The 288358-nt window shown below is 38.3% G+C and overlaps 1 protein-coding gene across 1 annotated transcript; it reads left to right on the forward strand.

The window, feature by feature from the left end:
* Positions 1 to 41406: 41406 nt before the first annotated feature.
* EYA1 (EYA transcriptional coactivator and phosphatase 1) lies at positions 41407 to 216300 on the forward strand. Its single transcript, XM_044245466.1, has 18 exons — positions 41407 to 41718; positions 46868 to 46917; positions 48453 to 48580; positions 71451 to 71528; positions 83056 to 83125; positions 83446 to 83591; positions 87255 to 87377; positions 105031 to 105113; positions 105528 to 105714; positions 133343 to 133482; positions 134851 to 134934; positions 159665 to 159754; positions 189175 to 189233; positions 189346 to 189506; positions 190492 to 190606; positions 190752 to 190873; positions 195695 to 195795; positions 214676 to 216300. Exons 3-18 carry the CDS (start codon positions 48457 to 48459, stop codon positions 214754 to 214756), a joined length of 1764 nt encoding a protein of 587 aa, XP_044101401.1. The 5' UTR covers positions 41407 to 41718; positions 46868 to 46917; positions 48453 to 48456; the 3' UTR covers positions 214757 to 216300.
* Positions 216301 to 288358: the final 72058 nt, after the last annotated feature.

The raw sequence follows: 288358 nt of genomic DNA on the forward strand, positions 1-288358 counted from the left end.
TCTCTTCATTTATGGCTAAATTGAGACTTTGATTCTATAGAGCTTGCCACATTCTGAATTTTGCTGATTGCATTCCTATGCTGTGTTTTAATATGTCCCTCTGTTGACTGTGTTTTCCTAGGAATTGTAGTTGGCACTAAAGCCACAATTTAAGAGTTGAGGAGTGAATGCAGGTTGGAAAGGGGGTAGTAGCAAAATTTGACTACTTTTCCAGAAAGTTTAGCTGTGATAAGAAGGAAAGAAATAGCTTAAAACTCTGAGAGAAGTTTTGTTCTTTTTTTACCCTTTGTGTTGAATAATAAGGCAAAAGACTCAGAGGGTAGAAGTTTAAGGTCCAAGAAAGATGGACACTTATGAAGCAAAGGACTGTAAGATAATGCAGTTAGAACTCAGCAAATGGCTCAGCATGTATTCATTTACTCACCCATTCCAACCATTCGCCTGCCATGTAGCAGACATAGTACTGGGTGCAGAGGAAATGCAGACAAGTTAAACACAAAAATTACCCTACATGTGAGAACCTAATATGCTTATGTGCTAGAAGAGAAAGACCACCGTGTGAACTAGTCAAGGAATGAAGTGTAAATGCCAATCTTGTAAGAGGCTGTACTGAGAGCAGTGGGTGGCTCCATGAAGGGTGGGATCCAGTCTTTAACTCTGACTGGTCGCCATTCTATGTGTTAGAGAGATTGGTACCCTGCAAAGGATTGGAGAGGGGAGGGGAAGGGAGAGGAATGGAAAGGGGAAGAGAAAAGAGGAGAGAGTGGTGATGAGAATGGGGATGGCTTAAGGAACTATTATTCTTTTAAAAAAAAAAAATATTTATTTATTTATTAGAGAGAGAGGGCAGGGATTGAGGCTCAGAGGGAGGGGGAAAGAGATTCTCAAGCAGACTCCCCGCTGAGCATGGAGCCTGACTCAGGGCTTGATCTCACAACTCTGAAAGCAAGACCTAAGCCAAAACCAAGACTCTATACTAAACTGATTGAGCCACCCAGGCACCCCAAGGAACCATTGTTCTAAGTGGATTTCTTGTTGAAAAAAACAAAACAAAACAAACAAAACCCAAAAAACAAAAAACAAAATAATACGACCACCACAACAAAGATCTGGCTTCAAATAAATAATGATTTTTTAAAAATGAAGATAATAATGATAGACTCTCAGGACCTGGAAGAGGGGGGCCTATAGATGATCATTTGCCTTCCTAGAATGCCTTATAAGGTAACATGTTGGCACCTATCTACCACTTTTATTGGTAAGAATAGGCCTGCATCCTCATTTTGTTCAGGCATCTTGGACTGGACTTTAACAAAGAGGTGGGATCCTGGAGGTGGCCGTGACTGTGTAAAGCAAGAGGAAGTATGTTATCCTTTTGTTTTAAAATTTCATTTGCATTTCATTTTAAACTTCTGGACTTTAACATTGTTCAATTCTTTCGTCCTTTAGTTTGCAATCTATCAATTAATGTGTTCTGTCAGTTTTACCTCTAAAAGTATTAAACTGGCCTTAAATGTGTTTAATGGCAACCCCCAGCTGGAAATCTTTTTTCATCACAGTTTGTATGTATGAATGAATGCTATATGCCTGAAAAACATCTCTAGAGGAATCCTTCACTTATTAGGAGTGATGCCCTCTGATATTTTATATTCTGTTTCATTTTTCAAAAATGTTCATAGTAAGTCATTCAAGTCATTTGAAGGCCCAGAATATATTGTGACCAGTGGTTTGAAAAACACTATTCCCATGTTTCTCTTTTCTCTTCTTGCTGGGATTTTTAAAATAACTATGTGAGGGGCGCCTGGGTGGCTCAGCGGGTTAAAGCCTCTGCCTTCAGCTCAGGTCATGATCCCAGGGTCCTGGGATAGAGCCCCGCATCAGGCTCTCTGCTCAGCGGGGAGCCTGCTTCCTCCTCTCTCTCTGCCTGCCTCTCTGTCTACTTGTGATCTCTGTCTGTCAAATAAATAAATAAAATATTTTAAAAAAAAAAACTGTGATATGGATACCTCCAAAATATCTTATTCCTATTCCAAAATGCTATTACTTTTTAAATTTACATTTCTTATTGGGTCATTTTCTTAGGGACTCTTGGGTGGGGCAGTCGGATCAGTGTTGGGCTCTTGGTTTCAGTTTGGGTCTTTTTTTCCCCCTTTTATTTATTTATTTTTTAATTTTTTAAATTAACATACAATGTATTATTTGCCCCAGGGGTACAGGTCTGTGAATCATTAGGTTTACACACTTCACAGCACTCACCATAGCGCCTACCCTCCCCAATGTCCATAATCCAACCGCCCTCTCCATACCCCTCCTGCCGCAGCCCTCAGTTTGTTTTGTGAGATTAAGAGTCTCTTATGGTTTGTCTCCTTCGTGATCCCATCTTGTTTCATTTTTTTCCTTCCCTATTCCCCAAATCCCCCACTTTGCCTCTCAAATTCCTCATATCAGGGAGATCATATGATAGTTGTCTTTCTCTGATTGATTTATTTCACTCAAAATTCACACACAAAATTGATTTATTTCACTTTTAATACCCTTTAGTTCCATCCACGTCGTTGCAAATGGCAAGATTTCATTTCTTTTGATGGATGCATGGTATTCCATTGTATATCTTTATCCATTCGTCTGTTGATGGACATCTAGATTCTTTCCATAGTTTGGCTATTGTGTGCTATAAACATTTGGGTGCACATGTCCCTTGGGATCACTATATTTGCATCTTTAGGGTAAATACCCAGTAGTGCGATTATTGGGTTGTAGGGTAGCTCTATTTTCAACTTTTTGAGGAACCTCCATACTGTTTTCCAGAGTGGCTGCACCAGCTTGCATTCCCACCAACAGTGCAGGAGGGTTCCCCTTTCTCCTCAGTTTGGGTCTTGAGCTTTAGGTTGTGTTAAGCCTTGTGTGGGGCTCTGTGCTCAGTGTGAATTGGCTTAACACTCTTTCTCCCTTGGCCCCTCCCCCCAAATGAATACATAAATCTTAAAAAAATTAGGTCACTTTCTTAAACACAAGAGATTCCTGAATAGAGCTGAAATGTGTTCGTTCTTTATAATGTGTACCCTGACACCATTTTTTTTTAAAGATTTTATTTATTTATTTGACAGACAGAGATCACAAGTAGGCAGAGAGGCAGCCAGAGAGAGGAGGAAAGGAGGAAAGGAGGAAACAGGCTCCCCGCCGAGCAGAGAGCCCGACATGGGGCTCGATCCCAAAACCCTGGGATCATGACCTGAGTCAAAGGCAGAGGCTTTAACCCACTGAGCCACCCAGGCACCACCCCCTGACACCATTCTCAATCCAACTTCTTCCTTTCCAATCGCTGTGCTGTAGTCAAACTGACTTATAACAATTGGTTCCCTAAGCAAGCAAAATTATTTTTTAAATGTCTTTAGTTTTTAAAAAATTCACATTAAAATTTTAGATTTTAAATTAATAAATTTTTAATTTAAAAAAATTTGAAATTTAAATTCACATTAAAATTCACAAAAATTACATATACAATTTAAAAAGTGAAACAGTCCAAACATGCTTAAAGAAAGAGTGAGTAACCGAGTAACCATCCTTCAGATTCTCCTTCCATTCCACACCCTGAGGTATATACTTTCATAACTTTTTCCATCCTTTTTTAAACATACATATTATTTATGAGGTTTTGTTTGTTGTTGTTGTTTTTTAAATGGCATCGTAGTATGTACATTACTCTGCTACTTGCTTTTTTACTTGAAGATAGATACCCCGAGATACGTGGGTGGCTCAGTCAGTTAAGCATTTATCTCCAGCTCAGGTCATGATCCCAGAATCCTGAGATCAAGTCCCACGTAGGCTCCCTGCTCAGCAGGAGCCTACTTCTCCCTCTCCCTCTGCCACTCCCCCTGCTTGTGTCCCCTCTTGCTGTCCTTCTCTCTGTCAAATAAGTAAAATGCTTAAAAAACAGCTATCTCTTCGGGTTTATAGATTTTTATTCTTTTTAGAAGCAGCATGAAATTCTTTCTAACTTACAATTTATCCCTGATTTTGCTGCTTCTAGATGATCAAGTAGATTCCATTTTTACTGTTACAAAAATGATAAGTCCTTACATAGTAGTCTTTTTTTTTCTTTTTTTTTTCCAATTTATTTATTTTCAGAAAAACAGTATTCATTGTTTTTTCACCACACCCAGTGTTCCATGCAAGCCGTGCCCTCTATAATACCCACCACCTGGTACCCCAACCTCCCACCCCCCCCCGCCACTTCAAACCCCTCAGACTGTTTTTCAGAGTCCATAGTCTCTCATGGTTCACCTCCCCTTCCAATTTACCCAAATTCCCTACTCCTCTCTAACGCCCCTTGTCCTCCATGCTATTTGTTATGCTCCACAAATAAGTGAAACCATATGATAATTGACTCTCTCTGCTTGACTTATTTCACTCAGCATAATCTCTTCCAGTCCCGTCCATGTTGCTACAAAAGTTGGATATTCATCCTTTCTGATGGAGGCATAATACTCCATAGTGTATATGGACCACATCTTCCATATCCATTCGTCCGTTGAAGGGCATCTTGGTTCTTTCCACAGTTTGGCGACTGTGGCCATTGCTGCTATAAACATTGGGGTACAGATGACCCTTCTTTTCACGACATCTGTATCTTTGGGGTAAATACCCAGGAGTGCAATTGCAGGGTCATAGGGAAGCTCTATTTTTTATTTCTTGAGGAATCTCCACACTGTTCTCCAAAGAGGCTGCACCAACTTGCATTCCCACCAACAGTGTAAGAGGGTTGCCCTTTCTCCACATCCTCTCCAACACATGTTGTTTCCTGTTTTGTTAATTTTGGCCATTCTAACTGGTGTAAGGTGATATCTCAATGTGGTTTTAATTTGAATCTCCCTGAAGGCTAATGATGATGAGCATTTTTTCATGTGTCTGATAGCCATTTGTATGTCTTGATTGGAGAAGTGTTTGTTCATATCTTCATATCTTCATAGTAGTCTTTTTTATTTCGATAGTGTACATTCTCAAAAGTGGGATTACTGGTCAAAACACGAGCAAACTCAAATTCTAGTTCAATGAATACTACCAATTTACATTTGTGTAAATTTATATGTATACATTGTAACATTTTTTTACTCCCAGCAGCATCCTATGTGAATTTCCATTTCTTCATAACTCCACCAGCACTACTTGTTACCCCTTGCACATAGTCTGTTTTGTTTGTTTGTTTGTTTGTTTGTTTGTTTTTGGTCAGTTTTTTTGGTTTGCCAGTAAGGATGCATTTCTTTTCACATGTTTTCTGACTATTTGGATTCCCTCTTCTACCAAGTGCTTGCTTACATTCTTTGAACAATTTTCTATTGGATGGCTTGTCTTTTTCTAATCCGTAGATGGAGGTTTGCTTGTTTAGGATTATTCACCCAATTTCTGTCAAATATTTTCCAGGTCTACTACCATCACCTCTGACTTCAGTTATGCTATCTTATGCTATATAATAAATTAGACCTTTGTGTAGTCAATTATGTTAATCTTTTCCTTTATAGCTTTTTGGTTTCCTGTTTTGCTTAGGAAAATCTCACCCAATAGACCTTGTGCAAATGATATTCTAGTTTTCTTTTTAAATATTTTTAAAATCATTTATGCTTGAATTGTTAATCCATCTGGAATTAATTTTTGTACAGAGCATACAAGCAAAATTTAACTTTGTTTTTTCCCCAGCCAATTATGCTTGCACTGTTTATTAAATAAACTTCACTTTCTTTACTGACTTGAAATGCCACCTTTGTCATAAATTAATATGCATTTATACTCGGATTTATCTTTGGTTTTCTTTTCTGTTCTGCTAATTTCTATGTATATTCCTATCAAAAAAATTACCATTTTAATTGGAGTGATCTTACAGTAATTGCTATTAAGTAAAAACCAAGACCTGCCTTAATCTTCAGTTCAGAATTTTGAGGGATATTCTTGAACATTTTAAATTTTTTTACAAACTCTGAAATTTTTTTACCCAGTTTGTCACCCCCATTTGAGACACTCTGCTTTGAATTACATTATTGTATAGGTTAATATTTTAAAATTTTTATAATTTTAGAATATTATGCTTTCTTATTTTTGAGTATGTTATATTGATTTATGTGTTTGGCTCTATAACATTTAATAATAGTTTGTTTTCCTTATAAAGCCTCATACCTTTCATGTTAAATTTACTTGCATTTTAGAATTTTTGTTGTTATTTTGAATGAAATCTTATTTTGCCATTTTTGTATCTTGCCATTTTTGTTGCTATTTTAAGTGAAAAAATTTTTTCAATCAGGTATTACTCCCATTCCCCATTTTCAGCTTGTTATTTCTAAAAAACTTTGGACTTCATCTCTTGACTCTCACAGAGAACAAGGGTTCCAATAAACAGAGAAAAAAATCTTGCCTCTCACTGAGGTCTGGGGAAGTAGATCACAAATTGTGGTTCTCTGAGGCAACCTAAGGGGTAGTAAGTAATCTGCCTATTTGTTGCATATGGTTTTCAGATGGCTTAATCTTACCAACTCTGCAGAATTTGGAGGGAACCTACCCCAGTAGGCAGAATAACCCACAGCTCTTAATATTGTGGAAAAGGCCTTTAATTGTACCAGACCAGTCTAAGAGCAGAGACTGTATTCCAGTGCTTAACAGAAGAGCAGTGGTCACGTAGCCCTCAAGAACATAAATACCGTTGACATCATTGTTCATTCATTTGTTGCTACTTGAGAGACCTTAATATCCTGGCTTGTATAGATGCTAAGGGAAAGCAAAAACTATAAGCACACAAATAAAAAACATAGTTTATTTAAGTGGGGTTTAGTAAACCAAGGGAAGACCAGCAAAATGACAGTTATAACAAGTGGATTCCAATGAAGTAGACCTTCAAAAAAAAGGCAAAGAATATCAGAGTTGCACTTAGAACATAGAAAAGACTTCCTGAATCTAAAAGCCATTATTAGCTTGTTAATAGGTAAACTGAAAAAGAAAACGTACACTTCTGAGTACTTAATCAGTGGCTTGAATATCAGGTGGAAAAAGAATCTCACTACATAAAATAAAAATAGATGGAAATTATAAGGTAAATTTGAGAAATTTTGCCAGACCTCAGGGATCTAATAAGGCTAACATGCTCATATGACAAAGTAGTCAAATATATAGAAAATACTTCTAGAAATCTATTTGTTGTCTTAACTGACTACATAAAGGTCCATTACAATGGGAAACTTTAATAAACATCTCTCTAGTAAATAAAAATAATAAGCAAATAGACTGTGACTCATATAGTTTACAAGTATTCTAGGACATACACATTTATATAAATGTTTTTACCTTTTTTATTTTCATGGAATACTTAGAAAATATTATATATTTGGCCACAAAGTAACTTCAGCAGAGTAAAATAATTAGGGTCAATATCTGGTCATGATCTAATAAACACAGACATAAATAAGTAGACCAAAACTCTCTTAAGTATTAGAAATTAAGAATCCACTTTTAAATAACCCAAACAAGAAATAAAATCAAAAGTAAAAATTATTCAGAAAGTAGAAGTAACAACAATGATTACTGAATGCTTACTCAGTGTAAGCCTTTTAACCTGGAAAATCTCAATCTTAGCAGTTATGTATATTATTATTCCCATTTGGCAGTAGAGACTGGGGCATAAAGAAGTAACTTGCTCTAGTGAATACAAGAAGAGACAAGAGTTACAATTCAAGAAATGTACACTCTTAACCACCATACTAGAACATCTCATAGCAAAACCTGTGTAATACGTTAATACACATATACTAATGTTTCATAGGAAAATTTATAGCTTAAATAATTTTATTTTGAAGAGAGTTTGAAAATAAATTATTTTATTGCAGTAATGAGAAACTAACAATATAAACAAAAGATATTGGGATGATACTAATTAATAATAAAGACAAAAGCTAAAAAATAAAAAGAATAAATTGAAAGTTTACCTTTTGAAAAGACTAATAAAATAAAGTTTTGCTATGCCTGATTTTTTGGAAAAGGAGTTGAAACAGATATGCCACATTAACAATGAAGAGATGTAACCACATATATGGAAGAGATAGACATAAGAAAACATTTTTTTGCTTGTTTTCGGTAAGTATATAGCAATACTTTTGAAACTTTAGGAGAAATAAACGATTTTCTAGCAAAATATGAACTAAAAATATTGACTCAAGAAAGAACTAAAACCCTGAAATACCAAAAACCATAAAGCAGATTAGAAAAATAAATAAAGTTCTGTATTTTAAAAGGCATTAGTACTTCCAAGGACAACCAAGATGGAGTAAGCCCACTATAACCTATCTGTCTCATTGGTTTCAAAGGAAACCCTGGATAAAACAGAAAGAGCAGCCATTTAGAACTCTGAAAAGTATTAAATAAAAGCAAAAAGATTGGAAAGAGTAGGTCAAAACTTAAGAAGCAAATTATATGGGTGTGAGTCCCATTTTCTCTCTCTCTCTCTTTCTTTTTTCCTCATGGTTTTGATTTGAGAGTGATCATCTCATCATGATTCCATAGCTGCAGAGATACAGGAAGCAAAAACAGAGAAAAAATCACATCTTTCTGGCCATAAAGCCAAAAACAAAACAAAGCAAAAATAATGCCAAAGAGTATGGAGGTAAAATCTTCAGGATGTTTTTCTTCCTGTTTTTTCATCTCTCCCTCTCTTGATTGCAGCTCCAGTGGTGAAGATGTAGACAACCAAACTCAGAGAAATCATCTCTCTGTACAGAAGAAGTAGAAAGACAGACCCTGACAGTCTGAAAAGTGTGGGGAAATCCCCATTTTTTTTCTTGCTTTAATATTTCTGGTTTGATTCATGACTAGGCCCCCAGTCAAGGAGCTGTAGCTGTCATTCAGAGATAAACTATCTTTCCAGCCAGAGGGTATATAAAAGAGACCCCTGAGTGGTATAGTGTGGTTGAATCTGAGAAAGAGGAAATCTGGAAAAGGGGACTCCCTAATTTTGTGCATGAACCGAAAACATTCTAGGTTCAAACCTGAGCTCTGTATCCCTAGAACCAGACCAAAAAGAACATAGAATAAGAATTGCACTATTATATGACAATATAGCATAATCTTTGAAACCTAAACTGACCTTGGGACCAACACCCACAGAATGTAAGACAGAACTTGCAGTCTGAAACTAACTGGATTCATTGTCTCCTAAAACAAAGAAGTCAACAGTCCCCCAGGATCCAAAGTTTCACAACATAGTAATCAAAATGTCCAAGGCAGAATCCAAAATTACCTGACATACGAAGACTAAGAAAAATGTGATTATTTCTCACCAAAAATAAATAATAAATACCAACTGTAAGTTGAGATTGAAATAGTCAAAGATTTTAGAGAAGAAATTATAACTGTGCTATGTGAAATGAATGTGAAGATAAAAGTTCTCAACTATGTAACAGCAACTATTTAAAAAAAGATAGAAATCTTTAAACTGAAAAGAACTGTATCTAAAATTTGAAAGTTTACTGTATTGTCTCAATAGCAGAATAGAGATGACAGAGAAAAAGAGATGAACTTGAAATAGATTAATATAATCCAATGTGAAAAATAGGAAGGAAAAATAGTAGAAAAAAACAACACAGCCTCAGGGATTTATGAAAAAATTCCAAAACACCTAGCATTTATGCTGTTGGAGTCCAAGAAGAAGAGGAAAGAGAACTTGGCACAGGGTGCCTGGGTGGCTCAGTCACTTAAGCATCTGCTTTGGCTCAGGTCATGATCCCAGGGTCCTTGGATCAAGTTCCACATCTGGCTCCCTGCTCAGTGGGGGAGTCTGCTTCTCCCTCTACCACTCCACCTTGATGTCTCTTTCTCTCATGCTCCCTCTCTCTCTTGAATAAATAAATAAAATCTAAAAAAAAAAATAAACTGGCACAGAAAAAAAATTCAAAAAGGCACCAGATTAAGTGTCTCTGTCTTTTAAAATAAAGAATACTTCCTATAACTTTAAAATATTTCATATCATACCAAAAAATGGTCATTTGTCATATTCATTTTATGAAAAAGTTTATCATTAATATCAAAACCTAAATTTTAAAAAGGACAAGTTGACCAATTTTGCCAAAATGCCAGATTTCTAAATGTTGAAAGGAATTTGATTAGGAAATCAAATCTAGTAATATATTAAAGGTTTAATATTTTTATTTTATATAATTTTATATTGTTATTTATATATTATTTATATTTATTAATATAAAACTAATTTTATATTAAAAGTTCATTTAAATGTATTAAATGTATTCATTTAATGTATTAAAATACATTAATTTATTAATGTATAAAAAATAAAATAAAATAATAAAAGCAGTATACCCAATTCCCAAGTCAGAGTTTTCCAGGAATTTAAGAATGTTTTAACATAAGGAAGTCTATCAACATATAAGCCACTACATCAGAATATTTGAAGGAGAAAAATCTATGAAAATATCACTAAATACAAAAAATAAATGGCTTCTGATAAATTCAACATCAAAGGATACATTAAATAATGCTACAAAAAAATTAAGCATCTTAAGCATCAACTAAGGAAAAGATGTATGTGAAATATAGAAGTAAATAGGATAGATTGAAAAATGCAGAGAATTTAATATTGGCCTACAGACCTTCAAGTTTTCAAATTGAACTATTGGCATTACATTATAGAGAAGTCTGGTGAAGCCCAAAAGCCCTATACGGAATGGAGACCAATTGATTAGAATCCTGTACTAAAGTTGACTTCCAAAAAGATTTTAATGTGCATCTGTCATTTATACATGGAATATCAAATATTTGGGGGTCAATTTTTTTCCAGGTGATAGTATCTTTTGTTTGAGGACTTTTTCCATAATGTTGAGTTTTCTACTTGCAAAGCCCAGCATCTGATCTGACCAACACTATTGAACAAATGGACCTAACAAACATAGAAAATGTTCCAGCTAACAGCAGAAGATTGTTATTGTTCTCAAGCACACGCAAAACATTCTCCAGGATAGATCATATGTTGTCATAAAACAAATCTTAATAAGGTCAAAATCATTCCAAGTATCTTTTCTGACTACAATGGAATGAAAGTAGAAATCGCTGACACAAAATGGGAGAATTCACAAATAAATGGAAACTAAACAACACATTCTTAAACAACCTTTGGGTCAAAGAAGATATTAAAAGGGAATTTAAAAAGTGTCTCAAGACAAAGAAAACAAAAACATAACATACCAAAAATTGTGTGTGATGGAACAACAACAACAAAAAGCAATATAAGAAGGAAATGCCTACATTCAAAAAGAAGAAAGACCGAAATAAACAACCTAACTTTACATTGCATCTGTTTGTAGATGACATGACATTATATGTAGAAAACCCTAAAGACTCCACCAAAAAACTGCTACATCTAGTAAATTCAGTGAAGTTGAGGATATAAAATCAATGGGCAAAAATCGGTCGCATTTCTGTACACAAACAACAAGCTGTCCAAAAAAGAAATTAAGAAAACCATCCATTCACAGTAGCAACAAAAATAATAAGCTACTTAGGAGTAAAGTTAGTGAAAAAAGTGAAAGACCTGTACACTGAAAATTATAAAACATTGATGAAGGCAATTAAAGGAGACACATATAAATATAAAGACATCCCATTTCATGGATTGAAGTAATTAAAATTATTAAAATGTCCATACCAATCAAAGCAATCTATGGATCTAGTGCAGCCCCTTTCAAAATTCCAATGACATTCTTGATAGAAATAGAAAAGAACCTAAAATTCATATTTCTGTTATAAGTGTATAATTTGTTAATCAAGATAGATAATTTCTGGAGATGTAATGTATAACAATGTGGCTGTAGTTAGCAATACTGTATGATATACTTGAAATTTGCTAAGAGGATAGATCTTAAGTGTTTTCATCCAAAAAAAAAGTGACTATGAGATGATTGATGTCTTTATTAGCTTGATTGTTCACAATGCAGAGTTATGTAAAAATATCAAATCATACACCTTAAATATTTTAAAAAGTTGTCAATTATACTTCAATAAAATTGAAGGGGGAATGCCAAGCCTAGTAAGAGAATGTAAAAATTCTAGATTGACCCTCTTTGATAAAAGCTGCTTAAGGAATATACAACCTGCTTGGCCAATTCACTTTCTGAAAATCTTGCCAAGTGCTCCTGATTATATTGAGAGTGTTTAATAAGTTTCATTAAAGGGGATTTCCTTCCTGCCTGCCTTCCTTCCTTCCTCTCTCTCCCTCCCACCTCCCTCCCTCTCTTTTCCCTTTCTCTCTCTCTCTCTTTCTTTCTTTGCTTGATTGACTGATTGATTTGACACAGAGAGAGGGAGAGAGAACACAAGCATGAGGAACAGCAGGCAGAAGGAGAAGCAGGTTCCCTGCACAGGACCCTGATGTAGGGCTCAATCGCAGGGTCCTGGGATCATGACCCGAGCTGAAGGCAGATGCCCAATAGACTGAATCATTCAGACATCCCATTAAAGGGAATTTTTGATGCATTTAGTGTCTCATCTAACCCGTATGATGTGGAACTGTTTTCTTCTTTAATTATTGTTAATCATTAATAGAAGAGAGAACACATATCCTGACATTCTTTACTCTAAAGCAGAGGTTTAACAATAGAATTAAATACAGTTTGTTGTATTTTAAAGTATTTATAATATATTAAAATACTAATGAAAAAGATAAACAAGTAAGCCCTGTATTCCAAAGATAAATGCTGTTAGAATAAAAATAATGAAAGGATCATGAGACTTTTCCTGGCAGAAATTTTTTTCCCCCATAAAAAAGGGCAGGGGAGATAGGAGAGATTTTGTTGTTTTTCTCTCTCTCCTTTTTTTTTTTGTTTTTTGGGTGTTGTGTTTGTTGCTTGATTGTCTTGGTAGAATCCTGAGATGAAGGAGATTGGCAGGCATCCTAGTGCGGAGGGGTGAGAGGAACCCAGAAGAGTACTCTACGTGTTTTAGTCGACAGAGGGACTTGTGTGTCGGAACTGGCTGGCTTCCCAAATCCCTTGGAACTAGCTGGATGCTGTGAAGTTGCCAGCATGATGTTTGATAACCAGGACCAGTCTGCATAAGACTTGGCATATAATTCAATTCATTGCCAAGCTGATTTTGACTATGATTCTCATGCTTATTAAAATATACTTTCTCCGATCTGAGTTACTGTGCCAAGAAAGACTTGCTCACTTCTGCTTTCCAAATGTGTGATAGAGCTTCAGCATCATAGGGTATCAAAGGAGCTTTGTGTTTGTTTGTTTGATGTGGTATTAATTAGAAAACTGAATAGTATTATCATCCTCTCTAGTTCCTATTCCTTAGTAGCTGAGACTATAGGTAGCTGGAGATGATCAGTAGAGTCATAGTTCCAGAAAGATTCACCTGCTCTCTTTCTGTCTCTGTGTTAAACTATAGATTAACCATCATTATAATGAATACCTTGAAAATCCTTCATAGACAATCCAACCCATGCCTACCTCTGCTTTCGTTTTCTTACCATCATAGCCAAGGTTCTTTACATTTGCTAACATTTAGCATTTGCTAACTCCATTTCCTGACTTGCCAATCATTCCAGAAATACAGAGTTTCTAGATGTAATTCCCAGTGAACTTCCTATTATAAATTCTAGGGACGCTTTTCAGTCCTTGACTTACTTGATCACATTGCTGTATGACTTTGAGGATCCCTGGCATCATGGTGAAATAAAATTATTCAGACTTTGAAATATGGCAGGACTAGTTTTGAACTGCAGGTGTTTTAATTCCAGAGTGGACCCAGAACAAGATTTTACCTTTGGGGGGTAGCTTAGTTTTTTTGACTCCAAGATGTATACTATACAATGATGACTAACTGTGAGGGCTTATAACAGTGTGTACATGTTTAGCAGTTATTGGCATGGGCTAGCTGTACAGTACTGCTTATTCCCTTCTTGAAGGCTCATCACATATTTTATCAGGTCTTGTGCTTTTCTGTTGATTTCTTGTCTGTATTAAGTTATGGTGTTGCCCTAGGCTCCTATGTTCAGCCTCTGCTCTTCTCATACACCCACCCTAAACATTCTCCACTACTCTGTGCTTTAACCACCACCTACTTTCTAAGAACCTTGTAAGGTATATTTTCAGCTCACATCTTATCCCCAAGATTCAGACTACTGAAAATCTCCACTTGAATATCCCATAGGCACCTCTAAGTTAGAGCATCACCTTCCTTGAAACCTGTTTCTCTTCTTTATTCTTGGTCTGTTTGGACACTACCTCTATCTACACTGTGAACTAAAGGTAGAAATTTGTGAATTATTGACATTGCTTCTCCTCAGCTCTACCACTATATAAATCCTTTAGATGCAACAATTTACCTTTCCAATCTTTTTCACATCTTTCCCTTTTCTTTCAAAGTTTCTTATCTCTTTTTTTTAAGTTCTAATGACTCAAGTGGACCACAATTATAGTCCCATAAGAGGTGTGTCAACCCCTTATTTATCTCTCTTAATTCTATCCTTCACAGCTTACAAGGTTACAATCTATTTTAGATAGATTTTGTATCTAAAATAGATTGTAATATTTTCTTTTCTTAAATGTTGTCAGTGGCTTACTCTACATTGATGAAGATGCCATGTTATTTCTGGCTTGCATCCCTTTGCAAATGCTCTTTCATTTGTCTTTCCTAGTTTACCTGAAGAACTTCCCTTCATTCTTCAATATTTAAGTTCTAACATCACCCGCGTTAAGTAGTTGCTGACCATGATTCTTCCTCTTCTCTATTGCCCCCCAATATTTTCATACCTCCCTAGCAGCCTTGAAATAAATCTATCACATTATGTGTTTTGCTTGCCTCAGGGATCATGAGCTCTACAAGGACGGGGATCATCCCTCATTTATCTGTGTTCTTAGCATGTGGCAAAATCTTGCCCACACAAGGGATTATAAGATATTGGTTGACATGAATTGAACTAAACCCCATCTATCCAATAAGTTCCATGTTAAGAATCATTTCACAAAGCCATTAGGAAGATGATACTAAATAGTCTGATTTAGAATGAAAATTTCTGTTTACAGTTATTTTTTGAATCCTTATATCAGATTATCATGAAATAGAAGAAGGTTACATCTCTTCCTTTTAAAAATTTTTTTATCCTTGGCTTCTCATCAACATTCACTTATGTTGGCACAAGCAAGCAATATCTTCCTTCATATTCATTCTGTAGCTCCCTAGCATTCGAATTATGTTGATACCATCCTATTTTTTTTTCTAAATTTATCTAAGAATTGGATTGTAACCAGTGGAGGAAAACAGTCTTCCCTACTGAAATCTGAACCAATGGTATGAAGCTTAGTGACTTTGTATCAACCATTCTGCTTGTTAGAATAGGAAACTCAAATCGGCAATTGTAAACTCATGGACCACAAACACTGTTTGTTCTGAACAGTGCTGGTCAATATACTGTTTTAAAAATTATCTTTAATCATAATATTTATTTATTTATTTTAAAGATTTTATTTATTTGACAAAGGAGTGAGAACACAAACAGGGGGAGTGGCAGGCAGAGGGAGAAGGAGAAGTCTCCACATTGAGCAAGGAGCCCAATGTGGGACTCCATCCCAGGACCCTGGGATCATGACCTGAGCCAAAGACAGACACAGCCCATGGAGCCACCCAGGCAGATCTCTTTAATTACAACATTTAAAGATCATAACCTTCAAATGAAAAAATACAGATTTCTGGCTTTCCCCAAAACTTAGAACATCCAGTAATTGTGAAAGCGTATTTCTGCTTGACAACCCATTAGGGTTGAACAGCAAGTGACCCATTCAGGAGAGTTTCTATCATACTTTGGGGCCCCCTATCCACTTTTCTTTCACACATACTGGTTCCTGAAGGCATTGTGGTTTTCCAGACATCTCATAGCTGTTGACATTTGTCTTGGAGACAGTGCTAATCTTAGATGCATGGGAGTTTCTAGATTTGTGAGGTTCAGAAATTCAGAAGGTGGTAAAAAAGTTATGACTGGATAATTTGACCTAATTGAGAGAATTAGCATCACTGAAAAATAGAAACATCTTTCTAAGTGGTGTGAAAGCAATAGAAAAAATAGGAACATCTTTCTAAGTGGTGTGAAAGTAATACAGTTAAGCATATTTTTTACTGAAAAACAAAAACAAGTAGGAGAGTACTTCATAGCGACCTAAATGGCAAAAAGTTGGGGATAGATTTTCAAAGCATCGAATGGTAATTTATTCACTTGATCTCTATTAGTGTTAATGAGAACCACACTGTTCGTACTTTGAATATTCCTCGTAGGTGTTTCTCTATGAATATTTATGCAATCAGAAGTAAAATACACAGTTAAGTATGACCCAGATAGATATTATTCAATTATAGCTGAGCTTCAAAATTTTCTAAATTCCAGCTCCACTATAGTCACTTAGAAGCATTTCTTTTTAAGTAGAGGAAAATTGAGGAAAAGTTATAGTGCTACATTTTGAAGAGACTGGATTAAAAGTAAAGCCTTTGAGTTAAGTTTTGCTTCTGACACTATCATTTTGTCCTTACCTTCCCTGATCTTCAGTTTCCTCATCTGTAGAACAGTTTTATTCCTGATCTTTCTTTCTTTTTTTTAAAATTTATTTCTTTTCAGCGTAAAAAAGTTCATTGTTTATGCACCGCACTCAGTGCTCCATGCAATACGTGCCCTCCATAATACCCACCACCTGGCTCCCCAACCTCCCACCCCCCTCCCCACCCCTTCAAAACCCTCAGATTGTTTTTCAGAGTCCATAGTCTCTCATGGTTCATCTACACTTCCAATTTCCATCAACTCCTTTCTCCTCTCCATCACCCCATGTCCTCCATGCTATTTGTTATGCTCCACAAATAAGTGAAACCATATGATAATTGATTCTCTCTGCTTGACTTATTTCACTCAGGATAATCTCTTCCAGTCCCATCCATGTTGATCCAAAAGTTAGGTATTCATCCTTTCTGATGGAGGCATAATACTCCATAATGTATATGGACCACATCTTCCTTATCCATTTGTCCCTTGAACGGTATCCTGGTTCTTTCCACAGTTTGGCGACCGTGGCCATTGCTGCTATAAACATTGGGTTAGAGATGGCCCTTCTTTTCACTACATCTGTATCTTTGGGGTAAATACCCAATAGTGCAATTGCAGGGCCATAGAGAAGCTCTATTTTTTTAATTTCTTAAGGAATCTCCACACTGTTCTCCAAAGTGGCTGCACCAGCTTGCATTCCCACCAACAGTGTAAGAAGGTTCCCCTTTCTCCACATCCTCTCCAACACATGTTGTTTCCTGTCTTGCTAATTTGGGCCATTCTAACTGGTGTGAGGTGGTATCTCAAAACAAAGAGGCAACCCACGGAATGGGGGAAGATATTTGCAAATGACAGTACAGATAAAAGGTTGATATCCAGGATCTATAAAGAACTTCTCAAACTCAACACACACAAAACAGATAATCATGTCAAAAAATGGGCAGAAGACATGAACAGACACTTCTCCAATGAAGACATGCAAATGGCTATCAGACACATGAAAAAATGTTCATTATCACCAGCCATCAGGGAGATTCAAATTATTCCTGATCTTTCTAACCTCAGGATTGTTGTGGGATGTCAGTGAGACTATATGTGGGGAAATGCTCTATGAATTTTTTAGAAAGCATATAGAAACTCCAGATTTTGCTATTTAATCAGTGGCTATTTTAGCAGGTGTAATGTTTTTCCTGCTTATTTTCTAAGCTCTTGTCTTCCTCTGTACCTAAATTTTTCCTGTTTCCTATGACGGCTAGCATGAGATCCACACTTATTCTTTTAGTATTGGAGGGTGTTCGGTCATACCAAGTCCTGGCCTCATCCATTTGAGCATCCTAGATGCTCCTGAATATGTTTCTCATCACTCACTTTAGTTAAATAATTCTTAATTTACTTCTATATTAGAAATCAAGTGCTGGGGCACCTGGTGGTTCAGTCAGTTAAGCGCCTGCCTTCAGCTCAGGTCATGATCCTAGCGTCAGGCTCCCCGATCAGCATGGAGTCAGCTTCACCCTCTCCCTCTGCCCCTCTCCCCACTCATGTTCTCTCTCTCAAATAAATAAATGCAATATTTAAAAAAAAAAATCAAGGGCTAACATTATATCTAGAAAGCTATTCACTTCATTCTTCAGTTACTAAGTTAGAAAGATGTTTTGCATTGCATTTTAATATTTTAAATCTATGAGAGTGTATTTGCCACAGTTTGGTATAGAGGTATATGATGCCTACTTAATAATTACTGCATCAGTGAGCAAGTCATTCTGAGGACTATTAATAATATGATCAAAGCACTATTGTCAAAGGGCCTTGATGCTCAAAACTTGGATTCAAGAGTAAGTTGCATTTCTCCCTCCAGGAGAATTGGCATTGCCTGAGAGAAGGGTTCAGTGCTGATTCTGCCCTTCACCTTTCTAAGACACAAAAGCACTGTGTGAAGAATGATACTAGTGAGAAAAGATGGATGCTGGTGTTTTTATTGATTCTTTCATGTCTTTATTCATCAGCAGACACTTACCAAGCAAAGATGACTATGCGAGGACCTTGAGGAAGTAAAAGCAGAACATAGCTGGTGCTTTCAGGAAACTTCTATTCTAGGAGAGGAGATAAATTATCTACCAGAACAGCAGGGTGAAATATTCCTGACCTAGATATTTGTGGAAACAAATGAAATCCCAGGGAGGGGCCCCAGCCTGGCTTTGGTCAGAGAGGGAAACCCACCTTAGGTCCCACCTGAAGTTAGTCCTAAAAGATGAGAAATCCCATTGTGAATGGGCAGTGGGATCTGGGGGAGGATAATCAGCCACACTCTGAATCTTACTTACAAAGCTTAGAAGAGAAGAAATCTACATGGAAAGGTTAAGCTCTTTAAATAAACCTTCCTAAAAATGTTTTGATGGAGAACAGACACACCAATTTAAAATCTATGCAGGCTGATAATGTAAGCAACATGAAAAGAACCAATTACCATGTCAGATAGTGTATTATCAGGATTCTAAGTTCGTCTCTTAGTGAGGTTGGGAAATTGGATGCATTTCTTAAAGATCTAGAGATTGTGAATGTGGAAAACACTTAAAATCGTACTTGCTATCTCTGAGATACAGTGAGTTTTTTTAAATGGAAGTATAATTAACATACAATGTTATATTAGTTTCAGGTGCATAATATCATGATTCAATATCATAAATTGAAACTTTAAAGAATTAAAAAGAATCTTTGTAGCATAAAATAATACTGTGTGCTGAAATACATGTGAAGTGAATATAAAATTAAATTTAATATATTTAAAATTTAAGGTAGATACTTTACCTCTGATATGACTTTAACCATTGGGATAGTTGGGATACTTGATCTTTTTAATTTAATTTATGTCTGTTGAGGTAGGGAAGCTTGAAATATTTTTTTTTTAATGTAACAAATTTGTGTATATTTTAGCAACTTGAAATGCAAAGTAATTCAATATTCTACATAGTAATTTGTTTCCACTGTATAAGTACTACTTCAATTCAATGTAATATAATTTTAATTATGAAAATTATGCCTTTATCTACTTTCATCTGGTTTTGATTTCTTCATTTTTATTATAAGATCCCTTCATAAATATTATGTAATTCATCTTTGCTTCTACTAAGATGTCTAGTTTTACTCTAACAAATGGAAGATCAGATGGTAGTCTTAATATATGCATTCTGTTTCTTCTCATCTTGAATGTCATTAGCAAAAATAAAGATGGTTGTGATGTATAATGAAAATGCAGATTCATGACATGATTAGCTTGATGTAAAACAAATTTTAAAGTGCCCCAGGCTTTAAAGGCATTACTCTGGATCAGTGCCCATGTTGTGTATACAAAGTGCTTTTTATATTATAAGAGCCTAGAATCAACCTGTTAACTAAAATACCATTAAATCCCCAAGGGATCCATGGAAGGAGACAGTTGTAAATGGTGTCTGCCCACCAGAGCACGTGCAGTGGGGGCAGCGTGTGTATGTACAAGTGTGAGTCTGTGTGTGTGTGGAAGGGGCTTGTTGGGGTATCTTTGCATTCTTCTAAGAAAACCAGAATGGAGGAAATATTCAAAGCAGTTTTACAACCAAAGTATTCATTTGTGTCTGCACAGTTGGTACTCACAAGTGTAGAACCTTGGCTCTAGAGATGATACCATAAGGTAAAATTTAATGAAAGATCTTTACCTTATCCCTGATAAACATGAATTCAGTTTTTTGTTGTCTTTCCAAAAATCCACACCTGTCAGTCCAGTTGCTCGCAAGTCAATTGTTCGGGTGTGCCTCGTCCCAGGCCTCAACCTGACCCTTTCTCTTCTCTCTTTCTCCCACATTTTGTACCCAACAACCAGGCAAGTGTAAAATAGCACAAGAAGTTAAGGGAAGTTTCATATCACATTGGCATGGAGAAGATTGAATCTTGTAGACTGGGGGTAAAGTGGGGTTGATGGTTAATGCACAGACAGCTCATTCCTTCTGTTTTTTTAACCTGCTGAAATTTATCTGGAGGTATACTATGGCCCTAATTTGCTTTCTTTTACTTTGGTATCTAACTGAAAGTTTCAAAGACATTTCCAATGGCAGGGACGGCACGAGTGAGGGTGTCTTGAGGAAAAGCACCTGTGTCCAAGGAAACTACAGAGAGTTGAGAGCTAGGGCATAAAGGGCAACAGGTGTCCTGGGGTGCAAACTGAAGAGGTGGATAACATCTAGAGCATGGTTAGCTTCGCATGCTATTCTATGGGTTTGGTCTTTAATCTTTGATAATGGAGTGTTGTTAGCTGGTAAAGAACTTGAAGCCTCACAGTGAAATTATCGGAATCCTTGCCTATGAAGTTCATGCTGGTTTCAGAGTGAATTGAAGGGGACCATCCTCTGAGAGGCTGTCTGAGCTGTAGAATTAGGGCAAGACAGGAGGAGAATGAGGTGGCTAAGTAGAAGAGGCCTGAGCTGAACTTGGCATTAGAGTTCAATATGGAGAAGGAGGAGTCAAAAACCCTTTATATTTCCATGTAACAAACTCTATTTTTTGCATCCCCAATTAGAGAAGAAGTTTTCAGGCTAAGAATATGAGTTTACCTTGGTGCATATTGCTTTTGGAACGTTTATGGGAAAGTTAGCTCGTTACACGGAAGAGGGGTAGGATTATGAGAAAAGGATGGCCAGGGTGATGGGCTGAGCTGAATTCTGAGAGATGGTAGGGCCTAGAAATTTCAGGCACAGGAAAAAACACAGAGTTGTGGACCTGAAGTTCACAATTGGGACCTACTCATGTCTCAGAATGGCTAGAAGGAAGCAGGTATGCAGCAAGAGAGGACCCCCAGCTGGAGAAGGAGGCTTGTGCCAGACCATCCATGGCTGCTGGGATAAACTGGTAAGTTTGAACCTCACCTTAACATTTATGAAGAATTTTGCAACAAGAGATATGATGAAGTGTATATTTTATGAAGACATCTGGCAGTGTGGGCAGTACTGTGGGTTGATTGAGTTTGGAGCTTAGAAGATGTCCTCTGCTAGGGGCAGTGCTATTACAGTTTACCCGTGACTCAGATGTGAATTCAAAGTTGATGATATCTTCAGTAACTGATTGCATCCTTCCATAACTTGATTGCAAAACAAAAACTAGCAACAACAGCAGCAAAGATCCTTAAATGTGTCTATTTCAATGTCACAAATCTCTTAGGTAAACAGGTGGTCCTTCCAGGTCCTTTCAGTCCCAGTAAATAGTTTGGATTCTCTGGCACCTCTTTGCTTCTCCCTGGGGTGATCTGTGCCTGGCGGTACACTTATGCCATCCTGTTCTTGGGGAAGATGTAGCTATTACATCTCTCATATGCATGCTGTGATGGGTGTTGTCTATCTATAGCCTGTACAAAGATGTCCTTGTCCACTTAATTGCCATGAACCCTGCCTAGTAGAGGGCCCAGGCATGGCTGGCCCGTGTGGTCCTCCTGTCCAGCATCATGCTGGTTCCTTCTCTTCAAGTCCTTCGTTCTCATAGTGGCCTCCAGGCTTAGTGACCCATCTGTGACCTCCTCATTGTCACAAAAGCCTCTACTTAGCTTATCAAGTTTCTTAGCACTTTCATGTCCCCATTGAAGACACAGGAATTCTTGGCCGCCTTCAGTCTGCCATACTTGGGTGGGTTCTCATGCCTGAGGAAGGCTTTTGTATGTAAAAAGGAATTTACATAGTCCCTTGTGGTTTATCCCAAAGCTTACAGACCTTATTTTACTTTTACATCTGGTTATTTGTCACAAAATAAGAAAAACTACTTTCACTTATTTGTTTGGTTTAATTAACTCACAGATTTAACCAATTGAATCTTCTTTAAACATTAAGTGCACTTAATTAATCAAATTCCCTTAGCCACTTCAAATTATGGTTTCTGGTCTATGATTTTAAGATGTGGTAAAGGTTTCCAAAATCTAAAAAGTCAACAAAGAATATAAAGAGCAGCCTAATGATTATAAAATGCATCACCTCACCGGCCTTCAAACTTTAGAGTATTGACAGTAAAAATTTCTAGTTTCTTCATTCATTTCTTAACATTTTATTTTTCATTGCAAAATATAACCCCTACACCCATCTTTATTTTTTAAAATGGATTTTTGTAAATTCCTAGAATTATGATAATCTTACCAGGTCCTAAGGGAATGCTGGGCAAGGTTGCTGGTTCTTGTTTATTGACCATTTGATGATTTTAGTTGAGGCATGGGACCTCATTCCACATTCTAAAATTCAAACCTGAGTCCATGTTTTAGGCTTGGTCCCCCTTCTTGGAGCCACCTCTTTTTAAGTCTGATTAGACTTAATTAATTGCATAAATTTCCATTTCTAACAACCAGTGCCCAGAACTGGAAGCCTTTTCTCTTTCCCTTCTTGTCCTAAGGGGACATCATATCTTCCATCCTCCCTAGTCTCAAAGTAATCTTAATGGGAGAAAGGCTTTGGGGAGATGAAGGAAGATATAATTGCTGAGAAGGGAAAATTTATCAGGGCCTATTTCAGGCCTCTAAAAATAACTCAGTGTTATCAGAGACAGTGCTTGCTTTATCACTGCACTTATACATACTAATTGAAGCATAGAAGAGAATGAGGTCACCGGCGTTTTGCCAGAGAGAACATGGACTCTAAGAGGAACTGGAGTCAGTAGAGAAAGACCAGCCTTCAAAAAAATGACTCAAGATGAAAGAATGAAACAAACGAGGAGGAGGGGTGCCTGAGTGGCTCAGTGAGTTAAGCCTCTGCCTTTGGCTCAGGTCATGGTCTAAGGGTCATGGGATAGAGCCCGCATTGGGCTCTCTCCTCAGTGGGGAGCCTGCTTCTCCCAAACCCCTCCCCACCCCGCCTACCTCTCTGTGTACTTGTGATCTATGTCTGTCAAATAAATAAATAAAATTTAAAAAAAAAAAAAATGAGAGGCAAAGTGCCAAAAGGGAGTCATGGACTAAGACTTAAGGGAGAACATTTCAAGGAGGAAATGTGCGGCAATGTGAGATGTTATAATCAAGACTAAATTAAGATTCAATACTTATCGTGTAAAAAGAAAATTATTTCATGATTCCACTTATAAGAGATGCCTAGAAAAGTCTAACTCATAGAAATAGAAAGTGGAATGGTGGTTGTCAGGGCCTGGGGGGAAAGGGAGAAATGGAGAATCAGTATTTCACTGGTACAGTTTCAGTTTGGGGAAATGAAAATATCCTGGAAATGGTTGGTGGTAATGGTTGTACAACATTGCTAATGTAATTAATGCCACTGAATTGTACACCTGAAAACAGTGAAAATCACAAATTTTATGTTGTGTATATTTTACCATAAAAAGATGCTACAATTGAGACAGCTAAGATATAGACAAAAATGTGTGCATTATTTTTGGCAATCTGTGTATGATTGGTAACCTTTGCAAGAGGAACTTCAGTGTGGTGATGGGTATTTACTGCTATATTACAGACCATCATGATACTGTGGACTGCTCATGATACTATGGACTGGCTAGGTTCAAATTGGTAGCCCTTCTGTTGGTACTGCTTGGAATCTCTCTCAACTGCTGTTGAAATATCAACAGCATTTTTCACAGAACTAGAACAAATAGTCCTAAAATTGGTATGAAACTATAAAAGACCCTGAATAGCCAAAGCAATCTCAGAAAAGAACAAAACTGGAGGTATAGGAATCTGAGATTTCAAGATGTACTACAAAGCTATTGTAATCAAAACAGTATGCTAATGGCACAAAACCAAACACATAAATCAATGGACCAGAAAGGAGAACCCATAAAAACCCCACAATTATATGGTCGCTTAATCTATGACAAAAGAGGCAAGAATATGCAGTGGAGAAAAGACCGTCTCTTCCACAAATGGTGTTGGAAAAACTGGACAGCAACATGCAAAAGAATGAAACTGGACTACGTTCTTACCCCGTATACAAAAATAAACTCAAGATAGATGAAACACCTAAACATGAGACCTGAAATGGTAAAAATTCAAGAAGAGACCACAGGCAGTAATTTCTTTTACATTGACTGTAGCAACATTTTTCTAGATATGTCTCTTCGGGCAAAGGAAACAAAAGCCAAAATAAACGATTATGTCTAGATCAAAATTAAAAGCTTCTGCACAGCAAAGAAACTATCAATAAAACTATAAGACAACGTTCCAAATGGGAGAAGATATTTGCAAATGACATTCTGATAAAGGGATAATATCCAAAATATATAAAGAACTTATACAACTCAATACCCAAAAAACAAATAATCCCATTTGAAAATGGGCAGAAGACTTGAACAGACACTTCTCCAAAGAAGACATATGGAAGGCCAACAGACATATAGAAAGATGCTCAACATCACTAATAATCAGGGAAATGCAAGTCAAAACTATGAGATATCACCTCACACTTGTCAAAATAGCTAAAATAAAAAACGAAAGAAACAAGTGATGACAAGGTTGAGGAGAAAAAGGAACCTCATCCACTGTTGATAGGAATGCAAACTGGTGTTACCACTGTGGGAAACAGTATGGAGGTTCCTCAAAAAATTAGAAATGGAGTTACCGTATGATCTAGTAGTTCCACTACGGGCTATTTACCTAAAGAATACAAAAACACTAATTCAAAATGATATAGGCACTGCTATGTTTATTTGCAAAATTATTTACAATAGCTGAGTTATGGAAGGAAGCCCACATGTTCATTGGTAGATGAATGACTATTGATATATATAACACAATGGAATATTACTCAACCATAGAAATAAATGTGGCCATTTGCAACAATATGGATGGATCTAGAATGCATAATGCTAAGTGAAAGGAGTCAATTAGAGAAAGAAAAATATGATTTCACTCATGTGGAATTTAAGAAACAAAACAAATGAGCAAAAGGAAAAAGAGACAAACCAAAAAATAAACTTATCTATAGAGAACAAACTGATGGTTACCAGAGGGGTGGGGGATGGGTGAAATAGGCAAAGAAGATTAAGATTACACTTATTTAAAAAAAAAAAAGAAGAAGAAGAAGAAAAGTGGATGGAACTAGAATATCCAAGATGGCTTGGGTGGGACGATTGGTAGACTGGGACTTCTCGTCTACCACATGGCTACCTTGGACTTACTTAATGGTGGCTACATCTAAAGAGCAAGCGTCCTTCAAGGATAAGCCCCAGGGAGCAAGCACAATTCTCTGCTTGCATCATCCTTACTAATGTTCCATTTGCCAAGCCCAGAATTAGTCTTTTTGAGAGGCATGGTTCAGTGGGAGCCACCAAAGTAACAGCCTGCCCTGTTGAGATAGAAGCCAACAGCAGATGAGAGGTAGGCTGAAAAGAAAAGAGAAGTAAAGACATTTATATTGCGCTGGAGAGTATGCAGAAACATGAACAAATGTGTAGCGACAGGACTGAGCGTAGCAGCATACCGGGGTGACAAAGGAGGCTGGTGACGTGTAAGTGGGTGGGGAGGGGATGTGTTAGATAGTTTGGCTAGATAGTAATGAAAAGACTTTTAGTTAACTTTCAGTTATTTAGATTGTAATTATTCAGGCTCTTTGTGTTTATGTCATGTTATTGTATGAGCAAGAAAGCAGAAAGAAGAAATGAATGGAGATGAAAGTCAAATCAGCGATGTTTATTGTTTATGTGGAGAGACTGGAGTCATCTTTAATTTCTTTCTTTGCCTCAAACCCACATCCAATCTGCCAGTCCTGTTGGGTCGAATTCAAAAATATGCCCTAAATCTGACTATATGTCATCATCTCCCCAGATAAAACCCTAGTCTAGATTACCCCCACTTCTTACCTAGACTACTGCTCAGCCCATTTGCCTCCCTGCCTCTGTTCTTGCTTTCCTGTTGGCTGTCCTCCACATGGCAGCCAGAGGGATCGTTCTTAAATGTAAATCAGACAGCATCATTGTTCTGATCAAAAATAAATTATCAAATAAAACAAACAAAGGATTGCTAGTAACTTTATATTGTACTAAGAATAAAATCTCAGCTCTTTAACGGGCCTACAGTACCCCACGCTCCACAACCAGCCCGGGTCCTGTTCTTTCCGTCTTATTCACCACTATCCTCCACAATTATTATTTCTTCCCGTCTGCTTGCCAAGCTTGTTCCCTTTGAACTTGCTCTTCCTTTTCAGTGGACCGCATCCCCTCCCTCTCAAATTTTTACAAGTCTATCACCTCTTTTTCTTCTTGAGTTTTAAAATTCATTCTATTTCACTTTATTTTTGTTCAGCTATCATTAACACACAATGTTATGTTAGTTTCAGTGTACAGTACAATGATTCAACAATTCCATACATTGCTGTCGGTGCTCCTCGTGTTAGTGTACTCTTAATCCCCTTCATCTATTTCACCCATCCCTGTTCCTGCCAACCACTAGTTTGCTCTTTATATTCAAGAGTCGGGGTTGTCTCTTTTTAATTTGTTTGTTCCTGCTTTTAAATTCCACATACATATGAGTTGAAATCATATGGTATTTGTTGTTCTCTGATGACTTATTTCATTTAGCACAATACCCTCTACATTTCCATGGAGATGACAAGATTTCATTCTTCTATGGTTGAGTAATACTGTATAGATATGAATATCTCTATATATACAGAGGAATGGATAAAGAAGATGTGAGTTATGTACATATTTATATATATATATATCTTATATATATAGAAGATGTATGAGGGGCGCCTAGGTGGCTCAGTGGGATAAAGCCTCTGTCTTTGGCTCGGGTCATGATCCCAGGGTCCTGGGATCGAGCCCAGCATCAGGCTCTCTGCTCAGCGGGAGCCTGCTTCCTCCTCTCTCTGCCTGCCTCTCTGCCTACTTGTGATCTCTGTCTGTCAAATAAATAAGTAAAATCTTAAAAAAAAAGATGTGTGAGATATATATCATATATATATATATATATATATATAAAGAAGATGTGAGATATATATATGTGTGTATATATACATATATATATAATATATATAATGCATCTATCAGTGGGCACATAGGCTGCTTCCAGTTTGCCTACTGTAAATAAATCTGCAGTAAACATAGGGGTGGTTGTATATTTTTGAATTAGTGTTTTTGTTTTATTTTCTTTGGGTAAATACTCAGTAGTGGAATTACTGGATCAATCTAATTCTGTTTTTAATTTTTTGAGGAACCTCCATACTGTTTTCCACAGTGGCTGCACCAGTTTGCATTCCCACCAACAGTACATGAGGGTTCCCCTTTCTCCACATCCTGCCAACATTTGTTTCCTGTGTTTTTTAGTTCAGCCATTCTGACAGGTGTGAGGTGACATCTCATTGTGATTTTGATTTGCATTTCCCTGGCAATTAGTGATATTGAGCATCTTTTCATATGTTTGCTAGCAACCTGTATGTCTTCTTTAGAAAAATCATTTTGCAAATGCTCTCTCCTATTTAGTAAGTTGTCTTTTTATTTTGTTGATGGTTTTCTTCACTGCGCAGATGCTCTTTATTTTAAGGTAGTCCCAATAGTTTATTTTTGTGTTTGTTTCCCTTGCCTGAGGAAACATATCTGTAAAAATACTGCTATAGCCAATGTCAGAGAAATTATTACCTGTGCTCTCTTCTCGAATTTTTATGGTTTCAGGTCTCACATATAGTTCCTTAACCCACTTTGAATTTATTTTTGTATATGGTGTAAGAAAGTGGTCCAGTTTCATTCTTTTGCCTGCAGCTGTCCAATTTCCCCAACATTTGCTGAAAAGACCGTCTTTTCTCCATTGTATATTCTTGCCTCCTTTGTTATAGATTAATTGGTTACAAAATAATTGATTACTTTCTGGGTTCTCTGTTCTGTTCCATCGATCTATGTGTTTATTCTTGTGCCAGTACCATACTGTTTTAATTAGTACAGCTTTGTAGTATAACTTGAAATCAGGAATTGTGATTCCTGATTCAGCATTCTGCAAATTTTAGGATTATTTTTTCTGGTTCTACAAAAATAATGCTGTTGGTATTTTCATAGAGATTGCATTAACTCTGTAGGTTGCTTTAGGTAGAATGGACATTTTAACAATATTTGTTGCCTTAATTCATGAGCATGGATTATTTTTCTATTTGTTTCTGTCATCTACTCTTTTCATTAATGTGTTATAGTTTTTGGAGTATAGGTGTTCTACCTTCCTGGTTAAGTTCATTTCTAGGTATTTTATCTTTTTTTGTGTGTGTGTGCAAGTGTTAATGGGATTGTTTTCTTAATTTCTCTTTCAGCTACTTCATTATCAGTATTTAGAAATGCATAGGCTTGTATATATTAACTTTGTATCCTGTGACTTTACTGAATTCATTTATCAGTTTTAGTAGTTTTCTGGTGGCATCTTTAGGATTTTCTTTTTTTTTTTTTTTTAAAGATTTTATTTATTTGAGAGAGAGAGAGACAGTGAGAGAGAGAATGAGCGAGGAGAAGGTCAGAGAGCGAAGCCGACTCCCCATGGAGCTGGGAGCCTGATGTGGGACTCGATCCCGGGACTCCAGGATCACGCCCTGAGCCGGAGGCAGTCTTTCAACCAACTGCGCCACCCAGGCGTCCCATCTTTAGGATTTTCTATACATAGTATCACATCATCTGCAAAAGTGAACATTTTACTCTTCTTTAACAGTTTGGATGTCTTTTATTACTTTTTCTTTTCTGATGAGTGTAGTTAGGACTTTCAGTACTATGTTGAATAAAAGTGATGAAAGCGAACATCCTTTTCTTGTTCCTGATCTTAAAGGAAAAGCTCTCAGTTTTTCACCATTGAGTCTGATGTTAGCTGTGGGATTTTCACACATAGCCATTATTATGTTGAGGTATGTTCCCTCTAAACCTAGTTTGTTGAGAGTTTTTATCATGAATGGATGTTGTATTTTGTCGAATGTTTTTTCTACATGTATTAAGGTGATCATATTTTTTTATCCATTCTGTGTTAATGTGATGTATCACATTGATTTGTGAATATTGAACCAAACTTATATCCCAGGAATGAACTCCACTTGATGATAGTGAATGATTTTTTTTTAACGTATTGTTAGATTTGGTTTGCTGATATTTTGTTGAGAATTTTTGTGTCTATGTTTATCAGAGATACTAGCCTGGAATTCTTTTTTTTTTTTTTTTTTATGTATTGTCTTTATCTGGTTTGGGTAACAGAATATAGTGCTGGCCTTGTGGAATGAATTTGAGACCTCTTCTTCCATTTTTATTTTTTGGATTGGTTTGAGAAGAATAGGTATTAACTCTTCTCTCAGTGTTTGGTAGAACTGACCTGTGAGCCATCTGGCCCTGGACTTATTATGTTCATTGGAAGTTTTTTATTGTTTTTTTTTTTTTTAATCACTGATTCAATTTTGTCACTGGTAATTGGTCTGTTCAAATTTTCTAGTTCTTCCTTATTCAGTTTTGGAAGGTTACGTTTCTAGGAATTTATCCATATTTTCTAGGCTGTCTAATTTGTTGGCATATAATTTTTCATAATATTCTCTTATAAACACCTGTGTTTCTGTGGTGTTGGCTTTTATTTCCTCTTCATTTCTGATTTTATTTTTTTGAGTCTTCTGTCTCTTCTTTTTTTGGTAAGTCTGGTTAAAGTTTTATCAATTTTGTTTTATCTTTTCAAAGAACTAGCTCCTGGTTTCATTTATGTGTTCTATTGGGCTTTTTTAGTCTCTATTTTTGCTCTAATCTTTATTATTTCCTTTCTTCTACTGGCTTTGTTCTTCTCTTACTAGCTCTTGTAGTCTACTACCTTTTTATTATCTATGCCTCAACTCATGTGCACCTCCTCAAAGAGGCTTTCCTTGACAAGTAAACACAGCACCCACTCCTTTCCCTATAACCCTCTCTACTAAATTCTATCTGAAATATTTTTTAGTACTTGTCAACAAGTAGTATATACAGCAGAAAAATTTTTTTTGTTTTAATTAAAATTATATGCACATAAATTTGAAAGTCAAACAAGCCCATAAAAATTATTGTGGAACGGAGATTCTCCTACCCAACCTTAATCTTTCTTTGCCTTTCCCAGATAAAACCACTGCTAACTTTTCAGCTGAATCTTGCTATATTTTCCCTTGTTGATTTTTTTCCCCCATTTTTAGGTGTTACTTATTAATTTGCCACTATGGAAGATGAATATTTTTTCCTCTTTCATCTCACTCCTACCCCAATAAATACACACAAAAACTGTCAGTCCTGCCATCCTTCCAATATGGATATTTCCTGATTTGGGGCATTTGTGTCACTCCTTCTCTAGGTATGCTCTTGCCGCTGCACGTAGTATTCTACAAGTTCTTTTAATAATTCAATCTCATACCCTTCCCTGATTGCTTACCTCTTCTTTCTGTATGTTCAGATGTTCAACTATTCCATCAATCTTTTCATCTTGAAAACTTTTCCGGTGTTTTCTGACCTCCTCTCGTTTGGACAGCCATGCCTGGTGCAGAGCTATCATCCTAGAAATTCTCTTTATTATGAATACTAGTGATTAGATTCTTCTCTTTCCTGTTTGGTTGAATTATTTCATGAAGGAGGTTTGCTCTCAAATTTCTATAGGACATATCTTCTGTTAGCTTCCTGAAAAAATATTTTGGATATTTTGGAAATAATCTTTTTAAACCTGTCATGTCTTCACTTCTTGGCCTTTTGGCTAAGATCAAGTGTAAACCTGACATGTCTGCAGATACCCTCCACTTGATTTAAATATCTTAAATACTTCTACTTGTTATAGTTTTTTAAGATATAAAATTCTAAGTTGAGAATTTATTTTCCTTAAGAAATTTGACACCATTGTTCTATTACCTTCTAGAAATACAGGTTTCAATTAAGAAGTCTGAAGTCATGTGATCTGTTTTGTCTGTGGATATGTTTTTTTCTTTTTGGATACTTTAGGGGCTACACTTTTGCCAAGGGTTTTGAAACTTCCCAACAATGTCCATTATCCTTTTTTTTTTTTTTTTTAATCTATTTTGTTGAGTATTCATTGAGCTCTTTCATTCTGAAAACTAATGCCCTTTGGAACATTTTAAATTATTTATTTAAATTTTACCCTTCATTTTCTCTGCTTTCCTTCTGGAACTCCAGTTATTTTGTTGTTGGACCACCATATTTTTCTTATATTTCTTCATTTTCTTATTGTATTTTCTGTTCTTCTCTTGTATTTTCCATGTCTTTTGCTCTATTCTCTGTAAAACTTCCTCAATTTTATTTTTTCAAAACTTATTGAATTTCTGCTATTCTGTCTTTTATTTTTAAGGGCTCTTTCTTGTTGTTAGATGTTTTTCTCTTTTTTAAAAAAAATCATTCTTGCTACTTTCCTAGCTTGTTTACTATTTTATTTCTCTGTAGATGTTAATGAGATTTGTTTTTGTTTTTGTTTTTCTTAGCTTTTGCCTGACCTCTGTTTCCTCAAATTGCTTTTCTCTGTTCATTTTGTTTCTACATTTCTTGCAAGAGGGTTTCCTCAGACACAGATAACCCTTGACTATTGGCTCATATGTGCAAGTGAATTACCTTAGAATTGACTATTGTCTGGGGACTGATAGGCCATGGTTTTTAGGGTAGGGCAGTTGGGCTGGGTCTTTTCTTTGAGAGACTTCCACGTGTAAGTATCTAAAGTCTTTCCTCTTGGGCTAGTTAGAATTCTTAGTGAAGACTCTTCTTATCTACTACCTGGATAACCTAGATAGAGCTGCCATTATTTTAGGAATTAGAATAGAGAAAGGTCTGGTGGGAGGAAACAGGGGCAGTTGTCCCAGGATTCAGTGTGTCCCAGCATTCAGGATTCTGCAAACAGAATCCACCTGTTTTTGGTTTGGTGCCCCTCCCTGAACATATTGTTTGTCTAACTATGTGGAGTGGCTTCTAAGAGTGATTCTAACTGCTTCTTACACTGATTTGTCCTCCTTTTTTTGTATTTCTTTTCTTTTTTTTTTTTTATAAGATTTTATTTATTTATTTGACAGAGAGAAATCACAAGTAGACAGAGAGGCAAGCAGAGAGAGAGAGAGGATAGCAGGCTCCCTGTTGAGCAGAGAGCCTGATGCGGGACTCGATCCCAGGACCCTGAGATCATGACCTGAGCCGAAGGCAGCGGCTTAACCCACTGAGCCACCCAGGCGCCCCTGTATTTCTTTTTATTTCTACTTCCAAAAGTACTTGGTACTGCCAATTCCTGAGATGTCAGGGGCTTTGTTGGTGTAAATTGGATTGCTTTTCAGCTTTCCTCCCTGCCAACTTTGGATACAGCTTTCTCAGATCTGCTAAGCCAGTTACTAATGGTCTGTTTTTTCACTTCTAATTTTTTTTTTTTTTTTTTTTTTTTTTACCATTTTCTCGAAAACTGCCCTCTTCTTTCTTTGGGCTTTATGCTTTAAAAAAAAAATCCATTTAAAAAATCCACTTATTGTTGTTTTAGTGGGGTTTGTAGAAAAAAGCAAAAATAAATGTGTATGTCCAATTGGTTGTCTTTTATTTACATACTTTTAGGCACACATGAAGTGGGAATTCTGTCTGCTCATTTACTGCTTCATCTCCTAGTGCCCACAGTACCTGGAACATACTAGATGCATGATAAATATTTGTGGAGTGACTGATAGGCTGACAGACCCACTAACTAACTCGGGTAGTTAAATTTCTGCATAGCCTCCAAGCTGCAGAATATTGAAATGATGAGGTCGTGGCTGTTTCTATAATGAAGTATTTCTGAAACGTGAGGATGTAGGGTTTCTTTAAAGATATTTTCATTCTATTGTGTATGCCCTTAAACACATTTTATTAAATTTCCTGCATTTTTCCTTTAAGAATTCAAAAGGGAAATATCAACTGCTTTGGGGTAAAGAGTTCTTTGGAAGGAATATGACAGGTAAAACTAAATATGCCGATGACAGCTTCTTTTTGAATGAAGCTTAACTTTTTATTTCGTTTTCTTGTCCCACTGAAAAACATAGACCATGTGGGTACAGTGATTTCAGGTCTCTTCTAATTTTTTGATTTCCTTAGGATTTGGTTATTTCCTGTTGTCAGGATGGCAAATTCCTGGCACAGTTTCAATTATTCAATCTGGTTCTATAAAGTGTTTTAAATATATTTTGAACATGAGAATGAGATTAACTTCCCTATGATGATAATGTCCTAGCCGGTCCCCTTTAGCGTTTCCAATGGAAGACAAATACAACAATGTGTAAGGAATATAAAAACATAGAAACAAAAGAAATTCAGGGAAATAACTTTTCTTTCACAAACCAGGATCCCATTCTGTCAAGTAGCCAAATGTGCATGCATTAATTAATTTACATAACGTTTATTGAGCACCTACCATGTGTACCAAGCTGTGCTAATGTTAGAAACTTGCCATGTCCTGACTGGGCACTCATTCTACATTTGCTTAATTAAACTGATTTGAAAATCAGTCTTCTGTTGCTATTTTACTATATATGAGAGCTTTACCTTTGCAGTAAACATTTTTTTAAAAAATATTTTATTTATCTATTTGAGAGAAAAGGAACCCATGAGCTGGGGGGAGGGTCTAAGGGAAAGGGAGAAGCAGACTCCCCAGTGCTGGGCTCCATCCCAGGACCCTGGGATCATGACCTGAGCCAAAGGCAGATGCTTAACAACTGAGCCACCCAGGTGCCCCAATTCTTGCATCCGCTTTATAGGTAGCCTGTTACGGATTATAAATAGAGAGTCTTCGTATTGTGATAACAAAGGGCACAGAGAAAACCTATGCTAAGACCAGCTTTAGAACTTGACCCTCTATTGCATTTTTTTTTTTTTTAGTCTAATGATTATAGGTAAATTTTGATAGTTGCACAAATTTAAGGAAAAGGACAGCATTTAAACTTTGAACAGTGGTAGACACAAAATCCAAAGGTATAGAAAGATGTGGTATATGCTGATTCAAGAATGTCTTAATATGAAATCTCCTTTAAAATATCTTATTTATTTATTTATTTATTTTTTTTTTCAAAATAAGCCATTCATTGGTTGGGAATAAACATGATTTTAGAAAACTGTAAATAAAGATCTTAGTGATGTGGGTTGTCCTTTTAAATGGTCTTTGATTTTTAGTCATGAAAGCATTTATTTGTGGTGAGTTAGGACTTTTATATATTTTTTTCATTTTTATATTTATCAAATGAAAGTCCTCCCAAAAGAGACATATAAACCAGTAAGGGTACTGTAAATTTAAAACATATAAAATCTGCATGTCTAAAAACATGATATTTTTCCTTTAGAATTTCTAAGTCATCGACACTCATTCTTTTAAAAAAAAGCTCAGATCCTTGAACTGGTTTTCTGATTATTGTTTTGAGTAACTTCTTGTTTTTTGCTTTGTTTTTGTTCTGTCTCTCCTTTGCCTCCTCCTTATCCCTCTCATCCACTCTCTGCTGGTGAGGAAGATCTGTGCTCTCAGGCAAGGGCAGGAAGGAAAGTGAACAGCTGTCCCAGGAGGCCAGAGCTAATGGGAGTTTTGCGGATCTTTCAGCAGAGCTTGTCAATGATAACCGTGCAGTAGAGGTCTCCCCTACTGGCTCTCTGACCTCTTGGTAAACTAGTTGTTTTTCCTTGTATTGATTAAAAAAACGAGCCAGCAGTCTATAACTCCCTATCAACCGGGGTATTGTTTTTTAAGAATCATACGTATTTAAAATACGCTAATTCAGAAAACCCCAGATCTTGACTTTGTTTTACTCTGTAATTCAGGTAAACCGGATCTCTGATGATGTTAAAACTGAGTCCTTGAAAGAAACTGTGGATGCTCTGACTTCCTTTTTTTTTTGAAAGAATATGAGCTACAGATTTTTAAAAATCTGTATAATGCTCCCAATATTAAACCGTCTGAAGTAAGAATTCTGATTATTTATGAATGTCTAAAGACTAGAAAACTCCCATCTTTATTTCCATTTTGGTCCTGAAAAGGTGCCCTCTTTGAGTGTTCAAAGTGGAGCTGTTGTTTTCCTTAGCATATAATGCAAAATCTATTTTTCCCTAACTTGACAGCATTCTAAAAGCAACGCTCCAGGACCCAAGGCAACTTGATCGTCTGCAGGTATGAATCTTTACAGTAGAGAGAAACCTCCAGATTGTATACCTATTGTCACTGCTTCATAAAAACATCTAGAAAAAGGGTTCTTCTGGTTGTGTTTCCAATAGCAGTGTGATTGCCGCACACCGTGGATTAGGTTACCGATCCTTTGAATTCTGACCTTCTGTCTAAAACAGCTTGAGAGGTTACTCTTTTTTTCCGATTTGGGAGTCTGGAGGGGGAAAAAGTTAATGCTGCTTGAAGGAGGAAAAAAATTCTCTAGGTTATTAAGTTTGGGTTTTTTATTTTGTCCCTTCCTGGCAATTCCTTTGTAATAATAAGAGAGCTTCTTGATTCTGGATACTTAAACTATCCCTCCAAATGCATAAGGACGTTTGGAGTACATTTTGAATGTAATTATTTCCTCATGAACGAATCAAGTGTTTATGATGTAATAGCTATTAAGATCAAAGCATATCACGTTGGATAACTGAAATTAAGAATACAAAAGGGAAGAAATGGGTAGAACTGTAAAACAAGTTGTCCATATAATTTGCTTGTGGTAGATTCAGACCCTTAGTGTCTCTTTTTTATTATGAAGAAAAAGTTGGGGGTATTTATAATCCTTATTTTAGAAAGATAACTCACCTTTTTTTGATAAATAATGAGAAAAAATGTATCTCTGATTTGATCATTTCAGGTTTAAGGATTCATTATGGTTTTTTTCCCTATTGATCATTTAATGTATTTTTTATTCTTGAACCTGCACACTAACTTATGTCTGTGAATAATCCTATATTACATAGTGATTGTGCCTATTCTATAGTGAATATATCGTTTCAATATATATTGTTTCAACATGTTACACACCTTTCTGGATTTATTAACTTTAGTGGGTGTCCTCTTGCTCCAAAAGGAAGATACAGCCCAGGACACATTGATGTTCCAGCACTCCATTCTACTGTTTAGTGGTAACTTCGATTGTGTTAGAAAAAAGAGGCACATTCTTGAACAAATAGTGAGGGGGTGGGGACACATTTTTTAAAACACAGGATTCCTACAGATAAGTTGTCATGTAAATGAAGAATGTTTGTAAAACGCCTTGCACAGTGCCTGGCATGTAGTAAGCACTCAATAAATATGAATTTCCTTCCCTGTTCCGTGAGATAGTCATCATTTCTGAAGAATTTAAAAACTGTGAACTCAGCTGTCATGAAACCTGGAAAACACAAAACAAATTTCCAGATCCTCTTACAAGTGTTGGGAGGTGCTGACAAGATTGGTTTTGTCCATGGCTTTGAGAATAAAAAGTTTGAAGAGGAGACAAATCTGGGTTTTCGAGGTCACCTCACGTCAACAGAAATCCATTTTAAAGTGTGAGAAAGCAAAAGAGCTTATGGCTGAGATTAAGCATAGGCTTCCAAGACAATTATTTACATATTTTTGGCAGAAGGGAGAAAAAGTAATTACGTTTGCCATTTTGGAAAATCCGTTGCTTTTAAAATAGAAAATCTGGCATCTGTCATATTTTTTTTAGATAAAGTACCTCTATCATCCCATTCTCTTTTCTTAAAAATCTACCACTGCCTTTGTTATCGTTATTTGTTTTGATAAGTGCTCCTCAAAGTTTCTATTAGAATAATAATTTTGTTAAAAAAAATCCTATAGGCAGTCATCACTACATATGATAAATTTCCCACCCTACCTCAATAAACGTTATTATTCATATGTAATAACCAGTGTACTTATTAGAGGGCCAGGAAATAGATTATATTTCCAAATTGTGTTGGTATAAAGACTATAATATTTATTAAAATAATTTTCCATGGTATGAATAGCTAGTAATTGCCTCCTGAAATTTACTGTTAAAAGCTATTCATGTTGGAGTTTGAATGGAAAACATTAAGCAAAATACTGGTAGACATTCAGTTTGGCAGACTTAATATCATTCTTAAAATAAATAGAGGATGTTTTCCTTGGTTGTGTTTCAGCAGAAGGCTACTGGGAGCGGGGCCCTCACTGTAGGTCTCGTGCCAGTGGGGAGAGAGGAGGTCATGAAAGTGACCACTCCAAATGCCAGCAGGGATCTTAATGTCAGCTATCCACTGCTTCAATTGTTCCATAAAAAAGCCAGAAATGTAATGCCATGCCATGAACCACGAGAAGAGAGAGTCCTTTGGAAGCAGGGGGGACCAGAAGTACAATATTTTGGAATATTCTATCTGCCATTCCACTTCAAACCGTGAGAATCGCAAAATGTTGATCTCATTGATCAGATATTACTGATTTTACCGATATGGAAGAAAGAATCATTAGGATTTTGCTTTTGAAGAGAAAATGCTGTCCTTTACATGCTAATTATATTTTTGCAACTTACTATACCATTTTCATGAGCAGTAACCTGCTAAGAATGGTAGAAACATAGGTAAGAGATGGTTGACATCAGGCCAAGTAATAGTGTGTACCCTTAATTGTAGAATTATTAAAAGGTACCTACAAATAGAAGAGAAATAACTTGTGAGTACATTTTTTATTGAGAACTCTACAGTTACTCACAATCTTTATTATTGTTACTGGAAGGAATAAAGGAAAGGAACATTTGCATTTAATCATTTTTTCTGTGTTCATTTCTTATATTTTATTTGATTAATCAACTGTTTACTTATGTAGTGTTAAAAAAGTTCAAAGTTACCTTTTCGATTGTTCTAATAAATTCCTTATACCTGCCCTAGTCTTTTTAAATTATGGACACTTGTTTATTTTTGTAATCATGCCTTTATTTAAAATTCTGTTAATTGGAAAGCACTAATAACTTCTCTTTAAATTGCAGACCTCTCTAGAACCAGGCGCATATCTAAGCAATAGCTTGTTCTAGAAGATAAAACCTGTTTGGAGATACAGTGGATGAAAGACACTGTCATCTTGACAGTATTCAAACACTTTGTTTCAGTTGCCTATTTCAAGTGTTTTGCTTTTCCTGATAAAATTATATATTTGTTTTTTGCTTTAGTGAGGAAAAGGCGTATTAGAAATCTCTATACTCCTATTCATATGTTTGTGCTGAAATTTCTTCAGGAAATACCAGGAGGTAATGCTTTCTACTATTACCTGTCTTTACTTCTGGTAAATTTTCAGCAAATGTTTCTAATTGCTGTTGTAATGTGTATGGCTTTATTTAAGGGACACCTTTGTCCTTAAAATACATGGATAAGTTATATAATTAGAGTTAGTGAAAATTTAGAAATAGGAAGTCAGCTGTATACTACAAACTGGATCCTATTAGCAATGGCTTACATATTGGCTATTTATCAGAGAATAACTTATTTTTGGTGTAAGTTGTATGGTGATTATTGCCTATTTGATAATCAGGAGTAGTAACCAGACAAAATTTATGGATAAGCATGTGATTGTTTTTAATCCATCTAATTTTGTTTTAGGAAAAGGAAACCATGTAGAATTGGTGTATATGCACATGGATATTTCTTTTAGCCAATGACTAAGCTCTTTGTTACATAATTATAAAGCATGACCTGAATCATGTTAGTGGTCATATTACCTTCATCATGCTTTTCATAATTTTCCCCATAATTACATGCATCATTTCTTTAATGGTATCTTGTTTGGTTATATAAATAAAAATAATTGAATTTCAATATAAAAACTAATGTAATATGATAAATTTGATTATAATATAGGCAAGTAATTTATATATAAAAGTCAGATACTTTACATGATATTCCTGCTGTTCTAACTTCATAGAGTTTGTGTCTCCTGGATTTGTAAATACAATCTCTCATGGATCAGAAAAGTAATATTTTAGCCTTTCGTATCTAGAATAAGTTGCAAACTGTGGGAAGCATGGGTACAATAGCTTAACATAGGGTTTCAAACAGGGTTGAACCAACCAGCACCTCAGATTTTTATTTTATGAATCTTAGACATAAATATGATAGCAAAAGCAGTTACTATGCAGGTGCCTGACATCACAGATTAAAGTAATGTAACATTACATGACATTTCACAGCACTAGAAACCTCCATTATGTGCTGTATTTTATTTTCTGCATATATACTTTAGTATATTGAATAACTGATACTTCTGTTTGAGAAAGTGCTGTAGGTAGTAATGTAATTCTATTTCTGCTGCATATATGAACAGATCCAATAGCAATCAACTGATTTTTGACCCAGCTTCCCAAACATGGCAGATGACTCACCCATGATTCCTTGCTGGTACCATACAAAATGAAATCCTAGGTGAGTTTGCAGTTTAAGCTGACTCTTAGTTTTGACAAAGCTTTCTCTTCTGAGGAATTTAGATTGGCATCCTTTCAGGGGGGAGAGAGGGAGAAAGTCCATACTGAATTGTGTTCATTAGAAGCTTTTTGTTTTGGTTGCATGGGAATGGTGCTTCCATTTACAAATTAGCAAAGAAAAGGTAAGACTGTGTGTGTCGGTTTTATTAGTTCATCATCTGGAAAGGTATCATAAAATTATAAGAATTTATTGTGATTTTTAAAATGTTCTTTCATACCAAAGCAAGAGCCTTTAAAAAAAAAAAAGATGCTTTTTATTATGAACAAAATGACTGAATACATAGAATAGTATTTTCAGTAATGGTGAAATAGTTTGAAAGAAAATCCAATGGGTTTAAAGATTTTGATTTAGAGTACAAGACTGGTTATGATAAGTGAGTAGTATCAAAATAAACATTTCCTTTGAACTTTGGTATGGAGCTGGCAAATTAAAATATAATAGGCACATCAGTGATACCTTCCTTAAATATTTGAAATCAATATAACGGTTGTCATCGAGCTAATAACCACAGTTATTACTTGCCTAAAACATGATAATAAGTACGCATTTTAAACTGAAGCTGTAATTTCGTCCTAATATGAATAGCTCGACTCTCTAGATAAGTGTTATGGATTATATATAGATTGTGAATTTAGTTAAAAATTTTTTAAGACAACAGTGTAAAGAAAAAATTCTAGATAAAATAAATCTTTTCCCAAAAATGACTGTAAAATATTAACACTGAAGTATTATCTGGTTCATATCCCCCCCCCCCCAAAAAAAAAAATTGTTCCTGTAAAACTAGCTATTCTAGAAATCACTGCAGAAACTTCATCCGGGCTTTCATTGTTAAACTGATAATAGTTTACACGTTTGCTTGTTTTCTCTCTTTACCTACTTAATATATAAATGGCCATTCTCGCGCGCGATCTCTCTCTCTTTTTTATTTTTCCCAGACCTGCTAGCTGGTACATTCGGAAAAAAAAAAAAAAAAAAAAATGAAAAGAGTTGATTCCCCAAGTTTCAGGGCCTGAAAAAAGTTTTGGAAAAGTATAAAAGATAACGTGTAACTACTCCCCAAAGCTCGTAATTGGTAGCTGCTGTAGCAGGAGATGTGTGTTGACAGTGTCTCAGAGAACTTATTCTCACAGCTGTTTATTCAGATAGCATGGGGCGCGTTCATTTACATAATAAATTTTTTTTTTAAGCAGCAAGGTTGAGTCAGACGGAGCAGGACTCCTTTCAATTGTTGCATTTAAACCAATAAGGTTAGAACAAGAGAATAGCTGTGGTTTGCGTTGCAAAAACAAAAAAAGCCCCGAGGCTCCACGGGCAGACCTACAAGGCTGCGCAAACAAATCGAGGGATGAGATTCTGCTGTTTCTTTGTCTAGGGTTCTCAGATGCTATCTGCTGCTGCTGTTTGGTGGGGAAAGAGCGCAGGGCTCAAAGCGGTTCCTAAACAGAACGGTGGGAGCTGATGGCTCCGAGTTTGGGGCGAGGTAGAAACTCTCCAGTGCCACTTCCGACTTTAAGCCTTCCTGTTGCCGTCCACTGTGGCGGTTTGCTTTCTGGGGAACGCGTTTTCGCTCAGTCGCTCGGCAGCCCGCGCCTGCAGCAGCGGCCAGGCGGCTGTCCCCGCGGCCGGGCTTCCCCCTCCCGAGGCGCCCCGCTCCCGGCAGCGCCGGGCTCCGCTGGGAGCTCCTAAAAGCCCTCACGCGTCCTTACCCAGGAGCCAAACTGCATAAGGAATGGAGGTCTGCTAAACCAGAACATTCGAAGGAGCCCATTAAACTGGTGGATGCAGCGGATGTAAGCGCTGTAAGTACGAGCTGACTGTTTGAAAAATTGTAGCGACTGACAACAGCTGTCCCGTGGGCAGAGCCCAAGATAACAGGAGCGCTTTTAGTATTGTCTGGATTTGTTTTAAAATAAAAACATTAGCGCACGGGCACGGTTATGACACTTTGTACGTAGTGCTTGACCAGCCACAGGGTGCCATCATAAAAGTATAGTTCTTAACCCCCAAATTAGCTGAGCGATTAGCATCATTAAGAGATAATTACAAATTAATTGTTAGCAATTACTGTTGTTGTGATCGATATAAATATAACACAGGGCTATATTCTTGTAGGGAGATTACTTCATATCTCTCCTGAATTGCACAGACCTCCAATATTGTTGTGATACTGAATAAAGCAATAAAGGCGTGTAAATAATGTGCATTGCAACACAGATAACTTTTCCTCTGCACCTTTGGTTGATAGGAGAAAATGAGGAAGGAATTAACATTTTGAAAGGACACCAGGTAACAAAAATCAATTGATACCACTTTTTAAGGGAGGAAATCCTTTGGCTTCAGTAAACAAATTTCCCAAACATTATATTAAACATCTTCAAAAGGTGAAATAAACATTTGCTAAATTAATGTACTTTTCAATTATTGACACTTTATATGACTTGAATGGACCTGGAAATTTAAAAACAAGATTCTTTAACTTTTGAATGACCATTTAAAGTATTTGTCATTTAAAATCAGTATATTGCTAATGACTCATGGGCTTATATTTCTTGGGAGGAGTTTTTGAACACATTTAAGTAGCTTTTGTAGGAATTCAATAAATTCAGACCTGTCATTGAATTTAGACAAGTGTTTTTATGTTGCATTTCTTAAAATGACAAGGGGTACAAAAAGTCAGCAGTTAAGCCCAAAGTGTAGTTTTATGGGGTTTGGGTGGGTTTTTTGTTTTGTTTTGTTTTGTTTTTAATGTGTCTTTCAGAGTAGGTTTTGTTTTAGGCTTCTGTGAGATTTTTCGCCCACCGTTCGGAGGTTTGAAGACATGTATTCATGAATAGTTACTTTTTTTGCATTATCAAATATTTGATATTTGACTCTCTTGCTGCTTGAGTTCTCCTAAGGCCCAGAGTGTTCAGTAAATGAGCAAACAGCCATGGGTTTTCAATCCTGAAAATTCTTCGCGGTGACAGACAGAGAAGCCTAATTGAGCCACTGTTCAGTTTTAGAGTGCCAAAAGGAAGTCAACTGCTATGTGAGTTTCGTAGACATGATAAATGATTTTCTCAACAGAAAATTTCCACTTGAATGTGAAAATTCATACTGGAATACATTGGGAAAAGCAGAAACACTTGCAGTGAGAATAAAATCCCTTCCATTTAATCAGATAGCAAAAGTATTTCATTCAACATTTTGAATGAATGCTAATTTTGAAAACAAATCTTTTAAAACTATAGTGGCACCAGTGTCGTTTAAATGCTTGTTTTTGTTTTCACGGGGACTCGATTTTTGTCATTTTCTTCAAACGAGAAAGTTTGAAATACAGCATCTTACGTTGAAATCAGTAATAGCATTGGAGCATTCATTTTAGAGAGTCTTTGATAAAGAAGGAAATAAGTGTTAGCATTTAGAAGACATCTACCTCTTCCTAGAACTTCATTTCGATTTTAGGTTCAGGTTGTTATTTCAGCATTGACACCATAGTAAGAAATACTGGTTGAGGAGAAAATTCTAGCAGGAATATATTCTAATTAAAAAGCAGATTTATGCCTAAGGCTCGGTCTTATAAAATACATTCTGATTAGAAAATTGCCATTGTCTTTCAAATTTGGGAGTCCTCAGGTTGATGTGTGGTTGGGCAAAACCAGCTTGTCTGCCAACTCTATTTATTTAGATAAGTTCAGTACTTTCACTTTGAAAATTTCTTTTTAGTTTTGGGGGAAAAAAGTTTTAAATTATAGTCATTTTATAAAAATTGCTTCTAGCAAGCAAAAAAGCCTATGGAAAACCCATAATTTAGACAAGTACCTACATTTTATTTGCTCTGTGCTGCTGAGATTTAGAATCTCTTTCCATTTACAGTTTACTTTTCACAGAACATTATTAACTTTTTGGCTTCATACATGATCTTCTGTCAGATGCTTTTGATTTGTAATTTAGCAAAGTATAATAAACAGTGCAAAAGTCATGAATTTTGCTCGGCATCCTGAGCTCTGTGGTAGGGAAAATGTGATAAAATGTGTACCTTAAGTCTTGTTTGATGATCTCTCAAAGCAAGTTTGCCTTCTGGAAATAATTTCTGGGGTTGAAGAGCATGGTATTAACAGATTTAATGTGGCTATTCAATGGATTGGCGAAGTACTATGTGAGGTTTAACAAAATGAGAGAGACAAATTGAACATCAACAAAAGTTCCATCTGTGAAGAATTAGAAATTTAATTAGAAAAAAGGCAAACTTAAAAGACCTCATTAACTAATCAGAAGTCAAAGTTACTAGTTTAGAATTCTTGAATTTAAATTCTACGAAGTTCTGCTATTTTTTTTTTCTCTTTGTATTTTTGCAATTCTCAGTATGTTGCTTTGGGTATTCCATACAAAGAGTTTTAAAAAACATTAAAATGAAGTGACTCCATTATAATAGAAGATGACTATTTGTGATGTTATGGGAAACATTTTTGTACTCATAGGAACATTTGAATTAAAAATACCAGATTAGAAGAAGACAAGAAACATATTAAGTTTATGGATGTGAAGCAGAAAATGTGAGCTTACTGAATGTCTAATAGCATTTTTCTGAAAACCATGAAATAATTTTCTCTTTTTGAATGGGAATATGCCTAGTTAATGATTTTTGAAACACCTTTTGCTTTTAGACCTTTAAAACACAGAACCTTCCAAAGATAGTGTCAAACATAAGAGAAAATCAGCACCAATCAGAAATAGGTGTTCTTTTCAGATAAGTCATTATTAGAGTATGTTTCCTTACTGGACTGTAATCTTGTACTACACATAAAAAACTAAAAGCATGTGAAGTGTAGCATTTTGTAAACTGTAACTAATTTTGCTCACATCTGTGTCTAATTGTTGTCTGCATTCGCATTCTTGAGAGTAGATTTATTTTTCCTGGACCACGATGTGGATTCAGCTGACCAGCCTAAGTGAGGATTAGTTGTTTTAAAGTTATTTTGATTAAAGAGTCATTTTTAAATACAGTAACACACAACACATGGTTTAAATAATCCTTGAGACACAAAAGAATATATCTGAAGTATCCTTAATGAAATGAAGATCATGGATATGGGCTTTCAAAAATTGTAGTGTATGAAAGTACAGTAGAGATTGAGCCCAGCGTTAAAAAAAATACTGTGCAAATGCATTTTTTTCAGTGAGAAAACGTGTTAGAATAATTCTTATTTTTTTTTAAGCTTTATTTTGAAGTCTGACTAAAGACCTTATTTTGAAGTTCATTTTTAAGTTTGACTTTGAGGTTTAATTAATGATAGGCTAAGTCACAAATACAAGTATAATCAAACTTTCAAAGTATACATGAAACTAAAATTATATTTCCAACATTATACTATCTAGCCAATGTTAAAATAGGAATGCATTTTAACGTTTAGCAGAAAGTTTGTTTTACATACTCTTTCCCATAATTGGGCCAAGAGAGTTCTTAAAACTGAGTTAGTTCTCACCTATAATTTATTCCAGGTGTATAAAAGCAGGAAAAGGGGGGAAAAAAGGAAATTTATCCTTGAGGTAGATTGCTGTAGTTTCTAAAGGAAAACATTTAATCTTGAGTGAGAACATTAAGCAAAAACTGCGGACGCCTGCTATCACAAAATGACATATCTACAGGCATTAAAATTGCATTTTCACTTAATACTCAGGCGTGTCTTAATTATTTTTCGTCCTGCACATATTCTAGAAACACAGACCTAGAAATTTCACAGAGCCTTACACCAAGATATTTAGACTCTAACAATGCGCTGTTCTTGCCAGAAAGGTAGAATTTCTTAATTTCATAAATCATAATTAAAAAATAACAGGACTCAATAGTAGATACTCGGTTGGATCACTTTGATGCCATTTGAGATGCTTCGGTTCTCATCTTTGTTCTGTAGCCCTAATTGATGTCAGTTCAGGTTGAATGAAAATGCACATCAAAGATTTGGAGTTCTGAGCCATTTTAAGCATTTTTCAGAATGCTCTTTCCTGGGAGGCGTTAGCCCGAGCTTGCAAACCCACTCTCACCTGAGCTTCTCACCTGCTGGTAGCTTGCGCTGCCTCTGGAGGAAGGGCAGGGACTAGCAAAGCCTGCACTTTAACTTAGTTGATTCATCTGGAGACAAAAGGCACCAAAACGCTGGCTAACTGGGACATTGACTTGATTATTAAGCCATCCATTCTCTTTGTTGACTTGAAGGACAGAAACTTAAGCGGAAAGCTAACTGCTTTTTCTGTTTCAGCAGGCAATGGCAAATAAGCATTCACTGCTTTTTTTTCTCAAACTTGCATGAGTAAATAAGCACATTGCTCCATGGTGTGATTTTGGGGTCCGAAAACTTGCCTTTGCCAATTTTAGTCAGTCCAGCATCACCCCAAAGTCGCCCAGAAGCCGTTTCAGTAAATGTTAAATGGCAAATAGTAAATATAGGAGAAAACCATCATGATAAGGATAAGAAACTGTCAGGAGTCAAAAAGGTGGGCGGGAACTCTGTTTCAGCTGGTGATAGCAGAAGATGAAAGATCTTCTGAGGATGCTGGAGGATTAATTCTTGAACTGCTGTGAAACACACTCATTTTGCTAATAGCTATTTTTTTCTCCCCCCACCCCCCAGCACCTTTTCCAAGCTGCCTGGGCAAGGCTGCTTTGCATGTTGATTGGGGGAGGGGTAATCCCGTTTGCAGCTGTCATAGGCCAGTGATGAATCACTATCCCGTCATTTGGCTGCCTTCCCCCCCTGACAAGGGGAGGAGGAGGGTAGACCTGCAGGAGGAAACAACAGTGGAGACCTCAACTTAAAGACAATATGCCTTTCACTGCTGCAGTATCCTCCTTTTTCTCTTTTGGTTAAAAGAGAGCATTGTCGTTTTCAGCCATGTGCTCTGTATAATTAAGAGCTGACAGTGAAGCAGAGTTAACAACAGCTTCTAATTTCTTACCCCTGATCACAGGTGCAAACATCTCAAACCAGTTCAGATGTTGCTGTTTCCTCAAGTTGCAGGTAAGGATATTTGACATTTTTGGAGATTACCTTTCTGTGACCCATATCTATTTTTGTCTAGTATTTCTTCATTATTTCTATTAATAGCAACAGCCTCTGTTGGAAATTACTTAACAATTTGTGTGTGTGTGCGCTTGTAAAAAATTTTAAGTATGTAGAAAGGGAATAGGAGCCTGGGTTTGAAAATGATTATGGGCTATAGTTTCTGGTGTTAGGTAAACTGTGAATGTGTAATGTGAATTAGGAGAGAAAAGTTGGATTGTAAACCATTTCTAGTTTGGATTTAGAAGATTTGGGCAAGTAAAAACTCACTTTAGAAGTTACATGGTTCATATTAAGCTGTTTTAAAAACTATTTACAGTAAGTTGAAGTGCAGCCTTTAAATTAAAATAACTAGCTTTTATTGATGGGGGGGCAGAAACAGTTTTCACTTCAGTGGAACATTAATGCCACCCTTTTTTTTTTTTAAGAAAAACACAGAAGTTTAAAATAAAGCGAATGGGCCTTAGATTCAAAAAAAAAATTGCAGAAGGTTATCTAGGTGTGTTTTGAGTCATTTGAAATAAGCCCCCTCCTTTCTATTAATAGAATATTAAATATTAATGGCTAATCCTGCAACTGTGACCATGAGGAGTGGTTTCTATACCATAACCTTATAGAATAAGTAACTACTGAGCCTGAGAACTTGGATGGGGGAGAATTTAACTGTTTTTATAAAATGGTAAGAATGCAAAATTGCAGCATTGAAGTAGAATTGTTGTTTCCCTGAATAAGTGACAGCTGAGGTATTCCAAGTGCTAATGCTTGCAGGGACTCACTGTATGTTGGCCTTATCCCTTTTCAATTGGGCACGCTGTATGTAATCCACAAAGCAAACAAGTGAGCCGACATCATAATGTTTTAATGCTGCATTTGTTTCAAGGGAAACAGAGGAACAATTAAGCAGTTTGCCAGAGTAAACACATGCATCAGGACTATCTCTTTCCCTGTCACTACACTATAAGCTTCAAGTGTTTTATTTGGTTTGGAGACCCATTAAATTACAATTGGGTGGTAAATTGTAAGAGAGTACCTAGTGCTAATTTATTAGATGGAACAGATTCCACAGAAAAGTGATTTTTTTCCTATTATACCTGTTTACGTATTTATCTTTACATATTTTTCCACAAAAATAATGCTTCTTTTTTTTTTCAATAAAAAAAGAAAAGTATGACTGCATTTTTTTTTTCTTTGAAAATTAAAATAGATGCAATTGTCTCATTGTGATTTGATGAGCTGGGTAAGAAAAAAAAAGATTTTCAAAGTGCCATGTGAATGTTTGGTTGGATATGTAAGGCAAATGACACCTTTGAGCACCACATGTTATGAAAGCATGACTGAAGTTAAAATGTAAGATGAACTATCTGGAGTCTAAGAAAATAGATACAAAGGGACTTTTGTGTGCATGGGTTTCAGAGGTGTCAAGTCGTTAGCACATTAAATAGTAGTGTTATGAATTTGGTACATCTGTCACACGGAAGGCTTCTTGTCTTTAGGTCTATGGAAATGCAGGATCTAACCAGCCCGCATAGCCGTCTGAGTGGTAGTAGTGAACCCCCCAGTGGTCCCAAACTCGATAACTCTCATAGAAATAGTAATTCCATGACTCCCAATGGCACCGAAGGTGAGTGTCTGCCTTCTCCCTGTTTACCTTGCGCCTTGTTTCTTCGTCAGTATATGCTTTGTTATTAGGTGGTTATGATTTCAGTTGTCAAACCCATGAAGTTGCCGTGCTAGTTCCCCTTTACGTAATTTGACTTGTGAATCGGTATTCATCCTCAGGAGGTGCAGAGGACTAAATTATTTTAACACAGGCTGGTTTTATTTGGCACAAGTGCGTATGTATGTATCTATACATATGATATGCATGTGTGCACAACATTTCTAACCTTTGAGTGTTTTTTTAGCTCCTTGTTGATCATTCTCCAGAGCACAGTATCAATTTGCATTGTTTTACTCTATGAGCAATGAAAATTTGGAAATATTTCCTTTATTTTACTTTCCCTCTTGTTACTAAATACAGTAAAATTTGCTTAACTGTAACATTGGACTGGATTGTTTCTAAATACCAGTAAAATTGTGTGCCTGATGTTCTTGTGGCTATGACCATGAAAATATAAATAAGTAAAAGAAAACAAACTTGTTTACAAATACACAGCCTTATTTGGGAGATACATGAAATTTGTTTACTTTCTTAAAGATTGAATAGTACACATTAAACATAGTACTGTTACAGTGATCTTGTATAATGATACATATGAATATGTAAATTTTATGCAGATATCTATTTTAGTCCATACACTCCTAAGTCTAAACACGTAAGCAAGGCTATCCCTATGTATTGTTAGCTGTTATGCACATTTCTTTAGGTACTATGTGTAATTTTAGAACTTTAGCATATGGAAAGATATGTTACATATTATATTGTATTTATTTCTAATTTAGCCTGTTGAAAAATTTCTTCACAGATATTTGTGCTTACTCCTTACTAAGCCTCAGAGCATAAGTTTTACTAGAAGTTCAAGGAATTATCCATGTTAGACTCCTATCCAGAAACAGAACCCTTAACCATCATTTTCCAATCACCATGGTGATCTTTTATCACAGTTCTTTAAAAATAAACAAAACTAAATGCCATAATTGTTTGCGATATGCCAATGTGTACTGGTGAGGCCTTTTGAAATTAGTAATATTACAAAATTTCGGATAATAGGAAAAATACAAAGTAAGTTGTTTCTGATATTAGACATCTTCATTTTTATACTGCCAGTGATTATTTTTAACATGTAAATAGTCTGTTTTTACTCTTTCAGTAACTACATTCATTATGAGTGTTTATGAAAAGTGGTCATTGTCATTTTCTACCAAAGTAGAAACTTTGCTGATCTAGCAAAAAAAAAAAAAAATCTCTGGATAAGGTAGCTTTTCATATGAAACTCTTTCCATTTTGATAGGTTATCAAAAATAAATTGGAATGGTTTTTAGGAAAGCAGTTCTGGTATCTAAGTAGATTTTATAGAGCCAATAAAAAAAAATCAAGGAGTCCTTTATTCTTTCCTTTGGATTCTGGCTTCAGGTAGAAGCCTGGCTGCTGCCCTGTTTTGGGTGCGTGTGCCGCTCCCTAGGCTGATGGGCCCCGTACCAGTGTTCTCACACAGGTAGCTGCTGACAGGAGGGTCGAAGGGGGCCATGGGTGCAAACCTTCTGTAGTCATTCTCCTCGCTGAGAAGTCCAAAGGAGAAAATCATCTAAAGGAACTTAAAAATAAAGAAGACTGGTTAAATCATTTTTACACTAAGCATACATTTTGCATGGAACCATAATATATAGGAGTAGCAGTAATTCAAAATAATAAGAGTTGATTTATCTATGAAGAAATGAAATGGGGATAAGGCAATTTCATTCTGTCATCATTTCCTGGCAAATCGTCCCCTACAGAATAAGAACCACATAATATTGAAACAGACTATGTGTTGGGGACTGCCCCCTAGGAAGGCCTTGTGTGAATGATGTGTGGCTTGTTTTTTAAAGGCATGTGGAGTGGTTGGATTATTTCTTAAAAGTTTACATTTAATGGCTTGTTGTCAGGTCCATATTCAAGAATATATATCTTACATAATTTTTGCATAACCAAAATAGTTCAAAAGCATACAATATTTTAGATAACTGTGGAATCTGCTCAGCCAGGCAATCTGGCAAATAGTTAGAAACTACTTACTTATCAAAAAAAAAAAAAATGATCTCAGGTCTTGGGAATGAATTTTTCAGACAGATATAGTTACTCATCTCGCTTTGTTCGCAGCCATCATCCCTGGGTGTACTTTGCAAGGGTAACGGTAGAGAGGGAAGTTAGAAGATATCAATATAAATTATCCAAAGGATAAAGGGAAATTTCGTCAAGACGTTGGGGATACCCAGTTTTATTTTAACACATAGTTTAGAAATATGGATCCAAATTTCCTTCAGGATCCACATTACATGCCTTTTTAGATGCAAATTATATAAGAAAGTTCTGGGTTATTATTAAGTTTGTGAATCAATTCATCATGCTGCTCACATGTTCCATAATGTGTTTATTTCACTGTCCTCAGTCACCACTAGAGGAGTGAAGCTTAAAATTAGTGAACTTAGAGTGTCTGGCAAGCCTCCCTGGGATATAGTCATTATAGATTTTCCTCATACTTCTTTGAAAATCTTATTGATTTTGAAACCAGCACGGTTCACCCATGAATTAGAATGCAAAACAAGAAATTCATTAAAATTTAGGAGCGTGTTTGAAATAGCCATCATCTCCCCTAACTCCATAACAAGTATCTCTAGCTATATATGCCATGATTTATATATATTTTTTAAAAGATTTTATTTATTGATTTGACAGAGAGAGAGATCACAAGTAGGCAGGGAGGCAGGCAGAGAGAAAGAGGGGAAAGCAGGCTCTCTGCTGAGCAGAGAACCCAGTGCAGGGCTCTATCCCAGGACCCTGAGATCATGACCTGAGCCAAGGGCAGAGGCTTAACCCACTGAGCCACCCAGGTGCCCGGCCATGATTTATATTTAGTTGACTCTACTTCAGCTTCGTTGAAATGAGCTTCTTTAACGAGGTCAACAAAACTTCCATTTAGTTTACACAGTTGTTGGCTTTGCCCACGTTTCTATAGGTTCTCTTCTCTCTCTCTCTCAGCCATTTTTTTACTTCCTGCCACCACTTGTCCCTATAATGAGGCTAAGAAAACATGAAAATCTCCTGTATCAAAAACCATAACTTCATCTGAAGAACAAACAAGAAGGGAATGGAATGGAGAGGCGGAGAATATTAAGTTTCTTCTTAAGACTGCTGCCAAATTATCATAAGACTCCATGTTTGTAGGTTCTGTATTCACAGACTAGTGCCTATTTTCATGGTTCATCTAAGGGATAAAGACAGAAAGACCCTGAGCTCCAGTCTCCAATACTGTGCTTTTTTATTTCCTAGATGAAATGTTCTTCAGTTAGAATAGTTGTTTGAATGTTTCATATTTCAAAAATTTCAGCCACTCGTGTTTTATATTCTAGTCCAACCTCTCTGTGAATCGTTATTGTAGTTAACTGTTGGTTTCACACACTTTATAAATTCTTTGAGATAGAAAGCATAGATAGGTAAAAATACAAAATAGTAGCATGCATGAATGTTTGCGTTGCAATGAAAAAAGCACTGGTAGAAGTGATATGTTTCCAAATGCATTAATAAATATTTTAGTTACTATTAAACACTTAAGGCTTGCTTTGGAGGAGACTAATGGGTAGTTATGAAAACAGCAATTGTGGCTTTCTTTTAACCGTTTTGCCTATTTTGAGGGGAGGTAGTTGGTCTTCCAAGACAGGAAAGAATAGAAACTTCTTATTAGAGAGATTGTAAAATCATAATTTTTAAGACCTACGGTTCTTGCTGGTGTTGCTTCCCTAGATCCATATTAAAGCGCCGAATCTAAGAGGATTTCTAATGTGTGGATTTATGTTCAGGCCTCTGTTCGGTCGAGTCTGTGTGTTGATGTCTGTGTTGTGTAAGTGTGAGAAGTAGTTGGGAAACCTTCCTACGGAAGGACTCAGTGTTATAGCAGTGAAAGGATTTTTATTTACGTACCTGATTAAGGCCTTGTTTGAAAAGCAGTGATTCTTTCCATCTTTCTTTTTTCTGGTTGTCTTATGTCTATGGGAGCCCAAGATTGGTCAGTTCATATATTGCTAGTTTGAGTGTTTGTTTTTGGTTGTCTGGGGATGAGGAGTAGGGAAGGGCAAAAAAGAGGTGTGAGGAAGTGGAACTAAGAGCTCTAATTCTATGTTTTCTCTATTGTAAATTTAGATCCAAACTCAGAAAGAAGCTTAAACTTGTCTTCCAGCAGACGAATTTGCATTTAAGTGACATAAAACCAGATGTAGTTGGAATCCTCACTACAAATAGGGTTTCAGGAATTCTGATGGTAATTCAAATAGTAATTTTGGATCGGTATATCAGATTTCCAAGATGATAAGAGATACAATCTTGAATTAGGTGGCTAAATTTTCTGAGTTTTAAAATTTATTTAATTTTGTATTGCATATTTTAAGATGATAGGTTAATTCAATTTTATAAATTTATATTATCAGAAGCTATTTTAAAGTTGTTTTATCATTTCTACAAAGCTTAGAACACTAACAAATTATCTGGATTTGTTTTTCTCACTGTAATGTGAATTTAGTAAAATACAGTTATATTCAACTAGAGTATTTTTGAGAAAACCTTATTTACAAGAAATATGTAAACTGGAGTGAATGTGTATAAAATTATGGTTTGAGGCTGCTTTTTAAAGGCTATATTTGTATATTTGTGGTCAAATATTCTGTTGTCAATAGAAACATGATAATCTAATTTTATTATTGTTTACATTCTGCACATGATTTACTTTCTGGAAGATTAGGGGACATTGTGAGTAAAAGGATTTCTAACTGACATCTTTTAAGTTTGCCTGTAGCCACATAATTGGTCTCTTATAAATTGTTCTTAAGCAAAGACCATGAAAGGATAAAGGAAATATTTTTTGGATTCGATATTTGCCTATATATTGTGTATAAGAAGAGTTTCCACATGCCTGTTACTAATTAATAATAATAATGGCTACTGTTTATAAATAACTTACTGTTAGTCATAATGCTGACCATTCTCCATGATTTATTTCATTAATCATCAGAAAATTCCTGACCTACCAGCATAATGGTTAAGAGGCTGGATCTGAATCCCAGCTCCACGATTTACTAGCTGTGTTAGCTTCCGTTAAACTCAGTCTCCTCATCTGTAAAATGGGTAATAGCAGAACTTATCCCAGGCTGGCTGTGAGGAGGATAAGTAAAACCGGGAGCACACTTGGAATTTACTAAGTGCTCTGTATCTGTTAACTCCCATACCGTGTCTAGGCAGTTCAACAGTACTATTGCTGTTTTTTTACACACTGAAAATTGAGCCTTAGAAACTTCAATGCCAAGTTTAAAGGCACAGACTTTGTATGGCACCACTGATATCTGATTTAGTATTTGAGTCAAGTTCTGAGTACAGACCCTGGGTTTTAAAATCACCATATTTGGGGCACCTGGGTGGTTCAGTCAGTTAAGCGTCTGCCTTCAGCTTGGGTCATCATCCCAGGGTTCTGGGTTCGAGCCCCATGTCAGGCTTTCCACTCGGTGGGGGTTCTGCTTCTCCTTCTGTCCCTTTCCTCCCATTTGTGTTCTGTCTCTCTCAAATAAATAAAATCTTTAAAAAAAAAAAATCACCATATTCATCTTTGGAGAGAATATGTGATTCCCATCACCTAACAATATCTTTTCTGATACTTTTATAATAAAACACTGGTGCCTTCACTGCCACATGGATGCCTTCGTAACTGGAGAATACCATTCCCTAGCAAACGCCAGAGCTGTAAAAGGACCTATGGCAGAGGTTTTGATGATGAAATGTCTTCATTATGAGGACACGTCCCCAGGGCAGTTATACTCTGGTCTTTAAGTTCTCACGTGCGTGAGCGTATGAGGTTTCTTCCTGGTGTCACCCGTGCATAACATATTGTATCAATAGGTTGAGTTTTAAGGGATTGTCTCTTACTAGTTTTCAAAGCCTTAGACTTAATTATAATTCCACCAGCCGTCTCTCTCTGTTAGGCTTCTCTGGGATCAAACAGAGATGGGAAGTCCTCTCTGCTTTTCATTATAATAGTCATTATTATATGCACATTCGGATTGGAGCAGTGTTACTGTGAAATTTAAAAAAGCAGCTCTAGTTTTGCTACTGCTCAAGGTCACAATTTTCTATGTCAGAAAGTATGGGTGGGTGGGTGATAAATTTGGTCACATTTCCCTTGACTTAGAGAACCAGGTTGTATTGCCCAAGTAGAACTCAGAGAAGCAGCTTCAGTAGCATTTTTGGGGGGCCCCATAGAAACAGCAGTTCCCAAAGCCAGGGTTTGGGAGCACGTGTGCTGTTGTCTAGGAGTGGCAAGTTGCTGTGCAGACAGTGTGAGTGGAGGGAAACGAACAGGAGGTGTAGGAAGTGAATTCCGAGAATAAAGGGGTGGTGGGTGTGCGTAGGGCCTTGCAGGTGGGCAGATATACTAGAATTTATTATAAATAGCTTTCGTAGTAGGAATAGGAACTCCAGTGCTTATTGCCTGAAACTAGGCTCACAGTTTCTGGAGAGCCAGAGCCAGGCTTCTAGATAAACTCATGGCTCTCTGGAAACCGTCTACACCTAACTCCCAATGCCTATTATTTCTCTGACCTCCCTTCCCTGGCTGGGCCAGAAGTTTGGTATCATCAGAAATCTCTATCTCCTTTAGAATGTCCTGTCTTCTGGGGAGCATTTCTGGTTCCCTCCAGGAAGATGTGTGAAACTTTAGTGAGTGCTTGTATTTGGCTAATGTTTAATCCTTCACTCACGGGTTCTTTGCCTTAAGTAATTCCTAATTTGTTACAATGGCCAAGGACACCCAGGAGTGAGCTGTAGAGAGATAAAGAAGTGTGTCTCTGTGTGTCCACTTTGCTGACTTGGAGTAAAGTCCACGAGTGACTCATTTTCCATTTTTGGCTCCAAATATACAATATAATAGGAAAAAATACATAATTACAAATTTTCCATTCTTACTTTGGGTAGGCAAAGTTACCTGACACATTGCTGTCTTCAGCGACTGCTAAATAATCAAGGATTTGTGCTGAGGACTTATGTTAAGTTTTAGGACCCCTTTTACAAGTGAAATCTTGTTATGTTTACAGTAATTTGTTGGTTTGGCTGGCTTTTTAAATTTTACTTCATGCCTACGATATCTCATTATACCAAAAAAAGGTAGATGAACTCTACCAAACACATCCCAAGGTGATATGTTTCTGTACACCCTTTAAGGTAAATTGGAAACTTTTCTTTTACATACAGTGAATCAAAATCTAAAATGCTTACCTATTTTATCATTGCCTCTGTTACTGTTCAGGGCAGTTGCGAGTGGAAAGAATACTCATTAACAAGCTAAGGACTATGAAATGAATCGACGAAGTTCTTACTGTTTATGAAGCACATCGTTCTACCCTCTGCGTACCGTGTTTTATCTGCATTTTATGTGCCTTATTTTAAAGAGTTTAAACAGCATAGTAACTGTTTTGGAGAAGAGATTCTCATGTGAGAATGATTTCAAAACCCACATTCTTTACACTCTAAACGTGGCTTCCCCCATAGCCAAATAATTTGGTTCTTACTGACATAATTTATCTGCCTTAAGAAATTTTTATGTTACCCTGTCTAAGCATATGCTTCAATGAAGGAAGTGCAACATCTATTTGTATGTGTTTTGCTTAGTAGAGTCTCTAGGTTCCCTAAAGGCAAGGATAGACCTGTTCACTACTGTGTCCTCAGCGTCTAGCGGAAGTCTTGGCAGCGATTAAGCAGTCAACAAATATTTGTTGAATGAATGCCCCAGATGACTAAGCAAATAATGCAGGCAAGTGATTACAAGAGAAGAGAACCATTCATTTTATTTAAAGGCACTAACAGATCCAGTGAGTATCTAAAGCCTGTTTTTAAAATTTTGAAAAGGATGATTTCACAGACCAATTTATATTATCATTATATAGGTCATCCTTCCAGACAACATCCACAGTCAGCGTGGCTGCTGATTTTGAATTCGATCTCTATAACTGACTTGCATTTGACCTGTACTAATTAATTCATTTACTCATGGAAACTACTCCTATTGGATGTAATAGTATTTAGGAATAATGAAGCAACTTCCCCATAGGCCAAGAAATGACTGAATTATATAAAGATCAGGTGGTTAGTACACTTAGGGTTAGTATCCTTACAACATGGTAAGGAGTCATGATTGGAGGTGAACATTCTAAAAGATGAAAAATTTCAAGAATAAGGATATGTACATACTATAGTGAGAAAGTCTGCATGTATGTATCTATAAAAATAGAATATGTATCACACTGTATATTCAGCATTACATTGTTCATTCATTCCAGGAATACGTGGTGATTTGTGTCTAGAAATTTACTGGATATCAAATTGCCAAGGAGAAGTTTACAGTCTACTGTGATTTGCAGACCTATAATCAGATGACCACTATACTTTATAACAAGGGCTATATTATGCAGAGAGGTGGGGACCTAATTATGACTGGGGTGATCGAGAATGGTTTCTGCACACAGGTAATACTTAAATTGGGTCTTGAAAAAGAAGTGGAAAAACACTGGGTGTCAAGCCAGAAAGGAAGAAAGAACATGAATTGCAGAGCTGTGGCAAAGATAACCCTAATCTCGGGGGTATTGTGTGTGTGTGTGTGTGTGTGTGCGCGCGCGCGCGCGTGTGTGATGTTTGGAGAGGGACATGTGCAGAATCAAAAACAACAGGGCTGAGACAGTGGCCCAAAGCAGATGAGGAAAGGCCTTATGTACGAGGTTCAGGAGTTTGGATTCAATCCTGTGGGAGCTGAACAACCTAGAGGCTCACAACCAGGAGAGTGAGATGGTAAAGTCTGTGTTTCAAAAATTGACCCCAGTGGTCCTCTGCAGCTGTATTCAAGGGATGGTGGATGGTTGAGAAAAGATTCCAGGTGAAAAGCTATGAGGACATTTTTGTCTGAAATCATGTACTTAACTTACACGCTATTTCAGTACAAATTTACATCCGATGTTTGCCTTAAAGTGGAGAAGGCATAATATTAAAAATATAGAAAGGCAGTATTGCATGATGGGGAGAATGTGGATTTTGCAGTCAGACTAACTCTGGCTTAAAAAAAAAAAAATGCAAGTGAGCTATTTACTAACAATGTAACATGTGGATTTTGAGAGGAGCTCGGCCATACACCAGTTAGCTAGTGTGGTGCTGAATGATTACTTAACTCCTCTGCCTCTGCTTCCTGGTCTGTAAAATGAAGATAAAAATAGCACCTACCTGTAGGGTTGCAAGGATGGTTACATGAATTGGTATAAAGCACTTTGAAAACAGTGTGACTCCTAGGAAGTGATTAATAGTCATTGGTTATTATTATTGTTATTTCCGGGATCATCATCATCTATGATCTCTGAACCTTGTTTTTTCTCCATTATGAAATGGAGGTTGCAGTGTTATCGGGGTATTATGGCAATGTCTATTTAAGATCCTGAGCATGGTGGTGCCTGGGTGATGCGGTCAGTGGAGCGTCTGACTGTTGGGGTCAGTGGAGCGTCTGACTGTTGGTTTCAGCTCAGGTCGTGATCTGGGATAGAGCCCTGCGTTGAGCTCAGTGCTCTGCAGGGAGTCTGGCTGAAGATTCTCTCTTCTCCCTCCCTGTCCTCCGCCTGCTTTTTCTCTCTCAAATAAGTCTTAGAAGAAAAAAAATAAAAAGTAAAATAAAATACTAAGCATACTTCCTAACATCTACTACACACTCAAAAAATAGAATCTGTTATTAAGTAGTTAGAAATATTATATTTTAAAAATCTGCTGGGACTGGCTACTGTGTCTCCATGGAAGGAGGGATATTTTCTCTTCCTCTGAAGGTCCTTCACACTGTCTAACGGCTGTTACAGGTACCCTGAGTACCTGGGCTGCTCAGCAAGTACTTGCTCAGTTAATACATAATAAGGGTTGGGTACTGGGTACTCCTGCAATTGGTGAAGAATGGGAAAACATGGGGGAAAAGCATGATCTGAGATGTAAATTTGGTAGGTTGATTATGTTTTAGGCAAGTAAACCATTTTTCCAGATTGATATGATTGAGGTTCTGAGTCCGAGCCAGCTCATCTGCTTCCAATCTTCATACACTAGTTTATTTTACCATCCGCTAATTTGCAACATACACTGATACAGTTTTATTCAGTGCCCTGGTATTCTGGGACTTTTCCTATGGCTGTTCGGTTTGCTGATTGTTCAGATTTCCATCAGAGCAATGATTAAGGATGATAAAGCCCTAGTTAGAAAATGTTTGAGTTTTCACTTTTTAAAGTTTTCATGGAAGATGGCAATCAAAAAAAAAAAAAAAAAGAAACTAACTATGTGACCTTAGGCTAGTTTTTAGATACCTTTAAGCTGCAGTTTCCTCATCTTTTAAAATTTGGCTGCTGTAATAAATATTTCATAAATTCACCATGAGGAACAAAAGAACTACTGCTTATAAAATACTTAACACAATGCTCAACATTATAGTAGGTGCTCAATAAACATAAACTTCTATTTAAATTATTCCTTTTCCATTCTAAAATTCCAGTTAAATATCACCTATGTCATAAATTGAGACTATTACTACCTTAGTTTTTAATATTAGAGCAACCTTTTCATACCATTGTGTCATGCTTCCATTATTATAACAAACTAGTTATATCAAAACAGATCCCACTTTGAAAACGAAACTGTAGGTATCTGTTAAAAGTCATTACATGACACATTTAAAGTTTGTATATTGAGTTATGTATACATCTTAACAGAAAGAAGAATCAGAAACACACATGAACTCTAGTTGATGATGTAAATGGTGAAGTGTTGAGGGACTATATATTGTTTATGCAACTTATTTTGAAATGCGTAAAAAATAGGATGGTTTTGTAAGAAGTAGTTAGGGAAAAGTAAATATGTTAATATTAATTATGAGATTCAGGTGGTTTTATGGCTAGTCACCATATACTTTTTTTTTTTTTAAAGATTTTTCTTATTTATTTGATAGAGTGAGCGAGAGAACAAGAGCAGGGGGATAGGGAGAAGCAGACTTCCTGCCCAGCAGGGAGCAGGAGGACATGGGGCTGGATCCTGGGATCCTGGGACAGATGCTTAGCTGACTAAGCCACCCAGGTACCCGTTAACTTTTCTATATATATGAAAACTGTTACAATAAAATATTGGTGAAAAAAGTGAACCTACAATACTTAACGTGTCTTAGGAGGGAAACATTAACAAAAAACAATATTTATTGTTTTGTTTTGTTTTGTCTTATTTTTGTACAAAGAACTATTCCAGAATCTAGCAGTAATACGAAAAAGTATATGACATGACTGCTGCCTTAAGGAAATCACAGTCTGGTTGGGGGAGGCAAGAGTTTTTGAAAATTGAGACCAAATTCAAAGCTCCCACTTAATGTCAGTTGAGTTATGAAGGTGGAATTTTCCATGTGTGGCTGAGAGATCCCTGGGAGCTGTAGAGCTAGTATTGAGTTCTGCAAATGCTTTTGTGTAAAAAGCTTTGTCTGTAGGATGAGGAAATTAACAGGCCACATGTATGTTTAACTCTTTTTCACAGGGGGACATTCTGTTATCTTCATTAAAATACACGTTCTCATGTCTGAAAATTCACAGTCGGTTTTTTGTCATTATGCGCTTTCTCAATCAGCAGATTAAAAGTAGTCTGTCATTCATGTTCCGAAATATTTTGGTGTTAGAAAGAGGGCTTCATTCTCAGGAAGGTTAGAAGCCACTGATCCAAACAAAAGTGCTCTCAGAGTTTGGAAAAAGAGCTCTTCAGCTTGCTGAGGTCTGGCCAGGCTTCAAGAAGAAGATGGAATCTGAGCTGAGTGTTGGGAAATGGGTAGAATTTGAATAGGTTGAGAAGAGATGGAATGCATTGGAAATGAGGGACCAATCTGAACAAAGGTAGGATAGTTTGGGAGACTGTGAGGAGACTAGTTGAGCTAAAGAAGGAATTGATCGTAGATAAGGGTGGAAGGGCCAGCTGGAGCCAAACTGTGGAGGACTCTGAATATTAGACTGAGGAATTTGGACTTCATCCTAGAGCCAGTAGAGAAGCCACGCAATACTTTGAGCAAGAGCTTGATAGGGTGAAAGTGTTTTAGGTATTAATCTGCCCCAATTTCAAGGAAAGCCTGGAATGGAGGAGAAGTGAGCAGGGCTACAGAGGCTTATGTCGTCTGCCCAGATTTTATGGGTCAGGGATCTGAGCTCCAGTGGCAAGGAGGAGAGTCTCAGAAAAGGAAAGTGAAGTCTCAAGAGACCTTTCAAAGGAGCCGTCATCATTTACCATGCGGCATTTCTTTTACTAAAAAGGATCAACTCTGCAGAAGCCACTGCATGGTGCTGCTCCAGTAGATTGCATGTGCTATACTTCTGTGAATAACAGGTTCTGAAATTGACTGACCGTTCTTACGGGACCTGTATACACTCAGGTTCTAACTGTGGTCTCTACATGTTGCTTGGTTTTTCATAGGGTTATATAAGGTGTGACATTTTGAAAGGTCTTTTAGGCAAAAGAGCATGGGTGGTTCGAACTATAAAATTTTGGAGGGATAGTAATCCTACACCAGGGCCAACATGCACTTATTAAGGAATGCCTCGTTTTCCAAATGGGAACTACCCAAAGCAACACATTTGCTTCATGGACATAAACATTTTTAGATAAAAAATGGTTAAGTGGCTGCTTACAATATTTATTAATTTAACACTACGTCTTTAAAAAGTATTACATAAAATGTATAAATTTAGGAATATTTCTGTTTTCCACTTTCTTATTTCATGTAATCATTTTATACATTCTTCATTTTATTCATTCTCTTCACGTAGGCGTTTGGTATCCCTTGATGCCACTTCCATCATTTGACACAATTTTCAAAAGCCTACATTTGCACTTCTGCCTCAGGGTTTGAGAATGAGTACTCATTAAATCCATGAGTGATATTGTCATTGAATCCAAACAGTAACATAATATTATGGTGGTTATGCTTTTATTTTGTCCCACAAGTTTATATTTGTTATCTAAACAACATAGTCTTGTGCAGTGTAGCCTTTAAAAGTTCTTTTTAAGGTCTGTATATTAGCAGTAGCTAATATTTGCCTTTGAATGGTTATGTCCCATGCATTATTATTATTTTTAACAGATTCTATTTATTTATTTGACAGAGCTAGAGAGCACAAGTAGGCAGAGCAGCAGGCAGAGGGAAAAAGAGAAGCAGGCTCTCCACTGAGCAAGAAGCCTGATCTGGGACTTGATCCCAGGACCCTGGGATCATGACCTGAGCTGAAGGCAGCCGCCTAACCAACTGAGCCACCCTGGTGCCCTTCCTATGCATTATCATTAAAGACATGTAATTTACCTCACTTTTGAAGGATCCAGGCCCATTCCTCTTTTAACAATTTTTTTGTTAATGTGTCTTCTCCATTATTTTGCTCAAAATAATGTAACAACATGTCTTAGGAGAGAGGCTTTACAAGAACCTGCACATATATTGCTGATGATAATTTGGGAGGAATAAAATGTCATCTTACTTTTGAGCATATATAATATTATTGTTAATTGCTCTGTGCAATGGGCCTAGCAGTATAAAGTCAGATGTAAGTCAGTTGTACATTTTTACCTTTACTTATTCTCTCAATGAATATTGAGTTTCAACTGTGTGTCAGGTGTTTTGCTAAGTTCTATAGGGATATAAAAAGAAGTAGCTCCTACCGTAAAGAAATTTATAATGTATTAAAATGAATAAGACTGAAATGTAAAATGAGGTAGAATAGGATATATTTTCTAAAGGAGGTAAAAACTCAGATTTAGTACCTCAAGAAAAGGAAAATCAGTCCTGAGTAGTAGATCAAGTAAGACTTAGCAAAGCAGTTGCAGCTTTGATTGAACCTTGAAGAACTGTGGGATTTAGTCAGATGGAAATTTTGTTAAAGGGAAAGGCATTAGCAAAACCATGGATTTGGGGATGTATTAAGCATCTCAGTAGGCCAGTTTGATTTAAATATTGAATATGTACAGTTATGTTTCATGATCTGCAAAATGGGATAATAGTTTCACAAAGAAAAGTCAGGACAATTAGATGTGACCATGTATTTTGTAATACTTTTGTGTTCTTGTAAGTTACTAGTTATTATACAAATAGGAAGTAAAGCAAAAAAAAACAAAAAAAATCTTGGTGTTAGAGTGTATAAGGGGGCTTAAAAACATGATCAAGTGATGTAACTTGATAGCTTAATTCAGGAGAACATGGAGAGCTGAAAACCTCAGAGCAACGAGTGACTCACTCAAATCTAAACTATGGAGAGAGATTGGCATCTGCTTAAAGTAGAATGGCCAATTGCCAACTTTTACAAGAGAAGAGATATAAAGTAATTGGGATAGTGGCTGTGAAGTTAGAAAAAAGATGGTTGGGAAAGATTACAGTGGTAGAAATTGTAGACCTGGCAGTAGGGTTTGAGGAGAGGGGATCTGGGAGAACATGGGGCGAAAAGGAAACTTTATGTTTAAGTGACATGACCATTTCAGAGGAATAAAATGAAGATTTTATGTTTGAGCAGGTTGAGTTCCACACTGATCCAGGCAAGAGCCTTGTGTAAGTGGGATGTGGGGATTGATTCCTGTGAAAAAGATGCGCTCGTTGATAGAGATTTGGGAGTCCTCATGTAAAGATGATTTTTTTTTTCAAGATTTTATTTATTTATTTGACAGACAGAGATCACAAGAAGGCAGAGAGGCAAGTGGGGTGGGGGGAAGCAGGCTCCCTGCTGAGCAGAGAGCCTGTCACAGGACTCGATCCCAGGACTCTGGGATCACGACCCCAGCTGAAGTCAGAGGCTTTAACCCACTGAGCCATGCAGGCGCCCCTAAAGATGATTTTTTAAACCTCTGGCAAGGAAAGACTAGAGAAACATTCAGACAGGTAAGAATAGCATAGAATTAAAAAAACCACAGAATAAGCAGAGGGAAGAAAATCCAGAGAAGGAGATAGATCTAAGGGGGTGGAGGAAAATGTCACCGTGTTGTATTGGTCAGTGGTAAGAGAATCAGAGGAAGGCCCATTCTGTAAAAGAATTAAGGAAAAATGGGACTGGGGAAAGTATGATGTGGGCAATTAGGAAAGTCCTTTTAGTAAAACAGCAGCTATAAAGGGATAATGGAAAATACTAAAGAAAGAATAGATGTTCTAGATTTCAGGGCAAATTTTTAGGAAACTCAGTGATGAAAGAAGGGAGAAAAGTATCATGGCTGAAGGAAGACTTAAAAAATTAAAAAATTAAAAAAATTTAGGGAAACCTCTTTAAATTAGCGTATACATGACACAAAATGTTACAGTGAGTTTCAGGTCTCACCACAGGTGTTGCTACCATCTGTCACCATACAGCATGATTACAATACCATTGACTGTATTCCCTGTGCTGGGCTTTTTATTCCTTTGACTCATTTATTTCACATCGGGAAGCCTTTATTACCTAATCACCTTCATTCGTTTTGTACATGCCCCTACCTCCCTCCCCTCTGGCAGCCATCAATTTGTTCTCTGCATTTACAGGTCTGTTTCAGCTTTTTGTTTGTTTGTTCCTTTGTTTTGTTTTTTAGATTCCATATATAAGTGAAATCATATGGTATTTGTCTTTCTATGTCTGACTTATTTCACTTAGCATAATACTCTGAGTCCATCCATGTCGTCGCAAATGGCAAAATCTCAGCTTTTTTTTTTTTTCCAATGGCTGAGTAATTTGTGTGTGTGTTGTCCCACAAGTTTATATTATCTATACAGCATAGTCTTATGCAGTATAGCTTTTAAAAGGGTTCTTTTAAGACTTATTTATAGCAGTAGCTAGTATTTGCCTTAGAGTGATTGTGCCCCATGCATTATTATTCAAATCCATGTAATTTACCTCTCTTTTGAAGGCTCTAAGCAGGGTCCTATTTTAATAAACAGAATTCTAATGGTAGACACTATTTTATGTTAATGTGTCTTCTCCAGAGACTACTTTGTTCAGAACAACGTAACCACATGTGTCCTGTAAAAGAGAAACTTTACAAGAACCTGCACATGAGTAAATATATGTATATGTTAGATATGTATGTATGTACACATGTATATATATGTCTGTATACACACATATCACATCTCCTGTATTCATCTATCCATGGATACTTGGGTTGCTTCCATACCTTGACTATTATAAATAATGCTGCAATAATCATAAGGGTTCCATATATCTTTTCAAATTAATGTTTTTGTTTCTTTTGCATAAATACCCACATGTGGAATTACTGGACCATATGGTATTTCTATTTTTAACTTTTTGAGGAACGCCCATACTGTTTTCCACAGTGGCTACACCAATTTACATCCCTACGAACAGTGCATGAGGGTTCTCTTTTTCTCCATATCCTTGCCAACACTTGTTGTTTGTCTTTGATTCTAGCCATTCTGAGAGGCACAAGGTGATACCTGAGACCTGTCTTTGTGGGTAGAAGGGAAGTAGCCTCTTGAGGTGGAATTATTGAAGATTCTGGGAGACCAAATAATGAAGTTTTGTTGCAAAGGAGATAGGGCAGTGGCACTAAGAATAAAGGTTTAAGAGGTCAAATCCTATGACAGGAAAGGAAACCTCCATTGAGATTAACCAGTAGGAAACTCGGAGATGTTGCAGGAAGATCACTGAAAGATTTAAAGTAGCTTCAACATTCTTTATAAGATAGTTGGTTAGGGCATGCGCTGAAGAGAATGGGGAATGAGGTGAGGATTGGGGCTTGAAGAAAGTGGAAAAGACTCCACAGAAACTGTCTCAGGCACAAAAAACGTAAAAGGGAGATTGTCGAGTAACAAGATGTCTCACAAGAACATGGAAAGCATAAATTTAACAAATCTGGTCAGCGTGCATATTGTGGCCTCCTCTCCCATGCTCAACCATCCAGAATAGCAGTTGAAGAGTGAACAGCAAGGGCTTGCCAATGCTAGGATTAGAGCTGGCAGCAGAGATGCTTGGAAAAACAAGATGACCCGGGACTCTAAGGTGGAAGGTCTGGGTTGCAGACAGGGCCAGTGAAGTTGGAAAGACACAATGTTCTGAGGAGCAACTCCAGTATAAGTGAGCGAATGCAAGAAGTAAAAGGTGGCGTTTCTTGGAGGTCATACAATTCTAGGCAGTGGTGTCGCTGAATCATTTAAAATAACCAAAGGGGGGGGCACCTGGGTGGCTTGGTGGGTTAAGCCGCTGCCTTCGGCTCAGGTCCTGATCTTAGGGTCCTGGGATCGAGTCCCGCGTCGGGCTCTCTGCTCAGTGGGGAGCCTGCTTCCCTCTCTCTCTCTGCCTGCCTCTCTGCCTACTTGTGATCTCTCTCTGTCAAATAAATAAATAAAATCTTTAAAAAAAAAAAATAACCAAAAGGGAATGAAGGTCAATCTCCTTAAAATATAAGAGATGAAGGAGTCAGAGGTTAGTAGAGGTGTAGTGAACTGGATTTTTGATGCTCTCGATCATTATAATGGGAAACAAAATAGAAAGGAAGACCAAGTGTATGCCAAGTGAAGATAAGCTATGCTATTACAGTGTGAAAAAAAAAAAGTTACAGAATTAGCTTAGATATTGCTGGGGGAGGATCTGCTGCTCACCTGGGCTCATGTCTTCACTGTGTAATCCTGGGCAGACTCTTCATAACACAAAGGCTGCCTCCTACTCCAATAGGCAAAGCTATCCTTTGGTAGTGAACTCCCTTTAACTGCACTTTTAATTTATGGCAAGAAATTAATTAAATGGATTTAACATGTGACTCCTCTAATCAACCCATCGTCTTTCTGGAGACTATTTATATAGCCACAACATTCAAAGTATAACCAGAATTTGCTTGACGCAAATCATGCTGTAATGGGTTTGTTGATAGCAATGTCACCAAGCTCCAATGGTCTTATAGATGTTTCCACTTAAATTCTTGGTCAAGGAATACCAACTTATTTTTTCCATGAGCCAGTTATAGTATATTCCCCCTAAACAGTACTAGAGAGAGAAGCCCATGTCTTCTTCCAGAAACCTCAATGTCCATTGCCATGTACATCATGATCCTCCTGCTAGCCTGTTTCTTCAGATACTGTCTATACAGATTGTAGTGACGGAAGTACAGTAGTACTCCCTTATCTGAAGTTTTGCTTTCCTTGGTTCTACCAACTTTGGTCTAGAAGTAGACAATCCTTCTAACCTATCATCAGAAGGTCTCTAATGGCCTAACACGATGTCACATGCCTATGTCCTTTTCCTCACCTCATCCTGTAGGCATTTGATCATCTTGCATCATCAGAAGGAGGGTGAGTTCAGTAAAATAAAATATTTTGAGAGACCATATTCACATAACTTTTATTACAGTATATTATTTTTCTATTTTATTGTTAATCTTACTGTGCCTAATTTATAAGTTAAACTTTATCATAGGTTCATACGTATAGGAAAAAGCCTAGTATGTGTAAGATTTGGTGCTATCCATGCTTTTGGCATCCACTGGGGGACTTGGAACATAGCCTCCACAGAGGAAGGGGGATTATTGTCTAAGTTTTCTTATATAATCACAATTAATTCTATGTTCTTATATTACATTCAAGTTATCTTGATTTGATTTTGGCCATCCTGAGTAAAATGGCCTCATGGTGGACCTTAGGTAAGTCGCTTGACTTTATCTTTTTAATTTATTTTCCAAAGGATAAGCTTAACTTTATAGTAGATTTTATCCCATAAAACTTTGATTTCTCTTAATTGATGATACAATGACTATATAAGTAGGGCCTTTGGACTGGGTTAATGATTTGCTATTTCTAAGCATTTCTCTTTTTCTTGTCCTTGCATGAGTAGGTTACCCCCATTTAACAGATGAGGAAGCTGAGACACATAGAAATTGAGTAACTTTTCTAGGTTTGTATGGTGAATGGCAAAGCTAGGTTGAAACTCAGTTGGTAATTCTGAAGCTGGTGCTTTTAACAATCTGTATTTGCTCTTGCTCCCTGGTACTACTCCCCAGGAGAAAGGCATTCAGTGTAGCAGAATCCTGCCACTACTAATGATGATGATAAATACAGTTTCCGCTCCTACTTTATACCGGGTACTTTGTATACATTTTTATGAATCCTTCCTGCATTCCTGAAATCTAGCTATCATTTAAAAAATTTTGTGAGATAATTAAGGTTGGAGATCAAATAACTTTTATAAAGGCATATAGCATATAACTGGTCTTTGACTCTGGAACCAAGGCTCTAAGGCGTAGATGGATGGGAGTTTGTGGCACCCCGGAGAGTAGCAGGTTACTCTGTATAGTGCGGACCTACAATACATGGCTGAGCAAAAGAGCTGGAGGGGGGGTTGTGGAAACTGAAGAGGTAAAGGAGAGTTTCTGAATATTTTTTAGAGATGAGTAGGTGCTTAAAGTATCAGATGGAAGATTGAAGACTTGAATGGTAAAAGAGACTCTTGAGTGAGGGCAGAAGAGAATAAAAGTTCTGTTTTCTAATAGACTGAAATCCTGCAATGAGGGAAAAAGTATAGTAGAGATAAAAGAATTGTATATTTATTTATTTATTTTTAAAGATTTATTTACTTATTTTAGAACAAAAGAAAGAAATAGTGTGTGCACAGATGTTTGGAGGGTCAGAGAGAGAGGGAGAGAATCCTCAAGCAGACTCCTTGCTGAGTGTTAAGCCTGACTTGGGGCTTGATCCCAGGACTCTGAGATCATGACCTGAACTGAACCCAAGAGTCGGCTGCTTAACTGAGCCACCCAAAGACCCTGAGAAATGTATAGTTATTTAGAAGAGCATAGATGATTCATAGATTTTCCTTTTCAGATAGGTGGCTTAGATGGGATCATTGTTCTCAGATATAACAGTACCTTAAATCTCTAAGACTGGGAAAAAAAAATTCAGGATGTGGTGTTTTAAACTCAAAGCCTTGGAGAGGTGCTCTATGGCATCATCTACAGCATATTTATAAATGTGATAGTGCTTGTGAGGATTGGTAGTTTGGTGGCTGGACATTAGTCTTGTCTTTTTAACTTTCTGTTGGGTGTAAGCTTGGCAACAACCGGGGAAGTGGTCCCTTCTCATCTGGCTTTCAGTCAAACTATTTTACATCACAATAAACCTCCAGGCTCATTAGCATCAGGTCCCTGGTGATCAAAGTATTCAATTCCAGTATCTGATAAAAATCATGAATATCCTGGTAGTTATTTTATGTGTATCTTCTTCAACAGAGCCTTTTAAAAAATTGGATTCATTAGGAAATGGACTCTTTTTTCCTTAGAGAATAGATAGGTATATTTGAACAATGGCAAAAGGCAATGTACTTGGGGCCTAAAAGAAAAAGTATCCTCTTTCTTTCCTTCCTATTTTTAATGGAATTTCAAGTATAATTGAATATGTCTCCTGGGACTGGAAGCTATATTTGATCAAGCTAATAATATGGAGAATAGCTAGGGTAGGTCCTTGGAGTATAAGAGTAGGAGTGGTTTTGGCATAATCAAGCTTTCACCAAGTAATTTTATAGTCCAATCTACAGAATTATAGATCTTAGATTTGGCCAAGACTTAGAAGTAACCTGGGCTAACATCTTGCACAACTAGAAAATTTCTTCTTCACCATTTTCTCAGGCAAGTGGACTTGGAGCTTCAACTTGAGATCTTCCTTTGAGTGCACTAGTCTGGAAGTGTTAACACCCTAGAGGAGGGTGTGGACTGCTGGGGTTTTACTTCCTTCTACATCCACAGCCTGTGGCACTGTGCCTCAGTTTCCTTGCTCTGCTGTAGAATAGTGCTAATTATTGGGCAGTGCTAAGTATTGTCATTTTTTCAAACCTTGGATTTGAAAACCTCCAAAATCATTTTCTATTTCTGCCACTTGTGATGTTGGGCAATTTTCCCAATACCTTTGGTTTCCATTTTTGCATGTGAAACAAGAAGGCAGTACCCAGCCAACTAAGGAGTTTGTGAGTTGGTCTCTGAGACCTACTTAGGGAATTATTTAAAAGAATTAATCATAATGTCTGTCGTCTGACAATAGTAGGCACTTTACATGACCTCTTCTCCTTGGGCCTGGTTCTCATCTTTGATCGGTATATGGTATTTGATTCTGGTTCAGATCCCTGTGGTAATCTGACCAGTACAGAATGTAAAATAGAGCTATTGCCGTATAGGTACAGGGCACTGTATGAGTTCTTTCAGGAAGGCTAGATAGGATGTGGTTAACTGGGTAGGATACTTTGGAGCTGTTCACCAGAGGACCTGCTTTCCACAATCTATGGCAGTGTAATGATTATGAAGAGCAAGGTCATTCGATTGCCTGGAGGTGTGAAGAGAAAAGGGAAATACAGGCTTATGTCAGAATTTATTAGCATCAACTAAGAATTCTAACAACAGTTACACTATTGTTTGGTCTCCATTAAAACAATCAGTTGGAGTGATTCCCAGTAGGCTTACTGGCTTTATTTTTCAACTTTGTTTAGAAGCAGTCTAAATAATTAATTTTTTGGAAGTGACTATCTGCTGCAACTATTTATAATGTCTATTTGAAAACTCATTATGCATTAGTAGAAGATTCACGGGTCAAGGAGGGTGACTGTTCTTTGCTTGATGTTTGTAAGAGATTGGCAATGTTGAGAGAAGGAAAAAGCTGCATTTTCTCCTTCATTCTTTCCCATTTCAAAATGTACATACTCATGAGAATCCACCCCAAATATTCTCTTGGTGTAGGACCTTGTTTTGGAAAACATGTTACTGATTTTTAAGTAGCCTCTAAGGTATTGCATTTTTTTCTGAAACCCCGTTAGTGGGAATGTATAATGTCTACAAAGTGAGTCACAGATTCCAATGATAGCACCTCACCAGTTGTTTCTAAGGAAAGCAATAATGCTATCTCTTCATTAAAACAAAACAAAGCAAAACTAAATCTAGGGAAAAAGACAAATGTTCTGTGGTCTGGCTTATTTGCTTAATAGGGTCAATAATACCATCACTATATCAATGGGTTGGGTTGCTATCATAAACCTGCAACATAAATCTAAATTTTTTTCTTGTATAGCCACAAAGGAATTTACTAAAGATCAAAATGTTTTCCACAAACTATCTGCTGTTTGTTTTATTTTGGAATGAAAAAGTTAATTTCTGCCTCATTTACACTTAGTGTGGTTTTGTACTAAGTGTACATCAGATATTGACATGTTGGCAGCCAGGTTTGGCTGAGTGGTATTAATTACCCATTAAACCGAGCACTCTGTTCTTTAGCCATATTGGATAACCAAGAGAGTGTGTGTTTGTATGCGTGTATGGGTGTGTGGGTGTGTGCACACACACATGCATGTCTGTGCCTGTGCCTGTCCTTAAGCATGGTGAAAACCTACCAGCATTATTTCCTACTCCAAGTCTTTTTATTCTACCCTTTGGGCTCTGTTTGGCTAAATGGCTACATAACCAAGGAAACACTCTCACATCCTCATCATGTAAATTTTAAGAGATAAATTATTTGTAAATAAGCAATTCAATTAATATGTAAGGTAATGCGTTTGACTACTTTTAAAGTGTTTCTTTCAAAGGGTAACTTGTTATAATGGGTTGTTTCCTTAGGGATTAAATAGTTAATGTGTATATTTTTAAAAAAATTCTAAGTATTAATCTGAATTACATTCAAATATTGAAAGACCGGTTTTTAAAATGATTTTCTTGTAACTCTTCTGAATATAGCTTCTCTACCATGCCTTTACAAATAACTATTAATTGGATATATCATATATGTTGTTTATTTTTGTAGTTAAAACAGAGCCAATGAGCAGCAGTGAAATAGTTTCAACAACAGCAGACGGGTCTTTAGACAATTTCTCAGGTTCAGGTAAGGAATAAATATTAGATTTTCACATTAATACAAAACATAGTTTTTTTTAGTTTATTTATATATGCAAATATATCTCTATGTGTATATGTATGTGTGTACATGCATGTGTGTATGTAGCATAAAATTGTAAATAGCTTTACTTAGAGTCCTGTACCTGCAATTCTCTTGTTTTTAGCCAGTGTTACAAAGTATTTGCTGAAAATGTTGATATCCTATAAAGGAGATAAAATCCAAAGGAGTTTTGTTTTTCATATTTCTTTCTACTAAATTATCTTTATTATGTTAATGACCCCTGCCCTTTTCCCCTCATTTGTATGGTTTTTTCCAATTATGCAAGTTTAGGTAGGCAAATTTTGGCTTCTGCTAACTCTTTAAGCAGATTTAATCAAACCATCCTCCTAAGTAACTGTCATGTCAACTACAGATTTATATTAAACTTTATAAAGCAGCTTTCAGTCTTTAAGTTCATTTTACATTAGCATTACATTACATTCATTTACATTATCTCTTTCACATTAGCAAAGTTTGCCTCCAACAAACAAAATATCCAAGTTTTGTGTCTTTGCTAATGAAATTACTGATGAGAAAGTCATTGTGGTAATAAAGTAATGGTGAGGTTGTGATTATATATTTGCCAGATTACCCAGCTTGGACTATTTCAATAAAAAAAAAAAATTCTATCAGATGTATTTCTTAAAATTTTTAACCTTTTTCTTATCCTCTGCTGTGTTTACCAAACCTCTTGAGTGGAAATGCTATACTTCACAAAAGTTTGTAATTGACTTACTCCAACTCTCAGGGTCTCTTATTTAATACACACCACAACTAAAAGGAATTATACATATTATATAACATGAAATACGAATGCCTAACTTTTATACTAATGATGCCAGATGGAAACAATAAGGAAATAACAAAAGGGTGTTATACCCATGAGTTCTTTTATAAAACACTTACTAGAATTAGACTTCTGCCAGAGAATGTGCTTGCTGCTATTACAGATGAATAGGTATATGAGAATGACCCTGGTTTGGGGCTTAGTAAGGTGAATAAATGACCAGACCATCATATTATGGTTTGCTCTTTCCAGAGGGAAGGACAAGTATTCCCAAGAAGGGGTCCTCCAGGAAGGGACCCAACAGAGTCTGGGTTGGGATGGGAGATCAGGAAAGATTTCCTGGAGGAGATGCTTGCTTTCAGCATTAAAATATGAGTAGGAATAAAGCATACATAGACCTGGGGAAGGAGAAGTTGGACAGATAGAATATTCCATGGGAGGAGACCAGGACACCGAGGCATGGAATTTGGAATTGCCAATGGTTTAGCATTCCTGGTGTGCACAGCGTGAGTGGTGGTGGCATGCTGGACAGGGTCAGGATAGAGTCTAAGGAGGCATTTGTGTCCCATATGATGTTTGCAATGTATCCTGAGAGCAATGGGAGGTGTCAGAGGAAAGGAGTTGCATGATCATATTCACATACAGAATCCTGACTGTAGCTGGAGGGAGGGGGGCTGGAGAACAGAAGTAGAAGGATCAGGTACAGTATCTTCGTTTTAGTTCGGGCAAGAAATCATGAAGACCTGAGAGAAGGTGCTGGCAGTGTTATGGAAAGATGGTGGATTAAGGTGTATTTGCAAAGTTGAATTTATGGCATAGTAACCAAAGAGTACAGGGGGTATGTGAGGCAGAGAGACAGGTTAAGGTGATGGAATGCAAGAGGAGCATGACCGAGAGGGAAAGGCATGTTGAATGGGAGGTAACATCCACCTGAAGATGTTGAAGCTCAGGAATGATCTGGAATGGAAATTTTGGAAGTGTGCGGGGAGTTGAAGGTAGTGGGCTACATCCAACACAGCTGAAGACAGAATCCAGGAAAAACGAATATAGAGAGACAGGCAGGGCATAAAATTAAAACATAGGTTTTAATTTTTCAAGAAGGAGGAGAGTTGAGTTGGGAGTGAAGGCAGGAAGAGTTTCATGGAAATGTTGTCTGTAGGATAGATTGGTATACAGCTATTAAAAATAGCTTGGAAAAAATTAAATGGCATGAGCAAATGTTAACTATATTAAGTGAAAAGCAGGTTACAAAGAGTAATATGCTCAGTATAACCCATGGATTTTCAAGCATTTATGTGTATGCATATGTGTCTTTGTGTATGTGTCTAAAAATTAATGGTGGCTTTCCCTGGATGATAGAATATAATTTGAATTTTATTCCTTCTGCCGTTTTTCAAAAATGTTTCACAGTGTATTTGTATAACAGTCTTAAGTTTAAAAAGTAGTAATTTTGAAGTGCAAGTTTAAAGTCACATACTGAAAAGAGGTAAGTTTAAGTATCTCTAGATAAATAGTACTGCTTCACTATTTTTCCTGATACTGAAAACCTATAGTAAAGACATTCCTTGTTCTTACTAGTAATTGTAAAGGGGCATCTTAGCTGCAGTTCCAAAAAGAGTGAACTATACATGGGTTTGCATATACACATCCATAGGGAAAAAGAGAATAGAGAATAAAGCTAATGTACTAAGATGTTAGCATTTAGAGGATTGTGGTTAAGGATATCTGGGAAGTTTTTCTGCTATCTTTGCAACTTTTCTGCAGTGGCAAGTTACGTCAAAATAAAATCTAAATGAGAAACATCAGTGGATTTAGCCTACAGCAGTTTCAGTGGGTGGTGCTTTACTTTCCCTCATGCCCACTTGGCATATGCCCCATTTCTGTTGTCTTCAATACATTTCCTAGCAGATACATGTGTTCATAAAGTGCACTGAGTAAATGGATGATTTCACCAATAAGGGAGGAGAAAAATGTCTTTCAAACATGTAAGTGGTAAAAGGAGAAGAGCAGGTAGTCCATTAGAAAGCGGGACCTAGGGTTGAGGATGACATTTAGAAGGTCAGGGTGGTTTTGGCTGCCAACACAAATTTTATAGAGGTAGGGGTTAAAGGTATAGAGAAAATGGTGATAATTGATGCAGGGAGGTCCCTGCTGGGACAGCAATGACTTAAATTCAAAACAGAAGTGGATCGCCTTAGAAAAGAATCACTTTCCCACAGAAACTCAGGAGTGACGGGATGGGAATTAATGCAGATGAGTTTGAAGTGGAGGAGGAGTCAATATGTTCAGGGAATTCCTGCCTGATTCCTCTGTTCAAACCTTCCTGTAGCTCCCACATATCTCTCATATCTCTGGGCAAATGCTAAGTCCTTGTGATAGCCACAAGCCCCACTGGACCTATTGCCTCCCTCCCACTAGTCCTTCAACATCCCAGACACATTCCCAGTCAGGACCTTTGCAGTGGCAGTCCTGCTGCCTGGAGCACCTCTCTGTATACTTGCCTGACTCCCTCTCCACCTTCCGGTCTGTGCTCTCATCTCCCCTTCTCTATGAAACACCCTCAACCCCCATCTCGACCACCCTACTCAGAGTTGCAAAACTCTCACTGTAGGCTTTCAGCCTCTCTAACGTGATAAATACAACCTTACCCCCCACCCCCAATAACACAGCCTTTTACAATCCATATCATTTACTCGTGTATTAGGTTTATGGTTGGTGTTTGACACTCACCAAAATGTAAGCTTGTGAGGGTAGAGATTTGTCTTATTTTGTTCATTTGTATCCTTGACACCTGAAAGAGGTGCGTATTAGGCACTTAGAGATTTGCTAGATGAATGAATGAGTGAATGAATGAGTGAAGGCTTCTACTCTTTCCTCTGAAGCAGCTCAAAGTGAGGATAGTGCTAGGCTTATGAGCTGGAAGAGATGAACAAGATTGAAATAGATGTCATGAGGAGTTGGGAAGCCTGAGGTTGCTTGGAACACAAAGGAAGGCTGGCAGTAGAGTCAGAGTCCACACAAGGGTAGAACTATGAGTGTGGAGCCTTTATCATAGAGCAATTTTTCTCTACAAGTATTTTGCTACCCAGGTCAAAAGATATTTTTCTCTCTGTGTGTGTGTGTGTGTGTGTGATTTTTTAAAAAATTTAATTTAATTTTATTTTTTTCAACATTTCAAAATTCATTGTTTATGCACCACACCCAGTGCTCCATGCAATACGTGCCCTCCATAATACCCACCACCAGGCTCACCCAGGCCCCCACTACCCTTCTTGATCCAGGTTTAAGGATTTTGCAGGTCAGGCATGGAAGAATATGAAAGTAAGAGAATTGAGGGTATCGATAAGAGAAGAGTTTAAAATAATGATTCATATAACCTCCTGGGATAAGTATTTTTTAAAAAAAGCTAAGGGATAACAAATTGAGAGAAGATAAGGATGTGAGGGCTCCTGTATCTATCATAAGCTTGGAGAACAGATTAGATGGGAATAAGGGAAAGAAAATTCCGGCAGAAGAGGATGTTCTTTCCTTAGTCTCATAACTCACTGAGGCCACTACCCCATGCTTTTGTAGTTAGTCCTCCATACTTCCTTTCCTCAGCCTTCACCACTACTTTTAAAGTTTCTTTTCATTGTCTTTCCTCCTGCTAAACCATAGCATTATGAGAACAGAGATTTTGTTTGGCTTGTTCACACTTATCCCGGTGGCCATCGTGGAATTAAGCACATGGATGCTGGTCAGTAAATGTTGGTTCAGTAAACAAATGAATTGGTTGATGCTGTTGTGGTACGAAACTGTGGAATGGGGGGAGGGGGAGAAAGGTCCACAATGTGGTCTTGAGCTTGATGGTTGGAGTAGAAGGCCAGAGTTGAGGTTTAGACAGAAGGAGAGAAGGGTTGGACCCATAACCCAAGATAACATTGGGACTTGTTAGGGAACAGAGTTAAATATGAAGGTTTTGATAAATGCAAGGCAGTGTGTAGGAGGTGGGTCATTAATGAAATATTAAAGAATTGTCATAGATCTTAGAGAAGGAAGGGTTTTATGGGAGAGAAAAAAATACCAATTTGGAAGAAGCATCAATGGGGTTATGTTTTTCAGGTCTCCGTAGTATCTGGAATCTGAGAGCATGAGTAGGCTCTACTTGAAAAAGACATGCAGGAGAAGCAGGTCCTTGGAAAAAGGCTTAGCTGAAGGTGAAAGGATTGTTTGATGAAGAGACTGGAGCTATAGGGGATCCTGTTTTCGGTAGATTGACTCTCTGTGTTGCGCAGTGGAAAGGGACAGAGTGAGCTGGGTGGGGAATCAGGTCCAGGTATAGGAAAAATAAAGCTTTTCTCTTAATTCTTTTTTTTCCTTCTTTCTTTCTGTCTTTCCTTGAGTTAAGATGCAAAAACTATGGCCAGGCTTTAGGGTTTATAAGGGAACGAGAAACCAATCCCCAAGCATTTGATTCCGAAATGGTCTTCACTTCTGTAGTCACTACTGCTGCTTCTCCATGATGGCTTAAAAATTCACATCCCAACCATTCTGGGTGTCTCGAAGAAATAGGCAGCAAGAATAAAGAGGAAACAGAGCTGTTCTGACACTGGTAGTAGCTGTCTCCTCCTCTGTGGAATGTGAGGCTCTTAAGGCATTAAGGAGGCAATGAGACTACCTCTTTTCCAGGGAAATCACCAGGTATCCTGGTTTGGGGAGACTAGAGGAAAGCAGCTGATTTTCAAAGGTCTGTTGCTGAGCTGAAAATTGCAAGGTTGTTTATTATATTTTTAAAATTTAATGTTCTGTCTATTTATTGTTTACCAATGAAAAGTAATATTTTAATGATCTAAATGTTAAGAATAATTGGGATTGAAAATAATGTGTTTTGCAATTGCAAACTGTCTTTGCCCTCTGTTTCCTCCATTTCCACAAAGCTTAAGTTTATTCTTAACTTTTTACAGGAAGTGCCAGTTGATAATATTGATCATACAATGTTGATGTCTGGGGGTATTTGGAAATTGAAATGGGGGGTGCCTGGGTGGCTCAGTGGGTTAAAGCCTCTGCCTTCGGCTCAGGTCATGATCTCAGGGTCCTGGGATTGAGTCCCACATTGGGCTCTCTGCTCAGCAGGGAGCCTGCTTACCCCCTCTCTCCCTGTCTGCCTGTCTGCCTACTTGTCATCTTTCTCTCTCTGTCAAACATTAGACAAAATCTTTAAAAAAAAAAAAAAAAGAGAAAGAGAGAAAAGAAAATTAGAAATAGGAACAGGAATGCTTCTAGAGGAGAAAAAAAATATCATGTCTGATGAATAGGGCTTCTGTCTTTTTTTTTTTTTTTTAGATTTTTATTTATTTATTTGACAGCGATCACAAGTAGGTAGAGAGGCAGGCAGAGAGAGAGGAAGGGAAGCAGGCTCCCCACTGAGCAGAGAGCCCGATGCGGGGCTCAATCCCAGACCCTGGGATCATGACCCGAGCCCAAGGCAGAGGCTCAACCCAGTGAGCCCCCCAGACGCCCCAGGGTTTCTGTCTTTTAATTATTCCTAAAAAGATGTAACTTTGGGGTCTGACCCATTCAACAGTTCTGCATAGGGCACTTACTATAAGTGAGGTAGTGTTCTAGGCAGTGGGTGAAGAAGACGAGGTTCCTGCCTTCATGGAGCTTTCATTCTGTGGGAGAGACAGATAATAAAGAGGTAAGTGGTAGTATAAGTAACTAGGCTACAAAAAACCCCACAAAAACCCAAAAATCCAAAGCAGCTCAAATAATACAGTGAAGAGTGGTTGGGGGTCTCCTGTAGAGGGAAGACGACCTCTCTGAGGGGAAATCATATGAGCAGGGATCTTAGTGAAGTGAGGGAATAAGTTTGGGTTTAATGTATGCAAGTGTTTATTTATAAGTTTGGGTTCATTTAAATGTAACAGAAGGATAATGGGGCTTGGGGTTGGAGGCAGTTGTGAAATGATCTGTATTTCTTTTGAGAGATCATCACTTGTTGTGTGGAAAATGCTTCATGGGAGAAGAGTAGAGAGGAGGGTAAATAGAAACAGACCAATGTTGCCCTGGCTCAGGAGAGAGAAGACTGTGTTAGCTCATGTCCTTCTTAGAAGAGCCACTGAGGCAGGACTAAATGTGTTAGGATTCCACTAGGAGAAAGGAGTGGAGAAGAGTGGGAAGGAGAGCCAGGTCGGGGGGTGGGGAGGGTGTCCTGACTGCCATCCTTTAGTGGCTGCCACTGTGGCAACTGGAACAGAGGGGTAAAGGAGAGCAGTGAGGTATAGGACATTCTGAAGGGAGAGCTGGCTGAATTTATGATAAAATGGAAAGAGAAGAGTCAAAAAAAAATTTTTTTTAAAGATTTTATTTATTCGACCAAGATCACAAGTAAACAGAGCAGCAGGCAGTGAGGGGGGTGGGGGGGAAGCAGGCTCTGTGCTGAGCAAAGAGCCAATGCGGGGCTTGATCCCAGGACCCTGGGATGATGACCTGAGCTGAAGACAGAGGCTTAACCCTCTCAGCCACCCAGGTGCCCCAAGAGTCAAAACATTTAATCTTTGGACCTGCTTATCCAGCTGAGTGATGTTGACATTCACAAGATGCGAGTAGTAAACTGAAGACCTGCTAATTTGGGGATTTCTATTGACTTTCTCAGTAGTTCCTCAAGCTTGGGTCCTCCCCTTCCTACAACAAGATTTGGGGAACTTCTTTAGCTTCTATGTTAGAAGTAAGAGAAAGAATGGAATAATAGGAAACAAATGTGCTAAAACAGAGAGAGAGGTATTAGTTGCCCATATGTTCCCAAAGTGTAATTTGGAATTTACTATGCCAAAATAACCATCTTATTTACCTCGAAGAATGACAAATGATCTGGGTTTATTCTGGTTATTCTGATCCCATGAAATGAAAACCAATCTAAATTCCTAACTTATTGCTTAAAACGTTAAAGGTGTTTTAGGCAATTAGGAGGAGAAGTACTTGAGGTATGAGATGGAAGATTCTTGACTTTAGGCCACACAAAATTGTAGGAGTTTGGGTTTAGGAAAATCCCAAAAGATACAGCTTATTTTATGGCATTAAATAATCTTTTAGGGGCATGTGGTTAGGTAATTAGTAGCAAGATACTTGGGCAGCATTACAGGTTCTTACTCACATGTATTTTATAAGGAATACTATTCATTCCTAATTATATTGCCCAAGAGCCAAATCAGGTTTATTATATATGTTTATATATGACTTAAAATAATTTAACCATCCTTCATATCATCAGGGTTTAAAAAAAAAATCTGCTTTGCTAATGCCCTAAATCTCATACTGTAATCAAACAAATATCGTTTATTGATACTTACCACATACCAGGCCCTGTCAGGTGCGTGGAAATAAAGGTAAACAAGAGGTCCTGGGCCCCAGAAGCTCACGATTAGCAGAGGAAACTAACATCTCTACATTACACATGCTAACTGTAATGCAGTGTGGTTAAGTGCTACATTGCCAATGTTTACAACACTCCAAGAAAGTAAAAGAAGGAAGACATTATCCTAAAGAGAAAATGATGTTTCAGTCCCAGCAGAGGAGGAAGTGTTTGTCCAGCAGGGGAAAGAAGGTCTTACAAGGCTGAGGATGTGGTAGGAAGAGCCACGAGCCAAATATGAAAATACATGGCGCCGACCGGCCATCCTCAAGCCCAAGGAGGCTACAGGTTACTAAACCCAGGGGAGGGTGGATGCCTTTATCTCCTTGTGTACTCTGCCAAGGAATTTGGAATTCTTCCTAGAGATAATGTGAGCACAGTTGAGACATGGCGAGTTGGAAAATGGACTTGAAGTTTCTGTTGAAGGAAGATCACTTTGGTGACTGTGGCAGGAGTGTGTGGAGGGTGGCGAGTGGCCTACAGGGAACCGGACTGAGACTAATGAGAACCTGAGCCAGGACTGGGGTGTGGGTGTGGAGTATTCAGGATAGCTCGACAGGCAATATCTGGAGTTGGGATGGGTGACTCGAACTCATGACATAGAAGAGGGGAAAGGAGATGATTTTGAGGGTGTTAGTTTCTGTGTAGCAGGTCAGGAGCTAGTATGTTTGAGGGAGAGAGAGTCGGGCAGACATGGGTTCAAATACCAGCTTTCCCATTTGTTTGCTTGGGTGTGTTACTTCATTTTTATGCCCCAGATGTACAATGGGAACAAAGAATTCTGCTTTTAAGTATTTTGCTGGACAGATGGTGATGCTGTCCATCGAGTAGAATTAAAAATGCAGAAGGGAGGGCAAATTTGGGGGCAATAATCATAGGACTCTGGAGATCTGAGCTAATTAACATTCCCTATTACACTGTTCACTTTGTCAATGATCCCATTTAGTCCTCAAATGATCCTGGGAGGGGTAGGTGATGTTCTTGACATCATACAGGGGAACACAACAAGGCTTAGCGGGGTCAGGCAACTTGACCAAGATAACCAAGAAGTTGGAACCTCAGTGTCAGCTGAAATTAAATTCTGACTCCAGAACCTGTGCTTAGTTACCACACTCAGCAGCCTCCCAGATGTGTTTCTTTAATGTGTCCCCACCTAAACTATGCATTTGCTCTTAAGGCATCATGGAGCTCCCCTTACCCTCTGTAACAACTCCGATATGCACCATTCTGTTATTCTGTTTGTTTGTAAAAAAAAATGCTGAATATAACCTGTGAAGTTGAGTTTATGATGTTTTCATGGGTCCCAACCCACAATTTGAAACAAAACAAAGCAAAACAAAACAAAAACAGGGATAGAGCTGGAAAAGCATGAAAGGGATTTCTGTGACTTCCGTCATCGCGTTGCACTGGGTTTTTGATCTGGTTTTATTTATTTATTTTTTAAACTTATTTTTAACTGTGATTGTCCAGGGAAAGTATTAGTCCTCCCCAGCTACTCTGCGGGGTAAATCTCCATTGCCCTTGGCCTCTTTCCAGGCTTAGCAAAGCGGAGCAGGAAAGGTTGTCATCATGGATGACCTGGGCAAGTGGTAGCCCTCGTTGTCCAAGTATTCTCTCACTAATCCCTCCCTTCTATAAACTGCAATATTTAACTAATCCCCTCACGGCTGTTTGTGTGTCAACCTCCCCACATGGGACAGAGAGAACTTGTCTTTGCATGTTTGCATCTGCAGCATCTTGCCTGGTGCCTGGTACAGAGCAGTGACTCAATGTGGGCCTGCAGATGGGTGGGGGAGGGGTACCACCCGAGCTGGCCTGTCCTCGCTTTAATGCAGACCCTGGCTCTGCCAAACTGAGAGCCACATGGGGGACGTCTGGCAGCCTACGTGTAAGAGTTGTGCTCATCTTGAGCCACTCTGCTGTCTTGGGTTAGGCCTCCCTGCTTTACACGGAGAGAATTATTCATCCGTTACAATTCTGGTCCAACTCTATCACTCTTCTCCCAAACACAAATGGAGAATTAAATCTGAGAATTATAAATGTACTGATATGACGTCATGAAAAAGGTATACAACTTTGAGTGCATGGAACCTTACGGAAGGATTTTAATACACAGTATAGTTCCTGAATAATAGAGCCTGTGAACACCAGGATTATTAGTGGAAGGAAAGATAAACATATTATATCTTATAATTGTACCCAAAGAATATGCTTCTCAGCTAGAGGTAGAGGATAGGTAGAGGATAGGAAGAGTCTGGGGTGTGGGGGGATATATATATATATAAATATGGTATCTTTTTAATATATATTTTACGTATATTATACGTAATACATAGAAACATGTGTGTATATATAAATATATATACTGTGTGTCTATATAAATATATAAAGTGTAAATGTGTGTAATATATATGCACATGAAAGAGATAGCTCCTATTTACAATAAATAAAACAGAACTACCATTTTAATGCCTTATGTTCACAAAGATGGATTTTTGCTGTAGTTCAGAATGGATGTAAAAGAATGTTTGGTAAAGTTTAGTACATTTTCTGAGACCTACTGAATAAAGTCCACGTGATTATAAAGAGATGAACTTCTACTTGAATGCTTGAATAACATCTTTAAATTAAAAAAAAACTTTTTAATGGAATTAACTGAAGTTGAGCACATTTAACTGAAAGGCGCAGGAACACCGCCTCAGTGCAAGACAAAACAGGCTTAGTTTGCAACCTGAGAAATTTAAGAGCGTTATAGAAATGCATTTTTACTAAAAAATGTTGCTAAAGCAGTACAGGCAAATGAGGCTTGGCCCTATTTGTATTCACCTGAGAGCAGATTAGACCGGCGGTGGAGGGGTGGGGGGGAGGTGGGCGGAGTGGTGCTCTGTAATCCATTCTCAGGTGTGTGCGTTCCAAGCACACACAATAGGCTAGGAGACCTTTGGGTCCCGCCCAGACCTGCAAACTCACCCTCCTCCCATCCCTTTGAGCAGGTCCTTCCAAACAGTAGCCAGGACACCTTGTTCTCCTGAACTGCCACCGACCGGTATTTCAGATGACAGGGACTACTTTCTAAGAGTTAGTTTAACGTTCGAACCCCTTAATCAGTTCTCATAGGTCGGTCGTTCAATATATTTTAACTTTCTCTTAGGTTGAGCATATGAAAGTGCCATTTTTTTTTTCCAGGCCGAATATCTGCAATTTCATATGGTCTCTACCTGTAGTTCAAAAATAGACCGATGCTTTAGATGTATTTTGTATTTGGCTGTGATTATCGTGCATTTCTTTTTTTTCAGCAATTGGGAGCAGTAGCTTCAGCCCAAGACCAACTCACCAGTTCTCCCCACCACAGATTTATCCTTCCAAGTAAGATGTATTTTCTCTTAATAAATGACTTTTTTGAGTAACCTTTACCTTATTTCAAGTCATGTTTTGTGCCCACATGTTACGTCTTAATTTAAACTAAAGCTCATTTCCTAGAGACTTCAGTGTGTTGACACAGATTTATTTGGAGCATCACCTAGAAGAGATACTGAAGCATCTCAGTACTTTGTATATTATATTCGAAAGTTATACTTAAGGAGTTAGTCTTTAACTGCAATTTGTAATATGGTTGTTAATCAGTTACCTTGCATGTTTCCATCTAATGCATGGGCTTTCTATTTTCTGTCATTTCTGACAAATAGCAGACCATACCCACATATTCTCCCTACCCCTTCCTCACAAACTATGGCTGCATATGGGCAAACACAGTTTACCACAGGAATGCAACAAGCGACAGCGTATGCCACCTACCCACAGCCGGGACAGCCATATGGAATTTCCTCATATGGTGAGTAATCCTGTTACCTCAGTAGCTGGGATGGAATGGGCAGGCCTGTGTGTATGCACGTTTCACAGGAGTGGTACCCAAAGACTGTCATCTGAGGCCACTTTAGAAAATGTTACCACCTTTTGTGTCTGAATTCTTCATACACTTGTTTTGAATGAGCCTTGTAAGAAGTGATGGCTACTTATCTTGAGGTCAGCGGTGGCAGCTAGATTGCCCGGGTCATAAGCCCTCTTGCTCTCATTTTTTTCCATTTATAGCTCGACTTTTAATTTGCCACTTGAGCACTTGGTTCTGGAATCCAAAGTATTTTGGTGCATATTTGCGATAAAACTTCAGTGACTGGAGTCTTTGGGGGTAAAGATTCATTTCCTATTTCTCAGATGCCTGCCTATGATTAGGGAAGTACAAACAGAATTCAACAAGCCCTTGCTCTGAACTGAAGGTTGGCAGTGCTTTCAGATTTCAGCAGGATCAGCCATTAGGAAAAATGATCTATATATCACAGCTTGGGCTACACTTGAAAGAGGCAAAGCAGGAGACATGGAAAGCTCACATCCCTATTTGTTCCTTCCCACCTGGAGATTATCTTTATCTTGGTGTAATTTAACTCAGTTGTTAAGGATCAATACCTGTAAGTTAAAAATAAATCCAGTAAAACCCCAAAGTTTAATTTTAAGAAATCCTAGAATTTCATGATACCTTTTCTTCAATTGAATTACCATGATAATTTAAGCAAATTGCACTTTGAATAGAAAAAATATGAATTATTAACATTCCCTTAAGGAAAAATAAAATCGAGTGATCAAGAAAAAGTACATGAGAGTTTGGGGGGAAAGACAGGTAGAATAAGTAATTCTGTGTTTATAGCAGTATATGGAAAGAAATAAGCATTTAAATATTTCATTAATAATTGAAAGGCAAATTACTTTATTCCTTTTGATTCTCTATCTCCATCCCAACCAATCAACTATATATAAATCTCTTAGAAAATACATGTAAATTAAAATATAAATTATATATGACTTCACTCTCAATAGTTTCACTTTAAAACTATCCAGAACAGAAAGTTCTCTAGGTAGGTATTTTTAAGCCAGTTTTTAGAAACAACCAAAAAACGGACTTGCTAGAATTCTTTTATTTCCATAAATTTTACTCAAGATTTTTGAAAATAATATCAGATACAGATCAAATTTATCTGTAGTTTACTTTTAAACAATTCTTGCCTTAAAAGAGGAAAAAGGATCTTGATTTCAATTGCATACCTTCAACTCTATAATGTGAGTTGAGGCGGTCCCCAATTTATATTCTCAAAATGAATTGATAAGCTGATTATTTGAAATATAAATGTATCTTCCAGCCCAAACAGTACTAAACAACTGTAGCCTTACCAGTGCGGCCCCAGGAATCTGTCATTCATTCCTGTCACGGCCTGGGCTGTCATGCACACAGCTCCTCTCTTGTTCTTTCTTCTCCCCATGGAGTCATGGTAGGGCTCTTTGCCTCTTTCTTGCCTGTGGTCTGGGACTGTTCCCGTTCTGAACCATTAGTAGATGTCCTTGTTGTCTGCAATAAGTGTTCCAGGAGATGAAGATGAGCAGAGGTTCTGGGATTCCCATCACAACTAGTAGAGGACGGGCATTTTAATGTGATAGGTCAGGAGATGGTTAAGAGGATGGCGCTTTGGTCAAGGGCTTTGGCCTTAGGGCTGTCTGTGCTTACAAATCTGAGTCCTTAGTATTTTCCCCAATCACGTTCTTCTCTTTCTGGGCCTTGAGTACAGAGAGATGCTCCCAGAGCTTCTGGGTAGGCATTCTGGGCCAGTGCTTTGAAAAATATGACCACCTTCTCCCCTCCACTCGCTTGTGAAAGAGGAACACATACATTGGGGTTTTTAACAGCTGGTAGTCAAGGTCCAGATGGTCTAAGAAGACTCTCTCCAAGGATTTGTGCCCCCTACTTTTTACTTAGACCCTGTAAGAAAAGATAAGCAAATCTTCTCATGGTGTGAACAATAGATCAGTGGGAAAGCAGAACTCTACTATTCTCAGATCTATATGGAGCTTAACAGTAGGAGGAGTTCGCAGGCTTGTGAGTGGAAGCCTTTGGAAAGGGTGCAGATAAGGGTGTTTTCTGCCCCTTCTTGCTCTTCCTTACCTGTTTTTATCACAAAGATTGAACCTCCAGGCTAAAACCAAAGATGGTACCAGGGAAGACTAAAAGCAGATTATTAAGAGTCTGAAATGGAAAGAGAGAAGGGGAAAATCCCTGTTGGTGACATGGAAAGGAAGGGAGTTTCTAGAGCCATCAAACCACCTGCCTTAGGCAGGTGTTTTTCCAGGGACCATTTATAAGTCCGGGTTATTCATTGGTTTGGGATTGCATGCACATGCAATCATGTGCATGCAAACATGCCTGCAAAACAAAACAAAACCAAAACACATTTTTTTAAAAAAATGTTAAGGTTATGTTAAGACTTAAATGTTAAGGTCGTTATGAGGTTATTTAGAGATACTCCAGGAATTGTAACAGGCTCTTTCAGCCAAGAGTCAGTTTCTTCCAGCGCCTTAGGAAAGTTACCTAATTTCATTCTACTGATGAAATTCCCCTAAAATGGAAATAAACAGTGAGACTACTGTGTATTCTAGATCCCAAAGATACCATTTATCTTAAGTGCAAAGTAAAATTATTCAAACATGTGAATTCGCTTGGCAGAAATTTTTCTCCCTTCCTTCTGTGGAAATTAAGGACAGTTGTGAACTTTCATGACTGTCTTTAATTATAATCCAGGGCCGAGCCCTACACAGCCCTACTGCCAACCCCCAAGTCCTGAAATTCGGATGTCAGCCTGGTGCTTTGGGAAGTAGCTGAAGGGCCAAAAACACATTATTTTTATATTATCATGATGAGAAAGAAAAGTGAACTTTAGGCTACACTTAAAACAATAAAATTGGAATAAATTCTTGAAACTACAAGGACAAAAAGGAATCTCCTAGTCAGCTTCACTTGTTTATAAAACACTGTGCAACTCTTCATGATTCGGTTTTTTAATAATCTCCTTTCTTTGTGCTTCCTTTCTGGTAGGATCTGGGTATTTGGGAGAAGGTTTTCCCCCTGGCTTGCTTACTTCTGTGCCCATTCTGACTTCAAAATGAGTTGTGTGCTAACATCAACTTTGGGTAGAAAGAGTAAGGAAAAGACAGGGGAGAAAAATGCTGCAAGGCAAGAGATTAATCTCTTTTCAGAAAAGAGAATTTTGACACTAATCACCGTGGTGACTTTTGGAATAATCTAGTTAAAGTTTAATATAGACCATCACCTGACTACAAGAGATGCTCTTTTAATCTCTTATAAAACAAAACTACATATAGACACGATAGCATAGGAGTTAAAATTTATAGAAAATATAAACCAGAAAAACAGGAAAGGACAATGTGAATAATCAGTCAAATCTGTAATACTCCTCTGTTTTTGTTTTTGGTTTTTTTCAATGGAAGTTCTGGTTTTGGGTATTCTAGTCTATGCCTGTACACCCTTGATAACTGAGATGACATTGGGAAGCATTTGTGACTCAACAACTGGGGGAGTGTTTTTGTGTATTGACCAGCTTTGGAGACGAACAGATAGATAAGCTATCACTAACTGATTTAGGTGCATTGTGGGCAGGCATCAAGACTGAAGGTGGATTGTCACAGTCTCAGTCCCCCGGACAGACAGGATTTCTCAGCTACGGCACAAGCTTCGGTACCCCTCAACCTGGACAGGCACCCTACAGCTACCAGATGCAAGGTCTGTATACACTCTGACTCTTTTCAACAACCCTGGAGTCCAAAAGTGACTTTCTAGACTAGAACCCAGTTGTTGGGTGGAAGTTGTAGATGGGGGCTGAAGGCAAACTGGCCTGAGAGACAAGATAACCTGGTTCTGGTTTGGCTCTTCACTTAGTTATTCTCGGGGCCTCCGTTTCCATATTTATGAGATTAAGGGGTTAGACCCAATCATCTCCGAAGTTCTTTTCAAAAAGCTCTGAAATGCTCCCTGAAGTTGAAGTTTTCTGCTTTGGCCTCTGTCCATTCAAAAAGGAATGACAAACCCAAAGTCAATGACGTAAGAGGCTGGAGAGTGAGAAGTGCTCAAACTGTTGGCATTGGACAACCTTTTGATAATGCTGTTGTCTTCAGTGTAATTATCGTAGCTGTACAAGTAGACTGTGTGATAGACGTGAACTAAACGACCTACCAATGATGGAGAGAGCAAATCGACAACCACTCCATGCATCTTGGAGGTACTACTTCTAAGAACTAGTTCTTGGGCTCTAATTTTTAAACTGTGAGCAAACATAATGTATGTTCAAGTCAGATAGAAGAAAAGTTGAAAGTTGAACGTTGTCAGTACTGTTTTTAGGAATACATAGACATAAGTGTGATTAGCAGATCATTACCATGCAAATGTGCCTGAAAAATACCTGAAAGTGGGTCTTCTAATTTAAATAGTCTCCTAATTTACTGCAAATCCTTTCAATCACAATCTACCGCTTACTAGTGCCACTAATTGAATTAATTCCCTTATCACTGCTTTTTGACTGAAGGTGTTCTTTTTGTATTTTTATCTGTTAATATCTTTAATCTTAATTTTCATTGCATTAAAATAGTTATTGCAGGTAAATTAGAAAACAGAATCAAAAATAATTAAAGATCTCATATATTTATTAATTATTTTGATATATGTTCTTCCAGATAGGCAGTATGGGACCGTATTGTATAATAGAGTATTGCAACCTGTTATTTTCAGTAACAGTAGATTGTGAATACATTGTAAACATCTTTCCACATCAATAAATTCTATTCTACAGCATCATTTTAATGACTGTGCAGTTTGATAGGTATAGCTTATGTAACTACTCTCCCTTTTAATAGATATCTAGAGCAATACCATGAGTGTTTACATTCTTAATTACTTCCTTTGAATGAATTTAACTGTGAATTGCTAAGTAAACTGTTTTAGACTCTTAAAGATTTGTTATATATTTACACAGGAAGGGCTGCATATTAGCATGAACACATTGGTTAAATCTTTTTAAAAAGTGCTATTTTTAGCAGGTACAAGAGTTTATTGTTTTCATATACATTTTTTCATTGAGAAGATAAATCATTTTTTCTTTTCATGGCAGTATTCATCTTTGTCTTATTTCATTTATTAAGATTCTTAAACTTTTGTAATATTTTATAGATAGATCTCCAGCTTATCATTTTTAAGTGTGTTTTTTTTTTTCCTGTTTAGTAAACTAAAATTTTATGGGATCAGTTCCATTAATCTTTTCATATTTGGTTTTGCCTTTGGTATAAAAATACCTGAATTATACAGGTACCAGGGCAGCTCAGTTGGTTAGGTGCCCAGCTCTTGATTTCGGCTTGGGTCATGATCTCAGAGTGGTGAGATCAAGCCCTGCATTGCACTGTGTGCTACGTGTGGAGCCTGCTTAAGATTTTCTCTCTTGCTCTCTGCCCCTCCCCCATCCCTCTCTTATACTCTCTCTTAAAGAAAACCTGAATTATAAAGTTTGATATATTTGGTGGCTATAAAATAAAAACTGTCTTACAACAGATAGTATGTGTTATTAGAGGGCTGTTACTGGATCTCTGATTCCAGAACTTTAAAGCTGCCTAGGAAAGAATCAGGTTTCTGCATGTACAACTCAACTGAATATCAGTTATTTTCAGAAAAACAGTATTCATTATTTTTTCACCACACCCAGTGCTCCATGCAAGCCGTGCCCTCTATAACCCACCACCTGGTACCCCAACCTCCCACCCCCCCCGCCCCTTCAAACCCCTCAGATTGTTTTTCAGAGTCCATAGTCTCTCATGGTTCACCTCCCCTTCCAATTTGCCCAAAAGCACATACCCTCCCCAATGTCCATAACCCTACCCCCCTTCTCCCAACCCCCCTCCCCCCAGCAACCCACAGCTTGTTTCGTGAGATTAAGAGTCACTTATGGAAAGACTATTTTTTAAAAAAAATATTTATTTATTTGGCAGAGAGAGATCACAAGTAGGCAGAGAGACAGGCAGAGAGAGAGAGAGGAGGAAGCAGGCACCCCCGAGCAGAGAGCCCGATGCAGGACTCGATCCCAAGACCCTGAGACCACGACCCGAGCTGAAGGCAGAGGCCTAACCCACTGAGCCACCCAGCTGCCCCTGAAAAGACTTAATTAATGCATGTAATAGTCCTAAGCCTTGTAATGAAACAAATCGTAAGACAAATAAGGTCCGTTTGCTGGTAGAGCTTTCATTTATGAAGGGCAGAGTCTCCTGAGCGCTATGCTATGAGAGAAGTACATAGGGCACCCTGGTAGGTCCTGTTCTCTACTGAGCATCCAGGTCTCCTCGAGGAGAAGGTCTTTGGGTCTTGAAGGTGAGAAGGAAACAGGTGAAGCATGTCAGAGTGAGAGCTACCTCAGTGTGTGTGATTTCTGGGCCCAAGCCCATCTTCAATCTCTTGGCTACCTTTCCACAGTGAGCAAAGTACAGAAATTTCAAGTTAAGTGTTTAGAAACTTATATAGTATGCAATAGTAAAACTCATGTTGGTTAAATCAAATAATAATTTCAAGAAATGGGACTTATACTCTCTTTTTTCATCTTCTTCTTTTGCAATACATTACTATTGTATTTTGCTGACTTGTCAGTCCTGGAAGGACTGGGGAAAAAACTGGTCTTATATCTCAAAGACTTTGAGAAATAATGCACTTGAAATTTATTTTTATTCTTTCTCTCCTCTCAAATTGAAAGCTTGCACAGCAGAAACAATTCCTGAGGGGACTAACCGGCTATCAGAGTATAAGCATAGTGTTAGAATAGAAAGAAGTATGGAAACGGAGGAGAAAAGACAGTTTGGAGAAGGAAAAGCTATTTATGTTAATGAAGTAAGGACACACGCAGCATGAAATACAGCATTGCTTCTCTACTCATAGATTTCATTGCATCTGGGCTTATTGGATATTGCATTAAAACGTTTTTGTGTTTTTGTGCAGCCATTGGTTAGATGGTCTTTCCAGTGGAATTTCAGAACCCATTTTCCATGCTTAAGATATTATTTTATATGGGTATTTCTATAATGGCACTTGACTCAATTTTAGATTATTAGATATAATACGACTTCCACAGATCAAGCCAGATAATTATATGCTATTAACTTGAAACATGCTAGTGTGATGATGGATAATGATACATAATATGCTATAAACTCCTTATGGCCAGATTTGGATAAATAACGTCTGATTAATATGTATTTCACAAATATTAAGTGCATTATGAAAAATGCCTCACTATTATTAAATTATTTTCTATAGCCAGTTGTGGGAGTCCATTGGCCTTTGAGTATCTTCTCAATATATCTTGCTTTAATATAAAAATTTCTATAATGTCTTATTTTCAAAATTCTCTGAATTCTTTTATCCTTAATGAATAACAGTGATTTTTGTTTATGTCAGTCTCATTTTAGAGCTATTAAAAATTCTTAGAATCCTGGAAGAAGCTATATGTATTTTAGTGATTTGGGAGTGCTTTACTTAGCTTTTTCTCCCCAAGATCTTCTCACCTTTAAAATATAAGGTACAATAATTAGTTATTCTACTAGAGATTTAGCTACTAGAATTTCACAACACTAGAAGAAATATTCTAGTAATCTAGATGACTCCGACTGAAATGTGGTATGTGTGCTCACTGTGTTATGCTGATTTAAAGAGAAGGTGCAGTGATCCCTTCTTTGATTCTGGCAGACATGGTAGGTAGATCTAGACTAACGGCTCAGTGAAATCTTGCTCTCTGGTTAACAGCGTGGGTTCCAGAGTCAGACTGCCTGTTGAACAACCCTGCTGTTGCTGTCAGTGGGCCTTCAGCACAGCCCCTGACTTCACACCTGCATTTCCTTACCCTCAGGTGGGATTATTGTCTATTCCCATAGTGGTGGTGTGAGATCATCCAGGTAAATCACTCTGACCAACACAGTAAGGACTGCAATGATTGTTTTCATTGTTACCGCTCTCATTGTGGTGGTGATGTGGTTGCTATTATTACTGCAATTGTCCAGCTTTTTCAAGTAGTTCCAAATTAGGAAGCACTACCTAAATGTTCCTGTTCCCCAGGAGGAAACAAACAGAATATATAAATTTAATATAGACATAGTATACTAAAGATATGTATATGTGTATATATACACATACATATATATAATTTATATAATTTACATATATATACATATATAAATTCTTTTTGTTGGAGATATTTATATATCTATCTCCAACAAAAAGAATTCCAAGAACCCAGTAACCAGGTAAGCATAGGGGAAAAAAAAAATTCAGATCTAACTAATGTACTGGCAAAAAGAAAAGTCACTATCAGTAAAAGTCAGGCTGTTTGTACATGAGACAAAAACTAAGGGGAGAGAGTGGAAGAAAAAGGAACACGAAGAAGAAACCCAGAAGAGAGAAGATGCTGTGTTGGCAAGAGTGGGGACAGACATTGGAAAGTGAAAGCAGTGGGACACACAGAAGGGCTGCTGGCAAAGATAGGAGCTCAGTTCTGCAGAGGTGGAGAGAAGGAGGCATGAACCAACTGTTTATGTCTCAATAATCCCTCTATCATCTCTCTATTTTGAGCAAGAAAATTAGCAAAAGAAGAGGCAGCAGCCATAAACAGCAAATTTTTTATTCAGAAATCAAGGTTAAGGGGGTACCTGGGTGGCTCAGTCAGTTAAGTGTCTACCTTCGGCTCAGGTCATGATCCCAGAGTCCTGGGATCAAGCCCCACATCAGGCTCCCTGCTCAATGGGGAGCCTGCTTCTCCCGCTGCCTCTACCTGCTGCTCCCCCTGCTTGTGCTCTCTTGCTCTGTCAAATAAGTAAATAAAATCTTAACAAAAATCAAGCTTAAGGAAGAAGATAGGACCATGACAAACTATGCTACCCAGATGGAGAATTCTAGTTCCCATACATCAAAATAACACTTAATATTTATTCATTATATATACATGTATATATATATATATTTATATTATATATAATATATATAACGTTATTCACCAATGATTAATGCCAACAACTATTCTAATTATTTTACACTTGTTGTCTCAATCCTTCTGAAAACCCTGAACAATGACTTTAAAGGATAAAAATTTGAAAATGCCAAAGAATGCCTCAAAATGGAGAATGGTTTAGGGGGCGCCTGGGTGGCTCAGTGGGTTAAGCCTCTGCCTTTGGCTCAGGTCATGATCTCAGGGTCCTGGGATCGAGCCCCACATCTGGCTCTCTGCTCAGCAGTGAGCCTGCTTCCCCCTCTCTCTGCCTGCCTCTCTGCCTACTTGTGATCTCTCTCTCTCTGTCAAATAAATAAATAAAATCTTTAAAAAAAAAACAAAACTGTCAGGCCCTCCTGTGTTGTAACACATCGAAATTATAGTGCCAGTAGAGGAGCCTCTTAGAGAAAACTACAAAAAAAAAGAGAAAAAAACAAAATGTATTTGCTTACAGTGTATACATTCTGAAGCACAGATTTTCTCTTTAAGTAACCAAGACATTGCATTACACAACTAGGTATATAAATGTTCGAAAATAACATCTCTAGAAAAAAAAAATTTTCAGATAATTAATTTATTTTTAAAGATTTTAATCATTTATCAGAGGCAGAGAGGGAGAAGGGTGAGCAGCAGGAAGAGGGAGAAGCAGAGTCCCTGCTAAGCAAGGAGTCTGATGTGGGACTCGATCCCCGGACCCTGGGATTGTGACCTGAGCAGAAGGCAGACACTTAACCGACTGAGCCACCCAAACCTCCCTAGATAATTCATTTCTGAGCACTATTTGTACTTTAACACTTTCACGGTACCTCCTGGACAGATTTATTTGGTAATATGTGGGCACGTGCCACTGCCAAGCCTTATGAACTACGTCATTCTTGCTTCCACGTTTGGTTTAGGTAATCTTTCTGGATCCTTCTAGCTTCAGCATTTAGCACTTCTGTTATGGTGGGCTTCCATGGATCATGCACATACCAGATTGTAAACCAAACAAGGATTGAATTTTTGTTTTATATGCACTGATGCTAATGACCCATGATGGGTTTTGTTGTTGTTGTTGTTGTTGTTTTGACCCATGATGTTAATAACCTCATGGATTGGGAAATTTGGTAGCCTTTGCTTTTGCTGCAGGATTGCTAGAAAATTCTATTTATCTTTTCTCTGTCTTTCTTGTACCTCCAGTGGAGGATTAGAAACTTAAGTTTAGCTGAGAAAAGCAAAAAGTTACTGTTTGTAGACAATGGTAGGGTTCACCCTGAGGAAGCGAAAGCCTTGCTTTTAATTTGATACCTTCTTGCTCCCAGGATCAGCCTCAGTATTTCTGGAAGACACTTTGGAATTGTGTGAGGAGGTTTTCCATCACACACCGTTGAAAAAGTCTGTGCAAATTAGCTGAATGGATGAGTATGAATGGACGTAGGGTGCCTGGAGACTTTGGGTCAATGAGGCAGGTGGTGTAGGGAGTGTTTCCAAGGCTGCTGGCCAGTCTGAGGGCACTGAGATGGTGAAGCGAGGGTGTTGTGTGTGCCTGTGTGTGTTGGGGGAAGGAGGAGTATCTATGAGTAAGTATTTGTCCATGTAAAAATCCTCCCAGGAGAAACTGCTTCGACGTTTGGCTTACTGACCAATTTCCCAGAATATCTGCTCAGTTTGTCATAAACTAGTTTTATTCACGCTTTTATGTACAAAAGGCAATTGACCTGAAATCAAACTGTTATTTTTTTTAAACACACGTTCCAGAGTTGTTGCTTGCATCGCCCTTCCTTTACCCCTGCATTCCATACAGTATAGGCTCAGAGTTCTATCTAGCACAGAAAAGAAGAAACCGCATTCATAATTTGGAGGGTGAGTCACATACAGAAAATGACAGTTTGTTTGGCAGTTTATTTAAGGTAAGGAAGTGTAAACATTTTCACACACAAAAAAAACTAAAATCAAACTGGTTCAATAAAACTGAACCTCAGCTTTGAGGAAAACCCAGTGTTCCATAATAACTTGGTCCTGTTGATTCTTGATGGTTACAGGCAGTCATTGTCTTTACTCATATTTTCATCTCTGGTATCAGTAATAGAATATGGAAATGTCTGTTAAAGGTGGAGAGGTCAATGCCATAAAGAAGGCTAGAGATTAAGATTGAGGACCCTCGCTCTCTCCATTTGGAGAACTGATTTTGGAATTTAGCATTATAAAAATCTTGGTTAGTGTGTGATCGTGGTTTGTTCAAAGCAATATTCCCTTGTGTTCATGCTCGTTGGAGGAGCTGGTTGGGGGCATCGCAGAATGAGAGTGGGGGTATCCGGTGCTTTTCTGAGTGTTTTATTGTCCCAGAATAGTAGTTGTGGTGTGGGGCATTCCTGTCATTCTGCACCAGGAGGGTGTCAGGATTGGCCGTGATAGATAGGAGGGGCTACCCAGATACACGCGCCTGAAAACCGGAGGACTCTGGAAACTTCGCTTTGTTTATTTTCCTTAGGCTTTATTGCTCTCCCTTAGAGAAGAAAATAACACAAATTCTGACTGCCTCTTTGTATATGGTGTTGTTCATTCTGTTAAAGAGATCGGGGTTTAAACCCATGAGGAAGAACAAAAGGAGGGCAGAGGTTTGTTCAAAGGTATGTGGCAGCACTCACGATTGTGCATCTTTCCACACTGCCTTATCTGGGGCTCATTATCCAGTGGAAATGATCTAATAATAACCTAATGAGGGAAGCCATCCTTATTTCCTTTGTTCTGCCCGTCCAGGGCTTTTTAAACATATAGCTGAAGTGTTTCCGTGTATGAGTCATTTAGAAGCTCAAAACTGCTTAGTAAAATGTACTTTGAAAGTTTTTCATTGCCCATAGAAATGGTATTTTTCTAAAAGAAAAAAATAGCAAACTCCCAAACTGCATGGTTTTAAGGAACCTTTTTTAGAATCTGCTATGATAAAAGCAGTTGAGATTTATACTTTCTGACATGAAAGGACATGTTACAGTTAGAATTGCAGAATCACTCCTGCAGCGTGTGCTGGTGTTCAGAATTTCTCCTTAATTTCTTTGCCAGTCCACTCACATTGATATTGTAGTTCATGGCCTTTTTGCATTCTAGGACTTTTTTATGCTTACGTTGATTTTTTAAAGTAATGTTCCATTTTAGCTCTTTTGGCATCTTGTGTTATTTCAACTAAGGGGTATTGAAAAACCAAATTTTGTTGAAATCCAGCTGTCGCCATAAGTCATCAGTGATCAGTACCCAATTTGTTTTTTATAGGGATTGTTAAAGTATATAGAACTAGATCAAGAAAGGTAAATGCAAAGGCTTTCCAGTTCTTATTGCCTAAGTTAAAAACGCTCTTTGGAATATAAAAACTGTTACCGGGATAAAAAGGAAAGCTTGGTCTCTGAAAATCCTTCTTTTAAGAAAGGGGGGAAACTTTGGTGTTAAATAACCCATCTGGCTTTCAGAGGCTTGTCCCCAGGGAGTTGCGCTAACTTCTGCCACATAGATCGCGCCCGATGATGGACATAGCCCATGGCAAAGAGGCCAGGGAAGGAAAGCAAATGGACTTCTGTGAAAATACACGAGGGGCAAATAGCATCCTGCTTGCCGAGGAAGTGCTAGGAAACACTCTCAGACATGGGGAGTACAGACAGGCCCCAGCAGGTCCCAGCATTCTTAGATTGGCTGGGATTCTGGTTTTTAATGTGAGTCCTTGTTCTCTGTGAAGTAGACCTTTGACCTACATGTTAGCCTTTTCTTTTCCTAAGCGTTTTGAAGTTCTAGTTGGGCAGTATTCTCCAGGTTAAATCACATCCGAAACTTCGATACTTTAAATTATGGAGTGTGTCAATATCAACTATGTTCTTAATATGCTAACTTCGTAGGGGTTTATTAATCAAGGTTCTGAGAGGTTGGCTTCTTTTAAAACTGTAGTTGCTTAGTACATAGAATGACATGGCCCGCACCGGGCCTTCTAGCAAGACTGTTTCATGTTTGTTACGGTTGACGAGACCACCACCCTTCTCTGTAGGAACCCCTGACAGTGACAAGAGGAAAGCAAAATCCTTGTGATCCATGGTCTGTGGGCATCTTTATATAATGTGCTTTTCAAATTGCTTGCTAGCCTACAGGAGAGTTATAAGGAAGAAGTCTTTTAGAAATGAGATGGTTTGATGGCAAAGGTATTCATTAAATTTTTCAGGTGCCTTTGTCTCTACCGTCTGCGATGTTAGTGTAACCAGAAATTAAGGCCACATTTCAGAATATACAATTCACTTTCAATGTCACTGAATCAGAAAATCTGAACCGTGGGGTATGGCATGGTACAGTGACCTCAAAGTGGAGACAGTGGTTCTTTCGTAACTGAGAATCCTTTTGCATGAAAGAAAGTAGCTTCACCTGGCTTCTTGGCAAAGGAGAAGGATCCCTGCCTCAGCTACCTCACTGTCTGATGGTGGAAATAACCAGAGAAAAAATGGGGTGGAAATACCAAAATATAAATGGACTGTAAAAACAGAATATTATTGCATTCTGAATATGAAATTTCTCATATGTAAGCAAGACTCTTAATTTCATTATATACCCACAGGATGCCAATATCTGAGCTAATAGTAGCCTCTTAGGAGGCCCATGTTTGTGTGGTAAGATCAGTGTTCTATTAGGACACCTGTGTGGTATTTATAGGGATGTGACATCCTTGTACCATCTCTGGGATCCAGTGGTACTGAACATCTAAAACTGGTGAGATTTTATGAGCTGTTCAAAATCCATGAAGTTTAATCAGTTTAAAATCTTGTTTGATCATTTAAAAAGCAAAACAAAACAGAGGGCACCTGGGTGGCTCAGTCCGTTAAGCGGTTGGTTTGGCTCAGATCATGATCCCAGGATCCTGGAATTGAGCCCCCACATCCGCCTCTCTGCTCAGCGGGGAGTCTGCTTCTTCCTCTACCCCTCCCCCCAACTCATGCTCTCTCTCAAATAAATAAAACTTAAAAATAAATTTTAAAAATCTTACTTGATTTAAAACTCTGATAGATTTTCTTTTTGGAGATTTAGAAATATTTTAAATCCTTCCAGAAGGGTGTTTATTCAAGCCTGAATTTAATTTTCTTTAATTTAAATCTAAAGTAGTGTCTGTAATCTAGTGTTTAAAGATAAGCCTTTATACACCATCTAGTTTAAGGAAAAAAAAGCACTAAAGTGTGTGTTCTTTAGATAAAATCTGAGAAATAAGCTGTTATTAATTTGTTTCTCCTTTCCCTCTTTTTTTTTTTCACTGCTGAACAAATAAGGAAGTTGAAACATGTTTTTCTCTTGTGATGTCTATTGGCTTTCAAGTCCCCCTTCCAAAGTGCCCATAATTACCACCATCATCACCAAAAAAAAAAAGGTGATTAAAAGTCTTCCTCCAGTCCATACACAGGTGTATTATTACCAGGCCCTTTTGTCACTTACCACACTGAACTAAAATTCTCAAGCACCGGTTCTCACATGAGCCTGGATGAAACCCTTCAAAGGCGTGAAGCAGCCACGGCTTATCCGTCTCCATGTGAGGCAGGCAGGAGAAGTACCACACAGAAATCTAAGGAACAAAGGATAGAAGCAAGACTAGCAAAGAGGCAAATTCCGTGGCTTCCGTTCGCAAGCTGGGATTCCCAGAAAGTGAAATCCGTGCGGAGACGACTTGTCAGGGAAAGCTTATTGGAAAGCTAGGACTTGAACCAGGCCTTGCCGGATGATGAGAAACAGACTGTTAGAGGGAAGCAGGAGAGGAGAGGAGCAGGAATGAGTCTGACGTGTTTCCAGGATCCCAGGGATCCCGTCCTGAATTAATATAGCAGACTATGGATGAAGGAGCTTAGGCAGCATCCATCCCAAACTCTCCTCTCCAAACCTCATGTCCTTTCTCCGGGCCCAGTTTTATGCACATACATGTCCTTACATGTGTGACAGCTTCCCCCTCACCCCCTCTACCCTCTCATGTTTCCTGTGCCACAATATGTTCCTATTGGCATGTTCAATGTCCAGATTCTTGGGTTTTTCAGTTAGAGAATGCCTTGTCTTTTCCTGAACAGTTAATCTTTTCTGAAATGATCAAGAAACTTCTTTCATCTAATTTTCGTCTCTCCCCCTGCTTTTCTGAGAATGTTTCACTCTCTGATCTTCTCATTTGGGCACTTTTCCCTCACTGCATGCCAGGAACACACTACTTGTTTGTTTGTTTGTTTGTTTGTTTTGTGCAGTTGTATTTTCCGTCCCAAACTAACCTGGTGCTTTCATTCACTTGAGTAGCTTTGTGTCTTAGAGGTGTTCTGAAAGGAAAAATGATCTCAGTGTTCTTTTCTTTTCCCCTCTCTGCCAAAAAAAGTATTGCTATGATTTTTCACAATAGTCAACTATTTAAGTAGATAAGATTTTTGTCTTAACAACTGGGTAGGAAGTTTCCTCCACTGCCACCCTGCTTGAAGTGTAACTTAATTCCAAACTGTACCAAGAATTAATACTGTGCATTACTGGACCTTCACTTGAACCTATCCCTGTCAAACTCCCTAATTAAGAAATAATGAGTTCTAAGTGGGAATTCTTTCTACTTTGGCGAATTTTTGTAACGTTCTGTTCTATAAAATACACAGCATTTTATTATACAATATATTTGCTCTTTTATTTATCTAGAAGTGGCTTTTCACGTATAGTGGTTTGTCTCTAGGAAGGAGAATATTTTTAGTTTTTTTGATAAAGAAATTCTGAATATTAAGTCTAGTTCTCTGACCTAAGGTAAAAGTGAAGACTCATGAATCAAACAGAAACTCGCAGCAGATGGATCCTCAAACGGACAAAGGAGGTCTGTTTTCCCTCGTCGCGTCTTGCCCTCTCTCCCCCTCCGGCATCCATGTTCAAGCCTGGGGTAGGGAAGCCTTCTCCACAAACGTGCCTCTCCTGCTGGGGCTGCTCAGAATAGAAAGTGGGTTTCGCAGTGACACACTGAAACTTTCTCAGGAGCATTGAGGTGGTTCTGTTGCCGTTGCTTTCTGGTGTTCTGGCCTGGTGAAATTCATCAGGTGGTATCGGCACCAGATCTGCCTGGGATCAGCTGTCGCCTTGGAACCCTCTCCTCCCTTTACAAGCCCTCCCACAGCTTAAGGACCCAAACTTCCCCTAAACAGTCTTCTTAAAACTTCCACTCTAGAAATGCTTGGTGAGTGTGATTCCTTTCTTAGAGGAAATAAGCAAGCCTGTACTGGTTACGTGTTTCTGAAGCGACTACGAAGACACCCACTGAATTGGTATAAAACACAGTCGCAGTCACTTGAGGTGTTTGATAAACCTGTGGCTTTTTAGGTCAAACCCTCCCTCTTCTACCTCAGTGAGATGGTTGGTGATTCCTCTGTCTCATGCGCGGTGTAGACATGTGCCTTTTAACAGACGCCTCCTGACAATTGTCTAGCATTTGGCTGTAGGTTGGATATGCTAAAAAATAATTTTTTTCCAAGATCTTCTCCAACCCCTCCCCCCCACCACCACCCTGGTCCCAATTGCTCTGAGAGGTAATCTACTGTGGGGATTAGAAACCTAGCCTCTGGGGCCAGGTGGCCCGGGATACTCTTCATAATCTTTGGTGGTTTGCCCATCTGTAAAGTGGGGTGTAACTTCTCCTCTCACAGGGCAGTTAGGAGGGCCCAGGGAGCTGTAACATGGAAACTACTGGCTCACAGCCAGCACTTAGTAACCTTTAAGTGCTATCAGTTGTTCTTATGTACATCTATTTTGCTTCTGATGTTTTTCTTAGTCCTGTAGAAAACTAGAGTGGATTTCAGGGCTTCTATAAAGCTGTATAGAGAAGGTAAGAGGGTGTGAGAGAGCCCTGTGTAGACTCTGAAACCAGACGGAGCTGGGTTCAATTTCACTTTTACCCCATTAAAGCTGTATGATCTTGACCTAACCCTCTGTTTCCTTATTTGCAAAGTGGAATATTAATACTGCCTATAGTATCAAGTTGTTGGATTTAGAAAAAGCATATAACAGAGGAACACACTCCTAGCACATAGTAAGTACTCAGGGACATTGTCGATCTTGACTGTTACTCTATTTTGTATTCTGGTTATGTTTGTATGGGTTGACTACAAACATCCAATTCTATAAGCTCTAAGATTTCTTTTTAGCTTGTTTAATAGGGAAGGGACTGATGAGTTTAAATGTAATTATTATTTGAGGCTGGCTCAGTCATTTGTGTCCAACTCTTGATTTAGACTCAGATCATGATCTCAAGGCCCTGAGATCAAGCTCCGTCCACATGGGCTCTGTGCTCAATGGAGAGTTTGCCTCTCCCTCTCCCATCCCCTTTCCTCCCCTTCATGCAAGTGTGTTCTCTCACAAATTAAATAAAATCTTTTTTAAAAAATGAGTATTTAATTTGTATCAATTTTCTAATTAATTAATACTAATTAGCTTAAAATACTGATGAGTAGTCCTAGATGTATATAAATATATATAAATTTGTGTGCCTATTATATAAATTTATACAATAAATTATACACAAACGTACAAATGTAAATATATAAATATATGTTATACATGTAAGTTATATATAAATTTATATAATATAAATATATAATGTATCTAAGTATATATAAATTTATATAATACTATGCATACATTACAGAGGTAGGTAGCTAGGTAGGTAGGTAGGCAGATAGACAGACAGGAGATTCAGTAATCCAGGCTTAGGAGGAAAGAGAAGAGGGGAATATGGGGAAGGTGTTTGAGAAGAAAGGTCCATGCTGAGTTATGAAGTTGATGAGATATTAGTCTGGATACAATGGAGAGGAGGTAAGAGGTGCAAAAAGCCACCTTAAGAGAACCACATGTTGCTTCATTTGTGTGAAGTTAGGTTGGAATGTGTATCTGGTTGGGTTGGGTTGAGGTTCCTGGGACAAAACCAGAGCAGTCCGAAAGATAGACTGGAACCAGACCAGGGTCTAATAAATAAGCTCTGGGAAGGAGTTTGAATTTTATCCGGAGGGCAAGAGGAAGCCACTAACAGTTACGTGAAAAACAAAACAAAACAAAACAGGGGAGTGAGAAGATCAGATATGCACATTAGAGAAAATATTCTACCTTTGTGGAAAATGAATTGCAGAGGGCCGGAACATGGGCAGGAAACCAGTAAAGGAGGCTGTTGCAGAAAGCCAGTGCTGGTGGCCTAGACTGAAAGTTAGCTGCCCTCTTTGCCTAAGTCCTAAGTGAAGGCAGGTGGTGTGGCCCTACAGATCATTAGATCTACTAATCTGATGGTTAAAAATGAGTATTGCCTGAGCCTGAGTCCCTAGTGTGTACCCCTCTCCCTGAAATAACTTAGACCCTTTTGGAAGTTGCATTAAGTCTCCTAAGCCTCAGGAGTGCCATTAAAGCCTGCTGCAGTGTACTAAATGGAATGGAATCTCAGCCAGCTGTCAGCCAGTAAATGACTATAACTTATGTTGAATTCCAGCTAATGTATAGCCTTAGAAGTATCATTAAGTCTGGAAAGTCACTTGGGTACCATTTCAAGTACTGAACTGTGATTTACTTGGTCATACCTCAGTGGCCTGTATGTGCCAATATAGCTTCCGTGGCCTTTTCTACTTTGTTCCAAGGAATAACTTATGGAATGAAAACACCCATTTTAAAAATATATTTTCTATATCGTACTCATTTTCTTGGTGGATAGGGATTGTTGAGGTCAGTATTTATTGTTCAAAAATGTGTAGTATAAATGAAAGTAGCAAGTCATAACCTAGAAATGTGCAGTTTTAAATGAAAGTAACAAGTCATAACCCAAAGTAATGTTTTCTATTAAATGTATATAGTATAGTTTAAAAAAGTATTGATATTGCACTCTTATCCAAAAGAAATTTAAATTTTATTTTTACAAGGCATGTTTACGCTGTTCAGTGTAAGTTTGCTTTATATATAAAATATCAATATTGATTAATTACTCGCTGATAAGTACAGAGTGAGTCACATGCCCATGAGGTCCAGTACTTAAAAAAAAACAAAACCGATGTCATCCTGATTAAGTCCTGAGAGGTCCCAAACTATGTCTCAGTCATTCTTTTATCCCCATGTAATTACCACCACAAGTCCAGCACTTAATTTATGTTTAGAAGTTTGCGATTGTCCCATGCTAATGACAGTAATAGGGGAAGCTTGCCTGAAGCCCCAGTTTTCACGGCAGAATAAATATTAGTGCGGGAGCTCTTTATCTGTGATGGGTGTTATGGGAACTTTGAACAGTTGGTATTCCTGAAAGTCACAAAGAAAGAAACCTCAAATATGAGTCTGTGATAACCAGATTTGAAACTATCTTAGGAAATATTTTCCCTTAATAAAAATAACAAAGGCTTGGATCAGGTTTTCAAAGTTCAGAGATGTCTGATAAATAAGTAGGAAAAGAATGTTAGATATGCAAAGAGATTAAGTCCTATTTATCTAGTTTGGGAAAGTAAGGAGAGAGAAAAGATACAGAAATGCGGTGGAGAATTTTAGAAATGTTTACTGAGATAAACAATAACAGCTTCTAACACTGGTGCGCTGTTGTAGATCGGGCACGATGCTTTCCAAAACATTACCTCATTTGATCTGTTGAAGAGCCTTACGAAGTCGAGTTTTCACGGATGGGGAAGTTAGATCTTAGAGTGGTTGGGTGATCTGTCCAAAGTCCAAACAGCTCATAAGTGATGACTGGAAACCCTGTTTTCTGACTCTTGAGGTAGTGCTTAACTGCTGAGTAGCAAATAAGTAATTGGCATGGATTAACTTGTGCATCATACCTGAAAGCATCTGTGAAGAGCTAGTTCACACTGAAGACTTTCTCCTTGAACTGCCAACACATTCATTGGCCATAAAATTTTAATTAAAGGAAAAGGTTTTTCTGTTTATAGAAGCAACACAGCTTCTGGGTCAAAAAGTCTGAAGTATGACTTGGCTTCATGAATATTATGTGACCAACAGCTATGCCTTCCATAGATAATGTTTCTGAGATTTTTGTGCTTTTTAAAAACGTTGTATGGTTTCAAAAATATTCCAGATGAAATCATCAAAACATTTTCCTTGTTTTCATTTTTACTCTAGCAAAATAATATGAAAAAATTTTCCATGTAATTAAACATCATTATGATACCATTTCAATGTCTTCATAATATTCCCTTTCCTGAATAACTGTGTTAAGGATTTGGGAATGCTTCCTATGTTATTAAAAACAGCACTGAAGAACATCTTTGCTAATGATCTCTTTGTATAAATCCATGCATTCTTTTCTCACAGCAAATGTCGGGCAATAAAATTGCTGGCTGTTATTGATCACTGACCAAAGAGACCAGCCAGAAAGGTTGTACGTAAATTCCCACTTTGTAGCATATGAATGCCTTGGTTTACACATTTACCAATCCCTCATATTTTCAAAATCTTTGCTAATATGATCATCAGAAATAGCATATTATTGGGGCACCAGGATGGCTCAGTTGGCTAAGCGTCGGACTCTTGATTTCACCGTCGGTTTAAAATCTCAGGATCCTGGAATCGAGCCCCGCCTCAAGTTCAGCATTGGGCATGGAGCCTGCTTAAGATTCTTCTTCTCCCTCTCCCTGCCACTCACATGCACACACTCTCTCTCAAAAATAAAATGAAATGAAAATGTTGCTTTGAGTAGTTTAACAATAAATAAATAAAACAAGAGAGGGAACGGAGATTTGCTTTTATGTTTATATCCTGCCCAGTTGACTACTGTTTATTGTTGAACACATGTAGACATTCAGCAAATAGAATTTACCTAGAGAGCACATGTAATACATAAAACATTGATCGTGTCCCTTTTTGGTCCTTGTCTTATCAAATACTTAAAGGGCTGCCATTTATTCTTCTGTGTAATGAAATAATCATCTTTTTCAGTAAGCCATTATAGTGACAAGTGCAGGTCTGAAAGTATTTGAAAGTAGTTGTAGTTTTTGAGCCTGCAAGAACTTTAAAGATCCTTTGATCAGGTTCCATCATTTTTCATTAAGCATATTTAATGTAAAGCCATGAAAAAACCCTGGTGTGTTTCACAAACCAGAATGGAAAGCCCAGTGTCAATTTTTTTGCACAAATGTATATTTTTGCCTATAATTTTATATGAGTTACTCGTGTCCTCAGAAATTTAGATCTCTCTACTCTTTAATGTTTTGCAATATGGTGGAACTAAAATTGTCAACGATTTTAAGAAAACACCGTTTTTGTCATGGCAGTGGATTCTGGTTTTGAAGAGAAACCAAATACATTTGCAATGAATTTCAACTCTGTGTTATCTAAATAATGATTTCTTACAGGTACATTATTCTTGCATATTTTTTCAACCATATTTCTTTTCATTTGTTTCAGGTAGCAGTTTTACAACATCATCAGGATTATATACAGGAAATAATTCACTCACAAATTCCTCTGGATTTAACAGCTCACAGCAGGTAATTTTAAAAGCCAGTTTAACTTGAGAAAATTTTTTTAAAATGCGAGATGATTTTCCTATATAAAGAAAGATCTGTTTATATTCTACTGTGAGTGACATTTTAAGCCTTTTAAAATGCATATTTTTTTTTCTTTTAAAAATCACTTTAAGAGTCTTCCATGGTGAGCGTTTGGTTTTTGGATTCATTTCATTTTACCTGGTCATGCATCATGGACTAGAAGGCATAGGGAGAGTGTATCTGATCTTACATCAAATTTGTTGGCAAGTCTGGGCACTTCGTCTGCGTGTACTTGCGTGCCCCTTTGTGAATTCAGAGAAGACCCAGAAACACAAACATAGTTATACTTCAAAAAGGGGGTGATAAGCAGCAACATCCTCTGATGGATTACTCTTGTGTGGTTTGATTTGGTAGGACTACCCATCTTATCCGAGCTTCGGCCAGGGTCAGTACGCACAGTATTATAATAGCTCCCCGTATCCAGCCCATTATATGACGAGCAGCAACACCAGCCCGACCACACCGTCCACAAATGCCACTTACCAGCTTCAGGAGCCACCATCTGGCATCACCAGCCAAGCGGTTACAGATCCTGCAGCAGGTAACTATGTGCACTTTATTAATCCTGCAGGCTAGATTTCTGGTGGTTTAAATGCATTTTTCGACAGTCCTATATTCATGCAGTGGTTTCACAGTTTTGGCAAGTTTTGGCACAGCCTACATGTAAGTCCAACATCAGGATTGTGGCATTAACTTTATTTATTTTTATTTGCTGAAAAATTTCAGTAGAAATTACGTAACTTCAAAAGCCCTTGAAACTGAGATTTTAGTTAGTTGTAAATATACTCAATTTTCAAGAGAGACGGTGTTTTGGATACATAATTAGAAATATTGAGCTATAATTATTAACTATAATTATAAATATTTGCCCATGTATTGAATATGAAAATAAATATTACCTCAAATTCAATGTTTATTATCATTATTTAATGTTTCTCCAAAATTAAAAAAAAATCAGAGTTAATAATGGAAAATCATGATTCCTCTGGCTCACCCTTCCCACTCAAGTCCTACTCTGAATTTCATAACTGGGCATGAGAATTTTCATACTTCTGCACAAACCTCGATAGGCCCTTTCCAGTGAAAATCTCTCCATCTCTGGAAATTTTCCTACCAAGTTTTTGACATTTCTTTCCCTCCTTTAGTTTTTTTCTCTGAAACTCTTAATATCGTTGGCTTAATTTCCTGAGTTGGTCTTTACCTGTATTTCTTATGTTTTCTCTTTTACGTCTCACCTTTGTCCTATTAAAAATATAGTCTCTCCTTTCATGGAGTATGAAGTGAGCTATTATCCTCAAACAATTGCAGAGGTTGCTTCCCTTTGCCTTTTATTTTTAGAGCCAAAGCCTGCTCTTTGCTATAAGCCAGGGTAAAATGGTCTTCCTCTGAAATACACTTCTATCACAATGCGATCATAGTGTTTTAATTCTAGTTGGTTATTTTAAATCATGAAAACGAACTTTATGGAACAGGTGTTAATTTCAATCTTGACTATAGGTTTGTCTTGCAAATATTACCAGATGTCCCCCATAAGGAAAAAAAAATCTCCTTTCGGGTTTTAGTGTTTCACATTTTTTCTTAAATGTAGACGAACACTATTTTGTTCTACAGCAGGAAGTTACATCATTCTTAAACTTGTATTCCAGTGAACTATAAATACTATTTCTGCACAGCTCGATTCCAAACATTCTAATCTTTGATTATCGTAATCTGTTTCCCTTTATTTTTGAAAAAGTAGCTTGGTATATTTTTTACTCCGTTCACATGAATAAATACAGTATTCACAGAATCTAGTATACAAGTCCTTTAGATTTAACATCTATATAATTGCTGTCAAAAATTGGATTTATTATAGAAACTGTTCCAGAGTTTTCCTCTCCACTTCCATTAATTTCATATAGCATCATGAGGAAAGATAATGGTTTGTCCCAATCTCAGGGAGATCTCATGTATTCGTATGAGCCATCTGGGTCATCCCAACTTCTTGAGGACTAACAGGAGCTTTGAATTAGAATAGCTATGTGAACAAGTGGAGAAACTCTTCAGGATTTGTGGAATAACGGAATGAGAAAAGACCGCAGAGTAATTTTACTTAACTCATCATGACATTTTGATTGGGAAGAGTACAGTACAAAACAAAGTAGTGAAAACTTAATCATGTTTTTTTAAAAATTAAGGTTGATTAGCTCTTTCTGAAAAATACCAATTTAGTCATATCAGAAAAGTTTGTGTCTGAAACGTGCCATTATTTTAAGTGAATTTTATTTATCAAAGGTGTACGCCTGGGTGGCTCAGTTGGTTGGACGACTGCCTTCGGCTCAGGGCGTGATCCTGGAGTCCCTGGATCGAGTCCCGCATCGGGCTCCCAGCTCCATGGGGAGTCTGCTTCGCTCTCTGACCTTCTCCTCGCTCGTGCTCTCTCTCACTGTCTCTCTCTCTCAAATAAATAAATAAAATCTTTAAAAAAAAAAAAAAAAGGTGTACCAAGTGAAGGAGTGGGGAGGGCTAGGCACAAAGCCATGTCACGTAGGAAACAATGCAAAAGTATGATTTTCCAAATGTCTATAAGATTTTTTTAAAAGACTTTATTTATTTAGTTGACAGACATAGCGAGAAAGGGAATACAAGCGGGGGGAGTGGGAGAGGGAGAAGCAGGTTTCCTGCTGAGCAGGGAGCCCGATGTGGGACTCAGTCCCACGACGCTGGGATCATGACCTGAGCCGAAGGCAGATGCTTAACTGAGCCACCCAGGTGCCCCTCAAAATGTCTGTATGATTTTTAATATTAAATTATTTATTTTAGATTATATTTGAATCAATGCTTAGTGTTTCAGGTACTCATTTCAATTTCAGTGTATGGCTACAGCATAAGAATGAATTGAACTGGGGAGAAAATAATATTTTTCAAGTTTCTTTTTTTTACCACTTCCCACTAAAATAAATGTATGGATCACCCTTCCTTATGAAGTAGAAGGTTCAGGGAGTTTCCACATTAAAAAGAAATGTAGATTACTTGAGAAATTCAAGGAAGAGTTAGTCTGATTTTAGAGATTTTGGTTCATTTGTTTATTTACACTTACAGTATGACTGTGGATTCTGCCTAAGTCTTTTGGAGTTAATTTTCCTTTCTTACTGATTATGTAAGATTGTAGACTGGTCTTTGATAAAAAGGAAGTTTTGAATGATAGAATCCATAAAATCATTGAAGAATTAGAAGGAATCAATGATTTATAACATATAACCTAATGTTTTTGTCTTATGATAGAAATAAAAAAAGTTTAAAATCATGTCTATTTTGTTGAAATAACTTCAGATGTTTTTCTTTTAATAGCCCATTATATTTAAGGTCATTATTTTGTACATTGGAAAATTAGACTCTAGGTATGATCTGGTCTTCTGTATGGCCAGGGTTCTGCCTTTCAGTTTCAAGGAATTATACAGTACAGAATGAATGCACAGTGTATATATGTGGCTTCCTCCCATACTTTATAATATCTGTCCTTGTATTGTTCATGGAATTGTTAGGTCGTAATGAATATATAAAGATAATCTTGCAAGGATTTTTCAGGCCATACATATAAGGACTGATTATTTGGTGTTATGCATTTTTAAAGTTATGAAGTATAGCTAGCTTTTAAGTCTATGGTTTTAAGCAGTATCCCTTAGAAACATGTATCTCCTCATGAATCTTAAGTTCAAAATTTATTTTAATGTGTTTATAATTAAATATTGAAAACTATAGTCTCCTTTGGGTAGATATATGTAATACATTCAAAATAATATAACTTGAACATGAAAGTTTAATCTTAAAATTTCAATTCATTTTAAAACCTAAAAACAGCAACTTTTTTTTATTGAGATATAATTGGTATTTAACATTAGATTTGTTTCAGGTGTCAACATAATATGATATTTGTACATATTGTGAAATGTTCACTGCAGAAAGTCCAGTTAACATCCACTAGCATATGTAGTTGCAGATTTTTTCCCTTGTAATGAGAACTTTTAAGATCTACTCTTGGCCATTTAAATCCTTTGCATTCATTTTTAAAAATGATTTTGGGGCACCCAGGTGGCTCAGTCAGTTAAGTATCTGACTCTTGATTTTGGTTCAGGTCACGATCTCAGGGTCATGGGATTCAGCCCTGCATCAGGCTCCATGCTCAATGGGGAGTCTGCTTGAGATTCTCCTTCTCCCTTTGTCTCCCCCACCACACCCCGCCACCCCGGCTGTCTCACATGTTCTCTTTCAAATACCTAAATAAATCTTTATTTTAAAAAATGAGTTTGTTAGTCAACAAACTCATTGTTGTTTTGACTATCTTAATAAAATAAAATTTACATCTTCTGGTGGAAATATGTGAGTATTCACCTACCTTGAGAAATACGGTGAGGTTTATCTGGTTATTTAGCAGCATTGTAATTTACTTATTGGGCTCAAGAAAATCACACCTACCCTTCAACTAGCAATGCTAGCCTCCCCCTGCCTCACTGAAAGTCATCTTGGTTGCTTCTAATTTTGGCAATTATAAATAAAGCTACTATAAATATTTATGCTCAACTTTTTCTTTGTATAGACTTAAGTTTTTAAATCACTTGGGTGGTTGGTAAATAGCTGCGTGATCACTGAATTGTATTATAAGAATATGCTTAGTTTTATAAGGAATTGTCAAATTGTCCTCCAAAGTGTACACCATTTTGTGAACCAATAAGCAAAGAATGAGAATCCTGTTGTTCACAACCTTGTCAGCATTTGGTGTCATCAGTATTTCAGATTTTGGCCATTCTAATAGGTATGAGGCAGTATCTAGTTTTAATTTGCATTCCCTTAATGAAATATTATGTTGTGTATGTTTTCGTATGCTTGTTTGCTCTGTATATCTTCTTTGGTAAGGTGCCTGTTCAAATCTTGTACCCACTTTTTTTTTTTTTTTTTTTAAGATTTTATTTATTTGACAGAGAGAGGTCACAAGTAGGCAGAGAGGCAGGCAGAGAGAGAGGAGGAAGCAGGCTCCCTCCTGAGCAGAGAGCCCGATGCAGGACTCGATCCCAGGACCCTGAGATCATGACCTGAGCCAAAGGCAGCGGCTCAACCCACTGAGCCACCCAGGCGCCCCTTGTACCCACTTTTTAATGAGCTTGTTTTCTTATTATTGAGTTTCAAGAGTTCCTGTTATGTTTTGGATAGAAGTCCTTTATCAGTTAAGTTCTTTCTCCTATTCTGTGGCTTGTCTTTTTAATTTCTTAACAGTATCTTTCAAAGAGCTTAAGCTTTTAATTTGAAACAAGTCCATTTTAGGCGTTTTTCTCTTTCATGGAATATGCTTTTGGTTTTCTATTTGGAAACTCGTTGCCTCGCCCAAGGTCACCTAGTTTTTTTCCTATGTAATCTAAATGTTTCATAGTTTTGCTATTTCAGTTTAGGTCTCTGATCCTTTTTGAGTTAATTTTTGTGAAAAGTAGAGGTCAGTTTCTAGATTCCTTTTTACTTATTTATTTTTGCATGTGGTTGCCCAGTGTTTGTAGCACCATTTGTCGAAAAGCCTATCTTTTGCTCCATTTGCTTTATTACTTCTTGGTCAAAGATCAGTTGGCAAACTTTGTGTGGGTCTATTTCTGGGCTCTCTGTTCTCTTTCATTGATCTATTTGTCTGTTCTTTTCCTATTACCACATTATCTTGATTATTGTAACTTTGAATAAGTCTTTTAGATGGGGAGTATCACACTTCTAACTGTGTTCTTCAATATTGTGTTGGCTATTCTGGGTCTTTTGCCTTTCCACATAAACTTTAGAGTCAGCCTGTCAGTATCCACCAACTAACTTACTTAGATTTGGTTTAGAATTGCGTTGAATCTATAGATCAAGTTGGAAAGAACTGAAAATATTGTATCTTGACAATATTGCATCTTCCTATCCATGTACATGGAATATCTCTGCATAAATTTACTTTTTCATCAGAGTCCTATAGTTTTCCTCATATAGATTTTATACATATTTTTAGATTTATCTTTCTTTTTTGGTGCTAATTAAATTATATAATGTTTTTCATTCAAATTCCAATTGCTCACTGCAGGTATCTAGGAAAGCAATTGACTTTTGTATATTGTATCCTGAAACTTCACTATGATCACTTATTAGTTCCAGAAGTTTTTCATGTTGATTCTTTGGTATTTCTCTTTTTACATAAACACTTATGTCATTTTTGAATGAAGACAGATTTATACTTTTCTTCCTATTCTGAATATCATTTGTTTTTCTTTTCTTATCTTATTGCATCAGCCAGGACTTCCAATACAGTGTTGAATAGGAGTGGTGAGGAGACATCCTTGTCTTGTTCCCATGATCTTAGTGAGAAAACATCTGGTTTCTCACCATTAAGTGTGTTTTTAGCTACATGTTCTTTGTGGTTATTTTTTCATCAGCTTGAGGACATTTTCCTCTGCCCCTAGTTTGCTGAGAGTTTGTATCATGAATATGTGTTGGATTCTGTCCAGTGCTTTTTCTGCACTGTTGATATGATCATATGATTTGTCTTTCTTAGCCTGTTGATATGATGAATTACATTATTTGATTTTCAAATGTGGAACCAACTTTTCTTACCTGGAATAAATCCCACTTGGTCATGGTGTATAAATCTTTTATACATTGTTGGATTCGGTTTTGCTAATATTTTAAGAATCTTTGCATCTATGTTCATGAGATATATTGGCCTGGGGTTTTCATTTCTTATAATGTCTTTGTCCGGTGTTGGTATTAGGGTAATAGTGACCTCATAGACTAAGTTAGGAAGTTTTTTTTTCTGCTTCTATATTCTGGGACAGATTGTAAAAAAATTAGTATCATTTATTTCCTAAATATTTGGTAGAATTCACCAGTGAACCCATCTAGGCCTAGTGCTTTCTGTTTTGAAAGGTTAATTATTGATTAAATTTCTTTAATAGATATAAAACTATTCAGATTATCTATTTCTTTCTGTGTGAGTAGATTGTCTTTCAAGGAATGGTTCTTACCATTATAATTGGTGGGCATAGAGTTATTCATAATGCTCTTTTATTATCCATTTAATGTCTAAGGGATTGCTAGTGATGGCCTTTTCACTTCTGATATTAATGATTTGTGCCGCCTTTTTTTTTTTTTTTTTTTGCCTTGGTTAGCCTAGCTGGAGATTTATCAATTTTATTGATCTTTTCAGGAGCCAACTTTCCATCTCATTGATTTTTCTTTATCATTTTCCTATTTTCAATTTCATTGACTTCTCTGATTTTTATTGTTTCTTCTTTATTTTGATTTAACTTGGTCTTCTTTTTCTAGTTTCCTAAAGCTTGAAGCTTAGATTATTGGTTTTAAATCTTCCTTCCCTGCTAATACATGCAGTAAGTGCTATCAAGTTCCCTCTAAGTATTGTTTTTGTTATATCCCACAAAATTTAATATTTCTATTTATTTTTATTTAGGTCAAAATATTTTTATTTCCATTATCATCAAACTCCTCTCTTTTGAAGAGGTATATATTTATAAACTTTTTATTGGAGAAAAATATTAGAAACTTGATATCAGTACAGTATGTATTATTTGTGACAGCTGTCCAGTTTTTCATATCTTTCCAATTAAATGGCTTTCTGTTGTTAGAAATGTATTTAGTTTCTGAGAAGAAGAGTATTTCATGGCAAATTCAAATTCCATTATCTATAAGAGAAAATTTTTATCAGAATCAACTCTTTTTCTTTTTTTATTCAATTCTAAGTCTTGTAAGACAGTATCACAGTTAAACCCATGGTTACATTAAATTTTAAATGATGGGTTTCATTTTAAATTTCTTTTAAATTTCTCTTTTGAAACAATTCTTTACAAAGCAAATGGTTTTCTTTTATGTTCAAAAACATATAGAGGTAAGAAAAAAGAAAAAGGCATTTTAGGACGTTTTTCTTTTTTGATAGTATCTGAGTTCACATAGTATCATCTCTTAGCCACTGACATGTGATGAATGCTATTTTCTTATATTAAACCCTAAAAATTTTAAGGCATATTATTAGCAAAGTAACCAAGTACATTTTTTTCAAAAAGGTGATAAAAACTATTTAGCTACCATTTGAGAATAATGGTCATGAAGGAGTTTTCTAACTTGACTTTCTTAGAAAAGTACTTAAGCTATTCTTTAAAAATATTTTTATTGTATGATTTCTCCTTATATGATCAAAATATGAACTTATTTATAATTCATTTACTTTGCTTAAACAATTTGGCTTGAACACATTTTTTGTCAAAAATCTTAGAACATTTCATAATAATTACGACAGCTATCTTAATAATAATACATAGTACAAATGTAATTGATGTTTTTAGAACTTGCCATTACAAGTAATCTTATAACCATGAGGTGTAGTACTATTTGTCCCCATTTTACAGATGGGGAAAATCAGGTACATAGCTCTTACATGCTCAATAAACTATAAATATTATTGAGTTAATTGAGAATTTTGAGGCCAAATTTTTGTGGAAGGACTAATCACCTATAACATTGTCTTACTGAAATACTACAAAGCCATCAGAGAGAAAGAGTAAATAAATGGGAAATAAAATATTTTAGGCGAATGCAAAATAAAACTAGTTATTTGTTCATTAGGAATGAGTTTTGGTATGCATGGTATAGAAAAGTCAGGTTTTCAAAGGATTTATTCATTTGAATTCTTACCAAAAAGGTAGACGGTTGAAATCTACCTTTTCATGCTCTGACTACATGCAGACGATTTACTGGTTAAGGTGATGTACGGGAATCTTGCCAATATTGAATTTCAAGTGACAGAGGAAAAATCAGTATAAGAGGGAATTCAATATGCATGGGAAACCATTTGTTCCCTCTGCTTCTTTGATCCTTGCCAAGGCACACGAAAGTAGAGCAAAGCGCCTGAAAACCGGGAACATTCTTGTGCAAAGTTGCAGGGGAACTCTGAGCTCTCACAGGAATTCAGTGTGACAGGATGAAAAACTAAACTGCCGGCCGTCTGCCTTATAAATGCAAGAAATTCGGGCCACGTCTATATAACTGAACACGCCTACATCTGTCCACTGCAGAAATGATCCTGAGGTTTGCAACAGCATGGGTCTCGATAGCTCCGTTTTGCCGAGTGAGCAGTTCTGAAAATCTTTAGGCCATACTTGCTCTTTTTCGCTGATGCCTTGTGGACTTTGGAAAAGTTTGCAATTTGTTCAGCTCAAAAATAAACTCTTTCACTGAAACAGTTTTAACTAACATTCTGGAAACATTTGTCGGCAAAACAAATATTTGTGTCTAAAATAGTCAGGCTATTACGATGTGAGAAAACAAAACAGATGTTTGTTTGGGGTTGTTGGGTTTGTTTGTCTTGATGGCATTTGCTTTCTTGCTTGCTTGCTTGCTTTTTTTTCCTCACCCCAGAGGAAACACAGTGTTAACCCTAATGAGATTATAAAAATCTTGAAACTAAAGTTCATTTTTTATTTTATATTGTGAGGAAAGTCATAAAAGTAGGTTGCCTTATCTTTGAGTTTTGGATTGTGTTTCCAAAAAGTGAAAAATTCAGTGTTTTAGAATTTTCCCATTTTGTGCCTCATTACTGGTTTGACTAATTTTTTCAGTTTGTAGTCAGTTTTAGTATGCGTGGATTCAAATATGTCATTCTCTCTTCTATTTATACTTAACATATGATTTGTGTATAAATACCCCAAATAAGAAAGCATATATCATTGAGCTAGTTAAATGCATTTACTGTTCTTCCCGTTTATTACTTTATCTTCTTTGGTAGCTAATTGATTTGTTGTTTCTGTAAAGCATTAAGCATCCTGTGGGATCAACACAGATCAATGTAGTAAGTTTCCTTGTTTAAGTTGGAGGACATCAGCATTTACTGATAAATTTTTTTTCTTTGGAGATGGTTGAGAAAAGAACATACAAAGTTACTTGTGCCTCATTTAATTTGGATTGATTTGTTTAGTAGATAAGTTTTGGGTTGACTTTCATTTGGGTTGACTTTTTGGTTGACGTTCATTTATTTTCTGGGGATGGTGTAATTTTATTTATGTATTTTTATTGAAATATTGTTAATACACAATGTTATATGAGTTTTGGGAATACAACATAGTAAATCGACGGGTCTGTACATTTCTCTGTGCTCCCCACAACTGTAGCTACCATCTGTCACCATACACCACTATCAAAATACCATTGACTATATTCCCTGTGCTGTACCTTTCATCTCCGTGATTTATTTGGATTAATTTATAAGTAAAGATTGATGGCTATCATTTTTAGTCCCAGTTTGATAGCCAAAAATTTAAGTTTAGTGAATTTTTACAGTTTACTAAAGAACATATGAAAATGGGACAAAATTATAAAAGTATAGGAGGATTTACAGAGAAGAATAAAATTCCCTTAATCTTTTGTAGCCAGTTTTTTTCAGCTGAGTTCCTTGTATATTTTCCAGGGATACATGTTCCTTATATAAACATATACAAAGCACTTGCCCCGGATACTTTTTTTTTTTTCCCACATTCAAGTATGTATAGTTTGTTATTTTTCTTTTTCCTTAAAGAGAATAGAATACATACTATTTGTTTTTTTTTTTCTTTTTTTTTTTTTTTAAGATTTTCTTTATTTATGTGACACAGAGAGAGATCACAAGTAGGCAGAGAGGCAGGCAGAGACAGAGAGGGGGAAGCAGGCTCTCTGCCAAGCAGAGAGCCCGATGTGGGGCTCGATTCCAGGACCCTGAGATCATGACCTGAGCTGAAGGCAGAGGCTTTAACCCACTGAGCCACCCAGGTGCCCCAGAATACATACTGTTTTGTCCCTTACTTTTTTACTTAACAATATACAGAGAAAAATTTATAGGTATTTTTGATATGAATTTTATAAGCAAGTATAATAATAGCTGGTTTTTTTGAGTACACACTATGTGCCGGGCATTTTTCTAAGCACTGTTGATGCGTGAACTTAGTTCAGTCTCACCCAATTGCAAGAGATAGGAAGTGTAATCATTCTCCCCATTTTACAGATGGATAAGCTAAGGAGAGAGGTCCATGGCAGCATGAGGATTTAACCTCCAGAACTTGACTACAAACTTGAATTCTTACTTAGACCGGCAGGCTGGTTCCAGAAACCACTGTGTCTGAGGTTTCAAATAAGCAAAATAATGGAAATGTAAACAAAGAAGAGGCAGAAACGATCTGGTGTTCATTTTCTTAAATTATTCAAAGAACTTAGCAAAGGCATGTATTAGCAGATATTCAGTTAAATATGTGTTAAATAATTTGAATAGGCTCTCTTTGCTTGCAAAATAGTATAGGTTTGAAATTACAGAGAAGTGGTATATAGTTATATTTAAGGTATCTTCTAGTATTTCCTTTCCTTTTTTTTTTTTTAAGATTTTATTTATTTATTTGACAGAGAGAGAGAGCACAAGTAGGCAGAGAGGCAGGCAGAGAGAGAGGGGGAAGCAGGCTCCCCACTAAGCAGAGAGCCAGATGTGGGGCTTGATCCCAGGACCCTGGGATCATGACCTGAGCCAAAGGCAGAGGCTTAACCCTCTGAGCCACCCAGGAGCCCCATAGTATTTCCTGAATTACAGGATCAGTTTGTAGATATCTTGAATATCCCAACAACCATAAGCATACTTTTCCTGAATGTGCGCTCTCTCCACTCCCTGTTTATCCTATTTAATAGTTATCTGTCATGGACTTGCTTAGAGAACAGTTTCTCACAACATCTCTACCATCCCCTCTCCTTCCCGGAGGATCTGGTTCTCTACATTTCCAAGTTCTTTTTTCTGTTTCCACTTGGATCTCCTGGTGATGAGCAATAAGTGTAGGGGTGATGCTATTATTTTATCAAGGAAAAGGGAAGCCATCCATCTTAAAGTATAAGTAGGCATCTTAATCTAGCACAGTCACCTTCTAACACTTTTGAAAATATTTATATGACCCCTCCAGAAACTTTCTCAGGTATCTCTTCATAAAATTAAAACTGCATTTTCTTCAGTACCAGTAGTTAGGATGGATTTTACTGTTGTTCCCTTTTATGTAAGTGCTGATATTTGAGTATAATTTTCTAATATTTTGCTATAGTAGTCACCTGGGTTATTGATTGATTTGATAATCACGTTATTGATTGACATGATGGATTGATTTAGCAATCACGACTGCCGTTGTCTCTGTGGAGAATAGCTTCTGGGTTCCAAAAACTGATTTAAATATATGTAAAGCAGGGGAACCTGAGAGGCTCAGTTGGTTAAGCACCCGCTCTTGATTTCTGCTCAGGTCATGATCTCAGGGTGGTGGCATCGAGTCCCACCTTGGGCTCAACACTAGGGATAAAGTTGGCTTGGGATTCTCTCTTTCCCTCTGCCCCTCCCCATGTACAAACTGCTCTCAAGCACTCTCTCTCTCAAAACAACAACAACAACAACAACAGACCAAAAAACATAAAACATGGCTGATTTGTAAATTGACAACTCTCTTGTCTCTACAAATCCACCTGAGCAGCTTTATCAAGAAGCCGTTGGGCAGTAGGGAATTTTAAAGTTAGAAGGGATCTTACAGGTTCTTTTGCTGAAGACCTTCACTTTTCTGATTATGAATAAGGAAACTGGAAATAATGACATCTTTCCAAAGCGGCGTCACCCGTCCTTGCCCGCGTCTCTTAATGGCATGCTGGAGTGGCAGCCTTGGAAGGCAGCGTGATGTGGCGTGGCCTTTCCTCCACTGCTCTGGGCAGCACTGCTGTCTGCGAAAGATGGGGACAGAGAGCCCTTAATGAGTTCGCAAGCAGGATCAGTTAGGGAGACAAATTGTTAGGTTTAAAATTATCAGGGTTTTCCTGTACCTGAGGTCTTTCCGGATCCTTTGATACTAATACCCACCGAGAACTGCACATAATGGACATGCTTCCCAATAATACTGGTCTCGGAACCAGTCTCCACCCACCCCCACCCCCACAAGGGATACCTGTGATCTTGGGGACTGCACCGCCTCAAGGTATTAATTAAGAAAAAGGAGTGGTGGCTAAGGATTTGGGGTTTGGCTAACCTGGATTTGAATCCTGGCTCTATTATTTACTCTGGGCAGGTCACTTAGCACTTCAGCGTATCGGTTTTCATTAAATGAGGATAACCCTGCTCATGTGTATGGGATGAATGTGAGGATGACGTTATGTAAGTGGCCCGCAAAGTGACGGACGCCCACTGGGCCCTCAAGTGTTCATTTGTTCCATGTGTGCATTTAGCAGACATTTATAAAAGCTAAGCTGTGCCAGGCCTTGTGCCTGGCCCAGGGGATATAGGGGGGACAAAAAGTGCAAGATCCCTGGCAATAGGGAGTCAGTGTGTTTTCTTCCCTCTTGAAGGGAAGAAACGTGGCGCTTTGTGCATTATAGTTGTTTCAGATGCTGAAACCCCCGAAGTGTGGTTGACCAGTTTCCTCCACGTAGTATGACTGGGAGAGGCTGAAACGTGAGAGGACAGATGATAGAAGTTTCTGTGAGGTTGTCTACATAGCACTGGAGACAATGGCTGTATTCCAGGAGTGAGAAATCTCTCTTGATTTAGTTACTAGACCTTGACTGAATAATTAATTTACCAGGGAGACCACAATCAGTGATGGTGTGAAAGGGAAGTAATGGTTGTAGAATACAGATAGAGAAGTCAGAACAGGTCTCTAACATTAGTTCAAATATTTATTAATCTGACTTCTGGCTAATCCAATAATATTAGTCAACAAGTCTACTTGTGTTTAGTTTATTTTACCCAAGTTTCTATGGGAGAGTTCTTTAGCTGATAACTTAAACTTGTTAAGATTCCTTTAAGTGTTCTCCTCGTTAATAAGGTAATATTTATTGAGAATATAATATAATATAGTATAATATAATTTATTCAAGACCTTGCTGAGATTTCTGGGTTTTGTTCATTTGTTTGTTTGTTTGTTTGTCCAAGACAGCAAAAACTCCCACTTAAAACATCTCCCAGTATAACATTGTCATGGTCACACTCCGTGGCATATAATTTTGAAGACTTGATAGCCTATTACTTGGTAGGTCTATAAGAATCCCAAGCAGATTTTGAGGACTATCGTGAGACTTTCCCTTTGGCTGTGGCCTTCCATATGGGAATCTTCCCTGGTTAGGTCCCTTTATTTTCAAAAGAGAATATCGTTTCTATTCTCAACACAGGTAACTTAGTAAAACATATCCTTCTCCACTCAACCGAGCAACCAAGAGGAACTCCACTTTAGGTAACTTGGAGTATAACATCTTACCTCTTTGCTTCTTAACACTCAAGGAGATACTCGCTTCTGTCAACTACCAGAAGGTAAAGCTTCATTCTTCTAGATATTTTCAGTTTTACCCTTAAAATAAGCAAGGTCCCCCCCAGCCTAGGTCTGCAATCTATGAACTGAGTTAGCCCTATGAAGTCTGCTGTGGTTCGTCTGAGAAGTAAGAATCATATGAAACCTGTTGTTTTCCTTTACCATGAGGATATATCCCTGGCATCACACTAACATCCTCTCAGTAAGCAGTCTTGGGAGGCATTTTTGTCTCGTCTCTGTGCTAGAAATACCTAGGTTTCTATAGAAAAATTGATGGTCTCATTATAGATACCGCTGAGTCTTAGAATTCTGTGTGCCATTGACTGCGGACCTTAGGGCAAGCAGACATGTGCTGACCACTCTGTCTCCTGGTTTTATTTTACCTTTTCCAATTCAGTATTTTTTTTTTCTAATGTAGTCATTTGTTTTCTTAAATTTTCATATAGTTATTGTGTACTTATTTCGTGCATTATCTTAAACCCATTCTGGAGAGTGGTAAGATATAAATTATCTGGAAAATACAATTAAGAACTAAAATGTTTTATTCAATAAGAATAGGAGTGAGAAAATCGATTTACCCCATCCGGTCCATATTCAGGAAGCACTTAGTTTCTAAATTTTCCATTATCACCGTGTTTGTAAATGTCGCCATTTTGGTTAATATGTGCACAAAAACCCACTTCAAGATTCTCATAATTACAGCTTCACAAGAGCACACACCTGCTCATCTTTTCTTCTCTTTGCTCAGAGCCCCAAACTGCCGTGTCTAATAGGCTTGTTATGTGTTTCAATCCAGCTAATTTATATAAAAAACATGTTGTGAATTGAAAAATGGCTCCCAAATGTAAGAATTCATTTTCTCTACCACTGACATTATTTCCAACTTGTGCAGTTTATTTTCTTTTCCATCCCTGATGACATTTTAAATGTTCTCCCTTTCAGTATTCTAAGAATGTTCTTTCTGTGGAGTCTCTTTGCTTTCCAGTTTCCCAGTTAATGTTTTCCCTAAAGCGTCTGTTTCAGTACATTTGTTCATCTAATTACCTCCCCTGACTCACTTTTAATATTGATAAAGGTTATCGAGGAAGCACATTTCTCTTGAGACTTATTCCTTAATCTTGCTATTAAATTTCATTACCCTGTTCCCTAATTGAAGGAAAGGCAGAAAACACAGTTTCTTCTCCTTTCAAATATGAGTGAGGGCTTAAAGATGTTCCTCAACATTCCATTAGGTATGCATTGAGCAGCTCTTAATTATAAAGTTGTCTTAGGTTCTGAAGGGATACAGAGAATAGGACGGTTCTTTCCTATCCTCAAGGAGCATTTATGTAAATAGCCAAACCTAACAAACCTTATATTTTTAAAAATGCCATGCTAGAAGCAGCAAAGTGCTCTGGAAGAATATCAGAACAGAGATTTCTTATATAAAGTATTTGGAGAAAAAACTAATGAAAGGAATGAAATTTATTCTCAGCAATGAATGATGTAAATGGGTGAAGGACAGAGAAAGAGATGGGGTATTTATTCAAGGCTGGAGAAATAGACCCTTTTAAATGGGCTCGTCGGAGGTATCACTTCCATCAGAATATAAATTTCACTGAAGAATGAAATCTTTTTGAGCCGACAAATTACTTTGTGATCATCTTTATGAGTAAGATAACTGAGCCCAGAGAGACAACTTTGAACAATTTACTTCGCACCACAACACTAACACGTTGGCTAATTCTACAAATGACAAGTTACCAAGCATGTTCAGATCCTACTGTCTGAATTTGTAGGTTATGCTGTCTACCACAGTGAAATGTGAACTACTCAATTTTCCACGTTCAGTAAGTTAAGGAGGATGTGGAAATGGACCAAAGTTTGCAAGATCCATCCCTTCCACAGGTGGGTTATTTCCCAAAAATTGAAAGGGAAGAGGTCACATTTTTGGAATCTGTACAGGTTCTGTAATCCATGCTGCTAAGCCTCGGTTCCAGGCAGCTCCCTCTCTGACCCCAGACCTCCCCAGGCAGGGGCTCATCAGTGACTCTGTCATCTCTTTGTCTTCATGGCTGCGAAGCAAGGGTTCTGGCTTGGGGAAGTGACATGCTCTCTGAGAAAAGTCAAGACTGGTTTAGTCAGGTGTGTGAAGCCAGAAAAGGCAGATGGAGTGAGAGAAGTAATCTCAGAGCCTAGAGGAAGCCATGTTCAATCCACCTGTCTACTTGTCAACCCTAAGGTGGCCTCTTCCGGTGAAGGGTAAGGTCTACTCCGAGTTCTGCACTGCATAAAATAAGTTGAATCCAGAAGACGGAATCAAGAACCAATGGGCCCAAGTTCCCCTCCTGTTAACTCCTCCCAGAATGAGCATGAAAGCACACAGATAAGTAGTTAACTGTGATACATTGTTTATGAGAATGGTGAAATAAGATTTGCATGAAGGATTATCCATGATCACATGCAACTTGTGAACCAGGGATGTCCCACATGCTGGGTTGTTAGCTCATTCAACAATGGATGTTTATGGAGCCTCTGGTATATTCCAGGCGCTGTTCTAGACACAGGGCACCCGGCAGCACACAGACTACAAGTCAATGTAAAATGCCTCTGGTTATCAGAAGTGCTTGGAAGGATGAAACAATTTGTAAAATAGATAGAGTTAGGGTAGACAAATTCTTTCAGAAGCATGGTCTGGCAGGATGACATTTGAGCTGAGAACTGGAATTACTGAGTAGAGAGTGCCACCTCTGAGTCTTGGGGGTGGGAAGGAGAGTGTTCTTGGAGAGGAAACAGCAGTTCCCCAAGCCTGGAGGCAGGACTGTGTTTGGTGGATGGACCAGCAACAGGAAGGCCAGTGTCACTGGATCACTGTGGGGTGGAGAGTGGAAGGGGTCTGGGGTAGGGAGGTAAGAATCCTAATCATAGAAGGCTTGTAGGCCCGGGGAAGACTTTGGATTTTTTGTTTGTTTTGAATGAGGTGAGAAGTGTTTAAGCATAAAAGTGACATGGTATCATTATATTTAAAATAGAATCTGTCTGCTTGTTGGACTTAGAATAAGCAAAGGAAGAAGGGGCATGGTGGTCACGCAGGAGATGGTTCTTGTGGCCCAAGAGGAGGGAGCTTGGGCAGGCTCAGATGATAGGGGAGGAGGTGGTGAATGTGGTCAGATTTTAGAGAGATTGGAAAGTAGAGCTATCAGAATTTGTTGGTGGATTTAATGTGAAGAGTTAATAAGAGAGGAATCACGACACCACAGTTTTGGGCCCAAAGAGCTAAAAAAGGGCATTTGCCACTTATTAATATGGTAGAAATGGCAGGAAGAGAAGGTATTGTTGGAGAAATCAGGATTTCTGTTGAGCACGTGTTAAGTTTGTGGTGCCCTGGCTGTTAGAAATCCAGGGGAAGATGGCAAGTAGGTTGTTCGGTGGATAAGTCTGTTGGGTAGGAAAATTCAGGACCTAAATTTGTGGCTCATCACAAATGCTATTTAAACCTTACATGTTTGCATGAGTTGACCAGGGCAGCAAGCATAAATGCAAAACATGGGAGAGCCAAGCATGGCGCCTGGCCTTGCAAACAAGAATGATTTGTTTCAAGGATTTTTTCTTTAATTTAATGCTGTCTATAAAGACCTTTTCAAAGGTTTCCAACTTTGTTGCCCTCTTACTGGGAAATGAAAGTAGCTGAGCGAATCTGTGCACGCACACACATTTCGTTGTCTGTGGTATTGCCTTCTGACACAGAGGAATTCAAGCAGGAAGTTTAGGCCACCACTGGAATTTCTCTAGAGGCTTGACAATAGTAGGAATTTCAGTTTTCAGCTCTGAGAGGGTCTGAGTAGAGAGGTTGATTCCAGGCAGCGCTCCTCCTGATGGCCTTACAGGAGAAGAGAATCCATTTTACAAAATGTCGTCAGAGGGCAGAGGCGAGCCTGTCGTCAGAGGGCTGGGGTGAGCCTGCGAAGGAATGTTCTTCAGATTCAGTTATTAGAGGTCACCGTTAGTCCAGGACATCTAAGTGCTCAGTGGGAAAGGCCTACCTGCCCCTTTGCCATTGGATCTTTCACCTAAATTTCCTAATTTTCCCGTGTGGTGAACAGCATGGCTTGACAATGGCTGGGCATTTAAATTTTTCTTAGAAAGACGGCTTAGCTCATCATCCAGTGTCCCTGATGTGCTTGCCTGCTGGGGTAGCTTGTGATTGTGTCCTCCAGATTCTGTCAACTACAAAGAGTCCTGTAAGAAAGCATCCCCAAGGCCACACACCTAGAGCAGTGCCCAACCTACAGCAGTTTCATTACGTTTGGTGCCTGCCTAGAGTCATTCTGCTAGAGACAAGGACACAAAATCACTCGCACGATATATGCATCCAGTGTTCCTACCAACCCAAGGAGACTCTGATCTATTTTGCATGCCAAGTTACTGTGTTCATGAGAAAAACAGAACCTTGTTTGCATATTCAAAGTAGATATATATTGATACCATGACTGCTAGAGTCACTTCCCACCTGGGATAATATGTACTTTAAAAAAGTACATATTAAATTAAATTCCTTTTCTATTTATTATCAATTCCAAAAAAAATAAACACCTTGTTTTGGACCTTGTTCTCCAGTTAGTTTGGCAACATGGTTCACTTATTATTTGTATCATGATGTTAACATTTAAGGTTTGCAGCAATGTTGAAGAAGCAATATCACCCAGAGTAGTAAGGTGACAGTCACTTAAATCGCATAGTCATAAGGGAGTCACTTACTGGAATCTCATATTAACACACTATTTCCCTAATGAATACAATTATATACTCCCACAAGCCAAATCTGTTTGATAAAGGTTTGTTGAAACACCGCCATACTTGTTTATTTTTTAAATTCAATTTAATTAATTTTAAAAAAGTATTACTAGTTTCAGAGGTAGAGTTTAGTGATTCATCATTTGCATATAACACCCAGTGCTCATTGCATCATGTGCCCTCTTTAATGCCCATCACCCAGTTACCCCATCTCCCCTCCAGCAACCCTCAGTTTGTTTCCCATGGTTAAGAATCTCTTATGGTTTGTCTCCCTCTCTGTTTTCATCTTGTTTTATTTTCCTTCCCTTCCTCTATTCTCTACTGTTTTGTTTCTTAAATTCCACATGAGTGAAATCATATAATTGTCTTTTTCGGACTTACTTCACTTAGATTAACACACTCTAGTTTCATCCACATTGTTGCAAATGGTAAGATTTCCTTTTTTTGGTGGCTAAATAATATTCCCTTGTATTTTGTATTCATCTGTCAATGGATGTCTGGGCTCTTTCCATAGTTTGGCTGTTGTGGACATTGCTGCTGTAAGCATTGGGGTGCATGTGCCCTTTCAGATCACTACATTTGTATCTTTAGGGTAAATACTCAGTAGTGAGATTGCTGGGTCATACGGTAGCTCTATTTTCAACGTTTTGAGGACCCTTCATACTGTTTTCCAGAGTGGCTACACCAGTTTTTATTGCCACCAACAGTGTAGGAGGGTTCCCCTTTCTCCGTGTCCTCACCAACATCTGTCGTTACCTGACTTGTTAATTTTAGCCATTCTAACTGGTGTGAGGTGATATCTTATTGTGGTTTTTATTTGTATTTCCCTGATGCTGAGTAATGTTGAGCAATTTTACATGTGTCTGTTGGCCATTTGTCTGTCTTCTTTGGAGAAATGTCTGTTCATGTCCTCTGCCCATTTCTTCGCTGGATTATTTGTTCTTTGGATGTTGACTTTGATAATTTCTTAATAGATTTTGGGTACTAACCAACCCTTTATCTGATAAAACATATGCAAATATCTTCTCCCATTCTGTAGTCTGTGCTTTGGTTTTGTCCACTGTTTCCTATGCTGTGCAAAAAGCCTTTCGTCTTTATAAGTCCCGATAGCTAATTTTTGCCTTTGTTTCCCCTGCTTTTGGAGACACCACCACCCTGTTCCTTTATTAATATTTTGTCTATGGTTGCTTTTCCACTATAATGGCAGAGTTAAGACACACAAAGCCCAAGGTATTTACTATCTGACCATTAAAAAAAAATTGCTATCTTTTTCATTAACGAATAGAGACAGAAAAAAAGATATTGTGGGCAAGTCAACTCCATGCCTCTCTCTGGGTACCTATGTTATCTCTACATCGCTATCCCACCAGTGGCTTTCACTGCTCTTTTACCTCACAGTGTAGCTATTTGAGAGAGGGTTTCTGGGAAACTGAGTATATGTGGTTTTCCTACTTTACTCATTGATTACAGAACCCATCCTTGGAGTAAGAAGCAACCCCATATTTACCTTAAAGTAATCAAACTCAGCTTTATAGAGTAGTTTTGGTTTTTTTTTTTTTTTTTTTTTTTTTTACCTCATAGGAAAACCAATTTTAAAAATTATAAACAGAAATAAACCCAATGGTGGTTTAGGATTTGTTGGGCTTGTGGCCTCCCTATGGGAAATGTCAGGGTAATCAGAATAACCTTTCCTCATGGAATCAGAATTAATGTCTCTGCATTCTTCTCTCAATCTTCCTGATTTTGGCTTGATTCGTCCCTTTTGAGAGGATTTTTACATATACATATGTTGATTTTGAGAGTCTCAAAGTTTGGGGGTGCCACATGGTCAGTTGCTGACATCTTCACACTCAACCTGTGTAACTGTCCGTATACTTAAAATGTTGAGTCTCAAACATGACAACACCTGCTTTTAGGAAAGTAAGACAGCCTGTTCTTTTTGTCTGAGTCCCCTGTAGCAGCAAGTGGAATACAACTATTGATTGCCATGTATCAGGTTCATTCAATCTAGGTAATCTCTATAAGGCTATCCCACAAAGCTCTGTACTTCCTCTTGTAATTGGTATTGTCTTAGCGTAGATTCAGGGTCTAGCCAGAGATAGTAGCTTTCCTGGCCTCAACCCAATTATCATTATATATGTGGCAAGAGCTGCCTGTCCACACAGAGTCTGGTTACTTGATTCTGTTTCAGAGGAGTAGTCTTTCACCTCAGTTAAACTTAGAAACAAGGACGGAGAGCTTCCATCCTCCCAAAGCAAAGAGAAGTGCGCTTGCAGGAACCCTGTATTCTACTTCCTTTACAACTACCACTGGCATATATAGTCCCAGGATTATAAAGTTAGATCAAAAATTCTCTGCTCCACTTAGAATAAATGCAAATGCTTATCCCTAAATCTTCAAGGAGTCAACCAGGCCAACAGGCTGTGCTTTATATAATGCAGGACTACATAAAAATAAAAAAACTTCTGTGAAGGAAGACATAATTTAGGGAAATACCAGCATCATTTGAATATTTGAGGAGCTATCGAGTGGAAAAGTATCTACAAATATAAAAAAGAGGTTAAAACTTTTGTATTTATTAGTAAAAGGAGTATAAAGAATTGCCAAAGATTTGGATAGTTCATAAAGGGAAGTATAGTTTTCAAATCCATATTTGTAAGTATCTCCAATATGTCCTAATTAAAACCACTACTATTCTACACTGAGTAAAATAGCAAGGACTTCTTTAAAACAATAATAATCATTGTGTGTAACGCTGTGGTAAAATTGACAGAATTTAAATTGATACAATCATTTTGAAAACTATTTGGCAATGTGTATAAGAAAGTAGCTAACATGTCCAGGAATAGCATGAGAACTAAAACCAGATAAGGAATTTGCGCTAGGTGCTGATGGATTCTGATGGTTGGTGTTGCCATGGTATTTTGTATAGATTAGTCTGAAGGTGACTATGTAAGAGGGAAAGAATAAAAGCTAACAGCTAGAAAGATGTGGTAAATATTGTATGTCACAGATAATAAAACTTTAAGGCTAAATCATCTAGGCTGTGTCCTCAATTTGATAGACCAAGAGGTTAAAAAACATGGAAGAAATGTCCCTAAGACTCCAGGAATCTTATATATAGGAGTTATGAACTCAGCTCAGAGAGAGCCAAGAGGAACTAAATGGAATCCTCTGAGTTCCAGTTCTGTTTTCCTTTGCAATATTGAAGGATTTATGGAACTCTTCAGTAATACTTACAAATGTAAGAATGTTAATGATCTTATGTAGATTCTAAAATTTTATGATTGAATATGTAAACATTAATGTTTAAATAAGCTTTAAAAACAAATTTCTCATTTTGAAATATTTTGACTAGCTAGTAGGAATAATTAGGTAAGTAATCTTCATAGACTTAATAGAGCAACAGCCAAACTTGAGAAACATTCATTCCTTCAGTCATCTTTTTTTTTTTTTTTTAATGTGTACTTGGTGCTCTGGACTCTCAATGCATTCTCAGAATATAAAATGAACACCACCAGCTTCTTTCCTCTAAGAGCAGGAGTAATGGACATTTGCTCAAAATAACTCAAGTTGTTATTCACTATGGCCATAAATGATTGCAAAAATTGTATAACCCTACAACAGAGATCAACATAACTGCAAAACAGGGACTCAGATTTAGATAGAAAATTCATGAAGAACATACATGAACTTTAGGTGTTCATGGGAATTTCACAGATAAATCAGGGGAGGGGTAGTAAGTATAAAGAAAGAGCATTCTAAAAAAGTGGAATAGCATGTTCAGTGTCATGAAAGAGCATGACATGCTCAAAGAACTCAGAAAATTAGGTGTGACTGTCTGAAGTGGAGAGTATGAAGAGGAGAGAGAAGTTGGACTTGGTGGGATTTCTCTGTGTTTCAAGGTAGCTAACATAGTAGAGTGCTAGTGTCATGCCCGGTTCTAACTACCTTTAGTATACTGGTTTTACTTATCTCATTTATTCTGGTTTTACTTATACTGGTTTTACTTATCTCATTTATTCTGATTTTACAGATGATGAAACTCACTCATAGAAAAGGTAATTAACTTATCCAAAGTCATACTTCTCATAAGCAGTGGGATTGTGACTTGAAACATAGCAGTTGAGTCCATAGCTCAGTCTTAAAATCCTATAATCTAGACTGTCCTTCCTATTCTACCCTAGGAGTTTGGAGCATTGAAGTTTCAAAGCTTTCTGTCATGTTGATGTAGGTGGTAATTGAAAGGTTGTGGGTAGGAAGCTTGAAAGCCGCCTGTTGCAAGAATCAAGGCAGGGATGATGAAAGCCTGAACTTGGAATTAAAAGTATTCAAAAGGTAAAATCCACAAAACTTAGTCTAGATGATGGAGCTAACAAGTAATTTCTGTCTTGAAAAACTGGGTAGATGTTGGTACCATTAAGCAGACTCATTAAGAGAGGAGGCTCTTGCATGTGGAGATAGCTTTAGTTGTGGTGCCCATGGAGTATTCAGGTAGAGAGGGTTAGCAAACACTGAGGTGTTCAGGTCAACAGATCAAGAGGCTTTAGAATCATCAGCCTGAAAGTTATCATTGAAATCCCTCTTGCAAATACTACAAACTGCCGAGAGCTTGTAGTGAGATAAGAGAGCCATAGAGAAAATTCTCCTGTACTGCTGCTCAAGATATACTCCACCAACTGGCCACCTATCCACTTTGTTTAGTAATAGTCCATGTGACATGAGGATTTGCTTCAGAATATAATCAACAGCATCGCTGAGCACACTGTGTACTTCAACTTCTGTTTTTAATCTTAGCGAGACTTTTGATGAAGGGAGCATTGCATTAATTAACATCATGATACAAGCTTCTTATTTTGTCCCAGATCAATTTGAGTATCACTAATACAAAAGCACTAACATTTAAGCTTTGGGTAGAGGAAGAGGTATCTAAAGGGTCAGAAGTAATAGTGTGAGTGGGAGGATGAGAAGCAAAAGTGGGAGGACGAGAAGTGAGAAGTCAGTTACTCTAACGGAACCCAGTTTAGAAGAGCCAGTGGTCAGCACAGTCACAGCAAAGTGCAATAAGACTAAGAACTAAAATATAATTATTGAATTTGGCCATTATAGGGTCTTCAGTAACAACCCCTGTTTACTCTTCTACCTTCTGCTATCTCATTTTTATCCTGCTAGTCCACCACCTCAATACTTCTCAAATCAATACTTCTGCCATGTGTGCCAAAGTCCTCATGGACTCTAAATCTTCAAGAACTCTTGGAGTCAGTCTTCACTTTAGCTTATCTTTAGGCTGATCAGATCAGCCAAATTGATCACTCTTTCCTTCGGGACATACTCTTTCCTCTACAACACACTAACCTTTGTTTTCTTCCTCATGTCCTACCCATTTTTCTCTGCCTGTCCCTCTACATACCCTCCATGTCTTTAATCATACCCATTTCTTTAATCACATTATGTATGGCATCAATTTCCAAACCTAAACCCAGCCCACATTTTCTTTCCTCAGCTTCAGAGCAGTCTAGCAGCCTACTGGACATCTTGAATACCGCAGACTCTTCAAGTTCAGTATGTTCAAAGTTGAATGTGAATTCTCATCTACACACTTCCCCATAATCCCTTCTTCCTAAACCCATGCCTTGTGCCTTATACCTTCACCTTCCCTGCTGTTAAACTACTAACATCGCCCACTGAATTATCCTCCTGGCTGGTCTCTGCTTCTCACTCTTGACTTGCCACCAGCACCTGCACCATAGTGGAGCTAGAACCATCTGTCCAAGTTGGAAATTTGATTTCATCCCTCCATTCTTAAATTCTTTGCCTGCAATCCAGCCTCATCTCTGTATTCTTCCTCTGTAGAATCAGGTCAGATTAATTTTTTTTTTTTTTCAATTCTTTGACATTCTCTCTCCTCTCCTCTCCTCTCTCTCTCTCTCTCTCTTTCCCCACCGTCACACATGCTCATGTCCCTGCCTGGAGAACATTTATATTCCATTTTTTACTGGTAAGTTTGTTCTTCATCTTCAGGACGCTTCTATAATCCTGTAAATCTAAGTTATGTGGACTTGCTCTATGGTTTCCCAGCACTCTACCTTTCTCATGTCATGACCCTTTCTCTATTGTTTTCTAATCTCTTATTTTTGTTCATAAATCAGTGCCTTCCTCTGAATTTTAAGCTCCAAAAAGACTATATCTGTATGGTACATCATCATACTTCAAGCTCTTGGTACAGTGCCTGAAATAGTATGGGCATGCAGTCATTGTTTGTTAAGTGAAATAAATGCTCTTCTATTTTCACATTCATTATCTCAGTGGGGGTAAAGTTGAATAATTTGGAAAGGATTTTAATGAAACATGAGATTTCAGTGGATTAGAAGATTAAATTATTTGTTGAGTTGTTTTACACTAATAGAAGGAAGGAGAATAGAGTCAGGAAAACTGGTTAGGAGAGTAGAAGTGTTTATTCCCATCTCATAGAACAAAGAGGAAGAGATTTTTTAAAAATCTAGCTTGCATTGGGGCACCTGGGTGGCTCAGTGGGTTAAGCCTCTGCCTTCAGTTCAGGTCATGATCTCAGGGTCCTGGGATCGAGTCCCATAAGGGGCTCTCTGCTCAGCAGGGAGCTTGCTTCCCCCCTTCTCTCTTTCTGCCTCTCTGCCTACTTGTGATTTCAGTCTCTGTCAAATGAATAAATAAAATCTTTTAAAAAAATAAATAAAATAAAATCTAACTTGCATCATTTAACTTTTATATTCCTTCTAATAAGTTGAAGCCTATAAGGGGTGTGTGTGTGTGTGTATGTGTTTTAATATTTAGAAGTATCAGATTGTCCATATTTAAGGGCTTCTTTTCCACCTGGAAAAACTTTAGATAAGATAATTAAGAAATCTACCTGTATACTTTGTTCATTGAACTTAGTTTCTTTGGGGATAGGTTTATAGAATTGAGTAATCAATTTAATATTCATTTTTATTTCAAAAAAAAAAGAAAGATGGAATACATTTTTTAAAAGCTTTAATTGGGTTTTAACACAGGAATAAAGAAATATACACCAAAAACTAAAGGAATGAGTAATCCATAGGAGAAATCTAGAGTAAGAAAACCTTGGTAAGATGAAATACTTGGTGAAAAAAATTCGCCCTAAACTAGCTAGAAGTCAAAGCGAAAGACATTATATGATATGATACATTGCTTCACATCTTTTAGCTTCTTCTCAAATATGAACCTCAAAAGGTGGAGAACTCACAACTGAAGATGGACTTTGCAGTCAAATACTTGAAGTACGAGTCAAATTTAGATGCCAGTTATGCCAGTTGCAAAGTAAATGTTGTTTTGACACTGGTAAATAAATTGGCATGTGTTCTCAGATGGTGGCTATCCAGGTTTGCACAGAGATGTAGTTACAGAATTTTTAAAGAAGGAGAAGGTCAAGACTTTTTCTTCAAAACACAACTTTGAATTCTGTGAGCTCCTTAAAAATATGTATTTCTTCAGAGGCCTAATTCTCTATAAAACATGGAAGGCAGATGCTTGGCTTTGAACATTTTGAGGAGAGGATACCACAGTCCTCTGCTTCTGTAAGAAAAGGATCACATGTGTATTTGGAGAATGTTAAAGTTTGACCAGCCAGCACTGTATTTTGATAGTTCTACAAGATAGGTTAGCTCAAAAATGCATCCCATGGAACTACATATGCTGACGTAGTGAAAAGTTGTTTTGGACTTTCTGGCCATAATTAATTAACAAGCTTGTATGTTACGATGGTGGTTCCTGGGTACAAGGACCCCATAACTGGTGCATATGAAGAAGTTTGCTGTCTTGCTTTCTATGGCAGAAGACATGCAAAAGCCTCATCCAAAAGTGATAGGAATCTGTTTGGATTTTAAAGTTAAAACAGAAGATGTAGGGCTGTTCTATGTGGTTTAGAAGTGGAATTTACTCTGTTGAAGTCCATTCCTATCCACCCCACCTCCTAAGGCTTAAGCCTTAAACTTGGAAGTAATACTGAGACCACATGGTTTGACACACCGCTGGCCTTCTGGATACAGTTAGGGATGATAGTATATTAATAGAGGCTACCAGATATTCAGCTGTTCTCACTACTTCTCTGTTTGGTGAAATGGAATATAAACAACATCTCAATAAGAATTATCATTCCTTATACCACCTTGGGAGATTCCAAACTGTATCCAGAAGAGAAATCTGCCAAAGCATTTGGGGAGGTCGAAGTTGTTTAATGCATGGACTGGAGAAAAGAAGAAACTGTAAGGGGTTTTTGCTCATTTTGGAGCAGGGTAAGAGTGCTCCCAGCCCAACTCTATAGTCACCACTACTCAGCCGTTCCTGTAGCTCGTTAGGGGTGATTCTTTATTTTGTCGTTTCTGTGATTTCTCTGAGTTACCCAGGTGAGCAATTTTAATGTGCTCTCTGTTTGGGATTTTTGGTTTAGAGACTAAGATACAGTGAGAATCTGTGATGGATGCTCTCAAGGTATGGGTATTGCCCATATGTCTGTTCTTCCTTATCTTGCCACTCCTTTGTTCTCACATAGAATGAGAGAGAAAAGGAGATTTTGAAATTTTCAAAGAAACATCTGCCTTGGGAGACAGTTTTTTCCTGTCCCAGAGTTGATTTTTCTTTTCTTTCTGTGAACCAGAAGACTTTCATAGGTGGGAGAGTGGCTGATAAGGCACCTGTGTGAACCTCTCTTGGTATGGCCGGGCCCTGCTTGTGTGGAATGAAAGAAAAACACATACGTGGAAGTGGGGATGGGTGAGCTTTGTCTCATCATGGACAACCACAAAGAAAAACTAGGCAACTTCCTACAGCCTCCAATCTTGCACTATCAATTAATTTTTTTTTCATTTCTGATCACATATTCTTTCAAAAGAATGGATTTTTGGTATTCAGTATCTCATAAATTATTTATCAATCGAGGTAAACAGCAATGAAAGGGAACAGAATGAAACGTGTTTTACTCTTCAAGCTTCCCCCAAAATTAAAACAAGATTGATCTTGACACCATGGTAATAGAACCAAAAGATAAAAGGCCTTTCTGTATTTCTACAGAGTACAGTACAATCCACAGCCCATCAACACCTATTAAAGACTCAGATTCTGATCGATTGCGCCGAAGTTCAGATGGGAAGTCCCGCGGACGGGGCCGAAGAAACAATAATCCTTCACCTCCCCCGGATTCTGACCTCGAGGTATGTCATTGCCAGTGCCCTGGTAAATAACAAGGTATCTTGGTAGTTAAAGGGTAGTTTTAGACATCTGTAATGTAAATGGCCGTCATCAAGATGTCCAAATGCTTTGTAACTGCTTTCTTCTCTGTATCATAAGTAAAGCATTTTCTTTCTCTTTTCTTTTACTTATAGTTAAAAATAATCACTTCTGTTTTCTCTACCATTTTAACTACATGTAAAGTATCTGGTTATTTCTCTTTAAAATAGAAAATTATATCCTTTTGCATGAGGAAAATTCTTTTATATCATTGTCTATATGTTCTATATCATTGTCATTTTAATTAATAGTCATACTAAAAAGACTTACTAAAATCCACTTTGAAAATTAAAGACACACTCATAGATATTGAGAAAGGAAAACCTGGGATGTTCTAAACTGAAATGGTAGTCATCTTATGAGACCTGTTTTGGTGGAGTTCAAAAGCAGGAGGGATTAAATAAAACCTTGAAGGGTAGATTTCATAACCTTGAATCCACTGCAATTAGTTTCTGCATTTTGCCCAGTGAAATCTGATGGTGGAAAACATGATTATTTTGGCTGAAAAGATGGAAATTTCCCAGCAGAACCCATGTGTATGAATATATATTGGTATGAGTGGAAAGGGGAAGAAGACAAGTAGGCTTGGGAGGCCTCTGTGGTATCTTGAAGATGTTTTTGAAGTGAATTCCTTTAAATCTGATTCCAAATAGCTTGAGTGTATCAAGAGCCTGTGTGATGTGTCTGCTTAAGTTAACAACTTAAGGCTCTTGACAATTAACAAGTCTGCAGTCCGAAGAAAACCAGGCAGGAGTCGTACATAACCCATCCATGTGATAACAGTCCAAAGGTAACATAAGGTGAATAGATGATGTGAAGTTTTAGGTTTTAGGTATAGTTTTTTAATACATGGCTTGATGAAAATCAAACATAAGATTCACTATTTTAATGCTTCTTAATAAGCAGAAGAGGTAAGAAAAACGTATGAGTTTTAATTTATTGGCCTCTCTCTGTCTCAAGAAGTTATAAACAGACTAGTTTTAGCTCATTGTTCATTTTTTCAGAAGAGTAAACTAAGAATATACTTCAGAAGTAGAAAGGACATATATTACTATTTCTTGCCCATGTTTGTATTGATGTCACTAATATAATTATTCTTTTATAACTCACCTGATGCTATACTCTGGAGAAAAGCTAGAGGATGCTTTTTGGAACAGTTGTATTTTAAAAACAGTAAATTCAGGTTTTTCTTCTGTCTTCTATTTTAAGAGTGCTTATTTATGTTGAAGTGCACTGAATAACAGGTTCCTCAACCAAGGGAAAGACGTATTGATTTTGTTGTCTCTTTGTAGAGGGTGTTCATCTGGGACTTGGACGAGACAATCATCGTTTTCCATTCCTTGCTCACTGGGTCCTATGCCAACAGATATGGGAGGGTGAGTACCAAGAGACATCAGTTTTTAATTTCTTTAGAATAAATATGCCTGGAACTGAGTTTTTTGTCCAGATGGGAATGTGGTTTAACTTTAAATAATAAATCTAAAGTATGGAAGGGGAACGTCTTAATTTATTGATAGAGTCCAATATATATGTAAGGCAAAAACATATAAATGAACAAAAGGAGTTTTTTTAGGTCCTTAAAAATGAGAAAAAGTTTATGCAATTAAATTTATTCTGATTTCAGACCCTAATGAATAAAAGTGTTTGGAATACTGTTCTAGGATGAAATAATAAAATATAGAGAGACATAGAACAATTTTTGGTATTTTTTATTTGCACCGTTCTTTTACTTTTATTATTCATAACATATTCAGTGGAGCAAATATTTTACATGTTCTTGTCTTCAGTGATTAGCAGTTTTAGTATTTTACTTTCAAAACACCCATTATGAATGTCTTTATAAATCCCTATGTCATGAGGCTAAAGTACGTGAATGGTGTGTAAATGGGCCTCTGAACGCCAATTGGACAAATACTGTTGTTACAATACTTACCTTGGTGTGGTATATAAAAAAGAACGTTACAGGGGTCCCTGGGTGGCTCAGTTGTTGGGCATTTGCCTTCAGCTCAGGTCATGGTCCCAGGGTCTTGGGATGGAGCCCTTCATCAGGCTCCCTACTCAGAAGGAAGTCTGCTTCTCCTTCCCCCACTCTCCCTGCTTGTGTTCCTCTCTCACTGTCTTTCTCTCTCTCTCTCTGAGATGGATGGATGGATAGATAGATAGATAACAGGAAGGAAGCAAGGATGGAAGGAAGGAGAAAGACAGAAAGAAAGAAAGAAAGAAAGAAAGGGTATTAGAGACTACCTTCTATGAGGAGACGTTCAGCCTCCATGTTCTCCTTTTGAGCTTCTCAAAAACCTGAGAAATTCTTTTTGATTTATTTCTTGGTGGTTTCATAAACTTTTCCTACACAAAAACTGTGTTGTTTAAAGTGGTGATAGGTAATTTCTGAAGTTATCCTATGAATATGGTATTTTTCATTTTTTTAATCTTTAAAGAAATCATTTACAAGTCTAACATCATTGAAGCCATTGGTTCAGAGCCTTAGGAAATGAATTCTGTGACTTGGTGACTCCAGGTGTTTATCACAACTAAATGTTAAAATTGATACCCGCAAAATGCATCCTCTCGATACAGATTTTATCCAGGCACCCATTGTTTCCATACATAAATATTGAGTGTTGCCATGTAGGTATAGTTTGTCAGTGAAAGTTGAGGAATTATCAGTTGAGCTTCACAATGCAGCTTTCCTTATCTTAACCCTGGAGTTACACCTAATCCCCCACCCCAAAAAACGGCTGGAAAAAAATGCATATTTGTAAGAACAAACATATTCTGGAATAATCCACCCTTCGAATTTCTATTCAGAAATAAGTTATCTGTAAAGCACAAAATGCCCCATCTTATTGTTAGATTTTCTATGAGAAGGAGACAGTGAACAAAAGTACAGTATGATTATTATTAAGAAAAAAAAATAAAGCCATAGAATCAATCATTCAAAGAAAGTCTCTACTCTGTGGCTAGCACATAATAAGGATCTGATAAATATTAGCTGTGGCATGTTTTGGTCTTCCTCCTTCTGTGAATATGATTACTAGTATTTCTATGAATACTATTACAAGTATTTCCACAAGACTACTACTTAACAAACTAAGGATTAGTAGCTGAAATATCAATGTATCATTAGTAGGAAGAATCCTGAAGGTCTTCTTAACCAAACCATTTTGATGTCCCTACAACTAACTCTTAAGGAAGAAAGCATTGAAATGAGCATGAGTTTAGAACACCAGCATTTGAAAACCATCCAGAAAGTGTCGAATCTTTGAAAGCTTTCGCATTAAGGGCCAGATTGATGCAGAGAGCTGTCTTGATCAGGGCTCTGTTCACCACTAAAAGGCTCCAACTTTGGGTGAGGCACTAGGCATCCCCATGACCTAATGACCTTGTGTCAATCCCAGGCTATAAATCATTGGTTTGCATGTGGAATTCACACCTAACCTAGAAACCACTGGCAGCTTAGGGTTTTTGATTCAGACCCTCAACAATATCTAAACAAAGCATTACAAGTACCACAAATTTTATTTTTAAAAGTATCAGCCATCAGTATTTTGAGGTTTCCTCAAATAGTATTTTGTTATTTTGTTTAGTTTTCTCATCCTAGAGCATATGATAAAAAGTTTTATCTCCTATAATTTTCAAAACCAAATGTATATATTCTTTAGTATGGGTGATCTGGAATATTTAAATGTAAGTTAACCATTCATTTATAAGTTGGCAGGGGTTGGGAAGAAAGTAACCTTGGAAGGCATGTTTGGGGAAGGTCTTCCTGAGTATGACTTTGAACCACAGGTCAGAATTAAAGAGGCTGGTTGATAACGTGGTCATCAGGGGAAAGAGAGTTCTAAGCAGAGAAAGCAGTGAGCACAGAAGCAGGAAATGGTTTGATGTTAGAGACAAGTGTGGCTGAGCTCAGTGATGAAGGTGCAGAGTCAGGATGTGTGGTGGGATGAGGGCAAGTACAAGGCATGTCAAGAGGGTTAATCTCATTGCACATCCCAGAAGAATTTACTGAAGGACTTCAAGGGAGGACATGAAAAGATATGATTCAGATTTTCAAGTTATTTTGGCTGTGTGTGGAGAACAATGGCGGGGAAAGAGCGTTGGGGAACGGAAAGGAGGTAGGGGTGACCTGATGGACTAGCAGTAGAAATGGAGAGAACCCACTGGCTTCTGGATTCTATTGGAAGTAGAAAAATAGGATTTGTAAAGGATTTGTCTTGAACTGGTGGTCAGTAATACAGGGGAGTGAAAAAAACATTCCCATGTTTTTGTCCTAAGCAGCTGGGAGCCTAGTTGTGTATTTGTTGAGATGAGGAAGACATCTACTTGGACCAGGCAAGAAGGTGTTTGGAAGGTGAGCCTGGGACATGCGGGAAAGGACAGGTCTTCAGATGACAGGTTTAGGGTCAGCAGTACACAACTCTAAATCAGAAGGTCCTCAGACACTCTTAGTATGATTTCATACTAAATGTTTGCGAACACCTCTTTTGCACTGAACACCAGTTGTCTCAATGTCATGAGGCATCCCTTCTAAAGACACATTGCTGAGGATGTTGAACTGTAGCCTGCAGCATGCAAGGAGGCTTGCTTAATGTTCTTTTGATTAGAGGACTTTAGAGTCAGGAAAAATTTGCTCTCAAATCTGATAATCACGCCTTGTAAAAATATGTGGTTCAACAAGGATTCTTCCAAACAATAATAATAGCCAAGCTGATCTGAACACTTTGCCTCCCTTTCATTCCTTTCACTAAGGAGAGCAGTCTTAAAGCATTGAAGGGCAAGCCTTTTTTCTCGGAGCATAGTTTTGGTGGTGTCTCTGAGCATTGTAAAGGGAGCATGTGGTTGGGCCTTACTCTACAGGCATATAAAGAAATGAATGCCTGACAATGTGATAGCTGTTCTGTCTCTATGGGAACCAGATACTTGAGAAGTAGCTTAGTCACAGTAGCTTAGGCAACTCAATGAGTAGGCCATTCAGTAAGGGGATACAGGATCTGGTTGATATAATGCAAAATTAGGGCATGTTACAGCAATATGTACAAAAAAGTTTGAGAATGTCCCACCTTCCATGTAATCCTAGCTGTGGGAAGCAGGCATGTTGGGCATTATAAGGAAGTGTTTTATAACAAAGGTGATGGGAACAAAAAGGGTGCTAGGTACCTGACAGGTCTGGCTAGGGAAGAGAAAAGAAAGAACATATTAGCATGAAAATGAAGTCCATGGGTGTGTTACCATAAATTAGATTGTTGTTAATCATGTCTATCCTAGCTTTTTTGGTTTAATGCATATTTAAAAGTTGCTTTCAAACTTATCCATGTCCCCCAGTTTTGCTGAAGAAAACAAATCTTGATCTTTTTTCCATTGAATGCCCTTGTTAAATTAGACAATATAATCCTGTTGTTAATATCAAATCATATACCCCAAACTTGTATTCCAAGTAAGTATTGGGCTGATGTCCCAAGCCGGTTCCTTCTTGTGGGAGGACTCCCCAAGATATCTATAGTCAATGGGTTCATTGTTTCAATACCTTATTTTTATTGTTGTTTAACACCTGTGTCTCATGAATTTGGGCTAGAAATGGTCCTAAAGATATTGAGCCTCACTCCTCATTTTACACAAAAACTTAAACAGGAACACTTGAGATAACATAAAATGTAACATTTTTAACTGTAGGCCCTACTTATTAATAATTTCCTATGTGCCCAATACTCATTTGATACTCATTTGATTCACCATTCGTGCTCTGAAATTGCTATTACCAAGCCCCTTCTACAGATAAGGAAACTCAGAGGGTTAGAGACTAAATGTCTGACATAAATTAAACACTAATTTTGTTTTAGTGTGATTGAACCTTGACTATCAAAAAAACACAAAACAACCAACAAAACACAACCTTGAATCTGGGACATAGTGGCCAGGGAGTAATATGTCGTACAGTCTTTAAGTTTATGAAGTACCAATGGGAGATCGACCTATCGTGAGATAGAAAGCATCAGAATTGAATTCATATAGATCTAGACTCAAATCCAAGCTTCGACTTTTCAGTTGACCCTGAGTAAATTGTTTATTCACACTGACGTTCAGTTTCTTCATCTATATAATTGGCGACTTGGCTTGCCAAATTGTTTTAAGAATTCGATTGTGTCAAATATATTTTGGTAAAGCCAGGAGAAGAAAGATCTAAGGTGTATCCTGAATCAAAAGAGCCCAGCACTATGTCTTATTAATAACAATAACCCTATAATGAAAATAGCATGTGTCACTGATTGATCATGTATCCATTCTCTAAACATTTGTTTTATAATGCACCAGACTTTTAGAAGGCTGCTAGTCACCAGTGTGAATTTAAATCAACTAAGCCCTCCCTAGTGAGTGTTGACTAATTATTTAGGACACTGAGTAGAGAAAATGTTGACAGCAGTTGAGAGAGCCAATTTCATTCGAACACGCCTGTTAACCAATATAGGTTGCTGTTCTTACCCTGTTTCAGAGAGAAACACTAAACTCCAACAAAATCTTTTGAGGGATGATCTTCTGGGGTAGCTGGTATAGATGCCGAATTCTTGGCATAGCACCAAAGTAGCAGACACACAATGTCCTCCCTGGATTGTAGAGGATCTGGTTACTTAAACAGAATAATCTCTCTTTAGGAAGCTCCAAACCAGAGGCTGGGAAATATTTATTAGCTGACCCTTTACCAAAAATGAAGGTTTTATGGGCCATATGCCTTCATAACTGCTCACCTTTGCCCTAGGCGTGCAAAACAGCCACAGACAATAGGCAAATGAGTAAATGTATCTGTATTCCAGTAAAAGTTTACTTGTAGTTCCTAAATTTGAGTTTTCATTCATGAAGTATTTTTCTTCCATTGGGTTTTAAAAACCAAGCCTAAGGGTCTAGGCCAGGAATTGACAGACTGCATTCCATAGGCCAGATCTGGTTTGTGGCTTGTTTTTGTTGGGCTTTCAAGCTGTGAATGTTATTTAAACTTTTAAAGGATCGTGAAAAAGGAGAGGAAGAAGAAAGAGAATATGTGTCAGAGACTTCCTATGAACTGCAAAGCATCATATCTTTGTCTCTCCCTTTAGAGAAAAAACATGCCTGCCTCTGCTCTAGATTGTGCTCTGAACTTGGTGGTGCTTCATTTTGCTCCTGCCCTTGGGACATCAGGACAGTTCAATGATACACACTGTGGCCACCTAGATCGTAAACTCAGTGCAGGTATCATGTGTCTGTGTCTCGGTCCCCACTGAAGCACAAGCCAGCACATGAATTTGTTAGGGTAGGTGCAGCAGCTGTAACAAATAGGCCCGATATGTCATGACAATAGAAATTTGTCTCTTCCTTAGTTAGTGGTCTCCAGTGGATCTTTCTGGGGACTTGGTTTAGGTAAGATTTGGTCACACAGATCATGGTTGTGCCATCTCACCATCTAGCTCTTAGGATTCTGTGATCACTGTCCTCAGCTTTCTAACCCATAGAGTGAAAAAGCAGGGGGAGCTAGAACGGAAGGCTACATGAACCAGACTTAGAAGGGGCACACACTTCTACTTACATGGCCCGGGGCAAAGGAATCTAGGAAAGCAGAAATGGCCCAGCTGTGTGCCAGAGAAAAAGCAGAGAGTGAGTTTGGGTGGACAGGTGGCCATAGCAACCAGGGTTCTCAGTGAAGAACTGTTTGATAAATGAGGGAAGCCCAAAACACACTTTCCACCACAGCAGAGCAGTGCCCAAAGGCAGTGTGACAGGTGTGCAGCAGAGTAACGAGTGGTCAGTTCAATCCCAGAGCACTCTTTCCTGATTTTATTACTTTCTTCTTTGGATATCAATGCTGGGTTAGACCGAAATGATGAAATAATTCATGGTTCCAAGCAGAACTTTTAGATACTGTGGAATGACCCAGAATCCAAACTCTCCAAACAAAAAGCTTTTAGTTTTTTGTTTCAAAAAGATAGTGTTTTTGACTGTCAGAGGGCTGTCCAGCTGAAAGATCCTCCTCCATTCATTTCTTTGTCCTTATCTTGACGGTTGTTCTCTCCCTTTCACTGCCAGCCCCTTCCTCCTAAGTGGCGGGCCGTGAAATGTGTATTCCTGCTACCTTATTGAATGTGGCCTTATTTTCCTGCAGACCTGTGAAAGGGAACACAGTGAATGAGCACAGATCATAGCTTTCCACACACAACACTGATCTGCCACCACCAGCCTTGGACTTCCCTCATTCTGTGGCCTTAGGATAGCCTCCTTGTTTCTCTGAGTCTCACTTGCTCTGTCTTAATCTTTCCATCTACAAAATGAAAGCAATCACAGCACTGCTGGGAGAACAGTGTAAACCAACTAGAAAAATACTCAGAGGCATTCCATCAATAAGAGCTCTTGCTTCCTTGGGGATTCTGAGAGGGGAGTGGACAATCGGAGAGGCAGTATTTTGTTGTTGCAGGTAGCAGAGAGGGAGAGGTGGAAGCAGAAGATAACCATTTAGGGAAACTATAGGCCAAATTGCTGGAGATCGATCTGTAAAATACATCTGGAGGACCAGACCAGCAGAAGATGAGCAGCACATAATTTATTGAAATGGCAATAAAAATACCGTACCTTTGATGAGCTTGTAGAGTTCACACACCTATCTCACATTTATTATCCAGCTGATTTCTTCTTATTTTTCCAGTGGGGAAACTGGGTCTCAGAAAAATTAAATGATCAGCTTCAGAGAACACATCTATTAACTGACAACAGCAGGAACATAATCTAGTCTTGTGATGGGTCCATTGCCCCCAAAGGAGGACGGCAGGGAGCACTGAGTGCCAAGATTTTGTGCTGTAGGTGTGGGGATGCCACGGACAGTATAAAAACAGCAGAGGGACCTGATGGAATTACACAGTTTGGAAGACTAGCCTGATAGCAGAGTAGATCATCACAGTTCTCCTGGTAGGAAATAATAAAGGCCTAAGAAAATGGCTGTAACACGAGGGAAGGGGGAGATAGGAGAGTGGTTACAGATGAAATCTAGATAGGTCTTTTGATTGGATTAGCTCTTGAGGCTTTCGCTGGCTCTGTGTGGGTCCTTATGTGTCCAGGCCAATTTGGCTGGGTCTGCTCTGGTTTTCTTCTTCTTCCTCCCACTTTGTACCATTTATTGGCAGTTGTCCTATGTTTGGGATTCACTGGGCTTTCTCCACAATCAAAATTAATCTTTGGAATGGTGAAGTTCTTTTTCTTACTTTCCACGTGGCTATTATTTTCACGATGTTGAAAGGGAGTCTCTTAAGGAGAAAATTAAAGCAGTTGGGTGTCACATATCTAATCAGTAGAAATGACCCGATTAGCCCCACCACAAGTTTGGGTTTGGTTTGGTTTTGTTCTTTTTTAATCATTCAGTCAGTAGTTCAAGCGTGGTTTATTTTTCACGTGTATACACTCTCTCATGATAATCCAGATTATTCTTTAATTGGCTTCAGAACTACACCCAGCTCCTAAAACGTGACATTTTATGCCAGCTGTTTAGTGATAGGAGCTTCTAAAATTGCAAGAAGTTAATATTCCATTGATGGTATTGATGACTTTAGACAGGTGGAAAGAAAACAGTGGAAACTTTGGGTCTCACAGGTTATACAGACCACTTACATAACACTTTCAGTGATTTTTTTTGGAAAGAAATAACATTTTTGCATAATTTTTTTTTCTCCTCTCAGATAAGGAAGTTAATTTTCCTAATCTTCTCTTTAATCCTTCCCTTGTGAGCAGCCAGCATGGGGCCAGGAAAATAGGTCCCTCCTGTACTTAGACTGCCCATTCCTGTTTTTCAGCTTCTTTTCCCCCAAAATGAAAGATCCTGAATGAGAATTTATTTTAAATGACATCCAGGCCTTGTTTGTGGCTGCAAGCTTAGCATTCTAAATAAGGACTTGTTGAAGGGTTCCCAGACAGGTATTTTTGGGTTCATCTGGCTCTTGCTTCCCAAAGCTGTGTTGTCAACTTGAGCATACTTTACAAGATTTTCCCATTGACCAACAAATCCTCCTAAACCTGTCCACACTGTTATCATCACACCTCACTGGGCCACTACAACGGAGTGATTTCTTGCCAAGGGAGGCTTAGCTGCCCACATAGGATCAGGGCAGATATAGTTTAGGAACCGTATCCCTACGAATTCAAAATCCAAGTACCATATCCTGAAGAACTAATTGTGCTTTTGAAATAGTTGAATCACCTTCTAGTAACTCTTTCTAGCCTAAGATTAATTCTTTAAACAGCATTTTCTTAAATATGATGTACTCTATTTTTGATCCAAAGCAGAATAGCAATCGCTAGAAGTTTGTATAGATTTGATCTCATAGATATAATGAGGCACACATTCAAAAAAGAGAAACACAAAAGACATTTAGCATATATTTAAAATGTGCTAATAAATTGAAAATAGATAAAAATTTAAAAGTTTTATATATATATATACATATATACATATATGTTATATATGTATATATACATGTGTATATATATATATTTTTTTTTCACTTTCAGAAAAATAAATCCCCAACACCATAGGTACTTTGTAGAACCCAATTACTAATTCAGAATGCTGTGACTATCTAAAATTGGAACAATAGGGGTCCCTGGGTGGCTCGGTTGGTTAAGTGTCAGACTCTTGGTTTCAGCTCGGTTCATGATCTCAGGGTCCTGAGATGAAGCCCTGTGGTGGGCTTGAAGCTCCGTGTGGAGTCAGCTGGAGATTCTCTCCCCTCCTCCTCCCTTACCCACTGCTCCTCCCCCTTCCAATAAATACATAAATAAAATCTTTAAAAAAAAAGATTGGTGGGGCACCTGAGTAGCTCTGTTAGTTAAGCAACTGCCTTAGGCTCAGGTCATGATCCTGGAGTCCCGGATCGAGTCCCACATTGGGCTCCCTGCTTGACAGGGAGTCTGCTGCTCCCAGTGACCTCTCTCCTCTCAAGCTCTCTCTCTGTCTCTCAAATAATAGATAAAGAGAATCTTTTAAAAGGATTTAAAAATTGGAACAATAACTTGGGTATTAAAATATTTCTTAAAGGTTTCTACTTTAAAGAATTTAAATCGGACAAACGTCTATTGCCTTTTGTGCTTGCTTGGTTTATCTTACCATTATTTTTTCTGCTTTTCAGTTTAGAAAAATAAGATAGTAAAAGAAAAGGAATAAAAAGGCAAATGCCCCAGGGTATGTCAGTAGGAACTGGAGTTACATTTTAAATAGTAACAGTTTTGGGTGCTTGGCTAGCTCAGTCAGTAGGGCATGTGATTCTTGATCTCAGGGTCATGAGTTCAAGCCCCACACTGGGTGTAGAGCATACTTTAAAAAAAAAATTTTTTTTTAAAATAAGAACAATTTTTTTCTGTTAATGCTTTACTGGTATATCTGAGCAAAAAAGAAAACTTGCATCCTTATTAATATTTGGCACTATTTTTTATTGTTCTTATAGTAAAACTGAAATGAGATTGTTATTCTCTTTGGACTGTACATGATTTGATGTAATATTTGGCACTTGTGACATTTTTAAGCCAAAACTAAAAATCTAGGGAGGTATCTTTTAATACTATTACATAAAAGGAAGATATTTTTATGGTTAGTTGAATGGCTAGTTTTAAGATTTCTAGAGAAAGAAGAAAGTTTTTTATTTTTACACTCAGAGAAACATTCTAGATCCTGTTCTAAAAACCCAAGCAGAGAGAAATAGGTTTTCTTTAAACTATCTGTTTTGAGGCTTGAAGGACCATGGACACTCTGAGACACACAGAGAAGTAGAATTTTTGAGACAGTAAATGAAAGTGGGTTAAGAAAATAATTTTAAATCAGGCTCAATTCTGCCTGTGGGGGGTGAGGTTGTGGGGGGTGATTCATGTTTGACATTAAAAATAGATTAAATTGCCATTTGAAGCTAGGGAGTGAGACTTGAGGACGAGTGCATATGACCCTTCAAATATTTTTTGCAGCACTTACTTAAAAGAAAGTTAAGATCAAGTATCATGTACAGAGGCGCCTCGGTGGCTCAGTCATTTGAGCATCCAAGTCTTGGTTTTGGCTCAGCTCACGATCTCAGGGTCGTGAGATTAAACCCCATATCAGACTCTGTGCTCAGTAGGGAGACTGCTTAAGATACTCTCTCCCTCTCCCTCTGCTGCTCCCCCTGTGCACGCACATATGCACTCTCTTTCAAGTAAATCTTAAAAAGAAAAAAAAAAAAGAACCAACCAAATATATACAAATAATGGAATTAGCAATGCAGTTGCAACTACAATATTTCTCAACATAAATGGGCAAAAAAAAATCTGAGAAGCATGAACTTCCACCTGGTCACGGGAATAAAGCAAAAGTCATATAAGAAATTACCCACTGCCCCCCACCAGCGGGGACCTAGAGGAATTCACCGTGACGTCCCTATTGGCTAAGGTGCCCTGCTAATACCATGTGGTCTCCATGCTGGGGCTACCCCAAATTTAAGACTCTGTCAAAAGAATATGTCATAATAGGAGGCACTTAGTACTTTATCCTTCTGGCAGTAGTTTAGCTGTGGGTAATGATCACTGAAAACATCCATGAAATAATTCAGAAAATTGTACTAGCAAATGGCACTCTTCTCAAGTTGCACACACAAAATTCCCTATGTTACACAGGCTATCGTACCCAAGACACACACCTGATTACCCAGCCTTCTCCTGCCTGAGACACGATTTGTTTCCTGGCCTGACACTAACAACTTATTCGTCAGTCTTCCATAATTTCTTAAGCAAATATATTTATAGTATGTATTTGTATATATAATATATTGTATATATATATTATATAGTGTATATATATAGTGTGTGCATATATATGTAGAACAAATGTATATATATAGTATATATTTTTAATTAGTATATATTTGTATATATAGTGGTGCTAGCCACAATTCCTGCTTTCACGGAGCTTATAAATTAATAAAGGGGGCTGCTGGGAGAGAAGGGGTAACTCTTCAACAGTAGTCTTTCCCTGGGGCATGCCTGTTCTGAAGGAATGCCACTAGAAATCCACAAAGAATGAAACCACAAGATCTCCAAAGGAATAACAATATTACAAAAGAAACAAGTCTCCTTGTGTTATTCCTGACAGGCATTCTCTTCCAGTAGCGATAATCACTTCACTAGTTAAAAATAGCCAATAATAGGATGTCAGATGATAACACTAGTCTTGTGGATGAGAAAAAAAAAAAAAAAAATCAGGATCCACGGGAGCCGTACAACCAAAACATAAATGCCAGAGGCCCTAAATGAGATGCTTCTAGGGTTACCGCTATTCTTAAATTACACTGGGAATTCTCCTTCGCAGCCGATCAGCATTGCAATGTGATACCGTCATTCCTTAGTGCATGAGACGGAGGTCCTGTGGCTTCAATTATAAATGTAGAAGTTCCCCTGGTTTTCTGGAAGTGAACATCCCATGTGATAAAAATTAGGAGAGTTAATACAGGCAAAGCAGTGTCTGACATAGATTCTTGTGTATATTCTAAAGCTCACTTAAGCCTGGGTAAGGATTACCAAGCAAGGCCTAGTGCCTTCTTTTCAATAAACGGTGATAGGCTGAGGAACTCTGCCAGGCTTTTGTAATTTTGACTTTTAAAAAAATTTTTGACGTTTTATAATATGGCTTGAGTGTGCTGTAAGTTTTCAAATTAAATAGCCATAGTTTCATCACCAAAATGCAACCAGTCTTATTTTGGTGAGTATTTTTTCTATATTTAAAAAAAATTATTATACTGACTTCTAAACATATAGAAAAGGAGATGGGATAGTATAATGAAACTCACTGTAACCTTTCTAAACTAACAATGTCAAATCCTAGTGAATCTTACTGTATCTGCCTCTCACCACATCCCTCCCCTGCCCTGCTCTGTCCTATGATTATTTTTGACAGCAGATCCCAGAGATATTATTTCATTTGTGTATATTTCTAGTATATATTTAAGACTCCATTAAAAGAATTTTTTAGAATAGAAATAGTAGATGGTACCCAGTACTTTAGTTATCTAGCAAATTAATAGTAATTTCTTTGTTATTCAATGAATAATAAACAGGTACATTTCTTTAATTCATTTTTATGTTAAGTTGTGATAAAGTACATACCATGTAAACTCTACCTTCTTAGTCATTTTTAAAGCATTTTTTAAAGATTTACTTATTTATTTTGGAGAGAGACAGAGAGGGAGGGGCAGAGGGAGAAGAAGAGGGAAAGAATCTCCAGCAGACTCCCTGTTGAACCAGAGCCCAACTCAGGGCTCAGTGTCACAACCCCGAGATCATGACCTGAGCCAAAACCAAGAGTCTGATGCTTAACCGACTGAACCACCCAGGCACCTCCTTCGTCATTTTTAAATGTATAGTTCAGTAGTAGTAGATCTATTCACATTGTTGTACAAGCAGTGTCCATAACTCTTTTCACCTTGCAAAGTGGAAAGTCTATACATTGAACACCTCCTCCTACTCTCCTGCCCCTAGCTCCTGGCAACCACCATTCTGCTTTCTGTCTCTATGATTTTAACTACTTTAAATACCTCATACATGTAAAACCATACAGAATTCGTCTTTTTCTGAATGACTTTTCACTTAGCATAATGTCTTCAAGGTTCATTCATGTTGTGTGCAGGTGTCAAAATTCCCTTCCTTTTTAAGGCTGAATAAAATATGCCGTTATAGAGATATATCCCATTTTGGTTATCCACCCATCACTGGCACTTCTTGAGTTGCTTGTACATTTTAGCAATTGTGAATAAGGTGTGTATGGGTGTACAAATAGCTTTTTCTTTTTTTTCACCTGAAACTAATATGTCAAGTATAATTCAATTAAAGGTTTTAAAATGCAAATATCTTTAAGACCCTGCTTTCAGATTATACCCAGAAGTAGAATTGCTAGATCACATAATAATTCTATGCCTAATATTTTGAGAAACTACCATACTATTTTACATAGTTGCTGTACCATCTTATGTTCTCACAAACAATGTAAATATATTCCATTTTCTCCATTTGCTCATCAACACTTGTTATTTTCTCTTATTTTTTTCTCTTCCCCCCTGTTTTGATAGTAGCCATCCTAATGAGTATGAAGTGGTATCTTACTGTGATTTTGATTCATGTTTCCCTAATTATTAGTGATATTGAGCATCTTCTCATTTGCTTATTGATTATTCATATGTCTTCTTTGAAGAAATACCTGTTGAGGTCTTTTGCCCATTTTTAAAATCAAAATTTTGTTGTTGTTGAGTTGTAGGAGTTCTTTATATATCCTGAATATTAACCTCTTACCAAATACATGAGTTATAAATACTTTCTCCCATCCCATAGGTTGCCCTTTTACTCTGTTAACTGGGTTCTTTCACCCACAGAAGTTTTCAGATACAGTCTCATTTATCTGTTTTTTGTTTTTTGTTTTTTTATTATTCTGTTATTGCTTCTGCTTTTGATGTAATATCTAAGAAGTTACTGTCAAACCCAGTGTCATGAAGCTTTTCCTGCAAGAGTATTATACTTTCACTCTTAAATTGAGGTCTTTGGTCCACTTTGAGTTAATTTTTGTATATGGCATAAGGAAATAATCCATCTTTGTTCTTTTAGCATTTGGATATCCCATTTCCCCAGTACCCAGTTTTGTTGAAAAGACTATCATTTTCTCATTGAATGGTCTTGGTACCCCTGGTGAAAATCATTTGACCATAGCATAAGAGTTTATTTCTGGACCCTGTTATATTCCATTGGTCTGTATCTCTTTCTTTATGTCAGTACCACACTGTTTTGATTACTGTGGTCTATAACAAGTTTTGAAGCCAGAAAGTATGAGACCCAACCTTGTTCTTTTTCAAGATTGTTTTGGCTATTCAGAGTCCCTTGAGACTCCATATGAATTTTATAATGGATTTTTCTATTTTTGCAAAAAAAATTCCGTTGAGAATTTGATGGACGTTGAATGAAATCTACAAACCACTTCGAGTACTTTTAACATCTTTATATTAGGTCTTCCCATTGAATGTCTTTCCACTTATTTGTGCCTTCGTTTATTTCAGCAACATTTTGGTAGTTTTTAGTGTACAAGCTTTTTGCCTACTTAGTTATGCTTATTTCTAAGTTTTATTCCTTTGGTGCTATTGTAAATTGAATTATTTTCTTAATTTCTTTTCTGGATTGTACATTGTTAGTATATAGAAGTATATAGAAATGAAACAGATTTTTGTGTATGTGTGTGGAATCTTTAGAGTTTTCTACATATAAGATTGTGTCCTTTGTAAACAGATAATTTTACTTCTTCCTTTCCCATTTGAATGGTTTTTCGTTATTTTTCTTTTACCTAACTGCATTGGCTAGGATTTCCAGTATTCCATGAAGCAGAAGTCCAAAAGTGGGGCATTCTTGTCTTTTTCTTGATCATAGAGGAAAAGCATTCAGGCTTTCACCATTGACTATGCTGTTACCTGTAGGCTTTCATATATGGTCTTTCCTGTACTGAGATGGTTTTCTTCTGTCTTCTCTTACTAGTTTGTAAAATCTTTTCTCCAGTGGTTTTATAATTTTTAACAGTTTACTATATGTCTCTCAAGTGTCTTTTAATCTATGGAGTCTCACTCAATCTTTTTTTTTTTTTTTTCCCCTAATCTTGTGCATTTTTGTTGAAGTAACCAGATCATTGGTCCTGTACACTTCCTGGGAGTCTAGATTTTATTAATTACATCCCCATTGTGTCCCTTTGTCATATATTTCTTGTCCCCTGTACTTCCTACAAATATAGAAGCTACATCCATTCATTTATTGATTGATTGATTGATTTTGCTGGGGGTAGGAAGGTGAAGACTTCATAGAAGGGTATATCTTTCCAGTAAGAGGTGTATAATGTCTGGTTGCTGTCATTTTTAAAACTTCAGCATTCTGGTTAGACAGTCCCCTTTAGCAATCATTATAGGATGTTCTTACTTATCCTATATATCCTTTCTTCTTGGCTCAAAGATAGGTGATTAAAAAGGAAGAAACTCAAGAGTTGTGGGGTTGGGGGGTTAAAATATAAGTTCATTAATTCAGCTAGTAAATGCAGATCCATTGTCAGAAATAAAATGATTAACAGTTCTTGTTGCAAATACCTAGATTTTAACTATTTTTGGTGAGGCCAAGTTTGGAGGTGAATCTAAACCACTTACTTAATTTTGAGTTTTTCTCAAATATCTCTTCTAGAATAGCTCTCCAGCATTACTGAAGATGCTTGATTAAATCTTCCTGGTCACTTCTAGTGAACGGAGAGATAATCTCATGTTGAGTAATCTGGCAGGTGCCACATTTCTTTATTATCTTTTCAGTAGCATGGTGAATTTTAGTTTATCAAACATAGTTTCAAGCCAGTGAATGAATGTGATTAATCTGTAGATGTGCTTGATGTTTGGCAGCTAATTTTAAAGATAAATCCCATTGTCCTCCAGAAGGCTTGAGTTTAGCCTTAGGCGTTTTCTCTGCAGGTGGTTTCCTTGCTAATTGTAGTGTAAGAATAATATTTAACAGAGGTTTATGTATAATGTGTATACAATGTTATCTTGACTTGGAAGTAATTAACTACTTACATTAGGGAAAGAATGCCCACATCGTTTCTTTTCCCAGTAGTCAGTCATATGATTGATTCAGTCAGAGTTACTATTTGTGGAAGAACTGGTATTAGAAGACCCTACTTTTCTTTCTTACTGTGGTAGCTAATAATGATATGTCGTGTTGATATTCTTAAAGTGCTTCCACAATTTATCCTTTGACCCTACCACAAGCAAGAACTCTCTAAGATATTATGGTATTCCTGAAATGCTGGAGTACAGCAGCATTTTGTGAGCACTGAACATTGTCAGGGACTATATACATTGAAGGTACTAAATTTGTAACACACCTCAGTAATTAGTGATTATTGCCATACATCACCATAGCCACTTGGTTTTTTTAAACTTGGGCAGGGTCAAGATTTTGCCAAGACGTGTTCTCCCAAGTCATTCACTAACTGGCTGTAAATGCTGGATTTGGACTATGCTTACCTGCCTATTCACAAAGTCTGACCTTTTAATGATTAATGGCATAGGCTAAGAGGTATTTGTGACTAACTCAGGATCACACTGCTTGGCTATGAAAGTGACATGTGTATTTTTTTTTTTTAAAGAACACCTGTAATTTTCAACTTTATTGGTGTGGTGCCTTGACCCTATCTGAATGACACTACTTCCTACTCAACTTCTCAATCTTCAGTATATGAAACATATTGCTGGTTTCCTAGGGTTGGGTCATCTCTCCTAGTGGTAAGAACCAGCTTTGTACCAAACAGCTTGGTTGCTATTTTTGTGAGAATAAAATGCAGACACTCCTGGGAATTAAAACACTGGGTGTTAAAAGTTTAGCTTCTATGCAAATCAGCTTCACTGAGGACTATGCTCTTAAAAACATGGTCATCTCAAAAATATTGGCATGGAGAATTTATAGTTACCCTTATCATTAAATAGCCTGAACCTCACATCCAATTTGAATTTAGAATGTTAATGATCTTTTTATAGTGGAATGTGGAGTCCCATGTCTGGATTGACCTACAGCTGGAAGGTAGTGATAAGAATGGTAGAAATAACACCACCACTACCAGGAATAGTAACACCGACAGCAGCTTCCTGCTTGCCAGGCACTTGTTCAGAATTTTAAATTACCAAATTTAACCTTTAACACATACCGGTTTTATTCCCATTTTATTGAGGAAGGACCTAAGGCTCAGGGGTGAAGTAACTGACCTTGACCACCACCCAGCTAATCAATGACAAAGTTCAGAATCCCAGTCTAAACTCTGTGACTGCAAAGCTTGTGGTATGATCATTATGAGAGTGTGCATTTCTGATGCTCTTCTGCACTTTCGTGTAAGAGTTTTTTGCCCACAGGTTATGAACACAATTATTTTTAGAAGAAACTCCTTTAATTTCTGTGTCGTGTCATCAGAGAGTTGCCCCGAGAATGCCTTGTGTTATACCTAGTTAGTATTAGACCTCGTTCAATCAGGAGATGAGCTGGGTGACTACATCGTAAGTACTGTGGACAAGGCAATTTCAATACCAGCCATCCTAAGAGAACTCCTTGACTGACACGTAGAAGCAAATGTAACAGCCTTGCAGGAGCAACAGTGTCTTCATCTGGCTGAATCTCAGTAACATCAAATTTCTAAATTGCAATGATTGCATATTTAATGGCCCTGATAATTTATCAAATGCCATAGCTCATCTTTGAAAACAGGGTGACAAGAGGCCGTATCACAGTCTTCTGAAATCCCAATACCCACGTGTATTTACAGACACTCTTTTCCTTTATTCAAAACAGATCATAGACTTTCAACATGTGAATTCAAGACTAACAGACACAAATCTCTCTAGAGGCTGAATTTAATGGCATTTCAGCCTTTCTGCATACTAATTTTGTCTAGAATTTCTTTTTTTCCCTTTCAAGCATTTTCATGACATGAACATCTAGTATAACTAACAGTGATCAAGCTGGAAAAAAAAAATCAAGAAACAGAAAAAAATGACAATGGACCAGGGGTGCTGCCCATGATTTTAGCTTAGGATGACAACAACTTGAGTTTCTGTGGGCATTCTGTGTCCCCGAAACAGTAGAAAAAGATCTTGAGGCAGTGAGATAATTAAAGATCACTTGATAAAGGATGAAGGCAAAACAGTCGTTTTAGGCCTGGGTCTGTCCTCAGCAGATTTCACTGTTATTTAATTTTTCAGCTAAATGCTGCTTTCTGTTCAGTAGACATAATCGTCTTTGACTTAACATGCAATAGCCAGGGGTAACCTCACATTGCAACAAGTTCCTTCACTTTATTTTCATGACTTTAAGCAGACATTTGCAATTTAATATCCTATCAAAATAATTTAGGAGCAGAGTTAAATTTCAGTTCTCTGTGTGTATATGGGATGTTGGATGCTGTTTCTTTTGCTTTGGTAAGAACAGCTTGAGAAGAAGGTCTCCGCTCATAGGATGTCCTGGGCATAAGAGCTATAGTAAATTGACACTATTTCTTGGTAAACTAGGAAAAAAGATAAAGTATCTCACTGTATTTTCTCTTTTTGACCCTCTTCAATGTATTACTCAATTTTTACTAGGGAACTGAATTGCAGAGCACGTAAGAATATATTTTGTAGAATGCTGTGATGCATACCAATACTGAATTTATATAATTGCCTGCTGATCTTATGCTAATCTTATCTACCACATGAAGCAGATAAGAAAGGCTTTATAAGCAGCTGTTCTAAGAATGGGCTGCACTTTCATCAGGTACTACAAATTAATCAGGCATTCCTAATATGTTTAATACTATATTATTTAGATAAAATCATTTTAGGACTCAGATGTCTGGGTTTTTGTTTTTATTCTCCTAAGCTAGGTATCTAGGAATTTTCTTTACCAATATTGAATGCTAACAATGAACTATAGAACAAATTTAATTTTTTCCATTGTAATTATTTTAAGTACTCTATATATTGCTTTTCATTCATTTATTATTCCCCCAAACTTTGGGAAATCTCTGTGCCAGGCATATTGTGCTAGATCCCAAGGATATAGAGGATGTAAGGATATGGCCCTGCCCTCCTTAGACAAGAGCACACGCAGCTATGGTACCCAGTACAGCCCGGCTGAGAAAAGCCAGGGATGAGACTCTTCACTTATGAAGGGGCGATGACCTCATCATACTAATGTGGGTGAACAATGGAAACTGATTGTTTGCCCTAATTTTTTTTAAGGGCTTTGGTTGGAATGTCCATCAGAGCTCCTTCTCTTTTTTGTTTTTAAATTTTAATTCAATTTAATTAACATATAGTATATTACTACTTTTAAGGATAGAATTTAGTGATTCGTCAGTTGCAAATAATACCCAGTGCTCATTACTTCAAGTGCCCTCCATAATGCCCATCACCCAGTTACCTGGTCCCCCACCACCTTCCCCTCCAGCAACCCTCAGTTTGTTCCTATAGTTAAGAGTCTCTTAGGTTTCCTCCTTTTCTGTTTTGCTCTTATTTTATTTTCCCTTCCCTTCCCCTATGATCATATGTTTTGTTTCTTAAACTCCACATATGAATGAAATCATATGACATTTGTCTTTCTCTGACTGACTTATTTCAATTAGCATAATGCCTTCTAATTTCATCCATGTCATTGCAAATGGTAAGATTTCATTCTTTTTGATGACTGAGTAATATTCCACTGTGTGTGTGTGTGTGTGTGTGTGTGTGTGTACACACCACATTTTCTTTATCCATTCATTTGTCAATGGACATCTGAAAGGCCCTCCTCTTTCATATAAGGCCTCTGCTTAGTCAACTTTTGAAGAAAAGATTTCAAGATAAATAGTTTGAAAAACTATAAATTGGTCACATGTTAGGGAGGTAAGTAAGAGTCTGACATTTATGGGCCTTTAGTACTTATTGAAGTGTTTGGATGTTTTCTAAAATTGATGGGAGAGTGACATTGTTATAGTGAGAGCCTGGGCATAGAACCCAGGAAAAGAAACTATTGCAGATATCCACAGAGGAGGCACAGGGCTGGGATGTGGGGAGGGGGAGTATTGGAGAGTAGGGAGTATAAGAAAGGCATGAATTCTGGATCCAAATGGCAAGATGTCATGATTGATTTGATGTGGGGTAAAGAGAGGCTCTTTAAAAGCATGCCAAGGTTTGGGGCTGGTAGGTTGCCATTCTAGTAGGTTTCCAGAGAAACTATGATGAATCCAACGTGTAGCACACTGAGTTGCAGATGCTATATGGGACATCCAGCTAGAAATGACCCACAGGTAACTGATATGAGTTGAATCAAAGATTTTGTAGAAGGGAGCGGGGTGATTGTTGAAGCCATGAGTGTGTTGGGGTCTGTAAGGCAGACCCCTTACAAACCCCAACAGTGAGGAATGGATAAAACAGTCCCAGGGGCCCATGTCATTTAAGGGATTGATGATGGGTACTCAGATTCTAGAAAGATAACTTCAAAAAATAGTGATGATGTTATAGGCACCAGGAAGGAGAAATGTCAAGAAAATATTGAACAACAGTGACGAGAGCCCCAGAGGGTCGAGTTCTGGAGAAAAAAAAAGGAAACATTTGGCTCCAGGGTTTACTTAAATGACATGTTTCTTTGAAGCAGAGGCAACGTTCTAAATAATTTTTCAAAAGTGATATAACAAAAAAAAATGGTTTTATAAAAGCATCCATTTTATAACTGCTGCTCTGGAATTTGTTATTGCAAAGCACAAGAAAAGTAAGATTAAGCCAAAGACGTGGTGATTTTAATGTCTCAGTTTTGGTCTAAAAAATGTGGGTTTTTTTCTTCCTTTAAATATGCCAAAATAAGCCATCAAGCTATGACTAATTTATTAACTGTTCACTGCTGGCTTTTGTCGCATTTGATTTGTATCAGATATAGTCGAAAAATCTGAAGGTATTAAAAGATTTTTTATAAAATAAATTTCACCTCAATATGAGCACTCCAGTGTAAGCAAACCTGTGAACACGGTTATCTGTTTGTTCTTCCGCTAGTTTCCTCTTAGGTAAACGACTGTGGGCGAGGCGCCCCGTGCATTCTGCCAGCCAGTCAGCCCTGTACCAGAAGCAGATCAGATCACTGCTACAACTCCATTTCCCTGTCTCGAAAATCACAAGGGGGTATACTCCAGAGCTCTTTTCTTTCTTTTTTTTTAATTTTTTTTTTAAGATTTTATTTATTTATTTGACAGAGAGAAATCACAAGTAGGCAGAGAGGCAGGCAGAGAGAGAGAGAGGGAAGCAGGCTCCCTGCTGAGCAGAGAGCCCGATGCGGAACTCGATCCCAGGACCCTGAGATCATGACCTGAGCCGAAGGCAGCGGCTTAACCCACTGAGCCACCCAGGCGCCCCCAGAGCTCTTTTCAAACTGTGGGTCCTGATACATTAGTGGGCCACGAGATGGAAAATTATCAGAGTACACTCCGCATAGTGGGTAAAGTCTTATTTTGACAGATCTTCATTTCGGCTCTTTTTGTGGGAGAGACAGAGGGAGAGGAAGAAAGAAGGAGAGAGAGAATACTAGACTATATGGTCTTCAAAAATACAAAAATGTATTTTTGACCATGGATTGTGGTTTTTAAAATGTTTGAGAAACTGTATTCTCAACTAGAACCCCTTCCTATTCTAAAAATCTCTAGTTCCAGTTCACTGTCAAACTGTTTTTTTGGTGTAGTAAATGGTTCATAACAATACAGAGGAGCGGCAGGTATAAAAAATGTGAAGGAAGGACAGCTCATAACAAAGGAGAAAAACATGAAAAGGTAAATAAGGCAAACATCTGTGTTGTATTTGACCACAAGTCTGAATAAGCCTTTAAAATTTATTAGTATTCCAACTAGCAAGTCATTACTATAATTTATGAAGTAAAGTTAAAGTATGCTATATATTAACAAACAATGGAGTAATTCTTTTGATGATGGTATCAGTAAGCAACCTCACCAAGGAGAAATCATACTTTTTCAAAAGTAACAATACCATGGCACATAAATTCCAGAATTGGCAATTAAATAAATGTGGTGAGTCTCTTCCACCTGGCCACATAAAAAGATTCATTGACATGGTTATGAGACAAGTCAGTGTATTTTTATTGGCCTGAGCTAGAGGGAGTATACACCTTAGTCAGGTGTTTTGTTTTAGAAACAGCTGTTTGAACTTCTACTGGTTAGTTCTGCTCTAGGGTATATTTGAGCAATTGTTTTTTCCAAGCACACTTGACTGATTTGGAATCTGAGTGAGTGAGCAATTTCCTATAAAACTGAGATTCAGTGAAAGTTTTTCTTTACTTGTGAACTATTTCTAATTCTTCTGCAACCTATAAAATTGCATGGATTTGAAGGTGGTATTAAACAGGGATAATTTATTTTTTTAAAGATTTTATTTATTTGAGGGCGAGAGAGAGAGATCACAAGTAGGCAGAGAGGCAGGCAGGCAGAGAGAGAAGGGGAAACAGGCTCCCTGCTGAGCACAGAGCCCTATGCGGGGCTCCATCCCAGGACCCCGAGATCATGACCTGAGCGGAAAGCCGAGGCTTAACCCACTGAGCCACCTAGGAGCCCCAAACAGCAATAATTTAAACTCATCAAACAGGAAATCCGAGGACAATGTTATTTGTCTTCCCTACCCAGCTCTTGAACACTCAGTTTGTCTTTTTTTTCCTCTCTGCCCTGTTATAAACCCTGGGGTGTTTTTCTTTGCCCCTTTGCCAATCTAACCCCTGACTTTTGGCAACACTGCGTTCCCTGTCTCTTCCTCACTGTCAGTCAGTGGGAAGAGAAGGCCTACACAAGACAGGAATTGAGACTAGCAATGTCATCCTGCTCTACTTCCCCAAACGCTCAGCTGTCCTTCCTTTGGGACTCCTGAAAGATAGACCATTGACTTGCTGGCAGGGTGTGAGCCCTGCTGGCAAAGCAGGTGGTGCAGGGGCCGTGTTGACTCCTCCTCCCTGGCCAGCTGATTGGCTCTGATAGCCAGTGAGTCTCCGCCCCCATCCCTCCACCCCAGGCCCCTGCACTCTTGAAGGTGTAGGAACAGGTATGGTTGTGCCCAATTAAGAGATGAGAAATTTTGTTTTAATTGCACGTGAGAACAAAGTGCTTGTCAGTTAGCCGTCTGACCTATTAGATGAGCAAACTAAGGATGAAGGAAGTAAGGACACCAAAGTGAGAGAGGAAAGGTCAAGCCTGGAGCCTGGGTCCAGGGCTCTTCTTCTAGCAGGTCCTGCTCTTTCCCAAAGTCCATGAGGAGATGGTACTTTAGATCAATACTCAAGGGCTTGATAGATTATAAATACGTGGGGAGTAGGGAGCAGGAACAGACCAGTCTTGAGTTTTGGAATGAAGACAGCGTGCTCAGAAGACAATACACAAAGCATACAAGGTTTATGTAGGACAGTGTAGATACACAAGAGAGTACACCAACAAGTAGGTGACATGTGAAGGCATAATTTATCCAGTTACAACTTCCCTAGTTCCACGATGATACAGGTGGATTCTATACTTATTCCAAAGGTCTGCTGAAATAATAAGATAGTATTCAGAAATCATTGTTTGGAAATATTTAAAATGTCATACTTGTAAAAGCCAATATTGTTGTTAGGATGCTGGTAAAACCTTCAGAAACTCACATTACATCTTTGTGTACTTTACAGACATTTTTTCCTTCCTCGCTAATTATGCAGGGTCTGCACCACGAACCATGTTGTTTCCTGGATTTGATATATTACCAATACAGTAACACCATAAAAACTGGAAATATTTCCATAGCCCCTGAGTTTATCTCAGTGCCAGTAAATGTCATCAGGATACGGGGTAGATGAGACAACTGCTCATCAATAGTGTCCAAGTCTTGAAGTTTTGGATGGAAGCCATTTCAGAATGCTGGTATTCCCCTTTGTGTATGGGACTGACTGTTTGATAATGGGATAGTGTCACATGAATGTCAGGATCAGCTCCCCGGGCTGGGCATGGTGCCAGGTGGTCAGAAGTGGCCATCACTTCCTTTGAGTGTACTCAAAATTGGCAGATGGTCTGAATAAATAAGAAATAATGATAATTATCATCTGAAATAGAAATAGTATTTATTATTCCTCTGAAATTAATCTATATTGTATCTGTTTTCTGGTATTTGTGGCAATGCTTTTAGATATTCTTAATGGATTGTGGCATAATGTAAACAGTGTCTTCTCTAGTCACTGAATTTCTTGCTCCTGAAACAGGCACATGAAACTAAATTTCCTCTACTTTGTATGTCTACGTAACTCTAGGTGTTATATCTTTGTAATAGTTTAAGCAGCAGATTATTTCTTCATTATGCAAAGTATCAACAACATTTGGGTCACTTGTTAAATAAGTCACTAAAGTTTGCATACCGAAGTTTGGATCACATAGACCAAGAGCAGCTGGAGCCCCAATCTCCTGATGACGCTCTTAACTCTCAGCCCTTCTTGGCACTGATTCCCTCTTACTGTGACAGTGTAGTCCATGAACCTGAAGGATATACTTGACCTGAAAAATTCTTCTTTTAGGATCCACCTACATCAGTTTCCCTTGGACTGCGAATGGAAGAAATGATTTTCAACTTGGCAGACACACATCTGTTTTTCAATGACTTAGAAGTAAGTTCTGATTATTTTATATACACACTTCATGGTGCATGTCTGAAAATTGATAAGTGGCCTTGCAATATCAATGAGATACTGTTTTATGAATCTATAACTAGAATAATGAGATAAATTAATTATTGATTATATGGTAATATGTTTGCCTTCTTTATTTTGACTGTTGCCTTTCAAGGTTAGATTCCTCATTACCCTTGGTAAGGATTCAAATTTGATGTCAAGAATTTTAAATATTAAACCGTGTTGATATCAGAAGCTACCGATTCCTCAGCTTCATAATTACTGTTGAGATGGGCTCCCTTCCGAATCCCTTAAAGCTGTGATGGTGGCATCCGCTGTCCGAATCAGACTTTCATTCTATTGGGTCAGCTGCTTGTCTTTCTGGCTGGCCCAGTTGTATGTCCTTTCAGCCAGGTTTCTGCTCTTGGACTTGCTGGGATTTCTTAGGTCAAACTGCTGATGATTTTATTTGCCCGTTACAGTTTTGGGGGGGAAACTTTTGTAAGATGGTTAATTAATGGTGTCATGGGCACCGTCAAATATGATAATCTCAATTAGCAGCATTCTTAAGAATAACGAATATTGTTTCTTCTATCTCCATTATGAGAACACACAACTATCACTACGCTTCACTCTCTTCTTAATAGAGACAGTTGTTTATTTAAATCCTGCTGTTAAGTAAGTTTGTGGTAGCCTGCCAACAGGCATTAATCATCAAGTTGTTGTTTGAGTAGATTTTATAAATGTATGTTATTTCAGACAGGAAAAGAATCTGAACGATTCAAATAGAACTTTTACTGATCAAAGTTAATTGGCGGCAATTGGCCTTTAAATATTTCCTGATGTTTCCCTTTTCAAAATCAAGCAAAACACACCTTATTTAATAGATGAGCCAAAATCATTTGAAAAATGCCAGTGTGTGACAGAACTTAAATGCGGTTTGTTCAACATCTGTCCTGTATTTTGATTTCTTTTCATCTGCAATGAAACTACTCATAGACGAATTGGCAACTTCCAGTGCAATAAAATTATTTAAATGTGCTTCATTTTTTCCCCATTCCTTATTCCTTAGTGAAATCTTTCTTTTTACACTTAGGGTAAAATACAATTTTTTTTTTTTTTTTTCATTTTAAAGTGTTTGCTTTTTTTTTTTTTTTTTCATTTTAAAGTGTTTGCTTTTCTTAAGGAAATTACATGTAAGGCATTACTATTTTTTAAGGTAGAAATATCCCAAGTGAGTGACAAGTTCAGAGTTGCCTTTAGGAGAGCTTAATAATCATTCTTATTTTGAAAAGCTGTTTCTGATTTATGGCTGTGATTCGCTTCATAACAACACACAAAAAAATTCCATATTTTACTAGTATGTTAAAATTCCTTCCCCAAGTTTCCATTTGTTTCTAATGATTCAGACCAAGCTGATATTTTGTCTTGGGTATAACCTTGTTACTCTTATTGATGTTAATAGGTGTTAATAGCACCCATCAAGAAGAAATTAGCAGTAATTTGCTATTGCTTTTAAATTCTACTTTCTTAAAAATATCAAAGCTCCATCTATGCAGTGCCAGAACTATGTGGTGAAAAGTGAGAAGTTGGGCAAAGTAATAATTCGGTATAATATAGACCGAAAAACTTCCAAACTTGGTTTTGATACAATATATTTGGATTTTTATTTATTTAAGGACATTGTTCACAGTGAACTATATATGGAGAGTGTCTGGAAATAGTGCTCAGACAAATACATGAAAAATACATATTGAAAGTTCTAGCTTAGGGATGTAGGGGATATAGTTTTTCCATAAAACAAAAAATAAAGGAAGAAGTCTGGGGTTCTATGAAGTCATTAAAATATCTGATTCTGTTCTTGGTATAAGGGCTCTTCTTTATGCAAAATAGAGAAGGGAATAAACCAAATACAAAAATCAATGGTAGAAACATTATTTAGGCTTACAACCTTACAAAAGTTGATTTTAAGTTACTTTACTCAAGAATAATATAAAGGTATCAGCAAAATGAAATATCCATTTAGCCTCTGCCTTTGAAAATTCTTTACTTGCTCTAGGGTTGCACTATATTTTAAAAATAAATTGGTTCTGGGACGCCTGGGTGGCTCAGTTGGTTGGACGACTGCCTTCGGCTTAGGTCATGATCCCGGAGTCCTGCGATCGAGTCCCACATCAGGCTCCCAGCTCCATGGGGGGTCTGCTTCGCTCTCTGACCTTCTCCTCGCTCATGCTCTCTCTCACTGTCTCTCTCTCAAATAAATAAATAAAATCTTAAAATAAATAAATAAATAAATAAATAAATAGGTTCTGATGCTTCTTTCAGTCTTTCATTTTATATTTTTCTTTTCTTTTTTTTTTTTTTTTTTTAAAGATTTTATTTATTTATTTATTTGAGAGAGAGAGACAGTGAGAGAGAGCATGAGCGAGGAGAAGGTCAGAGAGCAACAAACCTGGGACTGGTCATTGCAAATATTAGTTTCTTTCAAAATAAAAAGCAAAATTATTTCCTGGGAAAAATAAATGTATTGGCTTTAGATTCCCAAGAAAACCAAAATTATCTCATCAGGCAGAAATGGTGTGGTAATGCTTGATTTCACACTCTAATAAGCAATGTGCTGCGGTGGGGGCATGGATATTTTAATATATTTAAATTACATGTTTTTAGCTTTCTAAGATCTCTGATACAAGTAATTTCAAGGAGATTAATGATCTATTGGTTAGCTTAAAGTGTGATTTCTGAACTCCAATTGTTGACATTTGGCCTCATTTTCTTTTAAAATGTTAACTTTTTGCCAGCAACCCCTCTGTATAATTTGGCTAATTCACAGTTCTGGCTTGTAAAAGAGTCTGAATAATGAAGCACACTATGTGAGAGGCTTTCCGGAACAGCTCTTGTATTGTCTTGTATTATATGCTTAAAATTGTTATTAGGATATTATTTAAGAAATTTAGGATATCTTTTTAAAATAATTTAGAAATACTGTAATTTTTTTAACAAAGTTAATCATTTTTGGTTCTAAAAGTTTTATCACCTATCGTTTAGTAATATTTTTTAATAAAAGCAATCATGATTTAAATTAGTTGTGCTGACACTTGGAGGGTAATATAAAGGAGAAATTTGGGGTTTTTTGGTATCATTAAAAATATTTGACATGTTCAGGAACAGGAGTGACAGGGAGACATAATTATCAAAGGAAATAATATCTTCCCCCACCAGAGAAAGGTTTAAACTTCAGTCCCATAGTGTACTTTTGCCTTTCCTATTTCTAAGTCTGACTAACGTCCTGCGTATCATTTTACCAAAAGGTCTCTGCGTGCAGTATGGTGATGCTTATATGGAAGTTATTTTTTATGAATGACAGTATGGAACTAGAGGTGGGTTTTCTCCCCCTCAGCTTCTTTAGTAAAGTATAACTCTTTCCGAGTGAATGGAGAAAAGGTTCTTTTTGTTGGATTTTTTACTGAAAGGCAACTTGCAAAGTGAGGAAAGGCCTTTTGTGTATGATAATGTTTCAGTTTAACTTGCCGTGGGTCAGTTCTCCTGCTAGATTTGTCCACAGTTAAGGCTAAATATATCAAGATAGAAAGAAGTAAGTAAAAATAAGGTGCAAGCTTATGTGGAATTTTCTCTGTCTGTGTGGTGTCAGGTAGTATTTTTCTCTGGCATGAGGGTTGCCGTGCTAAATGGTGGTGTTGGCGTGGTGGGCCTCAAGAGGCTCTGGTCTCAGTCCACACTCCCCAGCTGCAAGGATCATTGGAAAGTGGCAGGAATGCTCCCCACCCTTCCGTCTTCCTGTGCAGGTGTTGGACACATCACATTCACCTGGTTAAGGATGAAGCTACGTTGGAGGGTTCTCCTTCTCCTTGTGTGTTGTGGGGACGGTCGGGACAGACCAGAGGATTTCTTCGTGTTAGGATTTACATAAATATTTCAGTCCTTTCTTCGGTCTTCAATGTATAGATTCCTGTCCCAGACCTGATTTTTAAGCACCTGCTATTGGTAGCACCTTGTTTTCACCCTTTCCACTAAGAAAAAGCTTGGGATAGAAGGTTCTGGTGTCGGTAGAGGCTAGCCTGCGTTGGGTGAGTCAGAGGGAGTTGGATAGTTCTCTAAATGTTGCCGTGGTTTAAAGGAAGGGATTTGTAATGATTTTTCGTTTTTCTTTCTTCTTTTTTTCCCCCAAAGCTTTTATATTTTATTTATTTAAGATTTTATTTTAAGATTTATTTAAGATTTTATCTGTTTATAATTTCTTAATTTATTTAAGATTTTATTTTATTTATTTATTTATTAGAAAGAGAGAGAGAGCAAGAGTAGGGGCAGAGGGAGAGGGAGAAGCAGACTCCCTCACTGAGCAGGGAGCCTCACATGGGGCTCAATCCCAAGACCCTGAGATCATGACTCGAACCAAAAGCAGGTGCTTAGATGCCCCTGTTATGAATTTCCTTATGAAGCAAGTTTGCCTCTTGGTTTAATTCAGCCTTTAAAATTATAATAGTATTTTGTTACTCCAAACATTGGGTTATTATCTGTTAATTATTTTAATATATGTTATTTGTAAATTTATTTTTAGCTAGGAAAGAAAAATCTATCTTCAAAGTATCAGCCTTGCCAATGCTCAGTAGCTTCAATTTCAAGTGATGCATTCTGTAGTGATCTAATGCTTACGTTTCCAAAAATGTAAAGATTTAAGCTAATTCAGAAGTTGACTTGAGTTGAAAAAATAAGGCACCTAGAAAGGCACCCCCTTTTCTGGTGGGGGCTGAAAACTCTGGCTGTCTGCTGCCACAGAAAGGGTTTCGTGATTGCTAGCAGAAGAGGACATTTCACGAAGGGCTTGAGCTGTTTTCTGTTTCCAGTCTCTTCCACAAGCCAAGAGCACCTATATGAAAATGTGTGCACACATCAGTATTATACTCCAAACGTAAATGAACCCAGGCACATATACACATACACAAATATGCCACTTGTTTTCAGCTCTGTACATAGGCTTTTGCATACTTATTTTCTCCTTATGAATTAAGCAAACCAGTAGTATCACCTTTTAAATTCCTAGTAGCATCTTTCATAACACCCCAAATATTTCCTTCTACCTTTTGACCATTCAATGAATTAAACTGAATTCTTTTTTTTTTTTTTAAGATTTTATTTATTTATTTGTTAGAGAGAGAGAGCTTGAGCACAGGCAGAGTGGTAGGCAGAGGCAGAGGGAGAAGAAGCAGGCTCCCTGCCTAGCAAGGAGCCCGCTGTGGGACTCAATCCTAGGATGCTGGGATCATGACCTGAGCTGAGGGCAGCCGCTTAACCAACTGAGCCACCCAGGCATCCCTAGATCGAATTCTTTTTTTTTTTTTCCTTTTTTTTGAAGATTTTATTTATTTATTTGACAGAGAGAGATCACAAGTAGGTAGATAGGCAGGCAGAGAGAGAGGAGGAAGCAGGCTCACCGCTGAGCAGAGAGCCTGATGCGGGACTTGATCCCAGGACCCTGAGATCATGACCTGAGCCGAAGGCAGCGGCTTAACCCACTGAGCCACCCAGGCGCCCCATCCCTAGATCGAATTCTTAACCTGTAATCTCAGAATAGCAATTCCTACTTCCTTCCCCATGGAAGACAATAGAGTTGACTTGGCCTTCCTCTGTTTTAATGTAAGTTGTTTGGCCTTCTCCATTTCCTTAGTTGCCAAGAGTAACAACAAAACTCTCAGTGTAAAGGGCAAACTACAGTTTTCAAGTAACGAATGATTATTAGACATAATAAATGAATACTGAATTTGATGATGTAATTAGTGGCTGAAAAGAAGCAATGTCCATATTTTATTATTATTACTAATGAGTCATTTGATGTATTCTTCCTGTTTCATCATTTCTTACAAGATTCTGTCGTCTTTTATCTAAAATAAGAAAGAGAAATAAAAAAATATAGTCAAGGGTTTCTTTAATTCTTAATTTCATCAGAAAGTTAGGAGTCAAACTATATGTAACTGTTTAACATAATAAAAGATACTAACCCTACCATGAGCCAACATTGTACTTAGCAATGAAAGAGGCACATTGTCATTACAAAAGGATAAAAATAAAAATGCCCTCTCTCAGCACTATTATTCAGCATTATTTTAGGAATTTGAGGCACAATAAGATGTGAGCTATAACTATTAAAATGAAAGTGATGGAAATGATTGCTTTTTGCAGAAGATTTGATATACATAGAAAACTGAAGGGAACCTATTGGAATAGTCTTAGAATTTATAATGCACTTCAAAAAAGTGAACGATTATAGAATTAAATTTAAAAATCTGTAACTTTCTTCTATTATAGCCAGACATGCAAAACTTTTCATTGTAATTTTAAAGTAGCAGCAGTCCTTGTAACACCAAAACAAAAAAATCAAAAAAGGAAAAATAAGGAGTAACCTATGCAAGAAGTATTTGTAAGAAATATATGAATAAAACTTTGACATCTTACTGAGAGATCTACAGGAAGATTTGAATAAAAGTATCTTCCTTTCCTTTTCTTTTTTGTAACATGTTCTAGTAATTTGTAAAATTGTCCCTAAAGTCCATTTGAAAGGATAAATAGGCAAAAAATAACCAGAAGTTTTTGACAAAAAGTAATAGCATCCAGCTCAACCAAATATTAAATATTTTATAATTTTACAATGATATGAAGATTTGTGTTGGCTTACAGTGGCATTGGACTAACTATGGGGAGAAAGGATCGCACAGGCATAGCCCCAACTTCTAGAAACTTCTGTATGTTTTAAATTAATCCAAGCAAACAAATGGTGAACGAATCGGTTATTCAACTTATATGCAGAAATGAGTCAATTAAAGAGTTAAATGTAAAAGAATAAAAGAGAAAGTATAGATAGATCAAAAAAAGATCTCACATTGCATACAGGAAGTAAATTTTTGGGTAGCTATTTGATGATAAACCTCAAGAGCCTAAAAAATTGCACACATTTTATATCTAGACTTTTTCTTTTTATCAGAGATAAAGGCAAATGTTTACAATAATAAACATTTCTGAATTATGAAATTCTGATAATGTTTTGTTTTTTGACCCAGATACTAGTTACATGAGTATTCCATTCGTGAAATTCATCAAGCTGTATATACTTTTTTCAAAAATGTTCATTTTTAAAAACTACTGTTGTAAGGAATAGACCCACGCATACAGTTTGCTGTCAATTCTGTTAAAAAAATTATATGTCCTATGTATAATATATTCAACAGCTATTTTTCTAGCAGAGGATCTGACCCAATAGAAGGCACTCAGTAAATATATATTGAATCCAAAATAAATGGAAGAACAAAAAAATATGGAAAGATACAGCCTAGAATTTTAACATTGATTATATCTGCGACTTGGGGGTTAATTATTATTTGTGCTTCTCTATATATTCCAAATTTTCTATAAAATATGCTTATTTATTTTATAATCAGGGTAGAAAACAAATACTATTTTTTAAAACATTAAATAAAAGATAAACTTTTTAATTGATAAAATAATGGATTAATATGTCAACTCAGTAAAGATAAACTAAGAAAGAAATAGCTCAATAGAAGAAATGAGCAAAGAACGTTTGACAGATCATTCACAAGAGAAAAACATTCAAATCGTCCACACAAAAGAAGGAAAAATATTAAGGTTCACTTTTGGTAATTAGAAATGTCAGAGAGTAAGTGTTCGGCCTGTTGCCCATTATATCAGCAAAGATTTTAAATCAGTAAAATGGTCTGCGGTACAGTAAGATAAAAACTTGTGTACCTTACTGATAAGGATATAAATTGGTACAAGTTTTCAGAAAAGTAGTTTGATAATATGTATTTAGTAGCCTAATGTGCTGATTTTTATTTTTTATTTATTTATTTATTTATTTATTTTTGCTTGGTAATAGTACTTTTAGTTTGTATTCTAAGAAAGGAGAGTTGTAGACGGATAACTGATACAGTAGTGAGAGGCATTCAATGACCACTTGTCCTAATGCTTTGCATACATTATTCCACTTCATACCCTGAGGTTTCTCTAATAGAAACACCGGCATTATCTCCATTTGATGGAGGAGCTTAGTGAAGCTTGGGGGATTAAACCAAAACTTGCCTAAGCTCATACAGCTACTGAGTGACAGATTCTAATGCAGGGCTGGTGCTTCTAGGAGTCTACTCACCCCACTCTGTATCTCCCCATCGTGGTTTTTTTCTACCTCTTAAATACAGAAATGTTTTTAATATCCAAAAATAGATTAATAATGAAATAAATGATAATACTTCTGCATTGAAAATTGTTTTAAGACTACATTAAATACAGAGAAAATATTCATGCTCCATTTCAAGTTTAAAAAGTAGGCTCTATAATGCAGTGTAAATGTAATGTTAAAATGTACAGCATTATTATCTGAAAAGGCTACATACCATATGATTCCAACTATAGGACATTTTAGAAGAGACAAAACTATGGAGACCATAAAAAGAAAAAAGTTGGTTGCCATGGGTTGGAGGGAGGAAGGGATTAGTAGGTGGAGCTCAGATGATTTTTTAGGTAGTGCAACTATTCTGTGTGATGTTACAATGGTGGATATACAACATTATGCATTTGTCAAAACCCATAGAATGTACACCACCAAGAGTAAGCTCTACTGTAAACAATGGACTATGGGCATGATGATGTGTCAGTGTAGGTTCATTGATTATTTCAGATGTAACACCCTGATGTAAGATGTCCATAGTACGGGAAGTTACGCATGCATGCAGCCAGGGTGCATATGGAAAAGCACTGTCCATTTTGGGGGGAATCTATTACTTCTCTAAGAAATAAAAGTTTATTAATTTTTTCTTAAAAATTATGGCAAATTAAAAATACTGGAGGAAAAAATATTTTTAAAAGCTACCATAATATAACTTCGAGCTGAAAAATGAGTCTGCAAAATAAACCATACTGTATGATCCTATTTTAATGTATATAACATTGAAAGATAACCAAAGGTAAATATATTAAAAGTTGCCAGTCTGGATGATGGGATTACAAATGCCATTTCTCTTTGACGCTCCAAAACTGAAATGACCACAGCATTTTGTAATCTCTTTATATCTTGTTGCTTCTGTCCTTCATTCAATAGTTAATACATACTTACCAAGCAACCATTAAGTGTCAGACACAGTTCTAGATGCTGAGAATATAGTGATGATTGAGTCAAGGTTACTCTCATGGAATTGCACTCTGGAGGGGAAGAAGGAGATAAAAACTATGTAAATGAAACCATTTCATGTAGAAATAAGTGCTATAAAGAAAAAGAGTAACTGGATAAGAGTGGATCAGCTAAAGGGGGCATCTTTAGCTGAGATGTTCAGGAAATGGTATCCCTGAGGAGAGGATATTTGTGAAGAAACCAGGAGGTTGGGAGGGAAGCAGGTGCAACTACAGAAAACATTCTGGAAAGGGAATGGCAAGTGCAAAGGCCCTAAATTGGAAGTGTGTTCACCCCTTCAAGAAATGAACAAGATCTGTGTGGCTACAACAGAGTGAATGGGGGGACAGTGACAAAGTCCAGATCATGAAGGTTCTCATAGACTGTAGTGAAGAAGTTGGATTGTTTTTCTAATTTCAGTAGGAAGCCATTGGAGAATTTTAAGCATGACCATGATAGATCAGTGTTCATAGTCTTAAAAGGTCAGTCTGATGATCATTTGAGGAATCAGGCAAAACTGAAACCAATGAAACCAATTAGGAGACTATTGAACCAGCCAGGGAGCATTGAGCTGAGATTGTAGCAGTCCTGGACATGGTTAGAAGTTGTAGGATGTACAGTATAACTTGGAGGAAGCACTGGCAGGATTTGCAGAAGGGATCAGAGGTGGGAGGAGAAAGAAAGCTGAGTTGAGGATGACCACTTGGTTTTGACCTGAGCAACTAGATGGGGGTGGATTATCTGAGATGAGAAAGAGTGGTTTTGAGGTGATGAGGGTGTGGAAGGAGTTGTACTCAAGTATCTGGATTGAGCATACATACTCAACATCCAAGTCAAGAGATTATACACACACACACACACACACACACACACACACACACACGTATATAGGATTGGCTCTCAAAGGAGAGAAGCAAATTCGGAGATACAGTTTTAGAAGTCATAAAAGTGTCTTATATTGGAAAGAGTACCAGTTGAGAAGAGGGCCCAAGATTGAGTATTAGATACTTTAATAAGCAGAAGTAAGACCAAGAAAGAACTTTCAAGAGAGAGTGTTAAGGAATAGGTAGTGAAGTAGGTGGGAAAGTATGGGGTGCCACAGAAGTCTAGAGAATAGCATTTCAGGAACAAGGGAATGATGCACTGTGTCAAATCACCAATATTGAGCAAGTTGAGAACAGAGAAGTGACTGTTGGATTTGGCAAGAATCTTGGTTAATGAGTCTGATAAGACCATTTCCATGAAGCAGGAAGACAGAAACCTAATTAGAGTGGTTTGAAGAGAGCATGAGGGTTGACCAAGCAAAGACAAGAAGGATTGAGAGTTTCCACAGGAATAGAATACAAAGAGATGGGTGGTGTGTGTGGTGTGTGTGGTGTGTGGAGGGGATCAGAGGATCGGGGGGGACTGTGTAGTTTTTCAGTATGAGATATTTAGGCATGTTGGATGCCAGTGGGAATGATTCTGTAGAAAGGAAAAGATGTATGGCAAGGAGAGAGAACAACGGCAAGAGTGAATTTCTTGGGTAGAAGAGAAGTTGGATGGCATGTGGAACACAAGATAAGAAGAAAGGGAGGGGGGGCGCCTGGGTGGCTCAGTGGGTTAGGCCGCTGCCTTCGGCTCAGGTCATGATCTCAGGGTCCTGGGATCGAGTCCCGCATCGGGCTCCCTGCTCAACAGGGAGCCTGCTTCCTCCTCTCTCTCTCTGCCTGCCTTTCTGCCTACTTGTGATCTCTCTCTCTGTCAAATAAATAAATAAATAAAATTTAAAAAAAAAAGAAGAAAGGGAGGGTTGACAGGTCCAGATGCTGCCTGGCAGCTGGGAGTCCGGCAGTGTTAAGAAGAGGCTGTTCTCACTATAACAACCCTTAGCACTCTATTATTACGATTTTCTGTCTACTGTTCTCTGTTCCCTACTAGATAGGCCCTTAAGGGCAGAGACAATGGCTTGGCCCCCCTGAATCCTAAGCTTCTAACACAGGAATTGGTACATAGAAGGCTCTTACTTGTTTCTTAAATGTTTTCCAAAATTTTCAAATTGATAGTCTATAACGAGCACTCCTGCTTTTGTATTTATTTATTTGAGCATAGGGTTGGTGGGTGGTGAGCTGGGAGAGGGAGAGACCCTGATGTCATGACCTGAGCCACAATCAAGAGTCAGACGCCTAACCAACTGAGCCACTCAGGTGCTCCAGCATCCCTGCTTTTATAATTTGCCCATGTTATCTTTTTACAAGTAAATGGTTAATCACAGCCTTAAAAACAATTGAGATTGTCTAAGATGTTACATTTTGATAGCCTTTTCTTAAAATCCTATTTTTAAAATTCTAATGCCAAAATACAATATACATGGAAGAAGTATGATATAAAATCACATACAGTATGGTTCCAGGTTAAGTTTTAACAAAAAGGGTATTTATGTGAAAAGAAAGATTAAAGATTTTCTACATTAAAAATGTTACAAAAATAATGTCTATAATAAAAAAGACATTTCTGAGCAGTGCTATAATACTACCATGAATTGCCCAGCAAGTTTTATTTTTTATTTTCTTTAGTTTCTATTTCTTATAATTAGCAAGTGATTGAATTGTAATCAATGACTCACCTATTCCAACTTGACTCAAAGTCCAGTATTTATGTGGTTTGTTATCTTATAGCACTAAGGAACCAGCAGTTGAACTCGTGAATTCACTCATTCATGGAGGAATGCCTCTGTGCCTCAATTAACTGTTTGTAAAATCGGATAATGATAGTACATGGCTCATAGGGTCCATGAGAAGATTCAGTGCTTCTGTACTGCTAAGGGCATAGAACCAGCACTGTCCCACAGGAAGCGCTGATGGGGTCTAAGCTGCTATTATTGCTTACGGGTATCTTCTACATGTCAAGAACCCTGGACAGTAGAGCTATAGAGGAAGAAGAGGGGTGACTCAAGGGGTTAGGGAATGAGATCATAGCTGGGTTGCTGCCAAAATTTCCATGTAGAACTCCAAGAGTAATCCCACCAGAAGCAACAGCAACATCTGCCAGTGTTTAATTTGCAAATGCAACTCCTTCCAGGCACATCACACTGTACTTCTCCGGCTTGTTCCTCATACACACACACACACACACACACACACACACCCGCTGCCCCCAGTTCCATGACAGGAGATTCACTGTTAGCAGTTAAATAGCTACTGTATCTGGCTTCCATCATGCTGTGCCGCTCCTTCATAGAAAATGAGGATGCTGGCTTCGTGTCAAGAAGACACGTGTGTCTTCGCTTGCATGGATAAGTTTTCCGTTCCTTGTCCAATTCCGGCCCTGTGTTCTGAAGGAGGGCTCATGGGGCTTGCTGGTAGCCCGCAGTGTGGAGCAGAGCCTTGCTGGGTGTGGAGTCTCCTGGCCACGCAGAGCAGCCCCTCCCTGGGGCTCCCCAACCCCTCACAACAGTGGGGCTGCACTGTTGGGCTCAGGCTGTTGGTCCACCCCTGGTCGAGTAGGGAAGACTGGAGGGCAGCAGGATTTAGGGAAACTCCTCTCATCCATCAGAAAGCATTGACTTTGATGCTCCCTCAGCCCTGTGAACTCCATCTCAGCATCTCTGGCTTATCTGTGTGGGAAATGGAAGTGAAGTGATTTTTTCCCAGAGCCACTTTGGGAAAGCTGGGGTCGAAGCAGGAGTTTCCTGCCACAGCTCTCCTTGCGCTGAACCGTGGTAGCTGTGTCTTACAAGGTGACACTTGCTCATCAGCAACGTAGAGGAGGTAGTAGCATGAGGTCATACATCAGAGCCCAATAATGGCATTTTCTCTGTTGTAGTCTTTGAAAGCTTTGCTTCTCGCCATGTCTTCCGAACGGTAGCTACTCAGACAATCTAAAATCTGCTCTGAGCAAGTTGGGAGAGCAGTGGTAGATAGATAAACAGAGAGGCAGGCAGTCAGCAGGTGGACAGATGTGTGGTTTTAAATCCCTGCTGTTGAATAGACAGAAGTGTTGCTTTTGCAGCCTCTGTATTACAGAGCAAGAGCTGATGTGCTGTAAGTGCACACATGCTTCTTCCGTTCTGGACAGTCTACGAGGCATAGAGGAGAAGAGATGAAATATATTTGCAGCCCTCAAGGAGCCTGGATGCTCTGTGAAGAGAGAAAAGCGAACGCAGTTATATCACAGAATGATCTCCTCAGGGATGGGGACACGTAAGGACATTATTCGTTTGAGTCCCAAAGGCAGGGTGGGTCACTCAGGTTGAGGGAGAGGGGGTGGCAAGGCTGTGAGTGTCAGAGAAATGGCTTCCCAAGAAGGGATCTTTGACATGAGAGGGCATGGCATTTAGCAACCCAGCTGAGTAGGTATGAAGCACAGAGCACAAGCGGCGGTTGTGAGGTCAGAGGGTAGAGAGGGGGACCGGAACCCAGTCATGAAAGGCTCTGTAGACTCTGCTGACATGAATGCCAACGGTGAACTGTGATCGTTAAAGAATGTTTAGCATGACCAAGGATGTGCTTTGCATCATGAGGTCAAAGGTGTTGGTAATCTAAATGAGAAATCACCAGTTTCCCTGCAGAAACAGAGTACGGGGCCAGATGTGAAAGCTCAGAAACTAGTTTGGAAAAAGTGGGGAATGTATTCTACATAGAGGGTAGGGAAGCAAGAAGGTTACTTTCTGGCTTCAGCAATCAGGTATAAAACCACAGGACAGTTAGTTGGCTTGGGAAGGAAGGTGGCAAATTCAGTTTTGAGGTGTTGGACTTGAAGCACAGGTTGGACAGAGAGATTTGGAATTCGCACACAGTACCGTGTACAGGTCTGAGGCTTGGAAAAGAGTACTGAGCTGGAAGTCATCACTCTTGAAAGTGGTTAAGATTTCCCAGGAAGGAATGTACTAGATAAAAAAGAAAAGTTATCTCAGAGAAGGGGTCCCTCTGTGAAATGTTCGTTTGGAAACACAGGCTCCAAGCGTGTGTTGGAGATTCCTGATTTGGAAAAATGGAATGAATGACTCCCATAAGGCAAGAGGGGTCCCGCTAGCACCGTCATGGTTAAGCTGCCCTTGAAACAAAGGGTCTTCCTGGTTTGGTCACGGTCTCTTTATTCTGAAGATGAAGAGGCGGGGTGGGTGAGGGGGTCTGAGGAAAGAGGGGACGCTTCAGGGATGGAGAGACTGGAGTTCCGCCTTTACTTCTGACTCATGTGTGACCTTCACACAGTCAACCCAACAAGCCTCAGAGGTGGCACAGGGACACGGAGCAGTGAGGACCCCCTGGGGGGAGCACCGTCAATAAACAGGAGTACCACCCTCTCTTGAGTAGAAGTACCACTTCACCTTTCCCAGAGCCGGCTGGTTGGCTGTCAGTTTACTTAAAAATCCTGTGAAACGGACCTGTTGGTGTCACATATGACAGGCTTTTCATTTAAAGTCTTGATTTTGACAGGTGCTCGCTAATCTTCAGTCTGGGAGCGAGTCACTATTTTGTAAAGTCAGATTTTACTCAGTTACCTTCATAGGAAGTTTCTTAGTACAGAAAGGAATTTTTCCTTTCTTTTAGATTGACTAGTTCGGGAGAAAACCTTGTGACTTCAACTTCCCCAAAATGTGTCTAAGTTTCAGTCTCAGGAGACTTCTCCCATTTCAGTGCAGTTACAATAGAGCCTCTATGCGAACAGCATTTCTAAGGAAACACTTTCTAAATCCTGGATTCTTCTCGCTCTTAATTGTGTGCTACTCCTTTGTGGGACAGGTGGAGGGTCGGGAGCAGGGGAGAGGATCCTGTTTTCATCCTCATTATATTGCAAATTTGTTCGCCTCCTCAAAAATAATTGACTAATTCAAGTGGGGACACTTGAGTGACAGGGGCACTAGGAAGATGTGGTCCATATACACTATGGAGTATTATGCCTCCATCAGAAAGGATGAATACCCAACTTTTGTAGCAACATGGACGGGACTGGAAGAGATTATGTTGAGTGAAATAAGCCAAGCAGAGAGAGTCAATTATCATATGGTTTCACTTATTTGTGGAGCATAACAAATAGCATGGAGGACATGGGGAGATAGAGAGGAAAGGGGAGTTGGGGGAAATTGGAAGGGGAGGTGAACCATGAGAGACTATGGACTCTGAAAAACAATCTGAGGGGTTTGAAGTGGTGGGGGGTGGGAGGTTGGGGGAACCAGGTGGTGGGTATTAGAGAGGGCACGGATTGCATGGAGCACTGGGCGGGGTGCAAAAACAATGAATACTGTTATGCTGAAAATAAATAAATAAATAAATAAATAAATAAATAAATAAATAATTGACTAAGATTTATCTCCTGGTATTGGTATTCTGGCATTCTGTCAGAAAGTTCAAGAGAGCTCTTATGTCCAAGGTATCTCTTCAGCTAGTGGGAATTGTTGATCTTAAACACATATCTCCACCCTACTGGACTTGGGAGATAAGATAGATGAGTCCAGCAAAAAGAAATCAGTAGCTCGGAAAATTAACAGTTGAAAGATAGTGTTTTGCAAGTACATAATAAGAACCTGTAGAGAGTGTTATGGTGAAATAGGAATATTTTCTCGTTTTCAAGTAGGAATTATAACATTTACTTGTCTTAAAATGTAACAAAAATCACTTGAATTCTAAAGGGCTAAAATGATTCTTTTTTTTTTTTTTAAGACTTTATTTATTTATTTGACAGACAGAGGTCCCAAGTAGACAGAGAGGCAGGCAGAGAGAGAGGAAAAGAAGCGTGCTTCCTGCTGAGCAGAGAGCCCAATGCGGGGCTCTGTCCCAGGATGCTGGGATCATGACCTGAGCCAAAGGCAGAGGCTTTACCCACTGAGCCACCCAGGCACCCCTGAATATTTCATTCTACTTATGATCACGTACCTACTAAAATGGTCGTAAGCAGAAGTTACGCCTCATTGGCCGAAGGCCTTACGGAGACTGACAAGAGGGGCTCTCCCCAAATCTAAGAGAATATTGGAAGACTTAATATTTAAGTTGAGGCAAGAAATCAATGGATTTTGTGGAACTATTTTTAATGATAATGGCAAACAAGATGAAGGTAGTCCCGTTCTCAAGGAGCTTAGCATTGTAGAAGACAGAGTAGGAGGGGCATGGAGCGGGGGTGTGCGGAAAGGTGAGGTTGACACTCAAACTACCATCGAAGGATTAACAGGGACCTGCAGAGCTGCATGGGGTGGGCTTTGGAGAAGAGTGGTCTAAGCAGAAGGTGTATCGTGAACAACCGCTCTGAGTGATAAAAGATATCAGTTGAGGAAAATATAATATTGCCTAAGGATATATATAAATGCCATAAACCCGTCACAGTGGCCACTAAAACACTTATTAAACAATGACTGTGCTATGCACCAAATAGGATTTTAGATGCTTAAAATAGAATTATAAGGAGAGGGGCGCCTGGGTGGCTCAGTCGTTAAGCATCTGCCTCCGGCTCAGGCCATGATCCCAGGGTCCTGGAATTGAGCCCCGCATCGGCCTCCCTGCTCAGCGGGAAGCCTGCCTCTTCTTCTCCCACTCCCCCTGCTTATGTTCCCTCTCTCACTGTGTCTCTCTGTCTCTCTCTGTCAAATAAATAAATAAAATCTTAAAAAAAAAAAAGAAGAATTATAAGGAGAACTGATAGTTGTTGCCCTACAAACACTGTTAGTCCAAAAAAAAAATATTGGAAATGACCAGCCATTGTTTGGTTGAAAGAAATAGGAAACATATACAACATGGAATATTAGAATAATTTAAAAGATAACACAAATGATTAATATAAAAAGATCTTAAGTCCATATTGCTGAGTAAAGGAGACAGTAACTATAACACATGTCTGGTTCGACCTGCTTTTTGGGTGTGTCTCCCCCTCTGACAGTGTAAGCCTTGTGAAGACTGTGAGGAACTTTGGACAGTTAAGTCAGTAGAAGGAGGGCAGGAAGGGTGAATTTAATGTTACTTCTGAAGGATGGGATTAAAGGTTCTTTCTTTTATATGCTTTTTTAGGTTTGCATGAATTTTCTACGTGAGTATGTATTATGATCAGACAAAATAAATGTCTTCTCCTAAAACTGCTTTCTAACACTTCTGTGACCTGAGGCAGCAACATTATCACTTCCCTTCTGGCTTGGTCTTCAATTCTGTCATAACTCAGTTCTGTCTGATGATCAGAAGGGTTTCATTCTGATCTGTACCATCTGTGTGTTTGGTCTGTATCAAGAGAGAAGTAGGGTCCTGTTTAGAAAATAAATAGGGAGAAAAAGACCCATGAGAAGTTCTCTCTTCCTTCAAAGAGTTCATTATCTGCTGGGTTGCTTACCTGCTTCCGTCTTCATTCCCTTATCCAGCAAGTATTTTGGGGATGATTGGAAATCCTATGTGATACTGTGCCTAACACACAGTAGGTTCTTAGTATTTGTCACTACTGTTATTTCAGACAGGGGGTTACAGAGCATACATCAAGGGTTGGAGGGAAAAACAAAAGGCAACCACAAGTTTAACAGAGGAATTTTCTTGAACAGGAGAGAAAGGAGAGGGAAAAGAGGCTGGTAGCAAATAGGACACAACTATCGTCTGGTGAATGGGAGTGGAGGAGGCCACGCTTACCAGGACTAGCCTGGCAGAAGCACACAGGGGTGCAGTGGGATGTGAGGGGTATGCAGATGGACATGGGGACATGGCATTGGATAGGCAAGGTGAAGGCTCATCATAGAGGCCCTCGGATGCTCAGCTGCCTCAGAATATATTGGTTCCAGCTTGATTTTTCCAAAGTACATATTGATCACTATCTGGTTAAAAGGCAGAGACAGAAAAGAAAGCGAAATGTATTGCCTGCTTCCAAGAAACTTACACTCCATGTCAGAAATTTTATATTTGGATAGAGCAAAAACTACTTTGAGAAAAATGTATCTGAAGGTGAAGGTTGAAAGAAGGACTAGCAGCAGGATAAATTCAGTTTGACACTCTCATAGCTTTATAAGAATTCTGGTTCCTTCCCTGAGAGAAAATTATAGTGACACTCACTTGTACCCTCTCTCTTTAACCCTGTCAGATTCATCAACCTTCCTGGTGATATCTGTATCTGATTTATTTTTTGTGTGCTTGGTGCCTGGTATATAAATAGGCAGTCAGTCATTAGTGGTTGAATGCATGACAACCTGAATAAAAGAATACAGAATTTGTGTCGTATAGTTCCACAGTATGAAACATAAATCCTCTATTAGTGATGTATAATATAGTATTTTCCTAAATAACATAAATAACCAAATTTATAATTAACAACCAAATCATGATTATCTGTCATTTTAAATATTCATGGCAAAAGGGGTGGTTTGCTAGGGAGTGAGAATATGAGTAAGGAGGAAATTTTTCCCTAGTTTTCCTTTCAGGCACCCACTCCTTCTCCCCTACCCCCATTGACACCCACTGGTTTGGGGCACACCAGAGCTTCCCAGGGTGGAGGAAATCTATGGTAGAATAGTTCACACCAAAATAATAGAGCTTAAATAGTTTACTTTTTTAAAACAATATATTTATTTATTTATTTATTTGACAGACAGAGATCACAAGTAGGCTGAGAGGCAGGCAGAGAGAGAGGAGGATGCAGGCTCCCTGCGGAGCAGAGGAGCCTGATGTGGGGTTCAATCCCAGAACCCTGGAATCATGACCTGAGCTGAAGGCAGAGGCTTTAACCCACTGAGCCACCCAGGCACCCCAATAATTTACTTTCATTTGAAGTCTTTGTCTTATAAAAGAAGATGCAAAGGGAATGATTTTGGGGTACAGATTTCAGATGAAAATACTTAGAAAATTTTTTGAGTAAGAAAGTGCCCCTTCAGAAGTCCTCACTTCCTCATGAGGGGCTGATATGAAAGGGGACACAGAACCTTCCAGTAGCTCACAAAACCCTTTTTTTAAGTGCCTGTATCTGGTTCTGCATTTTTCTTTCTAGAGTCAGGAATAACAGAAGAAATGAGCTTGCAGAATTTTCATCAACTTATTATTAATTTTTTAAAAGATTTTATTTATTTGACAGACAGAGATCACAAGTAGGCAGAGAGGCAGGCAGAGAGAGAGAGGAAGAAGCAGGCTCCCCGCAGAGCAGAGAGCCCAATGCAGGGCTCCATCCCAGGACCCTGGGATCATGACCTGAGCTGAAGGCAGAGGCTCTAACCCACTGAGCCACCCAGGCACCCCTTTTCATCAAATTATTAACTAAGGATATTATTCTGAGCTACACATTCTCTTATAGAAAACTGAGGATTTTTTACTATTATAAAATGATCTGGCTGTATGATAGAAGTTAAATTAATACATGAGCTCCTTTAAATTCAAATTTCACTCCCCATCCTTGCAGAAAGGAGTCACCTAAAAAGAAAATGACTTTCAAATATCTCTTTAAAAATTATATTGAGGTGTGGTTTGTAGTTAAATGAAGATGAACTGTTAGGCATGGAATAGAGATAAACTAGAGCTAGTATTTCTTGCAGATATTTAATTTCAGATTAAAAATTTCTCCAGGGGGAAAAAACTTTCTTCAAACATGACCTATTCAATATCACAACTTTAGTTCCTTGTTTTATTTGTGATCACAACAGAAATATCCTGTGTAAATTAAAACTTCCAGGTAAACGCTTTGCGAATAAATTGATATGGGATTCATTTTCCTCAAATGGCAGTGAGGGCTGTAAGAAAGTGATTGCAGAAAAGGATAAAAGGGCTCCTGGTTGGAATATTTTTCCATGTTTCTGGCAGCAAGGTTGCAGTAAAAAGCATGATTTTTATGAGAATGTGATTATTCACAGCAAGATGAGAGTTGGTGTCAGTATGAAAAATGCTTCTTCAGTAGATGCTCTCAGCAGGAATAATAAATCTAAAAGAAAGGCCACAGGAGTCATACAGAACACTGTTGCCAGTGACAAATTATGTTTGCCAAACGATGAGCAAACCCATTGAACACTGAGAAATCAGTTCAGCAGTAAATCAAAGGCTTATTCTTAAAAGTAGTTCTGACTCACCATTCAAAAGGATGACATTTATATTACATACATGCTGTTTTTTTTTAAGTTTTGAAATATTTTGTATCTTAAGTCTGCCTTGAATCTTTTAACACATGAAAAATCACATGGTACCATTATAAATATGTACAATAGTTTTAGGATAAAATTGTATAGTGCAGTTAGACGTGTTATCAACCACTAATGCTACTGCCCTATTTTGTCTTTGAAGGTCTGCAACGTTTTCACAGGGTCCTACACAAACTTATAAAATGCCATATCTTCTGACAGTAGTTGGATCATAAATGAAGCTATATATTTGGGCTTATGCCTCTTGTGTATAATACCATATAGGGGTATAGAATGCGCTGAACATAACTTAAACAATAAAAGATTGATTTTATGGCCTTAGATAGAAGGTACTCCCTTAACTTTTTCAAAAGGAAAGAAATGATGTGCTGATATCATTAGATCACATGTAATATATGCCAAAATTACCAATTAAACTAACCCATTAATTTGGTATTGAGCAATTTTAAATAAGTCCATTTTGTTTTTCTCATCCTAATGTTGAGAGTGTGAATAAAAACAAATTTATTTACTCTAATCATGGGGTAAAGAAGGTATTCATGGTGAGAAAGAAGGAACTCCAAGTGGAGTGAAGTTGACGTATTTATTAACACTGTACTTACTCACTAAAAAGGAACGGTCTTCATATAATTCCTTTGGGATTTTTGGAGCAGTGTTTTAGAGTGGTATTATGATGACATCTTATTTGTAAGATTTTAAAAGAAATTAATACAAAAATATGTAAAACTTTGAAACTTTTTTCTTTATTAACAGTAAGCTTGGGTTTCCTGTAAATTTTTATGTAGTGATCTGAAGTAGTTATCATAACTTTGTGTACAAATACATGACTTAGCACTTTTGTTTATCTTTTGCTTTAATATGCCGTCTTCAGGTATCTTCAGTAAAGATTTTATTCTCTAAATATTTTACAAATATTCCTCTCAACAGAATCAGACTGAAATTGCTAATGTCTTCTTAAACCTTTGTTGAAGCTGTCGTAATTCAAATCTTGAGTTTCAAATACGAATACCTAGGACTCCTAGCAAATGTAAACATGATACTAGTAAAAATCTCTTTTTTGTTCTGATAACCTCAACAGGATATTGTAAAATTAAATATATTAAAATACTGTTTTTGTAAGTAAGACACAGGAATTAAAAGCCACATATGTCTCTGCAAGTTGCACCTTATGACCAAATCTCAAAAACAGATGTTAGAATGCCTCTTACTGGTTTCTGAGATTTGAAATTCTGTCTTTTTCCCCCATTGGCTGCTATGGCTGTGTCCTCTGCCTGTCAGAGCAAATAGAGATATTTAGATACTGACTTAGACTATACATTGACGCCTATGCTGTGCTGAGTGGATAATCTAGAGTGAGAAATTAAAGATGTGCTTGTCCAGGTATGTTCTAGTTCAATAACTTGCATTTCCCGAAATTGTCAAACAGAAAGAGGCCAATTTCCAAAGACTCCTGTCCTTAGCCATGCACCCTTTTCTTTTGCAAGAAAGTGTTGCCGTGGGAAAGCAAGGGAAATGGGAGGGTCACAAGGCATGACGGGTCCTGGCCAGCCGTACGTGGGGCTGTAGGGCTGCGAATGGCACACTCCAAGTTTGCACTTGGCCTTGCCTCGGGCTCGCATCCAGTCTTGGATGGCAAACACAAGGGCACAGTAGCACGTGAGGTCTTCAGCGTGTCTGTTTGAAAGTGCAGTGAGGGCTTTGACACACCTTTAGAAAACATACTGCAATCATATTTTTCCACACCAGTAAGCAGAAAAACATAGTACATTGACTGGACGGTCTCCCTGTTACAGAAAGAAATGTACAAGTAAAAACCTGGCTTTTGCAAAGTGACTAACTCATGGACAGAATTTCTTAACTACAGAGACTAACAAACTCACTCTAATTGTCAGTGAATTAGAAGCAGCATTCTTCACATCTCTGCCATCAGGTCGGTTTGTTTCTGGACCACCTCTTCCGCCTCAACTTCTGAATCACAGAGGATCTCTAGGATGATCCATTTAACCTTATTTTCCCAGAGAAATTATAAAAATATAGAGGCAGTCAGGAGTTCTATCTCCAAAAGCCACTCTGAAAATCTCTCCCTTATACCTCTGTCCCTCAAATACTGGTCACCCTGTAAGGCCATCTGTATGATTTAGACTTTCTGCGAAAGGACCCACAGGGGGAGGGCTCATCCCTCCCCCAACCTTTTTCTTTTTAAAGCACTGCTGATCACTTGTCAAAGCGTTCAGACAATTTGTATGTTTGTCTCTTAAGTACTGGACATACTTATGTACTCCGTATAATTAAATATTTTCGTGTATAGAAATAAGAGGAAAACTTCTTTTTAGTCACTTGTGGATGTCTAAGGTATTGAGAGAGTATCTATATTGTTCAGTGGGGAGGTGGGCACAGTAGACGTAATGGCTTGATGACAGGAGGGGACGGAGGACCCCCCCGATCATTTCCTGTGCTTCGGCCAGCTCCAGCTGGTCTCTGTGGGCACACTGATATACAGACACAATGAAAATAGCTCATTCTCTAGTGACTCTCTTTTTCCTTTCATTTTTACTTTGTAGAGGACAGTATTGAAACAATTAGTTGGTGGTATGGTGTTAGTTTCCTCATGGTAAATTTGGAAAATGGAGCGAATAGAGCCTCGGTCGGCAGAATTTAGGCTTGTGTAACTCAACTTCTCCAAAGATGTGTTTGTAACATTTTTATATTGTTCCCTTTCATAACACGTAGTCTACCTCAAAGTCTTCTTAGAGTCTCTGTTTATTCAAAGACTTTAGGTGTACTTGGAGTTTATGTTTCTAGTGTCGTGTTCAGAGGTATGGTTCCTGAACGGGCTGGCGATTACATCACTGCTTGGCATAGATAATAAGCCCCATTGTAACTGTCTTAATTCTTTTTATTAATTTTCCTAAACTAACTTGAATGGTATGGGTTTTTTTTTACATAATTATGGCACAAGTGAAAGGCTTGGAGGAAAAGTACAACCACTACGGTATCAAAGCAGAATAAATATTTGCAGAAAAATTCTGCCATAACTTAATATTTTGCATATGAGCCCCTGTACAAAATCGGAGTTATTCCTGGGGCTTGGTCCAAAAGAACATGTCTGTGGCCCGGCTCTGGAAGGCCAGAGATGATGATGGATCAGAAAAAGGTCAGCTTGAGTTGCAGTGCCAAAAATAATGACAGAAAGGACCAAAAAGGCAGAATAACAGTGCAGCCAGAGTTCTGAGAGGGAATGTGCCTTTGCCGCATGGCTATGAGATCGTACCCCATGTGGCTTTCTTCATAGTCCGAACACCACGGCTGGTATTCAGCTGCTCCATGTGCTGGCAATTTTCCCCAGCCATCCATGTGAGCATTTGAGATCCAGCCCGTAAGCGCTTAGATGTCTACTAGCGGAGGGCCGGTAGTAACCAAAGCTGGTTAATTTTATTTATTTTACTCCTCTGCAAAGCACAGGCCTTGGAACCTAAAGGGAACTCTGGGCATTTGGTTTGTGGTGTTTATGGGTGAGATGATCATAGAATCCTGTCATGTGGAACAGAGGTTCTACACAGGTCTTGCACCTGCGGGCTCAACACTGCACCTCTGATTGTTGCCATCTGCCTGGCCAGATCCTTCTTCCTGGGCCTCCGGCCTCCTCCTTAGGATGCGCTATGTCAAAGTCATTCTAACACCTATGCTCTCACCACCCATAGTCGTTCTCTGTACCCTCCACCCCTGGCAAAGTCCCGGTGCCCACAGTGGCTCTCCTTCCAGGATGATTTCCCTCTGAAGGGCCAGGCATTGGAGGGCCCACTGTGAGATGGATGGAGCACTCCCATCTGAGCTCCAGGCTGGGAGAGAAGGCCGTGGTGACAGACACTGGGCACAGCAGGAGAGGGGCAGGCAAAGGGGAGGATGTGTTTTGTACCTGAAGTCTCCTGGGCTCCAAACGACTCACAAGCCACAAGGGATCTAGATGGCGGCAGTTGTGGGCATCGTGTGAAATGGGTGAGGGAAGAGACCATGAGTTAGGGGTCTTGGCACTTTACCTTATTTAACTTTCCTGAGTCTTCATGTTTTGTATCTGTGAAATGGGTTATACCATTACATACTAATCCACTTTGACCATAAATTGGTGACCCTAATTCAGCTCAACAAGAAGGAGGAATGTGTGTGAGGGAGAGAAACTGTGTGCCTGCCTCCACAAGATCTCCACAGAAGTGTAAGAAATGACTTATTGAGTAGTTTGCCACCCCCTTAGGGAGGGAGGAATATACTCCTCGAGGGATACCAAGTGTCAAAATAGGACATTTAATCAAGTGCCGTCAATAGCTCTTGTATCCCTGGTGCTTTAGGATTTCCTAAAAGGGAGAGGCCAACCTCCAGTTGCTTTAGCAGTAATCTAAATTTGGTAATTAATTGTAAAATTCTCCTTGTGAAGGATAATCACTACTTGGCCGACCACTGGCCCTGACTCTTTCTGAGAATTTGTGTTAGGTGAGTGTATATGCAAAATGATGAAATAAAAATGTTAATTATATATTTCTCCATCACTGACTTGATACAGAGCTCTGTATGCAAAAGTAGTTGCTGATTTTGACCTCCCTTTGAAAAGCCATTATCAAAAAAATAACTTTTTCCCGCCTCTTGATCCCTTGCCAGCTGCTGTAGCAAATTTCAAATCTGTAACTGAGAGGGTAACAAAAACCAGCCCCTAAGGGAAGGGGACCTGCTTGCTAATTCCATAGAGTTCCCTGCATGTCTGCGAAAGAAGTCTGGGCTATTTCCTAGAGAGAAGGACAGCTTGCCCAACAACTGCCACCTTCCCCCACCCCCTCCTCACCACCACCATAAGTCGCGGTCTGGCGTCCACAGTCTGGGATCAAAAAGCTATGTTTTGTTTCGGTTACCACAGCTTCACTGACTGTGAACCATCTCCAGTCTGAGTCTGCCGTTGATCTCTTGATTGCTTTCATCACAAAAGCACCGAGGATAAACGGTGGGCGGTGCTGTCCCTCCCCAATCTAGCAAAACACAATTGAAGTTTTTCAGACCTGGAAGTTCTTTTAGACTAAATAGAATTCAGCCATTCAACAAGAGGATGTTCCTTTGAATGCTCCTCAAGGCAGTTGGGAGCATCTACTCCCATTGTAATTTATCACCCATGGAGTTAATTAACTTCTGTCTTTCTGACTAAACTGTATGCGCCTTGAGGGCAGGGGCTGAAAACTGGATGCTACTTCCAGTAGCGCCTTGCGGTCACCTGCGAGCCCTTAAAAATCTTCCCAACTGATGGCTGATCTCGTCCTAGTGCCTCCTTCCTGCTTCATCCTCCAGCACACAAGGTTCTCCTGCCTCAGGACCCTTGAACCTGCTAGATCCTTGGCCTGCAGAGCCATTCCCCATACCTCACACAGCATTGCATCATTCCCTTGCCTGCTCTGTTTTTTCTCCTTAACAGTTATCAGCATCTAACATATTACACATTTTGCATATTTTCTTGTTTGGCCCGACTAGAATGTTAATTCCAAGATGGTAAGGGTTTTTGTCTGTTAAATGTTGCATCATTAGCATCCAGAACATAGTAGCCCCTTAATAAATAAGAGGATACGTGAATGAATAAATGACCACTTTTCTAAGCTAAGGCACCCGTTAGCCAGCTCAGTTGTGTGTTGAGTGTGGAATCTACCAGGTGTCCTGAGAAGCAGTACTTCCTCCCCAGTTGAGGACTCCAGCCAGATCCCCAGACACAGCAGAGCTACCTGGGGCATCTCCAATCTCAACAGGGCATATTAATGCTTAAAACCTGTTAGACTAGCTGACCTGGCCGTGGTGGGCCTGAGACATGGGAATGCTAGCCAAAGACTTGGCCTCAGTAATGACTTCAGTGCCTTAAAAACCCTGTCGTGGACTTTTTGGTGGTTTATTTCAAAAATACATCTTCAACACATTCAGTCTTTTTGGAAGAAAAACTTCCTTTTCCCATGGCATTCTACATGTTCTAAACTCTGTTTATTAAGCAGAAAAATAGGGTTTTTAGGACTATGTCTTGATGCCTAGAAATATGGAAAGCTTTCATTCTTGTTTTCTGTGTCTATAGATTCATCCAGGGGGCTTTAAATTTTGCCATGTTGTGTCAGTGAATCCAGAACGCCCGCTCCCCTCATTCATTTATCTGATTTTCTGAGTTTAAAACAGATTTAGACACTAAAACAACAAAGTCCAGAAAGCAAACATGAAAACCTAAAATTAGGCTCTTAAGAGGACAAGTGAAAGATAGTTTCCGAAGAAAAGTGGGGAAGGAGAGACTCATCCCAGTGGATGAAGAATTTTAGATCAGGATGCGGGGAACTGCAGTTTCTAATTTGAGAGTAGATGCACTTCTTAGAAAGGTTTTTATATTCCACATTTATCGAGATACTTCTGCATTTTCATATTCTCTGTTCTTTGAGGAATTAAAAATGTTAATAGGCAAACATCAAGATAGTAATATAGTTTCTCATCAAAATAAAACCTATTTCCTGAGACATCTTGAGTTTTACCAAGATGTAGAAGCTCACACCAAGACTCAGTGACTAGACCTTTAGTATGTATCTTATCTACCCAAAGTTTGGGTAGCATAATAGTTTTCTGTCATTAAATGACACGGACAGTTCTGAAAACATATTGTACTTGGACATTTTCATGGTTTCTAAACTTTCTATTCCTGGGGTGCTAATTAGGCCCTTTAAAAAATGCTCCCGATGGCTGCATCTATTTTCCTGAAAATCATTCTACAAAACACCTCTCCTGATGAAGAATGATGATTTCTTTGTTGCCAACACACCAGAGTTGATCCGATCTCTGAGAAGTGAGTGGGGTCTGCAGGTAGAAGCTCAAAGTTGTTGACACTCAATTAGAGCTAACCGGGATCCTGAACCATCCTTCAAAGGAGGGCCTCAGCCCTGGGAACAAAAAGACTTGGATAAAGCTCTGGGAGAAAACAAATACAGGATGTGAGAGGACAATAGCAACAATGGAGTCATTAACAGCACTGGAAGATAACTGGCTTCTCTGTTAGTCATGGAGATTTACAACTGCATTCATTTAAGAAAAGCCTCTTAACACCCTGCCTTCCCAAGGAATTCTCCCCACCCCTAGAGTTAACTGAGTAACTTGTAAGTCAGCTTTGGTGTGATTCATCGAATTAAACCCTTTTTTAACATAGCATTTCCTCTTGGACTTCCTCACTTTCCACCTCCTGGTTCTCCCCAAAGAGAGAAAATTTCCATGGTGGCGCTCCAGCTTTTTGAGTTTTTCTGTTTTTGTTTTTGTCTTTGTTTGGGGGCGGTGGTTTGCAGTACACTTTTTTTGGTTTGTCTTGGTTTTCTCATCTGTTTTGTACACTCACCATGCCCCCCACCCAAAGAGTTGTTTACCAACAACATCAAAAGTGTATTTCTGACTAGATAAGTGGCAGAAATGTCTACACTCATGATTTAGTCACTCTTTAAACCCGGGATAAGTACCTTGTTGAGGAAACACAACTATCATTCATCTTTTGAAGTGTGATTAAATTAATAACTCTGAGAAGTCCTCCAACATGTTTTCCAGGAATGACCTGTTTTTTAAAACGTTAAATTCATAGCCCACATGTGCGGCCTCCTAGACTGGCTTTTCCTCTTTCTTATCTGAGGTTATGGACCTCAGGAGAGCAGGGGAGGGTTACAAGGTCAAAGTCTTTTCCTCCTTGGAACTTGCTGCTTGCTGGGAGGCGGTTGCCTGGAAAGTAGATGCTTTAGAGAAGAGGTTGGGGGGTCACGATTTTAATTCTGTTAAGCAACAGCTGGTTTGAGTTTCTTTCCCCTTCTATCTCTTGCTCCCTTCCTCACAAATCCGTGGAGAGAAAAAAATTTGTTCAGAAGGAACCCGCAACATAAAAATACACCTTGTATTACTGTGGTGCTTTATGTCTGTTGTCTCTTTTACAAATTGTATGTTGAGCACTAGACAAATAGACTAGATTTTACAAAATTATACAGGAAATACAACCAGCACTTTAGTCAAGAGAAACTTTTAAAATACAGGGTACATACCTGGATATCTTTTAATAATATTTTTAAACTCAAACTTTTAACAAAAATAAGTACAATGAAGGACTCTTGGGTGTTCGGAGCCTGTCTGTAATAAATTAAGACTGAAATATTAAAGCACACCACGTATGGGTGCCTTGTTTATCTGTGGGAGACCTAGTTGTGTGTCTCCAGATTAGTATGCTTTCATTCGTTCAACAAATGTTTACCTGTCTGCTCCTTACACAGCTGTGGGATATCGCGGTGGGATGTTGGGGTGCTCATATGCAAACAGGTGGAATACTCGCAAAGCTGTATTCCAAAATCACAGCTGCTTCTTCTGAACAGTTTACACGTGATTTGGGGATTTAAAAATCGGGTCTGTTCCCACAACCTCATTCTATAATAAATCCATAAATCCAACACTTAAAAGGAATATATAATAGTGAAACAGTTGAAGAAAAAAAAGTAAAAAACACTGCATGGTTTGATTGTTTTTATTTGGGTTTTGAAGCCTCCCATGCTTTCTTCCTCCTACACACATACACACACACACACACACACACACAGAATAAAACTCACATCTCTCAAATCAATGGCAAACCAGTAACAGATTTTTTCGTCTGGGCTCCTCAGCCCACTGGCCTCAGGCTCTGTTGGTGTGTGGCTCAACAGCAATCAGAGGTCATAATTTCATTGGCAGTTAGCATCAGGTTTAATTTTTCTAGCATGTTACATTTACTGAAATGTCTGGTTTTAGTTATGTCTGGGCACTGACTGAATCCGCTTTGAGCAGCGTGATGTCTTCAGGTACCTGAGGTTTATGGAACACATATGCTAATTTTTTCAATCACTTTCCTTTCTGAACACAAAAATGTGTTCTCTGAAGCTGAATAACGGTAGTCCTTAATGACATTGCTCATTTTTTATGGTAAAAGAGGGCTGGAGTAGGTAAAAATATCAACTTCACAAGACTGACCCCTACTGATTGACATTGTGGAAAAATAGTCCAATTAAAGTTGGGGGGGAGTTAAACAGTTGTGTGTGATTGTTCAAAAAACAACAACAACAACAACAAAAAAAAGAAGATGCTCCTCGAGAATGAACCTGTCTCATTTTAATTGCATTTTAGGAATGTGACCAAGTTCATATAGATGATGTGTCTTCAGATGATAATGGGCAAGACCTAAGGTGAGCATGTTGAAATGTGAAGTGATTTTCTCCAATTTATAGTTTAATGGCTCAGCTAATGAAGATGAACTTTCTGTTTGGTTAACACTGGGCTTTTCTTGCATCTAAATAGCACATATAACTTTGGAACAGATGGCTTTCCTGCTGCAGCCACCAGTGCTAATTTATGCTTGGCAACTGGTGTGCGAGGTGGTGTAGACTGGATGAGAAAATTGGCTTTCCGCTACAGACGGGTAAAAGAGATCTACAATACCTACAAAAATAACGTTGGAGGCAAGTAACTACCCCCAGTATCTTACCAGGTTATTGAGATAGTCTAGGAAAAATTCTCCAAGTACCACACACACTTACACATCATGTTTTTTGTTTTTGTTTTTGTTTTTTTAATGTCATAGCTTTTTTAGAATGGTTTCATCTGACCCGTGATTATTCGGTTGTGATTTAGTGACAGGAATATTGAACTTGAACCAGCCACCCTGGCTAGCCTAATCTAGTCCTGGCTCCATTACTTTGTAGTGTGTGGGACCTAGAGTCAGTTTCTTGACCTTTCTGATACTCATTTGTCCTTCCAAGGAGATGTGGGATTAACCACCTTTGGCTAAAACACTTGAGATGGACTGTAAAGCTCATTCAACTGTGTTTCAAAATAGCTTGAGCTTACAAGGGAATATGTTGACTTAATAATGAAAAATTTGGGGATGTCTTGGTTTCCAGCCTGACTAAATCCACATGCTTAAAAAGATGACATCCAGAATCTCCTGCCTAGGCTTCCCTTTGGGTAGGAGTTATTCTGGATCAGTCCCTCCCGTAAGGTGGCATATGTGCCCGACCATTGACAGATTCAAGTTTATATTCTGTGAGTTTAGCTCCTTGACGGGGTAGAAAAATACCTTTCCCAGTAGATTCAGGAAAAGTTCCAAGACTGACTCACTCTGGCCAAGCTGCAATCATACACCTGCCCTGGGAGCCCGAGGGTAGGTTTGGCTCTATCCAGGCTCCAGGATTGAGGAATGGTGGGAGCAGACCCCTCAAAAAGAGGAGATGACTTCTATAACCAGGATGCAAGGAATGCAAAATCAACAGTTGTTTCCTACAGTACTAAATAAATATGTGTCAAATGGATGCTAATATGTGAAAAATTATCTGATATGCTATAAAGCTTGAGGATGATATCGGGAGTAGTATTAAATGTTTATTATTTATAAAGTTGGCTAGACACACCGGTAACGAAGGATCTCATGTGCTTTTAAATCCACAGGCCTGCTTGGTCCAGCCAAGAGGGAAGCCTGGCTACAGCTGAGGGCCGAGATTGAAGCCCTGACGGACTCCTGGTTGACACTGGCCCTGAAAGCACTCACGCTCATTCACTCCCGGTAGGCTGTCCCCAAGTCCCTCCATGATGCTTTTGCTGGAAAACAGCCTTTCCTCATATTTGTTCATTTTGGAGATTCATTTTTCATCAGTTTTCTTTTCTTTTCTTTTCTTTTTTTTTTTTTTTTACCTTTTTGGTTCTTGCAGGACGAATTGTGTGAATATTTTAGTCACAACTACTCAACTTATTCCAGCGTTGGCGAAAGTTCTGTTATATGGATTAGGAATTGTATTTCCAATAGAAAATATTTACAGTGCAACAAAAATAGGTGAGCTGCTTTCCTTTTGTTTTATACCTGACTCTTTCTCTTCAGGCAAGTAGAAGTGAATGTGTAAAAGAAAATGGGACATTTTTCATTATACTAGGTGTCAGAAAACTAGAGGGACAATGTAATTTTGTTGTTGGAATTGGCTTTAGACATCAAAAGAAATATAAATCATTCAAAAAATATTACTCTACTGGTTAACGTTAAGACCTATGCATTTTAGGGCGCCTGGGTGGCTCCATCGGTTAAGCAACTGCCTTCGGCTCAGGTCATGATCCTGGAGCCCCGGGACTGGGTCCCACATTGGGTTCCCTGCTCTGCAGGGAGTCTGCTTCTCCCTCCAACCTCTCCCCCTCTCACGTTTTCTCTCTCTCAAATAAATAAATAAAATCTTAAAAAAAAAAAAAATAAGGCCTATGCATTTTAGCCACTGTCACTTGAGCATCAGTTCTGGATTATTACCTTATTTGTGTTTTAGATAACATCACCAAAAATATCTAATAAGCTAAAACAAATAATAATATGGAGATTTACAAAGTATAAATGAAACAATTCTAATAGCTTTCTTTAAATTATTATCACTGGAACCATCTTTTTTTTTTTTGCTTTATTTTAATTCAACATGTATAAACAATCAAGTTCTCATTTTTGTTACAGGGATACCAAAAAAAATTAAGTGTTTGAAAGAAGTAATCATAGTTGGAGAAAGATGACTAGTGTGAAATTTGATTCACTATCTAGTGGGAGAAGCAGACATCTAAATAACTGTAATATGACAAAGAAGTATGTAAATGAGCAGTTATCACATATTTAGCAGATGTCCAGAACTATACTAAGCATTTTACATACTAAAATCAATCTTCATAACCTTTCCATTTTACAAATGAGGACACTAAATCTCAGAGACTTAATTGTCCAAGTTAACAGCTGGTAAACATAAGGGCCAAGCTAGGTCTGATTCCAGGGTTCAGACTCCTTTCTGTAACCTAGGGAGCTCTCTACCACTAAATGCCTGAATGTGCTCTTGAACGAGGAAACATTCATTCCCACCCAGGAGGAGGCAGAAAGCATAAAGTGAACACTAAAAGGAAGAAATGGCATTTGAGCTGGGTATAGAGGTATACATAAGAGTTAATAGGCAGGGGCGCCTGGGTGGCTCAGTGGGTTAAAGCCTCTGCCTTTGGCTCAGGTCATGATCTCAGGGTCCTGGGATCGAGCCCCACATTGGGCTCTCTGCTCAGCAGGGAACCTGCTTCCTCCTCTCTCTCTGCCTGCCTCTCTGCCTACTTGTGATCTCTATCTGTCAAATAAATAAATAAAATCTTTAAAAAAAAAAAAAAAGAGTTAATAGGCAGATGGGCTAGTGAGAGCAAAGGGACAGAGACATTAAAACATGTTCCCTGCTGAAGGACTGAAAGACATCCTGGGTCATCGAAGCTGAAGCTGGAAAGGTAGAGACTTAGGTCTAGACGTATGTGGCCTTGTTTATCACCCTAATGAGATATTATTTTAGTGAGTCCTGGGGAAGGGGGATGAGGATTCTAGTAGGTGGGAAGAAGATTATTTCTGGCTGCTCAATTCTATGTAAAGAAAAAAGGGCAAAAATAGAATTCTAGTCTCCATCTAACTACACTTGTATACTTTCAATATACTTTTTTTTAAAGCATTTACTAAATATTTGCTAAAGAATTACTTTTATAATTATTTGTTCATAGTCTGACTTTCCTATCAAACTGTAATATCCTTGATAACTGATTCTGTCTGTGTTGCTCATCATTGTGGCTATAGTGCCCAGCACACACTAGGTGCTCAGTAAATGTCTGTTCAATAAAATGGATGAGTTAACGGTTGTTTATTCTGAAGAAGATCGACACAGAGGTTTTTCTTAAATACTGGGTCAGTACTGCCACATTTAACTGATGGGGAAAATCAGGTGTCATGGGAAAGATAAGAGTTAGATTTTATCAATGTTGAGTGTGAAGACCCTCTGATATTCACATAGCCCTGTCAAGCTGGAAATAGCTGGAGTTGGAGAATGACTGATGCCTCCTGAAAAGCACTAAGAACAGAATGCTAGAAAATATTTAGAAAGGAAAGGGACACCTGGGTGGCTCAGTCAGTTAAGTGTTTGCCCCTTTTTTTGGCTCAGGTCATGATCCTAGAGTCCTGCTGAATGGGAGTCGGCTTCTCCCTCTGATCCTCCCCGATGCTTCTCTCTCTCTCAAATAAATAAATAAATAAAATTTTTTAAAAGAAAAGAGACTAAGAGAAAAGAATGTTCCAAATAGAATTACTGGTAGCCCAATCAATATAACCAGATTTTATATGTTCTCAAGTCCGTAAAAATAACTGTTTACATTAAGTCAGATATTTATGTTATCCATAACAATAAAGAGGAATCATATTGTGTTTTATAAACAGGAGTCCATGGTAAACATTTATCAGCCCATGAAAGAACAATTTCCACAAAAGTTTATAGAATGGAAAGGATAGTGCTTAACGCCCCAGAAGGAAAGAACAAGTAGTGTATTACACGTCATGAGCATTGAACTTTAATCCCAAAAAATTTAAATAATTTGAAAGTATTGGGATAATAGAAAATTATAACAATTAAGTGTATAATAGGTATTGTTAATGGTATTTTATGATACTGAACTTTAATTTTTATCAATACAGAATTAAAAATGAGGATTAAAAAAGGTGGTAGAAATTACCTCAAAACCAGAGGTAGAACCACTTTTCTATGGTATTTTTAATAAGAAAAGTAAATGGGGCACCTTGGTGGTGGCTCAATCAGTTAAGTGTCCAACTCGATTTTGGCTCAGGTCATGACCCCAGTGTCCCAGGATCAAGCCCCATATTCGGCTCTGGGCCAGGCATGGAGCCTGTTTAAGATTCTCTCTTTCCCTCTTCTTCTCCCCGCACGTACTCTCTTGCTCTCAAAAAATAAAAAATAAGAATAAGAAAAGTACAGATTGAAACTCCTATAGTTTTGCTAATTTTGCTATCAAATGAGCTATAATTTGGGAGATGATGCAGAAAACCCAGGAACCTTCCTATTAGGCAAGTGGCAGTAATTGAAGGAGATAACTGTATCTCGTTTTTAGCAGGGCTATGATGTTCTTCCAGATAAAATGGATTCATCAGAATGAAAATTTCGTGTAGTATCTCTCATTAGCTTCTAAAAGTCAGCTTCAGTTTTTCAGTCTTTATTATGGAAGAATCTATGTGACTCAGACTTTACAGTGAAGCCTATAGAAGATAGGATATAGGTGAGAAATTTTTTTGTCTACCACAGCCTCACCTTTAAATAACATTGAGTTTACCTTCCTTTTCCCATGAAAGGGAAACTTGGCAAAAACACATAAACATTTCCCTCTAAGGAGGAAAAAACTTTCATGACCTCTGAATTTTTGATTGTATATTTTTGCAGTGGAAACTACCCTTTGTATTTGTTTCTTAAAGTGATTTAATATTTCACAGTTTAGTGGGCAACTAAAGAAGCATTGAAATTACATCCTTTGAATAAGGCTGGCCAGATTTCATTCTGTCAGATGCAAACCAGAGATTTTAGTGCAAAATACAAATATAAAGCATACATTTGTTTAAGCAAACAAGCAATTTGTTCATGAGTATATCTGATCCTTATTTGAAAGAGATGTGGCCTGCTCAGTCATTTACATTTGAAAACTATAAACTATCCCATTGTCCATTAAAATGGTCCTGTTGGCAGCCCAGGACTTGGAACAGCAGTTTCTTCTCTAAAGGAGCAACAGTGGCTGTGTTAACTGTAGGGATGGGCCCCCAGAGGGCCCAAACCAAGTCTTGACTTGGGAAAGATTAGATAAAGGTATTCTGTTACCTTTATCACGTTTTTCCTCTAGGAAGGTGCTTTATTGGACATTAGATGCGTGGGTAGGGCAGGTGTTGATCTTTCTGGAGTGCCCCAAATTACCTGACATTTATTTCAGAAGCAGTTTTACCAAAAGATTCCAAGTAAACACATTAGGTTTGGCGGGGCCTGGGGGCAGTGGTCTTTCATTCAGATAGACTCCCAACTGGAAAACGAATGAATAAAGGGATTCCACTGTTTGATTTCTCCTGCTATAACAAAACCAGTCAGTTTCTTTCATCCTTCCCAATAGACTTGGGATCAGATATTATTTTCAGAGTTTGGTATATCGTGAAACATTTTTTAAATAAAGTTCAGGGAGGTTGCCAGAATTGCATGCCTTCATTAAGTCTCAGCTGGTAGGAAAAAAAAGTACTGCTGCAAAACATTATTTTTTTCCCAAATGCTATACTATGATCAACTAGATCCTACTTTTTATAAAAGAGCCTTTAGGAAAAGAATATTAAAATTGACAATTTCTCAGTGGCTCAGTTAGTTAAGCATCTGCCTTCAACTCAGGTCATGAACCCAGGGTCCTGGGATGGAGACCCAAAGCAGACTCTCTGCTCAGCAGGAAGCCTGCTTCTCCCCCTGTCCCCCCTACCCCCCAACCCCCCTGCTCATGCTCACATACACATGCTCTCTCTCTCTCTCCCTCGCAAAAATAAATAAAAAATAATCTTTAAAAAATAAAAAATAAAATTGACAATTTCCAAGGGACAAGTCACCACATGGATAATTTACAATTTGTAATTTACCTTGTTGTTCCACGTTCTACCCAAATGGCATCTATAAGCACTCTTTTCCAGTTTGTACAAGTAGGATAGAGTTGAATCAGAAGCATAAAGGAAGTATTTTGTATAAAAGGTTCAAGCACTATAGCACTGAGTTACCCAAACTTTACACTTTTATAATTTATTTTTATGTATTAGGAAAGGAAAGCTGTTTTGAGAGGATAATTCAAAGGTTTGGAAGAAAAGTGGTGTACGTCGTTATAGGAGATGGTGTGGAAGAAGAACAAGGAGCAAAAAAGGTCAGTGTTCCTCGGTAGTGCATCTCGTACCATTTAATTTTTTGTCTTCAGAATGCTCATTGCTGGATCATTTAAACAAGTTCCCTTTCTCTGAAACAAATCAGAAACGTGTTCAGAACTGTAAGCAATGAAAAAGGACAGAGTACAATTAAACAAATATGGCCTTTTTTAAGAGTACTGTGTGCAAACTCAAAGGTCGTGGATGGCTGGTCTTCACAGAACGTAGACTTTTGAGCAGAAAGGAAGGTCTCATGCTGTCGCCGTCATCCAGAACAGAGATAACACATTTGCTGTGCTCATGTGAGCATGTCATATTCTGCCCCATGGCAGACATTGCCAAGTGATTAAAACCTACCTGAGCCTGAATGCAGCCCAAGAACCTTCTAAATATCACCTCAGAAATACTCTACCAGTTGGTCAAAGCTGGTTTGCCAAACTGTTTGCCGCGGTAGAGTAGAGTGCCGCCTTTGTACCACAAGGTCAACTTCTTCTCCCTTGGGAGACTTGGAAAGGAAGCAGGGGCCAGAGCCAAGGGTGAGTCCCTTGACTCCCCGTTTGCCCATCAAACACCCTTTCTTTCTTCTGAGTCCCTGCAAGTGTCCTTCTGCCATTTCCCTCAGCAAAAGCTTGCTCATTAGCATAATTTATTACATTTCAAACAGGGGAGGAGAAAGGGACCACATTTCTTCACTCTGGAACCACTCAGGATCTTCACAGTCTAGATAAACACAGCCTACCTGGACTGTCTTTCTCACCCCAGCACTTGGCATTGCCATCTCTTCAGCCATGCCCTGCAACCCCTCCCAGCTGTCACCTCTGCTTAGAATGTTCTTTTCCCTAATGTGCTACTGTCAGTGTCTTACTTACTTTTCAAAATCCAGTGCCTATTCCACCTCTTCTATTTCCCTTGTTTATAAGAGCTTAATTATAGTATTCACTCACACTTTAATTGGAGAAGTTGTAAATAGCTTGACTATTTGAGCAGACAGCCCAGGTTTGAATTATAGCTCCACTGCTTAACAGTTCTGTGACTTTGAACAAGCTACAAGCTATGGATCCCTCCTCTTTCTCTTTCCTTATCTATAAATAGCAGTAATAACAGCATCTAGCTCATTGGGCTATTTTAAGAATAACATTTTTTTAAAATGTAAAACACATAACACAGAGCCTGGTACTTATGAGGTGTGCTATAAGTGATAAAACTATTATTAATTATTTGTGGTTATGCCTGTTTCAGCCGTAAAAGATGAGCTCAAGAGGTAGGAATCTTATCTTGCTTAGTTTGTCATTTGAGACTTTGTTTTCAGTTTTTTTGTTTTGTTTTGTTGGGTTTTTGTTTTTTGTTTTTTGTTGTTGTTTTTCTTTTACAATCCCCTAAATCTTAGCACAGTCATACTCTCTAAATATCTTTTAAATTGAAGAGCATTAAGTATTTTATAAGGTTACCCGATAGAATTATTTTCCCTTCCTTTCCCCACACACTGACTCATAGAAACCACTGTAGATTTCCATGAAGGACGCAACAATTCAGTTCTTCTGGAGTTTTCTAGTATATAACAGAAGTGACCCATAAAGTCACCAGAACATAGATTCAGCATTCAGCACGACACATGGCCAGCCTTCTTAGAGAGCCTAAAGATGATTTAATTCACCTTCAGGGTCTCTGAGTTCTAATAAAAGCAGAGAAACAGACCCTAATTTTGTAAATAATATATTATGTCACTTATTCCCTTGATACACAATGTGCCCAGGATTACATGCTTCCCCAAGTGGGATCGGTGTGGTCGGAAACCCACACACGCTTCAGATCCAATAGAGGTTGATGCAAAGCTGCATTTGCTACATACAAGCCCGAGTTCTGACATTCCAACTTTACCAGGGGGCAACTACCATGATCATTAGGTACATCTGTCAGCCCTTTGGGCTATTTCCATAAAGTGAAATTTTTCCCAGAATAAATTAGAATACCTAAAACTCAGCCCTGGAGAGTTAAAGAGGATGTTTAATGGCAATCCAGACTCAGGTCTTCTTCCTGGGAGAAGCCTCTGGAATCCTCCATGCCTTTCCTAGGCAGGACCTCGTACTGGCTAGTGGGATAGATGTGCACGCTTTGAACAGCATAGAAATGAAGAGCCACATCTCATGCCCCTGCAGCCCAGGGGCAAAGATGTGACTCTGCCCGCTCAGCTGGTCATCCTCCCTCTAGTAGTCACCAAAAAGTTGAGCTTCAGGAGAAGGTTGCCACAATGCGGCTTTCCAGCTTGTGGTAGGCAGAAGGATGCTTATAAAAGTGATGACTTATTATGCCAGGAATCCTTTGGGCCCTAGCAAGGCTTCTGTATGGATAAGTCACTTCCTAAACCTTTCAGAGAAGCAGGTTTCTTATATGTTCATCATGGGTAAACATAACATGGAAAAAGTAAAGGAATTCTTGGTTTGATATTAGAACTGGAAGTGGTAATGGGGCTAAGAGTATTTGTTCTCTTGGCAGAATGGTGAATTTTTTGACTGGAATGAGTATTCTTAGCTTCAGCTCTCTGGTTTGATGTTGTGGGATGAGTATATGTTGTAAGGATCCAGTAGTATATGTTACAAACTCTTTGCACCTTGAGTCTTATCCGTGTGGGGACTCTGACAAAAATGTGAGCAGGAGTTATAAGACTGTTGATGTGTGTGTGTGTGTACAACGTACAGATTTTTCAGAAAGTTCAGATTCCTGATAATCTCACAAAAAATTCAGATGTCATCAATCTATCATCCATAATGACAAACTGACCATTCCTTTCTTATATTCTGTCTAACCTTGTTAGGTCAGCTAGTATTTAAATAGCAGTATTCTGTGCATACGTTAAACAACAGGAATCTAATAATTCACAGTAGAAGAGTCTCTTTCTAAGTGGTCTTCTGCAGAGAAATAAGAGAATATTTAACTTAGGGAAAATGTTTAATTTAGGGGGGAAAGAATACTACTTAGTAATATCCCATTTTTAAAACTATATAAAAATTCAAGCTAAAGAAATAAATTAAGAGATGGTTATCCATGTTGTCAAAAGATTAATAATCATAATGGTGAGAAAGAAGAATTATTACAGTGATAAACCCCTTAATTATATTCCACACTCTCTTTTAGGCCTTTCCTATCCATTATCTCATTAAATCCTTATCGTAATTCTATGAGGAATGAGTTCTTCGACCCACTTTATATATGAGAAAACCAAGGTGCAGGAAGGTGAATAATTTGGCCAAGACCACATAACTTAGAAGTAGCCAAACTAGAATTTGACGCTAATTATATCCATGAGATGGAGCACACAGTTCCTTTAAATTATAAACTTGATTACGTATCCTAAATATTATTTGATTTTTTTAAAAAAAGAATTTCATGCTTTTTAAAAAAATTATTAGAATAAAGTGTACAATATTTGCTTCTTTCCTTTTGGGAAGCAGACAGAACTATTTAAGTGTTCTCTTTCTCCTAAGTTTACATTCATCATTAAAATTATAAAAAATAAATCATTGATTCTAATGCCATTTGTGAGCATTTTCAATTATTAAATAAAATAGTGAACCAGTCAATTTCTGCAAGTTTGAGTGCTAAAATGCTTTGCAAAATCAAAACTTTGCAGTTTTTCTAAGTCAATTTTAACCATTTAGCTTGTCTTTCCTAGTTTCCTAAGTCCTTTTAAAAATCTAATAGAACATTCTTTCTTTTTCCCTGTAGAGATGTCTTTCATCTCTCTAAATAATGTTCTTTTGCTTGAGGTAGTTACTTTTTTCAAGCTCAGAAATGAAACCAGTAAGTATTCTGCCAGTCGTCTGTTTCGTTATGGTCAATTGAAGTCTGTTCTGTCATCTTTGTTCTCTTTGCCAGTATAGGGGCTTTCAGTAATTTTATCTAATTCTATAATTCGTATCATTAAAACATACCCCATCAAAGAGAAAAAGTTGAAAATACCTTTGTTTATTTAAAAGAACAACTTTCTTCCAAAAAGATTGCATGAAAGAGTTTTCTGCAAGCACCTCTTTGTTCCTAGAAAGACCGCAGAGAATGTGAGACGAGCCATATGGATAACTTTCTCTGACCTGGGTCTTCTGTTGTTGAGATCTGCCAGGCTTTCTTTTTGAGCATAGGATTCCATGTTTCCCTGATACAGCATCCTTTGCATGACAACAATAGGCATATATATGACTTCTAAAAAGTCAAAATGTAAGTGATAGTCTTCTGCATACCAGTAGCAATTTTCGATTCTAGAATAAAAGTGGCCTTGTTTTAGAACTCTTCAACTAAACTAAACTTACTTGAAATAGGTTGCTGGTGAACACCAGTGAGAAAGGGACAGGCATCCATTATTCTGTGTAATGGCAAAGGCTTCATCAATAAATGTCCATTTTATGTATGTATGTATGTATGTATGTATATTTTTAAGTATAGCTGACACACCCTGTTACATTAGGTTCGGATGTACAGCACAGTTATTCCACAGCTCTGTACTGTGCTCCTTACAAGGGTAGCTACCATCTGTCACCATACAGCACTATTACAATACCACTGATTATATCCCCTTGCTGTGCTTTTGATCACCATGACTTACTCATTCCATAACTGGAAGCCAGGACCTCTCACTGTGCTTCTTTTATTCTGCCCATTCCCCTCACCCTTATCAATCTCTCTCAACCAGTATATTCTCTGAATTTATGGAGCTGTTTCAGCTTGTTTGTTTGTTCCTTTATAGGTTTTGTTTTTTAGATTCTACACATAAGTGAAATCATATGGCATTTGTCTTTCTCTGACCTATTGCACTTATACCTTCTAGGTCTGTCCATGTTGCCACAAATGGTAAGATCTCACTTTTTCTGTGGCTGAATTAATATTTGTATATATATATACCACATCTTCTTTATCCATTTAGCTCTCAGCGGACACTTAGGTTGCTTCCATATCCTGGCTATTGGAAATAGTGCTGCAATAAACTTAAGGATGCAGATACCTTTTGAAGTAGTGTTTTTGTTTTCTGTGGGTAAATGTAGTGGAATTACTGGATCATGTGGCATTTTGTATTTTTAATATTTTTTGAAGGAACCTCCATACTGTTTTCCACAGTGGTTGCAGCAATTTACATTCCCACCAACAGTGCATGAGAGTTTCTTTTCTCTACATTCTCACCAACATTTATTTCTTATCTTTTTGATACTAGCCATTCTAATCGTTATAAGGTAACAGATCATTGGGGTTTTCATTTGCATTTCCCTGATGATTAATGATGTGTTAAGAATCTTTTGCTGTGTCTAATTGTCATCTGTAGGTCCTCTTTGGAAAAATGTATATACAGGTCCTATGCCCACTTTTTAATCAGATTATTTGCTTTTCTGGTGTTGGCTTATATAAATTCTTTATATATTTTGGATAGCAACCGCTTATTAGATATGTCACTTGCAAATACCTTCTCTCATACAGGTGGTTCCCTTTTCATTTTGTTGATGGCTCAAAAAGCTTTTTATTTTGGGGTGGTCCAAATAGTTTTTGCTTTTGTATACTTTGCCTTAGGAGACATCATCTACCAAAATGTTGCTAAAGCCCATGTCAGAGATATTACCACCTATGTTTTTTTCTACGACTGTGATGGTTTCAGGTCTCACATTCAAGTTGTGCATCCATTTTGAGTTTATTTTTGTATACGGTATAAGAAAGCGGTCTAGTTTTATTCTTTTACATATAATGGTCCAATCTCTCTAGCACCATTTATTGAAGAGACTGCCTTTTCCCTACTATATATTCTTGACTCCTTTGTTGTAGATTAATTGACCATATGCATATGGGTTTATTTCTGGGCTATTTTGTTCCATTTATCTGTGTGTTTGTTTTTGGGCCAGCACCATATTATTTTGATTACTACAGGTTTTATAGTATACCTTGAAATCTAAGACTGTGATACCTCCAGCTTTGTTCTTCTTTCTCAAGATTGCTTTGGCTGGTCAGGGTCTTTTGTGGTTTCACACAAAGTTTAGTACCTTTTGTTCTAGTTCTTTTTGTTTGTTTGTTTAATATTTTATTTATTTATTTATTAGAGAGTTCATGAGAGAGAGAGTAGAGGGTGAGGGAGAAGCAGACTCCCTGCTGAGCAGGGAGGCCTATGTGGGACTCGATCCCAGGACCCTGGGAACATGACCTGAGCTGAAGGCAGATGCTTAACTGACTGAGCCACCCAGACGTCCCCATTTGTTCTTGTTCTGCGAAAAAATACTATTGGTATTTCAATATTGGTTGCACTGAATCTTAGATTGCTTGGGGTAGTATGGGAATTTTAACAGTATTGATTCTTTGAATCCATGAGCATAGAATATATTTTCATTTGTGTCATCTTTAATTTTTCATCAGTGTTTTAGTTTTCAGGTATAGTTCACTCATCATCTTAAGTTTACTCCTAGGTATTTTATCCTTTTTGGTGCAATTATAAATAGAATCGTTTTCTTGATTTCTTTTTGCTACCTCATTATGAGTTCTAATACTTTTTTGCATGGGTCTTTAAGGTTTCCTATATATAGAATCATGTCATCTGCAAATAGTGACAGTTTACTTTTTTTTTACCAGCTGGATGGCTTTTATTTCTTATCTCACTGCTGCAGCTAGGACTTCTATTTTAGTCTATTTATCTTTTATTTCTAATTTTTCCACATTGAATAAGATAGATAAGAATGGATATCTTGTCTTGGTCCTGATCTTAGAGGAAAAGCTCCCAGTCTTCCGTAATGTAGTATGATGTTTGCTATGGGCTTATCATATATGGCCTTTGTTATATGGAGGTATATTCCTCTGAATCCACTTTGTTGAGTTTTTATCATGAAAGTATGATGGATTTTGTCAGATGCTTTTTCTGCTTCTATTGAGATTGCAAATTGAGATAATTTTTATCCTTGATTTTGTTAAGATGTTGTATCACTTTGATTTCCAGAAATTGAAGCATCCTTGCATCCACAGAATAAATCATACTTGATCATGGTGAAAGATCCTTTTAATGTATTGTTGAATGTGATTTGCTAATTTTTGCTGAGGATTTTTGCATTTGTGTTCATCAGGGATATTGACCTATAGTTTTTTTGTTTTGTTTTGTTTCTCTTTTTGTTTTTGTTTTTAAATAGTGTCTTTGCCTGGTTTCGGTAACAGGGTAGTGCTTCCTGGTCCTATAGAATGTATTTGGAAATTTTTCTTCCTCTATTGATGGAAGTGCTTTCAGAAGAACAGGTATTAACTCTTCTTTAAATGTTTGATAGACTACTCACTTTAGCAGCATATAAACGTTTAACAAAATTCACCTATAAATCCATCTGATCCTGAGCATTTATTTGTTGGAAATTTTTGATTACTGACTCTATTTCATTACTAGAATTGGTCTGTTTAGATTTTCTGTTTTTTCCTGATTATTTTTAGATTATACATTTCTGGGAATTTATCCCTTTCTTCTTCATTGTCAATTTGTTGGCATATGATTTTTCATTGTAGCCTCTACTAATACCTTGTATTTATGGTGTATGTTGTAGTTCTCTTCTTTCATTTCTGATTTTATGGAAGTCCTCTTTTTTTCCTTGATGAGTCTGACTAAAGGTTTATCAATTTTGTTTAACTTTTCTAAGATCGAGCTCTTGGTTTCATTGATCTTTTCTATTTTTTTTAAAGTCTATTTTACTTATTTCCACTCTGAACTTTATTATTTCCTTCCATCCACACACTGTGTTTTGTAATTCTTTAAGTGTAAGGTTGGATTATTTATTTGAGGTTTTCCTTATTTCTTTTTTTTTTTTTTAAAGATTTTATTTATTTATTTGAGAGAGAGAGAGACAGTGAGAGAGAGCATGAGCAAGGAGAAAGTCAGAGGGAGAAGCAGACTCCCCGTGGAGCTGGGAGCCCGATGCGGGACTCGATCCCAGGACTCCGGGATCATGACCTGAGCCGAAGGCAGTCGTCCAACCAACTGAGCCACCCAGGGGTCCCGAGGTTTTGCTTATTTCTTGAAGTAGGCCTGGGTCACTTGAAACTGCTTCAGTTTGTCTTGAAACTGCTTTTCACTGGGTCCTAAAGATTTTGGACCTTTGTGTTTTTATTTTCAGTTGTCTGTATGTATTTTTTATTTCCTCTTTAATTTCTTTGTTGACCCATTAGCCTCCACATCCAGTTTTTTTTTTTTTCAGTTTTTTAAAGTTGATTTTAGTTTTATACCATTGTGGTCTGAAATGATACTTGAAATGATTTTGATCTTCTTAAATTTATTTTTTTTTTTAAATATTTTATTTATTTATTTATTTGGCAGAGAAAGCACAAGTAGGCAGAGAGGCAGACAGAGGGGGAGGACGTAGCAGGCTCGCTGTCGAGCAGAGAGCCCGATGTGGAGCTCAATCCCAGAACCCTGAGACCATGACCTGAGCCAAAGACAGAGGCTTAACCCACTGAGCCACCAGGTGCCCCGATCTTCTTAAATTTATTGAGACTTGTTTTGTGGCCCAGCTTGTGAACTATTCATGAGAACATATCAAGTACAATTGAAAAGAATTTGTATTCTGTGGTGTAACTTCATGTATTAACTTCTATCTATTAACTCCATTGACTCTAATGTGTCATTCAAAGCCCTGTTGATTTTCTGTCTGCATGATCTACCCATTCATGTGAAGGGGGTGTTAAAGCCCTTTATACTTCCTGTATTTCTGAAATTTTTTTCCTTTTGTGTCTGTTAATAGTTGTGTTATGTATTTAGGACTCTAATGTTGGATGCATAGATATTTACAATTATTATATTCTCTTCTTGGTTTGATCTCCTTATCACTATGTAATTCCCTTCTTTGTCTCTTTTACAGTCTTTATTTTAAAGTCTATTTTTGTCTGATATAAGCATTGCCACCCCAGCTTTTTTATATCTGTCCATTTGCATAGAATATCTTTTTCCATCCCTTTACTTTCAACCTGTATGTGTCTTTAGATCTGAAGTGAGTCTCTTGTAGACAACACATAGATGAGTCTTGTTTTTTTTATCCATTCCTTCACCCTGTCTTCTGATAGGAGCATTTAGACCATTTAAAATAATTATTGATAGGTATGTACTTACTGCTATTTTGTTCATTGATTTCTGTTTGTGTTTGTAGTTCTTCTCTGTTCCTGTGTTCTCTTGCTCTCTTTCTTTGTGATTGATGGATTCTTTAATGTTACATTTGGCTCTCTTTCTCTTTTTTTTTTTCTTATGTATCTATTACTGGGTTTTGGTTTGGGGTTGCCATGAGGTTTATATATATTATCCTAAGTATATAGCAGCCTATATTAAATTGATAGTCACTTAAAATCAAACACATAATAAAAGAACTTCATTTTTACTTCTATGTTTTAGGTGCTTGTTGTCATAGTTTACATCTTTTTATTTTGTGAATTCCTTTAACTAATTTTATAGGTATACTTGGTTTTATTACCTTTGTCTTTAACCTTCATATTAGATTTATAAACATACCTTTAATGTATGTTTACTTTTACTTGTGAAATTTTGTCCTTTCATAATTTTCTTCTAATTATAGCCTTTTGCTTCCACTTAAAGATTCTAATATTTCTTATAAGGCCAGTTTTGTGGCGATGAACTCCTTTAACTTTTGTTTGTCTGGGAAAGTCTATCTGTCCTTCAACTCCGAATGATAATCTTGCCCAGTATTCTTGGCTATAGGTTTTTTCCTTTTAGTTCTTTGAATAGATCATGCCCCTTTCTTCTAGCCTGCCGAGTTTCTGCTTAAAAATTAGCCAGTTGCTTTATGGGGTTTCCCTTATATATAACTAACTGCTTCTCTCTTGCTGCTTTTAAAAACTTCTCTTTATCTTTAAACTTTGTCATTTTAATTATTATGTGTTATGGTGTAGACCTCATTGGATTCATTTGTGTGGAATTCTCTGTATCTCTTTAACCTGGATGTTTCTTTCCCCAGATTAGGAAAGTTTTCTGCTGCTTTCCCTCACTGTTTTCTTTCTGGGACCTCTATAATGCAAATGTCTGTTTGCTTGATGTTGTCTAAGAGATCCTTTAGCCTATCCTCATTTTTTTTTTTTTTTAATTTCTTTTTGCTATACAGCTTGGTTGCTTTCCATTACCCTGTCTTCCAGATCACTGACCTCTTCTTCTGCATCCTCTAATCTACTGCCAATTCCCTCTAGTATACTTTTCATTTCAGTTATTATATTCTTTAACTTTGATTCTGTTATATTTTCTTTTTGTTGAAATTCTGAATTCATCCACTCTTCAGTCCAGTGAGCATCTTTATGACCATTACTTTGAACTCTTTATCAGATAGATTGCTTATCTCTATTTTAGTTAGTTTTTGTTCTGAGATTTTAGCTTGTTCTTTCTTTTGGAACATAATCCTGTCTCCTCATTTTGCTTGACTTTCTGTGTTTGTTTATATGAATTAAGCACAGCAGCAATTTCTCCTAAACTCGAAGGAATGGTCCTGTGTATGGTCATCCTCTATGTAGACTGTGTATGCCTGGTGACTTTGGCTGAGATGCTGGAGCTATGGATGGCATGGTCTTGGTTACTCAGTGCTGGGGTTGCCCTGGTGCTCTTCATGCAGAAAGCACCATGGCAGGATAGCTGAAGTGGATGTAAGCCAGTGTATCTCAGAATATTTTATGTAGAAGTGCCTTGGCAGGGTGGCTGCAGCCAATGTAGGCATGGGCCATGGCTTCTCAGGGTGCCCTAGAAAGTCATCTACAACAAAAGTGATACAGGCCTGGAGTGTTTTGGTTTGTTTTGTGCTTGTGTCACCTTGGCAAGATGACTGGAGCTATGGAGAACATGGGTATACTGCCATCAGGTCACTTTTGTGGGACAGTTGGGGCTCCAGTGGGCTATGGGCTCACTGAGGGAGTGGGTCAGTTCTACTGCCCAGCCCCTGCTTCTGTCCAGGCTATCAAGGTAGAAAGGGAACATAAAGCATGGCACTTGCCCACCCCTCCACTGCAGAGAGATTTTTCAGCAGCATTCTCAGTGTTTGGTGGAGTTCTAGAACTAGATCCTTTATATTCTAATTGCCCTTTAACCTGCAGCTTTTGTGCCCCAGGACAGACAAATGTGTTCAGGGTTTCTTGGTACTATCCCACTCTGCTGTGATTCATAGCACTGGAAGTGAGGGTTCATGTCTCTGTTTCTCTTGCCATTCTCCATGTAGTCTGTCTTTGGTTGTAAAGAAGCTATTCAGTCAGTTTGCAATTCTTCAGAAGATATTACTAAATAAGTGCCTACTTAGTGTGTTCATGGAGAAGGTGGGTTCAGGGTCTTCCTGCATTGCCATCCATACTAGACAAACAAAAAATGTCCATTTTTTAAAAAGATTTTATTTATTTATTTATTTGATAGACAGAGATCACAAGTAGGCAGAGAGGCAGGCAGAGAGAGAGGAAGAAGCAGGCTCCCTGCTGAGCAGAGAGCCTGATATGGGGCTCCCAGGACCCTGGGATCATGACCTGAGCCGAAGTCAGAGGCTTTAACCCACTGAGCCACCCAGGTGCCCCAAAAAAATGTCCATTTTAAATGTGAACTCCAAAATTTGCTGAAATCCAAGATGAAATGGAAAACCTGATTAATAATGCTTAATTCCAAACTTATTGAGAAAAATGAGAGCTGCTTTTGTAAAAATAATAATAATAATATCTTTAATGAATTTTTTTATAGATTTTGAGATGGGGAATTACTAACACCAAGAACAGAGAATTTTATTATTCTAAAGCCATTTCACTTAGTTCTTAATGAGAACATATATATGCCAGGTCTTGAATTGGATTTCATCTTCGTTCTTAAAGAATTTACTTCGGTCTAGAGTAGGACCAGATATGTAAATAATAAAAGAGCAATGCTGTGCAATAAATTTCATGCCGAAGTTTTAGAATAATCTATCTTCCAAGATCTTTTTATTTATAATTTGGGAAGTATTTGTACATCCATATGCAAATTTTCCTGACATAATATGAAAGCAAAGCTATGTTCATTTTTTCCCATACAAATTGTAACTATAAACTTTTTTCTGTACCTGTTTTTTTTTTTTTGTTTTTACAGTATATTCTGACTGTCATTCTATATCAGTGCATGGAGTTCTGTATCTCTACTTCTTTTAAATTGCAGCACTGGCATTCTATTACTTGGATGTGCTACGCTTCAATGAGTCCCTTGGGGTGAATATTTAGGTGGTTTCCCATATTTACTATGACAAACAGTTCTGTAGTGAATGGTCTTCATGTGATTCATGCATGGGCAAGTGTGTCTGTGGGATAAATTCCTAGAAGTACAGTACCTGAGCCAAAGGTTATATCCTTTTGTGGTTTTTAACATTTTATTAATATATTCTTCAGCAAAATTCAGTTTACATGTGAGTGTTCATCCACCCAGCTTTTTTTATGTTAGTAATTTTATGTATATCTAGAAAAGATAAATGCAAAATACTAGATGAGGAGGAAAAGTAGAGGGATTTGGAAAGTTGCACATGTGGACAAGAGGAGCAGGAAGGATGTGCCATTTTCCCATTATGGAATATTTTGGTTCTAATAACCCAAAAATGTGTGCTACTTTCCAAGATATTTGCTTCAGTATCTATTTCTCTCAATATATGCCTAATCCTGATAAACTAATAATATACTCATCAGTTCCAGCTATCTTTTCTGTTTATATTTGTGGTTAGCTGTTTTTAGTCCCATGGCTCTCATTACCTGATGGAGTATCTCCATTTAGGCATCCTAAGTCATCCCATCTGAATATCAGCTAATAAAGTAACTCAGTTCACCCCTTAAATTTGTCTGGTATTCTCCTCCTCCAACCCATCACCAAGACATATGTTATTGTTTCTTCATGTGGCTCCTATCCATTGTACACATTCCATTTCCTCTATCCCTTGGCATAATTTCTCTACTACTGGGCAGCCACACCTCCAATCCATCCTTGGAATAAGTAGATATTCCAAATGCTTCTACCTGGAAAAAGCTCCTTCCTTACTAGTCTTTATTTTGAACATACCATCCCAGTCCCATCACGACACACTAATTGCTCTGTTCATCCCACCTATCAGCCTTATTGTATACGATCTCCTGACTTGGAGTCCCTTCTCTTTCCCATCTAGCTAACCAGCTTTGCCCATTCTTCAAATTCAGTGCAGGCCCAGCTTACCCTCTCCAGCTTATAACTGAGCTCTCTTCACTCTGAATGCATTCATTGATTTTTTTGTTTTATTGAGATATAATTGGTAGACATCACTATATAAATTTGAGAAGGTGTACAGCATAACAATTTTGGTTACATATATTGTGAAGTGATTGCCACAATAAGTAATAAGTTTAGTTAACAACTATCATCATAGCTACAAAAAAAATGTTTTTTAAAAATGTTTTTCCTTTACACTGAGCGGTCTTAGAATCTACTCCTAAATTTTAAACATACTATAAAGCAGTGTTATTTTTCTTACAACCGGAACTTTATATCTTTCATTTACCTTCATCTAATTCCCCCGCTCCCTGTGTCTGGTAACCACAAATCTGAAATTTTTTTTTTTTTTCCTGTGAGTTTGGGGTTTGGATTTTTGTTTTTTTTTTTTTTTTTTTTTTTTTAAGATTCTACCTATAAGTGAGATCATACAGTATTTATCTTTCCCTGACTTGTTTTACTTGGCATAAGGTCTACCAATGTTGTTGTGAATGTTAAGATTTTCTATCTTATGGTTGAATAATAGTCCATCATATATAGATGCCATAAATCTTTTATCCATTCATTCATCAGTGGACACTTAGGTTGTCTCCATGTCTTGGCTATTATGAATAATGCTGTAATGAACATAAGGGCACAGATATCTCTTCAACAGTGTTTTCATTTCCTTTGGATATATACCCAGAAGTGGAATTGCTGGATCATAGGGTAGTTCTTTTTTTTTTTTTCTTTTTTTTTTTTTGGCATTCCCACCAGGAATACGCTAGGGTTCCCTTTTCTCCACAATCTCAACAGCACTTCTTGTCCTTTCGATAATGGCTGTTCTCACACACATGAGATTGTGGTTTTCCAATTCCCAGATTAGTGATGTTGAACATCTTTTCATGCATCTTTTGGCTGTCCGTGTATCTTCTTTGGAGAAATGTTTATTTAGGTTCCCTGCCCATTTTTAATCAGGTTACTTGTTGTTTCACTACTGATTTGTATGGGTTTGTTATATATTTTTGACATTAATGTTTTATCCAATATATGGTTTACGAATATTATTTTTCCCCATTCTTTAGATTTCATTCTTTAGTCTTTCCATTTTGTTGACTATTTCTTTTGCTAGGCAGAAGTATATTTTCAATGCAATCCACTTGTTTTTTTGCTTGTGCTTTCGGTGTCATGTCCAAAAAAAAAATCATTACCAAAATCCATGTCAAGGAATTTTTTAATGTTTTCTCCTAGGAGTTTCCTGATTTCTGGTCTTACATTTAAGTCTTTAAATGTTTGCAGCCGATTTTCTCAGGATCATTTATTGAAGAGACTGCCTTCTCTCCACTGAGTATTCTTGGCTCCATTGTCAAATGTTTTGTGACCATATACATGTGTTTTATTTCTGGGTGGTTGATTCTGTTCCATTGATCTATGTGTCTGTTTTTATGCTGGTAGTATACTGTTTTTATTACCATAGCTTTATAATATACCTTGAAATCAGGAAATGTGATGTTTCCCACTTTCTTTCTTAGGATTGCTCTGTCCATTTGGGGTTATTTGCAATTCCATATAAATTTTACCTTTGTTTTTTCTACTTCCTTAAAAAATGCCACTGAAATCATGGTAGGGATTGCACTGAAACTGTGGGTGGCTTTGAGTATCATGGACATTTAAGCAGTATTAATTCTTCTAATCCATGAACATGAGATACCTTTCCTTTTGTTACATATTCAGTTTCTTTCATTCGTGTCTTATGTTTTTTAGTGTAGCTATTTTCCTTGGTTAAATTAATTCCTAACTTATTTTTTATAGGTCATTTAGTATTAGTGCATAGAAACACTATGGATTTTTGTATGTTAATTTTGTATCCTGCAACTTTACTGAATTTGTTGGTTAGCTATCATTTCTTTTGTATGGAGTCTTTAGGGTTTTCTATATAAAATCATGTCATCTGCAAATATTTTGTCCTTTTCAATTCTAATGCCTTTTTTTGCCTGCTGGTTCTTGTCAGTGGGGGCATAGGTCATGCAGATTATTTTATACATCTGTAGTAGCTACAATATTCAAGTCAAAGACTTTATTAAACCTAGAAGCAACCTTGAGTCATTTCCCCTAAACCTTCATGTTACAGATAAATAAACTGGGGCTCAGAAAAACTGTCATAATTCAAAATCCTATAACTAATGCCTGAGTTGAGAGTATAACCCAGTTCTCCTCGTCCTGGCACCTGCTTTTCTTTTGCCACCTTATCTCTCTGACTTCATATAAGAAATATCTGTTTTAGGTTTAATAATGACATGGAAAAAAATTGTTTTCTTGCACCCAGTTGTGCTAGGAAGCTCTTGTACATTCATAAACTCTTTGCATCAGTTTGTGGTGAATTAGGGAAAGCACTTGTAATATTAGTTCTAATTATTTGTGAACATGAGTTTGAGTTTCCTCTCCCCTGGATTCAGTCTTCTTATAATGACTCACTTAATATTAAATATGCTTTTCTTAAAGTAGAAGCCCAGTGAGTTTTGTGAGACTGAAGCTGCTGATTCTAACAGAGATTATTAGCCTTCATGTTATGAAATAGTGTTGAGGGTGAAGTTGCTGCCCTTGTATAGGGATGCTTCCAGAGAGTACCTCTTCCCTTTCATATATACCTAAGGTTTGCCAGTATTACTGTGGAGCTTTTTGCACTTTGGCTCAAATGAATGACCCCATCATCACTGTCTTGTAATGAGTTGTGTCTGTAATATACCACAGGCATATTTCATCACTTGAATTTGTTTCAGGGTGCTACTTGATCAGTGGTTCTTAATAATACTCCATAGGAATAATACTCCATAGGAGGAGGAAGCTATTACTATTTCCGTGAACAAGCCACTCCAGGGCTCTTTGTGAATAACCTTGCCTTTCCATAACCTGTTTTGAGGATGGTTTAAAACAATTTCTCTGTTACCTGTGCTCTAAGCTGGAATCAACTCCCTGAACTGTGAAGATAAGACACATAACCATTGTAGGACTTTGTTTACTATGGAATTAAATCCCTAATGTTTATTTTAACATTTACCCAAGAAATTAGTTGGATCTTTTTCAGTTCCTTTTCCAGTTTCTCTGCCATTCTACAGTACATACGGCTGAGTACACCAATGGCTCTCAAATGTGTTTTGTTGTCAATGGGAAACATATCTAACTTCAGATAATCAACATGCAAAAGAATTTGGCTGAACTTACTTTGTAAAAAAAAATAAATAAATAAAACAGAGCAACAGAATGACTCAACCTTTGTTCAGTTGTTCATGAGAAGCAGGTTTGGGGAAGGACAACAAATCTCTGACACATTAGAGAAAATAAAGCAAATAAAAACATACAAGTTAATTAAAAATAAAAGGATATTAAAATAGATGGTTAAATATACAAGAATGCTATATATATAGCATATATATATGTATATAGTTGAACACTTGAAAACTTTTAAAATAGTGAACGATTTTCCTTAAAAATGATGTGTCAAACATGGACTTGAAATTTAGTAAAAATAAGGAAGTTGCTAAATGGTACATACTATTTATATACACAATTTCAAATACGAGCGTGCACACATAAAAGATATAGAAAAAGATTTATGGAGGTTATCTGGATAGTAGGATTAGAAATGATTTGCTTTTCCCTATAAAACTGAAGTTGTACATTATGCAAATATTTTACAGTACACAGATTTTTATTAACAGAAAAAAAAAGCTTTCTGTGTTAACATTTTTCAGATCTGATCTATAATATTTCAGTGTTCCTCACTCAACAGAATGTGGGAGGGAGTGTTTGTATTTCAAGCTATATACTAGAGTACTGATAATTTATACTGTTGGATTAAAAGCCCATTGAGAAGAGTTAGGAGGCATTATAGCCTGTGGGCTTAAGCTTCAAACCTGACCTGATGTGAATCAAGTGTTCACTCCATACCAGCTGTTATTCAAACCTCTCCGCTCCTCCTCCAAGACTCAGTTTTTTCTTCGGTGACACCATGATGGTAATACATATCTATCCCTGAAGTTATAGAGAGGCTTGAATCTGAGACTCTATATAATGTGCTCAGGACAGTGCCTGATGAAATACTCCCTAAATTACCGCTATCATTATCATCCATGACTTCTTTGTAGGCCCTGCTCCACGTGGCTTCTGCAGCCAATCATGTCTTTCTCACAGATACAGCCAATATCGTAACAATGGAATTCCCCTTCCTTCTGTGCCCCCAACACACGCAGCCTTCAGGTGCTCTTCTGAATGGTCATCCTTTCATAACGTAGCTTAATGGTTACCTCCTCTTACCAGGAATTTCCCCCAGCTTCCCAGGCCAGAGGAACTGGCTCCTCCTAGTCCTTTCGTAACACACAGACAAAAGTTCGTGACTGTTGTGCATTTCCACATCTCACCCACAGACTGCACCATCCCTGCAGATGCGGAAAAGGAGTGAATGAATGCAAAGGAGTCCAGTCTGTTTTTCTAATCAAAAGTTGACAAGTAGATCCATCCTAAAACTTTGGAAAGAGGCCATCTGGGTCTCAATGCTGGACTATTGAAAGATAGGGAGTCCAGAAAGGTCAACATTTGATACTGGACCGTGCTATATGCTTTTAGTAGATTGCTTGAGACAAAGGCATTGTTAATAACTTAATAGTTCGCATTCTCAGAATACAACAGTTCTGTGATCTACATCAAAAGAGTTACTTGCTTTCACTTTTAGGTACAGATAAGCCCCCCCACCCAAAACTCTCATGTTCCTCTATTTGCTTCCATGACAAATCCTTCTTTTTGTCTGATTGTAATTCCTTTTGCACCGTAATTGCAAAGTACAGTCAGGCCTTCACAGTATTTCTTTTATTGTTGTTTTAAAAAGCGGTTTTTCTATGGGCTAAGTAGAATGTTGTCTTCCGAAAAACGAGGATTACCTTTCCTTTATTTGAAAAAAGATTTTGCTGATGCCTAAGTGCTTACTGTAGAGCTTTGAGCAGTAAGAGTTTATAATCATGTTTTCATCCTTCAGGGATGAGGTAATCTCTCTTCTTTTCCTGTTTTTCTTATCGCTGGCTGATTCAGGTGTTTTACAAAGAGTCTCATCATTTAAACTAGATTTTTAGGCTGATTTTTTTTTTTTAAAACAACTACCAGAAAAACCATTCGATCGTCATTTAAAGTTTTCCCATATGGTAAATCCATTATAAGGTCAATGTGAAGAATGCCTAATGGAAGTAAATGAAAAAAAGCTGCTTCTTACATGAGCAAAATTAAGTTTTGAAAAATGTAAAATGCTACCTTCTAAGGAAAACTGCTTAAACTTTTAGCATTATAAATCCACTGGATCCATATTTTGAAAGGCAACCGTGTTTGACCAAGTTTCCTTCATAGCTGTTGTGTTTTATGTACAGTTTGGAATTGGCATTCAAGTCACAGTACAGATCGACTTCAGAGATATCCATCACTTTCTTAAAAGAAGCAGACTCCAGATTATATTTTAAAATGCAGTCCAGTAGTCTTCGGGGAGGATTAAGTTTGAATTTTTGTTTTAAACAGATGTGATGTTAAGCTCTTCCCTGGCAGTTCTCACAATGCTGAGAAAAAGGGATGAGCGTTGTAGCGAATTTCAAAAGCAGGGTTAAGGCTTTGTGCTGGGAGCATGGCCTGTCCTCACTGTGTGTCTGCCCCTTTCACAGCACGCCATGCCCTTCTGGAGGATCTCCAGTCACTCGGACCTCATGGCCCTCCATCATGCCTTGGAACTGGAGTACCTGTAACAGCCACCTAGCACTTTGGAGCCGCACAACTGCCTGTGACCAGGAACAAATCCAGCAGGCCTGAGGCCTGTGTCCGCGCTGGAGTACCCAATGTCGCGATTTCACCATGTGGACGCACAGCTGCCAGCGGTCTTCACCTCTGCCCTTGTGGTAAATGAAGGACCACATCGATCTCTTCAGACCAGCTGTTGACTCTAGTACTGTGAATCCCATGAGAAGAAGCCATGAGAATGTTCTAGTATGGTGTGATGTGTCTTTGCCACAGTAACTACACGGTTCAAACCTGTGAAGAAAGGACCTGCAGACGCTTCCATTGTTCACATCTTCAATGTGACATAAACATTAGCTTTTCCAAGACAGCAAACTTGATTGCACAACAAAGACTGAAATGCGTTTCCCGAATACCAGGGAGGGGATCTTCTTGGAAAGAAAGTTTACTTTTTTGGTGTCTCATACCCAGGGTAATCTGTACATCTCTACTTATTTATGAACAGACTTTTTAAAAACAGCTTTAATTGAGGTATGATTCCAGCACCATACAATTCACGCAACCAGACTTTTTTGACATCCAGTAACTGAAGAGACAGTAGCATCATAATAAGCGATTAAAGGCCTTTGCCTCACGACACAGCAAGTACTTTGAATCTTAGCACATTGCAAAGTAGTTTAAAGTATGTCTAATTTAAACGTATAATATGTACATCACTGAGACAATCATGTACAGAGAATTTTGGGTGTAAATTTGTAATAATGGATGATTCTTTTACATATTGTTTAGAAAATGATATTGAAAGGTAGCGATGCCTTGATAGTGAAGTATGAGGCCATGTGTGCAGAAAGTCCTGTGCAGTGCCTTATCAAAGTACTGGGTATAAATATGTAGATAATGGAGTTTTTTTGTTTGTTTGTTTCTTGTTTTTAGATAATGTTGTCAAGACCAAAAGCATGGATGTTAATAGAAATTTGTTTTCCAAATTATTTTTCCCATCAGTTTTTTCTTCTTTTTTTAAGGCTGTTAGGAGGACCTTGGTAAAATACAGCAGTGTCTTAAATAATCTGAAAAAAAAAAAAAAAACAGTCCTCTTACAACCTCACTTTTTCAGTTTTAACACTAATGTATTATATGTAACTACTTGAAAAAAATGATTATGCAAATGCTTCTTCCCACAGAAAGAATGTAGATGATTATTAGATATATTTTATTAATAAAATGATTCATGAATTGGAGACTAGCCAAGTTTTGTGTGCTCAGATTATAGGGTCTGTATTTTCTTGCTTAGATAAAGGAAGGCATTATCACCTATCTGGAAATGAGCAAAACGTTTTGATCGTTCCCTCTGTTTTCCTCCACATCTTTCCCTCAATCCCACCCTCCCTGGAAAGTTCATTGCAGGCAGTGGACATGGCCCAATAATCATCAGCAAGGTTATTTCTCCACCTGCATTATCTATAAAGCATAAATCTGGGAAATAAAAATTGTCACCTTTGTTATGCCATAAGGTCTCTCTAAAAGTGATGCATTTGGGGGCACCTGAGTGGCTCAGTGGGTTAAAGCCTCTGCCTTCGGCTCAGGTCATGATCTCAGGGTTCTGGGATCGAGCCCCGCATCGGGCTCTTTGCTCGGCACAGAGCCTGCTTCCCCCCTCTCTCTGCCTGCCTCTCTGCCTACTTGTGATCTCTCTCTCTGTCAAATAAATAAATAAAATCTTTAAAAAAAAAAAAAAAAGTGATGCATTTGGGCACTAGTTTTCATCTAAAACCTTCCATTGTTATGAAATTACTTTTTGGATGAATTTTAAAATTACATTGAGGAAAAAAAAAAAAAAACCACCAGCTTTAACCCAAAGTAGCTAAAGAGCTGCTCTTAACTTTTCCTGAAGTCTCATGTTGCTGCTAAAATTAGTTGTGAGTTTTCCAAATTGCTTAAAAATCAAATTTGGGTATTTTTTTTCTTTTTTTCTTTTTTTTTTTTCTTTTTTTTCTTTTTTTTTCTTTTTTTTTCTTTATTTTTTTCTCTGCAGATTGGAAAGCAAAGTTTATCCTGGCTTTACTGTATAAAGGTGTGTTGTGTCCACAATTGTGTACAGAATTTTTCTTCATTAATTTTGTGTTTAAATTAATAAAATTGATTTGTGAAGTACTATAATCTCCTTGAATACATTCTCTTATCTCTCGTTTATGAGAAATAGGATCTTGGTTGCATTAGCATGCTTCTGGTCCAACAAAAGGAAGTGGTATGAAGTAATTGTAGTAATAATGGCTTTATCAGTCCTTGAGGAGACTAAACCAGAAGGGTAACATCTGTTTCTTTGATCACTGTAAGAACAGATGAACAGAAGGGCTCTACACTTCCTTTAAAACTATATAAACTGGACCCTCACTCAAATTTACCATAGAACAGAATTCAGCATCAAGAATCTTGGATGACAGAGCATCGATTTAGCCTCTCAAATACCATAAGGATAGCAAAATAAAGCAGTTCTATCTATAAAGAACATCCACAACACTTACCTCTAAAATTTGGCCAGATTAGTCACTGACAGGGAGCTATAAAACAGTACAACTTGCTTCCTCTTGGGATTCAACCTTAGAAACAACATTCATACACACAAACACATGAAAAATCAAACTTGCGGTTATATGCCTCATTTATCAGGACCATGATGTTCGTTTTTCACAGGTACACACCCAGGCAAGTGGCTTGAGTGACGAAGTGTGTGAGCACGTTTGGATGCCTGAGAATAAAAAAAGTTTGGATAAAGTCTTCAGAGACGGGCAAGGATGGGGAGTGGAAGGATTTTTAAGTCTCAGGTAAAGAAAATAAGGAAAATGGGCAAAATGGAGGGTATATCCTCAAAAGATAATTTTTTTTAAAGATTTTATTTATTTATTTGACAGAGAGAGATCACAAGTAGGCAGAGAGGCAGGCAGAGAGAGAGAGGAGGAAGCAGGCTCCCTGCTGAGCAGAAAGCCTGGTGCAGGACTCGATCCCAGGACCCTGAGATCATGACCTGAGCCGAAGGCAGCGGCTTAACCTACTGAGGCACCCAGGCACCCAAAAGATAATTTTTTAAAGCAACACTTCTAACATAATACTACCTGACTAATATATGTAAAGGGTTTCCCTTTGACCTCTGATTAGAGCCCAAATTTTTCTACTTGGCATTCCCAAGTTTCCAAGTATAGTATCTACTTTCTTCCCACCATAATCTCTCATTACTGCTATGAACAAACCTTCAGTGCACATTAACTGGACTCTTTAATGGACCAAACCACCTATAAGCATCCCTGCCTCACTTGTTTTCAGAGCATTCCTATTTCCATTAATGACATCCTCCACTCTCAGTGCAGGATTCTTCTTCGGAGCCTTCTTTCCCATCATGGCACCCAGCATTAGTCCCCTCTCCTGACCTTCTCCCACTCAATGTCTATAGTCTCATTGGAGTTCATATTGCTCCCTTCCATAAAGATTCTCTGGGCCCCCACTATGGGAGGCATTGTCCTAGGTGCTAAGGAAGGTCCCTGCCCCTGAGGATGGGGTTTTACACTAAAATAGGTAGGAATAGACAAGACATGAAAGAATGAATGAAATACTCGAAACACTCTTGCTGGAAAATTGGGACAGGGAATATAAGTGACAGGGCATAAGGATGGACAGAACCATAATGTATGAACTGAAATCAACTGCTGAGAAATAAGCAGCATGTGAAGATCAGGGGCACAGGAAACAGGCAAAGGTCCTCGAGAAGAAGGATTCTATCTATTGTGTTCTAGGAGTGAAAAATCATGCCCATGGGTCCAAGAAGAGATGACTTTGGAAAAGGAGGGAGACCTTGTAGCCTTGAAGTGTTGGCAAGGGATTTGGATATTATTCTAAATGGAATGGGAGACCACTGAGGGTTTAAACAAATCTGACACACTCTGACATAATGACCCTGACTGCTGGGTGGAGAATGGGATGTCAAAGAGCAAGAAAAGAGTTAGGAAAACAAGTTACTAGCTTAATAGGGCAGAACCAGGTCCTTGATGGCACAGACCATTTATCAAGACACTGCCTTATTCTGGTTTAGTAAAACAAAAACAAAAACAAAGAAACAAAAACAAAAAAACAAGGTGAAAAAAACAGTCCTCTCCCTGCCCTCAAGCATTCAGATAGTAATTTTAAAAGGGATCAGTTACAATGATAAAACAGGCAGTAGGGATGGATGTGAAATGGGGCTGGCATAGGCAGCATAGGCAGGTAGGGGAACGCTTCCCTCCAGGAACTGACCTCTAAACAAAGATCTGAAGGCTAGGGTTGGTCTGAGGAGAGGGGAGAGAAGGTGAATATGAAAGAAGCCTTGACTGGGCAAAATGTGGCAAGGGAAGGAGAGAAGAAAAGGAAAGCCATGGACTATGGGACTGCTCACCATTGAGTGAGGGTAGAAGTGACCAGAAGAGGAGAAGGGCACAGGCTTTACCTGTCCTTCATCTCAGAGTAAACTTTAGGCTTAGTGCGATAGGAACAGAAATTTCGCTCAGGCTCCTGCATTAACACACACAGCCTGGAAACTTCCACTGTGGCAGTGAATCTCTAGGAGACTTAACATGTTCGGTCTAAATAGTTGAGCCCCTTTTAATTTACAGATTACAAAACTTGGGTTAAATGCTTTGCCAGAGGTCACAGCCAAATAAGGGAGAGTCACGACCCCAACCAACTCTTGGATACAGCACAGAATCATGGAAAGATCAAGAGCTCCAGGGGCAGCAAACATTGGCTTTGCCTCCCTGCTCTATCACCGCATACCGGGGTGAACTTAGAGAGCCCTCTCAGTTTTCAAGGCATATTCAGTGTCCTGTCCACCCAGTTCGTACAATTTCCTAATGATGTCTTTTTTAAAAAACCTGAGCAAACACCCTCAATTCCATGTCATCTTTTCAGAGGTTGACTTAAAATTTATCTTCTAATTGGTATTTACAAGTGTCAACTTTTAGCAATAACTTGCAAAATTTGTTTTTTAAAAAAATACTTGAATCTGACATGGGTGTTTCCCAATTCAAATGAATATAAAGGAGATCATTTGCTTAACAGAATGTGAAGACGATGCCACAGACATTGTGTGTTCGTTTAAGACCTGTGAGAAATTTCCTTCCAGACACTGGAACTTACACAACATGCAGCTCTGAAAGATCCCACTGGAATCGTCCTGTCCATCCCATTCAGGAGAGTTTTTTGACAACCCGAAAGGATAGAGTTGGTAAAAGCACTTCTCTCAGTGTCTTAGAATGTTTCCATTTCTCTCTCTTCTGTGCAATTATACAAACTGACAGGATAACTTGTGGCAGAAGAAATGAAAGGGTTTGTAATTTAGGAAACCTTTGGCCCCACTGACTGAAAGCAGGTTGTTTGTAAAAAGGAAATCCTGACCTCAGCTAACTGGCAAACTCTGTCAGAAGCAATAGAAGGAAGCGAAGGAGAAAGAACAGCGCCGGGGATTTTTATTGGCAACAGAAGAAAAACGGATGCTCTGCCAGAGGAAAGCCCTTCGAAGAGAACTCTCCAGTGGGGGAACAAGACAGGCCCAGAGTTACTGAGTGTGTGACTGCACAATTGCATGGTGGTTCTGTTCTGGTTTTGTGGGCTGGTCTGACTGGGGGAGTTTTCTGCATGGGGATGATGGCTAGGCTGACAACCCTGAAAGTGGATTTCCTCCAGTCCGCTGAAGTTGGGAGTCCCACTTCTACAAGCACTCCAAGGCCTATCCCATCTTCTGTCTTGGCTTGACATAAAGCTCCAAGGACCACAGACAATGGAGTGTGTACAAGGTGTAAGAGGAGATAAACTACCTGATGTTTTCCATGTTAAGTGCTGTCCATCGACTCACCCCCACTAACTTCCTCCCTCTATGGGTGGTGTGGCAGGACTCAGTAGGGACCTCTTGGTAACTCCATAAAAGAAAGTTCTCTGCAAGCTCTAATTTCCTTATGCCAGTAATTTTCAATTAGCTGCCCATTGAAATCACCTAGGTGCTTTGAAAAATACTAATGCTTGAACCCCACCTCAGAGACTCTGATTTGTCTTGAATAGGGCTTATGCAATAGCCAAGGTAAAAAGTCACTGTTTCATGACAATCAGGTGTATGTAAGAGTGACCTTCACTGTACTCACCTCCTGGCACATGCAGGCAATTCGGGAAGTGCATTTTCCTGCTCTTGGTTTTTCTCTTCCAATCCATTCTGATTCCCAATTGGCCTTTCCTATATTTCTGAAATCCTTATGACTCCAATTCAACATCTGGGGAGATCTTACTATGACTAAAAATTCTGCTGGATTTCAGGGGTATCCCCAGAGGGCTGGCCATGTAGTGAGGACACAGAGATACATGATAAAAAGGCAGACTGTGATGAGAACCTCACTAGATTGTAGAACACTTGCAATGGGAGTGGGGGGGGGCGTTGAGAGGGAGGGGAGAGGGGCAAAGGTTGCAAATAATTTTAATTTATGATGCAAGCCCAGAGGGTATACCAGTGGATGTTGGCTGAGGAGACAGGAGAAGTCACACTGAAGAGCTGATATTTTTGTTGGCCTAAATGGAAAAAAGAAAAGATGCTGATAGGCTCCTAAACTCTGGCCTTCCCTTGATTAATAAGAGAAATAGAGTAACCACAGGCTGAAGGACAGTGGGAGGTGACTGCAATAGTCCAAATGAAATGTAATGAGGGTGTGTCCCATGCCAGCCCTGAAGACAGAAATATGGAACCAACATAGTAGATGTCCCAGAGGCAGAGCTCGTCATGAGTGGATAAGGTGAGCTTCCACAACCCTTTGACTACCCTCCTACATTTGACACCCAACACCAGAAAGGGTCTGGTTGGTAAGGGGTTGGTTCATTCTAAATCTTCTAACTCAGAACTGGGAGGCTTTTTTCTTTGGAACCATCTTTCCACAGATCTTCCTTGACGTATGATGTAATTACATGCCAGTAAACCATCCTAAGTTGAAATTATTATACATCAAAAATGCATTTAATAAATGAAATCTTCTGAACATCATAGCTTACTGCTCAGAATACTTACATTAGCTGACAGCTGGGCAAAATCATCTAACACAAGCCTATTTTATAATAAATTATTGACTATCTCAAGTAATTTACTGAACGGTGTACTGAAAGTAAAGCACAGAATGGTTGCATGCATACAGAACGGTCATAAACATACTGGTTGTTAACCCTCATGATTGCACGGCTGGCTGAGCTGCAGTTTGCCACCATTGCCCAGCATCGTGAGAGAGTATCACACTGTACATCTCTCGCCCAGGAAAAGGTCCAAACTCAAAACTCGAAGTGTAGTTTCTACTGAATGCATACTGCTTTTGCACCATCATAAAGCTGAAAAATAGTCATTTGAAACATTGTAAATCAGGGACTGTCTGTATGTAGCTGAGTGTGTGTGTGTGTGTGTGTGTGTGTGTGTGTGTGTTACAGAACTGTTGAGGGTAAGCAGAACAACCTGGTTTCCCTGATGGATCCAGAAAGTGTAGTCATCAGGCGGAAGCCCTTTACATGTAATTGAGAAAATATCACTCTTCCATTGCACATAGGAGAAAGATGCCTGTCTGATTAAAGGAGAGTATAAGGAAGTTAAAGCCTCCCTATGAAGTCCCTTATTATCCACTTTCTAAAAACATGATCTGGAGGTGGCAGGGTGGGGGCGTACCCAGGCCCAAGTTCAGCAGTACCTGCATGGCTTTTGTAGCATCTCCAGGAGGACATAGGTCCCCACAAATGCTCACCCCTCACACCTCCTACTAAGGGATACTGCACCCTTTGAGATGAACCAAGCACCCAGGGGCTGTCCCAAGATTCCTAACACAAAATTCCTTTGACTATGTCCCTTGCACTTTCTTGTTTATAAGCACAGAGGCCGCCCACCTCAAACAAACAGCAAAGTATTGAAGAGAAGAAAATGAAAAGAAATAAAGAGAACACTGAGACTAAGAATGTGGACAAAATAAGTGAGAAGGTTGGTCGTGTCAATGTGGACAATGAAAAAGACTAAACCGCTGAACAGATTCCCCCTGAACTTGCTCTAGCCCTGAAGCGCAGGAGGCCTGGCCAGAAGCCACCCGCTGTCACAGGGATCAAAGTCCCCATGAACTTAAGTCCAGACAACCCCCGGGAAGGAAGAGGAAGGAGGAGGGGGTCGAGCAGGAGGAGGCAATGCTCCCACCACTGGCTCTTCAGAAAGGGCCTCTTTCACCACCTCCGCATGTTCCTGTCTGTACAAACCTCTCACTGAGAAACCACCACAGGCCCCATCACCTAGCCTACTTAGTGGTTCAAAAATACGAAAGGTTTTGCAGAATTTCCATTCTTCCCAAAGTCGTTAAAATGCAAGCAGGGGGGAGAAGGAGTTGATGGAGGAAGCACACGCCCTTACTGGAACAGGCTTGTTTTGAAAAACTTCTGCCCTCTGGGGTTGAAAGCATTTCTTGGCCCAGTGGAATCAAGAGGTGCCATGATAGCTCCAGAAATGCTTCCAGCCCTTGACCTTGATATTTATTTGCAAAGCCTTACAGGAAATCAGTTCTATGTGTTCCATGAAAAACAAAGGAAAATGCAGGAATCAGGAAAAACAACAGACGGCTCCAAACAGCCTTACATGAACAGACTTTAAAGAAAATGAGAGGCTCAAAAAAGAGTTCCCTTTGACATGTAATCTCTCAACTTGTACTGAAGACCCACTGTGTGCTCAGGCCTCTGCTTGGTGCTGACAGGTTCTGTGCCTTGAGAGGTGCTGAGGGGATAAAGGTGGTGAGCGGGTGATTTCAGCTTCACCACTGAGGCGCGGGATGAGCTGAAGGCTTCAGAGGGAAGAGGGACATACTGTGGAAAGACTTCTAGCAAAATCTAACATTTAATTTGTATGTGAAGAACAGGTAGGAGTTCTACGGATTACAGAAAGAAGGTGGCTGGGAAGAAAGCAAATAATGTCTAAAACACTTTCAGAATTTGAGCCTAGAAATTACAGTAAAAATTAAGCATGACTTTGGAAGACCTGATAGTCACTTAAAACCACTTATGGCATGCTTTCTGCATGTCATGAGAAATTCACAAAACAGCAAGGGAGATGTGCCAAGCACATAAATGCCTAGGATTAAGTTCACCGAGAATTGCAAACTCAAATGACAACAGGGGACAGAAAGAAATATAAATGAGTAATTGATGTAGACCTAGTATAGGGATCCTCTTTTGGTAGTGACAGGATCTCAGAAAAATATTTCTACACTGTAAGAAAAACATCAGAACAAGCAAAAGGCATTCATCCTCAGAGGGGAGGAGGCAGTAGGAAGTGGTGGGGATTGTGTCAGAGGAAAAGTGCATGGCCCTAGAAAGAGGACAGCTGCTTCTCAACTCTGAACAGTTGTTGCCACCTAGGAATGCTGGCTCAGGGTGTCAGGTTTTCCAGTTTTCAAGAGAAGCCAGAAACACTGATATTGGGAAAAGCTGGTTGTGGGAATTTTAAACATTATGAATTATGGATCACAATTAAAAATTGTGTAGGCAGATCAAAACAAGACCATGGGCACAGTTTAAAACATTCCAATAATGGGAAATATTTTTCTGGAATGTCTAGGAAGACTTCATGGAGGAATTGTTGGTGAAGCTGAGCCTTAGGGAAAGTTATTGGTAGAACTGACAACCTCACAGAGAAGGCTGAAAGGAAAAAGGGCTCAACTGACAGAATAACTCATACTTTTGAAAGTCACATAATTCACAGGTCCCAAACTTGGCTATATACCAAAATGAACTTGGAAATTTTTGTTATTGTTTAATGCATACAGAATTTCTGTTCAGACAATGAAAAGTATCTAGAGATGGATAGTGATGATGGTTGCACAATATCTTAAATGCACTTATTGCCACTGAATTATATACTTAAGAAACTCTAACATAGTAAAAAAAGAAGAGTTTATGTAACCCAAGTCATGTCTTCTTATTATAAACATTCGTCACAGAGTATAGAAAAAGTCATTTTAATAAAGGATTTTTGTTCTCAACCTGTTGTCAAATGAATTTGCAATAAGCCAACCAATTCTTCCTATCACTCCCCTCAAACTATTAGGAATTCATCCCACTGGACTCCTACCTTTCAACATTGGATATTTCACAGGCAACAACCTCAACTATTTCCATTAGAACAATCCTGGGCTTCATATGCTTTGATTCTGATTCATTGATCATTTATAGGATTTGGGGGAAGAGAGATGAGAGAAAGCAGCTGAGTTTTGGTTCCCAGAAAATAAAGTCATGTGAATACCTTGATTTGTATGTTTGTGTGTAATGTGTGTGTGCATAAATATGTTTAACCATATTGGCTTATTTTACTTAATTTTCTGCTTCTTGATTTTTAAAAATGTTAACTAATTTAGATACCTTCCCACTTCAGTACTTATAGATTTAATTCTTCACTTTCATCAACTGTCTAGTGCTCTACTACATGTAAGAAGCATGCCTCTTTCATTGATAGAAACTGAGGGAGTTTGCTATATTTTTTCCTCTACAGACTATGCTATAATAAATATTCCTTTATATATATTTATAAACTTGCACAAATATTTCATAAATTTCTAGATATATATAGTTGCAAGGTCAATAGATGTTACTATTTAAATGCAATAAAATTTGCCCAATTCTGCAAAAAGAAAGAGTGCACCGATTTTTATACTTCCACCAAAAGTGTTATGGAAGCTAAAAGGCTTTTTAGACTCCAAGGACCCTACTTCCAGAAATCCTGATGCAGTAGTTCTGTGGTAGGGTCTAGAAATCAATATTATTTAAAAACTCTATAGGTAACTCTAGTATTTACCAACTTTTAAACCATTGATCTAAGTACAGTATGAACATCAAATTGTATATTAACTAATTATGTAAGAACCAAGAAACATTGTTGACAGAAATTGAAGAAGTCCTAAATAAATAGGAGGGTATAATATGTTCATGAATTAGAATACTGGATATTGCAAGAATATAAGTTCTTGATCTGTGGATTAAACATAACCACAATCAAAGAACAAGAAGAGAAAGAGAACACAAGCTAATTTCATAAAATAGAGCAGGAAGACATGCTAGCAGATGTCAAAACCAATCACAGAGATATAGAAACTAGACAGTATTGTATTGGCACTAGACTAGACAAAAAAAAGTATAAGGAATAGAATATACACTATCACAGGTGTCAAGGATGAGAGTACAGTACAGCAGAGGAAGAATGGCTTTTTTTTTTTTTTAAAGAATAGCCTTTTTGATAAATGGTGCTGATCAATTGTATTACCTTTTGGAAAAAGAATGACTCTTGACCCCCTACTTGTCACCATACACAAAAATAAAATCCTGAAAGATTGGAGCTCAGATGTAAAATAATAAAGATATTAGAAAAATACATTAGAAAAATACATCTTGATGACCCTGAGTAAACAGAGGTTTTATAAGAGGACACAAAAAGCAATAACCATTTCTAAAATGATGAATTGGACTATATTAAAATTAAGATGTTCTGCTCATCAAAACACATCATTAAGAGAATAATAGGGCAAGCCAGAGTGAGAAACATATTTATAATATAGATATCTGGCAAAATACTCATAAAAATAATTTTTTTTCCAATTTATTTATTTTCAGAAAAACAGTATTCATTATTTTTTCACCACACCCAGTGCTCCATGCAAGCTGTGCCCTCTATAATACCCACCACCTGGTACCCCAACCTCCCACCCCCCCGCCACTTCAAACCCCTCAGATTGTTTTTCAGAGTCCATAGTCTCTCATGGTTCACCAAAAATAATTTATTTTTTTAAACTCCTGTAAATCAATATGGAAAAGATAATAAATCCCAATATAAAAAAATGTGCATACGAAGAGGATATCCAACTGACTGACAAACATAGGCAAAGTTGCTTAACTTCACTGGCTGTCAAAGAAATGCAAACTAATAATGATTGAAGTTTAAAAATAAAAGATAATACCAGTATATAGTGCTAGTGGGAGTATAAATAAGAACAGGTTTTTTGTAAAACTGTTTGACACTATCTACTAAATTGAATCATGCCACACTCCTCTGAATTATGGAGGAAGATAATCTTGATGCCATTTATTATTACCTATTGCCTTGAAAAACAATGGTTGGTTTTCACATATATATTTCTTAACCCTCTACCCAGCATTTTAAAGCTTCCTGGAGCAGAAATAATGCCTCATTTCTTATACCACTAGAGTATCTAGTCCATCATATGGACTAGATAGGTAGTATCTAGGTTGATGAAGAATGATAGGTTGAAGGTGGCACTGATTAACACTGTTGATCAATAAGTCCTTTTATATGTTGCCAAAAAACGGATTCATTTTTCTTTAATATCTTCTATATGTTAAGCATACTAGTGTCTTAGATCTCAATTTTTAAAATCTGCTCTAATTCCATTTCTGGGAACTTATTCAGAAGAATATTGTTCATTATTTATCCACCAGAAGCTGCGCTAGTCACTGAGGACAAAACGGGAGCAAAACCAAATACCTGGTTGAAATAATCATGACCAGACCAAAAAAATGAATGCTTGGGTTCTGGTGTAAGATGATGATATGAGAGGATACTGAACTCACTTCTTTCCATGGATACACTGAATCTATAGCTATGTATGGAACAACTCCCTCTAACAAAACCTGAAAACTAGGTGAATCCTATGTATCAGGTGAGAGAGAGGGCCCACACTGAAGCAGGTAGGAGACACAATCTTACCATAAACCTCATCCCTGATATGGGAGCCCACAATTGGGAGAACTCAAAACCCACAGCTTTTCACCCAGTAGCAAACGCTTTAAATCTCACAGCAGGCACTCCAACTTTTAACTGCACCCATGGCCCATGGCTATGAGAACCACAGGCCACAACAATCTGAGAAATGGCTCTTCAAGCACTTGTACGTGGACTCACCAGCCCCAGCACTTACTGCAAAGGTGGGGGATCAGGAGGTAGCCAGACTTTCTGTGAAAAAGGCTCATTGGCATATTGGCTACCTCCTAAGGGGCAGGCATCTATTTAACACAATTCTACAGGTTTAATGGCTCACAGGCACCAACTTCATGTTCCAGTAACATATTTGTACTCTCTACCTGCCGTGCTCCATCAGAGGACACCTCTGCATCACATGACTCTGGTGGCCAGTGGGACTTACACTTGTGGGGCCCACAGAACTGTAACCAATGGAAAAAGAACTCTTAAATGGCTACCATTCTTAGGGCACACCAAGAAGCAGCAAACCTGGGACCTTGGTCTGTATGTAAAAGAGGACTATTAGGTTATCAGCATAGCTTCAGCTCCAGGTGCAGGCTTCCAACTAAACACAGCTAAGAGCTGACTGGAATCCCTTCCAGAGACCGGAAAGTGTCTGTCTTTGCTATCTTCATAGTCCCTCTCTGCCATGCTCCAGAGTGCCAGTATCTCCCAGAGGGGAGCTTTTATATACATCTAGTACCCTGGTTTTTATATCTGGTGCCCCAGTTTTTACACTGCCCTTTAATTGTCTTGCTTTGGTGGCAAGGGGAACCTGGTGTTCCTGCGGTCCATGGGACCATGATAGACAGGTCTTGGTTGCCACCCCCAGGGCACTGCACAGAGAGCAGACTAAAAATACCCCCAGTCTTTCTGTGAAAAAGGTCTATCTGCCTGTCCTAGAGCTTTGGCCTGAAGGATGGGCTTCAGATTTGGCACACATCTGGGGGCAAACAGAAGTGCTCTCAAGAAACAGGCTGATGGATGCCATCTTTATACTCTCCTGCTGCCTCACTACAGTTCATTGGTGTCCCCAGAGAGGAGTTTATGCATTCATTGGGAGCCCCACTTTTTGCATCTGCTGCTTAGGGGACACCTCCAGATCACCGGCTCTGGTGGCCAGCAGAGCATACAGTTGTGGTTCCAAATGACGGTATTACTTGAAAACATTTAAAGCTGCTGCCTGAGGGTCTGGCTCCAATTGGTCTGAATCTAGGTGCTGACTAAGATCCTCCCCTTGGGAAACTCTTAGGTCTTGGAACACCTTCAACCACTAAGCTATTTTTTCTTTAATTACTTTAATATAAAAGACAGCAATGTTCCTTATTTCACATAATATTTTTTAAAAGTTTTAATGTATTTAATCAATATGGGGCACCTTATTGACTCAGTCAGTTATGCATCTGCCTTTGGCTTGGGTCATGATCTCAGGGTCCTGGGATCAAGCCCTGCTTCAGGGTCCCTGCTCAGTGGGGAGCTCCCTCTGTCTGCCACTACCTGCTTGTGCTGTCTCTGTCAAATAAATAAATAAAATCTTTTAAGAAAGTATTTAATAAATACTTAATGAAAATAAATGTATTGAAGGGTAGAAATAACTACAAAACTAATACTACCAAACACTACCGAGCCAGACAAAGAAAGGCAAATACCATATGATTTTATGTATGTGGAGAATTCAAAAAACAAAACAAATAAATAACTGAAAAAGCAGAAACAGACCCATAAATACAAGAGAACATACTGATTGTTGCCAGAGGAGGGGATGATGGGCAAAATAGGATGAAGGGACATGGCAGGTACAGGCTTCCAGTTATGGAATGAATAAGTTTTGGAAATAAAAAGTACAGCATAAAAAGTACAGTCAGTGGTATTGTAATAGTGTTGCATGACGAACGATGGTAGTTACACTATGGCAAGCATAGAATAACATATAGAGTTGGCAAGTCACTATTATGTACACATGATACTAATGTAACCTTGTGTTTGATCTATACTTCTGTAAAATAAAAGAGAAAGGCACTAGGCTCCTTGGACAGTTGTAGAGGTTTGAGAGAAATCAAAAGCTAGTACAGTGTTAAATGATGAGGCATAACTCCTACATGAGGCCCCTACTTCATCTGATATAAAGAGCTCTTTTATCTAATGCACAAATCCAACACAGATTGTCAAGGAAAATGAAGAAGCAGAGGAATATGTTTTAAATGAAGGAAGAAGATAAGACCTCAGGGGAAAAAATCTTGAAAGAAATGGACATAAATAATTTACTTGATAAAAAGTACAAAATATTAAAGATGCACATCAAGTTCAGGAGAAGAATAGATGAACACAGTGAAAACTTCAACAAAGAGCTAGGAAATAAAAGTACCAAATAGAAGTCATAAAACTGAAGAATACAAAAACTGCATTGAAAAACACACTAGAGGGTTAAATAGCAGACTAAAGGGAGCAGAAAAAAAGAGTTAGTAAACTTGAAGAGAGGGCAATGAACCTCAATACCAGAGAAGCAAAAAATTTTTTAAAAATGAAAAAAGTGAAAGTAGCATAAGAGACTTACAGGACAGCATCAAATAGATTAACATTCACATTACAGGGGTCCCAGAAGAGGAAGAGAGAGATAGAGAAATGGGCAGGAAACATTTGAAGAAGTAATGGTGGAAATTTTCCAAACCTGGGAAAGGAAACAGACATCCAAATGTAGAGAGCCCAGAGAATCCCATAGAAGATAAACTCAAAGAAGCCTATACCAAAAAACCTTATACTTAAAATGTCAAAAATTAAAGGAGAGAATTGTAGCACCTAGGTGGTGCAGTCGGTTGAGTGTCTGATTCTTGGTTTCAGCTTAGGCCATGATCCCAAGGTCATGGGATCAAGCCCTGCATCAGACTCCACGTTCAGCATGAAATCTGCTTGGGATCCTAGAGACCCTTTCCCTTTTCCCCTCATGCTTTCGCTCACTCTCTCTCTCTTTCTGAAGTAAATAAATGAGCCTTTAAAAAAAAAATAAAGGAAAGAATCTGAAAAGCAGCAAGAGAAAGCTTATTACATACAAGGGAAACACCATATGATTACCAGAATTTTCAGCAGAAAATTTGTAGTCCAGAAGAGAGTAGCACCATATATTCAAAGCACTGAAAGAATAAAACTTCCAACCAATAATATTCTACCTGTCAAAGTTATCCAGAACCGAAGGAGAGATAGTTTTCTAGACAAGCAAAAGCTAAAAGTATTCATCACGAATAAACCAGGCTTACAAGAAATTTCTTTACACTGAAAAGAAAGGGTGCTAATAAGTAACAACAACAATAACAAAAATCTATGGAAGTATAGCTCTTGCTGGTAATGGTAAATATATAGTAAAGATATAGCATTAATTACTTCAAAAGCTAGCATAAAGTTTAAGAAAGAAGTTGAAAAAACTAAAATTACAATAATTCATTCAGGGATATACAAGATAAAAATGGGTAAAATGTGACATCAAAAACATATAATTTGGTGGTGAGAAGTAAAAACAGAGCTTTAGAATGTGTTTATACTTAAGTTATTATCATTTTAAAACAGTATATTATCAGTATAAGTTGTTATATGTAAGAATCATGGTAAGCACAAAACAAAAACTTATATAAGATACACAAAAGAGAGAGAGAATGGAATCTAGACATACCACTAAAGAAAGTCCTTAAACCACAAAGGAAGAGAGCCACAGAAGAAATGGACAGAAGAATTACAAAAGAGCCAGAAAACAGTTAACGAACCAATATGGCAATGTAGGAAGACTCTGAACTCACCTCTTCCATGGACACACCGACACTATACATATTTATAAAGCAGTTCTTCCTGAAGAAGGACTATGGGGCTGACTAAACAGCTTCTGCACAAGGAAAGATAGAGAGACCAGATAGAAAATGACAAGAGAAATAGGGACCCCACCCCCTGAAGTTGCCAACTACAGTGGGGAGGGATAATACTGAGAAACTACAAAGAGATTCATCTGCCCTAGGGCACAGACAAAAGCTGTGGTCTAAATGGCCAACTAGAATATAAAGAAACATGTCCTAGAGCCCTCCAAAATGGCAAGAGAGGTGCTGAAACTCTCCATGGGTTGGTGGAATAGGCAAACTCCACAGTTTACGTTCCCCCTCCACATTGACAGCCCACATGGGAGCAGTGTCTACAAGCTATAGCTAGCCTGCTGCCTTGGAGAGCCCTGGACCCCTAGTCCACACTGGCCCTGAACATCCTAGTACACAGGGAAAAAAAGAGAAAGTTCAATAGAGCAATTAGAATATAAAGGATCCAGGGATGCCTGGGTGGCTAGTCCACACTGGCCCTGAACATCCTAGTACACAGGGAAAAAAAGAGAAAGTTCAATAGAGCAATTAGAATATAAAGGATCCAGTGACACCTGGGTGGGTCAGTTGGTTAAGCAGCTGCCTTCGGCTCAGGTCATGATCCCAGGGTCCTGGGATCGAGTCCCACATCAGGCTCCTTGCTCAGCAGGGAGCCTGCTTCTCCCTCTGACTCTGCCTGCCTCTCTGTCTGCCTGTGCTCACTCGCTCTCTCCCTCTGTCTCTGACAAATAAATAAATAAAATCTTAAAAAAAAAAAAAAAAAAAAAAGAATATAAAGGATCCAGACCTAGAACTCCAGAAAATGGTAGGAGTGCTGCTCAAGCACTCTCTAAGTAAGAGGAGATGACAAGCACCTTGGTCCTCATTCCCCTCCACCTTGATAACTCAGATAGGAAAAAGGTCCAGGTGCCATAGCTGACATGACATGTTGGCAAGCCCTGGATCCCTAGCCCATACCAGCCCCAGACACTCTGGGGCACAGGAAGGAATGAATGAATGAATAAATAAATAAATAAATAAAGCTGTGGTTTAAAAGAGTACCTACAATATAAAGGATCCAGCCCTAGAACTACACCAAACAGTAAAGGAGGTCCTGAAACTCACACTGGCTCAGAGTGGCTGACAAGCACTATAACTTACATTTCTCCTCAGACTTGATAGCCGACAGGATTGGGTGCAAGGCACCATAGCTGATCTGCTGTCCCAGGGAGCCCAGGGACCCTAGCATATACCAGCCCGGTAATCCCACCAATGTGACCTAAACATGATGGGCACTGGAGCGCCACTGGTGAACACTCATTATAGCTCTAGCTATTTCACTAAAGTAACAAAGGTGCAAAACACCTCAGAACACTCCAGGAAAACATTATCTTCACTCCAGATGACTTGTCAGGGCACCACTGACACAAAGCTCTTTGACTCTGGCTGCCCTGCCAGGGTGCTCTTTGCACAGAAAACCCCAGACCACCTGGCCTGTGCTTAACTCAACTCCAAAAGCATGACCACGGTGCCCTCTCCATGAAATGCCACATGACACACCAGTTTACACACACTTCAGATTTAGCTGTCCTGCCAGAGTGCCCTCTGCATGGAGACCCCTGAGCCTCCCTGATTTACACTCATTTCACTTGCAGATGTAATCTCAGGATGCCTTCATTTCAGGTAGCACTGGAATTTGGCTAGTTCCCACCTCAGTTTCAGCTGTTCTGCTAGAGAAACCTCTACACAGAGAGCACCAGGATACCCAGCTTTTACACACTTTAACTTCAGCTGTCCTACAAGGGAACCCCTTGCATGGAGAGCCCTGGGACCACCCCAACTCACACTTACTTCAGCTCAGACCATACCACCAAGGCAATCACAGCACTGAGTGTCCTGGAATTCACAGCCATGCTAGTCACAACTCCATTTAGCCGGCCCAAGTTACCAGGGACACACAGTCAACACAGGGGATGACCATACACAATACCATTCCTTTAAGGTTAGGAGAAATAGCTGTTCCACCCAATTCATAGAAACAAACACAGAGTCAAGCAAAGTGAGGAAACAGAGGATATGTTCAAAAGGAAAGAATAAGACAAAACCTCAGAAAAAGGTCTAAATGGAATGGAGATGATCAATCTACCTGACAAAGAGTTCAATGTAATGGTCATAAAGATGCCAACCAGACTGGAGGGAGAAGTGAATGTACCCAGTGAGAATTTCAACAAAGAGACAGAAAATATAATAGAACTGATCAGAGTTGAAGAATACAATAAATGGAAATGAAAAATATATCAAAAGAGCATCCACACTGAACAGCAAAAGAAAAAAGAATTATTAAAAAAAGAAGAAGAAGAAGAAGATAGGTTAAAGACTTACAGGATTTCCAAGATAATATAATTTGCATGATAGGGGTATCAAAAGTAGAAACAAACAAACATTTGCATGATAGGGCTCTCAAAAGGAGAAGAAAAAAAGGCAGGGACAGAAAACTTACTTGAATAAATAATAGCTAAAATTTCCCTAATCTGGGGAAGGAAACAGACAACCAGATTCAAGGAGCACAGAGTTCCAAACAGGATAAACCTCATGAGGTCCATAATATGACAAATAAAAATTAAGATGTCAAAGATTAAAGAAAAAGAATCCTAGAAGAAGCAAGACAAAAGCACCTACTTACATACAAGAGAAACCCCATAAGATTATCAGCTGATTTTTCAGCAGAATTTTGCAGCCATAAGAAAGTGACATGATATACACAAAGTGCTGAAAGAAAACAAAACAAAACACAGCAAACAAAAACAAAACTACAATTAAGAATATTCTGTGGCACAATATTATCATTCAGAATTAAAGGAGAGAGCATCTCTCAGACAAACAAAAGTTAAAGGAGTTCACCAGCACTAATCCAACCGTACAAGAAATGTTGAAAGGAATTTATTAAGGGGGGGTGGGTGGGGAAGACCACAATTAGAAGTACAAAAATTATGAAAGGACAAAATTTCACGAGCAAGAGTATATATAAACATAGTAGAGCAATCACTTATAAAATTATTATGAAGGCTAAAGACAGAAGTAGTAAAATCAACTATAAAAAATAAGGGGACTCACAAAATAAAAAGATGTAAACTATGACAACATGTATGTAAAACATAGGAAAATAAATATGAAGGTTTTTTTTTTAAAGATTTTATTTATTTATTTGACAGAGAGAAATCACAAGTAGATGGAGAGGCAGGCAGGGAGAGAGAGAGGGAAGCAGGCTCCCTGCTGAGCAGAGAGCCCGATGCGGGGCTCGATCCCAGGACCTTGAGATCATGACCCAAGCCGAAGGCAGCGGCTTAACCCACTGAGCCACCCAGGCGCCCCTGAAGGTTTTTTTAGTATGTGCTCAGTTTTAAGTGACCATCAACTTAAAAGATCGTTATGTAATTAGGATGTTATATATGAAACTCTTAGTAATTATAAACCAAAACCTGTAATAGATAAACAAAAAGAGAAACAATGCAACAGACAACACTGAAGAAAGTCCCAAATCACAAAGAAAGAGAGCAAGAGAAAAAGGAACAAAGAACTACAAAAACAATCAGAAATCGATGAACAAAATGTCACTAAATACCTATCAATAACTGCTTAACAACGAATGTTCTAACTACTCCAATCAAAACATAGGTGAAGGAATGGATTAAAAACAAAAAAGAAAACAAACAAGCAAAAGCAAAAAAACAAACAACCAAGACCCATCTATATGCTGCTCACAAGATACTCACTGCAGCTTTAAAGATACACACAAATGGAAAGTAAAGGGATGGAAAAAGATATTCCATGCAAATGAAAACAAAAAAGTTGGGGGTAATACTTATATCAGACAAAATAGACTTTAAAACAAAGACTGTAACAAAAGACAAAAAAGGGCATCATATATTGATAAAAATACCAATTCAACAAGAAGATACAACAATTGTAAATATCTATGCACCTAACATTGGAGCACTTAAATACATAAGCAAATATTAGCAGACATAAAGAGAGAAATTGACAGTAATCCAATAATAGTAGGGCATTTTAACATCAAACATATATATCAATGGATAAGATCATCCAGACAGAAAATCAATGAGGAAATACTGGCTTTGAATGACATATTAGACCAGATGGATTTAACAGATATATGCAGAAGATTCCATCCAAAAACAATAGGATATATATTCCTTTCAAGTGCACATGAGACATTCCCTAGGATACATCATGAGTTAGGCTACAAAACAAGACTCTATAAATTTAAGAGGATTGAAATCATATCAAGCATCTTTTCCAACCACAATAGTATGACACTAGAAATCCATTATAATGGGAAAAACACAAACACATGGAGGCTAAACAACATGTCATTAAACAATAAATGGGTCAAGAAAAAAATTAAAATTTAAAATACGTGGAAATGAATGAAAATGAAAACACAAATGTCTGAAATCCTGGGACACAGCAAAAGTAGTTTTAAGATGAACATTAATACAATTCAGGCATACCTCAGGGAACAAGAAAAGTCTCAAACAATCTTACCTTACATAGAAAAGAACTAGAAAAAGAAAACCCAAAGTTAGGATAAGGAAGAGAAAAATAACAATCAGAGTGGAAATAAATTAATAGAAAAAAATCAATGAAATCAAGAACTGGTTCTTTGAAAAGATAAACAAAATTGATAAACCTTTAGTTATTCTCACCAAGAATAAAAGAGAAAGGACCCAAACAAATAAAATCAGAAATAAAAAGCAAAGTGGCCAGACATTGCAGAAACACAAAGGATTATTAGACACTACTATGAAAAATGATATGCCAACAAATTGGACAACCAAGAAGAAATGGGTAAACTTCTAGAAACATGCAACCTTCCAAAACTGAATCGGGTATAGAAAATCTGAACAGAGGGATTATTAGTAACAAAACTGAATTGGTAATCGAGAATCTCCCAAAAAATATCTAAGACAGGATGGATTCACAGGTGATTTCTAGCAAAAATTTCAGGATCAGTTACCTCTTCTCCTCAAACTAAACAATAGAAGATGGAAATACATTTTATGAGGCCAGCATTACCCTGACACCAAAATCAAATAAAGACATTGCAAGCAAACACACACACACACACACACACACACACACACTATAAGGCAATATTCCTGATAAACATAGATGCAAAAGTCCTCAACAAAATATTATAAAACAACATTCACTAATATATTAATAGGATCCTTCACCACAATCCAGTGGAATTTATACAGGGGATGCAAGGATGGCCCAATATCAGCAAACCAATTGACATGATATACCACATTAACAAAATAAAGGGAAAAACCATAGGATCATTTCAATAGATATAGAAAAAGCATTTATGATAAAAATTCTCAACAAAGTAGGTTTATAGGAAACATACTTCAACTTAATAAAAGTTATATTATAGCTATAAACCAAGAGCTAACATCATACTTAATGGTGAAAACTGAAAGCTTTTCTTCTAAGATCAAGAACAAGGCAAGGATGTCCACTTCCACTAGTTTTATTCAACATAGTATTAGAAGTCCTAACCATAGCAATCAGACAAGAAAAATAAATAAAAAGCCTCCAAATTGGTAAGGAAGAAGTAAAATAGCCACTATTTGCAAATGACATGTATTATACACAGAAAACCCTAAAGACTCACCAAAAAAACCTCTTAAAAGTAATATATGAATTCAGTAAAGTTGCAGGACACAAAATTAACACAAAGAAATCTCTTGCATTTCAATACACTAATAATGAAGTAGCAGAAAGAGAAATTAATAAAAAAATCACTCACAATTGTACTATAAAGAATAAAATACCTAGGAATAAACTTAACCAAGAAGGTGAAAGACTTGTACTCTGGAAACAGTAAAACACTGAGGAAATAAATTGTGAGTTGCACAAACAAGTGAAAAGATATCCTATGCACATGGGTTGGAAGAATTAATATTGTTAAAATGTCCACACTACCCAAAGACATCTACAGATTTGGTGCCATCAATACTAAAATATCAATAGAATTTTTCACATCACAGATTCAATGCAATTGCTATCAAAATACCAATAGTATTTTGCACAGAACGAGAACAAACAATACAGAATTTGTATGGAACCACAAAACACCATGAAAAGCCAAAGTAATCTAGAGAAAGAGGAACAAACCTGGAAACAGCATGCTCCTTGATTTCAACTGAGTTACAAAATTATGGTAATCAAAACAGTATGGTATCAGAATAAAAATAAACTCGTACATCAGTAAGACAGAATTGAAACCTATGCATAAACCTATGCATATATGATCAGTTAGTTTATGACAAAGGAGCCAAGAATATGCAATGAGGAAAGGACACTCCCTTCAATAAATGTTGGGACAACTGGACCACTACAGGCAAAGAATGAAACTGGATCACTACTTTAAATTATACACAAAAATTAACTCAAAATTGACTAAAGATCTGCATGTAAGATCTAAAACCATGAAATTCCTAGAAGAAAACAGATTGTAAGCTTCTTGACACCACTCTTGAGGATTTTTTAGATTTGACACCAAAAACAAAAGCAACAAAATAAGAAACATGCAGGACTTTATCAAACTAAAATGCTTCTGCCCAAAGGAAATCATCAACATAATGAAAAGACAACTTACTGAATAAAAGACGATAAATGAAACCACATCTGATAAAAGAGTTGCTATCAAAAGTTTATAAAGAATTCATACAACTCAATAACAAAAAGCAAGCAATCAGATTTAAAAATGAGTAGAGGTTTTTCCAAGAAAGGCATACAGATTGCTAATAGATACATTAAAATGTACTCAACATCACCAATCATTACAGATACATAAATCAAAACCTTATTACCTCACACCTTTTAGAATGGCTAGTATCACAAAGACAAGTAACAAACCTTCTGGGAAGATAATGGAAAAGGTCACCTCAGTCCATGGATACATCTAAGTAACACCCATAATACATAATAATCCAGAAGCAGCCTGAAAACTGGCAGAATACACTCTCCACAGCTGATTGTAGAGAAGAGCCCACATTAAAAATGGTAGGAAGGACAGAGACATGGTCAGGAACAAAACAGATACTTGAAACTGACTGTGGGAGTGAGGGACATGGCAACCACAGAGAAGGGATAGGAGCAGAATCCACCCAGGCATGCCAGGCACAGGCGACCCTCACTGAAGAGACAGATCCCCATAGCATTTGGTTTTGAAAACCAGAGGGGCTTAACTAAATGAATTCTTACAATCAGTGGGACCCAACATCTGGAACTTTAAAAATCAACACATTTAGCTCTGGGAGAGCCAGGAGGGCAATAGGAAATTGAACCCTAGCCTCAAAGAGCCAACAAAGCAAACAACTCCACAAAGGTACAGCCTAGAAATAGCAGTCTGAAAAATGCCTGGAGTATATGGGAAGGAGATTTATTTATTAAACTTGGAACATGAACTGGAGGGAAAGGCAGGAATCTTTGGGAAACTTCTCCAAGAAGAAAAGAATTGGTGGGATCTACTTCCCTTCCCCAACCTCTAGCCTGGGTACACACATTCTTGCAGGAATGAACATGAACACTGCACCTAGCTTGCTAACAATGCACCCTGCCCCATGCTCTCCTACACTCTTGCCTTCTCTTATGAAACCTTGGCAGGAGTTCTCCATAGCTACTCCAATTCCCCTTCCACAGTGAAGTAGTGCAAACCTTACAAACAGTGCACCCCACCTCCACATTCTCCTGTCAACCCATCCTCAACAGTTCTTCCAAAGGGCTCTAGGTCCCTTCCTGTTAGTAAGCCAGCACAAACCTTGCTGACAATGCATGCCCCAGGCCTGTGTTCTCCTGTGGATGCACCCACCAAATCACCCTCAACAGAAGTCCATACAAAGCAACACCACAAGCATGGTATTGGGCAAACACTCCTAACAGGGGCTGGGGAAAGGGGAAGATAGCCATATACACCAGTTCAAATGCAGGATCAGCAGTGTGCGCTTCTTTTAAGAAGACATTTGGTCTGACTGTGGGCCCTGCCAATCAATAAAAGCCTCTCACAGGACAACACAGAGAGAGCAACTGCAGTTCAGTGTAACGGCAACTCTGGAAGACCCCAGTTCTGACCTAACTCAACCCCTGGGAGGCCCAAGACTGGCTCATTAACAATATAAAGACTGAACTCTGCCAATGAATGGCAAAGAGAGCCATTGCAGATGACTGGACTAAGAGAAAATGTGGCTTAGGCACAACAGTGGGGTACATGCAACACACATAGGAGACACCCCTGAAGCACCAGGTTCTGGGGAATAGGGGAGATTGTACTACATGGCAATACAAGACCTCTTCTTGTATTGTATACAAGGCCACTACTTTCAAGAGCAGGAGATATAGCTGACTTTCCTAATACATAAAAACAGATACAGAATTAGACAGAGGGATATGTCCTGAATGAAAGAACAGGAAAAAAAAGCAATAGCAAGAGAGCTAAACAAAACAGAGATAAGTAATATCCCTGATAGAGAATTTAAAGTAATGGTCATAAAGGTACTCACTGGACTTGAGAAAAGAGTGGAGGATCTCAGCAAGATCCTCAACAAAGACATAGAAAACATAAAATAGAACCAATCAGAGATTTAAAAAAAACTCAACCACTGAAATAAAAAACAAAATTAGAGGGAATAAATAGTACCCTAGAGGAAGTAGAAGAATAGATCAGTAACTTGTAGAACAGAGTAATGGAAAGCAATCAAGCTGAACAGGAGAAAGAAAAAAGAACTTAAAAATGAGTACAGATTAAGAGAACTCAGCAACACCATCAAGCATAAAAATATTTGCATAATAGGGATCCCAAAAGGAAAAGAGAGGGAAAGAGGGCAGAAAAATTATTTGAAGAAATAATAGATGAAAACTTCCTTAATTTAAAGGACATAGAAATCCAGATCCAGAGGCACAGAGAGCCCCCAAGAAAATTAACCCAAGGAGTTCCATAGCAAGACACACAGTAATTAAAATGACAAAGAATAATAATAAAGAGATAATTCTAAAAGCAGAAAGAAAAAAGAAAACAGTTACATACAAGGGAAACCCCATAAGGTTATCAGCTGATTTTTCAGCAAAAACTGTGGAAGCCAGAAGGGAATGGCATGATATATTCAAAGTGCTAAAACGAAAAAAATCTGCAGCCAAGAATACTCTCTCCAGCAAGGCTATTATTCAAAATTGAAAGAGAGATAGTTTCCCAAAGAAAAATTTAAAGAATTCATGACCACTAGACTAGCCTTACTAAGAATGTTAAAAGGGACTCTGTGAGTGGAAAGAACATAACAAGGAGTAAGAAAAGGAAGAAGCAGTAAAAGGAAAAGCAGTAAAATTAAGTATATCTATTAAAAAAAAAATCAGGTGGGTGGGGGGTATGTTAAATAAGTGTTAGGTATTAAGGAGGCACTTGTCCTGATGAGCACTGGCTGATGTATAGAAGTTGAATCACTACATTGTACACCTAAAACTAAAATAACACTGTTTATTAACTAACTGGAACTAAAATAAAAACTTTAGAAAAAGAAAATATATTACACATGTACAATAGAGTATTATTTAGCCATAAAAAAATAAAATCTTGCCATTGCAACAAAATGGCTGGACCTTGAGCACATTATGCTGAGTGAAATAAATCAGACAAAGAAATACAATATGATCTCACTTTATCTATGGAACCTAAAAACAGAACAAAACAAACAAACAACCTGAGCTCATAAATACAGAGAATAGGTTGACAGTTGGTGGTTGTCAGAGTCAGGGGATAACGAGTAGGCAAAAAGGGTGAAGGGGTCAAAAGGTATAAATTTCCAGTTATAAAAAAGTTAAGTCATGGGGACTACAGTTAACAATACTGCACTGAACATTTGAAAGTTGCAAAAAGAAGAGTTCTTACAAGTTCTCACCACAAGAGAAACAATTTTTTAACCCCGTATAGCATCAATGTTAATCAGATCTATTGTGATGATCATTTGCAATATACATAAATATGAAGTCATGTTGTGCACATGGGACTAAAATAATGTTATGTGGGAAGTATACCTCAATAAAAAAGTGAATGTTTGATGACAAATATGAAGGTACTATAAATTATACTTCAATGTGCCAATAAGCAGGGGACATTGTGCCTCTGTGTTCCAGGAGAATCTTCAACCTTTCCCACATCACATTTAGCATACTTTGTGTTGACTAATTGCCTCAAGCTTCCTCTAGCCCCTTAGTTCTATGAGGACTGGAATCATGTCTGTTTTGTCCATCCCATCCCTAATAGAGAGCACACGAGAGAGAATTAAGTAAAATAAATAAATAAAGTGCATCTATTTAATGAAATAATGTGCAGTTATTAAAGAAATGATGTAGTGCTATAGCTTAATCACAGAAAGCTGCCCACAAATTATTATTTAGTCCAAAGTAAAAAAAAAATCAAGGCACAGATTGGATGAATATATACCCGTGTATGCAATGATAACCTATGAATGGTAGAATTTTGAAGGATTTTAACTTCTTGATTATGTCTTTCTTTTCTTAAGCTACCAATGAGCAAATGGTATATCTGAATAAAAGCTGGTGCAGCCACTCTGGAAAACAGTATGGAGGCTCCCCTGAAAGTTGAAAATAGAGCTACTCCATGAGCCAGCAATTGCACTATTGGGTATTTAACTTAAGATACAAATGTAGTGATATGAAAGGGGCACATGCACCCCAATGTTTATAGCAGCAATGTTCACAATAGCCAAGCTATGGAAAGAACCTAGATGTCCATCAACAGATGAATGGATAAAGAAGATGTGGTATATATACATACAATGGAATACTATGCAGCCATCAAAAGAAATGAAATCTTGCCATTTGCAACAACATGGATGGAACTAGAGGGTATAATGCTAAGTAAAATAAGTCAATCAGAGAAAGACAATTATCATATGATCTCTCTGATATGAGGAATTTGAGAGGCAGGGCGAGAGGTCATGGGTGGTAGGAAAGGAAAAAAATGAAACAAGAAGGGACTGTGGAGGGAGACAAAGCATAAGAGACTCTTAATCACAGGAAAGAAACTGAGGGTTGCTGGGAGGGGAGGAGGGAGGGATAGGGTGGCTGGTTATGGACACTGGGGAGCGTATGTGCTATGGTGAGTGCTGTGAATTGTGTAAGACTGATGAATCACAGAACTGTACCCTTGAGGCAAATAATACATTACATGTAAATAATTTTTTTAAAAAATTAAATAACTTAAAAGCTATTTTAATTTTTTAAATGAATTTTCCTTATTTTTCTAATCACCATGTTTAGCAAGATTTAGCTCATATACCATGTCTTCAGCAAAGAGGTGATTTCTTCTCCAAAGCTTGACATTTTGAGAGCCATGCCTTGTTCAAGAGGTGAATCTTTCCATGATCTCTGCTTTCTCATACATCTTTCCAGTCTGTGGGGTGGAAAAGCACTGGATCACCCAGACAGGCCAGTCCCCTGCCACCACAGCCTTGGCTTGAAATCTCTTTGTATCACGAACACCATTTACTTTTCATCATGTAGTCAGTGAATCTCTATTCATGTTGTAGGCCCTGAATAACTATGCTAGACCCTGAACTAGACAAAAGGAACGCATGGGGGATTGGCTGGCACAGAGTCCAAGCCCTCAAGGAGATCACGAAATCCTTGGAAGACAAGATACACACACACACACTTGTGTACACACACACCAACACAACAGCAGGATTATCCACATCCCATCTCCTTGAGGCCACAGTCTTGGCACTGGTGATTACTAGCTATACCCCAGCATACCAATGACAGTGGACAACATTGACTACTGTTTGGCTTTCCAGCTTATTTAACTGCATTTTAATATTATCCACTAGAAAAAGTACTGGTGGTAGCTTTGAGAAGTACACAAAAATATAAAGAAACAATAAAGTTCTGCATGATTTTTCTATATAAGGCATGAGCCCTGTTAATATTTTAACTCGTTTCTTTTTAACCCTTCTATTCTTTCTTCTTACACAGTTGAGATCAAACTGCATATTCAACTTTTTAAAAAAGATCTTATTTAACTGTCAGAGAGAATGAGAGAGAGAGAGCATGCACAATAGGGGGCGTTGCAGGCAGAGGGAGAATCAGGCTCCTCCCTGAGTAAGTAGCCATTTTCAGGACTTGATCCCAGGACCCTGCAATCATGACCATGAGCCAAAGGCAGGTAGGTGCTTAAACAACTGAGCCACCCAGGAATCCCACATTTTCAACTTTTTATCTCTTTTTTCCTGACAGTTTTTTTCCTGACAGGATTAGTATTTACCCATGTCATTAAACACACTTCTTAATCACCGTTGTTTAGGGGGGCATGATAATTCATTATAAGAGCACATACAATTTGCCAGATGCTATGCCAAGCACTTTAGAAGCTGTAGGAACTAACACTAGGGGCTGCTAACCACTTTTCTAAGAGCTGGGTAAGGGGATTGTTTCATTTCATCCTGACAACTTTAGAAGATAACATTCAGAATAAAAAAGTAAAAGGTCCTCAGTTATAAAAATGTAATGCACTTAATCAAAGTCACAGAAGTGGTAAAGGGCAGAACTAGGATAGGAACCTAGAAAATCTGACTCCAAAAACTACCTACTGAACTATTATGTTACTCCCTGCCCTCATCCCCTGAATGGATAGTAATGGCTCATAGTAAGCTGTATGCCAGGCTCTGGTGTAAGTTCTTGAGGTCCATGAGTTTATGTAATTCCCACCATCATTCTCTTACTATCTTCTTTTTACAGATGAGAAAGCAGACACTTAGAAAGGATAGATGGTGTGCTTAAGATCACACAGGCAGAGTGTGATGGTCTTGAGTTTGAACCCAGGTCTCTTGACTCCAGCCCCCAACTTGACTGCTCTTCTCTATGAGGACATAAAACATAGCCTCATTGCCAGGTCTAACATCATGAAGCTGTTCCCTCCTATAAGTTTTCTGCTGAGAGTTTTATAGTTTTTGCCTTAACATTTAAGCTTTTCACTTATTTTGAGTTAATTTTTGTATATGGTGTCAGGTAAGGGTCGAGCATCATTCTTTCGCAATGTGGATATCTGGTTTCCCTAGCACCATTTGTTAGAAAAGACTGTACTTTCTCCATTGAAGGGTCTTGGAACTCTCCTGAAAGACACTGGACATGTGAGGATGTATTTGGGCTCTCTATTCTATTGCGTTGGTCAAGATTTCTGTCTTTATATTTTGATTATTTTAGCTTTGTATTGAGTTTTGAAATCAGGAAGTGTAAGACTTTCAATTTTGTTCTTTTTTTCCCCCAAGCTTTTGTTTGCTTGTTTACTTTGCAGTTTGGGACCCCTTGAGATTCCACGTGGATTTTAGGATGGATTTCTCTATTTCTGTAAAAACAAGAAGAACAACAACAAATGTTGCTGGGATTTTGAAAGAGTCCACAATAACATGCAAATCAATAATTACAACAAAATGCTGTGTTGGGAGCCACTAATCTTCCCCACTAAACTTGATTCCAAGGGTAATCATTTCATATTTGTAATTCCCTCAGAATGTAGTTTGAATCACGTGTTGGATAGAATTCGATTAATGCCTCTGAATGAATAGGGATTACAGAGCATCAAATACTTCCTTATCTGGTAAGAACCAAGATATTTTAGAAACTGAACAAGACTGAAAAAAAGTGTCTTCTTTATGATCAGACTTCTAATTTCTCAGTAAAGTAAGACAAAGTTGAGGCCTGGCTGGTACAAGCACATCATAATTTCCATGGTTATATAAGAACTTGGACAGATGCAAAATAAAGTGTGGATTTTTTTTTCCTACAGTTTAAAACAAGTAGAAACTCTTCCCAATGTCCCACAGCCCCCAGCCAAGCCAGCTGTAGCTTAAAAAAATCTAAAGGTGATACACACACACACACACACACACACACACACACACGTGCACATGCCTATCAGAGGTAAGTGGTTTATTATTTCAGGGGCTGTATTACTGACTGCATGCTTTATTGTAAGTGCTCAGAATTGGACATGGTTTATTCCATTTATAGCATTAGTACTATTTTTTAAGTTTAAATAAACTAAACAGATTGAAGAATTGAAGTTCGCATAGTAATGTTGTTATATAATATAAAAGGTATGAAACATAAACCTCTTCCTTCCTTCTGCAGAGTCTAATGAAACTGCCAGTTGTTTATTTTAGCACAAGAAACTCTTGGCCTGCAGAGCACAGGAAAGACAGAAGAAACGCTTGCTTTGATTCTTCTAGAATTGACCCAAGAGGCCTTGTAAACCAAGATAGCAAAAGTGCCCTTATACTGCCAGCCCAGGCACCGTCTCCTTTGCAGCCCCTTCTCTTGGCAAACAAAACTCCTAGAGCTCACAAAGGAATAGTCCAGCATCCAGTGGTGGTGGTGTGCAGGAAGAGAATTCACTTTCATCTAGGCCAGGAAGCCTCAACCTTTTATGGGAAATAGACCCCTTTGAAAGCTGAAGAAATATGTGAACTCTGACCCCCAACCCAAACTCAAATGGAAACGTACCTGCAAACTTTTACATATGATCTCAGGAGGTTCACAGACTAAACTTCTGATCCACTACATGTCAGCTTTGTGCTACGTACTGTTTTAGGTGAATTAATCCAATGTTATATACATTTATCTGGCAAGTGATGTTGCTTGGATTAAGGGATATAGGGAAGTATTACAGAATGACACGTTTGCTAGTATATTTTAATGGATTTGCCAGGAAAAGAGCCCCACTGGTATAAGACCTGGGGACAGCGAAGAGACTTGCTAAACCACCATACAGTAAAGAATTTGGCCTTGTATGTTTCAAACAAACCACCTGTTCTTAGCAGGATGCAAGGGCCGGGCCGAGGGTAGGATCAGGTAGGTTCGCCTCTGGGAGAGATGGAATTCTGGGCCAGATGAACAGAGGTAAAGCAGAGGTCTTTATGGATGTGTGAAATGTTTCCCGTGTTTTGCTTTGATCTCACGGCCCCACCAAGGCAAGGGGACCAGCATGGGATCCTTCTGTACTCTCACTGCTACCTAAAAAGAAGATAGGTTTTCTGGATTTGTACTAGTGAAAACACAATTTAAAAATTCTGTCCCTGATGTGCACCTGGAGGAGTTACTGGCTTTGAAACTGAAGTCTTATCCCCATTTAAAAGAATAGAGAATAAACGTGCCCTATTTATCTCCTTATCAGGAGCCTTCCCTTTTCACAGAGAGTCAAAGGACTCTCATTATAGAGCACTAGGGAGAATTCTGGAAAATACCAAAGACATCAGTGGGACCTCACCTCCAGTCTCTAGAGCCCATTGCACAATTTCTGGGATTCTGCCACTCTTTGCTCTGAAATAATTCAGAAAAAGCTACAAATGTAAATAACAAACATAAATAACAAACATAAATATTGAATGCAATATAAGCTGAACACTGATCTGAAATTCTACCAAGGTGCATGAAGAATAAAACAGTAAGGCAGAAAGGAAGATACCTGGAGGAAATAAATCCAATCTCAACAGGAAGAATGAGTTGGCTAGGAGAAAGAGGGAAGCAATGTAGAGACAGATTTGGATCCTGAGAGAACATCGTTCCCTCTCATGACCTATGGGTCCTCTTCAGCCTCAGTTTTTTTGTCCTTAAATGGTGATAAAAGTATTTACTTCAGGACAGACTATTCTGGATGAAGAGATATAACAACCAATCATGTGTGACCTTATTTGGATCCTGAGGTGAACAAACCAACTAAAAAAGGGACTTCTGAAATAATAAGAAAAATGAAGATGGCTGAATATTATAAATTTTTTTTTAAGATTTTATTTTTTTTTTTATTTATTTGAGAGAGAGAGACAGTGAGAGAGAGAATGAGCGAGGAGAAGGTCAGAGAGCGAAGCAGATTCCCCATGGAGCTGGGAGCCTGATGTGGGACTCGATCCCGGGACTCCAGGATCACGCCCTGAGCCGGAGGCAGTCGTTTAACCAACTGCACCACCCAGGCGTCCCTGAAGATGGCTGAATATTAGAGGATACCAAAGGATTATTATGTTAATGCTTTGATGGAATGTTCTTATTTTTTATTTATTTATTTTTTAAGATATGCATTGATATAGAGGTAACACCATCTGAGTCTTGCAATTTGCTTTACAATCTTGACAACCAAGAAGGGAGGGAAGGAGGGAAGGTGCAAATAGGAGTTCTGATTTCCAAAGGCTTCTTTTTGACTCCACCCAGCTGTAAACAGCCAACTCATCCAAACCCTCCCTCTCTAAAACACATTGCCACATTGAAAAACCCAAACATTCTTTTTTTTTTTTTAAGATTTTATTTATTTATTTGACAGTGAGAGAGAGAGATCACAAGTAGGCAGAGAGGCAGGCAGAGACAGAGGGGGAAGCAGGCTCCCCGCTGAGCAGGGAGCCTGATGCTGGGCTCCATGCGGGGCTCAATCCCAGGACCCTGAGATCATGACCTGAGCCTAAGGCAGAGGCTTTAACCCACTGAGCCACCTAGGTGCCCCAAACCCAAATAGTCTTAAAACATCCTTCGATATGAGCCACACAAGATGCTGGCTGCTAGTGGGGGCTACCTGTAGGTATTACATATTCTCAAATCAATTGCTTGACATTTTTACGGCATCACAAAATCTACACCTTTGCTCCAGCCTAAATCAACAACAAAAGCAACAGCCAAGACTGCATAGATTACAGGATTCTTGTAAATCAGCAGTTGCCTTTGGGCTCGAGGGGCCTCCAAATTTGACCAGCTGTTTAAAACAGTAAAATCTCATTAGTTCAATGTCCAGCTACTCAACAGTAAGGCTGACTTCAAAGTCACACTCTGCAACCAAGAAAGAATAACCAGGAAACTTTTGTATTTATAAGGTGATTAATAAGCTAGAAACCCAATTTCTTATCAATAAGGAAAAAAGAGATAGTATGCTATTTAAAGAAGGGTTTTTTTCCCCTCCTTTTAATTATTCTTCCCCTTCCCTTGTATGAGGAGACACTTTTTTTTCTAATGGAGAAGAACTGATAGGGCTTTGCTCCCCTATAATTAGATGTTAAAAGCCATTAAAACCAGCTTGATGTTGACTGTTCTGATGCACTGAAAACTTTCACTTGGTGATCACATTGACTTGGGCTACAGGCTGTGAAAATTTGGCATTGACTTTCACCTCTGCTGACCAGTGTTATGGAACAGGGGGTACTATTCATTGGTATTTTAGTACAACCCATTATATACCAGAGATTCTTTCTTAAACACATGCTAACACTGACATGATTGGTTGGTAAGTATATTGGACACCAAATCTGGCCCAATATCTAGCACATGGTGAAAAAAGAGGGAAAAACTGTGAGCATGTGTGGGTATATTTATTAATTTGGGGGCATAGTGATGGGGATGCTGAGGGAAGCTAATTACAAAGCTAATTATCCTGATCACTGGCAAGCTAAAGCAAAATAGAGCACTCAGCTGATATTCAACACCAGATGTTTTCACCTTCGTTAATGGTCTACATATACTCAGAGAGTTTGAGAAATCTTTATGTTATGATTTGATGTAGGGTCTATGGGGAACATAATGGTGATCAAGGGCACTGAGAGAAGGCAAGAGGTAGAAGGTGGTGCACTTGACTTTGAACCCCCTACTTCTTCCCAGTTATAAGCTTTTGTGTGGAGCAGGTGTGTCAGTATAACAACGCCTACTGATTGGGTAAAAAACTCTTGGAGCCAAGATTTGGTAAGAGGGGTCCAGCTGGTCCATTAAGGAATGGAAGCCCACACCTGGCTGGACCAATAAATCCTTCCTTAAAAGTGTGCTTGCTGTCATGCGAGCACATGCACAAACCCACTCTTCACATCTTGTCTCTTGAACATGTTGTTTTTATCATCATGTTGCATTCTACCTCTTCCAGAAGCTATTCTGGAAAAGCTCAGCTTTAAAATTAAAGAGGATAAAAGAAATGCCAGTAACCATGTCACTGTCATAATTCCTTTTTAAAGAACCACATCACTCTAGAGTATTTTCGTGGTGGGTTTTGAAAAGGAAGCTTAGTGACATAACAGATTTCTGTTCAAAAGGGCACTGCTTCGCTAGCCCAGGATTTCACTAGAAAAAGCTTCATGACAGCTAACTTCCATATCAGTGTAAGAATAGGGCTGTTACATAAGAGATGTTCAACAGATGTTTGTTAGCTGAGTGAATAAATGAAATTAGTCTATTTTACCTGTTGTTTGGTGGCAAGGGAAAGGTATCGCCCATGAGATTCACAAGGTTGTCTGAGAATGAACTTCACTAAGACTTTACTTCATTCCTTTTTATCATGTTTCTCTTGCACCATAAACTCCCATGTTTGCTAAAAATGCTACTCATTTGTTTGTCACATGGATGCCAAACACATTTGTCGAAGAGGAGGAAGTCAGAATCCTGCTGTGCGTGTTTTGTATTCTTTAAAAACAACGCCAAACCAACCACAGAAGGCCACTAAGTATTAAACGGACTATTCCTGTTGAACGATCAGCCCTTGCTGGCGAGTTTTCCAAATTGCCAGAACGGTTTTAGAAACCAGACCAGAGACAATGTTAACGTACAAAACTCTGCCAGATTCTCACACAAGTTTTTAACATCACCCTTCATAGTTTGGTACAGATGAAAGGGTAACTGGAAGCCTGCGGAAAATATGAGTAGTGGGGTCACAGATTTTTCTTTGCTTCTCACGTATCCCTCCATACTCTAGAAGGGAAGGAAATGACTTACGCAATGTTGTGATAGTATTAAGTGACCATTGTTTCCATGTTCATGCTAACCACCTAAGGCAGGTCAGGGTGTGGATTCTGGCTTTCCAGTGGAGGGGACCACAAAAGTCATGAGTGTATTTCAGTTCTTTTCTCTTGCGGTATCCAAACTCAATCGAGCAGCAAGCACAAAACACAAAGACTTCCAAAAATCTGAGGCTCTTCTCCTCTAGCCCAATGATGTACTTAACAGGAAAAAGGAAATGAAATTAAATGAAAACAGGTTCCCAAAGACTTTGTAGTTACCAGCCAAATCAAAGTCCAAAAAAATGTTAACAGCCCACGATTATATCCTTGGTAAAGGATGATCCAAAACATGATCCATCAGGAAAAAGACAGTTTAGTCCAAGATATTCCTTGAAAGGGAATCCCAGTAGTATATGAAGTAGCTTCAACCTTCCTCACAGCAGCCCCTCTCTCTTACCCAATCTGGTACCGGAGTCCACCATGCCAAAAACCTATTACAAAGCCAGCTCCCTGGCCCAGTAAGAGGAGAAGGGCCATCAGAGTAGGCGGCAACAGCTTTATGTTTTGAATGTGTGCCTGCATCCACGTAAGGAAAATCAAACATTCGGTGACAAAGCTTCACGCAGGCATGCTCCCAGACTGGTGAGGAGCTCCAGAGAAATGAACAGACACACTCTCTAGCATGCTTCCTCTACTGTAGCTAATGTCATATCTTCGCCTGCACACTTACGCCGAGATATTTATTTGTCCGCCTGGATCCTGCTGGTTATTCCCAGCAATCAGCGTCTTTGTTTAGACCTATTTCTATACGCATGCCTCAGCTTTGCTGCTTCATATGTACAACCTTGTGATGTCCACTGTTCCTCGTGTCTTTTCATCTATTATACACAAATGTTCCTCCATAGCTACACAGATCCAGGTGGACTCATGTAGCACAAAGATTTACCAACAGGAAGCAGTCCCAGCCCACTTCCCAGATGCCCATTTAGAGCAGGGGAGAATATTGGGAATAAGCTTTTATTTTTTTCCAATTTGTCAAATTAGCAAGAGAACGATAGAAATCTCGCATACATGTGCATGCGCACATGCGTGCACACACACACACACACACACACACACACTCACACACACAGAGTTTAACTTTGAAGCATTTAGGAATCCCAGGATTGTTGTTCAATTTATCTACTGAAATGAATTAGAAGAACAAAAATCCATTTTAAGCAATTGTACTGTTGACCTTTGAACAATATGAGCTTGAACACTGGTCCATTTAATTTTTTTTTAAATAAACAGTCCAATATGGTGAATTTTCTCTTCCTTATGATTTTCACTTCCTTTTTTCTAGCTTACCTTATTGTAAGAATATAGTATAATACATGTAGCATACAACATATGTGTTCATTGACTGTTTATGTTACAGTAAGTCTTCTGGTCAACAGTAGGTTATTATTAGGAGTTAAGCTTTTGAGGAGTCAAAAGTTGTACATGAAGTTTTGACTGTATGAGGGTCAGTGCTCCAACTCCCCACATTGTTTAAGGGTCACCTATACTGACTTATTTAACTTGCTCATTAATATAGCTAAGAACTGCCCTCAGATGCTCAGATCCTACATACTTAGCCTTCCTTCCTTTCCTCTTTTCTTCCTCTTCCCTCCCTCCCTTCCCATAATTGACTAGCAACTACTGATATTTATGGAACAAAAATTTTAAGTGCTCTGTTGTAAAGCAGAGTAGCTCTTAGGTTATTGGCCAAGTTTTAACTTGTTCATTCTTTATTCACTCATGCAACTAACACTTAGTAAATGCCTATCTGTGCTAGGTGCTTGGCATATGAACCTAAGTCAGAAACTTTACACTCAAGAGACTTAGACCTTATGAAGGAAAATAATGGATATGCATAACCATAAAGCAAGGTAAGAAGAGAAAAGCTCAAGGGAAGTACAGATATGATGCCTGGGCAATTCAGAGGAGTAATTTTAGGCACAGAAAGATCAGGGAAGCTTCCCAAAAGAAGTCATTTAAGTTGAAGAATGAGCTCACAAAGAAATATATGCAAAGTATGTATGTATGTATTACCTCAATATTTTAATAATTTGTCTGTTTCTCTCAGTTATTACATAGCAAGTTCCTTGAGGGCAAGGGGAACTATTTTGTCCACATTTATGTTTTTTTTTCCTAATACCTAAGCCAGTACCTGGAATGTGTTCAGTAAATGTTTATTGAATGAACAACTTTATTAATAATTAATTTGGTCATGGGGAGAATTCCAGACAGAGGCCATAGAGAGCGGCTGATTATAGACAGATTCTTTTGATTCCACTGTTTGGCAAATAGATACTCTTTCAGCTATGAAAAATAAAGCAATATGTTTCTTGTTCCATTTGAAAGTTTATTTTGATTTGAAACAAACTTCCTTGTCTTCTCCCCAAGTCCTGCTCCATGAATTTGCCGGGTGTGCCCGTATGTGCTGAGAGACAACAGAACTCAGGGTAGACATTTCCTTTTCTCACCCAGGTTCCTAAGCAGCTTCCTGGCTGAGTAGGGGCTTCACTCAAAGCCCCTCCAGAATGTGAGAATGTTTCACCATGGCTATACTGAGGATTAACCAAACTCAGGCAAGTGTTTGGAGAGACTTAGATGAAGGTCCCCATAGGCCCACAAGGTATTAATGGGATGGAATGTTTAGAAAATCTTGCAGCTTGGCTCGATTTTTCAAACTTGTGGGGCTCTGTGTTGGAGTTATTGCTCTGTTTCCATTTCCAACAGATCAGAGCCCATTACCAGCCATAGCTTGGGAAAAGATTTAGGGAAGGGAGAAAGAGAAAGAAAGTCTGAAGCCTATATCACTTCCATATCTGTGTGTGAGCCTGTGTGTGTGTGTGTAAGGGGAGGGTCTTGGGGTGGACTGGGAAGGGAGCACGGTAAATAACTAAATGAAGAATGTGCTCCAAAAATGTTCCAAGAAGAGAGAAGAAAGGCAATCCTTCCCCCCACCATTTCATGGAATACCTGGAGAGGACCAAGTCTTTCTCAGCTCCCTACTCTCCGTATTGTTTCCTAGAAGTTAAATAAGTTACCTTTATTCTAAAAAGGTACTTACTAGCAAATTCATTTGATTATGTTTGAGAGGTATTTAAAACAGGATGAACCTTGCGATCTCCAAGTCACTCTGCTTGAAGATCCTCATTTTGCTTTGCTTGGACCAAAGGAAGTTCCCCCCAGGGGTACAGGACAGCCACCACAACTCTTAACAAAGGCACAGAATAAGAGCACCTTTACCTCCCACCACTTACATTCTACCTTTGCAATTTAGGGTGTTTGTATTTGTGACTTAGCGGATCTTAACACAGGTCAGACATTTTTGGCCCCATTTCACAAAGAAACAGATCCAGTCAAAAAGGCTTGTTTCCACGGGCCTGCTAATGAATAATAGAGGCACTTTGTAAATATCTCTTCCTTTAATTCCTACACCAGCCCTGCAACAGAAGGGCTCTCCTACCTTATTAGAGATAAGGATTTCTTCGAATTGGAGAAATTAGGTGCTTTCCAAAATAGCACAGAATTGGTAAAATGGTGATTCCACTAGGTTACCATGATCACGACAGCATCAACACTATTCTTTAATCACGCCTTTATTTATTTGACAGTCTGTGCTTTGAGTGCCTACTATGAGTCAAAAGCTCTTCTAGGCACCTCAGCCAGATCAGCATCTTGTGATGTTGGCACATTCAAAATGGAGGTAAGCGAATGACCTCACTGTCCTGTGTTTTTGTTCTTGTGTGCACACGTACATATTCCTACTGAGGCTCTCCTAAGAATAGCTTGAATGATTTGGAGTGAATTTACCAGAACTTAATTTTACAAGTGGAAACAGCTTCTGTGTTTTCAGTACTTCAAGCACAGCTCAAGTCGTTGCAGGAGCCACAGCATGGTTTCCCTGCATGGTTTCGCCTGAATCTAATGACTAGATCTTAAAAAGACCCACCCCCAGGGCCTTAGAGGCTAAATGTAATTTCTCAACCCACAGTCTTCGTCTCAGACCCTACTGTCAGAGAGAGAATAAATCAATAGCAAAGCAAAAGGTATTCATATTAAATAATACTCATTTATGTCTTGCCCATGAGCCAAAGAATCTAGTATTCCTGATACAAATTTGAAAATAAAATGGTTAAGAGTAAGTTGTATTATATAGAAGTAACTAGTTATAAAGTTTGGTGCAATTCAGTCATCAGCTATCTCTTAGGGAATTTGGAGAGTGTTGTGCTACCATTCAAATATTTCTTTCTCTCAGCCCTGACTTTTTAAATGTTAATTGATTTGCTCCATGAAATGCCCTGTAAAGCAGCCAGATGTTGTAAGAGAATCTTGATAGTATGGGAATTCAGCAGGAGACTTCAGCAGCATAAAATGATCCTCAAATTTCCCCAGCTCTCAACTTAGCAAAAACAAAGGCTCCCACTTTAAGTGGGATTATAAAGAATCTCCTGGATTTCACTGGCAATGTCTAAAGAAAAGAAAAATTGCCCACTACCTAGATCACCAAACATACCAAGAAGGATTTTGTAAACACAGAGGATATTATCCTGAACTAGTAGGCAGGAGACCTTGGTTAATTCTTGACTCTGCCATTGCATAGCTGTGTGACCCTGAACAAATCATACATTCTCTGGGTTTCACATTCTCAGTTATTAAAATGAATGCTGAACATAAGTGTTTTCCATGAGGAACGAACAGGGTACCATGGGGAGGGGTGCCTCTCTGGCTCAGTGCGAACAAAGTGCTGGGGGGAATTACAAGAGCCAGTAACTCTCCCAGGGGAAGTCAGGGAAGGCTTCCCAGAGGAGGTGATATCTGGTCTAGTCTTTGAAAGGGAAGAGGAGTGTGCCTGCTGAAAAGTCAGGGACAGGAATGTGAGGATAGGAGAGGATGGGGTGGCTGTACAGTCATAAGAGCTATTTGCAGAGATGATCACAAAAGCGATGGTGTGACAGTGTCTTCAGGGATCAGGGGAAAGCAGTGAGTAACTGCACCAAGGTACACAGGTAAGGCTGTGAGATCAGTTCCGTTCAGATTGTAAGCCCTATGCCCTTCACTCAGTTTAGACTTTATCCAGAAGGCAACGAACAGCCAGTGGGAATTGTTACATGTTTGTTTGATTACTTTGGTTTTGCAGCGGGACAAGATTTTTAACAGGAAGAGAACTCTGTTGGCTGTGTGCAGGACAATTACATGGGAGAGGAAAGGATGACAAGAGACACCAGTAAGGAAGTTACATCAGACAAGACATAAGGGTATGCATTTAAAACCTGGAAGATTTTAATGCAGAAGAAATATCTGAATTTAAAACCTGGCAGAAGAAATTTCTTCAGGAGAATCGGCAAGGCTTCATGACTGGGGAAGAAAAACAAAGATCAATGAACCAAGAGAACTATGGAGTTTCTAATTTGGGAGGCTCGACGGTGCCTCCATGGAGACAGGAGTTCTGAAATGTGAGCGAGCCTCAGAATCATCCAGATGGTTTACTGAAACACAGGATTTCTGGGCCCCATCTGCCAAAGTTTCTGTTCAGTAGCTGTGAGTGGGGCTCAAGAGTTGGCATTTCTAACAAGTTCACAGGAGACACTGTGGCCATTCTGAAGAATATGGTTTGAGAACCACGGATGAAGGATTTGAGGAGGTGGAGAGTTAGTTCTTCAGTTAGAGGAAGTAAACTGAAGGGTTATTTTTAAGCATGCATCAATGGAAGAGCCTGTAGGACATGTCCTACGTTTCTCCATGATTAATCACCCCATCAGATACAAACTCTAAGAGAGCAAGGGTATTGTTTGCTTCATATCTGTACCACCGTGCCTACTATGATGCCGAGAACATAGCTACTGCTCCATAAGAACTTGCTAAATGAACAAAAGAATATTAAGTTAATTCAGGTAGGGACTACCAAGAGGCTGTTGGAAATATGGGTCCATGAACTTTGGAGAAGTCTTGCCTCTTCCTATGAATTATGCTACACAGATGGGAGCAGGATGATTAGAAGTAAGGAGTTCAGATCATTAGAACTGATATTTTTTTCAAATCCTTAAGAAGTCTAGCACAATTATAAGGAATTAATAATACTTGTTATAACACTTATAAGAAATTCTACCGAGTTCATAAACTTTGCAGATAAATGAAGATGTGTCCATGCTTAGACTCTCTCCCAGTTTGAGCAGCAAGTACACAACCTGCAAGCTTGAAAACTACTTGATCCTAAAGTTATGGAAACAATATTGAAGGGGCATGCATGTGGAATATTGAGGGAAGAATTTCTGTACTTAGAGGGAAGCGGGACTAGATGAGCACTCAGTTCCCTTCTAACCCTAATACATGTCATAATTCTATGGAGTAGGGAATAGGGAACAAGAGTGGATTCATGTTAAATTGAAACTAGGACCGTGGTACCTGGATGCAGCAGTAGAGCGCAGCAAAATTCATTTCAGAGTGGGATAAGCATAATAAAAATATAAGAAAGAGCTGAGATACTCTAAGGAGAAGAAACACATGTGAGTCAGGGCACTGGTGAAGTGCCGGCCATGGCCCCACCCTAACTTGCTAGAAAGAATGGAAGCACCATTTCCGCTCCTAGCCAAGACCACGTGGCACAGAGCATAACAAGCCTATACACTAGGCAACTACTCTTCTGTCTTCCTTGCCTCATTATTCAGACGTTAACAGATCATTATGAGAAAATAAAGCTCTTGTTTCTCAGAAAGTCCTAGACGGTTCTTGTGCTGAGAAGTCACAATTCCAGTTTCAGAGGCATCAAGAAAAGACACATATATTCAGCCCTGGCACTTACATCTCACGAAGGATTATTTTTAGAAAGAAGGCATATAAATCAGGCAACATTTTGCTGAGAAGTAAATTCTTTTTATCAGTAAAGGAAATTTGTGGCCTGATAGTGACAGAACATGGCCCTCTCAACTTAGAGTATGCTTTTACCTCTGCTACTGGTTTAGAAATACTTTAGAAATACACAAAGGACTAAAAAAAAAAATGGGAGCACAGTGCCTTGGGGAGTACCGCTAGTTTAAATAACACATGAAAAGTATTTATGAGCCCTTTTTTATGAGGTGGTCAAAGAAAAGACCATCCAGCATGTAACATAAGACTGGCTGAAGAAGAAAGCATTTCCAAACCACACTGGAGAGTTAAGTATGAATGGAATTTTATTTTAGTCTCTATTGCTTATTTAAATGAATGGTGTTTTCAGATGGGGCCTAAATGATAATGCAGATCAAGGTGAGACTTGCCAGGGAGAAAATATACTAGTCTGTTTTTCAAAGAATGTTGCTAGGTAATGCTGGAATAATCTGAAATATACAGGTTTAGCAAAAGGGGGCTTCTGGAAGGCGTCTATGGTTGTAACATGCCGAACTCCACTTTGAATTCTGTGGGTTGAGCCTTCACTACAGTCAGTGCTTTGGAATGACTCCATGTTCAGCAGATTTGTGGCTACGTTGTCCATCACCACCCATGCCAGGACACTGTACACACAGGACTGCGCCATGTTCTAGCACTCGGTCCAGTCGGCTACAAAATGTACCGTTCTTCCTTTGCTCAACTGTTGAAACTGACCTCTCTAGAGAGTGCATGCCGTTCACTTTATTTTGCCTAAATGGCCATGGCTCTGAGCTAATCTCCCCACCATCTCCTTTCTGGATCTCTGTGTGACAAAGAGCATGCCCGAGTGTGTGACAGCTGGCAAAGGTTATGGGTTGTAGATGCAGCCATGAAACAGAACAAAAATAACTAGACCCTAGAGGCATTAAATGGAGATCCTTGGCCTCATTAATTTTCTGTCTTATAATGAGCATCTGCCTCATGAGTTGTATCAGTAACAAACTGTAATGGTAAAGTGTTCCCTCAGGCCACCAGTTGATTGAGTTCCATAGCTGTGTCAGGAGTATTGATGTGTTCAGTCCTTAAATGAATGCTAAATGCTCCTGGCTATTCACTCATTCATTCTAAAAACATTGATTGAGCACCAACTATATTCCAAGCACTGTGCTGGGTTATAACCTAACTTAAGTGATTTTTTTTTTCCACCAAACTCCTTTGGATACTACAAATATAACACAGCATATTAAATCTGAAGTTAGCATTTCGGGATCAAACAAGAAAACCTGGGGCAGGGGTCAGGGGGGCCTGGCTGGTTCAGTCAGTACAGCATGTGACTCTTGATCTCAGGGTCATGAGATCAAACCCCACATTGGGCATGGGGCCTACTTAAAAAGAGAAGATCCATTTTTTGTTTAATAATTTGAAAAAGAATCCACTGGATCATTAACATAGCATTCCTCCTCAAAAAGCCCACGTTTCAAGTTTGGAAACATCAAGCATGGTACATATTTTATAAATTTCACGTTTAGTCGAGGTATTGTTGAATTAAACTTGGAAAAGGAAATACAGTCTCGGACAGTTTGTCATTTGTGTATCCACACGATAGCTTCAAAATATTATGAAGGAAAAAGGAAATTAGGTGATAGGAAGTTAGGTTTTCAGGAAATTCAGAAACATCATTGAAGTATGTGTTAGTCCCTTCTTACAGAATCAAATCAGTGTTGTTTACACTGATGTGTTGTTCCTTGAGGGGCGCCTGGGTGGCTCAGTGGGTTAAGCCGCTGCCTTCGGCTTAGGTTATGATCTCGGGGTCCTTGGATCGAGTCCCGCATCGGGCTCTCTGCTCGGCGGGGAGCCTGCTTCCCGCCCCCGCCCCGCCTGCCTCTCTGCCTCCTTGTGATCTCTGTTTGTCAAATAAATAAAATCTTAAAAAAAAAAAAATGTTCCTTGAAACATTCACTTTTTTCATTCCTTGCTCATCTACCTTCCTGACACCCAAACTTGTGGTTTGCAGAATAATACAGAGGTGGGCTCCTGATTCTGCCCCTTTAGAAGGGATGACATCAACTAGTGCACAGTGCAGCTTGGCACACACATAACCCCTCTCCTCGGTGCCCATCCTCCACCTCCCTTTCTTTCCCTCTAACCTTTTTGCCAGATGGAAGAGTGGTTTACCAGCAGGAGGGAACCCCATCCTGTGACTGCCTCTACATGAGACCGCTGGAGAGAGAACCAAAAGGTGTCTACCCTTCAGTAGCTGTCAAGGCCAACCCAAGGTAAATGATCACATCTTCATCTAGTGGTGGGAGCTCCTCTCTGGGAGGTAAAGGTAAAGCTTACTTAGCTTCTATTAAGAGTTAATCCACAATACCTCACTTTTCACTCTGGCAAAATTATTTTTTAAATATATCTTGCCAGACCAAATACAGAGTAAATAAAAACGGGATGCCACCCCCCCCTTTTTTTTCTTTTTTTACTGCTGTCTTTGACATAACTGGTGGAGGCTAGAGACTTGGTATTTTGTGCAGCAATTTGCTCCCAGTTTACCAGTGCAGGGTCATGTAGTGAAAGGGCTCTCAACATGATTATGGATTTCCAGCCATATTTGAAAGGCAAGAACTTAGGATTCTTTTTCTCAAATAATCTGTCTTACAGTTCAGCAAACAACAACTGCTACAAGCCCCTAGTTGTCTGATTTTTTTTTCTCTAAAATAAACAGTGCAATTCCTCAACTGTACCCGATTAATTGAAGGTCACTCTATTCGACTTTATGCTCAAATTCTTCTTCTTTTGCCTCCCCAGAGGCAGGAATACTTTTAGTTTTAACATGAAAAGATACAACAGCTGAATTCAATGCAGCCCCAGTTTCTTCAAGAATATTCTGCATTATCTAATGGTAACTCACTTTATTTAGATTGTTCCAGCAGCTTAGAAGTCATGAGCATGAAATCCTTCCAGTGTTTTCCCAAGAAGCCACTTCAGTACATCCTCACGGGGAGGTGGTAGGAAATTCTTCACAAAACAATGTTGCCAGCAGTATCAACTGGGTGATCATTGCAACTATGAAGACACGTATTATTGAACTTGGCTCCCTCAATAACGCAGTCTAAAAAATACTTTAACTGATGTATAGAACTCTGTATCTTTTCTTTTTCTCTTTTTTAGTGAAGTGCAATTAATACACAAGGTCATATTAGGTTTGGGTGTACAACATAGTGATTCGGCAAGTCTGTACTTTAGGATATGCTCCCCACAAGCGTAGCTACCATTCGTCACCATAAAGCACCATTCTAATACCGTTGACTACATTCCCTATGCCATTCCTTTCAGCCCTGCGAATTACTCATTCCCTAATTGGAAGCCTGTCCTTCCCAATCCCCTTAACCCATTTTGCACATCCCCCCATGTCCCTCCTCTCCATCACCTATCAGTTTTGTTTGTTTGTTTGTTTTTTATTACTTATTTGACAGAGAGAGATCACAAGTAGGCAGAGAGGCAAGCAGAGAGAGAGGAGGAAGCAGGCTCCCCAACCGAGCAGAGAGCCCGATGCGGGACTCGATCCCAGGACCCTGAGATCATGACCCAAGCCGAAGGCAGTGGCCCAACCCACTGAGCCACCCAGGTGCCCCTCACCTATCAGTTTTAAAATAATATTTTTAGTAGTCTTTCAACTTGAGGATATCCCATAACCAAGAGTGAATTCCAGTTCACACTCATAGCTGTTGGCCAGCCATGTTCCACTGCTGCCCCATCCTCTACATGTTCAATGTAAGGACCACGCCAGGTGCTGGTATATTTTGGCTGCATGGACAGCATGCACTGCAGCACCCAGGGACCTCTGAAAACAGAACCACCTCTGTTTGCTACCAACAGGAGATTAATCAAGATTCTCTTCAGTCTTGGGCTTCACATCTGCTGGTGTATGAAATGCTGCAATAGCCTGTGGACTTCACTGTAAGAAATCTTAGACAAGAGCCACGAAGTCCTTAATCCAACACGGCGTATCCACTTTGGATCTGGTACTGTTCTAGTTCTAGAGCCATTCCTCTTACAGAAGCTGCATTCCACAGCTTTACGTTTATAAGCATTTTATTGAGATCATTTCACACAGACTGAACAGAGGTTGGCATATCTGAAAAGACGTTTGCTTGTCTGGAGCCAGCCACTGCCATCATATACTGGGCTCTATTAGTGATACCTGCTGACTTACATAGGATCAGGAGAAATCACATAGGAAGCTGTCCCTCGGTTTCAGAAACATGTAACAGTTCCACTGGCCCGGGCTGGGTCGTACTGGAAATAAGAAACCTGAAGGTTGAGTCAAGTCGCGCAGAACACTGGAGAGTTTCCTTCTGAATGAGGCACAGAACTGCATAATGCAATCTCTCCACATGGCCTCTCTATACTTCCATCTACACACACACACCCTCCCCCCAGGACATCTGCCCCAGCGCGGACACACAGGCTAGGGAGTAGGGATTAGCATGATAGTTACCTTTACATGTATCCCTTAAATGACAGGAGCTTGGAAATGATGGGAAATGATTTTAGCTAAATTTCATCTACCATTCTGGGGAAAATGAAGAATAATATGAGGAACCCTAATTTATAAAGAGACTCTATAGTCCCATTGGCCTGAGTTCTAATTCCTTTTTTTTTTTTTTTTAAGAATTTATTTATTTTTTTGACAGAGAGGGAGAGAACAAGCAGGGGTAACAGCAGGCAGAGGGAGAGGCAGGCTTCCCGCCTAGCAGGGAGCCTGATGCAGAGCTCGATCTCAGGACCCTGGGATCATGACCTGAGCTGAAGACAGATGCTTAATGACTGAGCCACCCAGGCACCCCCTGAGTTCTAATTCTAACTGCACTGCTTGTCACCTGACTGTCCTCAGCAAGCTCCTTAATGAAAATCTCAGTTCTTCCATCCATGACGTGAAGGTTCTGCTGCCTGTGTCCTCATGATCTTTGGAGGGTGAAGATAAAGCGCCCATCAGAGTGCCCAATACAAAATAGAGACCAAACAGTGCTAGAAATCAGCTTCTTTCTCCCTTAATATAGCATACATTTCTCCCTTCATTTATGGTTGGGAAGAAACACAGCAAATCCAGATCAGAGTTCTGTGGTTTTATGGCAATATGAAAATCTCTATATAATCATTCAACCCCATTTGCTTATGCTACTATCTCTTGGTAAGGTTCCATGTGAAAGACACTGCCTCAAGAAGGACAACAGTCATCAAGCTCTTTAGTATTACCTCATGCTTTAATCTGAAATCTGTCGTTTTTAAGTGAAGCCTAGAGTCAATTGCCTACCAAGAGCACTAGAAGAAAAAAATTTTTTTGCCCTTCCTAAGTACGTCCAATATTTTTTAAAGGCAGAATTCCAATCTCACAGTCAGAAAATGTGGTGTTTAGGGTGGCAGTTATAATACTGTGACTATATTTCTCAAACCATAAATTGACATGTGGTCTGACAAGCATAAAGTGTACTTCTGGAGACAGTGGGATAGAATATTTGAAATCAGAACTGGAAAATTTGGGACATATGAAGGCTATAAATAGTGGGCAGAGACTGGGCTAGTTCCAAAGGAGACCTGATTCTTACTAAGAACCACATAATTAGCCAGCCCCCATTTGTTATACATATAAATACCCGTCCATAAGAAAGGCAATTTAAACCAGAATGGTAAACAAGACAAGCCTGTGCCAGATGGCTGCCTGGCACACAGTCTCTGTTCCCAGAGCTCTGCACAGGATAAGGCTGCCCAGAAGAACAGACTGTATAGCTGGGAAAGAAAAGTGTAAGGCCCAAACCTATGCAAAGCAGTGTATTTGTTGACATGAAATGGTCATCTTCTGTTGCCCTCCAGGAGACAGGTAGAATCATTTTGCACAGGAAGTTTTAACCTGTCCATGCCTTTTCCCACGGGGAGGAGCCACTTTGGGCTCAGACCCATTAGGCAGTTACTCCTCCTAGGTAGGCTGGCCAAACAATGCTGGGGTTGGAGAAAGACACAGGAGACCTGGGGCAGAGTAAAGGCAGGGAGCATGCACTACACGGAGCTATCAGAGGGAAGTTACGCTTCTTTATGAATTTTACACTGTATTTTAGGAGCAGGGCAGAGCCCCTCTGGGCAAAATATAATCAGGACTTCAACAGGAGACTAACTGCTCCAACACAAAGTGGCCATGACAAGATGTGTGGGGCATAAGTTCATCAGAATCATGACAGATATGGTCTATGACAATGAGAGTGACTCATGACTGGTACATACCAGACACGTTGCTAAGGGCCTTTGCAAAGATCCTCTTTTCATCTCAACAGCCCCAATTATCATCTCACCTTTTACAAGTAAGGACACTGGGGCTGAAAACCTGGCAGAGAAAACTGCCTGGGTTCACACAACCTCTAATAAATTGTACTGTCCAATCCATAATTCCCAACAACAGATCATAGCAAGAGAAACTTATTTCAGGAAGGAGCATAACAGAGACTATTCTCCCAGACTTCTGATTCCTCACAGCAAAAGCATCAGAATCACAAAGGAACGCTTTGAAAATTATAGGTGCTTGGGCCCCAAACATAATTCCTGATTGAGAGGGCTTGGACCTCTGTATTTGGAAGAAGCTCCCTGCCCTGCCCTGGTGATTCTTATACACACTTCCTTTTTTGAAGATTTATTTATTTTAGAGAGAGAGAGAGTTCAAGCAGGAGGGTCAGAGGGAAAGAGAGAGAAGAACTCAAATAGACTCCACACTGAGCACAGAGCCCCCTGTGGGTTTCAGATCACACCTGAGCCAAAACCAAGAGTTGGACGCTCAACCAACTGTGCCACCCAGATGGGCCCATACACACTTCCTATTAAGAACTTCCTGACAAACCCTGTTATATCTGGTTGAGTTTCTACTTATTGCTTAGTGAGGAGGGATTAAAAAATCAGCATTTAATATTACCAATAAGCATCTGCTGTCTACCCAATATAAATCCACCACAGATAAACATGAAGTAATGGCTAAATAGCTCAGGTCCAGGGTGGTGGTTCAGGAATTCTCTAACCACCTCTCAAGATTTTGTAGTCATTGATGTCTACTCTGGGTGACACATTCTTGACTACTGCAAGAAGCCAAAGTCAGATTAAGCCAAATCCATGTTCAAGAGATGGCCAAATTATGAAAAACTGGAGGGGGAGGCAGCAGCAAGAGGTGTAGGTGTAGCAATGCAGGCTCAACTCAAGTGGCTTTTAGTAAATGGAATGTGTCGATTTTAAAGTATGGAAGATATATTGGACTAAAAGTAAAAAGTCCGCCAAAAATCAATCCTTACAAAATGCTCAAAATAGGAGGGCAGAAAGGATGAAGAAAATAGATCAGTCCATTTCCGAATCCTTTGAAAATTTTTCAGTGCTGCCATCATGGAGTTGTGTACAAAAAAGAAATGGGACCAAAATATCCAGGTTCATATTTCTGTATGAGCCAAGTCTCAGAGGTTATCCATTGTTTACTGTCTTAAATGTGCAATAGAACAATGGAATTAAACATGTTACACGTGCTCTCAGCTTGATGATAGACAAGAACAGGATGCCAAGGGCAATTTATATTCCCAACTGGTCTCTACTACTCAGGGACTTAGGCAAAAGATTTAACTCCACTGCCTTGATTTCTCAATCTGAAAATTTGGGTAGAGAGGAAGAAGGGAAATATTGGTAGATGAGAGACACCACATTTGTACTATACTTACGCTCTAATTGCAAACTACCCACAGTTATGTACATTCTGTTTTATGTGCTTTATAAGAGTCAGATGTGGAATTCCCTGTGGTGGTGGTTGTTTTAACTCTCTAGAAACTTGAAGAGAAGTTAGAACTAAAAAGAAACTAAAGAAATAGGACTTAAAAATTAAATGTTTTGAATATTTTCCTTCCTAATTTGCTTTGCAGAAAAATGGATCACAGGCTATCATCAGTGGGGTGCTTTCAAGTGAATCACAATCACATGTATGTACAAAACCATCGTTGAAGTCTATATGTGCAATTAAATGCCTAATTATGCTTAAAGAGCCCCTGCATTCTTTAGTCCTGGCTATACCCTCAGGAAAACACACAGTGGCCTTCTGTCTTGGGTACGATCTCTTTAAAGTGTTTAAATGCCATGAAAGTGCAACTGTGCGCCCAATTAGGGGTGCAATTGCTGGGTCAAAGCATGAAACTCAGCCTATCCTTTGCCACGCTGGGTTAACTCTCCAGATTCTAGTTACCAGCCCAAAGGGTAGTATTAATCAGACTCCTCTGTCATCCTGGGGCTGGGTGAGAAGTATTGGATGCTCTATCCTTTGCCAGTTTTAGAGATGGTACAAGGGGGGGAGGAATCAAAATTAGTTGAGGAAATAAACAAAAGAAGCACCAAAGTGATTCAAATTTATCCTTGGACATTGCTCTGCTGCTTGGAGTCAGGTAATGTGGGAAATGAGGAGAAAGGATAGGAACTCCTTAATTTGATCTCAGTACTAATCCTGATCTTGCCCTTTTTCAGTCCAATGAAGACAAATTGTGGATTACCAAGATGGACTTGCTACTAGGGACCTACAGCACATGTCCTGAGAAGGTCTTAATAAGGATTTAAAATATTCTTTAATTTGGAAGTGACAGAATAATCTTGTTCATCAAAAGATCTTACATTGGTTGGATATCCACCTCCCTAGTTCCAACTGTCTTCCACAGATTTTCAAGTAATTGCCAAATCAGGTCATGGCCAGTGTGGAGATGGGCTACATGGGAAAGCCCAAAGCCAGGGGTTAGATAACCACACTCTATAGCTGGCTAAGAGGAGCAGGTCTCACTGGCAGGGAAAATATGCTGGGTAGACATGCGTGGAGGGGTATGGAGAGCAGGTAAATGGAGGATAACCTGTGTCAAGCTACATATAATAGCCATAAGAGAGAGATTTCAGAGGCAGAACTTCAAGTCCAAAGGAAGCTATTGGAATAACAAGATTTGAGTCAGAGGAAGAAGAAATATAGGGAATCAAAGAATGGTCCAAAGCAAAAGAAAGAAACCAGAGAACTCAATGCTGGATCAAAATATGAGGACAGTGTCTGGTCAGGAGAAACAAGAGAAGAGGCCAGGCACTGAAACTTTTTACTTAGAAACCTTTGACTAAACACTTAATATGTGTCGTGTGGTGATTATAGCAGTCAGAATTGACAATACAACAGTAAACCAGTTGATAAAAGTAATGGTCTGAGATCATCGAAGCAGAAAATCAATAAAGAAACAAGCGCATTGAATGACATATTGGACCAGATGGACCTCATAGATATATACAGAACATTCCACCTAAAACAACAGAATACGCATTCTTCTCAAGTGCACATGGAACCTTCTCAAGAACAGACCACATATTGGGTCACAATTCAGGACTCAACCAATACCAAAAGACTCAGATTATTCCCTGCATATTCTCAGATCACAGTGCTTTGAAACTGGAGCTCAATCACAAAGAAAAGTTCGGAAGAAACTCAAACACCTGGAAGCTAAAGACCACCTTGCTTAAGAATGCTTGGGTCAACCAGGAGATCAAAGAAAAACTTAAACAATTCATGGAAACCAATGAGAATGAAGACACTTCAGTCCAAAACCCATGGGATACAGCAAAGGCAATCCCAAGGGGGAAATACATAGCCATCCAAGCCTCCCTCGAAAAAATTGAAAAATCCAGAATACACCAGCTATCTCTACACCTTAAAGAACTGGAGAATCAACAACAAATAAAACCAACTCCACACGTAAGAAAGGAAATAATCAAGATTATAGCAGAGATCAATGAGGTAGAAACCAGAGATACAGTAGAACGTATCAATGAAACTAGAAGCTGATTTTTTGAAAGAATCAATAAGATTGATAAACCATTGGCCACACTAATCTAAAAGAAAAGAGAGAAAGCCCAAATTAATAAAATTAAGAATGAAAAGGGAGCAATCACAACTAACACCAAGGGAGTAGAAACAATCATCAGAAGTTATTATCAACAGTTATATGCCAATAAGCTAAGCAACCTAGATGAAATGGATGCATTCCTAGAAAAGAATAAACTCCCAAAATTGAACCAGGAAGAAACTGACAACCTGAATAGACCGATATCTAGTAATGAGATTGAAGCAGTGATCAAAAACCTCCCAAAAAACAAGAGCCCAGGACCTGACAGATTCCCTGGGGAATTCTACCAAATTTTCAAAGAAGAAATAATGCCTATTCTCCTGAGGCTGTTTCAAAAAATTGAAGCAGAAGGAAAACTTCCAGACTCTTTTTATGAAGCCAGCATTACCCTGATCCCCAAACCAGTCAAAGACCCTACTAAAAAGGAGAATTTCACACCAATATCACTGATGAATATGGATGCTAAGATTCTCAACAAGATCCTAGCAAACAGGATCCAAGAGAACATTAAAAAGATTATCCACCATGACCAGGTGGGATTCATCCCTGGGTTACAAGGATGGTTCAACATTTGCAAAACAATCAATGTGATAGAACAAATCAATAAGAGAAGAGAGAAGAACCACATGGTCCTCTCAATTGACGTAGAAAAAGCATTTGACAAAATCCAGCATCTGTTCCTGATTAAAACGCTTCAAAGTATAGGGATAGAGGGAACATTCCTGAACTTCATCAAATCTATCTATGAAAGACCCACAGCAAATATCATCCTCAATGGGAAAAAGCTTGAAGCCTTCCCGTTGAGATCAGGAACACGACAAGGATGCCCACTCTCACCACTCTTGTTCAACATAGTATTAGAAGTCCTAGCAACAGCAATCAGACAACAAAGAGAAATAAAAGGTATCCAAATTGGCAAAGAAGAAGTCAAACTCTCTCTCTTTGCAGATGACATGATTCTTTATATGGAAAACCCAAAAGACTCCACCCCCAAACTACTAGAACTCATACAACAATTCAGCAACGTGGCAGGATACAAAGTCAATGTGCAGAAATCAGTGGCTTTCTTATACACTAACAATGAAAATACAGAAAGGGAAATTAGAGAATCGATTCCATTTACTATAGCACCAAGAACCATAAGATACCTGGGATTAAACCTAACCAAAGAGGTAAAGGATCTGTATTCGAGGAACTATAGAACACTGATGAAAGAAATCGAAGAAGACACAAAAAGATGGAAGACCATTCCATGCTCTTGGATCGGAAGAATAAACATTGTTAAAATGTCTATACTGCCTAGAGCAATCTATACTTTTAATGCCATTCCGATCAAAATTCCACCGGTATTTTTCAAAGAGCTGGAGCAAATAATCCAAAAATTTGTATGGAATCAGAAGAAACCCCGAATCGCTAAGGAAATGTTGAAAAACAAAAATAAAACAGGGAGCATCACACTACCTGATTTCAAGCTTTACTACAAAACTGTGATCACCAAGACAGCATGGTACTGGCATAAAAACAGACACATAGACCAGTGGAACAGAGTAGAGAGCCCAGATATGGACCCTCAACTCTATGGGCAAATAACCTTTGACAAAACAGGAAAAAATATACAGTGGAAAAAAAACAGTCTCTTCAATAAATGGTGCTGGGAAAACTGGACAGCTATATGTAGAAGAATGAAACTCGACCATTCTCTTACATTGTACACAAAGATAAACTCGAAATGGATAAAAGACCTCAACGTGAGACAGGAATCCATCAGAATCCTAGAGGAAAACATAGACAGTAGCCTCTTTGATATCAGCCACAGCAACTTCTTTCAAGATATGGAAAGGCAAAGGAAACAAAAGCAAAAATGAACTTTTGGGACTTCATCAAGATCAAAAGCTTCTGCACAGCAAAGGAAACAGTCAACAAAACAAAGAGGCAATCCACGGAATGGGAGAAGATATTTGCAAATGATAGTACAGACAAAAGGTTGGTATCCAGGATTTATAAAGAACTCCTCAAACTCAACACACACAAAACAGATAATCATATCAAAAAATGGGCAGAAGATATGAACAGACATTTCTCCAATGAAGACATACAAATGGCTATCAGAAACATGAAAAAATGTTCATCATCACTAGCCATCAGGGAGATTCAAATTAAAACCACATTGAGATACCACCTTACACCAGTTAGAATGGCCAAAATTAACAAAACAGGAAACAACATGTGTTGGAGAGGATGTGGAGAAAGGGGAACCCTCTTACACTGTTGGTGGGAATGCAAGTTGGTGCAGCCACTCTGGAGAACAGTGTGGAGATTCCTCAAGAAATTAAAAATAGAGCATCCCTATAACCCTACAATGTCACTCCTGGGTATTTACCCCAAAAATACAGATGTAGTGAAAAGAAGGGCCATCTGTACCCCAAAGTTTATAGCAGCAATGGCCATGGTTGCCAGACTGTGGAAAGAACCAAGATGCCCTTCAATGGACAAATATATATGTGGTCCATATACACTATGGAGTATTATGTCTCCATCAGAAAGGACAAATACCCAACTTTTGTAGCAACATGGACGGGACTGGAAGAGATTATGCTGAGTGAAATAAGTCAAGCAGAGAGAGTCAATTGTCATATGGTTTCACTTATTTGTGGAGCATAACAAATAACATGGAGGACAAGGGGAGTTAGAGAGGAGAAGGGAGTTGAGGGAAATTGGAAGAGGAGGTGAACCATGAGAGACTATGGACTTTGAAAAACAACCTGAGGGTTTTGAAGGGGTGGGGGGTGGGAGGTTGGGGGAACCAGGTGGTGGGTATTAGGGAGGGCACGGATTGCATGGAGCACTGGGTGTGGTGAAAAAACAATGAATACTGTTACACTGAAAAGAAATAAAAAATTTTTAAATAAATAAATAAAAATTTAAAAAAAAAATGTAATGGTCTGGAGGAGATCTGGCAAAGGGCTTGGATACTAAACAAATAGCTTTGGACTCACGGAATCCTTTAGCTACCTTTACAGATCCCAAAGTCTGGGATAATACAGAATGGTTTCAGCTAGAGTCATCCAAGTGCCACTGAATCAGGGCTCTAACAAGATCCTGATTTTCTGGTATATGTTTATTCTTTCTTTTTATTTATCCAGACTGCTGTTTTTCTACATTCCCAGTCTTGCTTTTAAAAAGAAAGAAAAAAAACAAACAAAAAAAAACTGTCTTAACATGCCTTACCTCCTTCCTAGTTGGCTTAAGAGCAAAAATTCCAGCTGTTGGTATTTCATGCCTCATCATGAAAAGAACCTGACCTCTCATTGGCAAAGTTGTCCCCCGTCGTATGTGGGCACACAGAGCTCTCCCAGCGTGTCCCACAATCCTCCCCCTTGCTTTTGCCTAAAGAGCTCTGTGTGACTGAGTCATGAGCAAAAGAGTTGAAGTGGTGGGAGGCCAGACCCTATCTCAAAGAGAAATGCAGTGGCTACACCTCAACATAAATAACACAGACGCACTGATAAGGGAAAACTAAATAATTATTTAGAATTTATTCTTTTCATCAAAAATATGCAATCTTAATAGATAGTACTAATAATATGGCAGGGATCAAAGATACAGTCTCCCCTCTGATACTTGGAATTGTGCATGACAAATAGTCCATCTAAGGGGCAGGCTAGATCGTAGCTTGGTTGGAAATCAGTGAAGTGCTAGGGTAAATCTTTTTTGGCAGAGATCCTCTTGGTCATAATTTTGATGTATTAGTGGTTCTAACATATCCATATGATTTTCCCCAACTATAAGCAATGAGTCATGATCATTATGTGGCTTGCACTACACTGGAGAAAACCCAGAGCTGGCAGAACCCCATACAGCTGAAGTTTCATTAGCCTAGTGGGAAATCTGTCCCATGATATATATAAGGCAAAATGCTAAAGTGGAAGTATCTGATGCCTGAGAAGTCAGAATCATCTAAAACTAGATTCTGCCTCAAAACTACTTTTGTAAACATCCAATGGGCTAAAAAGGACTTAGAAAATATTTGGAGGTACCCCGATACACTGTAACACAGGGGCTTCTGGACTTATCTTTGGTCGCTAATAGGCAGTAGCGGCCTTACACCAGGCACCATTCCTTCAGGTTCTCATTCTTTCTCCCTTGTGTTACTCAGAGGTTTTCTACTGATCTCCCAACTTGCAGTATCTCCTTTTCCTCTTAGACATATGAGCTAGAGTAATATTCTAAAAAACAGACTCTGTTCATGCTACCCACTTGTCTGACATCCTCGAGGACTCATCCTTACCAAATATAACATGTAACAATACAACATTTGGTGGCATAGGTAAGTGTCTGACTCTTCGTTTTGGCTCAGGTCATGATCTTGGGGTCTTGAGATGGAGCCCTGTGTTGGGTGCTTAGCATGAAGTCTACTTAAGAGGCTCCCTTTCTCTCTCCCTCTGCCCTTCCCCCCAACTCTCTATCTCTTTGTCTCTCTCAAATAAATAAATAAATCTTTAAAAAGAAAAAAAATATATAGCTGCCACTTACTGACTACTGGGTTTCAGTAATTTGCCTTGATTATTGTCATTCTCACAATAGTATCAGGTGGCGATGCCCCCCTTCAGTCATTCAATAAATAAACAAACATGAATGAATCCTCACTGAAGTAATCAATGAGAGAAATAAAGATCAGAGAGTTTGAGCAATCTTTCCCAAGTGACTCATAAGAGGTCATCTTAGTATTCACTTGCAGATCTATCCAGTATGAATCCTGGGGATCTCTCTACTCTCCCAGGCTGCCCCATTTAAAAAAAAAAAAAAAAATGAAAACTCTAATTGGCATTCAAGCCCTTCCAGAATTGGGACAAGACAGATGTCTCCAATTGGATCTCTCCTACCCATCCTTTGTTTTGGTCAAAACAAATTTCATGCAGGTCCTTGGAAATACCCAGCCCCATCCTATGTTTGAGATTTCTGTCCTGGGCCTCTGTCTCAGGATGCTTCTCTCCCATGTAAATTCTACCCACCAATCCCAGGCTTCCTCAAAAGCACAGCTGTACCACCAGCAAACCAGCTAGAGGTGACTTCTCCTTCCTCTGAACCCCCCAAACAGCCTTGGGACTCCCTCTTGTGGATTGTGTCATGGAATGGGACAAACTCAATAGTCAGATGAACCAAAGTTCAATTCTTTACTCTATTTAGTCCTTAAACTCTAGGACCTCTGTCTCCCTGCACCATAGGCTTGTTTTCAGAATTCAGTTACATAACAAATACAGAAGTACTCAACATAGCCTGCCAAGGAGCAAATTTTCAAATGCCTACTATTATCATTAAAATGATTTGTATTCATGCATTACCCTGTCTTTAGATCTTAAGCTCCTTGAAGAGGGCCGACAACCTTACTCAGTCTTTTTAATGGTACATGGAAATGTTTGATGAAGGAATGAGACACAATGGAGTTTCCGATCTAATTTCAAAACCCATCAGTCTACCATTGATATCAAAGCTCCATATAATAATAAAACAAAATTACAGCAAGAATTTAATGAGGAAAATGCCTATATGCTTCTGGTTATGGTTTTGTCTACTTGGATGAGTAGGATCCAGAGTCTATAATGCTACAGCCACAGTTAAAGGAGAGAAAAAAAGTACTCAAAACACACTTTCCATTCCCCATACATGAAGCAGCACTCCTAATGCTTGGGGAAGAACAGCACCGTAGCAAAAGTATCATTACAGTAGCAGTAGGAAGAGCTGCCAACATTTATCAAGCACTTAAGTACTGACACTAGTTTAAATGCTTCACATGTGTTACCTCATTAACTTTTACAACAACAAATATAAAGTGCTTCTATTCTTTCCACATTTTTAGGTGAGGAAACTAAGGCACAGCAAAATTAAGTAATTCTTAAGGTCTAAGATGGTAAAACAGGGATTCAAACCAGAGCTCATGCATCCTACATATCATGACAAACAGCAATGGTCGGGATGTGGGACTGTTTTCCCCCATAGTAAGAATATCTATCTAGGCAGACTTCAGAAAATGTTCCTGTACCTGATCTACCACTTATTAGACTAGTAGGTTGCCTCCTTTAGGACACCCAAATGATGGGGGTGAAAGAGTAGTGACATTAGAGATTAACATCGATCTTTAAAAGCCCATAATTTTGCATTTGCAAAAGTAGTTTCAAGTACAGGATGTCTGTTGGTAAAATGACTCACATGGGTACAACTTAAGAGTATAGGTAAAGACCCATAAAGACCCTGGTCAGCAAGCTCTCTGATGAGGTCATGGTATGTAAGGAAGCCAGTACAAACTGAGGCAAAAAGAATAAGGAGAAGCAGCCTCACTCCTAGATTAGTTCCTTCAGGAAAATGAATACACAAAATCTGATGAAAATATTTTTAAAACCCCACATAGCTTTAGCATTCACTATCCATAGTTTGGGTGATGGGGTCGTTTGATGTTGAAGAGTTAATATTGAAATTGGTGCCTAAGCTAGTTAAACAAACTAAGAGCCCTTCCTGATGGAAACTAGGAGGAAGAAAAAAAAGTAGGCCTGCATAAATGAAGCCCAGAATGGCTGTGACCATTAGACAGTATTCCTCTCATATAAGCGACCCCATTCCTGAAGGGCCAGAGGCTACCATACTCTTGAACATGAAGCTGATCGATTGCAGAAGAAGGAATTTTACAAAACCTGAGGTTGTGACATCCTGGACCATGACAAATCCCTGTTCTGTTTCACTAAATATGTCAAGGAAAAGGGAGCATTTGACTGCAGGATGATATATCCCCCAGAGTAGGGCCATGGTGTTGAGTGCTTGGCTGGCATCTAAGCATGCAGAAGAAAGGCAAGGAGCTGACAGTTTCACTTACTAAGTTAGATCAACTCCCGGACAAGCTTTGTATCATTCAGTTGACCCTAGAACATGCATTCTCAATAGGGGCAGTAAAGGAAGCAACAATTGTTTCTTGGGGCATGACAAAAAACTTACTTTTTGTATAAACCACAGATATGTATGAAGTACCTAAACTTACATGTATGTATATGTAATATGTGGTATGAAAATTCCATAGTGAAGGGAACCACTAGGGAAAAAAATAAACCTCTTTGTGAGAGAGGGACAGGAATGAGCCCACTTTTGGAACACCAGAAGAAAGATGCATAAGAAAATCCGAAAAGATTGTTGGTGTTGGTGATAGCAGTTGGAAGACAGGAGAGACGATATTCCCCAATCTTCAGTTTCTGCCCAAACCCACCCACAGTCTTTGAGGACATGACTGGTGTCTATATCCAGTTTATTCCTTTGGTATGGTTTAGTTAAGTTAGCCATCATCAATTAACCTAATGAAGGAAACTCCCTTGTACAAATACGGAAAGGTCCAAAATTTAGCAACTCCTTGAAGCTTAGGAAAAAGATGATGAGGCCTCAGGAGAAAATAAACCTGATGACAACTTGACCTTGGATTTCTAGCCTCAAGAGCTGTGGGAAAAGTTAGTTTCTCTTGTTTAAGACACACAGTCTGTGATACTTTGTCATGGTGGCCCTAGCAGACAGATATACCTACTATGGTGTACATGGTAGGTATCACTTCATTATCAGTGCTCATTTGTACCTGGGCCTCCTCTCCTGGGCACAAGAGGACCACTTCCTCAAATCTAAACAATTAATTATAAGCAGAAGGGACATTATCATATTTCTGAGCCCAAGCATTAAATTGCTTGGTCAAAACACATGTAGCACTTGTCCATGCCATGGTGATCAGAGAACATGTGGAAAGGCAGTTGCCAGAAGACTCAAGTAGCCCAGAATTCTAAACCAGTACCTCCCTGGAGAATTGGCCTGGCTCTGCAAGGAATACCGTGTAAAAGGGAAATAAAGCTTTCTTCTGTTAAGCCATTGAGATTGCTAATGTTATTTTTTATACAGCAGGACTTAGCCTAGCCTTACTGATGTACCCACCCCACATAAATCTGGGAGAAGGTGGTCCTGGGGTGTCTCTTTGTGGGCCAGCTATGAAATAAGAAGAAAATCATGAGAAAATAAAAAACTGGCAGTGAAATGAAGAGTTCAGATGAAGGGGCTAATCCAAACCAGGGATGAAGGAAAAGAGGCAATGTTTCTCTGTGCTTTCCAGGTCAGGTTGGAAGACAACCTTGAGGGTATGAGCAATTGGGGGCAAAAGAGTTCATGTTTTGGCATAAGGCAAGATAAGTCAATGGGTCCTATTGTGAATTAAGGAAATGTCCTTCAAGACCTTCTCTGGTTCCATTCTCACCAGAAAGGCTCTTTGATTCTGAGAGTTTGATTTCCTGGATAGTCAACAAGAATAGTTCTTCCCACAAAAATATAAAATATCATAGAAAACTATAAATAGCTTTCCCTGTCCATGTCAGTTAAGTAAAATTCTGACAATACCTCAAGACTTCATGACACCAAGGTGCACTGATTACTGAAGTTCCAAACCTCCATGAAGAAACCCACCTGCCAGAAGCCACCAGTTTACCCATTTTAACCTCACAAAAGAGGGGGATGGGATTCCCTTAACTTGGTGGAATTCACTAAATGTATCCTCTTTTCACAGACACATTTTACTTATTTCTCAGTCTCTCTACTACTCACAAGTCCTCTAACCAAGGCTATGATTAACTTTCCCAGAATAAGGTCAAGCTGCCTAGGCCACACTGAGCTAATCACTCATCCAGCAATTTATCTTCTGCTCTTAAACCCTGATCTCTGTCTCCTGCGGAAACCTAGCAAGGGTGTGTGTAAGTTGAGTCCTGTCAAAAGGTGCTTGGGGTCAAGAGGTCAGGAGAGGCACCTGACTTCCAAGCAAGCACTCCACTTGTCAGGACATGTGACTTCCATGGTCTCTCATCAGCTACCAGACAGTTCTTAGAGGAAGAACTCAGGTCTGCCCAGAGGAGGCCCTTTTCTTTAATTCACACCAAGGTCTTTGTGAGCTGGCAACAGCACTGACCTGCATCACACACCCCTTTTCCAACTTCCCATTTCCCTCAGAACTCCATCTGGGTTATTATGCACATACTTCACAGCAGACAGTCCCTTTAACAGGGCTGCCCCATTACCACTGCTAAGGCATCATTCCTGTGAGTGGGTTTTCCCTGGCATCTGATAGACACCATACCCACATTGTTACTTAATTCTGTGGTTCTCAACAGTGCCACCCAAAGGGACGATCTGGAAATTTGTGGTGGCAGTTTTTTGGGCTCTCACAATAGTCAGAAGCACTACTGGCTGCATGAACAAAGGTAATGGATGACAGCCATCACACAATGTCTGGAGTAGTCTCATACAAAACATCCTGCATGATTTTCAGATGTCCTACCTAATTTTACAGAGATGAAAAACTTTCATACATTCATACAGTTACTAACAAAATGCTTGCCACATGCCAACCATGCTTTCAGGGGTTCTGGGTGAATGAAATTCTCTGCTCTCTGGCACTTATAAAAACCGATTTTAATTGTCTGAGCCTGGAACCTAACTCAATTTTACATACAAACAGAGAGTACTTTTGTCCTCTCTTAAGATAACTTATGTTTCCTGAAATGCAACCACCATGCAAATCAAGAGAAAATTATAATTCATTTTATTCTGAGTCCACCCAGATTTAGTCACTGCATCAGAAAACCACATCACTAATTGCATGATTCCTCATAATATCTAAGCCACCAGGACAACTGGTCTACCCCATCCACAGCTGTAGCTGAGCCGTTGACAGGGACTCTGACGAGGCCAACATTTGACTCCTTTATTATATTCTCTCACACAGCCATGTCCAAACATTTACAATCAGAAAGAAGTGAGTTTTTTTCTTATTATAAATTGTTATAGTTTACTTTTAGCTACATTCTACTTAGGGTATTACACTGCTGCTGCTGCTGCTGCTGTTGTTGCTGAATAAATATATTAGTTATATTTATTATAGTTATAATAAATAAATAAATAAATAAATAAATAGTTAGTTAGTTAGTTATATTATCAATAAATCCCATTCCAAGACGAAAAATGTAATGTGTTTAAAAAAAAAAAAGGAGGTGCCTTTCTTACAAAGAGGGGACACTGTCTCTGAGAAGGCATTGATTCATATTCAACCCTCCAGCCTCCAGTGAAAACTCTCTTCTTCAACAGTTTTCCAAAGAAAGCCTCAAATTCCCCCCTTCTAAAACAGTCCCCATAAGTCTAATGAATTTGAGGAACACTTCCTCAAGAAACCAGGTCCAGTGAAAAGTCTTACCACATAAGTTAGAAAAACATGTATGGTTATTTCCAGTGAAATTAAGGAAAACAAATTGAATTCCACACACATTAATAACTAACTTGAAGTAAGATTCTGAAAACCCCATATTCTCTACTTTGGTGCAATAAATTATTCACAAAAAAAATTAACAAAGTAATCATTGACTAGTCATTGGTTAAAGTGAAAAGCACAACTCTAAAGCCATTTGGAAAGATATCTGTACTTAAAACAAACATGTGATCAACAATATACATCTCAACAAAGAGTGAATGTCAAGAAAGACATGAAGCAAGATCTAAGACAGGGCTTAGAGAGGAGAACACTAAGTGCGAGGGAAGGCATTTAGGCATTCTGACAGAAAGAAGCAAGGCAGTGCTGTGTATGTATTAGCTGTCTGACTGTGGAGAAATTTCTTTTCTTATCAATCAGTCACAGTTCCACTGGAAATGCAGAACCAGTAGGAAATGTAGATTAAGAGATTAACTGCAAGAAATTGGCTGAAACAATGATGGGACCTGGATAGGCAAGCCTGAAATTCATCAGGCAAGACATAAGCAAGGCAACCTGGAAGTCTTGCTCATGGGCTATCACTTTCTCTACACGCAGAATCTCTCCTTTGAAGAGGCCTCAGCTCTGCTCTTAGAGCCTTTGGACGGATTGAATTAGACACCCACCTCCCAGACTATCTAGAATAATCTGCCTTAATAAAGTCACCTGATTATGGGCTTTAGTCACATCCATAACAACACCCAGATTAATGTTTGATTGAATAATGTGGACTTAACCTTGCCACACTGACATACCAAAAGACCATCACAGACCATCCCTTGTCAACTTGGCACCTATCCCTATCTTTTAAAATCATACTTAGGGGTGCCTGGGTGGCTCAGTCAGTTAAAGAAACAGTCATACCTCTGCCTACCACGATGTAACTGTACTGCATATAACTGACAACGCATTAGCCCTTTCCTAAAAAAGGGAATGCAAAGTTCTTGGCTGAAGTTCACACTTCTCCAATGACATCCTGTTACTTAAATACTGTGCAATAACGTTCCCTATTAATAAGCTTTATGTTAGATAGTAAGGGGGCAAGAAAAAGTAAAAACAAAAATACTTATTTAGTATGTATACAAACATATGAACAATAAAATAAGAAATACTTATAGCTCTTACCAGCTATAGTATTCTCAACTCTGAAATGAGAATGGCAGGGACCATTCACATGTTGCTAAAGAATTATGTGATGTGATAGGTTACATGCACTATAATCTGAATATCAGCACCTTCATCAGTATTATTACTGGACAGGCACCTCTAACTAATGGTGTTAAGCTGAGGACTGTAATTCAGAAGAGGGCAATGGTAAGTCTGCAATGTAGGAGTGAAAAAGGAAATAAGAAGTAGCTACTTCTGGGAGGTGGGTAGGTGGATACTACAGAAATGAAACCATGGTGAAACACGCCAGGTTCTAGGATGGAAAGACTAAATATTGAAAATCTCTAAATTATTTTCATAGTGTGTACAATGGAGAGGCAGCCTTCCCCTTCAGGAACAAAAGTATCTTTCGATAAGCAACATACCTACATAACCTCTTCAGCTATAAATAATAAAGCCTCTTTCCTTTTCCTCTCCACCCAGTCCCCCCTCCAAACTACCCACCTAGGAAGAAATCCAGATTAAAACAAAGGAGGGTGAAGGGGTGTTCGTGACTTCCCAGCATGAAGACTTTAACAATCTGGAGGACTGGACAGAAAAGACAGTCACCCAAAGAAACAAACAGACAGACATTCAGACAGATCCTGAGTTGGGGGGAGACAAGAGATAGTAGACATGAAGGATCCTGGGGACAGCACAGCTGGGCACAGCAGGACAGGCAGCGAGTTCTTGGAGACAGGAAGAGCTGACAGGGTTTTAACTGCACCTGCCAGAGCCTCATTAAAGTACTCCCTGAGAATGGGTTTACTGTATTCTATATAAGTTACAACCCAATAAAGTTAATCTTAAAAAGTTATGTGTGTTATGATCTAAATTTTTATTTTTATTTTTTTCTAAATCTTTGTAAGACACAATACATTCCAAAAAACTGGAAAGAACTATCAAGCCATTAGCAGCAGATATTTCTCAGTAGTAGGAAAACAAGTGATGCTTATTTTCAGCAGTCTTGTATTTTCTACTTCCTCCAATAAGTGTGCTGATTATTTTTTCAAGTAAAATCTTCCTGAAAAAGAGCCATTTTTCACCAAGCCCATGCTCAGTTTCACATAGTGCTGACCACTTAAAACTGTTACTAACAATTTCATATTAATATCCATTCCTGTGGAATTCTCCATCCATTGTTTCAAGGCTATGCTGGTTCTAGTTGTTTTGTTTTCAGAACATCTGTTTGCCTTTGAACTGTAAAAGCAAATAAAGTGAATGAATAAGTATCAATAATAGCTTGTGCTCGTCTTGAGATGGAAAGGGCAACAAATGGAAAGACTCAAGACTCAGATTTCCAGGCAGCTCTGCTAAAGAATTCACTGTGTGGCCTTTGGTGAGACACTTCCCCTCCAGGCCACAGCTTCTTCAGCTATAAAACAGGGGCCGTGAACAAGAGCATCTCTAAGGGCCCATCTAGGATGGGCATCCCGCCATTTTACGGGTCCCTTCGGGAAGGAAAAGAAAGCAAAGCAGAGATGCATTGCTGAGTCATCTCATCCCAGCATCGTGATAGAAATCACACCTCCGGCATCCCCTTTTCTCTGTATTACTCTATTTCATCTTACATACTCAGCCTTCTTGCTCTTGCCAATCATGTAGCTGTAAAACTTATTTTTCACTCCCAACACTTGAGCTATCCTGGCTGTTCCTCAGATAGCTCAATCCTGTCTGGTATCTGATTTTGCTCTGGCAGTCACTGGGGGTCTACATAGTTCCTCTGCTCAACTCCAGCTCATTCCAGCAAAACTTCACACCCTCTCCTTTGTTGAAAGCTTTGTTGCCCCTCCCTATGGCCGTCCTTCTGCTCTTAACCCAAGCATGGGGGCCAGCATCCACTCTGGTCCCATTTCAACTCTCACAAAATGACACTGGCATTTAAGAAAACTCCGTGTGAATGCAGGGCAGGGGAGCGGGGGAGGAGGCCCTGAAACCTTAATATAATCAGACTCATTTTAAGATCTTTAGTCATTTGTCCTTGGCTCAGTTTTCCCAGAAATGACTGGCATAGGAAGGTTTTTCAAAGGGCGGCTGGCTCACGGTTTGCTTGGCGAGTCAGAGGGGACCACTTCAGCTTCAGTTTCAACTGCCAAGTCTGTATTCCCTGCTGACCCAGTTGGGATTTTAAGTTTCCATCGAGACCACCTGCCTGGTGTTAATTAGTTATGGTTTCTTATTTTATAGGCAAACTTGTTTTAACGTCTATGAAACTGGCACAGTGTCTTGGGCTTCTCCCCTAGTTCTACCGTACAAGCAGAATTCTTAGCTGTCCCAGCTATTCAGACTTGAATAACATGATGTAGCCAGGATGGCAAAATATGCAGCAAAAATCTGAGGATGGAAATTGCAAAATCCAAGTAAATCCTAAATCATAGTTTTTCTTCTGTTCATTGTTTTTCAAAAATTTGAACTTACGATTTGGGAAATACTTTCCTTTCCCCCATTCCACACATGTGCCTTCAACTTCCTAGTGAGATATATAGCAAGAAAACCTTGCAGTGAAATACAAACCTATTGTTTTTAATGCCACTCTAGACATCTCTGTCGTTTTTACCCATTTGTGACATATTTACCCATTGTCAATTATGAAATCAATCAACTGGTTTCCTCTTTACCAAGAACTGGGGGGAGAGAATAATTTTTTATATGTCTAGGCTTTCCTTTAGCATGAAAAAATCAAAGTTTAAGGGTTACATTACTTCGCTAGTATGAGCATGCTCTCAAGAAGACATGTTCTGACCAGGTAACTTTCAGAAATTTATTCTAAATTTTTTCGATTCATGGTATATAAGTAAACATAAGCACATTAGAATGGTGGATATACAGACTACAGTAAAAAGACTTGCCAATGATACATAAATGAAGTGAGCCAAGAACTTTGGAAGGTGTAAGAATCCCCATTTCTTTTCTTCCCAAGGGTCAAAAATGAACATTGCATCTGAGGACAAATCAAGAGTTACTGACTCTCAAAGAAGAGCTTTTGTCTGTAGGCATTTTGATATTAAATCCATTAATTTTCACATAATTTTGGACCAACATTAAATAGAAAAAAATTAACTCATATTGTTGTCATTTCACATTTACTTGGGTTGCCTGCCATAAATCTTTAAGGTTTCCTTATGATTAAGAAAATGTCCATTTCAAGAAGTGACAAGGAGAGTCATCCTCACAGAAGGGTTGCTGTTTTTCATGTGCCTCAGATGACCTGATTTTATGTTCTACTGTGTCAATGACTAAATTCAGGGCTAAAGTGTCTAGAAAGAGAGGGTATGAAGTTACTTTTCTTTCCTTTTTTTTTTTTTAAAGATTTTATTTATTTATTTGAGAGAGCATGAGAGGGGAGAGGTCAGAGGGAGAAGCAGACTCACTGCCAAGCAAGGAGCCCAATGTGGGACTCGATCCCAGGACTCCAGGATCATGCCCTGAGCCAAAGGCAGTTGCTTAACCAACTGAGCCACCCAGGTGTCCTGGAGTTACTTTTCTGTCATAATTAAATGGGTAATTTTCTGGGTGCTAAGTATAAATGGTTCTAGGAAATGATGAATAGCACCAGCCTCAGGAATGAGATGGATTCCATTTCTCCAATGGTTCTCTTTTGGATCTGCAAATAATCTGGGGTTACTGGAAACAGGAAAAATGATTCACCTAGGACCACCTCATCTTCCCCTCCAGTCTTCTTCCCCTAAACACATAGCTGTTGGTGCCTCTGGGTGAAGGAAGGAAGGACGTTGTATCATGTAGGTAAGATCACTCTATTAGAAACAGATTGGAAAAATGCTAGCTTGGTGACAGCTGATAAATATGTATTATCTAAAAGTAAATATTCTTTTGTTTTGAATATAAATGAACTATTGAAATGCAATTCACGAGGAACCTTCTGAAAGGTAAAAATATGGACATGTCCTAGATAATAATCTATATATTATGCATGTGCATGTAGATTATAAATTTTCTATATTATGCCTCTTAATAAACTGTGCACTCTTCTAAAGGTACTAATCAACTGTGCCAAACAATTATTCACACTGTGCTTTAACAAGTGATATATACCGGTTAGGTAGAGCTGCGAAAATTCCCAGCAAAGTAGCAGTTTCCAACCTGTCAAAATCTACACTCATCCCTTTAATAGAATTTTCTAAAGCAGTGTTGGTAAGATTAGAGAAGAAAACAGCTACTCAGCTCAAGTGGTACTATGTATCTTCACTTAATCAATATGCTCTTCAAGGACAGATGTATTTGCTTACTTTTACAGCGAACAATTAAACATTATTATGCTGCTACATGCCAGGTACAATTGTCTGATACATCCATTTTTAGCTGCTCCTGCTGCTATGGCCTGAATTCTTTTCTTTCTGAGAACTGAAATTTTCCTTTTGTAAGGGTCACTTGTCTTTGCAATAATCCCCATTCTGCTGTCATTTTCCCTCTTCAATCACTTTATTCTCTGATCTACTGATCTCAAATCCTTTTTATTTTAACCTTGTAATTTCTACTTCCTTCAAATATCAAAGGCCAATGTTTGAATCTGTCATTTACATAACAAAAGTGCTATATTTTATGTTTGGCTGCTAGTCATTTCCCTATTGAATCAAAAAATATCAGACTTGTTACTCATAACAAAAAACATTCTTTACAAGGATGTTACTTTCATGTTTTGAATCATTAAATAGCCCATTTCATACTTTGCTTGAAAATATGAGGCAAGTAGTTAATTTGTCATCAATAAGCTACTATTTGATTTAAATTCAACTAGTATTTCAAAACTTTCAGAATAAAAATGTCATACTCCCCTAAGAGTCTGCCTTAAATTCTTTTATATTTGAGAGAGAGAGAGAGAAACATGTATGTAGGGGAGGTAGGGGCAGAGGGTGGGAGAGAATCTTAAGGAGGCTGGGTGCTGGGCCCGAGCCTGGGCTCAACCTCACAACCCTGAGATCATGACCTGAACTGAAACCAAGAGTCGGATGCCTAGCTAACTCTGCCACCTAGATGCCCTGCCTTAAATAATTTTCAAGAGGGATGGGTGGATGAAGAGATAGATAGAAGTCCCTTTGGAAATACAGATTAAGGACAGGAAGCAAGATGGTGGAGGAATAGGAAACTAAAATAGCATTAGGTCCCAGGAGTTCAGCTAGATAGTTATCAAAACATTCCAAACACTTACAAACTCAACAGGAGATTGAAGAAAAGAAGAGCAGCAATTCTAGGAACAGAAAAGTGACCACTTCCTGTAAGGTAGGACGTGCAGAGAAGTGAATCCAAAGTGACCGGAAGATAAACCGAAGGGGTAAGTGGTGGAGCAACGGGGCACAAGAACAGAACTTTTAGAAGTCTGCTCCACTGAGGGACATCACTCCAGGGGCTAAGCAGGGGTGGAGCCCTCACAGGGACAGTGTGATCTCAGGAACCGCAGGGTCACAGAAGGACCCAGGGTGTGGCAGAGCTGCCAGATATCGGAGCGGGGAAGCCAGCTGCAGAGACGGAGCCAAGGAGTGAGCTCTCAGGTCAGGGTTACCTTAAACTGTGATCTGAGGCATGGTAGTGGCTGTTCCGGCAGGGGCCCCACAAGTGGAAGATCCAGAGAGACCATCTCCTTCCTCCTCAGGAGGAGCAGTACAGGAGTGTACAGCTGGAATCTGCTGGGTTTGGAGACTCCAAATGGGGCTGTGTGACAGAGATAGAAACACTCGGTCATAGGCCAGGTGAGAATGGAGCAAGGCCAGAGACCAGGGAGCTGAAGGGATTGACTGCTTTTCTCTGCAGGAGCACTGAGGAGTGGGACCCTGAGCTCTCAGCTCCCCCGGGGCTAGAGATTGGGGGCCGCCATTTTCATTCCCATCCTCCAAAGACCTACGGAAAGTGTTCAGGGAACAAAAGCTACCAGAAGCGAAACTGAGCAGATTACTTAGCCAGGCCCCTGGCAAGAGCAGTGCAATTCTGCCTCAGGCAAAGACATTTGAGAATAACTGAAACAGACCCCTCCCCCAGAAGATCAGTAAATACATCCAGCCAAGACCAAGGTCACTGATCAATGAGAAATTCAAAACTTCAGAGCTATGGGAATACAGCATATAGAATTCATGGCTTCTTTAGCCTTGCAAAGTTAAATTTTTTTAATTTTATTTTTTTCTTATTCTATTTTTTTTAACTTTTCCTCTTTCTTCTTTTAACATTTTTAAACTATTTTTTCTTATCAATATATATTTTTTAATTTAAATTTTCATTGTTATAGTCAAATTTTATCCCCTCATTGTATTTCACCTTATTTTTTGTATACATATAGTTTTTCTTCTTTAAAATTTTGGGATATAATTTCTTCTAATAGATCAAAATATACCCTAAATCTAGCTCCAGCCTGATCACATTTTCTCCTCCTTTTTTTTCCTTCTTTTTCCAACCAACTTGTCTTATCAGTTCTTTTTTACAATCTTTTAAAATTTTTATCAGTCATATTCCATCCCTTCATCCTGTTTACCCTTATTTTTGTATATATATAAGTTTTTCTTTCTTTAAAATTTTGGGAGGTAGTTTCTTCTAAGAGATCAGAACACACAAAACTCAAGTGGGTGGCTCTTTTCTATTCACCAGTCTGATATTTAACATATTTTTACTTTTTATTTCCCCCCTGTATCTTCTCCCCCCAGTTTTGGGTCTCTTCTGATTTGGTTAGCATATATTTTGGGGGGGGGCGGCTTTGCCACCCTTTTAGTATTTTGCTCTCTCATTCATTTATTCTTATCTGGATAAAATAACAAAATGGAAAAATTCACCACAAAGAAAAAGAACAAGAGGTGGTACCGACAGCTAAGGACCTAATCAATACGGACATTTGTAATATGTCAGAACTAGAGTTCAGAATGACAATTATCAAGGTGCTAGCTGGGCTTGAAAAAGGCATGGAAGATATTAGAGAATCCCTTTCTGGAGAAATAAAATCCCTTTCTGTAGAAATAAAAGAACTAAAGTCTAACCAAGTTGAAATCAAAAAAGCTATTAATGAGGTGCAATCCATAACTCTTACTGCTAGGATCAATGAGGCAGAAGAGAGAATTAGTGATATAGAAGACTAAGTAATGGATAATAAAGAAGCTGAGCAAAAGAGAGATTAAACAACCACTGGACCACGAGGGGAGAATTTGTGAGATAAGTAATACCATTAGATGAATCAATATTAGAATAATTGGGATCCCAGAGGAAGAAGAAAGAGAGAGATGGGCAGAAGGTATTTTAGAGTAAATTATAGTAGAGAATTTCCCTAATATGGCAAAGGGAACAAGCATCAGAATCCAGGAAGCACAGAGAACCCCCCTCAAAATCAATAAAAATAGGTCCACACCCCATCAACCAATAGCAAAACTTACAAGTCTTAATGACAAAGAGAAAATCCTGAGAGGAGCTTGGGACAAGAGGTCTGTTACATACAATGGTAGAAATACTAGATTGGCATCAGATCTATCCACAGAGACCTGGTAGGACAGAAAGGACTGGCATGATATATTCAGAGCACTAAATGAGAAGAATATGCAGCCAAGAATACTATATCCAGCTAGGTTATCATTGAAAATAGAAGGAAAGCTAAAAAGCTTCCAGGAAAAACAAAACCTAAAAGAATTTGCAAACACCAAACCAGTCCTACAGGAAATGTTGAAAGGGGTCCTCTAAGCAAACAGAGAGCCTAAAAGTAGTAAACCAGAAAGGAACAGACAATATACAGTAAAAGTCACAGGCAATACAATGGCACTAAATTCATATCTTTCAATAGTTACCCTGAATGTAAATGGGCTAAATGCCCAAATCAAAAGACACAGGGTATCAGAATGGATAAAAAAATACAAGATCCATCGATATGCTGTCTATAAGAAACTCATTTTAGACCCAAGGACACCTCCAGATTTAAAGTGAGGGGGAAGAAAACAATTTACCATGCTAATGGACATCAAAAGAAACCTGGGGTGGCAATCTTTATATCAGATAAATAAGATTCTAAGCCAAACACTATACTAAGAGATGAGGAAGGATACCATATCATACTTAAAGGGTCTGTCCAACAAAAGATCTAAAAATTTTAAGTATTTATGCCCCTAACATGGGAGCAGCCAACTATATAAACCAATTAATAACAAAATCAGAGAAACACATTGGCAATAATACAATAATAGTAGGGAATTTTAACACCCCCTCACTGAAATGGACTGATCATCTAAGCAAAAGATCAAAAAGGAAATAAAGGCTTTAAATGACACACTGGACCATTTGGACTTCACAAATGTATTCAGGACATTCCATCCTAATGCAACCGAATACATATTCTTCTCTAGTGCATATGGAACATTCTCCAGAATAGATCACATCCTGGGTCACAAATCAGGTCTCAACCAGTACCAAAAGATTGGGTTCATTCCCTGCATGTTTTCAGACCACAATGCTCTGAAACTAGAACTCACACACAAGAGAAAATTTGGAAGGAACTCAAATACATGGACACTAAAGAGCATCCTACTAAAGAATGAATGGGTCAACCAGGAAACTAAAGAAGAATTGAAAAAATTCATGGAAACAAATGAAAATAAAAACACAACAGTTCGAAATCTTTGGGACACAGCAACAGCAGTCCTGAGAAGAAAATATATAGCAAGACAAGCCTTTCTCAAGAAACAAGAAAGGTCTCAAAAACACAACCTAACCCTACACCTTAAGGAGCTGGAGAAAAGAACAGCAAAGAAAGCTTAAACCCAGCAGGAGAAGAGATCATAAAGATCAGAGCAGAAATCAATGAAATAGAAACCAAAAAAAACAATAGAACAAATCAATGAAACTAGGAGCTGGTTCGTTGAAAGAATTAATAAGATTGATAAACCCCTGGCCAGACTTATCAAAAAGAAAAGAGAAAGGACCCAAATTAATAAAATCATGAATGAAAGAGGAGAGATCACAACCAACACCAAAGAAATACAATTATAAGAACATACTATGAGCAACTACACGCCAGTAAATTTGACAATCTGGAAGAAATGGATGCATTCCTACAGACATATAAACTACCAAAACTGAACCAGAAAGAAACAGAAAGCCTGAACAAAGCCATAACCAGTAAGGAGACTGAAGCAGTCATCAAAAATCTCCTGACAAACAAGAGCCCAGTGCCAGACAGCCTCCCAGGGGAATTCTACCAAACATTTAAAGAAGAATTAATACCTATTCTCCTGAAACTGTTCCCAAAAATAGAAATGGAAGAAAAACTTCCAAACTCATTTTATGAGGCCAGCATTACCTTGATCCCCAAACCAAAGACTCCACCAAAAAGGGGAATTACAGACCAATATCCTTGATGAACACAGATGCAAAAATTCTCATCAAAATACTAGCCAATACAATCCAACAGTACATTAAAGGGATTATTCACCAAAACCAAGTGGGATTTATTCCTGGGCTGCAAGGTTGGTTCAACATCCAAAAATCAATCAATGTGATACAATACATAAATAAAAGAAAGAACAAGAAATTTATGATACTCTCAATAGATGCTGAAAAAGCATTTGACAAAGTACAGCATCCTTTCCTGATCAAAACTCTTCAGAATGCAGGGTTAGAGGGTACATACCTCAATACCGTCAAAGCCATCTATGAAAAATCCACAGCAAATATCATTCTCAATGGGGAAAAACTGAGAGCTTCTCTGCTAAGGTCAGGAACATAGTAGGGATGTCCACTATCACCACTGCATAGTACTAGAAGTCCCAGCCTTAGCAATCAGACAACAAAAAGAAACAAAAAGCATCTGATTCAGCAAAGAAGAAGTCAAACTCTCACTCTTTGCAGATGAGATGATACTTTATATGGAAAATCCAAAAGACTCTAGTCCAAAACTGCTAGAACTCA

Source organism: Neovison vison, chromosome 4, assembly GCF_020171115.1.
Source record: "Neovison vison isolate M4711 chromosome 4, ASM_NN_V1, whole genome shotgun sequence".
Lineage (NCBI taxonomy): Eukaryota > Metazoa > Chordata > Mammalia > Carnivora > Mustelidae > Neogale > Neogale vison.

Excerpts from the sequence above, each read along its gene's own strand:
- EYA1 (XM_044245466.1), top strand. The coding sequence starts at position 48,457 with ATGGAAATGCAGGATCTAACCAGCCCGCATAGCCGTCTGAGTGGTAGT. Across the intron at positions 105,114-105,527 it reads GATTTAACAGCTCACAGCAG|GACTACCCATCTTATCCGAG; the intron begins GTAATTTTAAAA and ends TTGATTTGGTAG. Across the intron at positions 190,874-195,694 it reads TTACAGTGCAACAAAAATAG|GAAAGGAAAGCTGTTTTGAG; the intron begins GTGAGCTGCTTT and ends TTTATGTATTAG.